The sequence below is a fragment of the Schistocerca americana genome, chromosome X, assembly GCF_021461395.2.
Source record: "Schistocerca americana isolate TAMUIC-IGC-003095 chromosome X, iqSchAmer2.1, whole genome shotgun sequence".
NCBI classification, from domain to species: Eukaryota; Metazoa; Arthropoda; class Insecta; order Orthoptera; family Acrididae; genus Schistocerca; species Schistocerca americana.
Genome location: NC_060130.1, coordinates 409,195,958 through 409,451,536, shown reverse-complemented (window position 1 = coordinate 409,451,536; position 255,579 = coordinate 409,195,958). Strand labels below are relative to the sequence as shown.

Sequence of the window (255,579 nt, the reverse complement as noted above, 5' to 3'; positions counted from 1 at the left end):
ACTATTCAATTCGTATTAAATTTTTAATTAACGATCACGTTCTTAAATTGCTATGGCAATTCAATGTGCGTTGAAAAATAGAACATTAGCACGTATTTTGAAATAAACTAACCACATAAATATATTTAGTTAATTTCGGGGTCTCAGAGGTTGCGTTGTGGACTGCAGTACAGAAGATCACATACTCGAACCCATGTCAATTCTTGAATCTTTTTCTATTTGTTACAAATTTCTCTGCTTTATTGATCGTAAAGATCATTATAACAACGCTACCATGTTATTCCATACCATTGAAACCATGCCATACTCTCCGTTTTGCGAGCATTCTGGGCTACTGTTGGGCAAAATTCTGTGAGCAATATCACCATGCAACGTGGATTACATTGTTTCCTTTCGTTTACTTTACAAACATCTGAGCATTCAGATGTGTCCACAGAGAACGACGATGACGAGACCCAACGCCCTCCCCGCATGTTCTGTGAAAGGGTGAACCCAGACTTGGAGTTAAATAACAAATCATTTAAGCTGAAGTTTCGTTTGGAGACAAGTGCTGTAGAGAAGTTGCAACTAAGGCTCAGAGAGTAGCTGACGAAACCAACTACCAGAAATCACTGACTGCAATGTGCATGTTACTGTTCACCTTAAGATTTTACTTCACAGCAACCTTTCAAATAGTGGTTGGTGATCTGTTTAAAGCAGACACAGCAACAGCTTGTAGAGCTGTCCATACGCATCAGTCAACAGCAACTTCTCTCCAAGCATTCACCTTGTTTTCCACAATGACTTTGTTTCTTGCACTCAGTTATATATTTATACTGGCACTGCGCAATTTCCAGCTGCATATCTTTCTGTTGTTGAAAGAAGTTTGACGATCGCTTCTTTTTCAGTTTAATTGCATCCTTGCAGTTATAGCACACCTTCGACAATAAATACTGCGGATCTACGATGGACAATAAATATATGTCGTCGAAGAACTGCGATAATCGTCTCGATATCTGATTTTAGCCGTATTGCCAAGGATGTTACCTTCTACCTAAGATCAAATCTGAACTTGCTTCGGTAGATCTAAATTTAGTGTTATACAATAGAGTTGAGTCCTGAACATAGTTCAGTGTGTTACTGTCAAATTTCATCTCCAGCCAACGATGTTTATACAGTCGGTCCTATGACAGTCGGAAAAGCAGCGGTGGTTCGTTCACAATGGATCCAAAGAAAAGATTCCCTCATCTCTCAGGAATGGCCATTCGCTCATCGTTCGATTATTGTAGAATGCACGAGCATTGTCCTGTTAAAATGGTACCTTGTGACATCGGACAAGTCATACGCCAGGTTTCCACAGGCATGAATTGTTTCCACGTGCACCCCCTCCCCCCCCCCCCCCCCCAATCACCCACCACCACCACTCCAATCCTTACATGCACGTTAGAGTTTCCACACGACTAAGTTGGAAGCATAGACTTGGTTGGAAGTGCTACTTACGCAACATACAAGATGGCAGCAACTGAAACTATTCAAAGTGGAGTTGCTTAACCAAAGAGCTTATAGTGACGGCAATGACGAAAAATGGATGCACAAATGCTGGGTATGAAAACAGGGGTCTCGTAGAAATCGTTTGGAATATTCTAATAAGGGAGTTATCTGCCAAGCTCGAAATTTCGTTCAGAACTCATTTTCGAATAAGTAAATTCCATTTTGAAATCGTTTTGTGCCATATTTCTGACTCTATACAAAAGTCTAATACACATATGTGAGATGTTAAGCCAGCTGGCATTAAATTACAAGTAACATTGAACTATCTGACAACTGGAGTCACTGCAGTACAAGTATTGCATTCCGAACAGCACTATTTCCATATTTTTATGGAATCTACAATACATTGAAGGTATATCAGAAAGTAAGATTTCTCACTCAACAGTTCAGCTTTCTTTTTGTTTTTAGAGTTAGTCATGGTTCTCAATAGATTACAGGTGCTGTAATTATATGTTTGATTACTGGTGCAGTGCTTAATTTTGTAATCAAACTTCCGACTACTGTACAGTACAGTCATTGCCCGACGATAATGCGAATTCGAATACTGCTGTATTTATGTAGGATTTTAGTGAGAGTCAAGTGTAGCTTCAAATCTCTAAATTCACAAATAAGTTTCCACTTCACCATGATGTTTACACTCAATGAGTAAAGGAAAAAATTATGATTATCATACTGCAATAAAAAATACCATTACAGTACTCAGTTTTCTGAAATAATATGAACATCAGCATGTTCAGGCTCTCAATTACAATACTTTTTAATCCATTTCGTCACTGCAAGCGATGATGTGCTCCTTTATTACACATAAGTGATTATAATTTATTTCTTTATTTATTGATCCATCTTTAACCATTTGCATGCAATAGATTTCATCTCGAGTAATATACAAGAGGTTTTAAAAAATATGACTGAAATGTTAAGAAACACACTTACATAAACTATGGTACTACACATAATTAAAGTAGGCTTACAGGTAATAAAAGAATGTATATGATAAAATAACATATGTGATACATAAAGATTTCTCCATATGTTTAACAGTTACGTATGGACCTCAACATTTTTAAATTACCAAGTTTCAGTGAATAAAAGAATGAAGTCATACATAAAAATTTTGCAATGTGATTAATAGTAGAAAATGAGCTGAACATAATTTATTTACTTGCATATTCATTATGAAGGTAAGACACGACATCAGAGCAGACAAGAACGCATAGAAAAAAATATGGAGAAAAATAGAATGAAATAAGGAGTTGCTGAATGCTAGAATGATATTCCAAATGCACAGTTTAAGAATATTTTGCCATTTTAGAAAGTATTTATTTTCTTAGTTGAAAGCTAAGCACATCACTTTAGCTTGGTACTAACTTTTCACGTACATAAACGAATAAGTGTATATCTGTGATGTCAAACGAATCAGAGCGGAATGAGAGTAGACTGACTTATTGGCAGCTGCTGAATCACATGGGCTATGGTGGAGGAAATGACATCATGCAAGAAAATGGAACACCTTTTAACTTTCATAAATTATGGATAGGTTGGCATGATAATATGCAAGTTGGGTGTTTCCAGATGTTAGTTGGCTTACATGAGAGATAGTGGTGGATGCAAGTGTAAGAAATTCATGTCTGTGGAAACCAAGCAGTAGCATGAGATGGTTGATACCTTGAGGTGGTTTGATGAAGACTTACAAAACAAGAAAGCTTACATAATTTTAAATAAGCATGTGTAGCAATATTTATTAGCGTTATTGTAATTCCATATCACACACACACACACACACACACACACACACACACACACACACACACACATATATATATATATATATATATATATATATATATATATATATATATATATATATATATATATATATATGTATATATATAACGTAACTGTCATAGTTACAACTTTATAGAAGTTAAGTAGTTGAATGACATAGATGCAGATTGCATAAGGACAAAATATTTATGTACGTTAGTGCTTATTTCGTTTACAAAAATTATTTCTGTATTTCATTTCGTATTTATTTGAAGACATATAGCACAAAAATACAAATACCAGCTCAGAATGATGGCAATAATCAAGCACAGAGGCTTTTAAATTTCTGGTAAATTAGAACAGAGACTGAATGTTTTCTTTTTACAGATTGTTGTATAGTTAAACACCTTGGATGAAGGATGCATTTTAAAGATAAAGGTACACATTGTCAGAATATGTGGGGTTTCATTCCATCGATCTTGTTCTTATCTGGACGGCCACCCATTCCAGTGCCATCACTCAACATCTAGTATTGAGCTGTCATTCTCTTTGCCATAGCTAGTGGTATACTGCAGTGGTATAGCAGCTTTATGTGTGAATACTCAATTTTATGTGGTGCCACTTTTTGACTGCCAGTTCTTGACTGAATTTCGAAGCACCATTGCTGTACTTTGGTTCTTGTGTTTGTAATTTTACTGTGTGTATGTTTCACAGTATCATAAGATATCTAAACATTGTCAGTAGCAACAGTTGTACAGTTTTTGAACTTTACTTCGAGCAACCTCGTTTGTGGAAATACAAAAACGAGTTCTGCAAGTGCATTTCTTTAAAAGAAGAAGGATTGCTTGAGATTGTAGATGGTACTCAGGGTAAGTCTCTGGTTGTGATTTATGTATCACAGAAGCTAAAATAATAAACATTCTTAATGCCTATATCATTGATCAATATGAAGTGTTCAAGTCTTATAAGAGTGGTGTACCTGCAGGTCCATCTGGCACCCAAAAAACCGATTTCTGAACATTTATGGCTGTATATTTGCGGGAAATGCAAAACCAATTATACTTAAAAACTTGTCACCATCTCTTGATGCTCATGACTCCTGACATTCCATTTGCTCTCACACTGCCTCTCCAATTTCATCCAAAATTGTGTCTCCACTGGGTATTCATATTTCTTGATCGATCATAAATAACATCAGAATGGTCAGAAGTCCACTCTAGAGATGAGAGATCTGCTGCTGAACTGATTCAAAGAGCTAGATTTATCTACAGAGTGAGTGACTAGGTACTCAGAGAAAATAAGCGGTAGCTCTTCAGATCCTCAATGTCTGTGGAGCGACTTGAGTGAGCGGAACAATGATTCTAGGGCAGGGTGCTGTAACAGTTTCCCATGCAACATCATGAATTAGTTATTATGGCATGGGACATCCTACAGCAAAACATACTATAGAGATGTGTATATATGTGTTTATATTCCTTACTGTTGTGAGCAGCTTTTTCAGCAATAAAAAGAACTGAAAGTAAAGAAAGGTTCATTTCTGTAGAATGTTGGATGAATGTGAAAAACTCTTTCTTACTTTTTATTTTCCCTCTTGGTTCGAACAGATATCTTGTAAGGAACTTCTGTGTGGGCCCAACTGATGCTTCACCACAAGAGACAACGCCCTGTGGAGTAGAAGTATTCTGCAGCTCACTTCGAAAGGAGGGAGCTGGAAGGAAATGACTCAATGCTGCTGACTAAGGAGTCATCCCACTCTTGGCAGTCTTGGTTCACACACTGATTCACTTCCTGCCAGCCATTCGTTGCAGAAACTATCCCCCCCTTCGCCCCCACAATACCCTGCTCCCCTCAACGCACTGCCCCCACTGTTGCAGAATTTCAGCATATTGATTCTTGTGAATTGCACCCACTGATGTCTGCTTCCACTTCAGATGAAGTTTTCCTTGGAGTAAATCAAAGAGAGCCTCAATCTGTGTCCAGTTCACCCTTATCATTTGGTTACCAACCAATTTTGATTTATTTTCTTTTTTGACACCCTCATCCTGAACTGCTTTCATTTGTAAAAACACATAATTAAATCTGTCACTTTTATGGAGCCAATCATATTAAATAAATTTATAACACTAGATACACAATGTTTACAAAAATGGAAAAGTGCTTTGCACAAATTATAATGCACAAATTCGAAAACGTTATCAAACTCTCTAATTCAAGTTACTCCATTTAATTAAGAATGGCTTTACTGCTGCAAAGACAAGTGGACCACTATGAATAATGTTAGATTTGATGTTCCTACAGCAATACAAAAGTAAATACAGGAAACTGTCGATGAGATCAAAAGTGCAATTACGTTTCTCAAAAAGAGCGCATTTGCCTTAAGCGAACCTGCTGAAATACAAGCAGTTTTTAAAAAAGACCAATCACCAATCAATCTCCACCATCACATGGAGAATTCATCAATTTGGAAGGAGTTCGATGCTACCACAAGTCAGTTCCAAGAAAGCCACAACCCAAATGGACATCATTTGGATCCAATAAAATGGACATAGAGCAATTATGGGCTAATTTTAAACTGACTGTAAATCACGCCCGAGAGATGTATGTGCAAAGTAAGTGAATTAACGATGTTTTAGACTCTCCATGGTTTAATAAACAAAATTCGGAAAATGTTGAGGAAACAGAAATGGTTGCACATTCTGGTCAAACACAAGTGGAAATTGCGACAGCTAAAAGTTAGCAGATACTTGTATATAAAAAGACATGCATAAAGCATACAAAAATATCCAGCATCAAACCATAGCGAAGGATTTGCCGAAAACACAAGAAAGCTCTGGGAATACAGAAAATCACTAAGCAGATCAAAGGCTTTCACCGACTAGCCTTTAACTGCAATATAAGGAAGCAAAACGAAACCTGAAATTCTCAATTCCATGTTTAAAAACTTATTCATGCAGGAGGATCTCACAGACATATCTTTGTTTGACCATCTCATAGACTACCATATGGAGGACATAGAAATAGGTATCTCTGCCGATGAGAAGTAACTAAAATAGTTGAAAAGAATTAAGGCATCAGGTCTACATGGAATCCCAATTCTGATTTAAGGAGATATTCTACACCATTGACTCATTATTTAACTTGGATTTATCATGAATCTGTCCCCCAGGAAAAATCCTAAGCAACAGGAAAAAAGAGTGGGTGACTTCTGTGTGCGTACAAGGAAGGTAAAAGGACAGATCTGTTAAATGACAGGCCTATATCATGACATCGGTATGCTGAAGAATTCTTCAATATATTCTAAGACCACATATAATAAATTTCCTTGAGGCAGAAAAGCTTCCCCCCACAAATCAGCACGAATTTAGAATGCATCACTTGTGTGAAATTCAGTTTACCCTTTTCTTGCACGTATCCTGCACACCATGGATGAAAGGAAGCAGGCAAATTCCATATTCCTACATTTCCAGAAGGCGTTTGACATGGTACCCCACTGCACTGTTAACAAAGGTCCGAGCATATGGAATATGTTATCAGATATCTGATTGACTCAAAGACTTCTTCAATAACACAAACCAGTACCTTGTCCTCGATGGCGAGTGTTCAACAGAGATGGGTATCGCCAGGAGTGCCCCAGCAAAGTGTAACAGGATTGTACTTGTTCTCTGTGCACATAAATGACTTTACAGATACGATGAGCAGTAATTTGCAACTGTTTGCTGATGACGCTGTAGTATACGAGAAAGTACAGTCTTTGAGTGACTTTAGAAGGATACAGGAGACTTAGAATTTCTATTTGATATGATGAATGGCAGCATGCACTAAACGTCGAAAAATGTAAGTTAATGCAGAGCAGTAGGAAAAACAACCCTTTAATGTTCGAATGAAGTATTAATAGAATGCTGATGACATATTCACATTGATTAAATAGCTAAGCATAATGTGGTAAAGCAATGTGGAAACTAACGAACAAGTAAGGATGATAGAAGGGAAGGTAAACGGTCGACATCTGTTTATTGGAAGTGTTTTGGGAAAGTGTAGATCATCTGCAAAAAATACCACATCTAGTACTCATGTGTGACCGATTTTTGAGTATCTTACATCAGATTAAAGGAAGACACGAAGCAATTTACAGGAATGCTGCTACATTTGTTACTGGATGAGTAGTCAAGTGGGAAATCCTCGAGCAAAGTTTATGTCATTTTTGCGAAATAATAACAGAGAAAATTTAGAGAACAGGTATTTGAAGTCTACTCCAGAAAAATTCTACTGCCAACAATGTGCGTTTGACACAAGGACCCCGGTTAAAAGATAAGAGAAAGTAGGGCTCATGCAGAGGCATATAGACACTCATTTCTCTCTTGCTCTATTTGCGAGTGGAGTAGGAAACGGAATGACTAGTAATGATTCATGGTACCCCCCACCATACATCTTGCAATGATGGCGGAGGGTGTCTACAGATGCAGATTCAGATAATTTCAGGAAACAGAAAACTAGATCAGTTATAGAGCAGTTTTTATATTGTATTTAGCTTCCAATAAAATTTTGAGAAAGTAACAAGAATGAGTTCAATTTTTATAATTTTCCATATCGATAAAAATTATCAAAATTTTGTTTTGATATTTTAAATTTATTTTGAAGACGAAATGCAGGACTTTTTGGATATCTTAAATCCATAAGGGATGTAATGGAAAATTTTTAATCCTCTTTCTATGTTATTTCAAAACATGTTAAAAAGTGTTAACCTTCTGATCTAATCGATTAGTGCCCTTTGGACATGTTCCCTACGACACTTTGATAGTGCCATGTACATCTCCATAACTGCTTCCCTTCTTAGCAGAACAACCCCATACCTGGCAGAACAACCCCATACCTGGTCTATATGGTCAAATCAATATTTACTGATCACAACACATTTTTCTACATATGGAGGTAACAGAGAAAATATTTAGGCTCATATACTACCACATCAAAAACATCATACCACCTCCACCTACATTCAACAAGCCTAATGCATCCAAATCCTCCTTGTTCCTATGCAAGACCCCTGAACACCGAACATTTCAAGCCATTCACACAGAACAGTCAAACAGACGACTGCCATTGTAGTCGTGGCAACTTTTATACAGCACTGAGCACACAACATCCAAGCTGTGCTAATATTCAATGGGTGACTTCCACTGGAAGTGGCTGCCATCACTATCCAGAAGCCAGCAGCACTACATACTGCAGGCAGTCATGCTGTATGCTGAGATGGCAAATGGCTACTGAATGACACCATTGGGCTCATAAGAGAATATTTTGTTTGACTGGGAGTTAAAGCAAACTGCAGGAAATGGGCGTTGTCCTGTGTGCCTTGCCATTGTAGCAAGACCAGATAGCACACATCGTCCCCACAAGGCACTGTCAATGTTATGAAATGATGTTTCCAGCATGTACACGTGGGCTTAGTCGCTCGTTTACCTAAGCCCAGAGGTGCAAATACATTCTTTCACCCATCGACACACAACTTGTTGGGTAGAAGCAATCTCTTTACAAGACATTAGAGCTGAATACATTGCATGGGCTTTCACAAACCAGCGTCAACAGTTCAAATCCCTCCTCTTCGCCTAGTCGTGCAAACTATGTGGAGTGCAACTATTTCACACAGTGGGTTAGTGAAAGGCCAATACTGAACGTTGAAGGCAGCTTTAATGTGCCATGACACAGACATTCTATCCTCGGTCTTGCTAGTTACCCACTTGGCACATAAAGACAATCTGAAATCATCTCTAGTGGAAGTGTTGTAAGGCGAATGCGTCACACTCCCAGCACACTTTCTTTTATATTCCCTAACTCTAGTGCCTGCAGAACTACCTTTGTTGCTGAGGGAATAACGTTTTCGATTCTACTTATAGACAAGCCTACAACAGTATCTGTTCAGAGTTCAAACCTGCTTGAGTGCAAACAGCACAGAAGAACGACAACCTCCCCCTCTTGTCTCAGCCTCGCCCACCCTCTTCCATTCCGACGTGAACCTTCAGATCCATTCTAGAGTTTTGACATTAGGACCAGAGATGCATAGACACGTTCAAACATCGCCAACCTCGACCCTTCTTGCTCCTGCTATGACAGACCCCTCCCTCCATCATTTCTATGAGTCTATGTGTGAGACTAAACCGCCACACCTAATCGCTATATGTAATTTTGGCGACATCTTTCAGCCTAAAAAAAATTATGCTTGTTCACTTCCTCCGCACGTATGCATGTGTTAAGTGCTGCCTGTTGTCTGCTGTAAGTTCCACTCAGGTGGGAGTTATAGCAAAATTGTTAGCATCACAGATACATCATTCATAAAAACGAGAAATACAAAATATTGAGCATGATTTTCGTTTTTCCAAATACTTCTGTCAAAAAATAGTTTTATTGTCTAATAATATGCCATATAAATAAAAATATCTGAAGTGAAAATGTGAACTGAAAACATCAGCATCAGCAGAAAACAAAAAATAAAATTGAAATAAAATTGTGGTCGATATTGTCTTTTTTTGCTTCCTTACTTTCTTCGGCACTATGCTAAAGTGTGATGTTTGTTAACTCTAATGAGTGCCAATATCTGTCAAGTATAATATATTCTTTAGTTAAACATCTACTGGTAAAGGACACAGTCGATTATCTAGATTTTCTGAAGTCAATGTTGTACATAAACAAGCTTTTTTTGTTTGTTTCTGATTGTCTCGCCAAAATTATAATATAATACACAATGAAAGAGTCAGATATTTTCATTTATGACATATCTCATTAGCATTTTAGTCTGTAAAGGACGAATTTTTATTTGTAGAATGGACTATTCCAATTGCCTGGGCATTACAATCACGAGATTAATTTAATTTTAGTTTCTCTTTAGTATGTGAAGAAACTGTAGCCGCAGCTGCTGTGTGATGGGTTGCTGTCGTAAAAGGCGTCCTAAAGTCGTTGTAATTGCCTAAGTAAATTCATCTGTTGATTTTCCTAGTCTTGGAATTGCCTGTTCTTAACCAATGTTTGTATGTAATTTCGTCAGTGTCATTCCAACCAATCTTATCGTACTTTAATAATAACTGGGACATAGATGTAAGAAACATGCTAGCAGAGAGGAACTGCACAAAAAATACAACAATCGATGCTCCTGATGAGTGACTAATTCTCTTTCCCCCTTCAAACTTTGCAGCAAAATTTAAAATTGTGTAAATCACATACACAAACAGCTTGAACGACGTTGACAACTATAATGTGATTTGGCTCCCCTGCAGAACTTCAGCCAAAATTTGTATTTTGTCACACATACTGTCTAAATTCTGAAACTTACCTCTTGGCTAGACTATGGTTCCACTTTCTCTAAGTACTTCCCATTATTCTTTTTCTGATTATGCCACATAAATATGCCCTGACACTAAGGTTACATTTTTCAGTTTTTGTTTTTCCTCACACTGAAGGGTATTTCTTCCTAGTATGGTCGCCTAAATACTGTGTACTTGTATCTAAAGAATCAGGTGAAAGTTCAGGTACTGTCATCTTTACCTACGTTTTCTATAGAAGTAACAGGCACAGTTGAGGCCAGTTCATCCAGTGCTTGGTATTAAAATCTGTCTTCCAACTTTGTGGAAGAGCAAAGGATTAAAATTTAATGCTCACAACTGAAATTCCTTAAACTCTTCTGGACACTTGCATTTTGGTTGGTTGATGTGGGACAACTGCACAATTTTGACATGGAATGCACCGTTTTCAAGCTGAAAATACTACTAAACTGCACATTTATACTTCACTGCAGTTTGAAGAAACAAGCACAGTACTTTTTTTTATTGTTTGTTATAATATGATATTAGTCATTGCCACTATGTATTCTGTCATTGTACATCCCAGAACAAATCTGAAATTAATTTCCCTGAAAAAAAGTGTTGATGATGATTTGTGATGTGATGTTGAGCAGTCCAATTATAAATTATATCTGTAATACAAGTGTAAATTACCTATTCCATCCTGTCCTCATAAAAGTAACAGTTATATGCTGTTCAGTTACATTAATGTGACCACCTGCCAAAAGAGTGATGCTGTACAGACTGCTGCTGGATGTGCAGAAAGAGAGTCAATGAGGTTCTGGAAGGCGACGAAAGAGATGTGAAGCAGCATCAGTTCCAGCACCATGGTCAACTGCACTAGATTTCTTTTTTGAGGATCCATGGCACGAGCAGCTCATTCAAGGTGATCCCACAGATCCATAACTCAGTTCAAATCTGGGAAGACTGGTGGCCAAGGGAGTACTGTAAACTCATCCTAGTGCTCATCAAACTGAGCACGTACATTGTGAGCCATGTGACACATTACTGTCTTGTTGGTAGATACTGTCGTGCTAAAGAAAAAAACTGCATGTAGGGATGGAGAAGGTCCCCATGGATAGAGGCACCCTTTGTTGATCGATTGTGCCTTTCAGAACGACGACATTACCCAGGGCATGCCACGAGAACATTCCTCAGACACTAAGGCTCCCTCCTCTGGCCTGGACCCTTCCGACTACTGTTGCAGGGTATTTACTTTCGGTTTGATGGAGCATAAAATCTGATTCACCTGAAAAGACCAACAGTTCCCCCTCAGTGGACGTCCAGCTGTGGTATCTGCATGCAAATTCAAGCCTTTGTCACCAATGAAAAGCAGTCAGCATGGGTGCATGAACCAGATGTCTGTTGCAGAGGCCCACATACAGCAATGTTCGCTGAAAGATCGTTGACGAAACATTATCCATAGCCCCTTGGATCATCTAGGCAGACAGTTGCTCACAGCAAGTTGGCTTGTACACACCTCTGCAGCAATCATTCATCCCCATAATCTATGGTTTGTGGTGCACCACAGCTGCCTCAGTGCAGTTTTGGACAATGTCATTTTGGCATGCATGGTACACTTTAAATGTGGTGGCGCACTAACAGTTTATATACTTAGCTGTTTTTGGATGCTTCCACCCTTGGTCTGAAAGTCAATGATTGTGTGCTTTTGGACATCAGATAAATCGTTCCATTTCTTCAACATGATGACTGCATTGTTTTCTGCGTCCCCCAAAAGGCTTTATATACCCTCCACTGCTGGTGCCACCACATGCTGTCTGTTCATGGTTATTGCACGTTGACGTCTATCATATGCGGTGGTCACATTAATGTGACTGGACCATATATACTCTGTGTGTGCGCTATATTTTGAGCCATTAATTTCATTGTATTACAATTACAAATCCTATATCATTACAAGATGATCCCTGGACGAATAAATAAAATATTTCTATCTCATGACTAGATACAGGATGAAGAGCCAAAGAAACTGGTACATCTACATAATATCATGTAGGACCTCCGCGAGCATGCAGAAGTGCTGAAATACGATGTAGCATGGAGTCAACTAATGTCTGAAGTAGTGCTGGAGGGAATTGACATCATGAATCCTGCAGGGCTGTACATAAATCAATAAGAGTGCGAGGGGGTGGAGATCTCTTCTGAACAGCACGTTGCAAGGCATCCAAGATATGCTCAATAATGTCCATATCTGGTGATTCTGGTGGACAAAGGAACTGTTTAAACTCAGAAGAGTGTTCCTGGAGACACTCTGTAGCAATTCTGAACGTGTGGGATGTCGCATTGTCCTCCTGGAATTGCCCAAGTCCGTTGAAATGCACAATGGACATGAACAGATGAGGTGATCAGACAGGATGCCTATGTACTTGTCGCCTGTCAGGGTCGTATGTAGTTGTATCACGGGTCCCATATCGCTCCAACTGCATAGTCCCACACCATTACAGAGCTTTCACCAGCTTGAATAGTCGCCTGCTGACATGCAGGGTCCACAGATTCATGAGGGCGTCTCCATACACTTACACGTCCATCCACTCGATACAATTTTAAACAAGACTCGTCCTACCAGGCAACATGGTTCCAGTCATCTACAGTCCAATGTTGGTGTTGAGGGGTCCAGGTGAGGCATAAAGCTTTGTGTCATGCAGTTATCAAGGGTACACGAGTAAGACTTTGGCTCTAAAAGCCTGAATTGATGATGTTTCGTTGACCCGTTCGCCTGCTACACTTGTTGATGGACCAGAAATTTGTGGAAGGGTTGCACTTCTGTCACGTTGAACGATTCTCTTCAGTAGTCGTTGATCCTGTTCTTGAAGGATCGGAGATTTCATATTTTACCGGATTCCTGATATTCACGGTACACTTCTGAAATGGTCGGCAGGAAAATACCTACTTTATTGCTACCTCGGAAACGTTGTGTCCCATCACTCGTGCACCAATTACAACACCACGTTCAAACTAACTTAAATCTTACTAACCTCCCATTTTAGCAGCAGTAATCGATCTAACAATGGTGTCTGCACCAGACACTTGTTGTCTTACATACTCGTTGCCTACTACAGCGTCGTATTCTGCGTGTATTTGAATACGCATGCCTACTCCGGTTACTTTGGTGCTTCAGTGTATAATAATTTCATGTAGACCTACTTACTGTACAGATGAAAATGGAAGTGATACGTGTGCCCACTTACATGTTATTTTACTAAAGTCACCAGGGGACAACACACTGAAATTAATAAATGTTGCACTGCACCCCAGGACACCTTGACAGCTGGCCAGTGACGGTCTGGAGTAGTACAGGAAAGGGTTAGCTGGAAGAAGTGATACCATGTTGTATATTCTTAGAAAGCCCTAACAGTGTATTTTCCAGTGGTACAAGTTTCATTTATGTCTGTAGATGAGAACCACAATCCTAGTCATTTATCTAGAGACTATAAAGAGTGACTAACAAGCTATGCCTTAGGCCAGATGTTAAATGTATGTGGGTTCAAAATTTTTATTTGAATGTGTGCTGGTAGTTTATTGTGTCAGAATAGAAGCACCACCCTGTACTTTGTATATGATTTGGAAGGCTGTGTACTCATGTATTGTAACTTGAGAAAGTATTTCACAATGTACCTGAAACTTATATGTCAGATTTGTTTAAATGCATGATGTGCAACTGTTTAACTGCTTTGCATTGCATTACCAGTTTCGGTATTATCCCATCAGCATAGTATAAGAGGTCCATTGTTAGTTACATGTCGTATCATCTATCCATTGCCAATCCATATAATACCTGTGTCACCTACACCACTAAACCTATACAGAAAACAAAACTGCTATCTTTGCACAAAAGGTGGTGTGACCCATTAGAAATCACAACTGCAACACAATAATATCAACACTCAATCTTTCGTACTATGATGATGTGTAATAACAAAACTGGTAGTGTAATGAAAGACAAACTGCAGCACCTCATACATTTCAAGAAATACATTTCTCAGTTCTTTTGAGGTGAAATCATTCACTCTGCAGCAAAGTTCGAGCTGTTTTTCAAGTTGAACTATGTTCTGTCATGGCCACAATAAAGTAGTACATCACCCCAAAAAGACACAAATCATAACAGTACATAACACAATGTATCACAAAAAACTATTTGCTTCAGAATTTTAGAAATATAGCTGATTTATAGATATCCATGACTGATGACTACAGGATGTATAAAAAAAATGATTTCTAACAGAACGTTGCAAGGACGTCCACCAAGATCACATTAGATGAATATGAAAAGTCTGGAGGTGATCAACTTGATAATCGAATGGAATTTACTGTGGGGTCAACAAACATAGTAAGACACTTATCTCTTTATTTTGCTAATGCAAGGTTCCCCCTCTAAGGGAAAAAATTGTTCGGTTTTGCTTCCTAACATATTTAATAATTCTTACAATTTAAACTCACTTTAACAGATTTTGTGAATAGGCCTATGTTAAAGTATTATATGAGTATATCAGCTGATTACAAATGAAAATGAGGAATTTTCACTGTGAAAGTTTTCTCATATCACCATGAGACTTTTAGTATTATCAGTTTGGTAAAAGTTATGTAGTGAAACCCTCTCTTGCCTTTTTCGTAGTAACATAGTAACAACGATATATTTACACAATATACATCACAATACTCAGCTAGATCTTCTCAATCATCCAATGTATGTTTTTCTGAATTTACTTTCCAGTGTGTTTTTATACTGATATGTGCTCTAAACATTACGTGGCAGTGGATATCAGACTTTGCAACAAATGAATCTATTACCACACTCTTTATTTTCCATTCACATTCATCAACTCACAACTAAGTCATCACCTTTCAAACTAACCTAGACCTATCGTCTGTAGTTAGAGATCTGATATATTAATTTTGAAAGTATTTCACATTGGGATGCACGATTTTTAACAGTAGACATGATTTTGTTCAAGTGCTATGAGTGGACTTTGGAAATATTATATACTGATCTGGAATCTTGTGATTATTATACTTCACATTAAAAAGCACTCATTTTTATTTCTAACTGCAGAACACCACTATTACAAATATGTAAATGAGGTAAAGCACATTACACATGCACTATAAACTGGTACATACAGTGAGGAGCACAGAGAATTTATATCTATGGAGTAAGCATAGCATGCTGTGGATGTTGCCTGCTTCAAACTGGGGTAGTCACAAGATTTTGGGATAACACTGCTTGTCTACAAGTTGTGGTAATAGCAAAACTTGAATAATACATGTATTCACATTGTTTTGTATGCATTTGTGCATGTTTGAGTTTTAGGAAAAGCTGTAGAGCAGTACTGTCGTTGCCATGGATGTAAAGAGAAGTATGTGAAAGGAGGACCAATTACTTTTCATACATATATACAACGAATGTGTAGCTGTAAATTTCATACTCATATGAGGCACTTTATATGTTGAAAAATACCAGACATGGTAATAGAATGTCTAGTATTGTAGAGACAGTTTCTGCAATTTTATGGCTATGTATTTACGAGATCAATGCTAGATAAATTTGCAAGTGTGTTTGAGTAAACTGCCAGTCAGTGAATACATATTGCTGCTATGTTAATATGTAGATAAAATTTATAAATGATAATCTGATTAATCTTATGCAGGTTCTCAATCTCTTGTGGGCATTTAAGAATTTCTGCATGATATAGTTTCTTATACAGTGTCATTGTAACATAATTATTTGTAAGAGATTCGAAAATATGAATGAGTGCAATAGAAAATGTAAAAAAATATTGTTGGCTGTCACTCCTTTTATTACTCTCACTTTTTATTTTTTATGCATATTAGGTGTTTTTACTTTTCTGATAAGATAGGGAAAATTGTTATAGTTATTTTACTTGTTTGTAAAAATCAGAAGGGTAAATAAAGGAAAACTGAAAATAATAATGGCCAAGCAGGTGGTGCTAATTGCTTACTGTGTTTACTGTAACAGTTTCATAGTTCCAAATGTGTTGTTTTTTGTGACACTTTCTATATTGTAATTGTAATGGAGTTAATTAGAACAGAGATTCGACAATATGAAGAAGTGCAGTAGGAAAATTAAAAACATTGTTAGTTGTCACTTCTTATCCCATTACCAAAAAACGCAAGTAAAGATGGATCTGAGTTATGATACTGTGGTGAAAATGCACAGTACCATTGATCTTCACATTTTTAAGTCAACATCAGCCAACTGGTACAAAATTGTTAAAATGTTTGTAAAATGTGTACACAAAGTTTCACTGGACTTCTGAATGTGATCTATGTGTAGCAGCGAAGTAATAAATACGCTAACCAATATATGGGCTAAAATGCTACGTCCCAAACTCATGTGACTTGGGCTGCAGTAGATATTACAGATAGAACTCTCGTTCTCCACATTCGAATGCTCACTCAGTAGATATTTTTGCACTATTGTGTGGACAAAGGACTATTCACCAAAGAACTTACACAGAACACACAATGGTTGGAACTTAAATAGTGGCAACTATTTATTCACCACCGATACAAAAGAGTTACATGCTTGCATCTGTTACTGTCCTTCAAAGTAGTTACCAGCGTTGTATAGAACCCATTGCCAGCGAAGGCGCAGTTTAGTGTTAGCAGAGCCTGTTCTGTTGATGGTGTGAATGGAACGGTCTACTGCCTGTCTAATCTCTGGAACAGTTCAGAATTGAATGCCACGAAGCCAAAACTGAAAAGCCAATCCATCGAATGACGTCATTATGGGTCCCCACGAAAGTCGAAAGTGCATCAGATTATGGTGATTCTCGTGTACTAATGTGATGGTGTTGTCCTAACACATTACATTCCTCCTGCATTGTTAACCTCCTTTCCCTCCTTAATACGACAGATTAATATTTATAATTGTGACAATTGATTATAAAATCATGCCAAAAACGCAGTATATACAAACTTACAAAGAGGAGAGTTGGACATTAAGAAGTACACTCCTGGAAATGGAAAAAAGAACACATTGACACCGGTGTGTCAGACCCACCATACTTGCTCCGGACACTGCGAGAGGGCTGTACAAGCAATGATCACACGCACGGCACAGCCGACACACCAGGAACCGCGGTGTTGGCCGTCGAATGGCGCTAGCTGCGCAGCATTTGTGCACCGCCGCCGTCAGTGTCAGCCAGTTTGCCGTGGCATACGGAGCTCCATCGCAGTCTTTAACACTGGTAGCATGCCGCGACAGCGTGGACGTGAACCGTATGTGCAGTTGACGGACTTTGAGCGAGGGCGTATAATGGGCATGCGGGAGGCCGGGTGGACGTACCGCCGAATTGCTCAACACGTGGGGCGTGAGGTCTCCACAGTACATCGATGTTGTCGCCAGTGGTCGGCGGAAGGTGCACGTGCCCGTCGACCTGGGACCGGACCGCAGCGACGCACGGATGCACGCCAAGACCGTAGGATCCTACGCAGTGCCGTAGGGGACCACACCGCCACTTCCCAGCAAATTAGGGACACTGTTGCTCCTGGGGTATCGGCGAGGACCATTCGCAACCGTCTCCATGAAGCTGGGCTACGGTCCCGCACACCGTTAGGCCGTCTTCCGCTCACGCCCCAACATCGTGCAGCCCGCCTCCAGTGGTGTCGCGACAGGCGTGAATGGAGGGACGAATGGATACGTGTCGTCTTCAGCGATGAGAGTCGCTTCTGCCTTGGTGCCAATGATGGTCGTATGCGTGTTTGGCGCCGTGCAGGTGAGCGCCACAATCAGGAGTGCATACGACCGAGGCACACAGGGCCAACACCCGGCATCATGGTGTGGGGAGCGATCTCCTACACTGGCCGTACACCACTGGTGATCGTCGAAGGGACACTGAATAGTGCACGGTACATCCAAACCGTCATCGAACCCATCGTTCTACCATTCCTAGACCGGCAAGGGAACTTGCTGTTCCAACAGGACAATGCACGTCCGCATGTATCCCGTGCCACCCAACGTGCTCTAGAAGGTGTAAGTCAACTACCCTGGCCAGCAAGATCTCCGTATCTGTCCCCCATTGAGCATGTTTGGGACTGGATGAAGCGTCGTCTCACGCGGTGTGCACGTCCAGCACGAACGCTGGTCCAACTGAGGCGCCAGGTGGAAATGGCATGGCAAGCCGTTCCACAGGACTACATCCAGCATCTCTACGATCGTCTCCATGGGAGAATAGCAGCCTGCATTGCTGCGAAAGGTGGATATACACTGTACTAGTGCCGACATTGTGCATGCTCTGTTGCCTGTGTCTATGTGCCTGTGGTTCTGTCAGTGTGATCATGTGATGTATCTGACCCCAGGAATGTGTCAATAAAGTTTCCTCTTCCTGGGACAATGAATTCACGGTCTTCTTATTTCAATTTCCAGGAGTGTAGATACATCCAGCTGTAACAGACATATCTAAAACTTTCTGTAGGATTTGTAAAGCAGAAATAATGGCAAAAGATATATGATTTAGAACATCATTTAATTCTAAAAACATATTTCAGCATCTGTGCCACTCAGTAGCAAACATCAAACTAAAATAACATTTTAAAAAGTTGATGAAATCGCAAGTAGCAGAAAGGTTAAAGGTAGATTAGCGTTGTAGATTGCAACACATTCCACAATAATTAGCACTAGTCGTTTGTCACAATTATGTAATAACACATTTTGTTTGAGTGGCAGTAAAACAGTCTATGTTCGCTTGTATAGGACAAAATGTAGGGGAACAATAGTGAATATACCTGCAATACACTTAATTCATCTATTACTGAGAGATATAGGCGATCAGAAATCCAGTCTTATTATAAATGAATTGATTGACATTTCAGTATCCAGATTATTAGAAACTGCAGAGCAATCTTACACTACCCAAATGAACAAAATACTGTCCACAATTTTCGTTATTGTTGAGTTATAAAACGTGATGCTGCATCTATATTTTTCGGAATAAAACATCTTTTGCTGAATGTGAAACTTGATCCTAAAAAAGAGCAGGGGCTAGAAACAGACAACGTCAGCTTGATGTGTGATGATAACAACAACAGAATATATGTACAGATAGAAAGAAATTGAAAGCAATTCTGTTGTTCTCTTGTGTTGCATCTATCATCGCTACAGCTCGCACTTTCTCATGCTGCAAAGGAAATTCTACTCAAAAATAAAGAATTTCCTATTTGCAAACCCAATAAATGGTTTTTGTGCTCTTTTCTGCGCCACTTAGGATAGAGGCAGATATACAACACAATTAAGGGTGGAGAAGGTGAATGTAATCCACAAGAGGTTTCAGAATATTTGCTTTATTCGCTGAATTTCCAATGAACCCGCTGGCTTTTGGAACATTATGCTAAACTAACATCACATTTTGGCTTAGCCCGCCACAAGGTACATTGTAATACAGCAGAACTTTTATATAATATGCACAAGGATCCAGCCAAAAAAATTTACCTATGCTACATTCAGAATATTCTGACCAAACTACAAAAACCCAATAAACCCTTTGAATCTGAGAGAGTCGATGCTGCTAAGTTGTTACATGTTTGAAATTTAGTTAGGTCAATAACTGGCAGAATATTTCGGGCCTATATTTGGAGACTGTTTCGCTATTCTCATTGTACGATAGGGAGATGGAGCATAGATCGTCAGGATCTACTCCACCCACAATATGATCTGTAGCAACCACAAACATGTTTTTATGTGCAACCTGAGGTTATGATCTTTGATTGGCAGTTTCTAGTCTTTTCTTGAGCTATTTTTTTTTTCGTGGCTATCTGATCTGTATTTGACTGGTGTACAATAGTGACAATTAACTGTGGAATTCGTGGCCAAAGTGTCAGTACATTATTCTACTCATCCTCAGCTAACCAGTATTTCCAAAACGTACAGATAAGGCAAGTGGGAAACAGAACAGGAGAAGAAGAGTTCTGGTGCAAGATTGCAGTCATGGGAAAAGCGTAGGCCAACGATGACAAGAAAAATTTGGTGCAGATTAGGAGGTCACAAGTTTTGTTAAACGAAATAATAGTCTTAGCCAGGTAAAAGAAAACTTATGACAAATGTGTAAGTATTTTAACAAAGATCCAGTGTTGATAGTGGGGTAGCTGGAAACAGCCTGGCTAAAAGCGAAAAATACAGTATTACGGGTGACAAGGACCAAATAGGAGCAGCTACTGAATGTGAGCTTTGTGGAGGTTTGTTGGCATTATAACCCACACTGCGTTACTCTGCACTAAAGCGAGTAACCATATGAGCTGAAAAGGCTCTTTCAGATGGGTGCAAAACCTCATATTGGTATTGTTACAGTAGTAGTTATAGGAAGATGAGGGTATACATCTCATGCCCCCCCCCCCCCAAATAGTAGTGGTAAGCAAGTGTTAGTATATCCATTGGCAGAAAACACAAAGGGGGCTACCAGTACAAAAGGTAAATCCCTGTGGTAAGTGGTGTCAGCTGAGACACTTACATTAGGGCAAATTCATAATTCAGACAGACAGCATCAAAAGAAATTAAAATGACAGAGGCTTCCAGTTCATTTCACAATAATAGAGGACAAAGTTGCTTCATTAGAATATTAGGAGGGTAAAAAATAAAGTAAATGAGCTATTAATTTGCAAGATCCTAGCAGTTAGATGGAAAATTATGTCCTCTTTCTGTCTGAACACCATATAACAAGTGGCATAGAAAATCTTAATGTGAGTGGTTACAAGTGAGTTGCATATTCATATACACTCCTGGAAATTGAAATAAGAACACCGTGAATTCATTGTCCCAGGAAGGGGAAACTTTATTGACACATTCCTGGGGTCAGATACATCACATGATCACACTGACAGAACCACAGGCACATAGACACAGGCAACAGAGCATGCACAATGTCGGCACTAGTACAGTGTATATCCACCTTTCGCAGCAATGCAGGCTGCTATTCTCCCATGGAGACGATCGTAGAGATGCTGGATGTAGTCCTGTGGAACGGCTTGCCATGCCATTTCCACCTGGCGCCTCAGTTGGACCAGCGTTCGTGCTGGACGTGCAGACCGCGTGAGACGACGCTTCATCCAGTCCCAAACATGCTCAATGGGGGACAGATCCGGAGATCTTGCTGGCCAGGGTAGTTGACTTACACCTTCTAGAGCACGTTGGGTGGCACGGGATACATGCGGACGTGCATTGTCCTGTTGGAACAGCAAGTTCCCTTGCCGGTCTAGGAATGGTAGAACGATGGGTTCGATGACGGTTTGGATGTACCGTGCACTATTCAGTGACCCCTCGACGATCACCAGTGGTGTACGGCCAGTGTAGGAGATCGCTCCCCACACCATGATGCCGAGTGTTGGCCCTGTGTGCCTCCTTCGTATGCAGTCCTGATTGTGGCGCTCACCTGCACGGCGCCAAACACGCATACGACCATCATTGGCACCAAGGCAGAAGCGACTCTCATCGCTGAAGACGACACGTCTCCATTCGTCCCTCCATTCACGCCTGTCGCGACACCACTGGAGGCGGGCTGCACGATGTTGGGGCGTGAGCGGAAGACGGCCTAACGGTGTGCGGGACCGTAGCCCAGCTTCATGGAGACGGTTGCGAATGGTCCTCGTCGATACCCCAGGAGCAACAGTGTCCCTAATTTGCTGGGAAGTGGCGGTGCGGTCCCCTACGGCACTGCGTAGGATCCTACGGTCTTGGCGTGCATCCGTGCGTCGCTGCGGTCCGGTCCCAGGTCGACGGGCACGTGCAATTTCCGCCGACCACTGGCGACAGCATCGATGTACTGTGGAGACCTCACGCCCCACGTGTTGAGCAATTCGGCGGTACGTCCACCCAGCCTCCCGCATGCCCACTATACGCCATCGCTCAAAGTCCGTCAACTGCACATACGGTTCACGTCCACGCTGTCGCGGCATGCTACCGGTGTTAAAGACTGCGATGGAGCTCCGTATGCCACGGCAAACTGGCTGACACTGACGGCGGCGGTGCACAAATGCTGCGCAGCTAGCGCCATTCGACGGCCAACACCGCGGTTCCTGGTGTGTCGGCTGTGCCGTGCGTGTGATCATTGCTTGTACAGCCCTCTCGCAGTGTCCGGAGCAAGTATGGTGGGTCTGACACACCGGTGTCAATGTGTTCTTTTTTCCATTTCCAGGAGTGTATGTAATGTTTTAATATATTTAATATGTAATATATTTTGAAGGAATGTCTCAGCAAAACTGATCTAAAGGTACTGTTAGCCACTTAGTGTGGTGTCAGGGTGGTTCCAAAGCAAGGTTGATGCCTTCGAAAGCAACTTCAACAGAAGATAGTCGCTGCAAGGTGCATCAACGAATGAGCGACCCTAATGTAGCTACGCCCAGCAACGTTTCACTTCGCTACTACAACTGCTCTTCTACTTATGGCTGAGTACAGTACTGCTTAGCACTGTCCGCAATCGTCAGCTAAGATCTTCTAGCAGGCCAGCTGTGTGACCAATGTATTAGGCAGAACTCTATGTGAAAGTTATTGTTAAATGTACTTGGAGTGAGAGACTGGCATTTTGTCTGTATCAAATGATAGGTTAATGTTCATTTACAAATAGTCAGTTAAGGTTCAGAGACGTCATGACATCCCAGTGGAAATGAACTGTAAAAAGTTAAGTAATTCCTTTTATCTACAGTGTAATAAAGTGCACTAATATTTTGTGTGTTATAGTATCCACTTGGTCTCCTCCTGGAGCAAGTTTAAAATCCACCATTGCACTGATGAGTGTGTATCCGTATGGTGCAACACTTATCAATTATTAACATTATAAATTTCCCTAACAGCGTCGTCCAAGACAGGATACTCTTAACAATAATGTATTCATACACCAGGGGAAGCTAGACACATTCCTATCCTGTGGTAAACGGTTTGACAGATCACACAGCATCATCCCCTTGATGATACAGATATATTTGGCAGTAATCCATTTGATCTTATGTATGGCAAAATCATTGACATTAATTTGACATAAGTAGTTTGTTATCTGAAAGGGAATTACTGGTACAGTTAAATTTTGCTTATAACCTAGGCAAATGGCATAAATCTTGTTTTCATTTTCATTCCTTTGAGACTCCTGCTTTAATTTGTTATAACATTTCTTTGCTCTCCGCTGGTGTACTATCATCTTACCAGAAGCAGTTATTTTCGCTGCATCGCTCAAATGCGAGCTCTTTACTTTGATTTTCAGAGCCTCGCATGTACAGCAGCAATCAAGTATAGGCTGACAGAATTTCTTGTTGGATTCTATAAGGGGGTTCAAAAAGAAAGAAGCTGGAGGAATAATTACAGAGTACCTGCATGTCAGAAGTATTGACTCTGGCTGTTGAGGCACTTGTCCCACTGTGACACAAGGCCGTGAATGACTGTCTCATAAAATTCCCGGGACTCCAATGTTATCCAGTTCAGCATGTATAGCTGGACGTCCATCGTCCGAGGTGAATCGTTTGCCCCTCAGAGATGGCGTTATTCTTTGACCAAGATAGCCTCCTCCTGATTAACTTTCTGCTGCATGGGACTACAGTGAATGAACACCGCTATTCACAATCCTTGACCACGCTTCGCCTCACGATCAAATCATAACGACCAAGCAATCTCACCCATGGGGTCATTCTGCTTCACGACAATCAAAAGCCTCATACTCCTGGAGAAATTCAAATGGGAGGTTCTCGGCCACACTCCATACAGTCTGGACCTCTCTCCCTGTGATTACGCCATTTTTGGTCCTCTTACAAAGGCTCTGAGGGGCAAACGCTTCACCTCAGACGACGACGTCCAGCTGTATATGCGGAACTTGTTAACATTGCAGCCCCAGGAATTTTATGAGGCAGCTATTCATGCCTTGTGTCACAGTGGGCCAAGTGTCTCAACAGCCAGGCGCAATACTTCTAACATACAGGTGGTTTCTGTGATTACGACTGTGGCTCGTTTCTTTTTGAACGCCTCTTATATTTTGAAGTACTGACAGTGAGATATGAAGCCAATTTTAACAGCTGGGTGTTTCAGTTTAAACATACTATGTAATTCTTTAACGTTACGCCTTTCATCCAAATATTCAATAACAGACCCAGAATAATGGATTTCGTGCACTGGGAAGCTCTCAACAAGTTCTTTAACAACCAGTAATCTTTCTGGAGGTAAAGCAAACTGTTTGGGGGTTGTTTCCTTGTAAGTCTTTTGGATTTCGACCAAGTAGTAGAAGTCTCCAAAGTCTTCTCACTCATTTCAGACCTACACCATACAATGAACAGAACGCTTTAATGCATATCTCTATTCGTTTTTCACCCACCATAACATGGTATTTGAATGTGCTAGGCAACAGGATGACTATCAATGAGTCTTTGTAAGAATGCGTCTTGTTGATCCTTGCTGTCTGTGTTAGAAACCCGCCAATAAATTGATAATACTTCACCAGAAGGCAGTTTCTGCATACATTTATTCTTGCTCCTAGGATGGAGCAGAAACAAAATAACTACATATAGCTAATAACTTAATGTCGCTCCCTAACCTCACTACTAAGCTGAGATGGATATACAGTATTCTAGAATGGGTAAATTACGTTTTAGTATAGTCTACTCGCAGGCTCAACAGGTTTTTTTGGTATAATCGTCCCATTGGTCCTACGTTGTTTTCTCACATTCTGCCTACAGAGTGACGGATCAGCCTTTCGTCTTCCTTTTGATTCATAGAGTTCAGTAAAATCGACATTCGTTACCGTCACATTGTAGATGTCAGACATGATAAAACTCATTTTTATAGGTTCTGTATAACGAAAAATAATAAAATACTTAAGTATACAATAACTATGCAGTTACGCAGTCAGTCACCTCAAAATAACGCACAAAAAAAAAGAGAGTAGCGCACTGATGATCGACAAACTTGTAGTGCCCCTATGTGTGTTTCATAAAAGTGGGACTTCAGTCTGGACTGATTTCCTTCCTCTACAAAATGCTAACGTTCCAGTCACAATACCCCAATGAAGGAGAGGTTGGTCTGGTCTCCTGTCTTTATATAACGACATGGTGAACATTCAAAATGTGCAATTCAATGTTAACTCAAATTCTAAAAAAATGTGACTTATTGTCTTTCTTTATGAACCCTGTCTGACTACCCCCTGAAGCAGATCTTAGGATCTCTTTATTCTCTTTTCATTTGTATTTTACAATCTAAACATAAATGTATGATGAATGCAACTAATACTACTAAATTATAAACGTTGTTGTTCAATATATATTTATTACAGATTAAAGTCAACCCTTTAAGTACAGTAGTCTATATTTCCCAACTAAAATTATTAATCAATTGCCCAACTCTGCCCTTTACTAGGACTACGCGTTCTAATATCGATAGCGCAAAATGACTGACATTATCTACGTACCAAACACTAGAAGACACTACTTTCAAAGATGATCTATGGTGGTGTGGAACCTCAGTGGAAATAAACTAACGCTATCACAGCTGTTTAGCTTTATAGCCCTAATAAGCAGAATCAATTTGCGATATCACCGTATGTACTGCATCTGCTGAGTTCTGCCTGCCGTTTCATCTCCACTGGCATTCCAACCTCTACTAGTATAGGCAAGCATTCATCACGCGATTCTCATAATAAAGACACTCTATCACCTTTCATGCAATGAGCGTTAACAATTATTTACAAGGCGTATGTGACAATGACAGTCTCCTTTATACATTCATGTATATGATGTACAACCGATTACGTGATACCTAATTGTGTTTGTAGATCACGGCAAAGTTTGTAGATGAGTGTTTGTAAGGTACGAAATTATAGTCACCTTACAATTGATGGACCTCGGATTGCTCATGTTTTGTGTTCAGCTGAAGCCAAACGTCATGATATCTAATTCATAACACTGTATATGTAGCCACTGTGAAGTGACTGTTGTACCAAGTCATGTTGTGTCGCAAGTTAACAAATCGTCAGAAGAGTGATGAAGTGGTTTCTGGGCCAACACAGTGAGGTTCATCAGAGACAAGAGTAGTGTCAGGAGTGCTGCAGGGAAGTACGATAGGACCGCTGTTGTCTCTATATACTCTATCTGATCAAAAGTATCCGGACACCAGGCTGAAAATAATGCTGGAATTCAATACGGAGTTGGTCCACCCTTAGCCTTGATGACAGCCTCCACTCTCGCACGCATACGTTCAGTCAGGTGCTGGAAGGTTTCTTGGGGAATGGCAGCCCATCCTTCACGGAGTGCTGCACTGTGGAAAGGTATCGATGTCGGTCGGTGGTGCCTGGCACGAAGTCGGCGTTCCAAAACATCCCAAAGGTGTTCTATAGGATTCAGGTCAGGACTCTGTGCAGGCCAATCCATTACAGGGATGTTATTGTCGTCTACCCACTCCGCTACAGGCCTTGCATTATGAACAGGTACTTGATCGTGTTGAAAGATGCAATCGTCATCCCCAAATTGCCCTTCAACAGTGGGAAGCAAGAAGGTGCTTAAAACATCAATGTAGACGTGTGCTGTGGTAGCGCCACGTAAAACAACAATGGTCGCAAGCCCCCTCCATGAAAAACACGGCCACACCAGAACCTCACCGCCTCCGAAATTTACTGTTGGCACTACACACGCTGGCAGATGACGTTCACCAGGCATTCGCCATAGCCACACCCTCCCATCGAATCGCCGCATTGTGTACCGTGATTCGTCATCCCACACAACGTTTTTCCACTGTTCAGTAGTCCTATGTTTATGCACCTTACACCAAGCAAGGCGTCGTTTGGCATTTTCCGGCGTGATGTATAGCTTATGAGCAGCCGCTCATAATGAATGTCTGCCTATTACACATTACGATCCTCTCCAACTGTCGGCACTCTCTATCAGTCAACACACGAGGTCAGCCTATTCGCTTTTGTGCTGTTTGTGTCCCTTCACGTTTCCACTTCACTATCACAGCTGGCCAGAGTGGCCGTGCCGTTCTAGGCGCTACAGTCTGGAACCGAGCGACGGATACGGTCGCAGGTTCGAATCCTGGCTCGGGCATGGATGTGTGTGCTGTCCTTAGGTTAGTTAGGTTTAATTAGTTCTTAGGTCTAGGCGACTGATGACCTCAGAAGTTAAGTCGCATAGTGCTCAGAGCCATTTGAACCAAGCCATTCACTATCACATAGGAAACAGTGGACCTAGGGATGTTTAGGAGTGTGGAAATTTCGCGCACAGACGTATGACACAAGTGACACCCAATCACCTAACTATGTTCGAAGTCCGTGTGTTCTGGGGAGGGCCTCATCCTGCTCCCTCACGATGTGTAATGACTATTGAGGTCGCTGATATGGAGTACCTGGCAGTAGGTGGCCTCACAATGCACCTAATACGAAAAACCTATGTTTTTGCGGGTGTCTGGATGCTTTTGATCACATAGTGTACCTCAGGGAAGGGCAAGGGGTCATTTTTGTTCAAAATTTTCAGTTTAACTGTGCTTTGAAACTGGCTTCCACTTTATCTGAATTACTTTAAAATACTCATTTTTTTGTAAAACTATTATTATTTATTTCAGGAAAATCTGGTACTGTCTCCACTACAAGGCAAGGCCCCGAAAACCACCTAGGCTAGGATCCCAGGTATAATAGCACATCCTCCAAAGCAACATCTCATGATCTTGAACAGTTTGCATCTCCAAGCTGGGTTTGTTTGGAACTTAAGCCTCACCATGCAGTCCTGTTTTCCTGCCATCTTTCTGTGTTCATTTTGATCTAGTCCTGACCTCTTTTTTCAACACACTCCTCCACACATTTCGACCTCTAATCTTGGTCTTCCTCTTGTTCATTCTGTTCACATCTCCATTTCATGTATCTTCTTGAGAATCTCTTGTTTTTCATTCTCTTTAAGTGTCCATAGCACTTTAGTGTTGATGTTTATATTCTACTCTCCATGGCTTCCTGTTTCATTGTTCCCCTTACCCTTTAATTTTTCATCCTATCCCTCCTTGTTACTCCTATTCTATTTCTGAGGAACTTTATTTCACATGTCTGTTTACATCACATTTCTTCATTCCCCTTGTTTCAGATGCATAGGTCAGTATGGGATGTAGTAACTTATAGATATTACTTCTTTAGCTTCTTATGGGATATCTTTGTTCCAACCCAGACTCCTAACACTTTGCAGGAATGTTTCTGTCTTTCTGCCACATTCACTGATCTCAAGCGATTTGGGGAAATCACATACGTTTTAAATTTAGTTTGCCAGATGGAGATTTAAACCACTGTTTCGGTGTACGAATAGCATCACATATCAAGTTTTACACATATTTATACAAATGACAGTCACCATCATTTTTGTTAAATTAATGGTGATTGTGTGGTGTGATACCTGGTACCATAACCTATATAAGTGTGTAGGATGTTTCTGAAAGCCGATCCCATGCCTGAGGACCACCTTTTGTTAGTTGTAACTATATTGTCTACATAGAATGTCATCTACTTTGTCCCTTTTTTTTCCAATTATCTTTCGCGTAGGCCAAGATCTACTAGGAGAATCCAGTTGGATAACTTCGAAGGGACGTCGTGAAACTACCAATAGAAGTGCAGAAGATTGTTAGTAGTCTGCAGATTTTTCTCCCAATAGTAGAGAAAAAGATCAAGGAGACTTGGGCTATTAAATCTCTGAATAATATTTTGTGGTCCACTGGATTCACATGGTAAAATGTGCAGAACAAGAGGTCTTTGTTGTTAGAGTGTGGAGACAGTATTGAAAAGTAGTCGCTTTCACTATAGGAATGAAACCTTAGGGGATCAGCTGCAGAAATATTTTATTTCTCTGAAACTTGAATAGATAGTAATATGACTTTTGGGAAATGTTGGTGGAAGGAGGATGTTGTGAGTGTTATGGAATAGTGAAACTTCTCTACACATGTTATTGGTAGTGTTGAATCAAGGAAGGTGCTTGTCAAGGAGGCCCAGCTGAAATTCTGGGCTGAATCTACAAAAGGTGACTAATACCGTTAGACACATTAAAGAAATTGAAAATTGGCTTGTGAATATGATTCTCTCAGATAGTCCTCAAAAAACAGTAATTGTGAACTACAACAATCCATGCCAAAACAGATAGGTGGAGAAAGCAATCACACAATATTTTACCAAAGAGAGGGTGTTACAGTGGCTGCAAAAGAGGTGTGTGACCTGTAATGAGAGCATGAGGAAGCAAGCTATATTCCTTTCATGCAAGAACATAGACCTGCTAAGAAATCATCCGTGGTCAACGAAATGGCTAAAGAGAAATGCAACACGTTTGTTTGCCTGCTGTCCTTTAGTTAAGATTTAAGTGAGGTGGAGCAGGCATGGGCAAAAATGAAAAGATTCTTTACCGAATGTAGCTTTTCAGGGGACATATGCAAAGACAGTCTCTTTAAGATCCCTCTGTTAGCAACTGCTGATGACTGGGAACAGTACTGCAGGGAGGTCCACTAACTAGAAGATGGTGTTGTCAAAGGAACATATGTTAAGTAATGTTCAAAATGTTAATCATCATTCTTATTGCCACACTAAATTTTGCTACTGGCTCTTCTTATTTTCTACTCATGTGTGAGAACTGATATTTAGCAGTTGACCATTGATAGAAGGGGCCAGTAGATGGGACTATTAACGCTGCTTGGAAAAAACTGATATATGAGTGTAGGTGCAGTGCCAGTAGTTCGTGACCTAGTGACAAGCATTATCATTCAACATGAAACTGTCAGTTTCAATTTCAGTAAGCCTGTAAGCTTCTGTTATCACCTGTCTCAGTTTTTACTTTCACACCCATGTAATATGTGACAGTAGATGGCTGATATATACATATATATATATAGCTGGTACATAACTTCGAGAAATCAGTTTTTTGGCTGTCAGATGGACATGGATATGCATCTTCTTATAAGATTTTAACAGTTTGTTGTGTTTTTTTTTTTCGTGCACATGGCGAATGCTACTTTTTTTAGCTTTTGAATATGTAAAGCACCATCAGGAACAATTTTCCCCATACCGTACACAAATTCATGCAAGGCTTCAAATATTTTGAAATTTCTGCCTTGGTAGTACTCTTTTTTGTGCCTCCACAAACGAAATTACTCCTCATATGGTTCGATAAAGTACACTATTGTTGTTAACGATAATTGTTTTTTGTACTGCAAGAGACACACTGGACGAAATAGCAATATGAAAACCAATATGCCATGATTGTTCTTCCAAATTCAGTGACGACATGGCAATCGATTGTGGGGAAAGAAAAGTTGTGTAACAAAGTTGAAACTACTTTAATTTCTGGGGCTTTGTTAAAAGTAGCGTCACTACAGTGCCACCACACGAATTAGGCTGTTTCCACAAGTAGCGTCGGTGACGCCACTCGAAAGGCGACCAAGTGGCGTTAATTTTCTTGCGCGTGGAAAGTTGCTCTGCATGTGCAAGTTCCTAATTCATATGGAGGCTAGACAAAATAATATCTTTGTGGGTATGATCTTTGTGTGGGCTTGAAAAGTGTGGTGTTTGAACGTTTGATTGTTGGCCGTTGGTGACGTTACAGAAATACGTAAAAATGGGTTTGTGGAAGAGTATAATAAATCGCATGTGGAATGTGTATTCTGTGTGGTTTGTGTTTAGCGTGTTCACAGTGTTCATATTTGAGAGATTGCACAAAGTGCATCCTATCCCACTTGTTGATGAGGTGTTTCACATACCCCAAGCCCGGAATTACTGTGATGGCAATTTCCTGCAGGTATTAAACAATTTTTATCAGATGTTTTCTAATAATTGTTCTTGACATAATGTATTTTATTCAAGTGAGGCTATAGTTGAACGCTCATACTTGATGTTGCCGGTTACTATCGGCTCCACGAATCAAATACATTTCGCTTTATTGCTAATAAACAGTCCACTGTAGATCATAGGTACACCCACGAGACCAAATTATAGTGTAGACTTTGTTCAAATGACTTTCATATTTAGGTTCCGGCGATTTATAAACCTTATCAAAATCCCCGAAGATCATGGTCTTTATATGTTTTTGTGATTTTTTAAATTTCCTCCACGAATGTGGGAAAGAAATATGACATGCAATATTTTTAATCAGAATCCACTTCTTCGATAGGACATCAGCGAATATGTGTCGGAAGACTGTAAACCATATCCATCGTATTGTTTGTCGGTATCTTGAGTTAATAATTGGGATTACATAAGTATACCTCCTTAAGATTGGTCATATTTTACTTTTGGTGTGGCATCAAAAAGTGTTTGGATGCCTGTTGGCATAATTTGATAAGCTAATAAACTTCCCATTCTCTGCTAGTGTAATCTAACCTTGTAGCTGACAAGGCATTATACCTAACCTTGCAACATCACGATTAATTGAATTTTGAAGGGTAACTTCTACAAGTGTAAGGGCTGCGATTACATCGTTTCCCTGTATGTGTTGGATCACATATATAACAGGCTGCACAAGACAGGTCCAAACACATACTCGACAATTAGTCCCAGGAAGAGTGTTGGGGGGGGGGGGGGGGGGGCGAATTCATTTCCTCATGGGGATTTGGTTTGGAGATTTTCTCTGATGCCTTCCATCAAATGTCTATATAGTGTAGGTTACACAGATAGTGGTTTGTGAAATCATTTCCATAACTTATTGCATGTTTCTTGGAGCCAGGCATTGTTACTAATCCAATTGCTTATAGGACTGCTATGATTTGCGTTTGTAAATTCATTGTACTATCAGAAGTGGTGCTCAGTGTCATGACTGCACTAATAGGTCTGATAGAAAAATATCTGTGGGGTGCACAAGTGCTGTTCTTACATCTATTACTTGGCAGAGACATGTGTAGCACAACTATATTAATTGCAGAGGAATACACATCCTTTCTAGTCAGGAGAGAAACTTTAAACATGGTTGTGGTGAGTGGATTAACATTCAGGCTGGGCCCCAAAATTACTCTTATTAATGGTAGCAATATCCTCAAACTCAGTCAAAAATAAGTTACAGCAAGAGTTTTAATCCTGCGTCATTGTAATGATTGTTGGGAGGTACACAAATTCTAGAGTATTGTAGGACTCGATTTATGTAAGTATGTGATGTGCAAGATAGAGATGTGAAGGACTCGTAAAGTTCACAAGCAAACTTGGAGGGGCATGCTGCTAGATCTGCTACCAGTAGGTTTGATTCACATTTGAGCATTAAGGAAATATTGTATGTGAATTCATATGGGAAATCTTGGAACAGAAACATGTTATATTCACAGAACAGTTCTGAGTATGTTTAGAGAACTGCATTTGTGGCACACTGCAGAATGAACCCACTGCCTCCAACATGCATCTTGCCTTAGGACTGTGAAGACAGTATAGAAATCAAGGCTTGTATGGAAGCATCTGGGCAGTTTTCCCTCTCTCTACCCATTAGTGGAACGTGAAATGGAACATCCAGCAATAGTACAAGACACCCTCTATCATGCACTGTATTGTGGCTTGCGAAGTACGCGTGTAGATGTAGAATTAGGAGTACGTGGTTTGAGATGTTAGAATTTAATTATTTTATATTTTTTATTTATTTTGTTTAGGGTGGAGTGTACAGTTTGCATGTAATGAAGCCTGTGGTCACTTGATTTTTTTTCTGGTTGGGAGGTTTGTAGTTCTGTAGGTTTAATTAGTAATGGAGGCAGAATTCAGGGGAGTGTGTTACAGTAGTGTAGTGGAAACCTCTGTTCGGTAAGGTCAAATGGGATAGTAGTAGTATTAATACTGATGGGTAGGCCACTTCAGGGTGGTTGGAGAGTTTAAATTAACATTTTGTTGTTAATGATTGAGCGGAGTTTAAGAATTTTTAAAACTTGGGCATGCACAAATACTGTAGATGGATATTGGTCTGCTATTACGAGAGATGTTAAGAGGGTATGTGTTGCGGACTACTTCACAAATGTATTTGGATGGGTATGTGTCGCACAAGTTGGTCTGTGAGTGACTGCGTTCTCAAATCATTTCTGAATGCTGACTGGGAGGTCTATAATTTTTTTACTGTCTTGTTTCTTCTAAAGCCAATCATCATGCCCTTTTGAACATCAGATAAGTTGCTTTGTTTGTACATTACAATGATGACTGCAGTGTTTCCCCTCCTCCTCCTCCAGACACGCTTTATATACCCCCCATTGATAGTGCTGCCACCTGTGAGTGGCTATTGTACGATGACGTCGAATACAAGTGGTGCTCACATAAATGCGACTGGACAGTGTGTGTTGTCTATGTAAATACAGTAAATGTTGCAGAGACTTCTTCACATTTGTGCTGAAAACAATGGATGGAGATTACTGCAGAAAATTATGTTAGGAATAGTGTTGTAAATCAGTGGCCAGACGGGTATGTAGTCAGGTGTCATCCTACTTGAGGGACATCTATAGACAATGAGGAAATAAATTTTGTTGATTCTTAACTTCCTGCTAGACATGTTCAGAGTGATGGAGAGATAAGGACAGAACACCACCATGAAGTTTTGTAAGAATGGTCAAACACTAAAAACGAACTTGTAATTATTCTATGAAACGTTAATCATTGTAAAGTTATTTGCAAATAAAGTGTGTACCCATTCCTCCAGAAAAGAAATTGTAACCATGGTAGAAAGTGTGAAATATAATAACATAAATGTTTCTCTTACAGGAAATGATTTGTTCATTGTTATAAAATATAATTGGGTAATTCTTTTCTTTATCATTGTAAAGTATTTGTATATGTCTTTTGAGTATTATTGTAAATCGATGTATACTTTTTCAATTAACTGAATAAGACTGGTGAAAAACTTGGGTAAAAATTTGTAGTTACTGAGGGGTCATTCTGTGTCAAATCACCCAGGTCATGTCATCAGCCATTTCAGATTTTAATGAAGTTTTGTACATGTGGTTGGACTTACAACATAAGAACTTTAGCAATTTTTCACCCCTCAAGCTAAATACATTTTCAATGTAGTGGTGTCCAGACAATTTGGCTATGCGGGTGTGTCGATGCAAAGAGGTACGTATCTACAGAAATACTCATAACTCTGGTCTTTATGAAGCTTTAGGTTTGGATTTTTTTCCAGGCGTTAAGAGGCATATAGTAAACAAATGCAGCCATTTAAGCAGTTTAAATTTACAAAGAAAATTACAAAATAATAATAATGAATTTCACATTCCAGTTTCTGGAAATCAAATGTCGTGTGACGAGGGCCTCCCGTGGGTGGACCGTTCGCCTGGTGCAAGTCTTTCGATTTGACGCCACTTCGGCAATTTGCGCGTCGATGGGGATGAGATGATGATGATGATGATGATGATGATGATGATGATGATTAGGACAACACAACACCCAATCCCTGGGCGGAGAAAATCTCCGACCCAGCCGGGAATCGAACCCGGGCCCTTTGGATTGACAGTCTATTGTGCTGACCACTCGGCTACCGGGGGCGGTCTCCAGTTTCTGGAAAAATTACAAGAGCATTGGAAATGCTTGTAACAGATTTTCCAACATGCTGGAAATCTGGTTTTAGTATTAAATAGGTCCCATGATTGTAGGCTTTGTAAGAAAATAAAAATATTAATGTGTTTTCTACAACTGGACATACAGTTAAATCTGAAATCAAAAAATTCGTCTCTAATGAGAAGTCATTCCAAGTAAGTTCGTCCAGCCTGACACCCACGGACTCAGATTTTCATGAAACTTTCTTTGCTTGTTACTTTTGCCATGGTAAAAACAAGTGTAAAATTTCTTCCAAACATTTTTTATAGTTTTTGGGAGAAAATGGTAAAGTTTCCAAAAGCATACATAAGTGCCTTGGCTGGAGCTTGCACTTGAATGCAGTACTTTAGGGAGTTCATGGGAAAGAGGTATTTAATCACTCTGCTTGACTTGAGAATATAGAAAACCAGCTTGAATTGTTATGACCCAAGCAATGATTTCTTAAATATGTGAAATCATTTCAGACAGTTATCATCACACCACTCATTTTTCAGATACTCAGATATGATTGAAAACAAAAAACAGCATTGATTTTGACAGGCATGGGATTTTCGCTTATACTCCAATAACACCAAAGAAATGTAATTAACAAGCAGATACAGTGACAGAACCACTGATGTCACACAGATGTCAAGACCACCAGATGTAACCAGATGGTGGCAATTCAGCCGATATAGGCCTACTCTAAAAATAAATGCAATCAAATGTAGCAACATACTTGGAATTATAATTGCACAATGCCCTTGAGACATATTGTACACAGCATGCCCGGAAGAATGTAAATTATTTAAAAACAATTATGCTAGGCAGACAAATGTTTTAAATTTAAAATGTATATGTTCGGCAGTGAAGATTCATGCAGTTCCCAATGAAAGTTTTTCATCATGACTCTGTTTTTAACTCACTGTAACATATTAGATTCTGGTAACTTCATATAATTTTTATGAAAGTAATACACGCTTGCTAATGTGTTTGATTCAGGTACATCAACAGTACATAATGTTTTCCAAAGGCACAAAATGAGTGTCTTCTCTCCCATACCAAAGGAATGACACTGCTGGTTAGGTGGGTGGAATACACGGCTTCATCACATACATTCTTCAGGAAGGCAAAGTAGCTCCTTTATCATCAACAACTGCCACAAAAAGATTTTTGTCAAGGATGGGTATGTGTCCATTGCAGGGCATTTTCAATTGAATGAGAAAATCAAGAAAACTTTTCAAAATAACTTACCCTTCTAATTTCTGACGCATCACAGGGAAGCAGTTTGTAATTGTGGTTTGTAATACCTGGTACCAGGTATTGTGCAAGTTGTCAGAAATCTCTTCCAGAGGTTCTCTCATAGGAAATCCTTCACTTTTGTCTAAGAAGTGAAGGGGGGAAAATTGTCAGTATTAGCCTTGCAGAAATTGTAAACATCAAATGCAGTTATTTGTACACTATGCTCTAGTTGAAGACTAGCTTTTCTCAATAAATGTTTTACCATTACTCCCAATCTGTCACAGATTTACTTTGGTAGTAGCAAAAAAGGAAAGTTTAGTGTCAATGGAAAAACCATTTTTGTGTTCACACAAGTTTTTCGGGCTTATTCTCTTTTTTATATTGAGCAGTACATCCACCAGTGAAATAATGCAGTTTCATGATTTGTGGTTAGTGATCAGCCAGCTACATAACCATTTCTTTCTGAGCAGCATTTACAAATCCTACATCATGCTCCATATCAGCACTTATAAAGCAGCAGTTTACTACACTCAATTTATTTTCATTTTCACATAAACACAAATAAGATGGATTGTACAGCTGCTGCTTGTCCAGTGCTAACTATAGATTTCGTTCTGACTACAAAAATGTATTTTCAGCTAAGCCGATTAACAGAATTTCTTTCCTGGGGGTTAGATTTTCTTTCATATTCTCCAGGAAGCTTGCCTGACTGTTAGATATAAATAGTGCAGTTTAAGTGCCTGTAATTTTGTTACCAATAAGTCAGTGTATTTGTCATCAGTTGCAGACTGCTTTACCATTTCTGTCCAATGATCTCTGTTAATCCACAGGCTGTACTCAGTTTCGTCATCAGCATCTTTGTAAGCTAATTTTTCTTTCAATAATTCTGACAATTGGTCATCATCAGGACAGTTATGACACTCATCAACCATGCAGTCAGACTTCTGAACCACATAGAAGAAATTTTATAAGTTCTTTAGTGTGTTCTGAATCCAAGAACAGTTTTACATTTTTATGGTTACTGCAGACTCACGCCAAATGAGTGCCTGCAGTGCCAGCTAAAACACATCACTTTGGTGTTAGTGAACAATATTTTAGAGAACCAATGTTAATGTTTGGGTTCTCCCATTTAAAACAAGAATCTAGTTCCCTTAGGTTGCAGAGCATGCCATCCTTTTTTTCCCATTGTATTCTAAATGATTTTCTCACAATACATAAATTCATACTTTCCATTTTATTTAACTGGGCACTATTTCAATTAAAAACTAGCTTTATTACAAATAGAATGGTCAATGACTGCACAGCAAACAAATATGACCTGTCTCACAGAAAGACAAACAGCAACCGAGGCCAAATGGACTGATTGTTGCATATCAGTGGCTCTGAATATTGATGGCACTGAATATTGGATGTCATTGAGTGTTGCATTTTTCATGACTGTGGAGGTTCAAAGCATGCTATTGCATGAACACGGAACACTTTCCTACCACTGTGAGCAGATTATTAGTTGCACAGATTCTAAGATACATTGTAGACTATCAAAAATTCCTGAGTTAATAACATAAAATAAATTTTCACACTTAATTTGTCTGTCTAGAATAATTTACATTTAAATATGCTGCTTGATATCCCCATGTGTGAGGTAATTGCTATCAGGCATGAATGAATTTACTTGGAATTTTGCCTTTTTCATCATAGCAAAAAATATTTTTACTTCAGATTTGTGTGTCCATTCACAGAAAACTCATTAATATTTTTATTTTATTATAAGGCCTGCAGTGTTGGGAATTATTTAAGACCAAAACTAGATTCACAGCAGGTTGGAGAAATGTGTTAAATGCATTTTTAAATGCCCTTGTAATTTTTCCAGAGATTGGAAAGTGATGTTATTGAGATTTTTGTAATTTTCTTTTAACTTTGATGCTTTAATGCATTTCTGTTAGCTATATGGCTCTCTTAACTTCTGAAAAAAGTATTGCAAATCAAAAGCTTAATGAAGACCAGAGTCATGAGTATTTCTGGAGATAAGTACTATTTTCCATGGATTTTCTCACAGAGCCAAATTTTCAGAACATCACTACATTGAAAATTCAGTATAAAAGGCGTAATCAGTATCAACGCAACCACGGTGATCATAGTCTTGAATGTTATTGAATTTAGCGTATGTTAAAATTCAGGAGTAAGAAAGAAACACTTTTTTTTTTTTTCCTCCAACACAGTTCCTGTCTCGAGGTACAGGCCTCCAAAGATCACACTGCGAACACTATTTTGAAGATACGAATATTGGAAATTTTTTTAAATGCTGTATCTGTGTAACAGTTATAGATATTTTGGTAGTTTTTTTTTTATTTGAAAGATAATTGCCTCATGATTACAAAGAAATCCTCCATATGGACGTATCTGTCAAAGTTCTTTTACTGTCGCCTTTTGAATATTTTTTTTATAATTTACAGAAAAAAACTTTTTCAGAAGTGCCACGCCAGAAAAGTTAATTTTTTTTCTGTTGATTAGTAGCATGTACTACTACATTCTTTGTAAAGGAGAACTTCCTCTTTTAAGTTGGACAGGTTTTATTTTAAAATATCACTTTTTAAAAACCTGGGTATACAGTGCTACTGGTGACAGGAAGGAGCCTTGTGATGGTGTAGGAGGCCTGCTGAAGCACCATGCTACAAAACGTAACCATTCCAGACCAAATACAGCTGCAATTCAGAATGCTGAGGATTTTACTAGAGTGTGAAATCTTACACATCCACAGCTCTCACTCTTTTGTCCAAAGACGAAATCGAAGACTTCCTGTGAGCAAAAAAAAAAAAAAAGAATGGTCCAACCAAACCAGTCCTATGAAAGGAATTCAGAAGACACATTTTTGGACTCAACGTGATGGGCAAACTCATGTTGCACACACTTTAAATAGCAAGGAAGATGAAATTTCGTTTTGTCAGCCGACACCTCAGAAACAGCAGGATAATATTCAGATTCACAACTTGAGAAGTGGAATGTTTGTGGCATGTGTGTATGGTGTTACTGGTGGATTGCAGAGATTATAGACACCAGTTATGAGTTAAATGAAATTCTAGTGAACTTTCTGCTACCACATGGACTAGCTGCTGGATATGGGTTTCCAGCTGAAGGACAGCAACAACACCATCAGTGCTCACTTGCTGTTCACAATGTTTTGAAGATTGTAAGTGCTCCAGATCCTATTGGTTCAACAGGAAGGCATCACTCTATAGCAAAGGAACATAGGCCCTACTGAAGAAGTGGAATACATTTTTAGTTCATTGACTGGCCAATTTCAGTACAAAACAGAGTGCACAGAAGTTGTATAAATAGAAACCCTTAAGTCTTTGGACCATTCACATATCTTTTGGAACCATTTAAAATGCTTGAAAAATGAGTCTCTTACTCATCTTTCAAAACTAAAATTATGTTACATAAGGCAAGGTTTTGATTTTTGTGAACCTGTTATCTGATAATGTTAGGTAACTAATGAAGCGGCAGTGAATTGAAATTAATGCACAACTTAACTGGTATCAACTTACAGTATACACCTTGAGGTATCAAGGAATCATAAGTTTGGTAATGGAGGGGGGTGCGAGGAGTACAAATTGTAGAGGGAGACAAAGGCTTGGCTGAGCTAGTTCAAATGTATTTGAGTTTTAATATACTTTGTGCCACCACCACCACCAACAACAACAACAACAGAATTACTACAGAAACCATTGTTGTTGTGGTGGTCTTCAGTTAAAAGACTAGTGCGATGGAACTATCTGTGCTAGTGTATTCTATGGAAATTTGTTGATCTCTGTACAACTACCGCAACCTACATCAATTTGAACCCTACAGAAACCTTATGGCTCTGTGACGCACTTCAGACTTACCTCATAACAAAATAATTTAATACATTCAGAGTAAAGAGATTTTTTTCATGTAATATGTGATAACACAAGACATTATTATTATCATCTGCAATTTAAATGAAGGCTTGTGCTGTGTTAAAGTAGTCAGCTTGCAATAAAACTCGAACATCAGCTAATTGAATCTATAGATTGAAAGGAAGTAGACTTAAGCAAATGTTGTGCCCCAGGTAATGACTGAGTGTCCATCATGAGTCACAAAGACAGTAGTGTGCAGACAAAACAAAAATAGCACTTCTTGTACGTCCATCCATTGTGCATGTCGCAATTTAAATGTAGCCCATAATGGTGTTGCAGAGCCTAATTAAAAATGTGACATGTTTCTTAACAAATTTCAGAAGATCTAAAAAAATTTTGGCCATAGAAAGCCACAGGGGCAGGATTTAAAAACTTACTTGGTGAATACTTCCAATGCAAAACTAAAACCACTTAAACTTGTGTGTTAGGCTGGAAGGTACAATGCCATATATGGAGTTTAAGAAATATGTTGATTTTCAGAAAAGTCTGACAAACACAATTCTTACAAATAATACATGTAATGAGCAGAGGCTACCAATAGTTCTCTAAAAAGAGAATGGGAACTTTGTTACTCATTTAGTGATTTAGTGCAAAGTACCATAAAAGGTCAGTATGGGATCTCAAATGTTGAAATCTAAGATTATGGATGTTGCAGTTGCTCATGATGTCTTAGAAATGACGTCACAGGTAATTAGCACCAAACGATCACTCGACAAACTGCTTGATGAAGCTCTCAACATCTTTGAAAGATTGGGTGTCAACTGTAAACTTGGTAACAAAAGAAGAAAGGCGATGAAGAAGCAGTTCACCGAGACATAAATGGCTAATGGAGCCAATAATGAAATTTAAATAATTTTTTATCCAATGACTGATACTATTTATCTGCTACTCAATCAGTAGTTTAAAAGACTAAAGACAGCTATAAATGTGTACAGATAAATGCAACCTTTGTCCATGTCTGTTGCCTGTATCAAAGATCTTAAAAATGAAGCACCTAAATTTACTACAATGTTTCTCAATTTCGATCATTTATTTTTCTAAAATAATGTACAACTTTCAGAAGAAAATAGAGCAAAATTATTTAAGCAAGACAAAACTTAGGTCACTGACAGCATAAGTTCAATTACCAGTATTTATTTTGACATGGATATTCATTGACACATACTTCTTTCATATTGATGTTTAGTTTTTTTTGTCTTACAGTGTTGCTTTATTTTATGAACAAAAGTGTGTGGACCATATTTTATTTAACTAAGTCCTTTTGTCTGAATTAGGCAGTCATCGGATTTAAAACTAAAACTGTTTTAAATCTGATAGACTGCCCAATTCAACTGAAACTGTTTATAACATTTTATTTAACTGTGATCAAGACTGTTTTGTTCACAGTACGATAAAACATCACTATCTTCACTTGCAATATGATGATGCCTTTCTGTAGCATTGTATTAAAAAAAATGTTTATTTTCGTCATTCGTCTGTGATGTGTGTGCAGGTTTTTCATAAATGGTATTTTTAAATTTTATTTAAATTTTCTTCAGGTAATAAGGAAAGTTGAGGTTTAATGTCCCATAGGCAATGAGGACATTAAAGGTCAGCAGGAAGTCAGGTGAGGTAAGAATATGGAAGGAAATCCTCACCAAAGGAACCTTACTGATATTTGCCTTGAATTATTTAGTGGAACTATGGAAACTTCAATCTAGAGTGCTGAGCCAAGTTGTCCCGAATAAAAGTCCGGTTTCTCACTCAGTGGTGCATCACTGTTACTTTCGTTTGATGTGTAGTATTTCTTATGCGAAATTTTGTAGGGACAAAAATTGTTTCAGGTGTTGAAATATCAGAATAAATATCATTAAAATGATTCGTTTTACTCAAGTATTAAAAATAAAACATATTTTGAAAAAGTTTAACCTTTTTTAATTTAGGTCCTTGCTTTGGGTCTCTAATGATTGTGGTTTCAACCCTACTTGTACTGCTATTGTTCAATAATACCACAAGATTATGGTTTGTGGTTTACCCATTTCAAACTTGCTTTGGCTTCCAATGTTTTCATTGTTCGGTTGTCATTTCAAAGATTGTTTAGGCATTCCAACAACAGTTTTGAAAGTCTGTCTTGATATTGTTCTTTCTTTGTTACTTAAATTGAGACTTTTGTTTTACCCTGTTTTAGTCAAGATGGGCCCCCAAATTGGCTGTATGTCCACTTCACAGGGTGCCTCTACCTTCGCCTCTGACTCTCACACTCTCTGGTTCTTTCCTTGCTTGCTGTGCCGAGATCCCCCACCCCCAAGTCGCACTGTATGATGTCTACCATGTACCGTAGTGAGTGTATTCACTAACCTACTACAAGCTAATGTCACGTGTGATTAGTTTTCTACCAACTTAAACTACTGTTGATATTCGCAAGCAGCTTGCGCTTTGTACCATCACAGGTGTTCGTGAAGTTTAATAATTTGGAGGTATTGCCATCCATATATGCGTTATGATTTGAAGATGCGGTTTCTGCAGTTTCCACCGACACTAATATGTGTTAATTATTTTGTTGTGTTGTTTTCTTTTGTTTAAATTACATTAAAATTTTTACTGTTGGATTGTTTTATACATGAGAAATGACAATTGATTATGTCTTTCCTTTTCAGTGGGATCCTAAAATAACAACACTCCCAGGACTGTACGTGTTTTCTGTCATTTACCTCAAGATTGCTGGATTGTTTATGGGGCAAGATTTTTGTGACATACATGGTCTTCGTGTCTTCAATGTTTTCCTCTGTCTTGCTAATTTTATCCTGATTTACAGACTACAACGGCAGATAAGCACCTTGGTAAGCTACATGACAGCAAAGTTTATCGTAAAATGTATTTATGTTAATGATTTGTGAGAAATGTTTAATTACTGTTAACTGGAAAGTTCTGTAAGGTGTAACTGCTTGTTCCAGTTACATGTCCACATACAGAAACTAGTCACTCATAGGGAGAATCATTTTTTTACAAATCACAGGTGACTGTCAGAAAAAATTAAAATCTTCAGTATATACATGTGATTAGTTACCAAAGTGTCAGTTACAAAGAAATGTGTAAATGATAATATTTTTTTATATAAGCTATGTAATTTCATTGTTGCTGTTTGAGCTTCTAACAAGGGACCCTCCCCATCGCACCCCCCCTCAGATTTAGTTATAAGTTGGCACAGTGGATAGGCCTTGAAAAACTGAACACAGGTCAATCGAGAAAACAGGAAGAAGTTGTGTGGAACTATGAAAAAAATAAGCAAAATATACAAACTGAGTAGTCCATGCGCAAGATGGGCAACATCAAGGATAGTGTGAGCTCAGGAGCGCTGTGATCCCGTAGTTAGCGTGAGCAGCTGCGGAACGAGAGGTCTTTGGTTCAAGTCTTCCCTCAAGTGAAAAGTTTAATTTTTTATTTTCAGCCAATTATTATCTGTCCGTCAGATGCGAGGTAACTACGCCGTAGTATGGGGACGCTACACCTAAACAAACATCGAAACACATGATGTCAGTTGACTACAGGCCACGGAAGAGAGGGTATTCCTGCTAACGAGGCTCCCTGGCAGGCAGTTGACTGTTAGCTACTTTCGATGAGAGTGCATTAAATACATGAGATGTATTCTGTGGGCAATATGAATCCAGCAAATATAGCTCGCGACTTCAATAACGAGGTCAATGAATATTTCCCGAACTGTAAAGAATCGGAGAGTTCCTTAAGGAATCGAATGATTATCAAACATTTGTATGATTATTTCCTACATTTGTTGATAAGCAGTATGTGTGGTGATGACGATGATACCTTGCTGATTGCTGCTGGGCTGTATGTACCAGATGATGGGATTGTTGATGATCTGTACGAAGAACAAAAAATGGTTCAAATGGCTCTGAGCACTATGGGACTTAACATCTGTGGTCATCAGTCCCCTAGAACTACTTAAACCTAACTAACCTAAGGACATCACACACATCCATGCCCGAGGCAGGATTCGAACCTGCGACCGTAGCAGTCGCGCGGTTTACGAAGAACATGAAGAGGAAATACTGCGACTTCAATCTGATGGTATTTCTTTGGGTTACATGAAGGAAATGCTCCAATACAGGTTACTGTCCAAACCAATTAAAAGACGCAAATATACATTATGGAGTGAAGTAACAAATAAATTTAAAAAATTTAAAGTGATGGAGGAAAAAAGCACAATTAAATATTGCAAAGAAGTTGTGGAACAAGGTGGAACCCGAAGACAGAAGTTCAGTGAACTAGAAAACCATGTATACCGACAATTTATTAAAGCCAGAAATGAATTAAGTGCAGTGCATGATGCAGACCTACAGATTTGGGGATTGCATTACGCTAAACAAATCGGCCTGGACTTCGAGGCTTCATCTCGTTGGTTTGTTATGTTCAAAACAAAATACAAAACTACGAGCAGGAAGATTACGAAATATGTAAGCAAGAACTACATGAATAAACTGGAAGAACTTTTAGTGTGTTCCAAGACATTTGTTACAGAAACTAAAGTCAGATTCCAACAGTGTGAAGACACATATATTATCAACACAGATCAGTCCGGTTTTAACTATGAAATGAAATCGACCCGCACGTTATCGTTAGTTGGAGAAGGCGACACGTAATGTACTGTAGACCAGCTGCATGCCACTTCACATAGTTACACCATACAATATGCTCTGAACAAAGCAGGATTTATTTTACCTACATTTTGTGTTTGCAGGAAAAAAATGGTGTATTTGGACTGCAAGTTCAGCAACAGGTGAATAGGGTACTTGCACAAACCCCCCCCCCCCCCCACCCCCAGGGGATCCACAACTCTTTTGTGGATACGTGCGTGGCGAGCACGGGGCCCCATGCTATTGCAGCTTTCTTTTTCTCCAGGGCTGCATTTCCTTCCCCTTCCCCTCCTGTCCCCTCCTTGCTCCTTTCCCGTCACCCTCTCCTCTCCCTCTCTTGGTGTCCGTGCTTATGTTGGCCCCCACTATCCTCCTGGTTCTGTTAGTTTTACAATTCGGCTTTGTCGCGTAATGATCTCCTACTTTTGGCATTCCCTGGTCCCCCTCTGGGGTTTGACGTCCATTACAAAATTTCTCCTCCGTAGTGTGAGCCATTTGGGGAAGAGCACCTTACCTAGTGTCTCTGATGTGCGCCCTCCTAGTCCATTCCACCTTTTCTTTCACGTCGTCCTCTGATGCTAGGGTGCATAGCCAGCACGGTAGCCAGCCCGTGTGGTGGGGTCGCTATGTACCCTTTTGGTTGAGCCCCCTGAACACACAGGGATCACACTTCTGATACCTGAGCTGTTACCTCCTCATGCGTGCCTTGGAGTGGTTGCTCGTCATCCTGGAGCATCGGAACTCCCGGCAATGGCCGCCGTGCCATATGGCCCTTGCTGTGGCTGGGTGGCGCCCGTGAGGAGAGCCCCTGATCGGAGTGGGTGGTATCAGGGTGGACACTATGCAAATGAAATGCATACAGGTCCAGAACTCTGGCCGTTCTTCTGCGGCCATCTCTCTGTGTGGAACTGATTCTTCAAGTGCTGCTTCTCTTGCCTCTTCGGCCTTCCCTTCCATGGCTACCCCCTGGGAAGAGGGTCAGGCGAGGGGCGAAACCTTTCCCCCGTTTTCTAGTTTGCAAACTGACTGACTGGAGATACTTTCACCAATACCAAACCTTTATTCTTTGTGGAACACATTGAAGACAAGTTTGGTGAAGTGGACTCCCTGAGCAAGATGCAGTCGGGTTTGTTGCTGATCAAAACTGCTTCAGCTGCCCAATCTGCGGCCCTTCGTGCCTGTACCCATCTTGGCACAATTCCTGTGTCCATTACCCCCCACCAGTCTCTAAATATGGTACAAGGTGTGATTTTTCACAGGGACCTCATCCTTCAAACTGATGAGGAACTTAGGGACAATCTTGGACGGCGGGGTGTTCACTTTGTTCGGCGTGTTCAGAAGGGTCCTAAAGACAATTGCATTGATACTGGTGCCTTTATCCTGGCCTTTGAAGGGTATACCCTCCCTGAGAAAGTTAAAATGATGGTTTATCGATGTGATGTGAAGCTGTACATCCCACCTCCTATGAGGTGACGCATGGCCACCTATTGCGACGTGAGGGCCCACCTTTATGTCGCTGCGGCTCCATTTTGACAGTGGTCCACATTTTATTAGACTGTCCACTTTTAGTTGTGCTCAGGCAGTCGTTTCCACTGCCTGACTCGCTCCCTGCCCTTTTAACAGATGACTCTGCTATGGCTGACTTAGTTTTACGTTTTATTCGGGCAGGGGGTTTTTATCATTTACTCTGAGAGTTTCTGTTTTATTTGATTGTTTTGTGTTGATTCTGGCCTTTGGCCTACGGTTTTAAACTCAGTTTTTTAATGGGTTTTCGGTGGTTGGCTTTTCCTTTTTTTTGTTCCTATGGTCGGCCAACCACCGTTGCACTCCATGTGCTTTTATTTTGTTTTGTCTGGTCCATGTCTACGTTTCTTTTGTTCTGTGTCGTCTGTCTCCTATTCTGTTGAACATCTTTTATTCTCTGTGGGTATTTTTAGTATTTTGGAACAAGGGACTGATGACCTCTGCAGTTTGGTGCCTTTCATCCCTCAACCAACCAACCAACTATACCCTCCCTGAGAAAGTTAAAATGATGGTTTATCGATGTGATGTGAAGCTGTACATCCCACCTCCTATGAGGTGTTTTAAGTGATTGCGGTTTGGACACGTGTTTTCCCGCTGTTCACAGGCCCCTCTCTGTGGTGACTGTGGACGTCCACTCAATGAGGGGAGTCCCTGTGTTCCCCCTCCTGTGTGTGTAAATTGTCATGGCAGTCATTCTCCACGTTCACCAGATTGCCCAGTATATAAGAAGGAAAAGAAGATACAAGAGTATAAGACCCTCGATCGTGTAACCTACACAGAGGCCCGTAAGAAGTATACTCGTCTTCACCCTGTGTCCATGACCTCTAGTTACGCTTTGGTTACACCTTCACCCCTTCCTCCCCCTTCCTTACCCCCATCCCAGACCCCTCTCCTCCCCCCCTCCCCTGCGGCTCCCACACCTTCTCCTCTGGGTGCTGCTCCCCCTCCACAGCCGGAGAATTGTCCCACTCCTTCGGCGTCTGCCGGTCAAGGGCGCCTCTCCCGGGATGCCCCTTCCCAGCACCTTCCAGGCCAAAGGTCTGCTGCCGCGCGACGACCGTGAGAGCCGCGGTCTGTCGGCCCCAAGGTCGCCCTGTCTCTTTCTGTTCCTGATCTTGCTGCAGCTGGCTCCTTTATGCCACACAGCCCTCCTCAATCTGAGCCTGAAAAGAAGAAGAAACATAAGTCCTGGGACAGAGAGCCTCTGGTGTCACCGGAGGTCCCAGCCCTGACTTCACAACTGGATTTTGACCTGTCGTTCATGGATGTCGCACCTTCCTTGTCCGTGACGGGTGGGGACCTGGCGGTATGACTGGCTTTAGCGTGTTCAGCCCCCATTTAAATCATCGTTCTGTGGTTCTCCAATGGAATTGTAATGGATACTGTCGTCACCTTCCGGAATTGCAAGCCCTTCTTTCGTCTTACTCTGCAGCTTGTGTGGTTTTCCAGGAATCTCATTTTACTGATGCTCACTCACCGACCCTCTGTGTGTTCCGTGTTTTCTGTCGAAATCAGGTGGGACCCCTGCGGGCTTCTGGTGGCGTTAGTACGTTGGTCCGTACAGACATTGCTAGCACGTGGGTCCCTCTTCAAACTACATTGGAAACGCTTGCTGTTAGGGTCCACCTAGACTCTGCGATCACGGTTTGCAATCTTTATCTCCCTCCTGACAGGACTCTTACACCTGCTGCCTTAACTGCCCTTGTTCAGCAACTTCCTCCTCCCTTCCTCCTCCTTGGGGATTTTAATGCTCATCATCCCTTGTGGGGCAGTGCATTTCCGTGTAGACGAGGTCTTCTCATAGACCAGTTTATTGCAGACCACGACTTGTGCCTTCTTAATGATGGCTCCCCTACTCATTTCAGTGCCAGTCATGGTACCTTTTCTGCCATTGATCTTTCTCTTTCTTCTCCCTCTCTCCTCCCTTCATTACACTGGTCGCCACACGACGACCTTCGTGATAGCGACCACTTCCCATTGATTATCTCGCTCCCTTCCCGCTCCCCGATGCACAGGTTACCTCGTTGGTCTTTCCAACACGCCGATTGACCTCTATACACTGCACAGGTCGTGTTTTCTCCCTCTTTGTCGGGTTGTATTGGTGACGTCCTACGTGACGTGTTTGACGAGATTGTTCACGCTGCTAGTCTTGCTGTCCTGCGCTCATCTGGACCATTTCGTCGCCGGCAAGTCCCATGGTGTAGTACGGCCATTGCCATCCGTGATCGCCGTCGAGCTTCGCAACACTTTAAGAGGCACCCATCCGTAGCCAGCCTTACTACCTTTAAATGCCTCCGCGCTAAAGCCCGTTATTTAATCAAACAGAGCAAGCGGATATGTTGGGAATGATTCATTTCTTCCCTTGGTTCTACTGTCCCTCTGTCACTGGTATGGGCTACACTTCGCTCTCTCCAAGGTTGCCATCGGCAGTCCACCCTCCCAGGCCTTCACCTCCCAGATGGCCTTTGTACGGACCCATTAGTTCTTGCAGAACATCTTGCGACCCATTTTGCAGTGGCATCAGCATCAGTCTCCTATCCATCTGCTTTCCTTCACCAGAAACAGCGGGCTGAAGCTTCCACCTTATGTTTTACCCCTTGTGAGTCAGAATCTTACAACGAACCTTTTACTGAATGAGAATTTCTTTCTGCTCTATCTTCTTCTCGTGATACGGCCCCTGGCCCATATTCCATTCATAACCAACTGCTTCAACATCTCAGTGCTCCACAACGGCAACATCTTCTTCGGGTGTTTAACCATATCTGGCTCCAGAGTGGCTTCCCTTCTCAGTGGAGGGATAGCATCGTGGTTCCTTTCCTTAAGCCTGGTAAGAACCCCCTATCTGTTGACAGCTATCGGCCAATTAGTTTGACCAATGTTGTTTGTAAGTTACTTGAACGGATGGTAGCCCGTCGGCTCAATTGGGTCCTCGAATCTCGGGATCTAGTGTCCCCTTACCAGTGTGGCTTGAGAGAGGGATGGTCTCCAATCGATCATTTACTTCGCTTGAAATCCACAGTTCGGCAGGCTTTTTCCCAGCGCTGCCATTTGGTTGCAGTGTTTTTTGACCTTCGCAAGGCCTATGACACGGCCTGGTGCCATCACATCTTTCTTACACTTCATCAGTGGGGTCTTCGGGGCCCACTCCCGATTTTTATCCGCCGGTTCCTGTTCCATCGGTCATTCAGAGTTCGAGTTGGTACTGTTTTTAGTTCTCCACGGACCCAGGAGACGGGCATCCCACAGGGTTCTGTCTTGAGTGTCCTTCTTTTCCTCATTGCTATCGATGGACGTGGGGCCTCTGTCGGTCCTTTGGTCGCCCCTGCCCTGTATGTGGATGATTTCTGCATTTGGGTTAGTTCCTCCTCGATGGCATCTGCAGAAAGGCAGCTCCAGGGAGCTATACGGCGTGCCTCTGCATGGACGCTCTCACACGAGTTTAAATTCTCTCCTTCAAAATCGCAGGTGGTCCACTTCTGTCGCCGTACTACGATCCACCCTGATCCAGAGCTCTATCTCGATGCACAACGATTGCCTGTGGTCCCACAGTTTCGTTTCCTGTGTCTTCTTTTCGACAACAAGCTCACTTGGCTGCCTCATATCAGACTTCTGAAGGTAGGATGTTTCCATAAACTCAATGTCCTTCACTTCCTTGCCCACTCCTCTTGGAGTGCGGACCGTTCCCTCCTTCTCCGTCTTTATTGTGCTCTAGTCCCCCCCACCCCCCACCCCCCCCCTGCCCCCTTTTGGTTAGTTCCTCGGCCTCGAATTCGGATGCATCTCTGCCGAGGTCTGGAAGATTCCATCCCCCCGATGGTGTTCCGTTCCTTTTTCCGCCAAATTTTATGGGAGTTTCGGGATGCTGTTGTTTTTTACACTGATGGCTCTAAATCTGTGGATCATGTGGAGTATGGCTTCACGTCCTCTGTTGGAATGGAAAATCATCTGCTGCCACCTACATGTGGGGTGTTTACTGCAGAATTGATGGCAATTTCCCAAGCCCTTACCTTTAATAAACAGTCCCAACACAGCCGCGTTTTGTTATGTACGGACTCAATGAGTGACCTTCTTGCTATTGACCGGTGTTTTTCGCGCCATCCCTTGGTCTCTGCCATCCATGACCATCTCGCTGATATTCACCGTGCTGCTTGTTCCATTGACTTCCTTTGGGTTCCTGGCCATGTGGGTATCCCAGGTAATGAGCTCGCTGATCGTTTGTCTGGGTTAGCAGTCATTTACCCCCCGTTTCCTGTAACCCCTCTTGCAGCGGATTTACGGCTTCACATCAAATCCCACTTCGCACTGTCATGGGCCAATTCTTGGGAGGCTACTCCCCTGTCTAATAAACTTTGTGTGATTAAGGTGACACCAGGCCCGTGGCGTTCTTCCTTTCGCCTATCCCGAAAGGACTCAACCACACTGTGTCGTCTCCGCATTGGCCATACCAGGCTGACTCGTGGTTTTCTTTTGCGTGCTGAGCCACACCCACTTTGTGGTTGTGGAGCCTTCCAGTCAGTCGCCCACATGTTGGTTGACTGCCCACTTCTTTTAGCTCTGCGTGCTAAGTACAGACTCCCCCACATTTTACCTTTGATGTTGGCTGACGATTCCCGGATGGTCGTTCTGGTTCTCGGTTTCCTCCGGGAAAGTGGTTTTTATTCTCAGTTTTTAAGGTTTTTAATCTCTCTGGTGTTGGGGCAGGGCGGTGAGTGTTTGGGTGTCTCCCACTGTAAGCCGTGTTTGGAGATTCCCGACTCACCTCCCTGGCCGAGATCCTCTTTTCTTCCCCTTTTACTGCATTTTCCTTTTTAAGGATTGGTTAGTCTCCTTTTCCCATATGTACTTCTACATTCTAGCGGTTGCACCTTTTAAGTCACAGGTGGTCTTGCCTATACTGCTTCAGCATCGCATTGGGTTCGTTCTTCTGCTGACTTCCCTCATTTTGTTTTTGCCATTGACAACATGACTTCCCTTTTATTGTTCTGACTTTCCCGAGATGTCACATTAGTGGAATGGATTACATTTGAAACAAGGGACTGATGACCTTGCTGTTTGGTCCCTTAAACCCCAAACAACCAACCAACCAACCAACTTGTGCAAATGCTGAATGTTATTGTGAATTGCAGTGGATCAGGAAAAGTAGAGAAAAGACTAGTGAAAGACTTTAATGAACATGTGATTGCTCCTTATGCGGACAAAGATTTTGCCTTGCTCCTTGACAGCTATACAGGACAGAAGGATCAGGATTTGTAAAATTATAGTGTGGGAATAGACGTGATTACCATTCCTCCAGGTTTTACACCTCTTCTGCAACTGTTAGATGTGTTTGGTTTTTGGCAAGTGAAATGCTTTGTGAAAAGATTCTATGAATTTGCGAAGCTGCACAGGTACACAGAGCAGTATTGTTTACGTGATCGTGTGTCAATTATCAAAGTTCAGGCACCCACACATAATCAACTTCCCTCTCCAAAATTCCAGGACATGTTCAGATTTGCTTGGACGTATGCAGGATTTGACGGTCTACACACGGAAAAATTTGAAAACATTAAAAACATATGTTTTGACAGAGCACAGGGAAAACTGTGCGATTGTGAAACTGTTGCATTCATTTGTTGCAGTTTATGTGACAAACTCTTATGTTTTCATCACTTTTTTGGGAGTGATTATCACATCCACAAGAAACCCTAAATCGGGCAAGGTAGAAGAATCTCTTTACCCATTCACCAAGTATACAAGTTAGGTGGGTCGACAACATGTTCCTGTCATGTGACGCACATGCTGTCACCAGTGTCGTATAGAATATATCAGACGTGTTTTCCTGTGGAGGAATCGGTTGACCTATGACCTTGCGGTCAAATGTTTTCGGTTCCCATTGGAGAGGCACGTCCTTTCGTCTACTAATCACACGGTTTTGCGGTGCGGTCGCAAAACACAGACACTAAACTTATTACAGTGAACAGAGACGTCAATGAACAAATGGACAGATCAACAGATCATAACTTTGCGAAAATAACGAAAGTAAACTTTTCACTCGAGGGAAGACTTGAACCAAGGACCTCTCGTTCCGCAGCTGCTCATGCTAACCACGGGACCATGGCGCTCCTGAGCTTCAGTTTGTATATTTTGCTTATTTTTTTCATAGTTCCACACAACTTCTTCCTGTTTTCTCGATTGATCTGTGTTCAGTTTTTCGAGGCCTATCCACTGTGCCAACTTACAACTAAATCTGAGGGGGGTGTGATGGGGAGATTCCCTTGTAAGAAGCAACATCTTTTACACCACTCGAACTGAAGTTATGGCTTCCAAAAAGTGACTGCTGAATTGCCTGCTTCGTGTGTCTGCATATGAACAATGGTTGGTAGTCCAGCAACCCTGGTACTGTCCTTCCATCAATTTGATATAGTGATGCACTGTGTGCTTTAAAGAGATAAGAGAGGAAATAAGTCATTGGGCACTTAATTGCTGTGTAATATGGAGGTGTTTTCGTTTTTAGATTTCAGTAAAAACTGTTAGTACTGAAAAATGAAAACACTTTTCATTGCAACGACATGTTTTTTAGTTTCTCTAGTTTATAATGAAGTCGCACTCTGAATAAGTTTGACATTATAGCGGATTTGTATTCAGTGCCCTAACAAAAAGGAATGAAAGGTATTTTTGTGGACCTATGTAATCTTTTGTAATGTAATCATTTTATTGTTTTGCACTTTTAAATGAAATGCAAATGTTTGGCTTGCTATCACATCCCAGATGATCCTCTTGATCTAAATTGAATAGTATGCTTGGGATAAACGCTTGTATGTTTATTTGTTAACTGTTTTTGAGGGGAGATGGCGTGATACCAGGAAATGTTTGGCAGATGAGTGCAAATGAGAAGGGATCTTGCCACAGCTTTGAGTATCTCATTGTTTCCTGTTCTACACCACTTTGCATTTTTTTAACTACACTGAACAGTTATCAAGCATCTAAGCTTCAGTTTGGCTGTTGTAGTTGAAGCCAACTGAAAGACTTCATTGTTTTATGATACGTGGAGAGTAAAACAATAATACACAAGTTTAACCCTCCTCCATCCAGATGCATGACTGCTTTCAAAACTACAATTTATATTTATAATTATGGCACAATCATCTGTTCAAATGTGGAAAAACAATAATATCGAAAAGATACACTGCTACTCACCACATAGAGGAGGCATTGACTTGCAGGCAAGCACAATGGAAGGGGTGCTAGAAATATATAAGCTTTCGAAGTCCTTTCTCGAAGTAGAAATCTCACACATTCATTCAACAACTCTCACTCTCATGGCTACTGTCTCTACTTGCTAAGGCCTGACTGCATCTAATGCTAGCAGATTGCTATATTATTACCTCTACATATAAAGCTGGATAAAAAAATAACGGTTTGAGGAAGCCTTGCCCATAGATGAAGAGTGTTTCAACTACCTCTCCAGGACTTTTACTCAGTTATTGGAACTGAAATAGAAAAAAAAGTATGTTTGAACCTGATATTTAATAAATGATGATCAATGCAAACTTTGATTCAAAAATTACTGTGTGTTAGAGCTTGGATATCATTCAAGGAGATTGTCACAAATTTCTTAGGGAACAGAAAGGACCCACATTATATTTCTATTAATGTCAACATGTTGGAAATGTTGAAGATATAGGTCTGTTTTATGAGCCTCAAGATTCACTTTCATGCTGATCATCTCTATGAAAATTTGGGTGAGATCTGTGACAGACAAGCTGAGCACTTCCAACAAGATATCAAGGTGATGGAAGGACAATATCAGGGATACTGGCATGCCAGTATGATGGTTGAGTACTGTTGTTCACATTATGAGACGTAAAACTGGCAATTCACTATAGAAAACTCTGTTTTATGTGCTTTTAGGATATGAGAGATAGGGAATACAAGCCAATGGGCATTTAATTGCTTTGCGGTACAGAGGTTTTTGTTTTTAGCCTTCCATAAAAGTTTTAGTATTGAAAAATGAAAGCACTTTTCGTTATAGTTACATGTTTTTCAGTTCTCTAGTTTATTTTTAGAATCACACTAGGAATAAACTTGTTGTAATAGCAGGCAAGTTCAGATACGTATTCAGTGGCCTAACAAAAAGAACAATGAAAAATATTATTGTGGACCTATGTAATCTTTTGTAATGTAGTTATTTCATTGTTTTGCACCTAAATAAAATGTACATCTAAGGCTTAATATCACATCTCAGGTGGCCCTCCTGATCTAATGTGAATAGTATGCTTGTGATAAATGCTTGTGGTTGTTTATTTGTTAATCTATTTCAGGGGAGGTGGTGTGATGGCAGGAAATGTTTAGCAGATGAGTGCAAATGGAGGGATCTTGCCACAGCTTTGAATATGTCCCTGTTTCCTGTTCTCTACTACTTTGCATTCTTTTACTACACTGAACAGTTATCAACTTTTACTGTGTTACTGACATATTCATTGTCTCTTACTGAATATACCAAAGAATCTGCCATAATGGGTAAGTTTTATTTCTGAATAATGGCTTTTTGTACATGTCTGTCAAATGCCTTACCAATGTTGATTGTTGTTGTCACCTACCTGCTAGTAATGTCAGTATATATCAGAAATTCTTTCTGTAAATAGTGTATTATGAAATACATGGTAGTACTTCACCTTCACTTAAAATCAAGTGTCATCAGAGTTCTTGAAGTGAAGATAAGTTTTCATTACAAAAGATACCCTTGGGTTCCAAACACAGTTAAGTGGCAAATTATGGACGTTTTGCAATCTGACCATGATGTTTCAAGGAAAGGTAACACTTGCAAATGCACATGCCCAAGAAATCGGTACAGTGTTTAGCCCTGAAAAGCTGTTTCAACTGTCCAGTCATAAATGTGATAATGTGGAGTAGAAATTTGCATTTATTCCAGGACGAAAGGAAATTAGGCAAAAAAAAGTTTTTAATGTCTGCAATTGCTGCTAAAAGGATGACACACTTGTTGGCATGTTTGCATGGAGGTAAATGTTTACCAGTTTAATTAAATACGCATTGGAGGTTCAATTTTTAGGATGATTGGTCTTAGCAGGATTAGTGAATTCTTAAGGGGTTCAATTAACACTACAATCTGGATGCCAGGCATTTACTACAAGCCAGTTGAGTCTTACTGCATTGTGCGTAGAATACCGAAAGAAGAAATTTTAGGAAAGTAATATGGAAATTTGTGGGATCGTGCAATAAAATATTAATACTGTCAAGTAACTTACTCGGCCATTTTCATTGCCAACTTAGAACTTAAGGCAGTAAATTCCACCAGAAATGTTCTGCCTTCAAAAATTTCCATTTGTATGTGCTACATCCTTCTGGTATTGGGAAAGTTCCTTCTAGATTGATCAGGTTCCCTTCAAGTCTTTATTTTCTAGCAGTGCTGTCGGTGCATTTGTTCAGCCATACTGCACTCGTCTAGATAGTGGCGTTTGTGGTTCTCCAGCATACTGCTTACATTTCAGTGGCGCATACTGTGAAGAAGAAGAAGAAGAAGAAAACAGAGGCCATCTGTTTTGATGCAGTCCACTTTGACATAGTGAGCTACCTACCCTTCACATGATCTTCCATTGTGGGCTGAATCATACACAGTTCCCAAACCAGTGAATGGGATCATCTCACAAACAAATAGAAACACCTGCATATTAACTCATGTCAGTTAAGGCTAAAGAGTCAGGAGATGCTCTGACACCTGGTCTTCTCACGTTATTGTTCTAGATGATGGTGCTGTAAGGCCAGCACTAGCACTTGTAGTAAAATTGTTGTTGAATCAAGGCCATTCTGCTGGAAAAACCATATAAATAGTGTACACAACTTGCATTTGACAAAGCTAAAATGGCTATTTATTGTATAGCTCTAATACAACCTTGCCAAAGGAGAAATTCATACAAAATTTATTTTCTGAAATGTTTGGATGAGTTGGAAATCTCTATCAAGTCAAAATTGAGTCTGACTGTGAAGTTATCTGGAAGCAAGTAAGCAGCTTATGTGAGCTCCAGTTAATCATCAGATGCCTTACAGCCCTCCCACCCCACCCCCCCCCCCCCCCACCTCCCCCCCACCCTCCTCCAATACCACCATAGTATTTGTAGAGTCATTCAAATAAAGTTAACACTCAGTAGCACAAAAATACCCAGATCGTGCAGTATTAGTTGGAGCTGTCATTAACCTACAGAGTAGAGACTCGGTCACCTATGGATTCATTGCAGATGCTACAGTCTTGTGAAGTAGTTCTGAACCCATTTTCCCAAAATTGTCATAAGCGGCTAGTTTGACAAGCCAAACACAATAAACATATTGTAGACCTTGTAGCTGCAAACAAGCTTGACCTTGACAGTGTCAGAGACCAGTATTTGTGATGTCATTGTAGTGAAAGTGGTTACTTAAGTTTAAAAAATCCATCAAGAATGCTAGGAGAGTATTTTTAGTGGAAAAAGGTTAGGTAAGCAGTTGTTGGATCCTACTTAGACAATGAACAGACATCATTTAGTTCAAATATAATGGACATAGAGTATTTATGGGCAGAGTTTAACTAACTGTAAATTGTGCTGTGGAAAAGTATGTACCAAGTATGTGGGTTAAGGACAGAAAAAGTCCCACTGTGGTTGAATAACAAAATGCTAAGGATGCGGAGATGGTTGCACCCTTGGGGGGGGTGGGGGTGGGGGGGTGATAGGGAGGGGGGGAGAGAGAGAGAGAGAGAGAGAGAGAGAGAGAGAGAGAGAGAGAGAGAGAGAGAGAGAGAGAACAGACGTGTTGACAGGCAAAAGTTAGTAGATAGAATGGTCTTGCTGAGAACGTAAGAAAATAATGATCCTACATAAAATCATGAAGCTGGTCAAAGGCTTCTCTTCAGTCAGTCGTCAGCCAATCTGGCATGATATGCAGTGACTCCCTGAGTGGATTGCAAGCATTCAACCAGTGTTTTTCTCGGGAACCTTTGGTACACGGTATTCAAGATACTGTTTTTGCTCTCGCCGAGTGTGGTCGTTCAGCGACGTTTGTGTGTACCCTGGGCCACATCGGCATTCCAGGAAACGAATGTGTCGATCGGTTGGCCAAGCAGGCCACCACTTCGTCATCCCTGGAGCTTGGTCTCGTGGAAAGAGACCTCCGGTCAGCCCTACATCGCAAGGTCCACGATGTCTGGAGCTCTGAATGGTCTGTCTTGAACGTGCCAAATAAGCTCCACATGGTCAAGTCGTCCATGGCTGTATGGAACTCATCCTTGAGGGGCACGTGTAGGGACTCAGTTGTTCTCTGCCATCTCCGAATTGGACATGCGCGGATCACCCACAGCTATCTCCTTCGTGGTGAGAACCCGCCCAAGTGTCGCTGTGATGCAGGGCTGACAGTGGTCCATCTTCTGATGGACTGCCCCCTTTTAGCCCCCTTGCGGCAGTTCTTTAATTTGCCAGCTGCACTTCCTTTAATTTTAGGTGACAATGCCTCTATAGCTGACTCAGTTTTACGTTTTATCTGTGCAGCTGGGTTTTATCACTCGCTCTAGTGTGGGCGCTCTCGCATGATTTCTCAGGCTACACCCACTCCAGAGACTTTTAATTGTGATGTGGATACCAAAATAGTGTCTTTTATGGTAACAAGTTGTGTTGATACCTCTATCAATGCTTTCCAGCTGGAGGTTCTTCGTTTGTAGTTGAGTGGTTGAGCTTTTACCTGAATTATCAACCACTGTAGTCTGTTTTACTCTAGTGAACTATTTGCTCTGCTCCTTTTAAGTGTCCTCTATTTTGTGTTGTGTTGTGTGTGATAAGAGAGATTAGGGCTTGTACAGAGGCATATAGGCAGTCATTTTTCCCTCGTTCTGTTTGGGAGTGGAACAGCGAGAGATGATGCTAGTTGTGGTACGAGGTACCCTCCGCCACGCACCGTATGGTGGATTGCAGAGTATGTATGTAGATGTAGATGTTCATTCTAGCTCTGTACCCCTTGGTGTTCCCTCCCTCTGGGTGCAGAGGTTACGCTTTTACTGTATAGGCCTTTTACAAGTATGTCTGTTAGGAACAGGGCACTGATGACCTCGATGTTTAGCCCCCATCAAACCCCAAAACCAACCAACCAATCTGGCTTGGCAATAGAAGGCACCAAAAAGAGAGCTGTAGTTTCAAATTTCACATCTATAAACTCACGCAGGAGAATTGTAAAGAGATACTATTAGTCGACTGTCACACAGACTCCCGTATAGAGGACAAGGAAATAGGTGTCCCTGGCATTGAGAAGCAAGTAAATGAGTTAAAAGCAAATAAGTTGCCATGTCCAGATAGAAGCCCAATTCGGTTTTACAAAGATTTCTCTTTGGCATTGGCCCCCTACTTGTCTTTATCCTGAACTAGCTGTAGTGCCTGGCATTTCCTGGGATGTTTAATATCTGCAACACAAAGTGATTGGCCCTGTGCCTTGTAGATATAGCGAATGCAAGCCACGTGGGAAACTGCAATTGCATTGTCAGCAGTCATAATTGAATCACTGGGTATCAATCGAATGCAGTGAATGAATACATCTTCACCTACACATTAATAAAAATCAGGTTCTAGGCTTCCGGTTCTGACTTCTGCAAATATTCATCAGTTTCAAACCAAAAGTTTTGTAATAATAATTACATCACAAATTATGCTTTGATTTCTTTTTAAATTGCAAATTGAAGTAGTATATCTGTCATGCATAATGTGCTTGTCAAAATGGTTCGGGACACTGTTTTTTCCCAAATGTTCATTATGGGATCACATAGAAATTTGAGGTAAATTGGCCAAGAACTTTCATAGATTTTCTCCTAACAACCTTTCCACTTTGTTTCAAGTTAGATAACAAAATCTTATGTAGATAGTGATCTTCCTCTTGTCTTGAAGGTAAAGTGTGCAATATTTCATCAGGATTGGAGTGGAATTGCAGATTTGTATGAATTACTAGCAAACAAACAGGCACCCTTCTTTATATATAGATCACTTGCCCAGTGCAATGTCCCAAGCAAATAAGAAAAAACACTAGTAACTCTCATATATAAGAAAGGTAAAAGAAATGGCCCATTAAACTACAGAACAGTATCCTTAACATTGGTTTACATCAGAAGTCTTGAGTAAGTTCTAGGTTTGAATATAATAAATCTCTTTGACAGAGCAGGAAGAATTAGAAAGCATTGTTTGTGCGAAACTCCACTTGCCCTTTTCTCACACAATATCCTGTGAACCATGGATGAAGGGGAACAGGCAGATACCATATTTCTAGATTTCTGGAAATCATTTGTCACAGTGCTCCACTGCAGACTGTTAACGAAGGTCCAAGCGTATGGAATTGATTCCCAGATACACGAGTGGCTCGAAGACTTCTTAAGTAATAGAACCCAGTATGTTGTCCGTAAGGGTGAGTGTTCATCACAGAAGGATATCATCAGGAGTGCCCCATAGGACCACTGTTTCTTTTTGTGTAGATAAATGACCTAACAGGTAGGTTGAGTGGCGGTTGGTAACGGTTTGCTGATGTTGCTGTAGTGTAGAGGGAAGTGTCGTCATTGAGTGACTGTAGGAGGATACAGGGTGGAATTTCTGCTCGGTTTGATGAATGACAGCTTTCCGTAAATGTAGAAAGATGTAAGTTAATGTTGATAAGTAAGAAAAACAATCCTCTAATGTTCAAATGCAGTACGAGGTACGGTCAAAAAGTTACAGGAATTTTTGTTTCTCAAAGTATCTTAATTTGTTCATCAACAACATTGTCTCCTTCAAAGTAATTCCCCTTATATATAGTACACTTATGCCAGTGCTTTTTCCAATCTTGAAAGCTCTTCTGGAACTCGCTTTTCGTTATGGTGTTTAGCTCCTTCAGTGATTCTGTTCAGTGGTGGCAAAACAACATCCTTTATGGTTCTCTTCAACACCCGGAACAGAAAAGTCCAGGGGGCCATGCCCGGTGAATACAGTGGCTGAGACAACACAATGGTTTTGTTTATTGCCAAAAAATCAAAAAGAAGCATTGAGATGTGAGTGGGAGCATTATCGTGATGCAATTTCCATTAGTGGTTTTTCCACAGTGCTGGTCGTTTTCTTCGGATTACTTCACTCAAATGGTGCATATCTTCCAGATAGTATTCCTTAATGACCGTATGAGCAAAAGGCAGGAACTCATGATTCACTATGCCACTGTATTGAAGAAAACGAGAAGAACCTTCACATAAGATCAAACTTTTTTCATGTCTCTGCAGGGAGTTTCCATAGGAACAATTGCAGCTTGTTGAGACATCATACCCGTATATACGTGTTTCATCATCTGTTATAATCTTCTTTAGAAGTTCTGGATCACTATCTACGTCATTTAGCAATTGCTGAGTGATGTCTTCAATAGTGGCAGAGTAAGCCAATCAGAGGCCTGAGGTGGTGAAACAAAATGAAGCCCTCAGTCTGCTTGGAAACTGATATACACTGCTTGACAGTTGCAAAGGAACAGAGGCATTGTGGGACAGAAATAATCCCAGGAAGTAGTAAATTACTTGAAACACAGTGCATACGTAATAGAGGTGGAGTGATATATTTATAATGAAAAATGATACAGATTTCGCCACATAGGAAAGGAGATTAACAGACATAAATAATGTTCATTTTTGACACAGATCAGAATCCCAACATAAAGGTTGATATCGGACTCTCAGTAAGGAATATGCCCACCTCACACAGTAATAATATTGTGCACCTGTATATTGTCGAAGAGTCCTTAGTGGATATTGCCAGACACCTCTCTGAAGGTGGGTTTCAGTTGCACGATTCAGGGATAGAGTGTTTGTTGACAAACACACCTGCCAAGAGCATCTCAGGCATATCCTATAGAGTTTAGGTCCGGGGAACAGGCAGGCTGTTCCATAAGTTCAGTATCTTCACTTTCCAACATCTCAGTGGTCCTTTGTGGATGGGCATTGTCACTCATAAACAGAAGGTCAGGACCTGCTTTATCCCTAAACAGATGGACATGATCCAGAATAATCTTGTTGCAGCAGCACTGTGCTTTAACAGTACCTTACCCATAGATATGCAGCAGTATTCAGACATTCTGCAGAATGCCTGCCCACACCATAATGGCTAGGCCATACCGATGATGTTTAAGAAGATTCTACAGTGAGTAATGTGTTCCCCTCTCTCCACGCAACTGCTGGTCAGAATCACTTGCCGCAGTGAAGTGGGATTCGACAGATCACTGTTGCTGACCCCCAACCAGCATGCTCCCTACACCAACAAACTCTTTCTTACCGATGGCTTGGTTGAAGTGGGCTGCATTTAACTGGCTTCTGAGCTTACAAACCAGCCTGATTTAATTGCCATGAAATAGTTTTGGCAGATACATGTACAGGTAGTGGTTGCAAGATGTGCAGCAATCTGCCGAGGAGTGAGATGTCTGTTCCTTTTTGCCGCTAGGACTATGTATCAATTCTCTTGCTGTGTGGTGGTCCATCCACATCAACAGACATGCTTTCTCGTAGCATTTCCATGTTCAATGGCCTTCTTTAAATGCAAGATGATACTTTGTAAAACGCCATACTGCATGAACTGTCGAATGCATTGTGCACAGGTTTTGCTGCAGTTAACACATCCTGTCCTCTACATTTCCTTTTATTATCATGGGTCAGGTGTTCCATAGCAGTTGGCACCTTTTATGTAGCTATTGGCATGTTTTTAAACAAGTGTCAGTTGTTCTTTAGCAGTTGTCAAGTGGTGTATTTGTATTTACATTTTGTAAAAATTAAATAGCATAGATGTAACAGCTGACAAAACTATAAAGTATTTATAATGTGTTTACTCTACACTGTAGTAATAGTAACACAACTACTGGAAAAAATGCTACACCCTCAAGAGCTGTTCAGTTGAATCAGGGTGTAATACGTGCATACTGCGTGATTATAATGTTCGTGATCCATTTGTCAGTCATCAGAAATCAGATGGTGTGCATGTGGCCTCTCTCTGCTTCCTCTGCTTTTGCTCTGCAGGTGGTAAGTATGCTGAGTTTAGAGGTGAACAGTTTTTGCATCATTCATTCTAGGCTGCTACAATGCCTCACCAATGGCTATTTACTCATTCTGAACAGTTTCAGCTATTTGAAGGGGATTGCACTGTGGGACCTGCGGGAAGCTGGATGAACCTATCAACAGACTGCACTACATATTGGGCACAATGTATTGGTGGTGTGCCAGTGCTGTCAACATTGCTCTGTGGAACCTTCCCATAACTGTAGACAAGGTTTTGAACATTGGCGTAGTACAGATGCATGTCAAGATTGATGGATTGTGCTAGCAATGGTGACTGGCCGACCATTGTCCATCATCAAACAGGAAATATGTTGCACCAGTTGTGTCATCAGGGACCATTGGAAACTGTCTGCTTGAAGCAGGATTAAGGTCAGGTGTGCCTCTAGGCAGGCTACCAATGACACCATGGCACAGCCAAGCATGGCTACTCTGGTGTTGTAAAATAGTTGACAGGAGAGTGGAATGGTGCTGTGTTGTCTTCAGTGATGAGTAGGTTCTGCCTGTATGCAAGTGATGGATGTGCACATATCTGGTGTAGAAGTGGTGAGCTGCCTATTCCAGAGTGAATGCGCTCAAGAGACACGTGTCCCATAACTGGTTGCATGATGTGGGAGGCCCTCAGTTTTAACTTGTGATCACATTTAGTGTTTCTGCAGAGTAAAGTAACAAATGCCCACTACATTGCACAGGCTGTTATCGTGGTGCCCCTGCCAGTTCTGAGACAGGAGGTGATGTGCCTTTGAAGCTGGACAATGCTGCTGTGATACAGTGTGCTGCCCTGGCCAGCAAGATCATGAGTGCTCCACCAATTGAATATGTATGGGACATGATGAAGCAGGAACTTGATCACTTTCCAGAGCCTGCAAGAACCATTGCCAAATTGCACCAAAAGGCACAAGATGCAGGTTTCCGTTCGGCATCTTTAACGTTGTTTACATGTGAGAATACACACTTGTGTTGCTGCCACAGGAGAATACCAGAATAATTGATGCTACTGTCTGGGCTTGTGGCTGTTGCATTTTTTTTGGGACAGGGTTTGCATACTTAAGTATATAGGTGAAGAACTTGGAATAGGAACCAGCATTGAGCGTAGCAACCATCGGGTAGAGTGCAAAGAATTAATAAAGAATAGACTAAGAAAAATACATTTTACTTTTATTGCACTGAAATTTTTAATAATATCGTTGAAATCTGTGTCATTAGGAATTTTTCTTTCAGTTGATAAAATAGACTGATGGGCTTTTTCTTCCTGATTCAATGTAGAAGTGAAGATTATTTTTATTAGTTTTGGGTTAGAAAAACTTCTCTTGCATGATTTGATTGGGATACAATTGGTCAAGACGTATTAGGTTGTAAGTGATGTATAGGATGATGTCTCACTGAAGTCCCATTTAATTATAAATTGAAGAATTTCTTAGCATGTCCATCTAGCAACAACATTCACACTCATAGTGGTTGCACACAGATGCCTGTGATACCATTTCATTTCTTGCAGCTCCAGCTCCTTTTCAGATTGATTGTAAAATTCTACCAGATTCTCCAGTGCTACTAACAGAGCACCATCAGAAGCTTCAAGCATAAATTTTATTTCAACAATTTGGAAAATTTTGGTGATTTTACTCATGGCTGTGTACCGTGATGTTTCTTGTATACTTTGATCTGTGAATTCAAACATTTATTAATGAACTACTTCTTGAATCAATAAACCAGCATCGCGTGCTAATTCACCCGGTGGTGTTTTATTTAGCCTCCTTTTTCCTTGTTGCTCAATGTTAATGTCCATATCACATCATTTTTTTAGTGCCGAAAGTAACAACAATGTATAGAACTGTTGTTCTTTCCAGCTCTGAAACCTCATTCAGTGTTTTTGATTTGGTGAGTTCTTTATCCAAAGTCATTTTTAGAGACTGTAGATACTGTTGGACTGGACTAAATTTACTTCCTCCAGTATCGTGTCAAAAGTTGATGTATCCTGAAGAGGTAAAAATAGCATACAACTGGAAGGAGCAAGCTTGCTGCTGACACAGCATCACGGTTTGCCTTTGATGGATCTTGCATATCTTTCAAAGTGCCCATAATTGTTTTCATGTTTTCTTGTAGACTTTTTTTAACAGAATTGTAACCAGCATTCTAGTGAGTATCAGACAAATGTTTCAGATTTTTCCTCCTTTTTTTTCTAAAAGTAATTCCCATCTTTAGGAAGACGACAAAAATGAATAAATATAACTTCTCTACAGTTCCAAAACAGTTGACGCTAGAGGGAACACAGTTATTCAACTCCACAAAGATTTAAGGAATGATTAGCTGAGGGACTGAACAGAGGTTTTGGACTGACTTCTTGATTTTTCTTTGTCCTCCTCCATGTATAACTTACATTGATGCGGCATTGTCATAACCTTGAGGCCTACACAACATAATGTCCAGCCTATTGTTTTCTAACTACTGTTGAATATTATTTGACATATCCTCTGCAGTGTTTCCCATTTATTTTGCATATGTATGGGTCCTGGAACTTTAAATTGCCTCTTATTTACTGAACATGTTACAACCTTGTTTGGGATTTGATTAAAAATTGTCTGGTTCTGGGGGCCTCCAAATTTTGAGGTCCATGAGATTTTGGAGGCCTTCCAGGACCAGAGGCCTGGGACAGGCCGCTCCCACTTAGTCTGCCACTGGTCTGCAAGACATCGTTTTCGGTTGAAATTCAACAGTTTTGGAAAACATTGCTGCTATGTGTTTCATTCCTAAAACATAGAAAAAAATTGTTTAGCATGAGCCAAACAATATGCTAACATCATCAGCAACGTCTCTGATGATGATCAGTGTTTTTCCAGAACCATTTTCTTTACTTCATGCTCATTGTCGTCGTTAATTGATGTGGTAGGGCATCCAAGGCAGTCGTTGTCTTGAAGATCTTCTCAACCCTCTTTGAAAAGTTCATATCACTGGTAAACTCTAGCCTTACTCATAGTAGAAACGACAAAAGCCACAGCATTTCAAATGCAATGCTGCACTTTATTCCATTTAAATATCCGATACAGCTGGAAATGCAAACATACATCATGAACATGTTTGCCAAGAAGAGAGAAAGAATTTTGAAAATCAGATCTATAAAGCTCGTGAAATTAAAAACTTTTTGTAAATTGTTGATCACACCTCGTAATAGTGGGGTGCTGCTTGACACGGTCACCGGTGATTAAATATTTAGGTATAACATTGCAAAACGATATGAAACAAAATGAGCACGGAAAGTCGGTTGTAGAAGACAAATTGTCGACTTCGGCTTATTGGGTAGGAAATGTAGCTCATCTGTAAAGGAGACTGCTTATAGAACACTATTTAAACCCATTCTGGAGTACTTCTCAGGTGTCTGAGGTGCCCACCAGGCCAAGTTATAGCAAGACATCAAGGAAATTCACAGGCATGCTGCTAAATTTGATACTGGTAGGTTCAGTCAGTACACAAGTATAATGGAAATGGTCTGGGAGCACAAACGGGAATCCTTGGAGGGATGACAACGATCTTATTGCGAAACACTATTGAGAAAATTTGGAGAATAGGCATTTGCAGCGGACTGCAGAATGATTCTACTGCCACCAATGTATGTTTTGCATAATGAGTGTGAAGAGAAGATAGGGAATTTCAGTCTTGTGTGTTGAGAGTGGATTTATCTGTGTGTCAGTATTTAACCCATCTGTACAGTTCTCTCTTAAAATTTTAGCATTTTATAAATTCTTTCATACTTTTAATGCAGCAGTAAATTGTTAAACAAATTTTCAGTTACGTATAGTGACAATGTTTAACAACAGAGCTAAATTTTCACTGTACCTACTATTCTCAGTAAAGAAGCCTTATTGAATTACCACATCAGGAAACTATTTTTGAGTTATCATATCAATGGAAGATCGTGTCAGATTTCCATATGGCTTATTTGTGTAATTCTAGAGAAGCTTTGTCAAGCAAGTACAAGGTAAATAAGCTGGTAGTTGGAAGAGAGAACCACTTGAGGGTAAGCGATTCACAAGCATTTTTGAATCCTCTTGAAAGCAAAGTTACTCTGTGAGAAGATATCCGACTTACAGCATGAAAAAAAAAGTAAAAAGAACCAGTGGTATTGTTGTAAACATTGAGTGCAGGCTTCTTGTGTCCTGCGATTGCAGAGCGAGAAGAATTTCCAGATTGTAGTACAGTATAAATGCTATAGGAAAGTTCTGGTGGAATGTAAATACTTTTGGATTAAAGGAGACCACTTACTGAAAAGCAGAAGCATTGTCAACAGGCACACACAAAACAAAGAAAACTTGTTGTCATTCAGAGTCATATTCTTCTTCAAGGTGGAGTAAACCACAGGCACATGCACCTGCCCCCTACAGGGTACTTGCTGGACGATCAGTGCCACTGCCGCATTTCAGCCATTAAGCTAGGTGGTGATGGAGGTGATGTCAAGAGCGGTGGGTAGAGGTAGGGAGAAAGGGACTGGATGCAGGGGGTGGGATTGGTGTGGGTGGGTGGCAGTTCAGAGGGAGGCATCTGGGAATTTGGGAGTAAAGGGTGTCAGTTACATGGGCTAGGCTGTTCACCTTTGCAACCCTCTACCCGCCCCATGCAGCACTATCCCCACTACAACCTAGTCTACGTGCCAAAATGCAGCACTGGCAGTACTTGTCCAGCTGGCACCATTTGGGGTGTAGGTATTTATAGGCATGTGTGTGTGGCTGCATGTGCATGGTTTTGTAATTAACCTTGAAAAATGTAGTGCAATATAATAGTATAAATCAGAAAAGTAATATTTATTGATTATGTCTTTTGACTTGATTGTACTCGGCTCAGAAATGGTCACTGCAAAATGCTGCATGTTCCAGAGGATTGTACTGTAAAGGCTGGTTCATACTAGACTTGTAATGTAGTTAAGGGGTGAGTAATTTAGTAGCTCTTCTAAATGAGGAAATGGTATGTAGGCAGCTGTGTGCTGATATATCTTTAAATTGGTGGGAAACTATCAATTGCTGCATAGTAAGCACTGCAGGGAGATTCTGACAGTCATGGCGAATCAACCAATACATATTGCGGCAAAGATTATCGTGGAGGAGGCCAATAAAGAGATTAAACATCTATAGAAGCAAAAATAGCCACAAAAGTGGAATGTTTGAAGAGATTTCTGTGGGGTGTCCGATGTGCTGCTTAAAGAACCTACAGTTGAAAACTCGGAACAAAACTTTTCCAGCTTCAGTGGTTAACAGGTGTCGCATCAGATACTGTTATGGAAGCTGCACAATATTTTAATGAGACAGCTGCTCATCATCTTCAGGTGCTTACTAAGGGTTGCTGCACTGGCTAGCCAGCATAAATGCTGACTTGCTAGAAAAATGCAGGCACCAAGGAGTGAGGCTATAAAGTCGTCGTAGACGAATATAGAGAACTACGACATCCAGTGACCCCGGCTGGAGAAACAGGCCACACAGTTGAAATCCCGTGTGTCTATTAATTAGATCATTACCTGTATGTATTTTGACTGCTTTTTAATCATGGAGTCCCAGTATGGGGAAGTGGTCAAAAGGCTCTTTGTCTCTCCGTAATTCATTAGTGCCCCATGTGAAGATAGTGTTCAGCCACACCAGACTTTTGTGGCTGACCCAATCTGGTGTGACATTTATGTTCAATGCATCTATCCTCAACAATGTGACATGTGTGGCTAATGTGAGTTTTCCCACACTGGCACAGAATTTTATACACTCCTGGAAATGGAAAAAAGAACACATTGACACCGGTGTGTCAGACCCACCATACTTGCTCCGGACACTGAGAGAGGGCTGTACAAGCAATGGTCACACGCACGGCACAGCGGACACACCAGGAACCGCGGTGTTGGCCGTCGAATGGCGCTAGCTGCGCAGCATTTGTGCACCGCCGCCGTCAGTGTCAGCCAGTTTACCGTGGCATACGGAGCTCCATCGCAGTCTTTAACACTGGTAGCATGCCGCGACAGCGTGGACGTGAACCGTATGTGCAGTTGACGGACTTTGAGCGAGGGCGTATAGTGGGCATGCGGGAGGCCGGGTGGACGTACCGCCGAATTGCTCAACACGTGGGGCGTGAGGTCTCCACAGTACATCGATGTTGTCGCCAGTGGTCGGCGGAAGGTGCACATGCCCGTCGACCTGGGACCGGACCGCAGCGACGCACGGATGCACGCCAAGACCGTAGGATCCTACGCAGTGCCGTAGGGGACCGCACCGCCACTTCCCAGCGAATTAGGGACACTGTTGCTCCTGGGGTATTGGCGAGGACCATTCGCAACCGTCTCCATGAAGCTGGGCTGCGGTCCCGCACACCGTTAGGCCGTCTTCCGCTCACGCCCCAACATCGTGCAGCCCGCCTCCAGTGGTGTCGCGACAGGCGTGAATGGAGGGACGAATGGAGACGTGTCGTCTTCAGCGATGAGAGTCGCTTCTGCCTTGGTGCCAGTGATGGTCGTATGCGTGTTTGGCGCCGTGCACGTGAGCGCCACAATCAGGACTGCATACGAACGAGGCACACAGGGCCAACACCCGGCATCATGGTGTGGGGAGCGATCTCCTACACTGGCCGTACACCACTGGTGATCGTCGAGGGGACACTGAATAGTGCACGGTACATCCAAACCGTCATCGAACCCATCGTTCTACCATTCCTAGACCGGCAAGGGAACTTGCTGTTCCAACAGGACAATGCACGTCCGCATGTATCCCGTGCCACCCAACGTGCTCTAGAAGGTGTAAGTCAACTACCCTGGCCAGCAAGATCTCCGGATCTGTCCCCCATTGAGCATGTTTGGGACTGGATGAAGCGTCGTCTCACGCGGTCTGCACGTCCAGCATGAACGCTGGTCCAACTGAGGCGCCAGGTGGAAATGGCATGGCAAGCCATTCCACAGGACTACATCCAGCATCTCTACGATCGTCTCCATGGGAGAATAGCAGCCTGCATTGCTGCGAAAGGTGGATATACACTGTACTAGTGCCGACATTGTGAATGCTCTGTTGCCTGTGTCTATGTGCCTGTGGTTCTGTCAGTGTGATCATGTGATGTATCTGACCCCAGGAATGTGTCAATAAAGTTTCCCATTCCTGGGACAATGAATTCACGGTGTTCTTATTTCAATTTCCAGGAGTGTATATCCCCAGTCTCCTTAGACCTCGATTGTCTTTGACAGAACCCAACATATATTGCACTCACCACAGATTTTATTTGCCAGTCCTTATTTCCCAATCTTGCTGGTCCATGTGCCAATGTTGAAAGACATGTCACCAACATAGGGTAGGAAAACCATCAGAGCAAAAATGACTAAGCTCTGCTGATAAGCTCTCTGCACCTGAGAGCTCTAGCTCTGTGATAGAGAGCCCGTAATATGCCACAGCATTGAGATGGATGATGGCAGCTCATAGGTCAGTGTGTGTTGCGTTATGGAACACACTATGATCCAAGAAACCGTTGTCTTTTCTGTTTACCAAGACATCTAAGAATAGGAGACCTCCATTTTTCTCTACTTTCATGATGAAGCAAATGCTCGGGTGGAGTTTGTTATGGTGTTCCAGAAATGTAGGAAGTGTTGTTGCTCCATTCGACACAACTACAAAGGTGTTGTTCACATATCTCCAGAAACATTTACGTTTCAACACTGCTGACTGAGGTGCTTTTTCCCTGAAGTCTTTCATAAGAAAGGTTAGCTATTATGGGATGGAGAGCTTTCCTTTCTTCATTGTTGATGGTCTGCTTGGGTACGGGCATCTTCCTTAAGAGAAGACACAGAAATAGAGATTTTACTTGCTGATATTCTACTGATCTTTTGCCTGCAACATCTTACTTTGCAAAATGATGGATTTACTGCAGGACTGCTTATCGTCTCCAGAAGGATCCAACTGACGCACTGCAGTGGACGATGTCTGCTCAGCTCAAAGCTAGACAGTTTCCTGAACATCTTGAAAAAAGCATAATAGCACAAGTGCCAATCTCACCACAACTTCATGGGTTGCCTAGATCTGTAAGGAAGAGGTTCCATTTCACCCCATTGTGAGCAATATAGGAGCCCCAACATATTACCCCCAACATATTACCTAGCAAAACATCTGGCTTCACTTCTGAGCCCTTTGGTAGGAAAATGTGAACATCACATTTGAAACTCGGAGGATTTTATACAGCAACTGAGCACATTGTCTTGAATCAGCTGCTGTTTTAGTGAATTTCAATGTCTCTTTGTTCATACGAGTACCTCTGATGGAGTCATTACAACTTACACAAATTAAGTTGTAGGAGGACATCTTACATCTATTCAAAAACGTGCTTACCTTGACTTTTTATTTAATGCATAACATTTGGAGCGAACTGGCAGTGTTATGGGTAGCCCTTTGTCTATCATAATAGCTATCATTTGTGTGGAAGACTTTGAGGAAAAAGCACTTCAGTCAGTGGTGTTGAAACTTAAATATTTGTGGTGATATGTGGACGACACCTTTGTAGTTTGGCCACATGGAGCAGCAACATTTCTTGCATTTCTGGAACACCTTAACTCACTCCCATCTGAGCATTTGTTTCATCATGGAAGTGGACAAAAATGGAGATTTCCCATGTTTAGATGTTTTGGTCCACAGAAGAGACGATAGATAGTTCTTTGAGTTGCTGTGTGTTGGGTAAACCAACTTACTGACCTATATCTACGAGCTATGAGCTGCCATCATCCATCTATACGCTGTGGCATAGTTGGTTGGTTGGGTGATTAGTATGGTGGCGGGGACCAAACAGCGAGGTCATCGATTCCATCAGGTGAGGACAGGATGGATAAGGAAATCGCTCTTGTCTTTTCAAAGGAACCCCCCTGGGATTTGCGTGAAGCGATTTAGAGAAATCACTGAAAACCTAAAGCAGGATGGCCAGACATGGGTTTCAATTGTTGTCCATCCGAATGCGAGTCCAGTGTGCTAACCACTGCTCCACCTCACTCGGTGTGGCATAGCAAAGACTCGCAATCGTAGAGCTAGGTTTCTCAGATGCAGGGAGCTGATCGGCAGAGCTTAGTGATCTTCTCTCTGTATGTGTATGAAACAGGTGCTCTCTGATAAACGGAGCCATAATGCATTTCAACTTGCACACACAAAAGTTCACAAACATTCAGAAGAAACGTAGAACTCCACAAGGATGGTTTTTATAAACTATGTTGGTGGCATGTCCTTTAAATTGGCAGGACGTTCAAGACACATCGTCTTCCTCCCTCCAGCATGAGTCAAACTATCTTGGGTTCTGTTAAGGACAACCTAGGTCTAAGGAGACCAGGGATATATAAAGTCCCATGCTGTGTGGAAAAATGTACATTGACCATATGTGTCGCTCTGGTAAGGATAGAAGTGCTGAACATAGACGCCACACCAGATTGGGTCAGCCAGAAAAGGCTGCTGTGGCTGAACACTGTCTTTACACTGGGGTACAGGTGACCTACGGAGAGAGAAACAGCCTTTCATTTGCTTCCATGTACTGGGACTCCATCATTACAGAAGCAGTAGAAATATGTATAAGCAATGACCTGGTCAGTTGAGACTCAGTATTTCAACTCAGCAATGCATTGCAAGCAGAATAGACGGTATTAGGGCATCGTCGGCCACAGACGAATGAATCGGAGTCAACTCAGATGGGGAATCGGAGTCCGAACACTTAAACTGGGTGCCAACACTGCCTGAGTGCATGCTCAGCCGTGATTTGCGCTTTCCCTTGTTGTACATGTGAAGACGGTGGCTCGTTTCTCCGGCAGGGGGCTCTGGATGTCACTGTGCTCCGTGTTTCGTCTACAGTGGTGTTATTACCCCACCCTTTGGCACCTGCACTTTTCCTAGTGAGTTGGCATATATATTGGCGAGCCAGTTTAGCAACACCTCAGTAAGCACTTGAAGATGACAAGCTGCTGTCTCATTGAAATACTGTGAAGCTCCCACATTATTATCCGATGCAACACCTGTGAACCACTGAAACAGTTTTTCTCAGGAAAGTCTGAAACAGCAATACTTTTCTTTGTATGACTGAAAGTTGTGTTTAATGTTCTATTAGAAATAACATAATTTAAATCCACTGTACTGATGCTCATTTAAGAGACTCCACACCTGGAACCTCAAAATTTCAGGGATTGTTCTATCTTCTTGCTACTGGGTGTCGTTTAAGAACCGTGACACATCTCTTTTGACTAAGCGAGTCCACTGTTACTGTGTTCAGGACTTGATGCTGCTAACATTTGTGTATTTATTTATTTATCTGTTTTATTTTTTACTGAAATCCCTGGTATTCACAGGTTTTCCGTCATTTCCCTAAATCGCTACAGGCAAATGACAGGATGGTTCCTTTGAAAGGGCACGGCTAACTTCCTTCCCCATCCTTCCCTAATCCAATGAGACCGATGACCTCGCTGTTTGGTCTCTTCCCCAAAACAATCCAATCCTAGTATTGACAATAACTTTCCCAACTTAGTGGTTATGGCTGCTAGTTTAGTGCAGTGGACATTTGAAACCCTTCCATCTATGTAAACCTTAAAAACTTGAATGTTGTGTTGTCACTAAGCCGTGTTCCTGAATCACAAGAAATGGGTGACTGAAAAGAAATGAAACATAGATGGGTTTACTTATGGTTCAACTACACAGACTGTTCCCAAGGGGAAAGCCACTTAGCCAGTTGCAGTCTATTTAAAATTACCTTAGGATTGACAGCTACAAAGGAAGTAGTGAGAGATGAGGCCCAGGAGGAAGGCATAGCACAAAGCTAGTCAATTCCATGAGACATGTAGTGACAACTGCTACCCTAGTTGCCTTACCTTTACCCGCACCGCAACACTTGTTCACTATGCTTTAGCTTCAGGCATCTTGCGGCGGTTATCTATTCATTGTGTGATGCTGAACAATGTTTGAAACAAGTTTGTCATCATGGAATAAGCATAGCAAAAGGAAGCTATTTTAAAAAAGTTTCAGAAATGATCTCGGCATTAAATAACAGCGCTGACAGTGTCACTTCCAGCATTTGTGATAGCAATGAGAATAATGTCAATAGAGATTTTTCATTGTCATCACAATAAAGATGCATAGGCAGATTTAGATGAAGGTTTGGCATGTGCAGTTTAAATATTTCCATAGAAAAATTATATTTTTAGAAGTTTTTACTGTTAATAAGATGGCTGTTATCAGAAACTGAGTCTGAATGAAGTTCATCTCAGGAAGTGAGTTTTATTGACCAAAAGTAATCCCTCTCACTTTCTGTAATATAGCGGTCGCAATACTGTTCTACAGTATTGTTATTTATTCCAAACCGATGTTTCCTCACATCGATTAACAAGCATATTCTTTTTTGTTATGTTACAAGTAAACAGTTTGTTCACAAAATGTATCAACAGGTTAATTACGAATCTAGTGCTTCTTTTCTCGCAGTGAAACAAAAACGGCAACAGCTAAGTGTTGTACATGCAGCTGTAGCATCATGTGTCACAGTAAACTCAAATTACATTGTGTTGAATATCTCTGATGAGTTTAGATTTGGAGCAAATGAAAATCTCGTGTTATCTTAAAGTTTTTTTGCGTTGTGTGTTCATCTAAATTCTGTAAGAAAAAAGTTTCCTGCATGTCAAAAATTCAGTAATGTCATAAAGAAATAATTTTTAAAATTCCAGAATTCCTAAAGTGGAGTGTGTGCTGATATGAAACTTTCTGCAGATTAAAACTATGTGCCAGACTGAGACTTGAACTCCGGACCTTTCCCTTTCACAAGAGAACTTCTGTGACGTTTGGAAGGTAGGAGTTGAGGTACTGGCAGAAGTAAAGCTGTGAGGATGGGTTGTGAGTTGTGCTTGTGTAATTCAGTTGGTAGAGCAGTTACCCACGGAGGGCAAAGGTCCAGAGTTTGAGTCTCAGTCCAGTCCGTAGTTTTAATCTGCCAGGAAGTTTAATATTTTCAGTTTTGTGTATGTCAACTTAAAATTTTGTTGCTGCAGATATAACTGATGAAAAAATTGTGCAGCAGTTCCAGAAGTCACTGATGTTAGTTCCATATTCGTTCATCAACCAGATATAAGATTTACTGTGTGTTGTGTGCAAGTCGTGGCAACTCTGCTTAGCACCTCCATGTGTTCCTTTTGAAGTGTCAATCCTAAAGTAATTTTGACAGACTATACCATAAATTTCCTTGATCAGACACATTTAAAATATGGTATATACTGTAGAGGAATGTTTGACCAGGATGCGCCCTATTAAAACTCGTCAGTTTCCCCAGTTATTTATTATTTCCAGCTACAGTGCCCCCATTCCACTCGGTCTGCATCACTGGGTCCCGCAATGCTGAGGACTCCACTTCGCTGTCTGCAAAACAGCTTGGCACGGAGTGGCTGTCTCAGCGACCCATGCAGCGCACTGCTGTGTGTCGGCCTTGCATGGCTGCGGAGTTGTGACGACGTCAGGATGCGCTGGCAGTCTTCTCCCCTGCCGCCTCAGCGCCGCCCATTGGGAGCTGCAAGGCAGCCCGTGGCGTGCTTCCTCGCCAGTGTGGCTAAGATCGCGGCGACAACAAGTGCCTGCGATCCGTGGTCTGAATCTGCGCCCCTTGCCTCGGGATGACTCCGGCGTGTATTTGGGGCCAACAAGACTGCCCGCAGTAGCGAACTGTGGCGTGGCCCCCCGCTGGCTGGTTGCGGACCCTGCGTTGGCCTCGTAGGGTTGAACCAGCGACCTGCCGAGGACTGGAACACTAGCGCCCCATCTGCTGCTGCGTGTAGCTGGTGGTGTGACACGCCCCACAATCCAGTAGAGTTGTCACACTTGAATACCTTGTTAGTGAACCCCATTTATATGCGGCTGTGCGCCTCTGTTTTGCTAACGAGCCACTCTGACGAGTCATGTACGCATAACACCTGGGTTGGGCCAGGGCCCCTTCTGCCTGTAACTTGTGCCATCCAAACTGCTGCATTTACTCTTTTCAGCAGGTCTACGGCCATGTGGCCTCCCTTCTACTTCGCAACAGCCTGGTAACATAACTTACTGTCAACAGGCCTGCGCCTGGCTGTAATTTGCGTGCTCCAAAATATTCCACTGAAGCTAAGCTCTTCCCATTTTAAATAGTGGCGCCGCTACATTATTCCCCCCTTCAGAAAGACCCGGTCCCCGGGTTGACCTCTAACTACTCTTAAACTTGTTTGGGTCGGCACCTACTTATGACATATTTACTACTACTATTAGAAAACTTAGATGTGGTCTAGTCCTCTTGAAACATATGACATGGGACAAAAAGTAAAAATTCCTTACTGGATGACCACTCCACTTAATAATGCTCAATCAACATGCAACAAAGTTAAGGTGCAATGGCACTTGGCACAGAGGTGCTCAAGATGATCATTCCTTGTTGTTGCCTTTCCCTATATTGAGCGATATGCTGCACTAGTTGTTCAGCTGATATGCACCCCTCTTTATATGAAATGAACTGGTTTACAGATCTCAACAGACCTGACTCCAGTGTTTGATTTGACATGGTCAGGTTCTGCCTTGGCAAAAACTCTTAAAGTTGCTTCTGGCCAGTACAGCTGTGGCTGTGTAACATTCAGTTGCGTGCTCCCGAAATTGACACTGGTAGATGGAAGGTTGGTCCTATTATGTTACACGCAGTTCCATTGATTAAAATTCTGCTCCCCTCGAGCTCTATACGTTTTGCTTCTGCAAATACTCCCTGCTCAAAACAACTTGCTACTACTGTCAAATTTCGTAGGTGGAGAAGATCCATCGCATCCCGACCTGTTGCAAGCTCAATTTTGGCTCCACGATGTCCCTTTGATAGCCTATTTCTTTCCTCCTGGCTAAAAATAACTGCACTGTGCCCATGTCCGGATTGGTGCTTATCACCCTGGCTGGACATACCGTTACCTTCCTTCTATGGCAGCTCTGTAATTCCTCCCTTGTCATCCTGGTGTACCGGCTGTTAACTGCCGAGATCAGCTTGGTCAATGCTCACTTTCTCAGTGACCTGAGGACAGTGATCACCATCACCCTTCCTCCCTTTTCAAAAAGACTGCTGTCCCCAGCAGGCTTACAGTACTCAAAAACACATACAACATATGAAAATACAATGCCTAATTAATCTGTGCAAACTTAATGATACAAAACAAGAAAACAAAAAAAATACAAATACTCCACTGCTTTCTGGATCGCAAAGCATACAGTACGTCATGCTGTACTCTATCTTCCTGGTTTTCTCTGCCGTGAACCCCTCTCTTCACTCCCTTTCTTCCTCTTCCCTTCCTGTGACATGCGTGGAATCACATAGCGACAACCCTTAAATAGCCGTAACCGCCCAATGGGTACTATCGTTGTTCTAGTTGGCAGCTGAAGCTTAACATTAATGGGGGATGTGGTTTCAACTACTTGGTATGGCCCTTGACACCTCGTGACGAACTTCTTTGTTTTCCCTTTCTACATTTACATCTACATTTATACTCCGCAAGCCACCCAATGGTGTGTGGCAGAGGGCACTTTACGTGCCACTGTCATTACCTCCCTTTCCTGTTCGTCGCGTATGGTTCGCGGGAAGAACGACTGCCGGAAAGCCTCCGTGTGCGCTCGAATCTATCTAATTTTACATTCGTGATTTGCTCAGGAGGTGTAAGTAGGGGGAAGCAATATATTCGATACCTCATCCAGAAACGCACCCTCTCGAAACCTGGACAGCAAGCTACACCGCGATGCAGAGCGCCTCTCTTGCAGAGTCTGCCACTTGAGTTTGCTAAACATCTCCCTAACGTTATCACGCTTACCAAATAACCCTGTGACGAAATGCGCCGCTCTTCTTTGAATCTTCTCTATCTCCTCTGTCAACCTGACCTGGTACGGATCCCACACTGATGAGCAATACTCAAGTGTAGGTCGAATGAGTGTTTTGTAAGCTACCTCCTTTGTTGATGGACTACATTTTCTAAGGACTCTCCCAATGAATCTCAACCTGTTACCCGCCTTACCAACAATTAATTTTATATGATCATTCCACTTCAAATCATTCCGCACGCATACTCCCAGATATTTTACAGAAGTAACTGCTACCAGTGTTTGTTCTGCTATCATATAATCATACAATAAGGGATCCTTCTTTCTGTGTATTCGCAATACATTACATTTGTCTCTGTTAAGGGTCAGTTGCCACTCCATGCACCAAGTGCCTATCTGGAGCAGATCTTCCTGCATTTCACTGCAATTTTCTAATGCTGCGACTTCTCTGTATACTACAGCATCATCTGCGAAAAGCCGCATGGAACTTCCGACACTATGTACTAGGTCATTTATGTTAATTGTGAAAAGCAATGGTCCCATAACACTCCCCCTGTGGCACGCCAGAGGTTACTTTAACGTCTGTAGACGTCTCTCCATTGAGAACAACATGCTGTGTTCTGTTTGCTAAAAACTCTTCAATCCAGCCACACAGCTGGTCTGATATTCTGTAGGGTCTTACTTCGTTTATCGGGCGACAGTGCAGAACTGTATTAAACACCTTCCGGAAGTCAAGGAAAATGGCATCTACCTGGGAGCCTGTATCTAATATTTTCTGGGTCTCATGAACAAATAAAGCAAGTTGGGTCTCACACGATCGCTGTTTTCGGAATCCATGTTGATTCATACAGAGTAGATTCAGGGTTTCCAGAAACGACATGATATGCGAGCAAAAAACATGTTCTAAAATTCTACAACAGATCGACATCAAAGATATAGGTCTATAGTTTTGCGCATTCTAGACAGCAACTGCATTGAACGCAGCCACGATGCCTTACAGGAGATTTCGTCGCCGTTCTAAACAGACAGTTTATAAAACCATCGAGAACATCGAGTTAGCCACCTCAGCTGGAGACAAGAAGAATCGCATACCAGTTAAGAGTGTAGCTGCTACTGCACTTGTCGATGGACCTTGTGTTTTCTGTGGTTGTAGACTTAATTTTAGTATTGATATTAACGATACATTCTCACATGGTAATGGTTGGCTCACTGTAGCCATTGTATGTGGAGGTACTGGAGTTCCTAACGTACCTGGACTTGAAAGTTTTGTTGATAGAGACATTATTGCCTATCGTACCTACCATATGGCAGAACTTGCTAATAAAGACTTTGGTAAATCTGCTTATATCTTGCCGTCTGCATTGTCTTTGTATACTCATAATCAGAGAAAAATATCTATAAATGAGTCTTACAGGAGAATTCGTAGCCGTTCTAGACAGACAGTGTATAAAATGACCGATAACATCGTTCGCCACAACAGCAGGCGACAAGAAGAATCGTATACCAGTGAAGAGTGTTGCAGCCCACGCCCTCATCGGTGTACCTTGTGTTTCCTGTGGTTGTAGACTTAATTTTAGTATTGACATTAACGACACATTCTCGCATGGTAATGGTTGGCTCACTGTAGCCATTGTACGTGGAGGTAGAGACTTGCGGTACATGGCTGTTAGAAGGGGGCAAGTTCTTTCGCGTACTCTGTGTAGAATCGCATTGGTATCCCGTCAGGTCCAGTAAACTTTCCTCTGTTGAGTGATTTCAGTTGCTTTTCTATTCCTTGGACACTTACTTCGATGTCAGCCATTTTTCGTTTTTGCGAGGATTTAGAGAAGGAAATGCAGTGCGGTATTCCTCTGTGAAACAGCTTTGGAAAAAGGTGTTTAGTATTTCAGCTTTACGCGTGTCATCCTCTATTTCAATGCCATCATCATCCCGGAGTGTCTGGATATGCTGTTTCGAGCCACTTACTGATTTAACGTAAGACCAGAACTTCCTAGGATTTTCTGTCAAGTCGGTACATAGAATTTTACTTTCGAATTCACTGAACGCTTCACGCATAGCCCTCCTTACGCTAACCTTTACATTGCTTAGCTTCTGTTCGTCTGAAAGGTTTTGGCTGCGTTTAAACTTGCAGTGAAGCTCTCTTTGCTTTCGCAGTAGTTTCCTAACTTTGTTGTTGAACCAAGGTGGGTTTTTCCCATCCCTCAGAGTTTTACTTGGCACGTACCTCTCTAAAACTCATTTTACGATTGCCTTGAACTTTTTCCGTAAACACTAAACATTGTCAGTGTCGGAACAGAAATTTTCGTTTTGAACTGTTAGGTAGTCTGAAATCTGCCTTCTATTACTCTTGCTAAACAGATAAACCTTCCTCCCTTTTTTTATATTCCTATTTACTTCCATATTCAGGGATGCTGCAATGGCCTTATGATCACTGATTCCCTGTTCTGCACTAACAGAGTCGGAAAGTTCGGGTCTGTTGTTACCAGTAGGTCCAAGATGTTTATCTTCACGAGTCGGTTCTCTGTTTAATTGCTCGAGGTAATTTTTGGATAGTGCGATCAGTATAATGTCACTCGATGCTCTGTCCCTACCACCCGTCCTAAACATCTGAGTGTCCCAGTCTATATCTGGTAAATTGAGATCTCCACCTAAGACTATAACATACTGAAGAAATTTATGTGAAATGTATTCCAGATTTTCTCTCAGTTTTTCTGTCACTAATGCTGCTGAGTCGGGAGGTCGGTAAAAGGAGCCAGTTATTAACCTAGCTCGGTTGTTGGGTGTAACCTCCACCTATAATAATTCACAGGAACTATCCACTTCTACTTCACTACAGGTTAAACTACTGCTAACAGCATATAGGGGCTGGATAGCATTACCCATTGTCCTACTCTGTACTGTGGTAAACTTCCTTTCCGCGTCACTGTGTCTTCCTGCCTTTCCAAAGCCTTCATATTTGCCTTTTGTACCCATTTCCAGACATCCCGAATTGTTCTCGCGAATTGACGTACAGATTCACCGTTCCTTCCTTTCTGTTGTTGTTTTTGTTGTGGTCTTCAGTCCTGAGACTTTCTGTAGCTTCACTAAATCAGTGACAGCATTTTTCACCCATACATTACCTCAGTACTAGGCCACAGTGTTGGCAGAGTAATCTCATTAACAGTGCTACTTTTCATAACAAACTTCTGTGTACTAGCCACAAAACATTCATGTTGTAAGCTCATTAGATGTTGCTACTGCAGGTGTACACATATTCATAAATTATATAATTGTATGATACGGAATGAAAAGAGTAATTAAATAGGTAAAGCCTGCCGTGGGCTTATCAGATGTATATTATTACAGTAATAAAATGCAATACATTAGGAACACAACTAAAGTTAGATTTTTAAAAAGGAAATAGTTAAGTGACAGTAATTCTGATATTCCCTTGTATCTAAGTTTAGATAAAAATATAATGTAATCCATAAGAACAAGTTTATGGAACTAACAGAATAATATAAAATGATAAAATAGATACATAAAGAAACCAAAGGGAATGAAATGAGAGACTGTAGTAAGTAACCAGAGCACTCTGTTGTCATGGCCGCCATTGTAACACATACACGAGAAGTGGTCAGAGGAACTTAACTGCCAGGGAATCTTACCCTGAAACACATCATTGCAAGAATGATAAAACAACGTACCAGTCAGTTAATAAGATTATCTAGTAATGAAATATATAAACAAAGAAGGGACAAGAAACCATGAGTAATACACTCAATGTAAGAATGAAACAAACATATAAAGCACTGGATACTAGGTAAAGACAAAAGCAAGATATGTATGAGAGGTGTTCAATGGTTAAAGTAGGACACTGTCAAAGCAAGCTAATTAGACATTGGGTACAAAATTGCTCTGCCCAATGAGCACTTTTGCTGACTCTTGTTTTTATAACAAGTTGAGAGCATGCCATTTTTGCACCGTGTGGAACAGACATACCTTATTCTCAGTGCTCCCTAAAGTATGACCAGTGTGATGAATGCAATCCCAAATCAGTGTTGTTACATGGCTGGGAATAGTCCCTGAACCTTACGCCAAAAGAGCAGCTGGTTCGGTCGATATAATATGTATCACAGTTGTTACAGTCAATCCTGTATACTCCAGAGCCAGCAAATTTGTCATATGCCCTTTTCGGTTTATGTTTAACAAGCAATTTTAGGATGGTGTTAACTGGAAAGGCACATCTAACATTAAATTTTCTGAAACGTTTCCCTATTTGCTGGGACATTTTGCCGTGAAATTTCCTTGGAATGGTTTTCATTCTTTTCTTATTGGTTCTATTTTATGCGTGAGTGTCCATTTGCCTGCTGTTTATTCTGTCAGTTCCATAAGCTTCATTCTTACACACGTCATTCTATTTTTACCTAAAATTTGCTACAAGAGCATATCAGAATTATTTTCACTTAATTATTTCCTTCTTAACAATTGAACTTTTTTCATATTCTTAATTGATTGCATTTTGTTACTGTAATAAATTATACACCTGGTAAGCCTGCTATAGACTTCACCTGTTGAATTATTCTTTTTATTCCATATCGTACAATTATATAACTGACGGATGTGTGTACATCTACAGCCGTGACATCTAATGAGGTTATGACACAAACATTTTGAGGCTAATGCACAGCAGTTTTTTATGGACAGCAGTGCTGTTAACAAGATGACTCCACCAACACTATGGCCCATTATATTCCATATTTTGAATATGTGTACGATGCTAAGCTGATTTTGTGTTTGTCTTTTGACAATACCTCTATGACTCCATAAAATTAGGCCATATTTAAAACAAGTATATCTCCACCTATTTAATGTGTGTGTTTTCCACGTGTATGTTAGTAATACTTTGGTCTGTTTTATTATTTCAAGATGTAGACAACCCACTAGTTGCATTTGTACTTTTTCCCATGTTTGCTACAGATATGATGATGGTAATTGCTGACTGAAACAGATAGTCAGGGACCTAATGGTTTTGAGATCAGAGATGGAAATAAAGAACTTTATAATACTCGTAAAGTTTATTGTTCGTCAAAGCAGTACTGACTGAGATATAGTTAGTTGTTTGACTCCTTGCTTGACTTCGATGCAGAGCAAGTGTGAATTTATAGTGACTTTGAACTGTTATAACTCGGACCATATTTTGTTGACTGAAACGAAATTTGGCCATCTTGTACAACATTAAGAATATTAATGAAGTCAAAAAATGGGAAATCCAGGATGGAGAATGCAATGGTATTATGGAAATGATACTTGCTACTCATCATGTAGCGGAGATGCTGAGTCATAGAAAGGCACAGCAAAAAGGCTCAGAAAGTGAGCGTGTCCAACAAGGGTTTTGTCAAAAATAGACTACGCACACACACACACACACACACACACACACACACACACACACAAAGGCTTCAGCTGCCGGAGACTGAGTCCCTGTGGGCTGTGGGTGTGAGCTGCTTTTGAATGTGTGTCTATTTTCAGTGCACACCTTGTTGGCCGAAAGCTCACTTTGTGGCAAACTTTTTGTTGTACCTGTGTGCGACTCAGCATCTCCATTGTATGGTGAGTAGCATCTATCCTTTTCATAATATTGTTGAGTAATAATGAACAAAAAAATTACGTAACTTATTCAGCCAGAAAATTTTACACAAAATCGCCTAAAAAATTGGTAAAACAGCAAAAAAAGAGTATGTGATTATCTAATGGGGGCTAACAATGCTAGATAATTTGAATGGAAGATGGGCATGAAAATCACAGTATGAAAAAAATTAAAACTTTGGGTTCTTATATCTCCTAGAGTAAGTGCATGCTGAATATGAAACATAATATGCAATAGGTTGGTAGCTTAGTGATATGGAAAACACAATTTCCTTCACCTTCCCTTTTCCAGTGGTATACAAATGTGGTGATAAAATGACAGTTTTATGAAAAATGTGAAAGTGGGGTGTATTAAACTCTTTTTACAAATACTGTTCTCTCTTAAAGCTTCAAAACCAGTTTCATTCAAAACTATGTGTTTAAAGCCTCCTAGAACAATGGGTTTAATTTTCAATATAGGCTAACAATGCTAGAAGAATTGTGCTGCATATAAATTTTGACTATGGCTTCTTATCTCTCATTTATTAAAAGCATTTTAAACATGAAACTTTGGCCACAACTACTTAGCAACATAAGTTTTTCCAAAATAAAATGTCATTCACGTCCTGATTTCCAGATTTCTACAAAATCAGTTCAGACTTGATTTTTTTTTTTTTTAAGATTACAAAAATAGATCACATTCAATGTGCTTTTAGAAAATCTCTTTTCCAAAGTAGATTTCAAACTAATCACAGTTGGAAAGACCGTTTTGAGGCATACAGAAAATCACGTTTGATGTGCACTAGCAATACTTGAAAATGATGGACAAATTTGAGGAAATGTACCGCAGCAACAGGTTACATTTCAAGAATCTGTTGACTGTGTTTTGTTACATGTATTTTTTAATTTGTATTATGACGAAGTAATACCTTAGTGTATTACCTTGGTCCACACTGACATTGTTTACAGTTTGTCATCATCATATATTGCATCCCACCTATTATGGAATCTTCCAGCAATGAACATAGACCCAACTGCAGAACCCACCTACTATGGAATGTTCCAGCAATGAACATAGACCCAACTGCAGAACCGAGCTCCTGCGGCCACTCCTGCCTGCTGCCTTACTCTGACTTTTCCTTTGTCCAAGCTACACCCAGCTGAACTGACTGGCTTGCAGGTGTGCACCTCCATTCCATTACACAAGTCTGCAAGGTTTTGAAATGTAAATTAAGAAACCAAATCACAGGCTTGGGAACCTGGGTGAAGACACTCAACCATAGCTGGTATTGTACAACTTTCAGGCGTGGCCCCTGTAGTGATGGGGCCACCGATTGATGATCTTGAGCTGGTAATGTCAGTGTCACCATGGACCTATTTGATGTCTTACTTGTCAATATAAAAGATAAAAATAAATGTAATGGAACATTGACAACAGGTTGCTGGAGTGTAGCTGTCTGCCATGGTACAGGCTCTCAAATTTTTCCGTCTTTTTCAGGTATTGTTGGCGCACAATGGGAAATCGAACGAAAGTTACTGAATGTTGGAAAATGTGCCCTTTCCAGTTGCGATTTGTTTGAAATCAGTTACGGAAAACAACTTTTCTAAAAGCAAGTTGAATGTGATATATTTATGTAATTTTTACAAAAATAAAGTTTGAACTGATTTTGTAGAAATTTGGAGAGCAGTACGTGAATGATATTTTATATTGGAAAACTATATGTTGTGGAATTATGTCCAAAGTTCAGTGTATCATGCCTCTAATCAACAAGATATTAGAAGCCATTTAAAACTTTGTTTGCAGCACTGCACAATTTTTTTCGGCTACTTTGCCTCAATTTGTGTAGTATCGTTAGCTCATTGAAAATTAAGCCCAATGTTTGGGGGTGGGGGTTGTTTCGAATGAAGTTGATTTTGAAGCTTAAGTAGAAAATAATTGTCGTAAAATAAGTGTAGTAGAGTATACCCTACTTTCAAATTTCCACAAAAATCATCATCTTTTTGACAAATTTATAGGTTATTGGAAAATAAGGAAATATTGTATTGCACATTCTTATGTTACCGAACTGTTGCTTATGAAGGTTCATGTTCAGCATGCCTTTACTGTACAAGCTATAAGAATCTGAAGTTTACATCTTTTTTGTGCTGCAATTTTCACTCACAACTTTGATTCAAATTACATAGCATTGTTAGTCCGTGTTGCATAATCAAATACACCACTTTTGCAGTTAAAACCATTGTCTTTCTGATGAACCCAGTCTGCAATGTTTTATAGAAAATAGTTTCTTGCAAAATCAGGTGGTATATAAATGAAACGTCATATTTGAGGACCTTGTGTTTTTAGGTTACTACATGCCAAGTTTTATGTTTGTCGCAGTTTTAGTCCGTGAGATATTAAAGCCAACTTCTGGAGCCAGTTTTTGTGATCAATTTTGTCTAAAATTTTCTGGCTGGATATGGCTTATAAAAAGTTTTTTTATTATTTCTCTTAAGATAAAGCATAAGGTTGAACAAGATGGCCAAATTTCATTTCTTTTGAGAAAGTATTGCCAAAGATGTAAAAGTTCAAAGTTGTCAGAAATTCATGCTTGCTCTGTGCAGTCGCTCAAGGAGTCAAACAAGTGACAATATCTTGGCCAGTATTGCTTCACAGAATGTTAAAGGCTACCAATGTTCATTGGTTACATGTGCGAATGTTCACATAAAATTTCAATGAAATCCGTGATGGTCAAGCTGGGAGGTCTAGGCGAGTTGACTTGGAATGACCCTCTGTTGTAATGTGAACCAGCTTTTCGACGGATGCACAGATATGTGAGCATACCAGAGTGAAGTGTATTGGCTACAGTTCAGATTAGCAGATATACTAGAGACTAGCTAAATCACAAACATCTGTAGTTTTTTGTGTGCTCATGGCGGTACTATAGGTACACGAAGCATTATATTTGAAACCATAAAACTGTATTGCACTAGAAAACTATCCAGACTATTGCAGCCCAAAGAAGCTTCGATCAGACCCTCTAAATATATAGTAGTATGTCTCGTCAGGTTTGATGAGATGAAGAAAGAAGGGAATAAAATCTTGTTTTCAAGTGTGGTTGCACAAGTAGGAATAAAATGATAATGTGTTTATTTGTTCAGTAATGTTAACGCTAATCATGTATACATATCCTGTAAACAGATTCGTTCCACATCATTTTGATAAAAGAATTTTTCAAATGATCTATGTAACAACTAACCAAAGTAAGTGTTCTGTGTTCCATAAAGCTGTTCCAAGATTTCATTTTCATAATAACAGAGTACCTAATGTCTGTAACTTTCCTGATCCCTGTATTTGAATAATTTATTGTTGATATGCTGGTTTTATGGAAATTTTTTGAACTAATTTCTGCATTGTCTTGTAAATACATCACTGGTGGGTAGACAGACTTGGACAGTGTTTGGCTCAGTTGCAGAAACTTTTTAAAAACACGAAACAGCTGAAGATTAATTGTAAGATATTTAAGAGTTGTTCCTTTTAGGAAGTTAAGTCCCAGTAGAATAAGTCAAGTAATAAGTTTTTGAATATTACTTGGATTATTTAAGTATTTAGAGTTCACTGGTAATGAGAAATATGTTCCTTAGTACAACAAACATTGGTATTAACTACTATGCCTTTCATGATTTTAACAGATTCATTTATATATTAAACGATATGTAATTTTTTGTTTGTGTTATAAACGCTATATAAATTTTATTATTATGTAGAAGGCTACGTAATACATGATTTGTTTGTGATTGTTGTTTCTTGGCCTAGGTGTTATATCCATCTTTGTGCGTCAGACCAATGTGATATGGATAGGATTCATACTCCTCATTAAACTCTTCAGTTTACTCCAGCGTGATATGGTAGCTGTCGGAAAGTATGTGAATGTGTTAAAAGATGAAGAGTTCTTCCAAATGGTGACGGTAAGGTCATATTACATATCTTTCTGAAATAAAGGTGATGTACATGTTGTTGATGTAAAGTGCACTTTCTTTTTCTTCGAAGATGTGTTTTTCTCGTGGAGGATATTTTTCTTTGACAGTGAACTAAACCAGTTCTAACGGAAAACAGTTATTTGCAAAATACAACAAAGTACTGGTACGTTGATATAAGCAGAAGTTGGAAGAGAACAGAAGTGCATTAGTAACTAATATGATCCCTGTGGAAGTAATTTAATTTGAGAATGGAGGAGCAATGAGGGGAAATTGAGAGACCTGACTACAAAATATATCACATTGGGGAATAGCCAGAAGGTTTCAGGTTCTTTGAGTGTGTGTGTGTGTGTGTGTGTGTGTGTGTGTGTGTGTGTGTGTGTGGGGGGGGGGGGGGGGGGTGATTTTAAAGACATCAAGGGAGCTATTCGGCTTACAAAACTGGAAAAAGGTTGTGAATAGATAAAATTAAGTTGACTGGAGATATTGCTATATTTGATCAGAAGGTTTCAGCAATACTGAAGGCAAAGAATGCCAATGGAATAAAATTTGGGAAAGGTGTAAGACAAGGTTATCACTTAAACTCTTCATCAGATATTTGAAAGATATGATTGGTCATTTTTTATTAGTGGATAGGAGGTCAAAACTGGTGTGTGAAACTTAGTTTTGAAAATTGTAAACAGTGTGCTTCTTTTAGCCAGATATGGAAAAGAACACCAAGGACAGAAGTGATCAAAGCCACGAGAAAAGATTATGGAATGAAAATAAACATAAAGTAAATGAAAAAGACAGGAGGAGGATACAAAAGTTTAAAAATAATGCCGAACGGAAACAAACTAGAATATGTGGAAAATTTTCAGTGCCTAAAAAGGAGTAGAAAGAATTTGAGGTGAGACACTGACATTAAATGAAAAATAGCAGTGGCTAAATTTGCATACTATAGTAACAGGAAGATTTTCTGTAACAGAATGTAAACTGGATTAAGGGAAAAGTTTATGGAATGTTTTGTTGGGAATGCCCTATTGCAGGGATGAGCAATTGTTCTGGCTTGGGATTAGTGGAGGACCACACCTTTTAAAATGATTGAATTCATTAGTTAATTTTGCATGTCAGTAAAGGTATAAATTGTACCACAAAAGTCAATAAATAAAATACTGACAGTTTTATTCAATTTATCATGCTGATTTCATATCATTGGTAGCTCCAAGAACATTTAATGTTAGAATCAATTCAGTGAAACAAATATATCGTGTCACCCTTGTCTACTTGCAGGTAAATCTCATTATACGGGATAGTACATTCTGCAGAATTGTCTCGCATACCAAATTTGTGTTAATTGATAGTAATTATATATGTAAAAATGAGGTCAGGTTCTCATTTATTCACATATTAAGCTTAAAATAAGAGTTCCTGAGTATTTTTACCAAAAATAATCATCATCTTTCTGAAATGCATTTTAATGCACAATTTATACACTTAAATTTTTAACACTGAAACACACAATAATGCACCAAAGTATTTTTCATCAGGTCTACATCCTAAATAGCTTCCGGATAATCTACTTTGCAAGAATTTGCTGGTGCTACAATCAGTTTAGTTTCCATTATGGATTTACTCAAATGGAAATCCTTTGTGGCTGAAGTGTTCTTGCTAGGCACTTGACATTTGTTTGCAGTGCCACACTGTTTTGCAAAAAAATGTTTAATTGTTTGCTTTGCAGTCTTCATTGCCTGTTGATTTTACAACTCTATGTAACATTTAAGATAACATTCATCTTCTCTCTTCAATTTTGCACTCCTTGCTCCTGAAGGATCATGTTCTTCAAAAATCGTCATTGCGGTGGCAATCTCTCTGAATAACTCTGCCAATTTATTCATTGTCAGTTTTCCAAGAGGCTGAATTTCCTAGATTTCTGTTTCTTCTGTATTAATTATTACTATTCTGATTGAAAGTGTCAAATCTTCGTTGCTCAGTTTCTTGAAATGGGAGTTTGGGAGGGCACATTCGGCATAGGTATCAGTGAATCCAATCTGACATGCAAGGTCTGCAGTTTCTAACAACATCAGTAGCGATCTTAATATTGAAGTGCCACCTGAAAAAAATTGGTGGTTAAGTTTGTCACTCAAATCACATTCTTTTAAGCGATTAAAGAAAATTTTATGCAGATAGCATGCCTTGATTGTAGAAATAACTACCTGCTCCAATTTTTTCTTTCTCACAAAAGGCTTTCAGTTCTGTTTAGTTCATTAAAAAATAGTTGTTGAAAACATCAGAAGTCATCATTTTTATTCCATCTCCAATGAACTCCGAGCCTGCTCTTGTCGCAACCCTTTTTATAGTGCTTTAGGATTTTGAGAGTAGAAGATATAAGGGGCTTTAATTTGCAATCCCCTGCAATACTAACATTGAAAAGAAGTGTGCATCAATTCTTGGCAGCCTTAAATCCTGGTACTGTTTTTTCTTCAATAGAAGTCAGCATGTGGCTAGGCATTTATTTCAAAAATAAGGTCGTTTCATCAATGTTGAAAACCTGCTATGCAGTATAGTCTTTTTTTCTGTCACAACTTCTTCGAATGTATCTTTAAATTCCTCAGCTCCAACTTGATCGGCCACAGCTGCCTCTCCTGTCATTTTTTAATGTTGTGATAGCCAAAATGATGCCTGAAGTGATCAGACCAACTTCAGCTGGCCGAGAAAGGCACTGAATCATACTCATCGTTTGTTAAATCTGCATACAAGGTCTTGGACTGTAGCTTCGGTAGCAGCTGCAGAGAGGCATTTGCTGTTGGTTGTGGTGCTGAATCCAGTGGCTTAGCATTTTTTCTGTTTTTCCCTTCATCTCTGAGCAAGATTTGGTCGCTCTAGTCACACTTAAAGTAGTTGGAGATTGAGCAGTTTTCAAATCGACTGCATTGTCACAAATAGTTCTCACAGTGGATTCACTAAGTAACAAAGCACACTGAATGTCTAACGATCCAAAACACCTTTATTTCTACTGAATACGACTTCTCTCAATACTTTTTTCCATCGATGAGCACATTTTCTTTCCTTTTATCCGACATTTTAGTAGAGACCTTGTCAAATACAGCTTCACAGCTCTGCTGACCTGAATTGACGGTTCAAGTTTTGAGAAACATGACAGAAGATGGGTGTTGAAATGTGCTCAGGCATTACTGCTTCTGCGTACTGTTTACAGATAGCAGCACTAGATTTAAAACTAAAATTACGTATATGTGAAAACCCGTATAACTGATCCATGTATAACCGTGTGTGTGTGTGTGTGTGTGTGTGTGTGTGTGTGTGTTTGTGTTTTTCGGTGGGGGCTGCAAGTTTCTGCATCATGCAAATTTTTCAGCAGACAAACATTTTTAAAAGTCATTTAATGTCAAAGCATTAAACATTTCTTTCACTGAGTGTCCTGAGTGAATGTCAAGTAAGTTCAAGCTGCAGCTTCTCAGGTGCTGTGCCAGTATCAGCAGTGATGCAAATGTAAGAGAGCAAACAGAATTGAGGCTCAATTTTCTTAAAGTCCTAAAATCTTGTGACCATGGTCTCTCTGCAGATGATCCTTAATCTTAACAGAAACACTTCAGGCACATTGTTTTTCTGGAAATAGAAACATCAGATATTGCCGTTGCCTGCTTGCGTTGTGGATAGACCTAGTTTTGTTTTGGATGATTTTACATGCTTCCACATTTCATTTGCAAACAACTCCTCTCCTGGCAGAGTCACAGTCCATTCATGCAGTTTCTCAAATATATCAGCTGCAAGCTGTATCTCATATCTCCACTCCTGATACCCCATTTTTGTAACAAAATCAGATATTTCTCCTTTTTGTCCAGAAAGAAGAGGATTTCACTTTGGAATGTCCAGATTCTTTTTAACACTTTGCTCAGGCTCAAAGACCTCACACTGTCGTAAATTACTTCTTCACTGCGCCTCCACATCATCAAAAGGTATATTTTTGAATTGCTGATGGTGGGATGCCCTTGCTGTGATTATGTTCATGACACCAGCAATAGGATCTACCACATGCTTTACAAAGGATCTCCTAATGCAAAATGCAGTGAAAAGAAAACATACCACTATGTCTTGTGCTTGTAACTTATTTTCCCCACATCTATTGTAATGCTTACCATTTTGTTCCAGGACAAGCCACTTTTCTCCACACAATTCACAGTACACTCCAGCAATTCCTGAGGTGTATTTCTGTATTTCATTGATTGTAGTCCAAGTAATTCCTCTGCGATTACAGAATTTTCCATAATTCCACAAATAAAGCTAAGTAATTCTACAGGGTTTAGGTTATCTGTGCTGTCATCCTTTGCCAAAGAAAACCAAACAAAATCTTTACTCACCATCTTCAGCTGTTCTGTGAGTTTGTCATTGTCCATGACAATGAAATGCTTTAAAATTGGCTTCTAACATCAGTACACAATACGCTTCCACATTCTGTCATACGCTTATTAATAAACTCAACAGTTGAAAAAGGGCTTGTTGCGTTTAGTCAAGGTTATAGGCTATCTTGAAAATTGCATCTGTGGTGCTGTTTTGAAGTGTCAATTTCTTTGTGAATAATGTTTGTTGCTTCTTCAGTCACACCCTCTGCAAATTTTATTTTGTGGTATTTCTTGGAAAGTTTACAGCTGAATTCACGTTTTTTTTTTTTTTTTTTTTTTTTTTTTTTTTTTTTTTTTTTTTTTTTTTTTTTTCTTCCAGTGTTTGATTGTACTCCTTAGATACAACTGTCACTTGATACAGTTCCAATTATCTATATCTACATCTACATATGTCCTCAGCTAGCCACCAAGAGGTGTTAGCAGAGGGCACAATTCGCGCCTAAGTCATATACCCCCCCCCCCCCCCCCCCCCTTCTGTTCCGCTCTCGGATCGCGCGAGGGAAAAACGACTGTCTGAACGCCTCAGTACGAGCTCTTTATTTCCCTTATCTTTGAATGATGATCATTACGCGATTTGAAAGTTGGTGGTAATAATATATGCTCTACATCCTCGGTGAAGATTGGATTTCGGAATTTAGTGAGCATCCCCTTCTGTTTAGCGCGTCGTCTATCTGCAAGTGTTTCACATTTCAAACTTACTATGAGATTTGTAATGCTCACACGATGGCTAAATGTACTAGTCACGAATCTTGCTGCTCTTCTTTGAACCACCTTCTCAATCTCTTGAATCAGACCCAACTGGTAAGGGTCCCATACAGATGAACAATACTCTAAGACTTGATGAACTAACGTATTGTAAGCTATTTCCTTTGTTGAAGGACTGCATCACTTCAAGATTCTACCAATAAACCGCAATCTAGAGTTCGCCTTACCCGTTATTCGTGTAATCTGATCATTCCATTTGAGATCATTTCAAATAGTCACACCCAGATACTTTACGGATGTTACCGCTTCCAAAGACTGATCATTTATTTTGTACTCGTACATTAATGGGGATTTTCGCCTTGTTATACACAGTAGGTTACGCTTACTAATATTGAGAGATAACTGCCAGTCATTACACCACGCATTTATTTTCTGTAAATCCTCATTGATTTGTTCACAACTTTCGTGTGATACTACTTTCCTATAGACTACAGCATCATCGGCAGTCTAAGGCCGCTGTCAATACCATCAACCAGATCGTTTATGTAAATCGTAAAAAGCAGAGGACCTATTACGCTGCCCTGGGGCACACCTGAAGTTACTCTTGTTTCTGTTGAAGTTACCCCGTTCTGGACGACATACTGCTCCCTGTCTGTTAGAAAACTTTCTATCCAACCACATATGTCATTGGATAGACCGTAAGCCCGCACTTTTTGCAGCAAGTGACAGTGCGGAACTGAGTTGAACGCCTTTCGAAAGTCGAGAAATATGGCATCAACCTGGGTGTCGGTATCTAGAGCCTGTTGTATATCATGCACAAAGAGGGCCAGTTGAGTCTTGCATGACCGCTGTTTCCTAAAACCGTGTTGGTTTCTGCAGATGAGCTTCTCAGAGTCTAGAAAGGTCATTATGTCTGAACACAAAATATGTTCCATGATTCTACAACAAATCGATGTCAGTGCAATTGGTCGGTAATTATGTGCATCCAATTTTCTACCCTTTTTATAGATTGCTATGACTTGGGCCTTCTTACAGTCCCATGGAACTTTCTGCTGTTCCAATGATCTCTGATAGATGATGGATAAGAATGGAGCTATATTTTAGCATAGTCATCATAAAATCTTACGGGGATACCATCTGGGCCAGATGCCTTTCTGGCGTCTAAGGATCTTAACTGTTTTACAATCCCAGATACACTAAACACTAAGTCAGCCACCCTTTCGTTTGTTCGATAATTGGAAGGGGGAATGGTGCTGCAGTCCTCTACTGTAAACGAGTTTTTGAAAGCTAGGTTTAGAATTTCGGCCTTCTGTTTATCATCATCAGCTACATTACCCATACTGTCAGCAAGAGAAGGTATTGAATTATTTGTAGTGTATTATTAACAAAGAAATATGTGTTTTTCCATTCTTCATTAAACACACAAAATAATGCACTGGTTTTACATATTTTCAGAGCAAACCAAGTTGACACTTTGTGTGGTGGCTGTTGGGAAGGACTATAAATGGTAAATGCCTTTATGGTCATTCCAGTGGGTCACTACATCGAGTGTCAATTTGGTTTGCACAAATAGTATCAGCAGCGTGCATGCGTCTTCATGTGGGCATCCTAATGGAAATTTTCAGTCATGTACAGGAAGGAAATCTTGGTTCAAGGTGGTTTTTTTTTTTTTTTTGTCTTGGCAGGCAATGCAAAAACCCATAGTGGACCGCATGTGGCCTGCCGGCTGCTATTTGCTCACCCCTGCCCTACTTTATGATGCCAAAACTCGTTTCATGTGGAATGAACACAGGAAGATGTTGAAGGCTTTTGAAATGTGGAGAGTGTGGAGAATGGAAACAAAGTAGGGTGGGTAGACAGTGACAAACTAGAAGTTGATAAATAGAGTGGGAGAAGGAAAGCAATTACTGGATCTAATAAAATGGAGAAAAAAGCTTGGTGGAATTTACAAAACTGTGGCACAAGGACATGTGGATGTGATTAGAGGGCAAGAATAGAAGAGAACTCAGTTACTAGATAAGCTAGTTAATGTATGTAAATACCACAGCCTAAAGAAAGAACTGATAAACTGCAGAAAGTTACACAACGAATACCTGTTCACAGAGCATGAAAATATTATTCCATGTGATTCAGCCATCTGGTGGATGACACTTTGGCAGCTTGCATGTGTGTAACCAATCCCAGTAATCGTGCAGTTTAATGTGGAATCCAAACAATATACGAGAGCCGAAGGCTAGGTTAAAGACACTTAAAATATTCTGTTCTCTGTCTGGGATTTGAACCTGTGGTATTTCCTCCCCTATGGGTCCGGGGGTTACAATAGGCGCCAGGTATTCCTGCCTGCCATAAGAGGCCACTAAAAGGAGTCTCACAGGTTTCAGGCTTTGTGGTGGTCCCCTTTAGGGTTTGACCTCCATTTTTCAAAATTTTCCCAAAGAGCGAGCCAATTGGGAAGTGCGCCTTACATGGCGCATCATGTCCATCGTGCACTGAGACCTATCGCATCCTTCGTCGACGTGGATGTGCACTTCTGCCCATTCTCCAACTGTTGGGCGAGGTCACCCTCCTGGGTGCGTATTTTTCCATCAACTGTGCAGTATCGTTTTCTATGCTGACAATGATAATGGACTTGTTTGCACCTGATATCCAGCATGATAGCCAGTCCATTGTGGTGGGGCCACCATGTACCCTGTTGGTTGTAGCCCCCTGACCACACAGGGATTGCTCTGCTGATGACTGCGCCATTAACTCCCCACGTATGCTAAGGGGTAGATGCCCATGCCCCTGGGGCGTTGGGACTCCTGTCAATGGCCATCCTGCCAGGTGACCTTTGCTGCGGCTGGTTGGTGCCCATGGGGAAGGCCCCTGGTCGGAGTGGGTGACATCAGGGTGGATGACACATCATGAAGGGTAGTACGTCATCTCTTGCTGCTAGTCAAACAGCAGCAGTCTCTAAATGTTCACAGCCTCAATTCAATGCACAGAAGTTCCCCTCCATGGCCACACCATGTGAAGAACATCAGGCTAAAGATGGCAGTGGCTCTTCTTCGCCCCAGTACCTTGTATGTTAGAGAGCTGATGGGGAATCTTTCGTGATGATGAAGCCTCAGTTTCTTGTTGAGCATTTAGAGTACAGGTTTGGGGAGATGGAGGGCTTGTCCAAAATGAGATCTGGGTCAGTCTTCATCAAAACAGCATCCTCTGCCCAGTCACGGGCGTTACTTGTGACAAGCTGGGGGATGTTTCTGTAACCATCACGCCCCGTAAGAGCTTAAATATGGTTCAGGGTATCACATTTCATAGGGACCTTCTCTTGCAGTCTGATGATGAGCTGTGTGCCAATTTAGAACGGTGAGGTGTACATTTCGTTTGGCGTGTCAACCAGGGTCTGAGGGGCAATCAGGTTGCCACCATTGCCTCCATCTTGGTCCTCTTGGGTGATACGTTACCCGATAAGGTCAAGGTGATCGTCTACTGCTGTGATGTAAAATGCTATATCCTTCCCCAATGCAGTGATTTAAATGTTGGAAGTTAGGTCCATCACATCCCAATACTTCATGTGATCCGCCTCCCATTTGTGTTAACTGTGGAGAGCACCATTCGTCTTGCTTGCTAGACTGCAGGATTTTCCAGAAAGGAAAACCATGGACACAAGACCCTGGACTGACTGACTGACCTACACTGAGGCTAAGAGGAAATTTGAATGCCTACATCCTGTATGCATGACATAGTCTTACACCGCCGCTACAACGATTCTAACCCCATCAACTCTGCCAACCCCAGTCACCTCTCAGAGCCAGAAGACTACACCTGCCCCCTTGATGGTGGGCGAGCACTTCCCTCCCTGTTGCTCCTGCACCACATATTTCAGGAGCAACACCCCCACTCCCCATCAGGGACGTCCGTCCCCACTTCTAAGCTGGAGTAGCATACAACTTCTTTGGCTGCTCTCGCTAGGAAGGGGTCCCTTGGATCACTCCCTACCTAGGTTTCTGCTAGTGGGGAAGATGACACCCACCAGTGGGTGAAGAGCCCAAAAGGAGCTCGTCACAGGGCTTAATGCTCATTGTTGTCAGTCCCGGAGACTGAATCAGTGAAGTCCTCCCGGCCAGGGAAACCCAAGGAACAGAGAGAGAAGTCCAAAAAGAAGGTCCCAAAGACCAAGGGAATTGTGGTGGCACTCACATAAACCAGACTCCTATAGTCAAGGCAGCATTGAACAAGGGCTCTGTAGAGCTGCAGCAGTGTAGAGCGATCTGCACCCCAGTTGGTGTTGCTCAGGTAGCGGAGGGTATTGAGGTGCTGCCAGCACTTGCACTTAAGCTGACAATGGTGAGCTACCTCCAAGCTGTGTGTCTGCTGATGAGGTGGAGATTCTGGTGTCCGCTGTGGACCTAGATCTCGTCGGACCGTCAGACAAAATGGATATAGACTGCTCAAGCAAAAGTCGGTGGCAGAAGGTGACCCTGAGATGTAAACTGCCTCATTGAGTGTTCCATGCCTTCCCAGTCTCACAATGTCATCCTCCAGTGGATTTGCAGCGGTTTTTTCCACTGCCTGGCTGAGCTACGACAACTGTTAAGCTTTACACATGCTTTCTGCATTGTTCTCTAGGAAACCTGGTTCCCGGCAATGCGAACCCCTGCCCTCCTTGGCTCTAAGGGATACTACAGGAACAGTAGTGACTGTAATCGAGTATCAGGTGGAGTTCGCGTTAATGTCCTAAACTCAGTCTGTAGTGAACTTGTGTTCCTTCAAATAAGGACGACGCAGGAAATAACTCTCTGCAATGTATATCTTCCTCCAGATGGTGCAATACCCCTGAATGTATTAACTGCGCTGATTGATCAACTCCCTAAACCTCTCCTACTTTTGGCAGATTTTAATGCTCATAACCCCTTGTGGGGTGGCATCGTACTTACTGGCCAAGGCAGAAATGTTGAAACTTTACTGTCTGCGTTCGACCTCTGCCTCTTAAATACTGGAGCCGCCACACATTTCAGTGGAGCTCAAGGTAGTTACTCGGCCATTGATCTATCAATTTCCAGCCCAGGACTTCCCCCATCTATTCACTGGAGAGCACATGACGACTGCGTGGTAGAGACCACTTCCCCATCTTCCTGTCACTGCCCCGGCGCCAAGCACATGGACGCCTGGAGAGATGGGCTTTAAACAAGGCGGACTTGGGAACTTTCACCTCTGCTGTCACCACTGAATCTCCCCCACACGGGAACATCGATGTGATGGTTGAGTAGGTGACTACAACAATTGCTTCTGTTGCAGAAAACACAATCCCTCGCTCTTTAAGGTACCCCTGGCGAAAGACAGTCCCTTGGTGGTCCCTCGAAGTTGCCGAAGCAATTGAGGAGCGTCGGCGAGCTCTACAGCGGCATAAGCGGCACCCTTTCCTGGAGCACCTCATAGCCTTTAAATGACTCCATGCTCGTGTTGGCCAACTTACCAAACGAAGGCAGCAGGAGTGTTGGGAGAGATATGTCTCGACCATTGGGTGCCATACATCACCTTCCCAAGTCTGGGCGAAGATCAAACGTGTTTTCGGGTACCAAACCCCAACAGGTGTTCCCGGTGTTAACATAAACGGCGTGTTATTTACCGAGGCAAATGCGGTTGCCGAGCACTTTGCTGAGCATTATGCTCAAGCCTCTGTGTCGGAGAATTGCCCCCAGCCTTTCACACTCTCAAACAGTGGCTGGAAGGAAAAGTCCTCTCATTTACTACACGCCACAGTGAATCCTATAATGCCCCATATACGGAGTGGGAGCTCCTCAGTGCCCTTGCACATTGCCCCGACACAGCTCCTGGACCAGATCAGATCCACAGTCAGATGACTGAACATCTCTCATCTGACTACAAGTGACATCTCCTTGTCTTCTTCAATCGGATATGGTACGATGTCATCTGTCATCTTTCCATTGCAGTGGCGGGAGAGCACCATCATTCCAGTGCTCAAACCCGGTAAAAACCCACTCGATGTGGACAGCTACTGGCCCGTCAGCCTCACCAACGTTCTTTGTAAGCTGCTGGAATGTATATTGTGTCGGCGGTTGAGATGGCTCCTGGAGTCACGTGGCCTACTAGCTCCATGTCAGGGCAGCTTCCGCTAGGGTCTCTCTACCACTGGTAATCGTGTGTCCCTAGAGTCTGCCTTTCGAAAACCTTTTTCCAGACTCCAACTCCTTGTTGCTGTCTTTGTTGATTTACAAAAAGCGTATGACACGACCTGGTGACATCATATTCTTGCCACATTATACGAGTGGGGTCTCAGAGGCCAACTCCCGATTTTTTATCCAGAATTTCCTGTCGCTTTGTACTTTCCGTGCCCAAGTTGGTGCCACCCATAGTTCGCCCCATATCCAGGAGAATGGGGTCCCGCAGGGCTCTGTATTGAGTGTGTGTCTGTTTTTAATGGCCATTAATGGTCTAGCAGCAGCTATACGGCCGTCCGTCTCACCTTCTTTGTATGCAGACGACTTCTGCATTTCATACTGCTTCACCAGTCCTGGTGTTGGTGAGCTGCGCCTACAGGAAGCCATCCACGAGGTGCAGTCATGGGCTCTAGCCCACGGTTTCCAGTTTTCGGCCGCAAAGTCATGTGCTATGCCCTTCTGTCGGCATCGTACCGTTTATCCAGAACCAGAAATTTACGTTAATGATGATCCATTTACTGTAGTGGAGACATATCAATTCTTAGGAATGGTTTTCGACGCCCGATTGACTTGGCTTCCTCACCATTGTCAGCTTAAGTGCAAGTGCTGGCAGCACCTCAATACCCTCCGCTACCTGAGCAACACCAACTGGGGTGCAGATCGCTCTACACTGCTGCAGCTCTACAGAGCCCTTGTTCAATGCTGCCTTGACTATAGGAGTCTGGTTTATGTTTCAGCGGCACCGTCAGTGTTGTGTGTACTTGACCCAGTGCACCGCTGTGGCGTTCAGCTAGTGACAGGAGCTTTTAGAATGAGTCCGCTGACCAGCATCCTTGTGGAAGCCGGAGTGCCTCCATTGCAGGTTAGGCGTGCACAAGTGCTGGCCAGTTACGTAGCACACGTTCGTAGCTCTCCTGCGCATCCGAATCTCAGTCTCCTTTTCCCACCCACGGCGGTTCATCTCCTGCATCAGTGACCCAGGTCGGGGCTTCCAATTGCAATTTGTGTCCAATCCCTTGTTTCTGAACTGGAGTCCTTGCCTTTACCTCCTATAATTGAGGTCCATTCACATACACCTCCATGGTGTACACCTAGACCGCAGCTTCGCCTGGACCTTTCACATGGCCCTAAGGACTCCATTAACCCCGCGGCTCTCTGCTGCCATTTCCTCTCGATTCTTGACAAGTACCGAGGCTGCAAAGTGGTTTTTAGCGATGGCTCGATGGCTGATGCTCACGTCGGCATCGCGTATGTCCATGGAGGACATATTGAAGAGCATTCCTTGCCCAATGTCTGCAGTGTTCTCACTGCCGAGCTGGTGGCTATATCTCGTACTCTTGAGCACATCTGTTCATGAACCTGGGGAGGTGTGGGAGACGTTTCTTCTGTGTACTGACTCTTTGAGCAGCCTACAAGATCTTGTCAAGGGCTACCCTCGTTATCCTTCGATGGCAACCATCCAGGAGTCTATCTATGCCCTGGAATGGTCCAGTTATTCAGTGTTCTTTGTCTAGACCCCAGGTCATGTCGGAATCCCGGGCAACGAACTTGCCGACAGGCTGGCCAAACAGGCTACGTGGAAACCGCTTATGGAGATTGGATTCTCTGCAACTGACCAGCGTTCAGTACTGTGCCGCAAGGTTTTGCAGCTTTGGGAGATGAAATGACATAACCTCAGCACGCACAACTAACTGCGTGCCTTTAAGGAGACTACGAATGTGTAGCAGTCCTCCATGTGGGCCTCTCACAGGGACTCTGTGGTTCTCTGCCGGCTCCGCATTGGCCACGCTTGGGTGACACACAGCTACCTCCTGCGTCCTGATGGCCAACCTCAGTGTTTGTGCGGTGCCTGGCTGACAGTGCCCCATATCTTGGTGAGCTGTCCTCCTTTGGCTGCCCTGTGATGGACTCTTCATTTACCGGACTCGTTGCCATTAATTTTTTCTAACAACGTGTCGTCGGCTAATTTAGTTTTACGTTTTATACGTGACGATGGGTTTTACCATTCTATATAAGTTTCAGCGCATGTCCTTTGTCCCTTTGTGTTCTCCACTCTAATGTTTTTAGGGTAGATGTATTAATGTGTCGCAGAGTGGCTAGCTTTTCCTTTTTATTCTCATGGTTGACCAGCCACGGTTATCTGCTCTCTTGTTTTTACCCCTTCTACCTGTTTCTTGCTTCTCTCTATGGTTTTATTTTCCTGTTTTTGTCCATAGTAGTGTTGGTTGTCCTTTTGTCATACTTCTGGTTCTTCCTTTCTCTTGTTATTGTGCTGTACGTCTCCTTTCTTTTCTTCTTTCCATTTTGTAATTATTTTACTGGGAACAATGGACCGATGAACTCACAGTTTGTTCCCTCCTCCCCTCCCCCCCTTTTTTTTTTAAACAAACCAACCCATCAGCCAGCCAGCCAACCTACCTGTGGTAATTCGAATTTCACAAGACTGTGAGACCTGATATGAAAAGGATGACAAAACTTATGTTATTAGTAAAATCATTGCATAGTATCTCTCATTTTGTATCAAACCATATGAAAAATGGAAGTGGGAAGACATTACTGTTCTAGTGCATTTATTGTTTCATTTGATTACAAATCAGTGTTCCAGTGTCACAAAATATCTCCTCCTTGGTTCTGATTGTTTGGATGACCAATTGATATGCATCATCACTCTGAAAGGCTACTTGCACAGCCTCAATACAGTTCCCTGTGTATGTTTTGTTAATTGCTTCCCCCACCCCATTTACACTGCTCTACGCATCCTGGACTTGCATATACTCCCACTGCAAGATAAATCTTATGGTTGTCACAGGTTTATACAGTCTAATTGACCATCATAATTTTTAGCATCACCAACATAGAGTTTAATTACATAGAATAATGAAATGTGGTTTTTCGTTTGAATTTGATAAATGAGTGGAAGTATTAAAGGGAAAAGTTGCACTTCCACAATTGTGCAGTTTAACCCTGTAAGTGACGAAAGTTTTTTTCCAGCATAACAGTGAAATACATGTCATGTGTACTTTTCAGGAATAGCAATGAATGAATCTGGTCAATTTATTGTGTGTTTTTAGATCTATCATGAGATATGGGATAGTCAATATTCATATCAATGAGTCAGGAGAAAAACAGTTGCACATTGTAATTCCACGTGTTTACCAATGTCACTGAAAGGTTCAAGTCATGAAAATTGCTGTACTTGTTGTGCAGGTATACAGCCATTTTACCAAACTATCTCCTTTTTTATCAGTGAAGTTTGAGGAATACTCCCTCGTAACCGATTCCAGTAGTCACACATTTGGCATCCAAAATGCATTAAAAAAAGAAACGCCATACAACAAAGCAATCTGTCTCACAAAACTTTCGGATGAATCCCAGAGGATGATTTGAATCCAAGAATTTTGACATTCTAATCCACTTAGTGACCTGTTGCAATGTAGCATTTGGTTACAACTAATTTGTTGAGCTTCAGCAGGCAGCTTTACAGTGTGTTCCTTGTCATCCTTGAGTGTCATTCACCTGATGTTCAGTAGTCCACACTGGCATAAGATATTGTGAAGCTTTAGGTCATCTTTGACATAACCAACTAGGTGTTGGTCTCACCTGATGGACAAAATATTACTGTCATTGCATGCGTAATGAGGATCTGACTAATTTTTGGAGGAAGAGTCCCAATATATTCTAGGAAAACTGGATGCAAAACTTTTCTCTTCAACTTGTTGATGTCCATCATCAACTCAAACCACTATGTTTTACATATATTGTGTTGTGTTGCTATAGCCATTAACTACCTTAATGTGTGAAAGTTCCTATTGCACTTGGTTGTTGTTATCTGTATTGAGTGCATTGTATATAAGTTTCTTACAGGCATCGCAGGTATCTTAAGGATGAGAACAGTGTCCCACCTGTAACTACGAATCTGAGTGAGTAAGCTTGTGGTCAGTAGCATTTCCTAGGGAATTGTGAATGAGGTAAGACACCAAGATATGGGCAGGATCCATTATTTTCAGTACTCATGGTGCATTGAATGTTTCCATGAATGAAAATGTGATAGTGAAAGAATGGATATAGTTTATCCTCTCCATGAGGGTACAGTATAATAATAATCTTCATTTTCTTCCTTGATGTATTTGGTTTAAAACTTTCAAAGTCTGTAGCTGTTCAGAATTACTTTAAGATTGACAACTACGACAGAAGTAGTAGGGGAGAAGCCCAGGAGGGAGACACGGTTTGCATTCTGCCAATCCAACGAGACCAGTAGCTGCAGTAAGCATCCAAAGCAGGGAAAACTTCACCCCCACAAGCACAATACTTCTTGCTTGTACTGTGCTTCATTTTCAAGCAGCTTCATACCCTATATAATCATTGTGTTGTGTACATAGTTCTGCGTAGTCGGCGCGTACACAACTTTCCTACTAGAGCGCGCGCCGCTAAGCACAACAGCACAGGCGCAGCGGTCGTCCGTCTCCGCACTATGAGATGGCGCTGCCTTAGAGATGGACCAAATTCTGCTTCCGCCGATCTGCGTATTAGTATGTAACGCAGCCAGTGAGATTGCTGCTAACGTAGAACCTTTTCTCCTCGCAGATCACACTCGCGCAGTGATACCTGAACGCGTGAGGTATTATAATGAGTGTACAGACCTTCGATTAGTCAGTCTGCATTGGTCTGCACCAGTCTGTACCAGTCTGCATTTGTCTGTACCAGTCTATAGTCAAGTTTCAGTCTTCGCCTAATAAGATTATCATATTCCTGTACATAGCCATGAAGATAAATGTATAGACACTTTGTCAAGTATCGGAGATATGTGAGAATAAGATTAAAGTACCAAGACCAAAGGAACTTCAGATTGTCAATTGTAAATAGCATGCAGATTCAAGTTAGGTAAGATTTATGCTTGTTACTATTTTAATAAATGTGTGTGAAAATTAATCAAGTTCTGTTTAAAGTTGGTCACCGTCAATCTGCTACTCTAAGCGTGCAAGTGGCATTTCTATCGTCTGACCTAACGGCAGAAGATAAACACGCCACGATAAGACCACGAGACATATTGCTGACACTCGCCTACTTCGTTAGAGCGACAAGTCTAATAATCTGATGGTGTGTGTACCGAAGGTCTTACAGTACGCACACCACACATTGCAACCCTTCATTGTTCTTATGGTTACAGAAGTTATTTTATTTGTAATTATTATTGTTGTGTGGTACTGAACTATGCCAGAAACAAAGAGTGTAGAAAGTTATGAGTGGAAAAGTTTCACGTCTTTCTCTTGGCCAGGAGATTGCCATAAAATGTAATTCAATACAAATATTTTGTGTGTTAGATGCCTACTTTGAGACTGAAAAACTTAACGATGGCTCACTGCTCTCTGTTAACAATCTGTAGATAGAATGGCTATAGCTTTGAATACAAACAAAAACACCTTTGTCAGGATTGGCAAGGACATGTTTGAGAAAGAAAAGGAAGCTGGAAAAAACAACAAAGCATGAAACCGGGGGGAAAATATTGTGTGGATAACCTAATAAAAATGGAGATTAATTTGCTGAGGTTCCAATTCATTGTCACGTTTATGATTATCACCACAGAAAGGAACACAAAATAATCTGGAAGTTATTGGTCAACTTAAGTGAATGAGGTCTTTTTCAAGGCAGTCGTACATTGTTATTCACAGTTTAGCACAGGCTAGGATTTCACAACTGATGTTTCTGTGGCTTACCGTATTTACTCGAATCTAAGCCGCACTTTTTTTCTGATTTGTCTAATCCAAAAAACTGCCTGTGGCTTAGGCTGGTATTACTCTATCAAATTTCTTTGTCAAAGATTTGATCAAAGATGTGATCCAATATTCCGTCCAATATATTTGACAAAGATCTTTGACGTAGCGCTACAAGGGGTATTACACTGTCATCAAATTTTTCGTCAAAGTTCAAGATGGCTGACAACAACTTGTTATTAACCACAGCAGTTCTACGTACTCCAATTGCATTGTGTGCACACGCGGAAAAGAAGTGGGGGGAGAAAATGGAACCATACATACGAGGTTGACAGTCTTAAAAGTCCTGGGATTACAACTTGATAATAAATTCAGTTGGGAGGAGCACACCACAGAACTGCAGAAAGGCCTTAACAAATCTGTATTTGCAATTCGAGTGTTAGCAGACATAGGCAACATAAAAATGAAAAAGCTGGCATACTTTCATTCCATAATGTCATATGGGATAATATTTTGGGGTAAATCTTGAAGTCAAACAAAAGTTTTCAAGGTCCAAAGGCGTGTAATACGTATTATTTGTGGAGTAAATTCACGGACCTCCTGCAGAAAACCTCTTCAAAGAACTGGGTATACTAACTACTGCCTCTCAGTATATTTACTTCTTAATGGAATTTGTCGTAAATAATATATCTCTTTTTCCAACAAACAACTCAGTTCATACATACAATACCAGGAACAAAAATGATCTGCACAAGGACTTAAAAGCGCTTACTTTAGTTCAAAAAGGGGTCCACTACTCAGGAACACTCATCTTCAATAATTTGCCAGGAAACATAAAAAATTTAGTTAGAAATAAAGATCAGTTTAAAAGGAGCCTGAAAGACTTACTACTGGCCAACTCCTTCTACTCCATTGGCGAAATTTTTAATAGAAACAAATGATGTATTGTATTTATTCATACTATTAGTGTTGTTATTTCAGCTTAAAAAAAATCGACATGTTCCACATCCACGAGGATCTCCTCAGCACGGATCTATGGAACGAAAAACTAATCTAATCTGGGTGAAGCCGTGGGTTTTACGACAACACGGTAAAAGCATTCAACAAAACTTGTTACGTGAGCTTACAGTGGAAGACGCCAAGTCGTACATAAGGATGAGCATACATTTCTGTATGTGCTCAATGAAGTGTATCCTCATATCACAAAGCACAATATTCACTTAAGAACTGCTACATCTTCAGAAGACAGGCTCACTATAACACTCCGATTCCTTGCTACAGGAGAGGGTTATGTTAGGTTAGGTTAGGTCAGGTTAGGTCTCCAATCTTCTTAATCTATCTTTGTATTCAGGGTGCCTCATGTTGTAAAGCGCCTCATCAGCTTCCGACATCTCTATTAATTTTGTAGTTGTCGGCACACACCAATTGTATTTACCGGCAATGGTTATAAAAACACTACAGACGACAGAACGCTGCAGCGATGCTAGCGCTCCATGTGGTAACATGTCACATTGCAGTGAACAGAAGACAAGTGGTTTCTTTGATCAAATATACAGTGAGGCCCTAGATTTGATCAAATATTGGACGACATTTGACAAAGTCCCTATTACACTATCAAATATCTTTGACAAAGATATTGGACAAAGAAATTCGATAGTGTAATACCGGCCTTAGAATCGACTGCAAAGTAAGCGGAAGTTCAGAAAAATATTGGTAAGTGCTGCTACAACTAACTTCTGCCATCGAATATACGTAGCGCTACACAGGCATGCTTTGCAGGCACAAAGATAAATACTGGCGCCAAAACCTCTGCATCAGTAAATAAATTAAAAGAAAAGGTAGAAGAATGTAAACATTGTGCCATGTATTCTTTCTTGTCTGCTGCTATCTCATTTAAATCCTGTCTGCCTAATAAGCTACGAAACTAGAGTGAGACAACAGCAAATGCAGAAGAATATACATTTCATGTCATGTTTATATTCATATTATTCTTATGTTGAATAGTGATACAGTCAGAAATGAAGCACGGCAACTGACTAGATTTTTAAATCTAAGATGAATCTAATTTCTGTGCAAAATGTAATGTACTAAAGAGGCGTCTGCAAAGATTTTCAAACAGAGAAAATTTTTCGCTAAACTCTCGTTCAGAACATCTTCTATCATATGCAGTCTGTTATTATTTGGTTCTTGTTGATCATTATCAAAGAAAGCTGCAGTGGAAGTAATAACAAATAGCAGTCTCTTGCCATTGTTTCGCTTATGAGACAATTCCTCTCTCTCTCTCTCTCTCTCTCTTTTCTTTTCTTTTTTTTCTTTTTTTTTAAAAAAAAAAAGCCCCGGAGCGCACAAAAGTAAGCCATGCCGCGAGCAATGACAGGTCGTAAACATTTAGTATCAGAATGCAACAAACAATGCATGACACAGTACTATAATGCATTTTCAGCTTAGAGCAACATAAAAGAACAAAGATAACGGCACTTATCAGATGAAAGCAAAATAAGCAATCGATTCAAACCAGGCGAAGCACGTGAAAAAGGAAGGGTACCCGTAAAAATACGGACGGAGCACCTGACATACAACAGTGGCTACTTGGTAAAGCTTAACTGTTAAGCTTACAACTCGTGCCAAACTACTGCAGCTGTATCTTCATCCATTCGACCCCAATTGTGTCTCATGTTACAATGAACCAACTTTGTTTCGATTTGGAGGTGCAGCCTAAAACTTTTCTCTCCCCTTGAATTTCGAGCCTCAAATTTCAGGTGCGGCTTAGATTTGAGTAAATACGGTAAGCTGTTGCTGGAGAGGGAGGCTATAGCTGCATGTTGATGCAGATGTGTAAGACAGAACTGTGTCAAGAATATCGACAAAGTAGTGTGGCTCATAATGAAACCTGTGGGATACCACTTAGTACTAGACACACAAGTTGTCCATTTTGCATCACATTTAGTTGAAATTATCTTCTATTAAGAAATCTCTGATAGAATTCAGGAATAGATAAAAATGTGATGTATTCGTAGTATTTTGTTTGTATAATGTGCTGACCAACTTCAATAACAAAAAAGCAGTAACATAAGTAGTGAAACAGTGATGTAGTTGATAGTGGACTACTGTGTCGCCAGAAAATGCATTTGTGTATTGGTGTAAAAATTTGTTGCTGTTAGTAGAACTAAAATGAAAACATAGTGCTGCTCTTCCAGAACACATGGCTCCAACATCCATATATGTACACTGTATATTTTGTCTGAGTGTATTGAAAGAAATGTAAGATTGCGTGTCTTCCGTGTGGGAAGTGACAACTCTTCTTCAAGGCTTCATGTGCTCCTTCCTATCTGTGAATCTTAAAGTAATTTTGAACGGGGTGTAGTCCTGAGAATCCTTCATAAACAAGTGGTCTACCAGTGAAGGTAGTGTGTGACACAAAATTACATCATTTTATTGTTAAAATTTCTTATTTAATAAAATGCACATTGAGGAGAACATGTACTTCGTCAGCATATTTGGTAGTTGGGGGCAGTAGCAGTTGGGGGAGAGTTGCAAGTGTGAACTGTTGAATTTGTGAGCTCTTAGTCTGTTGGTAAATTCAGTTATGAATTTGATGTGTGAGGTTAACTGTGGAGTGATTAAGCCTAACTGTACTAAGTATACTATAATTTTCTCTTAAAGTCTTTATTGTTACTTGAATTCTTGCTTAATGCTTTGCCAATACACTTAAAGATGTTAACACACTTTCAGTTAAAAAAAATATTAAGTCTGCATCTAATTTTCAGTTACAATATGTAAGAAATTGTAATTCCTTCCTTCAATGTATCCTGATATCTGCAACCCCTACAGGAACAGTCCATTCTCCTCATCTCTTATGTGAAGCTTCCTCAACTTTGGTACATCAGTACCTAAAATTATCTTTCCAAACAGTTTTAACAGTTGTGAACAGTAAATTGTTAAATCAGTTATCTTTTTGATGTCTGCAAGGAGAGGGAGGACAGAGAAACTCTGTTCATCCACATCCTTGACATATCAGCAGGTTGCTATTAAACATGGAAATTGTTTAATAAAAACTATTTCTTAAGCTTTTGGTCAGTTTTGTTTGCTGTGTTTAATTTACTTGGTTATAACTACGTTTTAGAACATCCTTATGGTTCTCATTCCCTGTTCTGTTCCTGTTACCTACTTAATAGTACGTGTTACCTATGTAATGGTTCCTGTTCCCTCTTTGTTCTCCATACAATATCCTCTGATTTCCTCATCTTGTACTGCTGTCTCTCTCTGGGATAGTTCCGCATGTGATGACACTGTTCAGCATATTGTGCAATATTCTGTCCCCAACTGTATCATGTTTAGTCTAATCCTTCGACATGCTCCAGTCTTTCTGTGGCATGTATCTATGCTTTGCTCACTCCGAGATTATATAGTCTGGTGAGGAAACTCGTCCATTGTCAGTTACATCACTGTTTCACTGTCAATCATTTCCAAATATGCGGGATATGGTCCTAGACCGGATAAAAGTTTGATCAGTCCCCAAAATGGATAGGTGATCCCTGTAAAGGATCTTTCCTTGTAGTTGGAAAATACAGGGGCTTGAAAAAATCGGGAACACCCAAGATACAACACATTATCATGTCTAATCCAGTGAAGGAAGCCTGCAGGCATTCAAAATTGCTTTCAGTTGTCTCTGAATAGATAAATACAGACCCTGTATAGTTTTAAATGTGTCTTGCTTTTCTTGCAGAATAGTGGAAAGCTGAGTTAACGGTAATGAAGGTGCATAGTGGTAGCTGCTCTTCTCTCCAAAGTAGTCCACAAAGGCTCACAATATTGAGAGCTGATTACTGTGGTGGCCAGGGGAGACGCAACAATCAAATCTCTTTCTCACAAAACCAGTCCTGATGATGAGAGTTGTGTGAACAGGAGCCCTGACTTGGAACACAGTATCACCAATAGAAACCAACAGTAACCCATGGGATAGACCCAATCAACCAAAACGGCGACATAATCCTTGGCAGTAATGTACCTTTGCGGAGTAACCATGGGGCCCATGATGCTGATATGGCTGCCCAGATCTCCAAATGCCCAACATGTCTCACTCTTGGGATGTAAAGTCAGCCAGAAGTGGGGAAAAAGTGTGAAGAAGAAAAAAATGTTCACTCAACCAAATGATTTTTTTCCCATTAGACCATAGTCTAGCTTTTGTAGCTTCTGCACTACATTTTCCAGGTACTGGCATTTGCATCACTATTGAATGATTTAGGAATTCTAGCTTACCCTCCAGTTCCCTGCTTATGGAGCTGCCTTCATGTTTTGGTGCTTGACAGGGTTTGTGAATGCAACATTCAATTATGCAGTGCCATTAGCAGCTGTGATCCTCATTGTTTGTCACAATCCTATTCAATGATAGTCTGTAACAGTTACTCAACATACATTTTTGTCCATGTTGTGACTTACTGGATGACTATTTTCTTATTTTCCCTGTATGTGGTCCCTCTTGAAACACCAAGCACTTCAGCTCCCTTGGTTATGGAAGCACTCACAGTATGAACAGCCAACAATTTGCATACATTCACATTCACTTAGCTCTGACACAATGCACTCGCAACTACACAGAACACTGTTCTTGCCGGCCGCGGTGGCCGTGCGGTTCTGGCGCTGCAGTCCGGAACCGCGAGGCTGCTACGGTCGCAGGTTCGAATCCTGCCTCGGGCATGGGTGTGTGTGATGTCCTTAGGTTAGTTAGGTTTAAGTAGTTCTAAGTTCTAGGGGACTTATGACCTAAGATGTTGAATCCCATAGTGCTCAGAGCCATTTGAACCATTTGAACACTGTTCTTACCATGTTCGACATTTGCAAAGTATTGAGGACGTTGCACAGGTGCCGTTCCTGCGTAAATACAACAATGGTGCCTGCAGGCTTGGCTAGCATTTTCCTTTATGTTCAAGTATGCCTTTCTCAGTGTTTCCATATCTTTGTTCAACCCCTGTATTTCTGTAATACAACTTAATGTCACTGTTATCCCATTCTTTCTACTATTCACGGTAACATATTTTTTATTTTTCATTTTCTGTCATTATTATCGCTTACAGTGTCACAGACTTTCTCTCTGTGCAGTATCCAAAACCAGTTCACTGCTGTTCCATATCTTAAGATACAGTCTGTGATCCATACCCTAATATCACTATAATGGTGTTTCACACAATAAGCCCAAGTAAGTTGTAGCAAGACTTTTGTGTGTGCAGTGTACTACCTTTACCAACTTCACATAATCTCAAAGATTGGTTTTTCATCTAACATCGTGTCTGAATATCTACTAGTGTTGTTACCTTTTTAAATGGTCTCTCAATAACTCCTGGTCATAGAACTTACCATTGATGGTCCTTTTCATAGTGTATGGGTCATTTTTTGAACAACAGTAAATACAGTTCGTTCCATACCACTTGTGAAATATTTCCGTTGAAATCTTTGTTTGCATTGTTTGCTGTCTGTGTCACAGATTTATTTATTTGTTTATTTGTGTGTGTGTGTGTGTGTGTGTGTGTGTGTGTGTGTGTGTGTGTGTGTGTGTTCCTCCATAATTGTTGTCTATTACTTCATGACGAATTAGTTGCCACTCTTGCAGTTTTTTTGAAGTTGACAGAGGTGAAGGTGTTGTTATCAATGTACTCATTAACTTAAAAGGTGTGCTCTAAGAATTTTTGCATCTCCCAATTATTGTGTACTTTAATGTCCTTTTCTCCCTTGTATTGCTGTCATTATTCTGAAAATCATTTGCCCCTCCCCAATATCTCTCTCTCTCTCTCTCTCTCTCTCTCTCTCTAAAATTCTCAACGATACGTGGAAACATCCCATATGATTCTGATGTTCATATTCCTCCATTGCACTTGTGTGTTTCTGAAAATCATAACAACGCAGGCCTGTTTTATTAAATTTTTCAACCTACACGGTATCTGGCCAGCACTAAGATACACTAGACTCTTGCTAATGTGGCCATTCCTGGCAAATATGGGTGCCGGATTAGTGGAAGTGGCAGATAATTGAGTGTCTGAAATTTATTTTATTCTTTTATTTTGTTTTTTATTTATTTTGGAAACATAGGGGATATAGTGTACTGTACTTTGTTAAACCAAAGGATACAATTTTAAAACCTAGAGGATGAACTTTATTAAATCCAAACATACATTAATTTTCAAAGAAGTGGATTTCTGAAAATTTGGATACCATACTTTGGAGGTCATTTTGACTGGTTATTTTTGAATTTAGGGTATTTTGTATAATAGACAATGTTGTAGAGGACATTTTTCTAAAAGCAGTCATGTCAATTGCAATGTTGTAACTTAACCCAGTGCAGAGATATTCAAATTTTCACTAATGTCTCCAGACTGAAAAATCGTCGCGCACCTACAAATAAAAATGGCTGCCATCCAGTAAAGGTGCAAGGTAAATTATTTTAAAAAACTGTTTTGAGCTTGTCAAATATAGGGCAATCACATATAAAAAAATTAAAATATTAAAAATGGTCAAGCAACCAACTTAATTTTTATTGGACCACTTCATTTGGATTGACCCAATAGTTCTCTATTTGGCTCTTTGAGTGCGGCTACTCATGAGGATTTTGTTATGAGGGAGAACAAAACTAGCATTACATAGGTCAGAGTGTGAGACACCTTAATATGGTAGGTAAGCTCAACACCCCCTGTGGGTTCGGGGGTTAGAATAGGCCCGCGGTATTCCTGCCTGTCGTAAGAGGCGACTAAAAGGAGTCTCAAACTTTTCGGCCTTATGTGATGGTCCCCTGTTGGGTTTGACCTCCATCTCTCAAAATTTTCTGAAGAGCGAGCCGATTGGGGAAGGGCACCTTACTTGGTGCATTGTGTCCATCTTGCGATCAGACCTTTCGCCAGCTTATTCGCCGTTGAATTGCAGTCCTGCCCGCTCTCCATCTCTTGGGCATCACTACGTTCCTGCGTGCAGATTACACCTTGCACTGTGCAGTGCCTCTTTCTGCACTGACGGCGACCATGGACCACATGCTACCTAGCATCCAGCACGGTAGCCAGTCCGTTGTGGTGGGGCCGCCATGTACCCTGTTGGTTGTAGACCCCTGACAACACAGGGATCGCTCTACTGATGCCTGCACTGTTAACTCCCCACATATGCCAAGGAGTAGATGCCCATCTCCCTGGGGCATCGGGACTCCCGGCAATGACCATCCTGCCAGTTGGCCTTTGCTGTGGCTGGGTGGCGCCCGTGGGGAGGGCCCTTGGTCGGAGTAGGTGGCATCAGGGCGGATGACCCGCAATGAAGCGCGGTACATCGTATCTCACTGGTGGCCAGCCGCCAGCAGTCTCTAAGCGTTCGAGGGCTCATTTTAAAGGTAACGTTTATGACCCCAAATCATTCCCCTCCCTGGCCACACTGTGGGAGGAATGAAAGGCAATGAATGACAGTGACACGTATTCGCCCAGGTATCTCGTCTGTACCAGAGCTGATGGGGGATCCTTTGTATCCGTCAAGCCTCAGTTCTTTGTAGAGCATTTAGAAGACAAGTTTGGGGAGGTGGAGGGCTTGTCCAAAATGCGCTCTGGGTCAGTTTTGATAAAAACGGCATCCTCCGCCCAGTCACGCAGGTTACTTGCTTGTGACAAGTTGGGGGATGTTAACGTTACCATCACACCACATAAGAGTTTAAATATGGTCCAGGGTGTTATTTTCCATAGGGACCTACTTTTGCAGTCTGATGACAAGCTGCGCGCCAACTTAGAGCGTAGAGGTGTTCATTTTGTCCGGCGTGTTCATCAGGGTCCGAGGGACAATCAGGTTGCTACCGGTGCCTTCATCTTGGCCTTCGAGGGTGATACATTACCGGAGAAGGTCAAGGTGATGGTCTACCGTTGTGACGTCAAGCCCTATATCCCTCCCCCAATGCGGTGCTTTAAGTGCTGGAAGTTCGGCCATATGTCTTCCCGCTGCACTTCCAGCCTCACATGTCAAGATTGCGGACGCCCATCACATCCCGATACTCCATGTCTCCGCCTCCCATCTGTGTCAACTGTGGAGAGCCTCATTCCCCTTGCTCGCCAGACTGCAGGATCTTACAGAAAGAACGCAAAATCATGGAATTTAAGACCCTGGACCGACTGACTTACCCTGAGGCTAAGCGGAAATTTGAACGGCTACATCCCGTGCGCATGATGGCATCTTATGCCTCAACTGTCACTCCTGCTCCAGTTCCTTTAGCTGCACCACAAACAGTCAGCTCTCAGAGTCAGAGGACCTCACCTGCCCCCTTGACGATGGGGCCCCCTTCTCTCGCTGTTGCTCCCACACCATCTACCTCGGAAGCAGCACCCACTAAACCACTGGGGACACAGGTCCCCACTTCTAAGCTGGAGAAGCGTAAGTCGTCTTCGGCTTCTCTCGCTCTGAAGGGATCCCTTGGGTCACTCCCTTCCCAGGTTCCTACCAGCGGCACAGCAGACACCAACCAGTGGCTGAAGAAGCCACAGGTCACTGGTCGTCGAGCTTCGCGATCATCTTCGATCCCGGAGACTGACTCCAATAAGCCCTCTCAGCAATGGCAACCAAAGGGACAGCGAGATAAAACGACACTGAAGACCCGTAAGACCAAGGCACCTGCGGTGGCACCTACTCCACCGCTACCTACAAGCTCTGCGTCTGAGGATGTGGTGGAGATTCTTGCGTCCGCTGAGGACCTTGATCTCGACAGTCCCTCAGATGCAATAGTTAGCACTTGCCCAGGTGCCCCATTAGAGGCAGCAGGTGACCCAGCGGCGTAATTTGCCTTCCCAGTCCCTTCACGCCTTTTTCAGCCATGGACAATATCATCCTCCAATGGAACTGCAGCGGTTTCTTCCACCATCTAGCTGAGCTCAGACAGCTTATCAGCCTTCACCCTTTCTTCTGCATTGCTATTCAGGAAACTTGGTTTCCAGCAATGCGAACCCCCGCCCTCCGTGGCTACCGAGGTTATTATAAGAACCGGGCAGCTTATGAAAGGGTGTCTGGTGGCGTCTGCATATATGTCCTTAACTCTCTTCACAGCGAGTCTATCCCTCTACAAGCAGCCTTAGAGGCTGTCGCTGTTCGGGTGTGGACGCCACAGGCTGTTACGGTCTGCAGTCTTTACATTCCACCAGAGGGTGATGTCGCGCAGCATGTCCTGGCTGTGCTGACAGCCCAATTACCGCCACCTTTCTTATTACTGGGCGACTTCAACGCCCATAACCCTCTGTGGGGTGGGTCAGTGGCGACAGGTCGAGGCGCCACCATTGAGCATTTATTGACACAGTTCGATCTTTCGCTGTTAAATGATGGTTCCTTCACACACTTCAGTGTGGCGCATGGCACGTACTCCGCCATTGACCTTTCGATCTGCAGCCCTAGCCTCTTACCATCTGTCCAATGGAGAGTGCATGAAGACCTGTGTAGTAATGACCACTTTCCGATCTTTCTGTCACTGCCACAGCGTCAGTCTTCTGGGCGCCCTTGCAGGTGGGCAATGAATCAGGCTGACTGGGACTTGTTTTCCTCCATTGCCACTATTGAGCCTCTCTCTAATGATGGCATTGATGCGGTGGTTCAGTCGGGCATCGTTACTGCCGCCGAATCTGCCATTCCCCGTTCTTCTGGGTCCCCTTGGCGGTGGACTGTGCCTTGGTGGTCGCCTGAGATCACTGAAACAATTAAAGATCGCCGGCGGGTGCTCCAGCGTCACAAGTGACATCCCTGCGTTGAACACCTCATTACCTACAAACGTCTGCGTGCGCGGGCCCGCCGCCTTATCCGCCAAAGCAAGCAGGAGTGCTGGGAGCGGTATGTGTCCACCATTGGCCTCCATGTCTCTCCATCGCAGGTCTGGGCCAAGATCCAACACCTGTATGGCTATTGGACCCCTGTCAGCGTCCCTGCGCTCTAACTGAATGGAGCAGTTTGTACAGACTCCGACGAAATTGCCAACAGCTTGGCAGAGCATTTTGCTCTTGAGTTCCGCTTCTTCCAATTACCCACTGGCCTTCCGCTACATTAAAGAGCGGATGGAACGTCGGAGCCTTTCTTTTCGCACCCACCATCCTGAATCTTACAATGTTCCATTCAGTGAGTCGGAATTTCGCAGTGCCCTCGCCGCTTGTCCTGATACCGCTCCTGGGCCAGATAGCATCCACTGTCAGATGCTGAAACACCTTTCAGTGGACTGCCAGCGACAGCTCCTCGACCTTTACAACCGCTTTTGGGTCGAGGGTGAGTTTCCGTCGCAATGGAGGGAAAGTATTGTTATCCCCATTCTGAAACCTGGGAAGAACCCTTTGGAGGTGGACAGCTACCGTCCCATTAGCCTCACCAACGTTCTTTGCAAGTTGCTTGAACGGATGGTGAGCCGGCGGTTGAACTGGGTACTGGAGTCACAGGGCCTTCTGGCTCCGTCTCAGGGTGGGTTCTGTAAAGGCCGCTCCGCTGCCGACAATCTGGTGAGTCTGGAGTCGGCCATCCGTACTGCCTTTGCCCGCCGTCAGCACCTGGTCGCTGTCTTTTTCGACATGCGGAAGGCGTACGATACGACATGGCGTCATCACATCCTTTCTACGCTTCATGGATGGGGTCTTCGGGGCCCTCTGCCGATCTTTATCCGCAATTTTCTGTCGTATCGTACCTTCCGCGTCCAAGTCGCAGCCTCCCATAGTTCCTCCCGAGTCCAGGAGAACAGGGTACCACAGGGATCTGTCCTGTGTCTGCCTGTTTTTAATTGCAATAAATGGTCTCGCTGCAGCGGTGGGAAGTTCTGTCTCCGCTTCCCTGTATGCTGACGACTTCTGCCTTTACTATAGCTCTATTGGCATTGCAGCTGCTGAACGTCAGCTACAGGGCGCAATCCGCAAGGCGCAGTCTTGGGCTGTAGCGCATGGTTTTCAGTTTTCGGCTGCCAAGACTCATGTTATGCATTTCTGCCAGCGCCAAACGGTCCATCCTGAGCCGCGGCTTTCTCTTGACGGCGAACTTCTTGCTGTGGTGGAGACCCACAGGTTTTTGGGTGTCGTTTTTGATGCCCGGTTGACTTGGCTGCCTCATATTCGGCAGCTTAAACAGGCATGTTGGCGGCATCTAAATGCTCTGCGATGCTTGAGCCACACCAGCTGGGGCGCCGACCGATCTACCCTGTTACGGCTCTACCAGGCATTAATCCAGTCTCGTCTGGCTTATGGGAGCCTGGCTTATGGGTCAGCATCCCCGTCTGCGTTGCGGGTGCTGGACCCAATCTTACACAGCGGAATACGACTTGCCACTGGTGCCTTCCGGACCAGCCCTGTTGACAGCATACTATTGGAGGCAGGCGTCCCTCCCCTGCGGTTACGGTGCCAACGTTTACTGGCCGCTTATGCTGTCCATGTTTTTAGCTTTCCCGGGCATCCCAACTATCGTCTCCTGTTCCCGCAATCGGTCGTCCATCTGCCAGAACGTCGGCCCCGGTCAGGTTATACGATCGCGGTCCACGTCAAAGAGCTTCTCTCCGGGCTTAGGGTTTTCACTGTTCCACCTCCTTTCCAGGCCACTTTGCGTACACCCCCATGGTGTGTTCCTCGCCCTTGCCTTCGGCTCGACTTGGCACAGGGCCCGAAGGACTCAGTCCCTCCAGAGGCCTTCCGCCGCTGCTTTTATTCCATCCTGGCCCCGTATCAGGGGTCTGGCATTGTATACACTGACGGTTCAATGGTTGCTGGTTGTGTCGGTTATGCGCTAACTCTAGGGGACCATTCCGAACAACGTTCCTTGCCGGATGGCTGCAGCGTTTACACTGCTGAGCTGGTCGCCATCTTTCGTGCCCTAGAGTATATCCACTCCTGCTCACGTGAGTCCTTCGTTATCTGTAGCGATTCCCTGAGCGGTTTATGAGCTCTCGACCAGTGTTTCCCTCGTTCTCGTCTGGTGATGGCTGTCCAGGAGTCCCTGCATACTCTTGCCCATTGCGGCGGCACTGTGGTCTTTGTGTGGACCCCCGGTCATGTCGGTATCCCGGGCAATGAATATGTTGACCGCCTGGCGAAAGAGGCAATCAGTAAACCATCTCTGGACATTGGCCTCCCAGAGACGGATTTGCGAGCAGTCCTCCGCCGAAAAGTTTTTGCGCTTTGGGACGCTGAATGGCGCGATCGGATCACGCCCAATAAACTCCGTACCATTAAGGAGACGATGACTGTGTGGCGGTCATCCATGCGAGCCAACTGCAGGAACTCAGTCGTCCTTTGTAGGCTCCGCATTGGCCACTCCCAGCTGACACACAGTTACTTACTGCGTCGGGAGGACCCTTTGTGTCACTGCGGGGCGGCTTTGACAGTGGCCCACATTTTGCTGGCCTGCCCCCTTTTAGCTGTGGTCAGGCAGACATTTGCACTGCCTGATACGCTCCCTGCCCTTTTAACTGATGACCCTGCTATGGCTGGCTTAGTTTTACGTTTTATTCGAGCAGGGGTTTGTTATCATTTAATATGAGTGTTTGTTTTATTTTATTGTTTTGTGTTGATTCTGGCCTTTGGCCTACGGTTTTAAACTGAGTTGTTAATGTGTTCTCGGTGGTTGGCTTTTCCTTTTTTTATTCTATGGTCGGCCAACCACTGCCACACTCCGTGTGATTTTAATTTGTTATGTCTATTCTTTGTCTGAGTTTTTCTTGTCCTGTGTTGCCTGTTGTCTCTATTATCCGTTTTTTTTTTTACTCTGTGTGGTAGTTTTTAAGTTTTGGAACAAGGGACCGATGACCGTTGCAGTCTGGTCCCTTTAATCCCACAAACCAACCAACCAACCTAAGCTCAAAAATTTAAAAAGGGATAAAATTAGATATAGTGATTATTGTTTGTCAGGTGAGTACAGGGATGTGAATGCAAAATTAAATAGTGGTAATACAGGAGTAGGTGTAATAATGAATAATAAAATAGGAATGCAGATAAACTACTGTGAACAGCATAGTTAACACATTATAATATTTAAGATACATGAAGCTAAGAAACCATAACAGTAAATGTTTATATACCTACTAAGTCTGCAGATGAAGAGACTGAAACAATGTGCGATAAGATATAGACCTAAGGAATTATTCGGATAGTTAAAGGAACTAAAATTTGTTATGCAGGACTGGAATTTTATGGGAAGAGGAGCAGCAAATGGTATAACCAGAACTGGGGAAAGGAATAGAAGAATTTTGTACAGAGCATAATTTAGTCATTGCAAGCTCTTTGTTTAAGAATCATGAAACAAGGTTGTATATGAGGAAGAGGTATGGAGAACTGTACGGTTTTAGATAGATCTTGTTAATGTAAGGCCTTTTCAAAAGCAGTTTTTAAACTGTAAGATATTTGCAGGGCGAAATGTGGATTCGGACAATAATTTATTGGTTATGTACTGCAGATTAAAACAGAAGAAGTTGCAGAAAGGTAGGAAATTAAGGAAGTGGGATCTGGATAAATTTGAAAGACCCAGAGGTCGTCGGGAGTATCAAATGGAGCATTAGGCAAAGATTATCTGAAACAGGGGAAGGAAATACAATAGAAAACAAATGGTGTGTGAAAATACAATTGTGCAGCAAATGAAGCAGCAAAAGTGGACTACAGATCTCTAAAAAATGAGATTAGCAAATAGTGCAAAATAGCTAAGCAGGTATAGCTAGACAACAAATGCAATACTGTAGAAGCATGTGTGACGTTTCAAAAGATAGGTACTGTCAATAGGAAAATAGGGCCTTTGGAGAAAAGAGAAGCACCTGTATGATCTCAGATGGCTAGCCAGTACTAAGTAAAGAAGGGAAAGCAGAGAGGTGGATGGCATATATAGGATTACAAGGGAAGTGGTTTTGAAGACACAGAAGGGAAGACAAAGTTAATGAAGATGTGCTAGGAGGTATGGTACTGTGAGAAAAATTTTACAGCACTGAAAGATGCAAGTCAGAACAAGACTCCTGGAGTAGACGACAATCCCTCAGAATTATTGACAGCCTTGGGAGAGCCAGCCATCTTCCATCTCCTATTCTATCTCATGTATTTATCGTACTCTTCATGTATCTTATCACTCCAACACATTCTTGAATGTTTAACCCTGTTGTTGCTCCACTATTCACTCATATATTCTAGAAAGTCATACAAATCGATTGTATAATAGGTACATAATTGTTAATTCATACTAATTGGTTTGTTTGCGTTTTAGATTTTCCGTATCTATGGTAGATTTTAATGTGTCATTTAATTGACAATATTGTTTCTGAATTAGAAAATATCTGCTCATATAATGTGACATGGCATATTTTCATTTGTCTGTTGGCATTAGACTAAGCACTAACAATATTTCACAGTTGTAATTTCCTTTTACTTCTTCACTTGTCAGTGTACGCTTTGGATCCAGCTAATAAGAGATACATATACTTTGTTCCACCTTGTCTTATTTTGTATTTCATGTTTTTATGATGTCGCATGTCTCAGTGTGTGACCATAAGGGACTATGTTGTTCCATAATTGTAAACCGACACTTACCCATATAATAGACATGACAGCCTTTATATACTATTATTATTAACAACACACACACACACACACACACACACACACACACACACACACACACACACACACACACAAACGCGCGTACACACACGTCTCTGTTGGTCTGTATCTTTGTGGGGAAAGAAAATTAAATCGCGAATTTGTGTCAGTCGTGATGATGACTGCCATGGGACTTTCTTTGGTCTGGTACTGGATATACTAGCTGTGGTTGCACCCATAGTCATAACATTCATTTTGTGTTTTGCCATGGAGTGGACCACATCATCACTTTGTAAAGCTTTGTTATTCTGTTGTGCACAATAATCGTGACTGTGGACTCCAATAATCTGTGTCTACTACTGACCTGATTGACAAAAAGAATATGATATAAGAATGCAGTGTAACGTACTTCCATTACCCATGTGGGATTCCCAGGGTTGTCTGACAATTTTTATATGGGATTTTTCATTACACAGACAGCTTCGGGTACAAGGTGACATGACCCTTACCACCGAATATGTCCAGGAGGACAGAGCCCCACAGGGACAAGTACTGGATGCTACCAAGATCCATGCAGCTTGTGCTGCTAGCCTGCCACAGCTGGACTGGCTCGTGTAGTGCAAGTGGCTGGCCCATTGCAGTGTCAATAGCACACACACTGTGGCACAAGCTGAACTCACAGAGTGACTCTATAACCGCTTGACACTCGAGATGGGGTGTGTACACTGATAGTGTCACTGAGTTCGATGGAATTAAGAAGAAATACAAATTATTGACAGCTGAAATTTTTTTTATGGTGAACTGTTGTCACACACTCTTCAGCAGTTGCTTATCAGAAAGAAGTTGTGATGATCGAATGAGTAATTTGTTTTATTTCTCATCTCTAAGTAAAACATTTGCATGTAGATAAGTACGTGATTGGCAAATGTAATTGTTAAGGTTGTCCAAATTAACTGTTTGAAGAAGAAACTAATAACTGTTTGCCACAATTTTTGCTTGGCGTGAAACGGTATGATTTTTGAGTAGCAGAAACAAGGAGAACAACTTGGACCTGTGAGATGAAACTGCTACGTGGTCCAGCATGGTGACAAAGTCCTCCAATGATCAGCCCAGAAAGTTGGAAATGGTATGCTGTGAGCAACTGAACAGCATGTGCACAAAGTTTTTGTCCATCTCAGATGATGATGAAGCTGTTTGATAAGCAAAAGGAGAGCTACTATTATAGTTGTCTATGTAATATCATTGAATGAAAGGAATCAACATTCATTGTGTTCTTTTAATTGGTATTGTTTAATGTGGATGTAATCTAATTAGAGCTAGTGCAATTGCTAAGTGATAATGTGCGAATGCTGTGAACACCCTTCTGTCCCAAATAAAATAATGGAGACCTACTGTGTCAATCTTAATGAATCAATATGTGAACTTGTAGATTGTAGGGGGGAGAAAGTATTCAGAGTTAGATCAGGAGGGAGAGGTTCATTTTGATGAATATTCTTGGTCAACTTTTGGTGTCAAAATAAAATCTGAAACTTTGGCTTTCAGTTTTTACAAAAGTTATGTGACAGTGATTTATTGTAAATATAGTTACCTGGTTCTTTTTTTAAATGTAAAAAATTAAAGTATGTCAGAGAATAAAAGCCTGTCATACAAGAATAGCAGATACAGAGAATGAGCTTATGAGAATGACACACTTGAGGATGTTCATATGTCTTTTGAAAATGAGATGACTGCTGGAAATTGCCCCAAACATTTGTAGGGTGGCACACAAGATTTAGCTATTCCTTCTGGTAGTTTATTTTGAGAAATTAGTTCATTAGCCCACCCGAAGTATAAATTATTGTGATAACATATTAGCCCCCTTAGTGACAAACTATGCTGAGCAAATATCACGGAATACGGGAATTAGTGACTATAAGGTGGTTGTAGCAAGACTAAACACTGCACCATCCAAATTGGCCAAAAATAAATGCAAGATATATCTATTCAAAAAAGCAGACAAAAATTCTCTTGACTCCTTAAGAGACAGTGTCCATTCCTCTCATATTAATTGTGTGTTGACCAGTTGTGGCTTAAATTCAAAGAAATAGTATTGGCATTTTATACGAAGCACAGTAATAAAAGACAGGGAAAGTCCCCCATGAAAAACAACAATCAGGACACTATTGGGAAAAAAAGAAAAAAAAACTATAACTCAGCGTAAAAGAAGTTGAAATCTTCAAGTTTGGCTTGAAACTTGACCTCGACTTAAATGCGAAAAGTTTTTAATAGTTTCCAGAGCAAAACTGCCTTGAAATCCGAAAGAAAATCCCGAGAGATTTTAAACGTATATAAAATACCTCAGCATTGAGACACATGAAGTACCTTCATTGCATGATAGCAGTGGCATTGTTACCGATGACAGTTCAAATAAAGTGGAGTTACTAATCAGTTTTCCAAAATTTCTTGCTAAAAGAATATGCACTAAGTACCCAAAATTCGAATTAAGAATATCTGCTAATGAGACTGACTTGTAAGTATATACTTTCGGTGTAGCAAAGCAACATAGGTCATTTAATGAAAGCAAGTTGTTTGGTCCAGATTACACTGAGGTGACGAAAGTTATGGGATACCTCCTAATATCATGTTGCACCTCCTTTTGCCTGGTGTAGTGCAGCAACTCGATGTGGCATGGAGTCGAGAAGTCGTTGGAAGTCCCTTGCAGAAATTTTGTCATGCTGCCTCTAAAGCTGTTCATAAATACGAAAGTGTTGCTGGTGCAGGATTTTGTGCATGAACTGATTTGATGGGCGGCCAAATCATTCACTCAAATTGTCCAGAATGTTCTTCAAACCAATCGACAATAATTATGGCCCATTGACATGTCACATTGTCATCCATATAAAGTCCATCGTTGTTTGGGACCATGAATGGCTGCAAATGGTCTCCAAGTAGCTGAACATAGCCATTTCTAGTCAATGATTGGTTCAGTTGGACCAGAGGATCCTGTCCATTCCATGTAAACATAGCCCACATCATTATGCAGCCACCATCAGTCTGCACAGTGCCTTGTGGACAACTGATGTCCATGGTTTCATGTGCCGCACTTGAATCCTACCATCAGCTCTTACCAACTGAAATCGGGACTCATTTGACCAGGTCATGGGTTTCATCTGCGGCCCACCTGATATGATCAAGAGCACAGGAGAGGCACTGCAGGCAATGTTGTGCTGTTAGCAAAGGCACTCACATCAGTCATCTGCTGCTATAGCTCGTTAATGCCAAATTTCACCACACTGTTCCAATGGATCTGTTCATCTTACATCCCACATTTATTTCTGCAGTTAGTTCACACAGCATAGCTTGTCTGTTATCCTTGAAAAATATAACCAAATTTCACTGCTCTCTGTCATTGTGACACTCTTGGCCACTGTGTTGTCCATGGTGAGAGGTAATGCCTGAAATTTGGTACTCTTGGCACGCTTTTGATGCTGTGGATGTTGGAATATTGAATTCCCTAAAAAATTCCGAAATGTCCCACTTGTGTATCTCCAACTGTTGTTCTGCGTTGAAAGTTTAATTCCCAAGATACAGCCATAATCACGTCTTAAACCTTTTCACATGAATCATCCGAGTACAAATGACAGTTCCCCGAGTGCACTGCCCTTTTATACCTTGTGTATGCAATACTATGTGCATGTCGCTATTTCATTACTTTTGTCACCACAGTGTATATGCTAGTAAGGTTCCACAGCCACTTGCTCAATGGAAAATCGATACCTAAGAACTGGAAAGTTGCATAGATCAAAACCAGTACACAAGAAAGGAAGTAGAAGTAATCTGATGAATTATAGGTCCGTATCATTGATTTGATTTGTAGCAAGATTTTGGAACCTGTACTGTGGTCCAGGATAATGAAACACGCTGAGGAAAACAGTGTGTCGACATACAACAAGCACATATTCAGGAAATGTCATTCTTGTGAAAACTGGCCCTTTGCTCACATGAAGTAATGATCCTATCGACTGGGGACCTAAAATTGATTCCATATTTCTACATTTCCAGAAGGCTTTTGACACTGTTCCTAACAAGCAGCTTCTAATCAAATTGCATGTCTGTAAGTCATTGTCTCAACTGTCTAATGGGATTCATGACTTCCTGTCACAATTCACAGTTCGTGGTAAATGACAGATTGTAGATTGAACTAAGGGCCAAGAGATTACAGTTACAAACACCTTAAACTGGAGCTATCACATAGAAAATGTTGTGAGGAAGGCAAATCAAAGCCTGCATTTTGTTGGCATAACACTTAGAAGACGCAAGAAATCTGTGAAAGAGACTGCCTACATTACATTTGTCCAACATCTCCTGGAGTATTGCTGCACAGTGAGCATCCTTATGTGGTTGGAGATTTGAGTATCATAATAAAGTAAGAGAAATTGGAGCTCTCATGGAAAGATGTGTGTGGCCGTGCTCCCATGTGCTGTTGGTGTGGAATGGTGGAGAAATAATCTGAATGTGTGTCTGTGAATCCCCTGCCAAACACTCACATGTGACCGAGTGAGGTGGCGCAGTGTTTAACACACAGGACTGGCATTCAGGAGGTCAACAGTTCAAACCCACGTACAGCTATCCTGATTTAGGTTTTCCATGATTTCCCTAAATCGTTTCACGCAAATGCCGAGGTGGTTCCATTGAAAGGGCACGGCCGCCTTCCTCGCCCAGCCTTTTCTAATCCGATGGGACCGACATCCTCGCTGTTTGGTCCAATTCCCCGAACCAACCAACCAACCACTCACATGTGACTTGCGTATTAGTGATGTGTGAAAGACCTGTCATTTCAAAGAAAGAGTGCAATTATCCTACACACTTAGCGAAATGGCTCATGCAGATTTAATGTATCTTACACGCTTGAGTGGGTTACATGAAACTTTGATCCATCAAGATCTTGGTGAGATGAGTGTTGCAACTGTAGCTGATGGCATGAGTTAGTGGCCTGGGCCTGGCTGCAGCTTAAGTGCTATGGGCTGGCTGGGCCCGTGATGGGCTGACTGAGGCTCAGGCGGGCAGCTCACCCAAGATGTCGTACAGTTTCATCTGCATTATACACACATCAAAAAAAGTTTTGCATGACTCCGATTCCCAGAACTCTTGAAGATAGAGTTGACTGTGAATATTTTATCACAGAGACAGTCCCTTTGACTGTTCAGAGACGTCACTAAGCCTGCCCAAAGATGTAAACAAGCATGCACGAGCAGCGCCTATTTGACGGAGGGGGTCTGACAGCCGATCAGTTCCAGTCATTCCACCAGGAAGGAGGTACACAGATTCTGTTGTCTGTAGTTCAACCATGCCTAGACGGTCAGTACTGCGGTTCGATCGTGTCCACATTGTTATTTCGTGCCAGCAAGGGCTCTCAACAAGGTCAGTGTCCAGGCGTCTCGGAGTGAACTAAAGTGATGTTGTTCGGACATGGATGGGATATAGAGGGACAGGAACTGTCGATGACATACCTCGCTCAGGCCGTCCAAGGGCTACTACTGCAGTGGATCACCAGTACCTACGGACTTTGGCTAGGAGGAACCCTAACAGCAATGCCACCATGTTGAATAATGCTTTTCGTGCAGCCACAGGACGTCGTGTTAAGACTCAGACTGTGCATAATAGGCTGCATGATGCGCAGCTTCGCTTGAGACATCCAAGGCGAGGTCTATGGAGACATGTTTGGAGGCAACCCTGTCAGGCTGAACGCCTCAGACACACTGTCCAGCGAGTGCAGCAAGGTGGAGGTCCCCTGCTGTTTTGGGGTAGCATAATGGGGGCCAACGTACACTGCCGTGGTCATGGAAGGTGCCGTAATGGCTGTACGATACATGAATGCCATCCTCTGACCGAAAGTGCATCCATATTGGCGAGGCATTCGTCTTCATCGACGACAATTCGTGCCCCTGTCGTGCACATCTTATGAATGACTTCCTTTGGGGTAACGACATCGCTCGACTAGAGTGGCCAGTATGTTCTCCAGACATGAACCCTATCGAGCATGCTTGGAATAGATTGAAAAAGGCTGTTTATGGGTGGGGTGACCCATCAACCACTCTGTAGGATCTGTGCCTAATCGCCGTTGAGGATTGGGACAATCTGGACCAACAGTGCCTTGATGAACTTGGGGTAGCATGCCACGACGAATACAGGCATGCATCAATGCAAGAGGACGTGCTACTGGGTATTAGAGGTACTAGTGTGTACAGCAGTCTGGACCACCACCTCTGAAGGTCTCGCTGTATTGCGGTACAACATGCAATGTGTGGTTTTCATGAGCAATAAAAATGGTGGAAATAATTTTCATGTTGATCTTTATTCCAATTTCAGTACATGTTCCGGAACTCTCGGACCCAAGGTGATGGAAAATTTTTTTTTGATGTGTGTATGTAGATGATTTCTGTATGCAGGGTGAGTCATGAGAGACATAACACAACTTTTATTTTGAGAATAGTTCCAGATTTCAAAACGAGGTTTTCAGCAAATGATAGTACACTAAAGGGTACACTAATCTTCGATCTCATATCGATCGAAGTATTGAAGCAAGTATGATTTTTTAATTAGAATGATATACTTTTATTTATTTATTTATTTTTTAACGGCATCAAGAGGCACTTGCAAAGATGAGCACAGTGATACAGTGCTTGTTGGAAGTTGAAATTCTTCTGAAAAGAATCTGAGAAATACTCAAAAATTGAAAGGTAAGTGAGCCAGTATCGGCTATTTTGTTATTAACATGCTTACGCCTTTCAACAGTGTCGTCTGTCGGCAGGTCATTTTTTTCTCCTACATTCCTTGCATGCAGACGTGTACACTAAATGCAGGCGTGTACACTAAATGCAGGCGTGTACACTAAATGCAGGCGTGTACACTAAATGCAGGCGTGTACACTAAATGCAGGCGTGTACACTAAATGCAGGCGTGTACACTAAATGCAGGCGTGTACACTAAATGCAGGCGTGTACACTAAATGCAGGCGTGTACACTAAATGCAGGCGTGTACACTAAATGCAGGCGTGTACACTAAATGCAGGCGTGTACACTAAATGCAGGCGTGTACACTAAATGCAGGCGTGTACACTAAATGCAGGCGTGTACACTAAATGCAGGCGTGTACACTAAATGCAGGCGTGTACACTAAATGCAGGCGTGTACACTAAATGCAGGCGTGTACACTAAATGCAGGCGTGTACACTAAATGCAGGCGTGTACACTAAATGCAGGCGTGTACACTAAATGCAGGCGTGTACACTAAATGCAGGCGTGTACACTAAATGCAGGCGTGTACACTAAATGCAGGCGTGTACACTAAATGCAGGCGTGTACACTAATGAGGAGAAGTTAGACATGTTAATTTTATGTAACAAATGGTGGCAAGAGACTTATTCCCAAGGAATGTGGTATCAACCCAACAAATGTCATTCACATCTTGCATCGACATAAATTCCACCCTTATCATTGGTCGCATCATCAGACACACTGTGGGTGTGACTTCAAAAGTTGTATTGAGTTTTATTGGTTTGCTCTGCATCACTTTGGAGATGACACTGCATTTTTCCAACGTGTGCTTTTTGCTTACTAAGCAATGCTTACGAACCACAATAATGGAAATTTACACATCATGCCTTACTGGGCATCTGAGAATCCACGCTGGCCTTGTCAGGTACGACGGCAAAGGTGAAGCGTAAACCTATGGTGTGGCATCATAAGAAATTCCATTGTGGGACCTTACTTCATCCCAGGGATGTTGAGTGAAATTACTTATGCACACTTCCTTACGAACTTTCTAACTGTTCTTGTAAAAGAGGTAGCAGTGGATGAGAGACAGCGTACATAGTTCCAACATGACTGCTGTCCAGCTCACTGTTCCCATGTTGCAACACAACTATTGAATGAAAAGTTTCCTGACCATGGGATGTAAATGCAGATGTAGATGGACAGAATGCTGCAGTACAGTAGCTGGTCAGGTGTCTTGATGGGACTGTCTTGATTTCTTTCTGTGGGGAGCACTGAATGCTACAGTCTGTCACAAAGCCCCAATTGGCGACGATATGTGCAGTGGAATCACCACACCACGCAACACCATATCATCCAATGTACTTTCTTCTGTTCATATATCTCTCAAACGGCGATTGCAGTTGTGCCTTGCAGTTCATGGCAAACAATTTGAGCACATATGTACTTAAGTGTAAAACTACATGTCATTAATTAAAGTATTTATTTTGTGGGTGACATTTCAGTCATTCTGAATAAACTGTTTAGCTCATTTAAAGCATATTTTGTCTAATTACAGTTTTGAATTGTGTTTATACACGCATTTGTCCGATTTCAGGTGGTTTACTGTAAGAAGCATTCAGGTGTTTCTGGGCAAAGACAGGTCAGGTGTGTGTGTGTGTGTGTGTGTGTGTGTGTGTGTGTGTGTGTGTGTAAGAAAGTTGATTCAGTAGTTTCCTTTCTTCTTGAACAGGGATGTGTGTGTGTGTGTGTGTGTGTGTGTGTGTGTGTGTGTGTGTGTGTAAGAAAGTTGATTCAGTAGTTTCCTTTCTTCTTGAACAGGGATGTTTATTATTGTGAAGTATGAATGACCGTTTCTGCGTCTGCTTTGACAAGTAAACAGCAATGGGGAGGATTTAGATGGAAAACTGCTTGACAAAACTTCAATGGTTTCCACAGAAACCTGAAAATGTGCAGGCATTTGAAATAGCTCTAAACCACATCTGATGCGGCAGAAGCTAGCCTATGCTATAGTTACATATACAAAAATCATAGCTGACCCTGTACCTGTCGTATGGAAATGAAGTTTTATCTTAGTAGTGTAGGGCTGTTTTGCTGCATATAATGACAGAGCATGCAAGCTCTGCGTGGCAGTGTTTGCGCCACAAGAACTGAACCTGGCCACATTGCTTTCCAATTTTAGTATATTTCTTGGATGCCTTTACGAAGAGTTTCAACCTCAACATTAATGAACACTATGTTACTGAACTCGTCTATCCAAGTGCTTTTGGATGCCACCAAAAAAAGTATATTATTCTATTAAAAAATCATACTTGCTTCAGTACATCCTTTTGAGTAAGACACTATCACATACCAAAGTATGTGCCCCCTTGGCGTACTGTCATATACTGAAAATCTCATTTTGATACTTGGAACTGTTCTTGAAATAATAGGGGTGTTAACTCTCACGTGATTTACTCTGCATATTACATTTGAAGATCACTGCAGAACAGCATTTCAGAATGCTATTCAAAGGGCACAGGGTTGGCCCTAGAAACACAGGTACTGTGTTTCATCAACAAAATCTCGTGACCTGCACTTTTGCAGAATTTGGTCTCTATATACACTCCCAGAGCATTACTTAGGAGACCAGTTACTAGAAAGTTGACCAATTCAGCATTTTGGGAGTATTATTTGGTAGTAACCTAACATGGACAACACACATAAGACAACTAAATGATAAATGCATGAAGAAACAGAACACTGTTTCCTCAGCAACACCTCTTGAGGAATGGATGGAGTGGGTTTATTAAAGTTTTGTAAAATGCTAATTTTGTCTTGACTGTAGATGTATTGCTTATGTTCAGCAACACCATCTGTACAAGGTTTATTAGACCTTGTGTACACCATAACTGAGTAATACTAGCAACTGCAGCATCTCGTACAGCCCTAGTTGATAGTCTCCTTGCAGAAGTGTGCATTCCACTGTTGATAGTATGACGCGAGCTGCTTCTCATCAGTTACGTGATCACTATTAGCTAGCAACCAGAAAATGTTTGTTGCTCCATTCTGTTTCAGAATGACAGGATCAGGTTGCTTATTAACTGCCACTGAACAGGTAGACCTTTTGAGATTTGGATTGAGGACCTATGTAGAGTCCGCACAGGATACGATGGCTGATACGCAATGACAAATTTTCATCCAAAGTTCTGGGCAAATTCATTCGTTTGTTCGGAAGGGGAGGCCGACACTGTCTGCCTTCTTTCAGTCAGTTGGCAATGACAGAGTTGAGGCACATGCCCTGCAATCTTTCGCAAACAATTTTACAGAAACTATTTGATAAAAAAATTTCATTTTTCCTTTACTTGTAGCTTTATATATCAGGTTCATTTTGTTAATGGTAATAGTTATTGTGATATTTACATGGAAATAAGACACTGCATGAAATTCAATAAAGTTTGCAGTGAAAAATAGAGGTCACTATGATTTTGCATTTGATGCGTATAATATCTTGGTGCGTATGAAATTTAGCTAACATATTGAATTCTTCTTTAGACTTGGAGTGTAGGTCTCTGTCACCAATCTAGAGAAAATTGATCTGATGTAGCACACTCATTTGTGATTGTGTGTGACAGCAATGAAGGCAGAGGGAAATACCCACAACATTCCTCCTATTTTATAAACTGTTTGAGATATCAAAATTAGATTTTGGCAAATGATACCGAACAAAGAGGAGAGTATTTTACCGTATGGTTATTATGCATAACTTCATTATCCACCACATTATTCCTCTAACTACAGACTTTTCGATGGAAGAATGTAGTTTTTAAGGGCAATCAATAGCTGGAGAAACGAGAAATGCTGTTTGTTTTGGAAAACGTAAGTGAAGACATTACAGTTTATTTTGTGCCAAGGAAGTGTTTTTTCATAAGATGCTGATCTTACTTTTCCTCAATTCCTTACTTAATAAACCACTGTTTCAGAATTCTCTCCCAGTGGCGACTGCAGAACATGTTAGCGAGGTGAGACTGTGTAAACTCCACTGTGTTTTGACAAAAGAATGAAATTTTAACAGGGCAACCAGAGAAATGTGTAGTTTTTACTCAAAATTCGCCACTTGTGACTCTTCTCTACAAGTAACAAATTGTCAACAAGCCACGAGAAAATAAATTGCTGCATTTTTGACAGAATTCTTTTTAGATACTAACCAATGCAGAGGTGACAGATCTTTTTGAATGGTCACCAAGCAAGTGTGGACATGGAACAGGCCCCGCTTAATATTTACAAAAAATGTGAGTGCAGGCTGCAGTTCAGAATGACATTTCCCCTCCAGCACTCAGCATTTCCCTTACAGCACTTGCCTGCAGCCCCCACCACTACCTCTCCCCCTATGCATGCCCTGCTGTCTGTGCATCTACCAGCCACAGTATTCTGTGCAGACTCTAAAGAACTCCAACACCCAATACTACCCCACCACCATCACCACCACCACCGCCACAACCACCACCACTTGCTTGTATACAAAGATCATCATCTCACATTCCCCTGGGGTTTGTCCCCAGGCCAGTAATATGGATGGCATGCACTGTGGCACCAAGGGAACTACAGATCCCAATTCTTCCTGGCAGATATTTAACTCTGTATATCATCATTATCCATGTAATGAAGTCATATATATACATGACTGTAAGGTCAGTGGCTATCTAGATTACACCTATCTTTATACATGAGGTTATTGTTAGCACACACTACTAAATACGTGCAGTGCATTTACTGCCATCTTTTGAGCCCTCCATCATACTGGAACTTGTCCAAACCACAACTTCATTGTACATAGTGACTCGTTTAATGGGTTGTAAGCAGTAGACGAATGCTGCTCACGGAATTTGTTGGCCTCCAATATTCATGATTTTTATGTGCCACCAGTGGCCTTACTGACACTCGCCAAGGATGCAACCACAACAGAAACATTACAGCTGAGAACCCAAGCATTGATGGTCGGTCACATCTCAGACACATCATCTTGAGAGCATCTAACACAGAATGGCAAAATACTGCACATACCAACACTCTCTCAACAATCAGAGTGGCAAACTTCACTTCAGTCCTCTTCGCAAAGCAGCGGTTGTATTTCCAGCTACATACTCATCACACGAAACTTGCACATGAATCTCTCTTGCAACTAGAGGACACCCATCCCCTCTCACCACAGTGCACGTGGGGAGTACCATTGACAGTAATTCATATTCTCAAAGAATGAACGATCTTAACTGACATAAGACATAAACTGAAATTGAACATGCCTCTATGAAATACTAGCTGGCAATGCTACTACTGCTGACCACATTTTTTAAGAGAGTGAATATTGCAATAAAAACTAAAACCTTAACTCATTGTGCCGGCATACTGAGGGTTACACTATTGCAGATAGGCCCTCAGCTTTGCTGTGACCCAGAACTGATGCATACTACTACTACTACTACTACTACAACTACAAGAACCACAGTCACCACAACCTTTTATTCCTTGAACCCACATAACAAATTCCTTCCCCATTTAACATTTCACACTGTTTTCTGTGCATCACTATATTTTATTCATTGCTGTTGGGGGATGAGAGTTTCTCACCATAGATAATACACTGCACTGAAGGACACCCAGCTTCACACTTTGTGTGTGTGTGTGTGTGTGTGTGTGTGTGTGTGTGTGTGTGTGTGTATGTGTGTGTCCACACGCTCTCTCCCTCCCTCATTTGACCCGGTAGCTATTCTGTTTTCCTCGATGATCTCAACATTGTTATATGCAGGAACATTGTATCACTCTGGCACGAACACTGGTTTGGGGGGGGGGGGGTGTATCACACCATTTCCTCCACCTTCGATGAGGTCCTCTCACCCATCTGATCACAAGGCGATAATTTTAGCTGGGTATGGTTTCCACAGCTATCATCTGTTACGTGGCAAGCCCTCACCACTTTACTCACTTGGGGACCACTGGGGGCCGAACCTCTCAGTAACACTGAGTTCGGTGTGGGGCGGCGGTGGGATGGGTGGACTGTCGTGGGGTTGTGGACCACTGAGGGCTATGGCGGGACAAATCTTCTGTCGTTTCTAGGTCTCTGGTTCAGTACACAATACACAAGACAAGAGCTTGAGTGGTGTAAATGTTTCAAAGAGGATAGGGAAGACATTTAAGATGACTGCCCTTGGATGCCCTGTGAAGGTTCTTCTCTCTTTTTTCTTAGAGTGAAAAGGAGTAATGCATCATGGATGCCAAGGCCGTTGTTGCCTCAGCCACCTTAATTGCCAGACACTGCAATTTCTTACTATTTTTGAGGCTGAAGAGAACCATGAAAGGATTGCATTTTGCCACCATTGATGAGATAAAAACAGTATCACCGAAGGAGCTAAACACCATGATGAAAAGTAAGTTCCAGAAGTGCTTCCAAGATTGGAAAAAATACTGCACAATTTTATTCTACCTGAGAGGGATTACTTTGAAGTGGACAAAATTGATGTTGTTGATAAATAAATACAGATTCTTTAAGAAAAACAAAAATTCCCGTTACTTTTTGATAACACCTCATACGTCAGAAATGGAGCTCGTCAACACCTTCAACCATAGCAAAGATATTGTGTTGTGCAGGGATCTTGTAGATATTTCCAAAGAGGAACTGAAAGCTCAGCGGGCCCAAGAAGACGTTATGGATGTGTACAATATAATGAAAAGGGCGCATGGTGATCTGGTCAAACCAGACTCGTTTATCCTCATTTTCAGTATCACAAAACTCCTAGAGTGTGTCAAAGTGGGTTTCCTTTGCATAAGCATGTGGCTTTATGTATTGAACCAAATGTGCTCTTTAAATGTCAGAATTTGTGCACACCACCTTCGGAAGTAAGGGTAAAGCCACCTGTGGCAATTGTGGCAAGGCTTCCACAAAGGAGTCAGTAGTTCATCTCATCCGAAGTGTGTCAGTTGCTCTGGGGATCCCCCTGTCTGGAGTACGGACTGCATGTCTTCCTTGAGGAAAAGACGATACCAGATGTTTAGACAATGAAGCATATCCCATATGGTGAGGCCGAAAGATCTGTAAGGTTATGCAGCCCCCCTAATTTCTCTACCTCCTTTGCTAAAGTTCTTCAACAGCCAGCTCAGAAAGCCGATGCTGCTACACAAATGGAGGTTGTAAGAGCCAGTAGTAATACATGTGTTTGTCAATGCATGTGTCGAGCTGCACTTGTTTCGTTGTTTCGGAACCCATTAACCCCCCCCCCCCCCCCCCCCCCCCCCCCCCCCCCCCCCCCGTTCGCTCTGCAAATAACATCAAGAACATCAGATAAAGCCACATTTGCCACCACCAATGTGGAGCTGCCTGTGCGTCCTAAGGCAGAGTTTGCTAAGAAACCCAGAAATGCCCCTACCCCTGCTGTGGTAGTTGCTACAAGACCCTCCCAGGGCAAAGAAGCAAATTTGCTCTGTTTGTCACTAACACACACCACTCCTCTATTCTATCCTTGGTTGCTAACCTATAAGCAGTAGCTGTTGCCATTAATATGAACTGGTAATTCGCTATCTACTCACTGTACTTACCTCCACAGGATGCAATAGATTCTGAGGCTCTCAGGGATCTTACAAAACTCCCACATGCCCATTTCCCATTTCCCAAGTATCACTAATGTGTTATGGGGGGCTCAAACTATACTAGCCATAGGGGTCAAGTCTTGGAGAACCTCATGATGTCTCAGGAGCTGTACATCCTCAACACAGGCGATACCACTAATTTCTCGGCTGCTCCTGGGTCATCCTCAGCCATCAATCTGTCTTTCTGCTCTCCAGCCCATGCATACCCTGCTCAGTGTGAAGCACCTGATGAACTTCATTCCAGTGACTTCCCATTGTGGCTCTACATACTGGATGGATCATTACTTGAACAGAAGCCACTGAAATGGATGGTCAGCAGGGCTAGCTGCACACTGTTCAGCTAGTTGGCTGTGTTTGTACGTAGACGGCATTCAGAAATGGGTGGACCTCATCACACGAGGGATCCATGATGCTGCTGACATATCCGATATCACTGAACATCAGACAACATCACAGCCTTTCAAGTTGCAAGAGCCAATGCGTAACTAAAGTGAGCAAGAAAAGGTCAAGGCAAGCATTCTTGAACTCTATCAACCATTCCACTTATCCTACAGAAGTAACAGAAGCCATCAGGAGGATTTTCAGTAAACACAGTAGTTTACCAAAATCAACAGTGCTGGAACAGTGGTGTCTCCAAGCATCACCCTGAAACGCCGCTCACATGATGGCAGAGTATCTTGCACTAACTAGTCCCAATGCTAACCAGGATCTGGCATTTCACCACTACCGTGTGACTGTAGAGAAGGCCAAGTTGGGCTTATGATCCAACAGTTCTGAGTCTTACAACTGACCTTTTTCAGTCTTACAACTGACCTTTTTCAGTCTTACAACTGACCTTTTTCGATGTGAGAGTTGGATTTGGCACTGTCTGAGGCATGTGATATTGTGCCCTGTCACTCCAGTCTGTTTCGACATTTGCAAGCAGTGTCAAGGGAAGTCCTCCTCAAATGTTTAATTTGATATGGCAGACAGGCCACTTCACCATCTCATGGAGCAGCAATTTTGATACCTTTCCTCAAACCAGGAAAGGACTGCACATGTCCCAGTAGTTACTAGAATGTTGCCTTAATGAGCTGGGTAGGAAAGACCCTGAAGCAAATGGTTAACCATCATCTGGTCTAGTTGTTAGGGACCAGCCAGCTCCTTTGAGGACTACCACACAACTTGAGACATAGTATTCTGGAACTACTCCATCAGTGGGGCTTTACAGTGCTTCCTGTATAAGTGCTTTTTTACGTCCCAAGTTGGTGATGGGCTGTTGGATCATTTTGAGCAGGAGAATGGTGTTCCTCAGGGCAGTGTTTTACACGTTAACCTCTTTGCCATAGCCATAAACACTATCACGTCTGCACTAAGACATCTCATACTATGCTCCTTATTTGTGGATGATTTTGGGATTTTCTGTTTCTCCTCCATTACTGCAACAGCAACTCATCAGTTGCAACTTACAGTAAAGAGGCTGGAGAAGTGGGCTGCAAAGACTGGTTTTACACCCCCCCCCCCCCCCCCTTTATGGGTTTGTGTTTTTTGTTATTTTTATTTTATTTGATTTTTTATTTATCCTGGTTGCATTTCGGTTTGTTGTTGTTTTGGTGGCTAGCATGATCAGAGTTCTTTCATTGTAATCATTGTTGTCGTATTTTTAATTACTGGATTTGCATATGTGGAACACCATTCTCACTTTTAAAGACTCTGTGTGGTTTGTGGGCCTTATTTTTTACTCCAAACTGTTGTGGTTTCCACACCTGAAGGTGAGGCCTCAGAAGGCACTGAATGTTTTGAAGTGTCTTAGCCACAGGTCTTGGGGAGCAGCCAGGACTCTTCTGCTTCCTTTTTGTAGAGCTTAACTCCTCATGGTGCATCAGATGTGTACGTTCCTCGCTACTCCCAATTCAACAGCATACCATACCATACCATTGCAAATCCACCTTTGAAGTGCTGCTTTACCAATCGCCCACAGGGAGCGAGGCTGTTTGGGATCTCATGAAAATGCTCATATCTGGTGTTTTAACCAAGTGCCACCCTTGCTACTGCAGAGGCTCAGAGTAATTTTAGATTTAGTGCAGTACAGGAGAGTTTGCACTTCTGTTTCTGTTTTCAAGATGATGTTTACTGACATAAATAAGCACAATAACCGTAGCAATAGTCACAGATGGGTCTAAACGGAGGGATTCCGTAGGTGCCTCCAAAGTTCACTGTCATCATTTTTATCTGTTTTCTGTCTTTCCCTTAGTTGCTCTAAATTTGTGGAGGTATGTACTGTCTATGCAACTAAATGAAGGCAGTTTGTTTATTGCCATATGTGTTTTGCTTCTTTTATTTTGGAAGCATCCTCAGTGGCCTGAAATAAAAGTTACTTTTTATACATACAATAAACATATTATGTGATAGACGTACTATGCTGCTGTATTGTGAATGTATCGTTCAGTGTTACTTAAGATTTCCAGCGCTGTTAACACGTGTGTGGTCCTGGAGGTGTATTTGTTAGTTCTCATACTCCAGCTAGCTAATATCTGGCATTCTTCCATCCACATTTGTCACGTCTGTGGTGTTGGTGTGTAGTGGTTGCCAACTGTTGTTGTGTGTTTGTTTTTTGTTTGATATGTGTGTGTGTGTGTGTTTGTTTGTGTGGTTTTTTTGTTATTTTTATTTTATTTTTTATTTATTCTGGTTACATTTCGGTTTGTTGTTATTTTGGTGTCTAGCATGATCAGAGTGTTACTGTTTATATGGATTTGGTCATTGAGTACCTTCTTTTCTATCGCAATGGCTCTTTGTATGTGAAAGTTTTCTTGCAATGTCAGGAGCTTTTTGTTGTGATTATTCACTGTGATGACTGTCATGTCACATTCCATGTTGGATGGTTCATGTCCATGTTTTATCAGGTGTTCGGCGAAGGTAGTATTGCTATTTTCATATTTCCAACTTCTTATATGTTCTTTATATCTAGTTTTAAACTTCCTGCTTGTCATCCCCAGATATACTGATTTACATTCTTGGCACTCTAGCTGGTATATACCTGCTCCTTGGCATTTATCTGGTTTTTCTGTCGTTTGTAGATGTTATTGGAAAGTGTTTTTTGTTCTGTAAGCTATTTGTAATCCCTGTTTCTTTAGTATATTTGCTATCTTGTATGTTGCTTTGTTTGTTTGTAGGAATGTACCATTTTTTGCTGTTATTTATGTCATGAGTGTTACTGTTTTGTGTGTGCTGTAGTGTCTGTGGGGTTCTGTGCTCTCTGCTTGTTTTGCTTTTTCTTTAGTTGTGTTTTAATTTTTTGATTGAGTTTTTGTACTATATGGGTGCTATTGTTTGTAGCTATGAATTGTACTGTCTGTAATTCTTTTTCTTAGTTTTCTTTGCTGAGTGGGTTGTTATTTAGTCTGTGTAACGTGTGCCATGCCCACTAAATTCCTCATCTGTTCAGATTCCCCGAGTGCCGTTCAGCCTCTGCAACATATGTATCCAGCTGAAAAAATACTCCAGGAGATCCAGAACTACCTTCTCCACTTACAAAGGCTAGGGAAGGAGGTGTGTTTCGGCTGGGTGCAAGAGCACATATTTATTGCTGGGAATGGAAGGAAGGATGCAGCAGCCAAGGAGGTGTCATGAGCTATGATTCTCAGTTCAGTGTGTCCTCACTCTGCATGCTATCATTATGCTTTTGAGGTACAGAGTTGTGCACTGATGTGAAGATAAGTGTCTGGAAGTGACAGACAATAAGCTCCATCTAGTAAAGCCCACAACACAGCCATGGTATGGTGTACCTCCTTCCAGCCAGGTATACAGCACAGAGTTCTCCCTACTTGTCTTCACATTGGCCACAGCCCTATGACACATGGCTACTTCCCCTGGTGAGAGGACCCTCCACTGTTTATTGGACTGTGTTTTATTTTCAGACTAGAGGGCAGCGGCAGATTTGTAAACAGATCTGCCATCTATTTTAATTAACATTCATACGAATGTGGTGAGAGTTTTATTGTTTTGTGATTTGTCCAACTTTCAGGACATGTTCTTCATGTGTTACCAGGGTGACTGGATCACCCCTGTTTTCTCTAAGTGCTCAGCCAGTTGCATTTCCTGTACCATTATTTTAGCTCCCCTTTCATTTTACTTATGTTTTAATCACATTTCTAGCACCTTTCGCCCTTTCTGCATTGGTTGTGAGATAGTGTAAGTGTGGGAGTCAACATGAGTGAGATGGGTGTGAATGATTGAGTGTTTTTTTTTATAGGTTTCCTCCCCACTGTGAGACAACTAATTTACTCATTTTATCCGTATTTGTGTCTAATTGTCTAATGTAAAACATGTTTGTCAGTGAAGCTATTGAGCAGTTCTGATGACTGACGACACATTGCAGGCTAATAACAGCCAATGAGATAGATTCCTCCAAAGCCTTGTTACCATTAAGATACTGATATCTTGTTAGCTTTCTTGAAAGCTTTTACATTTTGCTTTGTGTCTTTGGATTTCAGTCTTTTCTTTTGCTTTCCTTTTCCAGTTTTACCTTTTGATCACTTGTTTCTGTTCCCCCTTGTCCTCTTGGTTTCAGTAAGTTTGATCATGATTCTTGTATTGTCATGCTGTGTCACAATATTTTCCTCAGTGTTTCATTAAAGGTCACTAACTTATATATTTTCTGTTTCAGGCATTGATCTACCATCCACTTTACTCCTGGTGGAAGAGGCGGCAAGCTTTTATCACGTTAATTTCAAACTATGTTGTAAAAATGCGCCATTATTTGATAGTGTGTGTCATTTTTATGATATTTGTCGTGATTAATGGAGGTATAGTTGTTGGTGACAAATTGGCCCATGTTCCGGTCTTACATTTATCCCAGATGCTGTACTTTATTCTGTTTGCATCATCTTTTTGTATGCCTTATTTTATAATTTTGGGAGCCTCATTCAAGAGCTGGCTGAGACAACATTATATAATTGCAGCAATATTTTTAGTTTTGTGTGCAGTAGTGGTACGCTATTACACATTTGTGCATCCTTACCTCCTGGCTGATAATAGACATTATGTTTTCTACATTTGGAAGTTATTGTATGAACGCAATCCAATGATAAAGTATTTTTTAATTCCAATTTATTTGTATGGAGGATATTGTATAACATACTTTCTTGATACACATTCATTTGCATATAAGCTGTCATACTTAATTTGTGTATTCTTAATTTTGGTACCACAAAAGCTTCTAGAATTTCGTTATTTTATTTTACCATTCTTAATATTTCGCTTGAATGTTTATCCAAAGTATCGGTGGCAGTTGTGGTTAGAGTTTTTTATGTATGCCATTATCAACTTGTCAACATTTTATTTATTTTTGACTCGTGAGATTCGTTGGGACGACATTGCTGAAGTTCAAAGACTTATGTGGTAAATGTGACATCTTCAAGTGGAGAAAGACTGAACTGCATTTGACTTCACCAGTTCTGTATTGTATGGTTGAAATGTACAACAGCGGCTGTTTAGAACTAGAAAATTTAATATGTTTATACTTTCAGATATTATTGCCAAACATATTTGATACATTGTAAGAAAAAAAGGAAGAAATGTACTATGTGGTATGCTCCTTCAGTGTAGCTATAGATGTTAAGCGTGTTGCCACTCTAGGCATTAAATGTATACTGCCTAGTCACCTGGCTGTGTTCGTGATCTCATTCTGTTTTAAGATTATTCTTTGTAGGTATATATAGGTACTTTAAGGTTAGGTAGTATCAGGCAGTGACTAGTGATTTTTAAACCAATGATATTTGAGAATTATATGTGATATCTCTGTGAGAATTTGTAAGTGATACTGAATTACACAGTTTTGGGACCAATGTCTTTGATAGATCCTAGTGTGGTTGAGAGGACAGTATGTGTGAAGTATTCTCACATTAATAGAAGTAGTTCAACTGTGGTCTGTTAAAAATTCTGAGGTTTTCTTGACTGTTGTATGCTACACTTTTTGTGGCCTAAACTTCTCTCTCAAACTTTATATAAAGGTGTCTTTGTGTTTAAATTCATCTCTATGAGAAATAAAAACCTGAGAATGTGCAAAGGCCATCAGAGTGCATAGGGTGCAGGAAACGTGAACTACTACATCATAAATATTGATCATTATTGATGTAATAAAAGTTCTCAGCTGCACTTGTTTGGAAAGCAGTCACTACTAGTCTTGGTATGCGAAGAGTTGCATGCAGTTATAAGTATCAGGTGGTGCATCACAACCGAAGCAATAAATTCAATTTAGTGGATGTTAGCATTATTGAATTCGTTCCAAATGAACATAGGTAATGAGGTGTCAGTGGTGTATATTTGGCAAGAAAAATTTGATTACTTATAGTTATCTTTCAGTTAGTGTTTTTACTTTTCTGTTTTTATCAGTTTATTGCCAGTAGTCATGGAGTTGTTCTGTACACTATATTACTTCATTACATGAAATAAGCTGAGTTACATAGTACCTGCTCTGTATTATGGAGTTAGTCTCACTGTTTCTTTTAGTGTATTGTTTCTGAATTTGTGCAAAGACGTATACAGTGTATGCTGATTTTGGGGAAAGCATTTTTCATTAAATATTTCCTTATATTTTGTACTTATTTCAGCAACCATAATTGTTTTTGTACTTCATTTTATTGGTAACCATTGTATTCTCTCCCTCAATTTCACTGTAGTTACTGCCATATTTATTATTATTATTATTATTATTATTATTATTATTATTATGTACTCACCCACCACAATTTCTGTAAAATCCTTAAATATTACACCGAACTATTGATCCTTCTATTACATAGGCATTTAATGTGTGGCTTACTTTTACAGTTCCTTCCTTGTAACTCTTCACTGTTCATATTTGTTACATGTTGTGGAAGTTGCTCTGCTGCAGCAATTAGCGTTGCGTTAATATTATGCCAAGCAAATATTGTGAATTTTTAGTTCTGTAAAAGACGCGTGTATTTTATCATTCTTTGTAAAACTAGCAGTTTTCTACCCAACTGCCTCACCAAAGGTTTTGAGGAAAGAAATTTTTAGTGTTACAAAATTTGTTTAAAAACATTCTTGTTTGAGTTAATAAAGTGTTTCCTCTTTTTTATTGCATTGTATTTGTGTGTTGTTATGTAGAAAAAATAGGCTCAGAAATTTGGATACTTTTGGTGACTGTGTTGCGATATAACAGGTGATTCTACCTGTTAAATGTTTTAGACAATTAACTGGAACTTTTGGAGCTTTTCCCTTTCTTTCCTTTTTTTGCAGAATAAGAACGATTGAAATACGTGCTATTAATTGACCTGCAATGTGATCAACATTCATTCCATCTAGTTATTAGTGATTTTAAAAGTATTTGTCATTATAGGTCTCTTATTACTTTGAGACAAAATTTATGTACTGCGTATTATAATAATATTGAACAGACACTCTAAAAATCATTTATAACATGGAAATGTGTATAATTGTAGTAAAATATTTGGAAAGAGTGATTTTATAATTGTTTGTGGTTTTTTGTAGTAGTAAAGTGTTTCTGGTGTTCTGTGGAGCAATGCCCTTCATAGAGTTTTGGTGAAAAACTGTGGAAATGAAAACTTGTATTGTTGTCCTTGGCAGTTCTTAATGAAACTCACCATTCTTCAACCAGTTATCCATAAACATTGTTCGTCAAAAGTTAGCAGGGACCAATACCATATGTCAGTTCCTGGCACTGGATGTTCTATGTCTGCTTCTTACATTTTAAGTGACGCTTCAGGTACCTTTTAATCATTCCTGGCACACACAATGATGCCAGGCTTGGTTATGATTCTTGATAAGTGATGATATACTGTTTTCAACATGATACATGTGTTTGTAGAAATCTCCCCCCTCATCCCACTCTCTCTCTCTCTCTCTCTCTCTCTCTCTCTCTCTCTCTGTGTGTGTGTGTGTGTGTGTGTGTGTGTGTGTGTGTGTGTGTGTGTGTGTGTGTGTGTTTAGACTTCTTACTTCAATGATACATGTGGTTGTGATTACTATGAGACTATGAGGCTACCACAAATTGTATTGAAAATTTCTGAAAATTCATTGGATATAAATTCACTTGGAGTTACTTTCATATTTATTTCTGTAATTATTTCATAATCTAGTGTTAATTTGTGATGTTATGTGTGCAATATTGTATTGTTGTATCTCTTGAACCCTCCTGAAAAAGTAACTAAATTTCTTGTGCAATGTACTGGACATTCCTTGACTGTAATTAAAAAGTACTGAAAGACATATTTTAGTTGTACTGTAAATTTTTTATCCCCTTCCTCATGCTCTTTCTGTAGCTTACAATAGGAACTCTGGTCTTCAATGCATTGTTCTCATTAATAGTATATTAATTTCTGTTTTTCTGATATAATATTGTGGTAAAAAATTTTAACTGCAGTATGTACAAGTGTGTTGCCATTCAAGTGATTGATTTCACTGGAATTATTTAGATCTGTTCATACCAATTTCAATATATCAGTATTCTGCATTTCATTAATGAAGCGAAATAACATATATGAAGTAAGGTTCTACACGTACTACTTTAATGCTTATTTTTGTGTGTTTTGACACAAGTACATATAGTGTTGTATTTTATACTATGCAGAAAAACTTATTAGGGTCCTGTTTTTTAGTAATCAGTCTTCTGACTGCTTTGATATGACCCACCATGAATTCCTCTATTGTGTCAACCTTTTCCATGTCAGATTAGCACTTGCCTCAATTATTTGCTGGATGTATCTCAGAATTTTGAACATCTTACTCCATTTTACATTGTCAAACACTTTTTCCAGGCAGCAAATTCTATGAATGTGTCTTGATTTTTTTCAGTCTTGCTTTGAGTATCCAATAAAACTTCTGCACTGCCTGTCTGGTGCCTTTATCTTTCCTAAGGCCAAACTGATCATTATCTAACAGATCCTCAATTTTCTTTTTCATTCTTCTACATATTATTCTTGTCGCAGTAACATTGATGCTTGAGCTGTTAAGTTGATTCTATGACTTGTATGATGATTCTCGCATTTGTCTACTCTTGCTATTTTCAGTGTTACGTGGAAGACATTTTTCTGAAAGTCTGATGGTATACTGCCAGTCTCATAAATTATGCACAACAACATGAATCATTTGTTGTTACTTACCCCAATGATTTTCGAATTTCTGATGGAATGTTTTCTATCTCTTCTGCCTTATTTGATTTTAAGTCTTCCAAAGCTCTTCTAAATTCTTATTCTAATACTGGATCCCTTATCTCGTCCCCTTTGACTCCTGTTTCTTCTTCTATCACATCATCAGGTAAGTTCTCCCCCCTCATAGAGGCTGCAATTGTACTTTTTCCACCCATCAGCTCTCTCCTCTGCATTTAACAGTGGAATTCCCATTGCATTCTTAATGTTACCACCCTTGCTTTTAATTTCGCTGAGGTTGTTTTGACTTTTCTATATGCTGAGTCAGTGCTTCAGACAACTACTTACTTTTCAGTCTCTTCATATTTCTTCATGTAGCCATTTCATCTTAGCTTCCTTGCACTTCCTATTTATTTCTGCATTCCTGAATTTCCTGACCATTCTTTTATTTCCTTTTGTCGATTGGCTGAAGCATTTCTTCTGTTGCCTGTGGTTTCTTCACAGTTACCTTCATTGTACCTACGTTTTTCTCTCCAACTTCTGTGATTGCCCTTTTTTTAGAGATGTCCATTCCTCTTAAACTGAACTGAGCTATTCATTATCACAGTATCTATAGCCTCACAGAACTTCATGCGTATCTCTTTTTTTCCGTGATAATTCCATATCCCACTTCTTTTCATGTTGATTATTCCTGACTAGTCTTACACCTCAGCTTACTCTTCATCATTAACAAAATGTGATCTGAGTGTCTCTGCCCCTGGATACACCTTACAATCCAATATCTGATTTGAGAATCTCTGCCTGACTCTGATGTAATATAATTGAAATCTTCCTGTATCTTCAGGCTCCATATTTAATCATAACCATGGTTTCCAACCTTGGACCAGGTATGCTGGAAACACAAGACTCTCCAGCATCATCATTCTCCCATTTTTTCATTTTTCCCCATGACATTCTAGTTCCTTTCCCACCCATCGACTCTGTCTTGGACAGCTTTGTTATCTGTACCTCAGTTTTCATCTTTCTCTTTCCTTGAAACATGATGTTTCACTACAACCTTAATGTTTATATTTTGTTTTGCAGAAGGTCCTCCTCTAAGAGGTCTTTCATTTCTCCATCTATATAGTTACATCAATCCATTTCTACTTCTCGAGAACTTCCATTTTACAGGCCTGTATTCTTTTTTCACATATTTCCATTACTGTTCATGAAATGATTAACTGAATACATAGTAGGTCTTGGATATGAGAGTTTTACACTTTTGAGACACTTCTTGTTTCATAATGATCCTTATGCTTTTGACATTTCTCCCAAATTTCTATCCCTTTCATTTACCTTTATTATTTTTCTCCCTCATTCCTCAGTCAAACTACTTAAGTACTTTAAATATTCTACCTTTTGCAGCTTCCCTTCTTCACATAAACTTTAGCATCAAGTCTATCTTTGTCTTGTGTTATTACCACTTCGCTCTTTGCTGAGAATCGCCTGCTATAATGTATAGCTGTTTCTTCCCGTTCACGTATATTTTGTTATAAATTCAGCTACAAAGTATGTAGCAAGGCAAGACTGAGGGGTTGTGAGGCACAGCATGACAGGCACGGCATGACAGGTCTCACGAGACCTGTAGCTCGTCTTAACATATGGACTACCACTAAACAACCCATGAATACAGGCAGAGGTTTACACCTGACATGTGGCATTTTTTTGTATTTCTTGATTGAGTTGATGCCAGTGTACAGGAAATTGGGTGCAATATCTTGTTCGATTCTTTGAACTTAGTTTTTTGGAACTTTACACTCATCAAAAGATACACTGTACTATAGTTTGCATAATGTTGGAATGCGGCCCTATTTTTAGCCGTTGTGTGCATTCTCCACCATTAACTGCTAGCAGCCAATAAGATTCAATCTCATTCCGAGCTGCTAACACAAGTTACAAACTAGACTGCGAGACTCTCTCTCCCACATGCTGCACTGTTGCTATATTTTGCGACAATGCAGTTTCATTCACAGAGCAACCAAATTATTAATTCATATGTCAATGTTACTTTCTTGTACCAGTATAGCTGTAAATGTGTATCCGTAAATGTTTTAGTGTGATTTCGAAATGAAGATGTCATGTAATGGCAATATATGTGAAGTTCCTCAAAAGCAACTTTAATTAAATGGAGTGTCGTCTTAGTTGTGACTGGATTCGTGACTTCCTGTCAGAAATATCACTGTATGAAGTAATCAACGGAAAATCATCGAGTAAAACAGAAGTGATATCTGGCGTTTACAAGGAAATGTTATAGCTGTTCCTCTGTTCCTGATCTAATAAATGAATTAGGAGACAATCTGAGCAGTCCTTTAGATTGTTTGCAGCTGGTGCTGTTATATACCGTCTTATAAAGTCATCTGAGATTAAAACAAGTTAGAAAATGACGTAGACAAAATATATGCATGATGAGAAGAGTGGCAATTGACTCTAAATAATGAAAAGTCTGAAGTCATCCACATGAGTACTGGAAAGAATCCGCTAAACTCGGTTTACTGGATAAAGCACAGAATTCTAAATGCTGTAAATTCAACTAATACTTAGGGATTACAATTATGAATAACTTAAAATGCAGCTGTCATGTGGATAATGTTTTGCGGAAACCAAAACAAAGACTGTGATTTATTGGTAGAACACTTAGAAAATGCTACAGGTCTACTAAATAGACTATTTACACCACACTTTTCAGCTGTCTTCTGGTGTATTGTTGTCGGGTGTGGAATCCACAGCAGATAGGATTGATTGAAAAAGTTCAAAGAACGGCAGCTCATTTTGTATTTACGCAAAATAGGGGAGAGGCTGCCATGGATATGATACGTGAATTGGGGTGGCAATCATAAAAAAAGGCGTTTTTTGTTGTGGCAGGATTTTCTCGTGAAATTTCAGTTGCCAACTTTCTCTTCATAATGTGAAAATACTTTTTTGGCACCCATCTACAGAGAGAGGAATGATCATCATAATAAAATAAGAGTAATTAGAGATCACACGGAAAGATTAAAGCGTTTGTGTTTCTTCCACGCTGTTAGAGATGGGAATGTTAGAAGCTGTTCTATAAAGGCTCTGCCAGGCATTTAATTGTGAATTGCGGAGTAATCAGGTACCTGTAGATGTAGATGCTTGACAAGAAGTTGAGGAGGTTTATGTCCCACATTTATAACTCCAAATGTAAATCAAAAACTGATACTTCTATTTTTGACATTTTGAAGACTTTAGAACGAACCGCAGAAGCACGTGTCAGCAGGAGAACTATATAGAGAATAGTAAACAAATGTGTTGGAGCTGTAGAAACCTCAGGAAAATTTGTTTTTGTGTTGCCTTAAAATCACAAGAAACCTGTAACACAAATAGATGGTTTTGACAACGATGTTTTAAAGTGTTTGAAATGCATATAAGAAGGGAATACCCAACAACAGCAAATTGGCTTCAAAGGCAGCACTTTGTCAATGCAAAGAATTTTAAAATACACTGGTTTCAAATATGTTAAGAAGAGTTGTTAATTGAAAGAAGTGACTCAGAAGCAGCATGAACCACATCTGTTATAAAGATGCACGATAGAAGAGGAGGAGGAGGTAGTTCTAAGGTGTATTACCTTGATGAAACATGGGTGAATCAGAATCATTCCATGAATATCTGCTGGAAAATGAGTGACGGTATTGGCAGTGTTAAACTTCACTTAGGAAAAGTTTCTCAGATACTAATTCTGCATGCTTCTGATTTGGTTCCTGAGAGTAAGCTTGTATTTAGGTGCAAGAAAAACAGTAGTGAGTACCATTCAGACATGAATGCTGTCACTTTCAAGAAGTGATTCACTGAAAAATTCTTGCCATACCTAACTCCGAAGTCAGTCATTGTAATTGCAGTGCCAGTTATTTAGCTGTTATGGAGAAATGACCAAGTATGAGCACCAGGAAAGGGGATATTGTGCTCTGGCTGAAAAATAAAAATACTCCGAACAATACAATCCAGACTCGTGATGAACTCCTGCAGCTCATTAATTAGTTAAAGTCAAGTGACAGAATGTACAAATTTGACTTTCTTGCTTGTAGAATATGATCACACAGCTTTGTGCATACACACATATTACTGTCAGTATAATCTGATAGAGTTAATTTGCACATAGGTTACAAGCTATGTGGGGAAAATAAAGAAAACCTTCAAGATAACAGATACTGAAAGGCTTGTGCATGAAGCAGTAGACAGCATTCCTCTTCAGTGTGGGCACACTGTGTCACGCTGAAAAGCTTCAGAAATAATACTTTCACAGGGAGGTGAAGATTGATAAAAGCCTTGAACGAATCATTCTAAATTTGCAATCAGATGGTTCGGACATGGACTCAGGTAGCAGATAGTATTATGATGAAGACTTTGAAACAAAAGTAACGATCTTTCTTCGTTTTAAAAACCCATGCTTTAAAAACGTTTCTGTCAACATATCAATTGCATACTCTACACATGTGGAATTCCTAGCTTTTATTGAGTAGGAATATGTAGCATGAGAGAGATTGAGACTATAACGTTCAACACATTGCCCAAGGAGGAGTTTAGCTTTTCCCAGCCTGTTGTAGTACTTGCAAGAATGTGGCTGGATAAATTTGTCAAAAACTCCAGTATTTACACACACAAACCCCTGTCATTTTCATGGCATGAATTCAAAAATGCCTTGAAATGAAAGGGAGGGTTACCTGTCGAGATGTCATTGGTTACCAATGTAACCGGTCAGCATTCTGTCTAGTTATTCACAGAAGATGGTTAATTGTTAGCTTCCTCAATGCCTGTTGACACCGAAAAATATAACAAATGCTGACAGTTTTTATGATAGTCTTGTGCGCTAGTGTTTGCTACCAGTAATTGTTTTTTTGCGCACATTGATTGACATTGAACTGCAGTAAAATGCACCTACACATACGCATTATACACATTAAAAAAATTATGTGGAGTAGAGTCAGTTGTCAAAGAAATTTAATGATTTCAGTTTTCGTTTGAAGTTTACTTTGATATGTATTACATTTTTACTTATAATGTAGTCCAAATTGCAATACATGGCAATTATTGGAACTATTTTCAATGATCTTGTCATTAGACAATTGTCGTTTTGAGAAAAATTGTATTTAACATCTTCACAAAGCTGAATCAGCTGTTCTCACCTTCCGACTTCACACAGACAATTGCTATGGAGCAGTGGACACAACCTCAAGAGTCACAAGTAAGACTCCTCTCATGTTGATGAATGAACAAAATCGGTTTTAAAATATCTTATTCCGTCATAGATTTGAATGTATAATACGGTGTACCAAAGGCAAATGAAGCTGATTTTTGTCCACAGCAACACAGTTTGGCAACATGGACTTCGTCTGCCCGCTCTCTGCCGCCACACATGCACAAACCCCACCCCTTCCACGCCTCTATGTGCGAAAGTGCTGTTCTACTTGAAATGGGTTATAAACAGAGTAGAACATTTGGCCACCAGCAGGTACACGATGTCGTGCGTGAACTTCTGTTCATGTTGGCGGCCTTGTGGCAGTCACTGTGATAGAATCATTGTTGACCTCTTCCTTTCCATGTACTGGGTGTTTTGGCCCAATATGATAAGCTTTCCTTATTTCAGCAAAGTGACCTGATGTGACCACATGTGGTGTTCAGCATTTTGGTGAAGTGATGCAAGATGGACATCCATTTGTGATCACTGTCATTGCCTTCCAGTGCATCAGCTTTTGAGTATTTTTGTCAGTATCACTTTTTTAACCAGTTACTTTGATTCTTTCCATGGTGCATAGTGATGGAAAGATTGATAAAGATACAGGCTCTCAGAAAAAGACAAAAGTTATAACTTTTTCAACCATGCAGAAGATGGAGTAGATAGTTGTGGTCAGTTATGTATTTGCAGCATTGACAGAACAAGACGTGTCCTGAGTTCATATATCCTTTATAAAATGAGTGCTGGTAATAAAGCTACAAGTATGCAATTTCTGAAAAATGTAGCTAAGGATTTGCTAACTGACAATGTTCAAAGAATGAACTGTCATTGCATATATCCAAATCTAAGAGTAAAAAATAAAGCTTTATTTAGCAGGAAAGGGAACTGATGACAGCAAGCGAGGGTGTGAAGAACAGAACCAGCCACCACTGCCAATTAAAAGATGTCGCATATGCCTAACTACAAATGACAAAAAGCATTCCACAGTGTGAGATTTTTTTCCAGAGGTATGTAAAAACATAATGTGATCTGCATGTTCTATGAAGATGACAACAAAGGGTGAACATATTACACCATGTGTAGCATGCCAGGCCGATCACTCATGCTCCAATGCCCACTGCAACTAGAAAAAGTGCACACATGCATCTGCGTAAGCAGCCAACCACAGCTCGGGAGGCTGCACGCAGTTTAGCATTAACATTGTCCACCATGCACCTATTTGGGGAGGGGCTCTATGGCAACCTATCAGCAATCATGCAATCCAGTCAGAAAACTCTCTGGTCAGTGCTACAGATCTACACACAGTGACAATCTCTAACCTAGTTCATTGCTAGCTACTGTTGTGTACGTGTTTGTGTGGATGTGTCACCATCTTGCAAAAATGTGTAGGTCAATGGTATTTGTGGTCTCCATTATTCTATGTGGAGCATGCAGGATGTATATGAAATACTGCTGTGTTGCCAGAGTTCTGTCAGTCACTACCAGCTGTGACTTAAAGTCATTCCCAATCACTCTCCACACCACAATGCCAGGAGTAACATCTTTGTACCTCTCCAAAACATTGTAAGAATGAAACCTGTCCCAGGTCACCAGCAATCTTGCCAACAATGGTTATTTGGGCTAGTGCAGAGCTGAATACAATGTAACATGACTCAAAATGCAGTTGCTTATGTTGTCTTGTTAAAGGGCAGTAATTTGCTAGATGGACTGCTGCTAGACTCTGACCAATGGTCTGAGATGCCAAATGTTGCAGGTAGTCCATACTTGTCCTTGAATGGCACACACAGAGTTACTATGTGCTTGGTGCACAATTTTGTGATCATCTGTTGTGTGGATCATACGTTGTCAGCCTGAACCTTCATGATGAGTATTCCTTCCATCATGTTCTCCTGCATTACATCATCAGGTCACACTCACAGCTGAATGCCCCACAAATCTGGTTGTGGCATGATCCCACTAGTTGAGCAAATGGAAACTGAGTATACAGCAGCTCCATGTTCTTCACAGTGATCACTCATCATCTGAATGTGTTGACACCCCTTATATTCCCCACCAGGCCCGATAACAACACTATACATGAACAACAGTTAGGCACTCTGGTGGCTGTTCTTCCCGTTACAGAGATTTGCAATTGCAACCCACCAATGGTGTGTATGGTACGAAATTACATTGACATCTGACCATGTCTTCTGCATGCTTCACTTTCTTTGTCAGGGAGTGTATTTTAAACACTTGTTTCTATGCAGTTCACTGCCACTCTGTCACTTTAATATTCACAATTTCTTTTCATTGTGGCCCCAACTGCAAAATTTCATCTGTTGGGGCCACAAATGTATCTTTACTGACTTGGAGCTGTGCCTCTGGTATCTCATAAGAGGTCTTCTTTGGTCACCTTCCCAGTATAACGGACTTGATGAACAGTTGTTAAATAAAGTACGCAACAGTGCTACGATTGACTTTTGACATCTTCATATTTATTTACACTCAATTTTCCCTTTTTTGTGATCAGCTTTTATAATGTGCAGCAGCTTCAGTATTTGATACAGATCTGTAAGCTATTACAATTACCAAAATATCACATAATTCACTAGAGGCAGACAATCATACTAGTTTACAGGACTCTGGTAGACACAGTGGCTTCACATGTTAACAGTTCAGCTCTAATGAACTGAGTAGTTATCACTTCAGTTGCCACACACAGACTAGTAACTTTATATTATGTTAGCTAACCACAGATTACCACAAGAACTGTGCACTGCAACTGTTTATAGACATGTGGAATACAGAACATTATAATTTATTAAAATACAGAACTATTACATTCAGATATCAATACAAAAATTGGTAAATTAAAAGGAACAAAGAAACAAAAGGAAATGATGTAAGTATGTTTAACTGAAAACAGTATAACTAGAAAATTGCAAAATTGTTGGTACTACGTTATGAGTGTGATTTAAATGTAAATGGGGATTCCCATTGATTGTCAAAAAGTTTCTATCAAGTGAAATTTTGTAATTTCTAACTAACAAGTATTTTTAATGAAAATTTGCACTTTTGAGGCCTAAAAGATCAAGGCTGTAAATTTGCAGTACTTCACTTTCGAAATAATTACATTTTAAGACTGGAACATTGTTGAATAGTAAAATATTGAATACAAACAGCTTTGGACATATAAAAGTTTTCAGAAAACATGAAGTGTTTGTTGGAAAGAGGAAAATGAGGGCTTTCTAATGAGCTATACAAATTTAGAAACAAACTTTTTGCTCATCAAAAGTTTCACTTCCTGTTGGTTTGCGTATATACTAAATCATGAATATTTCTTTAAATTAATTATTTTCACGTGAACTTACTATACTATTGCCACCAGTAACAGAGAGATTACACAGAGAATAATTAAATTTGGGAAAGGCTTACTAGAAAAAGAATTTTGAAATTTTTGGTAACTATTATTCATAACAAGATGAGATTCGCCAAGGAAAAAAATAATATTGATTTTAAAAGATTTCTGTTCTTCAAAAACTCTTTCCTTCCCCATTTTCAGTCTACCTTTTATATTCCCTCCACTTTGGCCATCATTAGTTATTTTGCTGCCCAAATAGTGGAACTCATCTAATACTTTAAGTATTCATTTCCTAATCTAATTCCCTCAGAACTATCTGATTTAATTCAGCTACATTCCATTGCTCTTGTTTTGCTTTTGTTGATGTTCGTCTGATATCCTCCTTTCAAGACACTGTCCATGCTGCTCAACTGCCCTTACAAGTTATTTGGTGTCTCTGACAGAATTACAATGTCATCATCAGCAAACCTCAAAGATTTTATTTCTTCTTCTTGCACATTAATTCCTTCTTCAAATTTTTCATTAGTTTCCTTTACTGCTTGCTCAATGGATGGACTGAATAATATCAGGAACAGGTTACAACTCTGTCTCAACTCATTTCTCAACCACTGCTTCCCTTTCATGCCTCACAGTTTCTGTAAGTGCTATCTGGTTTCTGTACAAGTTGCATATAACCTTTCACTCCCCGTATTTTACCCCTGCTACCTTCACAATTTCAATGAGTTTTTTCAACATTCTCAAAAGCTTTCTCCAAATCCACAGGAGCTATAAATTTATGTCTGCCTTTCCGTAACCTATCTTCTAAGGTAAGCCATAGGGTCAGGGTTGCCTTGGCTTGTTTCTACATTTTCCCAGAATCCAAATTGATCTTCCGTGAGGTCATCGTCTACCAGTTTTGCCATTCTTCTGTATGTAATTCATGTCAGTATTTTGCAACTATCACTTATTAAACTGATAGTTTGGTAATATCATACCTATCTGTGTTAACTCACTTGGCTACCACACAGATGTTGGACACCATCAGACATCTACAATGTCGGCAGTTATCGCACAACTGGCACCCAGGTGTGACAGTCACTCCTTGTCCATTATTGTGAAACGTGGTCACCAGTGGAAGACACCATGGGCGAGAGACCACGCACAGTGGCTTTGCAGGCACTCCCCAGTACTGCCTGTGAGATGCTATATATGAGGGTGAGTCAAATGAAAACCTTAAATATTATTTATTGTGCAGAAGTGGTACAAAGCTGTATCACTTTTCAACATAATCTCCCCTACGCTCAATGCAAGTCCTCCAGTGCTTACAAAGTGCACAAATTCCTTTAGAAAAAAATTCTTTTGGTAGTCCGCACAACCACTCATGCACCGCGTGGAATACCTCTTCATCAGAATGGAACTTCTTTCCTCCCACTGCGTCTGTAATAGGGTGACCAGAGCAGGTGACGTGGTCGGGGTTGTAGGGTGTGGATGGGTAGAACAAGGTGGCTGTTTTTAGCAACCTTCCTCTTTATTGTTGGTTCTTCCAGTACATTTTCCGGTAGCTCAGCCCCACCGCTCGTGTCGTGGTGGAGATGTGCTGATGCGCCCAGCCCGGGGAACGCGACGCCATGCTCGGTCAGTGGCTGCGCAGGCGGTAGGAGGTTAGCAGCACAAGGCACGGCCTGGCTCACCTCCTGCGGACGCTGTGGCTCGTGATGACGCTGGGAGTTGCCGGTGCAGCAGCGTACAATGCCCTCCACTGGCCGGTCCTCATAGACAGCGTCACTGTTGACGACGACGTAACAGTGACCGAATGCCCAATCGGTCGAACTGATGCCGACGCCCACCTCTGATGCCCTCAAATAGTGCAGACCGCTGCTGAATCTGTTGGTTACGTGGCGTGGTGTTTATTAGAATGTTCTCGATGAGTTGGCTAATGCAACCGTGCCACACGCGGCCCGCGCCTGCATAATTCTGCTAATGCTGTGTTCTGGCTGTTGATGGCTGCCGCGCACGTAAACACATACCGACGCTTGTTGCAAATATGTGTCACCCGCATAATGCGCTGGCCAGCCTTCGTCCGCCGTCTGCCGTGAGCCTAGCACATCGCGCACTGAAACACACTAAATCACAATTTCACACCATATTTCCTAAAAATAGCCCCTTGTCCTCTACAATTCCTCCCTTGTACGAAAAGAATTCGTCCCCGAATTCAACCAAAAAGTCAAAACAACTACAGTTCACTTCACAAACACCACAAAATGCGATTGATTTACTATTTACACTGTGTTCATTCACTTCTATCCTCAGTCTAATCTTTGTTCATAAACATTACTCAGTGTTCTGCTGTAGTGCCTCACAACTGTTCAGTGATTTTGTCTGGACCCTTAGGTTAAAGGGATTTGGGCTACCTTCCTCTTGATCCAATAGTACGTACACTAATCCAACGACAAAGATAAAAATACAGGTGGCGGTGTTCTTACATTAAATCAGTAAGTGGATCAAAACAGCATATCCAGACACTCCGGGATGATGATGGCATTGAAACAGAGGATGACACGCGTAAAGCTGAAATACTAAACACCTTTTTCCAAAGCTGTTTCACAGAGGAAGACCGCACTGCAGTTCCTTCTCTAAATCCTCACACGAACGAAAAAATGGCTGACATCAAAATAAGTGTCCAAGGAATAGAAAAGCAACTGAAATCACTCAACAGAGGAAAGTTCACTGGACCTGACGGGATAGCAATTCGATTCTACACAGAGTACGCAAAAGAACTTGCCCCCCTTCTAACAGCCTTGTACCGAAAGTCTCTAGAGGTACGGAAGGTTTCAAATGATTGGAAAAGAGCATGGGTAGTTCCAGTCTTCAAGAAAGGTCGTCAAGCAGATGCGCAAAACTATGGCTTATATCTCCGACGTCGATCTGTTGTAGAATTTTAGACCATGTTTTTTGCTTGTGTATCATATCTTTTCTGGAAACTCAGAATCTACTCTGTAGGAATCAACATGGATTCTGGAAACAGCAAACGTGTGAGACCCAACTCGCTTTATTTGTTCATGAGACTCATAAAATACTAGATACAGGCTCCCAGGTAGATGCCATTTTCCTTTACTTCTGGAAGGCGTTCGATACAGTTCCACACTGTTGCCTGATAAACAAAGTGAGAGCCTATGGAATATCAGACCAGCTGTGTGGCTGGATTGAAGAGTTTTAAGCACACAGAACACAGCACGTTGTTCTCGATGCAGAGACGTCTACAGACGTTAAAGTAACCTCTGGCATACCACAGGGGAGTGTTATGGGACCATTGCTTTTCACAATATATATAAATGACCTAGTAGATAGTGTCGGAAGTTCCATGCGGCTTTTCGCGGGTGATGCTGTAGTATACAGAGAAGTTGCAGCATTACAAAAATTGCAGCTAAATGCAAGAAGATCTGCAGTGGGTAGGCACTTGGTGTAGGGAGTGGAAACTGACCCATAACATAGACAAATGTAATGTATTGCAAATACATAGAAAGAAGGATCCCTTATTGTATGATTATATGATAGAGGAACAAACACTGGTAGCAGTTACTTCTGTAAAATATCTGGGAGTATGCGTGCGGAGCGATTTGAAGTGGAATGATCATATAAAATTAATTGTTGGTAAGGCGGGTACCAGGTTGAGATTCATTGGGAGAGTCCTTAGAAAACGTAGTCCATCAACAAAGGAGGTGGCTTACAAAACACTCGTTCAGCCTATACTTGAGTATTGCTCATCAGTGTGGGATCCGTACCAGGTCATGTTGACAGAGGAGATAGAGAAGATTCAAAGAAGAGTGGCGCATTTCATCACAGGGTTATTTGGTAAGCGTGATAGCATTAGGGAGATGTTTAGCAAACTGAAGTGGTAGACTCGGCAAGACAGGCACTCTGCATCATGGTGTAGCTTGCTGTCCAGGTTTCGAGAGGGTGCTTTTCTGGATGAGGTATTGAATATATTGCTTCCCCCTACTTATACCTCCTGAGGAGATCACGAATGTAAAATTAGAGAGATTTGAGCATGCATGGAGGCTTTCCAACAGTCATTCTTCCCACTAACCATACACGAGTGTAACAGGAAAGGGAGGTAATGACAGTGGCACGTAAAGTGCCCTCCGCCACACACCATTGGGTGGCTTGCAGAGTATAAATGTAGATGAAGATGTAGATGTAGATGAAGAACTAGTAAGTGTTGCTTATGCTCATGACAGTTCTCATGCACTCATTGAAAAAGATGTTCCATAGTTATATGTCCATCCTGAGCTGCTAGCATCCGGTCCAAAGAGGCGAGCAAAGTGGGGTCGAATGTGCTATTCAAAAGAGTGAGATGTCCTGTCATGATGAATTGCACTGGCTGGTCGGGTACATAGATCAATGTGTGTGTTATGTTCATGATTGTAGCTCCAGTAATCACGGCTGGTAAATGGAAAGTTGGCCCTGAAATGTCACACTGTGTGCTGTTAATTAACAGTCCCTGCCCCTGCAATTCTGTTCTTTGTGTACTACCTTGCTTACCCTGCTTGTAACAAATGCAAATATCAACTGTGTTTTCCATTACTGAAAATACCCAATGTGGACCCACTTGCTGAAAGAACTGCACTGTGGCTGCTATAATTTCCTTAGCGCACTCTGCGACCTGTTCTTGAGAGCGGAATAGAGAATACACTCAAGATTTGGGAACAGTGTGTAACAATTTCGCGGTGCAGTTGGTAACTGGACCTGTTTGACAATGCAGCAAGTCTTGTGCAGTGAGGAATGCATGAGCTTGTCTGTTATGTGCCACTAACAGTATTTCCCGTACAGTTAATTGTATGAATATCTGCAAAATTTCCCACTTCACTGGTTGCGTATGCAAGGCGTAACATTCAAATTTACAATCCTTACATGTTAATGGTATTATGATACGAATTCGCAGCAGGGTACCCGTCCGCATACTGGTAACAGTGGCCATTTTGTAGTACACAGATAAGTGTTCATCTGTTAATGTCGTCAGTAGCTCCAGGGAGGCGGGCAATTCCGACTGAACTTTGGGTAATCCTTCCCGAAGTTGTTCCAAAGGTTAGGTGCCCGCACATTGTGTGCAACCAAGCCTCCTGTAGTTCCGTGTCTTCTATGCATGTTTCCGTAATACTATCAGCAAGAAAACGGAGCAACTTAGTGATTATCAGTTGTGAATTGATGTTATCCAACCGGTACTTGATTATACCCAAGTCGTGATTGGTTGTGTTGGCTGTGGCCTTAATGTGGGACATCAAGGTCACGGCAAAAGCCCACAATTGGCTCATATTATTAACTACATCTTTCTCCAAACTCTCTAATTGGGTTGTGTGAAGATCTAGCATTCCCTGGTTGCTAATCACATTATCCTGTACCTGCCGTAGCATTTCATTAATACTATTAATGTCTTCCATGTCAGTGGTCCCAAAAACAGTTTTTAGGATACGGCCGCCTGCGTCTAACCATCCTCTTTTCCTACAGATGTGCGGGATTAACCCTGCTGTTTGCCGCAACTGAGCTTGTAAGCGTGCAAAAGCTGATCATAGTAGCTGATATTACCCCTGTGTGTCATTAAACCTTGACTGATTAGCCACCATGGAATGAAGTTCATTTAATGTATCCTCTAATTTACAGATATCGTCTTCAACCGACCAAATATTACAGTCCACCCTTAAGGTCCATTGATGTCCGGACATAATTAAGTTCGCTTGTCGCGAGAACAAAACACCACTTGATATAGTATGTACCTTCAAGGCTTCAGCTAAGTTGCAACAGCAGAACAGAATAACTATGCTGAGAGATAGTGCACACCTTCTCTCTTCCCTCTTCAGCGCAACCCATGATGCTAGAGCTGCTGGTCTTACCAGAACGTCACGCCTCCTGAGGAACAAAAGAAAAACAACTCACATTAGCTCTTCCTTTTTACGCATGGCCTAAGAGCATAATAGCATGTCTGATTGCTTCCACAATTAACTTGGTTCTCTTGTTTATCTACTCCTTTCTTACTCTTTTTCTTAGATTCATCTTTCTCTCCACTAGAAGTTACAGCAGACAGTGAAAGAAGTGCCTCAAAATTCCCCTTAAAAGGCCTAATTCGGCTCACATGCACAATAGTAGGGCGAGTTGGAAGCTGTAATTTTACATTCACCGGCAATATCATCTCGATCACCTGGAAAGGACCTTGATAACAGGATACAAATTTTTTCATTTTGCCTTTTGGCACATACGGATTAGTCATCATCACCCATTGTCCTACATGATATTTCGGTAAAGCCGCCTTTCTATTGTGAACTTTGCCCTGTGTCTCTAACACTTTAGTGTTCATTTTTTTCACCTGCCACCAGATTGTTTTCAACTTCATGGATAAAACCTTCACAGCCGAAATATCGGTTCCTGGTGGGGTCTTGAGCAATTCAAACGGAGATGGCATCTTCCGACCAAAAAGTACTTCATACGGGGACAATCCTGTACTTTCATGCACTTTTGAGTTATATGCTGCGGTTACAAATGCCAATAGGGTATCCCAATTGTTGTGTTGTGAATTCACATAATAACTTAACATCTTAGCTATTGTACAATGAACTCTCTCAGACCGACCATTAGCCTGCGGGTGTAACGCGATCGTTTGCAATTTCCTTACATGCAACAACTTGCATAACTGTTTCATCAAATTGGACATAAAGTTTGTCCCTCGATCTGTAATGATAGTTTCAGGTGTTCCGAATTTCAATATCCATTGATGTACCATGGCGTGAGCCACTGTTTTGGCTCGCTGGTCCGGAATAGCTGTCATAGACACACAGTGTGAAAAATGATCTATTATTGTCAAAACATAGCGATTACCCGCTGGTGTTTGCACAAACGGTCCTAAGACGTCTAAGCCAAGTAATTGAAAAGGTCTATCCACTTCCGGTAGTCGTTGCATCACAATTTTCTGATGACTCAATTCCGCCCATTGAGCACACAGAATGCAATTCTTTACATACTGATTGACATCTTGCCTACGCGTTGACTACCAATAACTCTGTGCTACCCTCCTTTCCATTGCTCTTTGACCTGAATGACCAGAAAACATTGAATCATGTGCTTGCCTTAAAATTTCACTTCACAATTTTTCTGGTGCGACTATGCGTGGACCGTTCCTAGTTTTACGGTACAATATCCCGTCTTCCACGACGAACTGTCACTGTGAGGTAAATCGTTGACAATCTGCGTCAGCGGTTTGTGCCTCCTCCCATTCGTTCTCATTTATTCCTGTGCATTGCATGGCGCATACTTTACGACTCAGACCATCCGTGTTTCCGTGCAATTTACCCGGTCGATGAATCACTTCAAAATCGTACTCACTAAGACGCAAAGCCCACGTAGTTAATCCACTCATTGGATCTTTAAGCCCTAACAACCACTTAAGTGCTGCATGGTCAGTAATCACCTTGAAGCATCGTCCATACAAATAACACCGGAAATAGGTTATTCCGAAAATTAATGCCAATAACTCATTCTCGGTTGTTGAGTAATTTTTTTCTGCATTGTTTATTTGTCTGGAAGGATATGCCATCAGGTGTACCTGCCCATCTATATCCTGAGATAATACAATACCCAAAGCAAAATTGCTAGAGTCACAAGATAATATAAACTGTTTACCAAAATCTGGAAAAGCCAAACTGGACTAGATGTTAACAAATTTTTTAACTTTTGAAAAGCCTCTTCGCATTCTGCTCACCAGTGAAATTTTGCTCGCTTCTTCAACAACTGTGTGAGGGGCCTTGCAATTTCTGCAAATTTTGGAATATATCTCCTGTAAAAATTGGCGAGACCTAAATAAGACTGCAACTCTTTTACTTTTGTAGGTGTCGGAAAATTCATTACTGCCCCTACAAGTTTTGGATCCATGCGGGCACCCTCCTGTCCTATAATATGGCCTATATAATGGTCTTCTTGCAACAAAAAATGACATTTTTCCATATGAAGAGTTAACTGCACTGCTTTCAGACGATCAAAAACTTCGCGCAAACGGCGCACATGTTCTTGCACGTCCTTTGTCAAAACAATTATGTTGTCCAAATATACCATACACTGATTAGGTTTCAGCCCTTGTAACATGCTATCTAGTAACCGCTGGAAGGTTGCCAGAGCATTTTTGAGTCCGAAAGGCATTCGCCGATACTGAAAATGACCTGTAGGTGTTGAAAAAGCTGTCTTCAGTCAGTCTTCTGGGGCGACCTCCAACTGGTGGTACCCGCTTCGAAGATCCAAGGTCATGAAGTACTGACACTGACCCAAATTATCCAGAGTTTCAGTGATATTAGGCAATGGGTATGCATCCGATACAGGTTTTTGATTCAGGAAACGATAATCACAACAAAAACGATATGCCTTGCCCCCACTATTATGACAAGAGTGGACCAGGGACTACTACTGGTTTCTATTATCCCATCCCTAAGCTGTTGATTAATAAATTCTTCCATGACAGGCTTTTTGGGACACGATATGGGCGTTTATACACCGGTGCTTCATTCCCAGTGGGGATGTAATGCTGAACTAACGGTGTGGTGGGCAGTGGACCATGAGAATTACATAACTCTTTATATTCCGTCAAAAGGTTCTCCATGACTTCTCTGTCTTGCCCTTCTAAATGTGCTACTTTACCCCTCAGTGCAGACCAGCTGACAGACTCTCCTGGCTTTGTGTAATCTGCTGCGAAATCCTTATCCAGTTCATCTTCCCCTATTATCTCCAGATTCGCTATTACAGTACCCCGTGCTAACTGCACCTTTTCAGGGCCAAAATTATCAATACTGACAGGCATAACCTTTTTTCCTTCTATCTCCCACACGTAGGACACACTACGGCACGTAAAACACATCATTTTATCCAGTGGTTCATTCTCAGGCAAAGGTTCAACGACACACAACAAATTTACCAACACGCTAGCTCCAACATCTGCCCAGATTATTTTCCCTGTACCCTTCGGTATAGTATCCCATGAGTTAACCCTAAGGGACCTTGTACGCAGTTTAGGTGGCCCACCTGACGTCTGGGCGGTTCCTTGCGACAGTAATGGTTTTTCGGCCGCAGAACCTAGGCAAAATTGTATTCCATCCAGTTCTACTGTACGCCGTTCCAGGTTAACTTTTGCATGATGCGCAGCCAGGAAATCCAATCCGAGTATGACATCATAGCTGCAGCCAACAACTGGAAGAACTTCTACCTTCACTTGGAAGTTCCTCATTTACAATCGGAAGTTTAACACCGCTGATCCAAGTGATTTCACCTGTCCCCCTCCCATGCCACTTAACGCCCAGCATGGTGGTTTTAATTCTACTTTACCAAGTACATTTCTACTCGCCACGGATACCTGAGACCCGGTATCCAATAAAAATTTGCACAGTCTGCCCCTCACCAAACCGGTCAGAAAAAAGTCTACCACTGATTCTGCACTAGCAGTAATCCTTACCGGGGGGTGTTGCACACTAGACACACCACCCCTTGCCCAATTTAACTGAGGGGGGTGAGGCCCACCTTGTGGTTTCCTATCATGTTTCTGCCAGGACCCATTGCAATTATGCTCCCGATGACCACAACATCTGCATTTCCTGCAATGCCTCTACTTGCAATCGTGTCTAATGTGTCCCATCCGACCACATCTGAAACATTCTATTTCTGCATTAAGTACTGCTTTCCTGTCCCGCATCTTTGTTACTGCTTCAACTTCCTCTAACGCCACAGTGATTCTGACTGCCTCATTGAGAGTCTTAGGGAATTCCATCCTAATCTTGCGGGAGGTTTCAGGTTGTAAATGCGTCTAGTGCCCTCTGCTCAGCTTCCTGCAGAATGGCTTCATTAACCCTATCAGAATCCATAAGCTCATAGGTATTAACATTAATTTTTCGAATTCGATCCACAAAAGCTTCTATTGATGCCCCATTCCTTTGATACATTCTATTCAATTGTTCCCAATAATATCTAGACATATTTTTCCTCCGATACCTTTCCAGCAACCCATTTTTGAATACTTCAAATGTCCGAGCATCCCTTAATTCTTCATGGCATGTAACATATGCTCTGGCATCCCCAGTTACTTTCAGCTTAGCCACATGCAAAAGTGTTTCTGCACCTCAATTTCCCAATTTAGCAGCCGTGCTAAAGTTCTCAAAAAAAAATCGTAACATCCTCCCCAGCTATTGCCGAGAAAGAGGTGACCAAAGATGCAGCATTAGTGTCAAGAATTACTGCATTAACAGGAAACCATTCCTTGCTAGCTTCTTTAGACCGAGCAAACTCTATCTCTAATTCTGACACTCGCTCAAGTAGCTGCTGAATAGCCACCTGGACTGACACAGACTGCTCCATCACTTCCAGCTATCGAATCAAGACTACAGTAAGCCCAGGAAGAAGAACAGGAAGGGAAGACGGACTATGCTACAGGTTCAGACAAACCACCAAACGAAAAATTGGCACTTGTCATGTTGCAGAAGTTGCTGATCCATTGTTGCCCTTCTCAGGTGCCACATATCCTCGTTGATTACCAGCCACAATTTCCTCCAAATCCAGGGAGAAGACCACTACTATCGCCAATTGTAACAGGAGTGTGTGATGCGCAGGTTGCCCGACTGACACCACTTGTAATAGGATGACCGGAGCGGGTGACGTGGTCGAGGTTGTAGGGCGTGGCTGGGTAGAAGAAGGTGGCTGTTTTTAGCAAACTTCCTCTTTATTGTTGGTTCTTCCAATACATTTTCCGATAGCTCAGCCCCACCACTCGTGTTGGGGTGGAGAAATGCTGATGCGCGCAGCCCGGGGAATGTGACGCCGTGCTCGCTCAGCGGCTGCGCAGGCGGTAGGAGGTTAGCAGCACGAGGCCCGGCCTGGCTCACCTCCTGCAGGCGCTGCAGCTCATGACAATGCCAGGAGTTGCCGGTGCAGCAGCGGGCAGCGCCCCCTGCTGGCTGGTCCTCGGGGACAGCGTCACTGATGACGACGACGTAACAGCGACTGAACGCCCAATCGGTTCAACCAATGCCGACGCCCACCTCTGATGCCCTCAAATAGTGCACACTGCTGCTGAATCTGCCTGTTACATGGCGCGGTGTTTATCAGAATGTTCTCGATGAGTTGGCTAATGCAACCACGCCACATGCGGCCCGCGCCTGCGTAATTCTGCTAATGCTGCGTTCTGGCTGTTGATGGCTGCCGTGCATGTACACACATACCGATGTTCGTTGCAAAACTGTGTCACCTGCATAATGCACTGGCCAGCCTTCATCCGCTGTCTGCCATGAGGCTGGCGCATCGCGCACTGCAACACACTAAATCACGATTTCGCACCATATTTCCTAAAAATAAAATAACCCCTTGTACTCTACTCGTCTTTGAGTGGTCCAAACACATGGAAATCACTTGGGGCAAGGTCTGGTAAGTATGTGGATGAGGAAGACACTCAAAATGCAGGTCTGTGATCGTTGCAACTGTTCTACGGGCAGTGTGGGGCCTTGCATTGTCATGCTGCAAAAGGACAGCTACTGTCAGCAATCCACGTCGCTTTGATTTGATTGCAGGCCGCAGATGATTTTTTAGGAGATCTGTGTATGATGCACTGGTGACAGTGAAACTTGAGCACATCATGTACAGTGTGGTGTGCTGACCTATGGCTAATCTGTAAACATGCTGCAATGTCATTCAGTGTCGCTCGGCAGTTTTACTTCACTATGGATTCAACTGCTGCAATGTTCTGTGGAGTCACAACTCGTTGTGTCTGACCTGGACGAGGAGCATTTTTCACTGAAGTCACACCATTTGCAAACTTCCTACTCCATTCATAGACTTGCTGCTGTGACAAGCATGCATCACCATACTGAACCTTCATTCATAGATGTATTTCAATAGGTTTCACACCTTCACTACGCAAAACCCGAATAACAGAACGCTGTTCTTCCCTGGTGCAAGTCGCAAGTGGAACGGCCATCTTTATACTGATACTGTGATGGTATGTGTGCATTTGCACTATGCTGCCACCTACAGGCCACTCTGCACGCTGTTTGTAGCACGCTTACCAACTTACAGAATGACGGCGCGAAATTTCAATTTGTTATTACAAATTTAAGGTTTTCATTTGACTCACCCTCATATGTATGCTATCATTGCCCTATGTTTGCCTTCAGTCTGCTCTAGCTCATCATGCTATTTATTAAACTCACTAGAACTGTAATGTACCTGTCTTGCCACACAGCTGTGCCATACACTGTATACATTGTGTACTATTGTCTTGTGAAATCATTAAATATACTTGTTTTGGAGCTGTTGTCATGTGCTATTTCATGTCATGAACACTAGCAGCACCTGCTTTCTTTGTAAATAGAATTATTAGATTCTTCTTGGAGTGTATGTTGGTAGCTATCATGTAGAAGAAATAAACTGGGATGAAGTTGAATAATGTAAAACTGTCTGGGACTGGGCGTTGTGTTGCCCTCATCATCATTTCGACATCATCAACATGTAAGTTGCCAAAGTGGCATCAAATAAAAAAGACTTGCACAAGGCAGCCAAACTTCCCAAAAGGAGACTCCCAGCCAAAATATGCCATACATTTATTTCACTTCCAATTGGTGTTATGAAAATTTTGTTAAGTTGTTATTGCAAACATCAGCTTTGTGTGATTTAATTTATAAATGTTTAATTGTCATTGATTACTGAAAAAGTTATGTCATATTTTCACAGGCATAACTTGTGATGATGAGGATTAGTGTGACAGTATTTTACATATAATCTACAAAAATATAACATACATATTTTATTAAATTCTTATATGTTTCCTTTTCAAAAAGTGTGATGTATTTAATGATCTGTTGTAGTTGCTATTATGTTCTGACTGTCTTTCAGTATATTTTAATGTTGGATTATCCAGGCTGCTGTTTACAGTATCTGTTGTTTAATCCAACAGAGGATGATAAAAGATAGCAAGATATTTTTCTTTTATACCTTCTACTTTAAATGTATAGAACATGTACCTTAAATATATGAACTCTCCAGATCCTTACACAAGCTGTATATTTTTCAAAACTTCACTACTCGGTATATAATTTACATTCTGCTGATAACAATAGTCTATACGGTTCAGGTAGACACTGATTATGGAGAAATATTCTAAATTTAGGATTCACTAAAACCATGTACATTTCAACATTAAAGCCTGCTAATAATTATTTGTTTTAGTATTGACACAAATTATTTAAAAGTCCTTATTCTCCTCTTTCAAATAAACATTTTACTTTTCTAAAACTTAGTACTGCATTTCAAAAATTATTACCATTCAAATTCATTGATTTTTTATTGTTTGAATCTTAAAATACAATCCTTTCAAAATTTCAACATTATTGTCCTCTAGCCTTAAATTTTCTGATCCCCAAAATATATACTTCTGCTAACATAATATATTAGCTTATGAAATTAGAGATTTCAGAAGATTCATGGCAGGATTTTGTAGATCAAGGTGCATGCCATAACTTCTGCCCCCATAAAGTATAACCATTATTTGTAATAATTGAAGGACATCCACACAATAGTTAAAATAAACAGTGTTCCTGCAAAAGCATTTATGTAGCCTATATTTTACTTTCTCTGTCTTTTAGTTAATACCTAAAATGTAATCGCTTTGTATTTCAACATTTTATGTCATCAGCCCTATGCGCAGCTTCATATAGGTATCCTGTACAAAGCCAGAGTGAGGTGTGATTGAACCATTAATAGGTGTAGTTGCTATGTTAGTCACTAAGTAATTAAGTTATGTTTATGTCGAGTTATGCCATTGTGCACTTGCTTATTAATCAGTCATCTGCATAGTTATGAAAGGTCATTTGTATATTTTTTGGGCTAATGATCATAGCCTATATAGGTTACTTTTCCGTGTTGTTAAATATATATAAAACATTACATGCAAGCTGATGATTGAAACTTCCTGGTAGATTAAAACTGTGTGCCAGACCGAGACTCAAACTAGGGACCTTTGCCTTTCGCAGGTAAGTGCTCTACCATCTGAGCTACCCAAGCATGACTCACTCCCCATCCTCACAGCCTTACTTCTGCCAGTACCTCATCTCCTACTTTCCAAACTTCACAGAAGCTCTCCTGCAAAAGGCAAAGGTCCCGAGTTCGAGTCTCGGTCCGGCACATAGTTTTAATCTGCCAGGAAGTTTCATATCAGTGCACACTCCAGTGCAGAGTGAAAATCTCATTCTGCAAGCTGATGATTATTTGTTTAAAACAGTAAATTTGAGTGAAATAAGTAAACTTGACTGTGTCATGATGAATCATTTCTGCATCTACATCTACATCTACATAGATACTCCGCACGCCACCGTACAGTGCGTGGTAGAGGGTACCCTGTACCACTATTAGTCATTTCCTTTTCTGTTCCGCTCACAAATAGAATGAGGAAAAATCTACTATCTATATGCCTCCATATGAGCCCTAATTTCTTGTGTCTTATCTTCGTGGTCCTTCCACACAATATATGTTGTCAGTAGCAGAACTGTTCAGCAGTCAGCTTCAAATGCCAGTTCTCTAAATTTTCTCAATAGTGTTGCTCAAAAAGAGCATCACCTTCCATCCAGGGATTCCCATTTGAGTTCCTGAAGCATCTCCATAACAAATCTAGCAACCCTCTCCTGAATTGCTGTGATGTCTTCCTTCAATCTCAGCTGGTATTGATCCTAAACACTCAAGCAGTACTCAAGAATAAGACACACCAGTGTCCTGCATGCGGTCTTCTTTGCAGGTGAACCACTCTTTCCTAAAATTCTCACACTAAACCAAAATCAACAGTTTGTTTTCCCTACCATAGTCCTCACATGTTCATTCCATTTCCTATTGCTTTGCAACATTATGCCCAGATATTTAAATGACTTGACTGTGTCACGCAGGACACTAATAATACTGTATCCAAACATTATGAGTTTGCTCTTCCTCCTCAGTCACATCAACTACCATTTTTCCACATTTGAGCTAGCTGCCATTCATCACACCAACTAGAAACTTCGTCTAAGTCATCTTGTATCTTCCTAAAGTCACTTATTTTACACCATACCATATACCATATTATCATCAGCAAACAAATGCAGATTGCTGCCCACCCTATCCACGAAACTATTTATGTATACTATGTGATCAAAAGTATCCGAACACCCCCAAAAACATACATTTTTCATATTAGGTGCATCGTGCTGCCATCTACTGCCAGGTACTCCATATCAGTGACCTCAGTAGTCATTAAACATTGTGAGACAGCAGAATGGGGCGCTCCATGGAACTCACGGACTTCGAATGTGGTCTGGTGATTGGTGTCACTTGTGTCACATGTCTGTACGCGAGATTCCCACACTCCTAAACATATCTAGAACCACTGTTTCTGATATGATAGTGAAGTGGAAACATAAAGGGACATGTACAGCACAAAAGTATACAGGCCAAACTTGTCTGTTGACTGACAGAGACCGCTGACAATTCAACAAGGTCGCAATGTGTAATAGGCAGACATGCATCCAGACCATCACACAGGAATTCTGAATTGCATCAGGATCCACTGCAAGTACTATGACAGTTACGCGGGAGGAGAGAAAACTTTGATTTCATGGTCGAGCGGCTGCTCATAAGCCACACATCACACTGGTAAATGACAAACAAAATCTCGCTAGGTGTAAGCAGCATAAACATTTGATGATTGAACAGTGGTAAAATGTTGTGTGGAGTGACGTATCACGGTACACAATGTGGCCATCCGATGGCAGGGTATGGGTATGGTGAATGCCCAGTGAACGTCATCTGCCAGCGTGTGTAGTACCAACAGTAACATTCGGAGGTGGTGGAATTATGGTGTGGTCATGTTTTTTATGGAGGGGGCTTGCACCCCTTGTTGTTTTGGGTGGCACTATCACAGCACAGGCCTACATTGATGTTTTAAGCACCTTCTTGCTCCCACTGTTGAAGACCAATTTGGCGATGGCAATTGTATCTTTCAACATGATCCAGCATCTGTACATAATGCACAGCCTGAGGAAGAGTGGTTACATGATAATAACACCCCTGTAATGGATTGGCCTGCACAGGGTACTGACTTGAATCCAATAGAACATCTTTGGGATGTTTTGGAATGCCAACTTTGTGCCAGGCCTCACTGACCAACATCAATACCTCTCCTCAGCTCACCTTCCAGCACCTGACTGAATGTTTGCCTTTGAGAGTGGAAGCTGTCATGAAGGCTAAGCATGGGCCAACACCATATTGAATTCCAGTATTACCGATGGATGGTCCATGAACTGGTACGTCATTTTCAGTCAGGTGTCCAGATACTTTTGATCACATAGTGTATATAGAGACAACAGTGGTCCTATTGTACATCTCTGTGGCACTCCTGACAATACCCTTGTCTCTGATGATCACTCGCCATCGAGGACATCATACTGGGTTCTATCACTTAATAAGGCTTCAAGCCACTCACATATCTGTGAACTTATCCCATGTGCTCATAACTGTGTTAACAGCCTGTAGTTGGGCACAGTATCAAATGCCTCCCAGAAATCTAGAAATATGGCCTCTGCCTGTTGCCCTTCATCCATAGTTCCCTGTATATCATATGAGAAAAGGGCAAGCAAAGTTTCGCAAGAGCGATGCTTTCTAAAACCATGTTAATTCATAGACATAAGCTTGTCAGTGTGAAGAAAGTTTGTTATATTCGAACTGAGAATATGTTCAAGGATTCTTCAGCAAATTGTAGTTAGGGATATTGGTATGTAATTATGCAGGTCCGTTCTTTTACCCTTCTTATATGCTGGAGTCACCTGCACTTTTTTCCAGTCGCTTGGGACTTTGTGCTGGGCAAGAGATTCATGATAAATGTAGGCTAGGTAAGGGGCTAATGCCATAGAATACTCTGAATTGGTATTCCATCTGGACCTGGTGATTTATTTGCTTCCAAATATTTCAGTTGTTTCCCTATGCAAGGGATGCTTGTTACTATGTTGTCTACATGGGATTCTGTCGGATGGTCAAATGATCATATGTTTATACAATCCTCATGTGTGAACAATTTAAAATTTTGTCTTTCATTTTGCTATCTTCAACAGTTGTTTAAAGCCATCATCTACATGATAGCAGTAGCAGACAACCTAAGAGACTTATACACTATAACACACATTATTTTTCTAAAGCACTAGTCACTCAACAATGATACAAGTCCAGAGCTTTCAGTTACAGAGGATTGGCACTGCTTTTCAGTCCTCAGCTCAGGAAACATGAGCTCATCAAATCAATACCAAATTTAACGAAGACTGAACTCCCATAGGTGTTTGCTATTTAGAATGACTTAGGGGCAACGTGTGGTTTTATTGAGAATAACACAGATGTGGGAAGCATTACCCCTATATGGCAAGACACGTTACAAGGATTGACAATCCAGAAAATTTTTTTAAGGGAATGCTGACATATTCAAACCAGCTATTAATCCTACCAGGGAACAAGTGATATGAGAAAAAAAATTATTCAGAGTATACAGATTGAAAACCGGATGCTACAGAGTGAAAACTTTTCTTGAAATTTTGGAGGTCTCAGTTTTTTGTATGCACATCCACGGGCTTTAGATTTCACTGGAATTACTATTTACCATTCTAGCAATTTGCAGTATGTCACCCATTAGTCAGTACAATGTGGTTGATCCCCTATGTCAGTATAATAATTATAAACATAATTTAAGTATGTGAGAAAAGATTTTCACTGCATTGTGAATGTCTTTCTTGCAGCAACTGATGAAACTTAAAATTCCATAGACTTTAGTGTATCTCACTTTGTACATATCATTGTAGTTGCTATAAAAAAATCATTTCCTCTGTACGGTAACTGATGTTTCAGTGGCAATTGAAAATTTGAGCTAGATCTATACTCATCCATGATTTTTGGGTTTTTGGTAAGAAGTCAGCTTAACTTAGGAAATCTGTGTACACTTTCATGCCTGACTCAAACTTTTATTCTCACTAACATTTTGCCCGTGATTTCTGAGCACTGGTACCAAAGACACACTCTGTCATAAGAAATGAATTACAACTGAATGAAATGAAATGAATAGGTTGGAGACAATAAAAGCAGTACAGATGCAGTGATATGAAATGATATCAGTGGAAACCTGTCAGATATGCTAAAACCACTGTGTAATGAAAGTGTTGAGGTAAATGAAACATTTTGGGAGACAGACTACAGGATGCAAATTTTTCTTTGGAAAATTGCCTCAAAAATTCATGTGTGTATTATATGCTCAATTAAAATAAAAACGTCCAGTATTTGACTTAAAACTCCTGCCAGTCTTAAAAATGGCCATATATTTAATGCCACAGGAAACCTATCTCAATCTGGCAACATTGGATTCAACTGGCAGGAGCCAGTGTACCAATGCGGGGATTCAAAAGCTCCCTCCCACCCAGCCATATCAAACACAGAACACTAGCCTATAATGTGTTACTGCAGTCTACAATGTCACTGCAGTCTGCAATCAAACAAAAGTGTCAGTGGATAAAACAGTCATGCCATAAGGTGAGAGAAGACATTATCATTAAATCTTTCAAAAAGTGCAGCATATGTGACACACTTGATGGCAGTAAAGACAGTCTTATATATCAAGAGGACAGCGATGTTGACAATGAGGAAGAAGGAGAAGAAGCAGAATGTTCAAATGATGATTTTCAGGGATTTTACAAATCAGTTTGACTTCATAAAATAATTTTTTTTGAGCCTGGCTTTGCAATCTAATAATAAAAATAGTAAAAATGTTATTTTTTTATAAATAACTGCTTAAAAATTAAGGTATGTCTTATAGTCTGTAGCATTTTATAGTCCATAAAATACAGAACTGAATTCCAGATTTCCTGCATTTCACAACCTGTAATCCTAATCGTTAGGCTATACGAGCATGCCTTCTGACACTTTAATTTTAATATATTTAGTTAATAAATACTCTTATTTACAGTAGTTGCTCCAAATGGGGTCCCTTTACAGCAAGAGCTGCCTGAGAACATTTGAACACACTACCAAATGCTCGCTGAATTTTGGTCGCTGAAATTTGTGAAATGATATTATCATTGTAGAAGTATTGGTGGTGTGCTGTCTTGCATTATCCTGCATAGAATAACCATAGGTCTTTTCATTAGGTGTTAGTGATATGAAATGATATCAGTGGAAACCTGTCAGATATGCTAAAACCACTGTGTAATGAAAGTGTTGAGGTAAATGAAACATTTTGGGAGACAGACTACAGGATGCAAATTTTTCTTTGGAAAATTGCCTCAAAAATTCATGTGTGTATTATATGCTCAATTAAAATAAAAACGTCCAGTATTTGACTTAAAACTCCTGCCAGTCTTAAAAATGGCCATATATTTAATGCCACAGGAAACCTATCTCAATCTGGCAACATTGGATTCAACTGGCAGGAGCCAGTGTACCAATGCGGGGATTCAAAAGCTCCCTCCCACCCAGCCATATCAAACACAGAACACTAGCCTATGATGTGTTACTGCAGTCTACAATGTCACTGCAGTCTGCAATCAAACAAAAGTGTCAGTGGATAAAACAGTCATGCCATAAGGTGAGAGAAGACATTATCATTAAATCTTTCAAAAAGTGCAGCATATGTGACACACTTGATGGCAGTAAAGACAGCCTTATATATCAAGAGGACAGCGATGTTGACAATGAGGAAGAAGGAGAAGAAGCAGAATGTTCAAATGATGATTTTCAGGGATTTTACAAATCAGTTTGACTTCATAAAATAATTTTTTTTGAGCCTGGCTTTGCAATCTAATAATAAAAATAGTAAAAATGTTATTTTTTTATAAATAACTGCTTAAAAATTAAGGTATGTCTTATAGTCTGTAGCATTTTATAGTCCATAAAATACAGAACTGAATTCCAGATTTCCTGCATTTCACAACCTGTAATCCTAATCGTTAGGCTATACGAGCATGCCTTCTGACACTTTAATTTTAATATATTTAGTTAATAAATACTCTTATTTACAGTAGTTGCTCCAAATGGGGTCCCTTTACAGCAAGAGCTGCCTGAGAACATTTGAACACACTACCAAATGCTCGCTGAATTTTGGTCGCTGAAATTTGTGAAATGATATTATCATTGTAGAAGTATTGGTGGTGTGCTGTCTTGCATTATCCTGCATAGAATAACCATAGGTCTTTTCATTAGGTGTTAGTTCTCTAAAAAAGGATGCAGGATATTCTTCACATACTTATAGGAATTTATAGTTTCGGGGAAAAAGATTAGTCCAATAAGTCATCTTGCACTAATTGCATACCACACTCCTGTTATCACATCATGGAGTTATAGAAAGTACATCCTGGAAATGGTTATGAGAAACTTTAGAAAGAGATGTGACCACATGCACACATCCTACTGTGACATCCTAATGTCACATGGCAGGCATGGCTGAGCCGGGGACATGTTTTCACAGCTGAAGAGGTGGGTTGACAAAGCTAGGCAGGGCCTGACAATTGACATAGTCCAGAGAAGTTGGTGGTGGAGGGAGGGATCCAAATGGCCCAGGTTATGAAGCAGTCATTGAAATTGAGATTTTTGTCGTAGCAACATAAAAGGAAACTACACAGATGGAAGATATCCTTACATACATCCTCCACTCATATGTATGTGTGTGCATGGGGTGGGGGGAGACTTGTTAAAGAATAACTCCAAAAACTAGTTTTCTTTCCTTTGTGTGGGCTCATTGACAGTTCAGTGCCCCCTCTTTCCGGTAAGTAGTATCCTTTAATCTAAAAGTAGTTACTTTCTTTAGGGTTAATGTGACGGAACTGTCGGTTGGTCTCTGGTCTGCAATGTAGCCAACACTGCAAAAATCCAACCACATGTAGTGGAAGCTCCATAAACAGTGTTTCTCCTGGCTTTACAATTTATTACTCATGATGATGCACCTGGGGGCTCAGTAGCTACTGAATGAATAATTATTTGGTGGAAACAAAAGATTTTATCTTCTCCATTTGTCATTCATCAATTATTTATCCATCAGCAATTAGGAGAGAGATCATTAGGTTCAATATTATTCTATCTGTGGAGTTGCAATATGCTGTTGATGTAACTGATGAGGACCTTTGGACCTCCAACATCGACTGTCTACAAATTTACATAGCCTGACAAATGCAGCCATGCTTCATCAGAAAGAAAGAGCATTTCAGGATCAATGTCCCAATCATGCACAGACTCTAGCAGGCAGTTGCAATAATGAAAGTGAGCAGCAATATCTGAGTTAGTTGATTGACACAATACTGTAATTTTGTATGGCTTCAGAGTGAGTTAATGCACAGCTCAATGAGCAGATGCTGCTGACATGCCAGTTCGATGTGCTAAATGGCACAATGATTTTCTTGGACTTCTTTTCAAGGCCTCTCCTACATCATCTAATTTATTTTCAGTTAAAACACTGGATTCTGTAGACCTTCATTTGTGTAACGTGGATCAGTCTCTTCAAATTTCTTCAGTAATCTGTGTATCGTTGAATCATTAGGAATGTGCACACTGGGAAATTTTGCTATGAATGCAAGCCAACATTCCACATTAGATGCTGTTTTTGCATAGTTTAACACAAGAAACACTCTTTGATCCTCTGTGTGGACCACAGTGAATGGAAACTTGACAAACAACTCAAAAGAAAACACCTGTGCACTCAGTCTCATTGTATGGGTGGCTCATGCACAGTGTCACTGTCTGAGGATCAGGCCCAGTGACATACGGACAGGGGAAGCCCCTGATTCATTGCGGGCATCGTATGTGAAATGCACTGTACTTCTCTATTGTCTCTCTCTATCATGAAAATGCCTACAGATAGATATGGTGAAATATTAAAGAATTTTTAGTTTAACTTGTGAATAAGTTATGAGAGAAAGACACTTTTTGTGGTACTAAACTCCTTCATACTCAACATATCAACTGTTTGGGAATTTTAGGTAAATGCAAAATATGATTCTTTCTTGGGTTCCCACTTATCCAATTGTGTGAGTGGAAAGAAAGAGAAGCTATCCTGTTTATTTTACATATTTTGCATAAAAATAATATGTAGTATGATTCTCCAAGTTATTGTGAAGGAAGTACAGGAGGTTGAAAACCTTCCTCTGACTACTAGTTCAGCCCACAATGAATGTTGTATTCATCTACATTTATACTCTGCAAACCTCCCTGAGGTACACGGCAGAGGGTACTTCCCATTGTATGTCATTAGGGGTTCTTCCTGTTCCAGTCACATATGGAGCATGGTAAGGATAATTGATTGAATGCCTCTGTGTATGCAGTAATTATTCTAATTTTATCCTCACAATCCCTATGTGAGTGATATGTAGGGGCTTGCAGTATACTCTTTGAGTTGTCATTTAAAGCCAGTTCTTGAAACTTTGTTAATAGACTTTCTCGGGATAGTTTACATCTATCTTCAAGAGTCTTCCAGTTCAGTTCCTTTGGTATTTCTGTGACACACTAACATGGATCAAACAAACCTGTGACCATTCATGCTGCCCTTCTCTGTATTCATACAATATCCCCTGTTAGTCCTGTTTTGTATGGGTCCCACACACCTGAGCAATATTGCAGAACCGGTTGCACGAGTGACTTGTAAGCAATCTCCTTCATAGACTGATTGCACTTCCTCAGTAGTCTACCAATTAACCCAAACTTATCATCTGCTTTACCCACAACTGAGCCTATATGATTATTCCCTTTCATATCCCTGCAAAGTGTTACACCCAGATATTTATATGTGTTGACAGAATCCAAAACTGATTCATTGATATTATAGTCATAGGGTAATATGTTGTTTTTTTTTGCGTTTTGTGAAGTGCATAATTTTACATTTCTGAACATCTGAAGTAAACTGCCAATCTTTGCACCATTTTGAAATTTATGAAGATCTGAGTGAGTATACTGGTATATGCAGCTTCTTTCAAACAGTACTTCATCATAGGTAACTGCATCATCTGCAAAAAGTCTGAGGTTACTATTGGTATTGTCACTGGTATACAACACGAACAGCGTGGGTCCTAACACACTTCCCTGTGGCACACATAAAGTTATTTCTACATCTGATGATAACTCTGCATCCAAGATAAAGTGCTGTGTCCTCCCTACCAATAAGTTCTCAATCTAGTCACTAAATTCACTTGATACCCCATCTGATTGCACTTTTGACAATAAGTGTAGGTGTGGTACTGAGTCAAATGCTTTTTGGAAATCAAGAAATACTGCAGCTCTCTGACTGCCTTGATCCAAAGCTTTCGGTATGTCATGTGAGAAAAGTGCGAGGTTGGTTTCACATGAGTGATGTTTTCGGAATCCATACTGGTTGGCATTAAGGAGGTAATTCTGTTCAAAGTACCCTATTATGTCTGAGCTCAGAATATGTTCTAACATTCTACAACACATCTGTGTTGAGGATATTGAACAATAGTTTTGTGGATCACTTCTGCTACCTTTGTTTGTGGACAGGAGTGACCTGTGCTTTTTTCCAAGAACTGTCTATGGTTTTTGTTCAAATGATCTATGATAAGTTATAGTTAGAAGAGGGACTAACTCAGCTGAAAATTCCGTATAGAATCTGATAGGGATGGCATCAGGCCCCGGAGCTTGGTTCAGTTTTAACAATTTCAGCTGTTTCGCAACACCAGTGACACTACTACTGATTTCAGTCATCTTTTCAGTGGTATGAGAATTACACTGGGGCAATTCTCCTAGATTTTCCTTCGTAAAGGAACATTTGAAAATGTTCCTTCTGCTTTTGCTTTGCTACCCCAGTTTCAGTTCCTGTCTCTTTCTCTGGGGACTGAACGCTAACTTTGGTGGCACTAACATCCTTTACATATGACCAGAATTTCTTTGGGTTTTGTGAAATATCATTAGAGATTATTCTGCTACAGTAGTCATTGAAGGCAGTGAATTGTGTTTCTTTAGAAGTTTTTTTACAGTGACTGTATACCATGGAGGATCCCTTCCATTACTAACTGTATTACTGGGTACATATCAATCAGTCAATTATTCTTTTTAACATGAGCCATAGTTCCTTTACATGCTCCTTCCTTGTGCTGAAAGTTTCAAGTTCCTCACTGAGGTATGAGACTATTGATTTTTTATCTAGTTTCCTGAACATATACACAGAAGCACCAATTAAACTGGTACAGGCATGCATATTCAACTACAGAGATATGTAAACAGGCAGAATACGGCACTGAGGCAATGCCTGTATAAGACAAGTGTCTGGCACAGTTGTTAGATCAGTTACTGCTGCTGCAATGGCAGGTTATCAAGATTTAAGTGAGTTTGAAAGTGGTGTTATAGTTGGTGCACAAGCAATGGGTCACAGCATCTCCAAGGTAGTGGTGAAGTGGGGATTTTCTCATACAACTATTTCACGAGTGTACCGTGAATATCAGGAATCCAATAAAACATCAAATCTCTGACATTGCTGCAGCCAGAAAAAGATCTGGAGCTGTTTATCACACTTTCTAAAACTTTACAGTACAATTTATAATATGGTCTTTTAAGGGGATCATTTGATACTCTAAATGAGACAGGTAATTCCTTCTCAGTGCTGCGAGAAATTTGAATTCCTTCAATAACTCAAGGGTTACCAGTAGAAACCTCAATATTCTTCCTGGCAGTGCTTTTTGAAAAAGTCATTTCAAATAGAGAGACGAATTAATTTACAAAAATGATAAATATCATTTACAGTAGTTACCCTATATACTGGATCCCAATCTGCCTGTGACAAATGGCAATTGAAGGCAGAAAGAGTGTCAGTGTTTATACATCTAAAGGACTGATAGGTGTGGGAAACTTTCCTGCAAAAATTGATGTTGTTGATCATCATGATCATAAAATGCATTTATGACTTGGCTTATACCTGTACTGTTGCTTGTCAATGAAAATATTGTCCGTAAGACTTTGGCAGTTTTCTTTAACTCTAATGAGGTATATTAACCATAGCACCAATTTGTAAGGAGTTCACTAAATGCTGTAGACCAGTCTTACAGTTATTCTCAGTTTAAAAGTTAACCTGTAAGTCCACTGTATATATTAAATTTCTAATTTTCAAAAAAAGTTCAGCCAAAAGAGATTCTAGGTTACCACTAAAATAAAAAAACTTTCCTGCCAGAGGAACTGTAGCTGTTTTTGTCCTTTGTAGTGATTTCAATGCCAATGACCTACCATACTGATCTGTACAAAATTTGTTTAGATATAAATGTGTATAAATAATTTTGTTATTAATATAAATTACAGCACCACCTTTCTATCTACTTGTTCTACAATAATGAATAGCTAAATTATACCCATTAAGCTGCAGCCCCTCAATTTTAACTGTCATATGGTGCTCAGTAGTTCATAGAACTTGTGGACAGTCAACAGGACCCATATCACGTAGATTTACAGATAAAAATATAAATTTATTATTCAAATATCTGATATTTTAGTGAAAAATGGTAAGATTGATAGAGCCACCTTCACTACCATGATGTGGGTCCTTTTGTAGATTCACTTACAGCTGATATATCTATATTGTGAGCAATGTTGCTGTGGTCATGAGGGTACCAGCCATAAATCACTGCTTCTATTTGGGACTCATTTTGCTCTAGTTTTTCACTTGTGCATACCACAGCAGAAAAAATTTCAAGCTCTTGAGGTTGATTGGATGAAACACCATAATTATGTCATTGATGTTTCCTGACTAGATGCTTCCATGCTTCTGCTGCTACTGCTGTATACGTTGGGCACCCTGCTGTGTAATTTCTGTTGCTGAGAGCTCCTTGTTTTTTGTCTCTGTGGCTGGTGTTGTTTGGTTATTGCTGTGTTTACCTTTAGCATTGGTGAATGGTCTGTTTGTCCTTCTGTGTGCAGTAGGGGCATGTAGTGGGAGCTTGTAGTACACTTTCTTGGTTTTGGAGCATTTTCAGCAGCTTGAGGTAAGGTCTTTGATCTTTAAACAGCATATTCACTGTTTACCAAATGTACAATTTTTTGACTTAAGAGAGATTTTCCCTTCCATTTAAATGGATGACATGCCTTGTGTAATGTTCTCTGGCCACATCATCTATTGTGAGGAAGTGCATTCTGAGTGAGGCCTAGCAGATTTTTCTACGTAACTTATTTGCTTTATTTATTTCTACATTTACATACGAAAAGCAAGTGTTGAGTTTTACACTTGCTAACACTTTTTTACACTTACTAGCACATTTACTTCGTATTCAATGGATAGACAAATAGTGAACCAGAACTAAAGAATCACACAGTCCAAGAGTAGTCTGGTTCTGAGGCAACAGTTGTCATCACACAGCAGCCAGCATAATATGCAGACCATATAGATCCCCAACAAGAACTGCCATTCCTGGTGGAGTGCCCACTTATATCTGCCAGTTCAGCCACAAGATGCCATCAGAAGATGCAGCGATCACCTCGAGGCTATGGGTTCTTTCCGAGATTTGTCTTGTGGTGGCCACTCAGTGCTTGCAGCACCATTGGTGGTGTGGGTGGCAAATATGCATTGACTTCAGACAGTTGAGATAATTCTAGCTCGCTGTCCAAGTTGGTTACATCAATAAGACAGGTCATATCTTTTAGGAAAGCCGATACCAGTTACTTGATGTTTACAAAGACTCATCATCATCATCATCATCATTTAAGACTGATTGTGCCTTTCAGCGTTCAGTCTGGAGCATAGTCCCCCTTATAAAATTCCTCCATGATCCCCTATTCAGTGCTAACATTGGCGCTTCTTCTGATGTTAAGTCTATTACTTCAGAATCATTCTTAACCGAATCCAGGTACCTTCTCCTTGGTCTACGCCGACTCCTCCTACCCTCTACTGCTGAACCCATGAGTCTCTTGGGTAACCTTCCTTCTCCCATGCGTGAAACATGACCCCACCATCTAAGCCTGTTTGCCCTGACTGCTACATCTATAGAGTTCATTCCCTGTTTTTCTTTGATTTCCTCATTGTGCACACTCTGCTGCCATTGTTCCCATCTACTAGTACCTGCAATCATCCTAGCTACTTTCATATCCGTAACCTAAGCCTTATTGATAAGGTAACCTGAATCCACCCAGCTTTCACTCCCATACAACGAAGTTGGTTGAAAGATTGAACGGTGCACAGATAACTTAGTCTTGGTACTGACTTCCTTCTTGCAGAAGAGAGTAGATCATAGCTGAGCGCTCACTGCATTAGCTTTGCTACACCTCGCTTCCAGTTATTTCACTATGTTGCCATCCTCTGAGAATATGCATCCTAAGTACTTGAAACTGTCCACCTGTTCTAACTTTGTTCCTCCTATTTGGCACTCAATCCGTTTATATCTCTTTCTCACTGACATTACTTTTGTTTTGGAGATGCTAATCTTCATACCATAGTCCTTACATTTCTGATCTAGCTCTGAAATATTACTTTTGCAAACTTTCAATAGAATCTGCCATCACAACTAAGTCATCCACATATGCGAGACTGCTTATTTTGTGTTCACCTATCTTAATCTCAACCAGCCAGTCTATTGTTTTCAACATGTGATCCATAAATAATATGAACAACAGAGGAGACAGGTTGCAGCCTTGTCTTATTCCTGAAACTACTCTGAACCATGGATTCAATTTACCATCAACTCTAACTGCTGCCTGACTATCTATGTAAAGACCTTTAATTGCTTGCAAAAGTTTGCCTCCTATTCCATAATCACGTAGAACAGACAATAACTTCCTCCTAGGAACACGGTCATATGCCTTTTCTAGATCTATAAAACATAGATACAATTCCCTGTTCCACTCGTAACACTTCTCCATTATTTGCCGTAAGCTAAAGATCTGGTCCTGACAACCTCTAAGAGGCCTAAACCCACTCTGATTTTCATCCAATTTGTCCTCAACTAATACTCGCACTTTCCTTTCAACAATACCTGAGAAGAATTTACCGACAACACTGATCAAAGAGATACCTCTGTAGTTGTTGCAATCTTTTCTGTTTCCATGTTTAAAGATTGGTGTGATTACTGCTTTCGTCCAGTCTGATGGAACCTATCCCATCTCCCATGCCATTTCAGTTATCCTGTGTAGCCATTTAAGACCTGACATTCCACTGTATTTGATGAGTTCCGACTTAATTCCAGCCACCCCAGCCGCTTTATTGCACTGCAATCTATTGACCATTTTCTCCACTTCCTCAAATGTGATCCTATTTCCATCATCATTCCTGCCCCATTGTACATCGAAATCTGAAACATTACTGATCGTATTTTCACCTACATTGAGCAACTCTTCAAAATATTCCCTACATCTGCCCAAGGCATCAACAGGATTCACCAGCAGTTTTCCTGACTTGTCCAAAATACTTGTCATTTCCTTCTTACCTCCCTTTCAAAGACTGCTTATTACACTCCAGAATGGTTTTCCAGCAGCTTGACCCAAGGTCTCCAACCTGTTTCCAAAGTCTTCCCAAGATTTCTTCTTGGATGCTGCAATTATCTGTCTGGCTTTGTTTCTTTCTTCAACATAACTTCCTCTGTCTATCTGAGTTCTAGTATGTAGCCATTTTTGATATGCCTTCTTTTTGCTTTTACAGGCTGCCTTGACTGTGTCATTCCACCAAGCTGTTTGCTTCATCCTACCATTACACACTACTGTTCCAAGACATTCTTTGGCCACTTCTAGTACTGTGTCCCTGTACCTTGTCCATTCCTTTTCCAGTGACTGCAATTGACTACATTCAACTAACTGGTACCTTGTGTTATGTACTTGTGTCTGATTTCCTCATCCTGAAGTTTCTCCACTCTTATCCTCCTACACATGGACCTGACCTCCTGCACTTTCGGCCTCACAATACCAATTTCACAGCAGATTAAATAGTGATCAGTGTCTCCAAAGAATCCCCTGAATACACGTGTGTCCCTCACAGCCTTCCTGAATTCCTGATCTGTTATTATATAGTCAATGACAGATCTGGTTCCCCTGCCTTCCCAAGTATACCGGTGAATGTTCTTATGTTTCAAAAAGGAGTTTGTGATTACTAAGCCCATACTGGCACAGAAATCCAAGAGTTGTTTCCCGTTCCTGTTGGCCTCCAAATCCTCTCCAAATTTACCCATAACCTTTTCATACCCTTCTGTTCGATTTCTAATCCTGCCATTAAAATCACCCATGAGCAGAACACTGTCCTTGGCCTTTACTCTAACAACTACATCACTGAGTGCGTCATAAAAACTATCCATCTTATCTTGATCTGTCCCTTCACAATGCGAATATACTGACACAATCCTAATTTTCTTGCTAGACACTGTCAAATCTATCCACAATAGTCATTCGTTTACATACCTTATTGCAACTGCACTGGGTTCCATTTCTTTCCTGATGAAAAGCCCTACACCCCATTGTGCTATTCCTGCTTTGACTCCTGACAGGTAGACCTTGTATTCTCCCACTTCCTCTTCTTTCTCATCCCTTACCCGAATGTCACTAACAGCTAAAACGTCCAACCCCATCTTACTTGCAGCCTCTGCCAGCTTTACCTTCTTCCCAGAGTAGCCCCCATTGATATTAATAGCTCCCCATCTCGTTACCATTCGTTTGCCGAGTCGTATCTTCGGAGTCCCCGGTTTGTCAATTAGAGGTGGGACTCCGTCACCTCAAAATGTCTGAGGCATTTTGCTCTGATTGTTGCCAGCATCATATTTATAGGTGGCCATGACTTGGAATATGTCCGAGATGCCCAGCCTTATTCCAAAGTAACTGGTATCCCAACTGTCAGGACCACTTACTTGGTCACTCATACGTTGCCCGTGGTTCATGAACTAGGATATGATACCAGGAACCCACACCATGAACCACTTACAAAGACTCATGTTACTTTATTGAGCTAAACACCAAAAAGCTGCTATTGAATAAGGAAAAAAAAATCTGTTAACATAAACTTTTACTTATCATAAAAGTTATCATCAGTAATAGATAATGTCAGGATTGAAAATGTGCACATACACCAAAGTGTACTCAAAAAATTCAGGGACATGTACACAGATGACATTTTACAGTGAGACAAACATAAAGAGAAGTTATTAAATAGACTGAACAGTTTGTGCTAAGCTTTCAGTATTCTCAGTAAAGTCCCTGACACAGAAACAATAAAACTAACCTACTTTGGGCTTGAACATGTGGTAATCCCATACTAGATCCCATTTTGGCACAGTTCTCACGAAAATATATTTGGTATCGGTGAAGTGAATAATGAAAATAATGTAACAAGTTTGTCTCTTTTCTACTCAATACCTCTTTAAGCAACTCAGTGACTTTCCACTGTCAAGTATCTATATGTGTGAAACAGTATCACAATTTCAAGAAATTTGGCATATTTTTACAAAACTAAAAATAAACACCATCATCATTAAATCCATAATTCCAGTGATGTTTTCATAGTTGATCAATGGCTGTATAAAGGACACAGCAGTATAAGACACGTCAGGATATTTCTGTACAAACAGTTACCTGCAGTTTTAAAGTCAGTTTAGAAAGGATTCAGGGGAAAAAAACAGTCACAGGAACACTGCTTTTATTTTGTAGATGAATTTATCAATACTAAAGGGTGATACTAAAAGAGCACCAATTTTGATACACCAAAGTAAGAAGTTTATTTTTACAAAAACACAAACAAAATACATAAACATGTTCACCTGACCTTTCCATTTCATGTATGAAAATTTGAGGCATATATAAGAAAGGCAGGTGGCACTACCTGGTTGAAACCACAACTCCTCAATGTCTATTCCATCCAAGTGAGGCCAGAAAAACTTCCTTATCATTGTATGGTAGTTGTATCCATTGACTGTCACAGCTTGTCCTGCCTCACCTTCAAAAATATGAGGGACAACGATGCCACCAACTAAAAGCTGCACTGAACAGTCACTCATTGAGTACGTATTTCCCTTTCTTGGACCCTGCAAGGATTTTCCGTCCTCCAGATATGGCAGTTCTGCTTGTTCACAAGGCCATTTAAGTGGAAGTGTACTTCATCACTGAAGATGTTTTTGTTTCTGAAGCTGTCATCCTCTTGTCGTACTCTCAGAATCCAGTCAACAAACTGTTGTCTCTTCTGGTGATCTGGCACTTTCAGCTGCTGTGTCAACTGAATTTTGTAGAGGTGGTAATGGAGATTCTCCACTGTGATGAATTGATTTCATTTGGCTAACAGCCATTCTGTCATGAACCACCACAATGTTCTGCTCACTTTAGCCAGAATGACGACACCAAGGATTTTTAAGAATTACTGTTCTACCCATCTCAAAGAACTTTTTCATAAGTCTGCAAACAGTTGATTCATTTGGTGCCTCATTATGCCCTAGAATCACACTAAGTCACCTAACAGTTGCTGCATAATTAGCACGGGAACTGGCCACTGAGTAACCACAGGAAATTTGCAATTTAGTACCCAAGTGATTACAATTTAGAATCAAAACTCAAAGAATTAACCCAAGGGAGCCCCACATTTAATTTCATGGCCTGCTATGTGGACCCTGCTATACAACTGTGACCAGCTTCCTCATATAAAATTCATAAATCTTCTACTTTTTTTATAACCTTCCCAATATAATGATTGGTGGGAGCTAAGGAGCGAGTATTCTGAACAGATAAGTGCTGTGAGTACCAGAATAATTATTGAATTTATTCAGTTCATCAGAGACGAATTAATTATATTGCTATCAAAAGTTTTCCCTAAGAAGAGAACAGTTAAAATTTACTCAGTAAACTTGGAAATAGCTTCTGTGATGGCTGGCACTCTCCCTATCCAAATGTACTGCACAAAATTCTACGTGTATCCTATTACAAGTCTATCAGAATAAATTAGGTAAAGTGACGATCATGAGAGATGTGAACTGGTAATCAAATGTCACTATCTCAATCACTCTAGCGAGCTGGAGCAAGGCACTAACCAGAAAAACACAAAGCTGATCAAAGTACTCCAGTGCTGCATATACAGTACCCAGTGTTGTTGTTGACTGCCTGCATTGCTCAAGGAGTTGCTATGTAGCTGAACCATGGGGCTGCAACTGATAAGATGTGTGGTAAAAACTGAGCTCCTGTCTTGGCTACCAGACAGGTAAAACTACTGTCTATATCCATGGTGGATAATACAGAGTAACACCACTGCTCACTAAAGCAGTCATAACTCGAATCTCCTTTTCTCAGATTGAGCATAGTGTCAGTTTCTCCTACTCTGCAGCAGTGGCTGCCCAATCATCTTCCTGCAACAAAATTTCCCCCAATCCCCTGTCTTCCCTCCACACATTGAGTACACAGGAATCATCCCCCCACATCACAATATCACAACCAATGGCTGGCTTTTGGGAGGCATTTTAAGTTGAGATATTCTTTAGGCTTCTCCATCGCTAATGGAACCATTAGAATGTTTCTGCAGAATTTCATTCCAAGAGCAGGTGTATGAGGGGCTTTTAAGGAGCGCGCACCTCACCAACGTGTCCTGTAGGGCCATCAAACCTGTCTTTTGTGTTAATACGGCACCTTTTTTTTTGCAAAAAACAGTGTCTGCATCACCAATACCTATGCTACCAGCTGTATATTCATTTGGAAAATTTAAATTATTATTCATTATTTTATTTACTGAAATGATTGAAATAGAGAGCTTATGTTTTTATTCATGTATATTGTGTAGAAAGATCACTTTAACACATCTCTAAAATACAGTTACATCAGCACTATTAAATCTATTAATTCATAATTGTCATCCATTATAGTCATTATTAAACCTATAATTTTGTGCTGTATTGGTACAAGTAAAGAACGATTTGTTTAAAAGTAACAGGAGTATCAAACACTACATTTGGCTTAAAAGATGCAATAGCGTTCGTCTGTCTGGGGAAATGCTCTTCACTGTAACAAACATACCATCAGCTAAATCAAACTAACGATGAAAAATGACAAAATAAAGTATAAGATTTTATCCCAATGTGTACATTCAGTATTAATCATAAACATGTAAAGTTAATCAGAAACAATACATGTTAAACCTAAACATTTACAACAAACATTAAACAGTAATCACTAATGTTGATTGTTAATAATGTATATGTAAAATAGTAATTATTAATTTTAAAAATTTATCATAATATTTCCCTGAATAAATGCTATCTAAATACAATCCAGAGACTGCTCAGAACAGTAACGAGAATTAAAAATAAAAAGGAAGAATTCAAACAAGCTTTCTGTACACTAATGAAATGGAGTCTGGGTCAGCTTTCCATGTAGTGGAGAAATTGCAGCTTTGAGTCTTACGATGCAGGACGAGGGAGCGCCTCCTTCCCCAATCTAGACAAAGCATGCCGTCTGCTAAGGGTGGTGTGTCCGCTGGCTTTCTCTTGGGCCACCCGTTGAGGCCGCTATAAACCAGCCTAACTCGAGAGTTCCCTCATTTCATCACACAGGGCACATCATGGCTCACTTACAGAAATCAAAGCTAACTGAATTATTTTCATTTCCTACAAAATTTGCTATTTGCATAAAATGCAACATTTAATCACCACTTGCCCCATTTGGTTAGTCCGGGGTGAAGATAACAAGAAATATTCACAATGATTCAGCAAAACCACATGTGAAGTGCATAGTTGTGTATTAAAAATGTAAGGCAGGTGAGTGATGTGAGTCTTGCACTCACTGTGGAGGGGTCACATCGGTTGTCACCCTGCAAGCACACATTTTGCACAAGTGAACTGCTCTATGTGAAAAATTCAACCTGAGTCAACAATCAGAATATTCCTGCAAATGAATCCAAACTATGTCAGTAACTGACAAACAAAAATTTACCAGCCATTTCAAAACTGCCACTGTTTTTGAACCACACTTTAGTATAAAATAATGAAGTTTAATAGTTCTTATGCTGGCCTTTGTGCATATTTCCATTTTGTTTTTAATTTTAACTGATTTATTTTTTCATATGTTATCTGTAACTTGTTTTTTCTTATAACTCATTTACTAATGTGATAGTCTAGCGTAATTAGCATTTATTAGTATGATATATGGTACTGTAATTTTTATCTGACATGCCTGGAGGCTTCATGTAATAATAAAAAGACGTGGCAACTTACTATTAATAATATGTGACTTCTATTACTGAATAATTCAAAACGATATGTATGTTTATAATAACTTTAATTTACACATCTCTCATGTGGCCCATCTCATATGTAAGTGAGAAACACACTACAAGAATAAGTGAAATATGGTTGTGTGTAGAAACTGGTGCAATAAGGTATTAGCATAAGATTTCATCAGTTTCCAGAAGACTTTACAGGACACTGGGCATTACACACTCATCTTCTTCCCCCCTTGAATTTAGGATATTGTTGAAAATTCATTCATTCATTCATCAGCATAATACATAAACCCCTTCAGGGTTACTGAATGTTTCAATTTACAAATGGTGTCAATTTTCTGAGCATACTGGAGTTAATTCAAGGTGGTGTCTTTCACATGTGCAGGAAAGAAGAGCAAAACTATGTTGAATATTATAAGTTATTTGGAGCAAACTGTGTAATAGTAACTAACTGAATGAGGCATGGAATCCAATAAGACACTAACTTCACATTCGAAGTATGGAGTTTACTCTGGTCCAGCCGTCCTGATTTAGGCTTTCCTAAATCATTTCATCCAAATGCTTGGCTGATTCTTTCAACAAGGCCATGGCTGACCATCTATCCTATCCTTGTAAAAGCTCACTTATTCTTCTGTGTGCATGTATATTTTTGAGCTATTTATATTCATTGTATTACAGTGACAAATCCTATATCACTGTATGTAGAACCCTGGAGGGATGATGAATGAATGAATGAATGAATGAATAAATAAATAAATAAACTGACAGGCAGAAACAACCATTGCTTGCTAATTCTGTAATGTAGACAAACAACAAAATATGACTAGTGCTAATCTACTCAACCTACATAATTATGGTCATTAGTTCTGCAGTGAAGCACCAAAGAAACTGGTACAGGCATGTGTATTCAAATTCGGAGATATGTAAACAGGCAGAACAGGGCATCTTGGTCAGCAATGCCTATGTAAGACAACAAGTGTCTGCTGCAGTTGATAGATCAGTTACTGCTGCTACATCGGTAGGTTATCAAGATTTCAGTGAGTTTGAACGTGGTGTTATAGTTGGCGCGTGAGTGATGGGACACAGCATCTCCAAGGTAGTGATGAGGTGAGGATTTTCCTGTACACCCATTTCACAAGTGTAATGGTGAATATCAGGAATCCAGTAAAACATCAAATCTCCAACATTGCTCTGGCCAGAAAGAGGTCCTGCAAGAACGGGACCAATGACGACCGAGGAGAATCATTCAACGTGACAGAAGTGCAACCCTTCTGCAAATTAGCTGCAGATTTCAGTGCTGGGCCATCAACAAGTTTCAGTGCATGAACCATTCAATGAAACATCATCAATACAGGCTTTCAGAGCCAAAGGCGCACACGTGTACTCTTGATGACTGCATAACACAAAGCACTACATCTCGCTTGGGCCTGTCAACACTGACATTGGACTGTTGATGAGTGGAAACATGATGCCTGGTCATACGAGTCTCATTTCAAATTGAATCGAGCTGTTGGACGTGTACGCATGTGGAGACAGCCTCATGAATCTATGGACGCTGCATGTCAACAGGGACTGTTCAAGCTGGTGGAGGTTCTGTAATGTTGTGGGAATGTGCAGTTGTAGTGATATGGGATCCCTGATACATCTAGATATGACTCTGACAGGTGACACATACGTAAGCATCCTGTCTGATCACCTGCATCCATTCATATCCATTGTGCATTCCGACAGACTTGGGCAGTTCCAGCAAGACAATGTGACACTCCACACATCCAGAATTGCTACAGAGTTGCTCTGGAACACTCTTCTGAGTTTAAAGACTTCTGCTGGTCATCAAACTCCTCAGGCACAAACATTATTGAGCATATCTGGGATGCCTTGGAACGTGCTGTTCAGAAGAGATCTCTACCCCCTTGTACACTTAAGGGTTTATGGAGAACCCTGCAGGATTCATGGTGTCAGTTCCCTCCAGCACTACTTCAGACATTAGTCAAGTTCATGCCATGTCATGTTGCAGGACTTCTGTGTGCTTGTGGAGGCTGTACATAATATTAGATAGGTGTACCAGTTTCTTTGGCTTTTCTGTGTAAATTAATGAATATATGTTTACTATGAGAGCAACAACTATTTTGAAAAACTGCCATGGGTCCTTCACTTATACTATTCAGCTGCTGTTATTATATAGTACTTCAAATGAATTATTTAAGTAACTTCACACAGACTTCTACCAATTGTCTATACAGGCCAACTGTCCAAATCAGGATCTGTCTAATACGAATGTTAGAGTTATGCAGGATTTACATTCTTGAGTTCAGTTATTCTGATGAATTGTAGGAGTGGCTAGTGAGATACTCTTTTACTTTATTTTTAAATATTTTAAGATGTTCAGTTTCCTATCTGCAGTCCACTGGCAACATGTTGTAGACGTTTGCATTGGGATATAAAATGCCATTTGTACCCTAGAGAAGAAGCCATATTGTATATGGGAATTATTTCAGATACTAGTATTGTTGTTGTGGATTACTGAGTTCATCCAGACTCAGTCTTCTTATTAACCACAACCTTAATGGTTTGCATGAATTGGCATGTAGGTGTAAGAATCCCTAGGTCCCTGAAGATGATTTGCATTATGTTTGGTTGTCAAATATACTCATGATGACATTTATTTATTCATTATCACTATTTAAGCATTGAAGGTGCAATCAATGTGTCTTTTGTTTACATACACAATTACAATCACAATTACACAAATAACATACATAGTGTAAAGTATATTTTATATCATTATTGTCTGTCAAGATACAAAGCTGTCTATCATACTGCACATGATATTTTCTGTATTTACACATATTAATTTAATCTATGTGAAACTATATTAGTACTTAAGATTTTAGGGCAGATTTTGATCTCTTCTACTCTATAAAATGCTTTTTCTCCAAGCCATCTCTGTGACTCTTCCATGTTAATCTCAATCAAGATGAATCCCAAAAGGTTTAGCTGAAGCACAGGCATTGCCATCATCTTCAATAAATAGGCTAGAGAGAGTATTTACAGTGTTTCATGATCAATGCGCAATGAATTAATTTGGAAACACTTACTGGATGCTCTGAGATGATCCCTGCTTTTCTGCTTCCAAGTCTTTGCCAGCTGTGACAAAAGCAGTATCATCTATGCAGAGTATAGATTTACATAACATAATACTGGGATAGTCAGTTACATATAGACTGAGAGAGAAAAAAATCACACCACCAAAAAATAATTAAGTAGAGTAATGAAATGTCAGGAATGCATTTGTCTAGATGACATAGTAACACTGCAAGATCACTGGTTAATATTAGTGAGAGAAGCCACTGCAAATGTGAAATGCTGGAACATTCAGAACAGGTATAACCACGAGAATGTTGAAACAGTAAGCTGTGTAATGTCAGTTTGTGGAATGGAGTTTCATGTCTGCTGTATTTGGTTGGTCATTGCAGGGTCAGTTGATGGTGGATGTGGGTGAGGCTGGAGTTGTCATCTGATGATGTCTAATATATGCTTGACTGGAGACAGAGCTGGTGACTGAGCAGGCCAAGACAACCTGTTGACACTCTGGAGAGCATTTGGAGTACATTAGTGGTATGTGGGTGAGTGTTATCCTGTTGGAAAACATTATACGGAATGCTGTTCATGAATGGCAGCGCAAGCTTGAATTAGAAAATATGACAGACCACCACCGTGACCTCCAGTGGTCTCTCACTTGACATCATTGAAATCAGAAACAGCGGAGGTCTCGGATCAGTGGAATGCATGTTACAGGGCATCTGTCTCAGAGCTGTCCTTGAAGTAACTGATTTGTAACAGATCATTATCTCACTATGGTGCCAACTGTTTCTCAAATTGCTGCTGCAGATGCCTTATGATATGCCATAGTCATAAGCCAAACACAATTGGTTTTCCCTCTCACTAGTGCTACGTGGTCATTCAGAGTCCTGTCTTCTTGCAACCGAACATTCTTGTGACTGCCACTGCCAGCAGCCATGTACATTAGTTACATTCTTAATAAGTTTTTCTGCAACATTGCAGAAGAAACATCCAGCTTCTCGTAGACCTATTACATTACCTCATTAAAACTCAGAGAGGTGTTGGTGCTGGTGTCTTTGGCACCTTAAAGGCATTCTTGACTAACATCAACTAATCATACTCAATCTCGAAGGTAAATTTCCATGTCACACAGGGAGTGCCACAGCGTTCTGTTTTTCAACCTTTACTCTTCATTGACAGAAAAAAAATTGCAACACCAAGAAGGAAGTGTGTGACATAAACAAAAGTTGGTAAGCATGTTTCTACATTTTAAAGATGATGTCTATTCAGATTTCATGCCAGTCACATAAGAGTGATGCTAGTAGTGCCACTTGTTGTTGTTGTTGTTGTGGTCTTCAGTCCTGAGACTGGTTTGATGCAGCTCTCCACGCTTCTCTATCCCGTGCAAGCTTCTTCATCTCCCAGTACCTACTGCAGCCTTCATCCTTCTGAATCTGCTTAGTGTATTCATCTCTTGGTCTCCCTCTATGATTTTACCCTCCACGCTGCCCTCACACACTAATTTGGTGATGTTGTCTTCTCCAGGGGCCTTGTTTCGACTCAGGTCTTTCAGTGCTCTGTCAAACTCTTTGCGCAATACTATATCTCCCATTTCATCTTCATCTACATCCTCTTCCATTTCCATACTATCGTCCTCAAGTACATCGCCCTTGTATAGACCCTCTATATACTCCTTCCACCTTTCTGCTTTCCCTTCGTTGCTTAGAACTGGGTTTCCATCTGAGCTCTTGATATTCATACAAGTGGCTCTCTTTTCTCCAAAGGTCTCTTTAATTTTCCTGTAGGCAGTATCTATCTTACCCCTAGTGAGATAAGCCTCTACATCCTTACATTTGTCCTCTAGCCATGCCTGCTTAGCCATTTTGCACTTCCTGTCGATATCATTTTTGAGACGTTTGTATTCCTTTTTGCCTGCTTCATTTACTGCATTTTTATATTTTCTCCTTTCATCAGTTAAATTCAATATTTCTTCTGTTACCCAAGGGTTTCTACTAGCCCTCATCTTTTTACCTATTTGATCCTCTGCTGCCTTCACTATTTCATCCCTCAAAGCTACCCATTCTTCTTCTACTGTATTTCTTTCCCCCATTCCTGTCAATTGTTGCCTTATGCTCTGCCTGAAACTCTGTACAACCTCTGGTTCTTTCAGTTTATCCAGGTCCCATCTCCTTCAATTCCCTCCTTTTTGCAGTTTCTTCAGTTTTAATCTACGTAGTGCCACTATGATGATGCAAATCATTTTTGCTTAAAGTGCACCGCCAACAGTCATGAGCATTACTTACCTTTGAGACTGAACATGGTTAGTTGATGTTAGTCAATAATGCCTTAATGGTCTCTCAGACCATGACATGCAGTTCCTTTTGTTAAATGTTAATACTGAACAGGATATAAAAATCTATTAAATCTGAATTCAAAAGGTTGGCCAGTAAGCAAAAAATTGATTATTTTCTTCTTAAAGACATTAACTGGAATGATCTATACAGCACTAATGGCATGAATGAAAACTACCACTGTTATTAATAAATTAATTATCTTATTTGAACACTGTTTTTTCCCAAAATTAACCCAGATTAGACCAAAGTCTACAAAGAAACCACAGATTACTCAAGGAATAAAGGTACACGAAAACATAAAGGAAACTGTATCTGCCAGTCAGAAACAGCTCTGAAGTTGATGCTATAGCACATTACAAGACATACTGCCAAATATTCAGACATTAAATTGTTGGGATGTTTAAGGGGGACTAAACAGCTAAGGTCATCAGTCCCAGACATTAAACCAAATGAATTATAAGAGAAAGATAAACACTTCAGATAACAAAATAAAGACAATGTAAGATTTAGTGAAGGAGGAGACTGGTAGAGCCAGATATGAAGAGGGCAAATAGCATTAAGACTAAATGATACACTGGTATCAGATGTGTGCAGTATTGCAAAACTTTTTAACAAATATTTCATAACTGTTAGTCGAAAGATAGGGTTGTCAGGTTCAGTATATGCTGCCATGGAGCTACCTCAGACCAGAAACACACAACTTCACAAACATGAATATGACAATCTCTACCCAAGCAGAAGTAATGATCAAAAATGGTTCAAATGGCTCTGAGCTCTATGGGACTTAACTTATGTGGTCATCAGTCCCCTAGAACTTAGAACTACTTAAACCTAACTAACCTAAAGACATCACACACATCCATGCCCGAGGCAGGATTCGAACCTGCGACCGTAGCAGTCCCGCGATTCCAGACTGCGCGCCTAGAACCACTAGACCACCGCGGCCGGCTCAGAAGTAATGTCCATCATAAAATCTATAAGTCAACAATTCTTGTGGTCATGATAAAATACCAACAAAGTAAATTAATGATTGTGCTTTTAAGTTTAGTAACATATTAAACTATCTGTGTAACCAGCCATTTATCAGTGGAACATTTCCTGAATGCCTGAAATAAACTGAAGTTAAGCCATCAAATTTCCATTCAGCTTCAATTTTGTCAGAATTCTCAAAATTTTTTGGAGATATAATATACAGTTAGTTTCTTAAGCACCTGGCAACAAATAATGCACCCTCCAAGTCTCAGTTTGGATTTCTAAAGGGTCTTGATAGTTAGAAGGGTATCTGCACATACAGTGAAAATTTACTTTGTCACAAGACAATAAATTACAAGCTAATGGTATATTTTGCCATTTGACAAAGGATTTAACTGTGTAAATCACAGCATCCTCTTAAGTAAATTAGAATACTACAATGCAACAGAAAATGCTGCAAAATGTTTCAATTCCTATATCTATGTCAAGAAACCAATGGTGTTACTTGGAAAGAGACATGAATTTAGCTATCAGGCATTATCCAACTGGGAACCATCTTAGGGGCCTTGCTTTTTCTTATAAGTATCAATGTCCTTTCATCAGTAACGTTATCAGATGCTGAGCCTGTTTTTTTACAGGTGATACAAACATTGTAATAGATGGGAAATTAACTGCAGTCTTATAAAGATCAGTTAATGAGATTTTCATGGACACGAATACATGACTCTTAGCCTATTCACTGTCACTAAAGTTTGAAAAATCACACTACAAGCAATTCAGAACTTGTAAGATGTTTCCCACCATTATATACATAAAATATGATGGCAAACAGAAAAAGTGGACAGTGTTAAATTCTTGGGATTACAGCTTGATAATAAATTCAACTGTGAGAAGCACACCACAGGACTGCTGAATTACTTAAACAAATCTCTATTTGCTGTGTGAATGTTGTCAGACACGGGGGATATAAAAATGAAGAAGCTGACATACTATGCTTACTTTCACTCCATAATAACATGTGGGATTATTTTTTGGGATAACCCATCAAGTCAAGCTAAAGTTTTCCATGTACAAAACCATGTAACAAGAATTATTTGTTGTGTGAACTCAAGAACATCCTGCAGAGGCCTGTTTAGGGAACTAGAGATAATGACTACTGCTTCCTAATATATTTCTACATCTACGTCTACGTGAGTACTCTACTACTCACAATAAAGTGCCTGGCAGAGGGTTCAATGAACCACCTTCAAGCTGTCTCTCTACCGTTCCACTCTCGAACGGCATGCGGGAAAAACGAGAACTTAAATTTTTCTGTGCAAGCCCCAGTTTCTCTTATTTTATCGTGATGATCATTTCTCCCTATGTAGGTGGGTGCCAACATAATGTTTTCACAATCGGGGGAGAAAACTAGTGATTGAAATTTCATGAGAAGATCCCGTTGCAACGAAAAACGCCTTTGTTTTAATGATTGCCACTCCAATTCACGTATCATGTCTGTGACACTATCTCCCCTATTTCGCAATAATACAAAACGAGCTACCCTTTTTTGTACTTTTTCAGTGTCATCCGTCAGTCCCACCTGATGCGGAATTTTTATTCCTTAATGAAATTTGTCATTAAAAATATATCTCTTTTTTTCAAACCAACAGCTCAGTTGATGGGCTCGGTAGTAGAAATAATAATAATCTTCACTAATTTCGGTCCATTAAGGTTTCCATTACTCAGGAGCATACATTTTCATTAACTTGTCAGCAGCCATAAAAAGTTTAACTTCTAATAAAATTTAGTTTAAGAGGAGCCTAAAGGATTTATTTGTGACCGATTCCTACTCCATAGATGAATTTCTTTGGAGAAACAACTGGTGTGTGTATGTTTTAGTAATAATACAAAATAATGTGAATATTAGTATAATACGACTTCTTTGAAAAGTCAGTGCAGTAATGTGATAATTGTAAACAAGGGTTGAAAAATAATTGCTCTCTTCAGTGTTTATTGCCTCATAAATGAAAATATTTTTACATATTAGTACAGTATTACTTCTATAAAAATTCAGTGCAGTAATGCATTCTTCTATTCAGTGTTTATTGCCTCCATACATGTCGCATCAGTCAACTACAAATATGGTGAATGTGATTTTGCATTCTGTCAGTATTAGGTAATAAGATGTGAAACTGTCATTTGTGTGAAATTGTGCAAATTTTTGCAAAATATGGGATTACTTTAGACCAAAATGAAGATGAAGTGGTACTACAATTTGATGGTGATTCTGAATGTTTTTCTGATGTGCAAGATGATGGCCAGAGCCACAAAATCTTGAAAAATAAATTTGTAGTTCAGCAGTACCCTACACTATTATACGACACTGAAGAATATTCTGGACTTGGGAATAAGGCAAGTCATGAGGATGCTAAAGTGAAAATTTGTGTAATATGGCTTATGTCCATACTGTACAGCATCCTTAAGATATGATATGTTCTCTCAGCAGGTAGTTACCATAGTGGAACATGTAGCTTGAAAATTAATTATTCAGTTGATGAAATATTCACTTATCTATATAGAATGTAAATGGTTAGATAAGAAGGAAGATAAATAAATACCATATTTCCACTGAGAATCTCAGTTTAGTGGGCAAATAATGCTGGGAGTGTGTTCAATTATGCTCCAATATGACACTTGTGACCAAAATACCACACAGGTGAGAGAATGTATACAGGATTTGACAATGACAACACAGCTGCGGGCATACTAGGCTACACTGAAATTGCTGTGACTATGGGGTGAAATGGAATGAAGCAACAAGTGCAAGATTAGTGTTTCACGCGCACCGAATACCTTGCTCTGCCTCTGCAGCAGTTCAGCAAGTTAATTTGGCCTCTCAAAACTTTTATGCTTGCCAATTTACCTGACAACTGCATTGAAATGTTTTACAGTAGTGTCTTCCGATGAAAGATATTTTCTTCAATACTACTGCCACCTGGACAGCTAAGCTTTTTGTGTCAGGTATTGCACATAAGCTACCATATTCATGTTGTCAACTCTTTAATAGGAAGATCTGTACTCCCCACTCTTTTCACTTAAATGTAATCGGCCACAACACATCCACGTCATCTTCCCCGTAAAAAAGCTTTACACATGTATGCATATCCAACCCTCATCATTACCAGTAACTAAAAGGCGCAAAATTATTTATCATCCTTTTCTGGTCACATAATGACGTAACTTCAAAGACACAGTTTCAACATATAGAACTATGCTTACGTTACAGCCTAATTAGCACTTTTAAACTGCCTAGAGGTACCATTCTGCAGTGGTTTCTAAGTGGTGGTGATGATAATGTAGAGAGATATGGAGGGCAGCCAGGCATCTGAGTGGGAATGGCATTTGGAAAATTACGAGGATTATTATAACTTTCTACTGTTATTGTTAATTTCAGTGTAGAACTGCGATATTTTCCAGCAAAGAATGCTTTTGAGAGGGAAGGTAGGCCATAAGACTTGCAAAACAAGAATAGGGAGTAAGATCATTCATACACTAGGAAACAAACTTCTCCTCAGATGAGGATGGTCTATGGGTTTATTCCAATTATCTCAAATTTTACTGTCAGTAATACTCTGAATTCTTTCTGTGTCATGTGACTGAAAATACAATTGAGACACACGCAGCAAATAAAAGGTTAGAAATCGTATTCGAAACATTCACTCAGGACTTTGTGGTAGTTGATGTTATGATTCTCAACATCACACAAAAATATACTTTTCCATTCCAGTACAGTTCTATAAATTTAAAAAGCAGGAAAGAATTTTATTGTTGGGATTAAATTTTCTCTGTGCACCACAAACTTGTCCACTTTCCCTGACACAGCTATATAACAGTTACACCGATGAATAACAGTAGGAGCTGTTGTCAGTAGCATATAGGGAAGAAAATTGTGCATTCGTAAACTGGCAATTTTAATTGTTATATAAATAATGGCGAAACCACGTTAAGTGTTATTGTAAAGTAACAGTTTGGCCCAGAAGCGTTTACGTTTCGGTTGAAGAGATTTGGGAAGCTCGACTCATTTCTACTTCATAATGTCGGTACCTCCGATAACCGTGATAACTACAATTGTTACTTTAGTGTGGGGCAGTTTTTGTATTGTAGACGTTTCTATCACGTTACGAAGTTGAAGATAAGGAGAGTTACCGAATATTATAACTAAAATACTACAGGTTCAGGATGGCTCTTACGTATTTTCTGATTTCTTTTACGGCTTCAGTCAGTAGCCAACCCTCCTCCTTTCTCCGGGCTTGGGACCGGCAACAGTATATGCAGAGCTACTCATTTCACTCTACATTAACTGCAGGCGGAGTTAAAGGCTGCACACCTATGAAATACTGCCATTACTAACATCGAAACCTAACCCTACGTGGTACCTTTGACTTAACTTTCGGCTATTCATACGTTGCAAACCAGAGGGTTCCCTATTTATAGGTACAATTGTATCGATATTAATCGAGTTTGGAAACATTGCAGTGAACTTCGTTGGCCTTGCATTTCCGCGGGCCTAGTATATTTATTTATTTTATCCATCTTTCAGCATTAACATTCAATAGATGTCATCAGAAAAATTACTGCTACTTGTACGCTATGTTTTACATAGCAAAATATTACATGGTAAAAATATAGCAGTGTTATACCCATTGGCTTATAACTAGCTGCCTCTACACCCATATCTAAACATAACAGTAAGCCTTAATTTATCAGCATTAACACGCAATCGATGTCGTCAGAAGAATTATAGTTATTTGTAAATTATGTTTCGTAAAACAAAATATTGCATCCTAAAAAATATAGCAGTATTATACCCTACCAGCTTATAGCTGCTTCTACACCCGTATCTACACATATCAGTAAGCCTTAATTTATCAATAAATTAGGTCATCTTTACAACTATTCTGCAATGCTTCTATACTATAGAAAGTATTTTCTTTCATTCACACTTTGGCTTTAGTTTTGAAAATATCCAGTGAAACCTATTGAGCCTGTATGGGAAAAGTGTTGAATAATTTTATGCTTATGTATTCATAGCTACAATGGGTTTTCTTAAGCCTGGTTGTGGGTATATCAATCATATTGTCGAGTATTGTGTTGATGAACAAATTTCCTTTTGGTGTAGAGGTTTAAGTTATCTTTTATGTTTAATAGACAACAATATATGTAAAGAGATGGTACTGTGAGAATTTTTAAATCTTTAAAATAAGGTCTACATGAGGTCTTGTTGTCAGTGATTCCATAAAGATGTCTATTTGCTTTTTTTGCCAGGTAAAAACATTTTTGGCTCCTGGGGAGTTACCCCATAAAAGAATGTCATATTGTAGATGGCAGTGAAAGAAGGCATAGTATGAATGAAGTAATAAATCTTGTGTAACACATGTGTGTAGATTGGCTACTAGATAGATAACTCGTGATAACTTTCAACACATAATTTGTATGTGTGTTTAATTTCGAGTGTATTCCTAGTAGTTTAACAGATGATAACTCAGTGTTACTGTTTGATAGACTGAAGATTATCTTGACAGTCTTTTCATGGTTCATAGTTAACTCATTAGATTTAAATCAGGTATTAGATATTTTGAGACATTCTTCACTTTCCTCCTTCAATTTGTTTATATCCTTTCCGGAATTAACTAATGTTGTGTCATCAGCATAGAGGATAGATTTACAGGGCAAGTTACTCGGAATGTCATTTACAAATAATATGAATAGCAGAGGGCCAAGTACTGATCCCTGAGGATCACCTCGTTGTATACTTAGAGTCTGTGACTTTTGGCCATTATGCTACACAAGTTGTTTTCTTTTGCTGATGTATGATTCAATCAGTGAGAGTTACAAGTGTTTGATTCCATAGCAACACAGTTTATGTAATAATAATTTGTGGTTAACTGAGTCAAAAGCGTTATTCAAGTCAATCTGAATGATGTCAGCAGATAATTATGACTCGACTTAGTACAAAAGAGATAAGGTTTTCAACTGCTTTGACTGTTGATAAGTTTGACCTAACACCATACTGAGAATTATTTAATATATTATTATCTGATAGGTGTATGCATATTTGCTGCACTATGCAATATTCTATTTTTTTTTTTTTTTTGATAGGCACTAGTGAAATTGGTCTTTAATTATTGATACAGAACTTGTCACCCTTTCTGTAAAACGGCATGACAACTGTCTTTTTGACACATTGTGGATAGTCTCCACTAGAGAGCATCCAGTTTATCAGTATGCAAAGAGGATATGATATGAGATCTACAATTTTTTTGATTACAAAGTTTGAGAGGCCATAAACATCTTCAGATCTGGAGTATTCTAATTTATAGGTTGCTTTCATTATATCAATTACTTGTACTTCTCTCCATTTACAAGGTTACATTATCTTTGTAATGTTTTGTTGAAAATTTCTGCCAGATGTGGGGTAAGAAACAGGTGTATGTGTAGAATTGGAATTATGGTTGCCCTGAGTTGAGAGGTTAAGTTTGGCAAAGTTGACAAGAAAGTGATTGAAATCATCAGCAGTGATGTTAGGAGCATTTGTGTTGTGTTTATAGTTTATATCCATACCTAGCTCTGCTTTTATTACTTTCCATGCAGCCTTACATTTATTGTGTGATTTTTTAATGAAATCACCATTTGTCTTACAGTTGGCTCTTTTAATTTCAGATCTGTTTTTTTTAGGTTTTTGTCAGTTTCTTTATCTTCTATTCCATTTTTGACCTTATCATGACAAGTAATTACCAATAATCTCAGTTTTTGTAATTGAAGTGAAAACCACTTGTGTAAAGTTGAGTGTCTAGGTTTCTTGACTTTTTTTTTGTTTTTTAACCAGTGGACAGCATGTATGGAAGATTTCAGAAATGATTTTGAGGAATGTGCCGAAGGCTTCATCAACATTTCTGGAGGAGAGTATAACAGGATTCCAAACTATAGACTTAAGTTCTTCTCTATACTTGCTAATATTACTATCTGTAAATAGTGTTACACACTGAGTTTGTTACTGGTCTTCAGTAATTAGTTTCCCCATACACCTCTATGGTCCGACAGGTAATCGGCATTAAATAAGCCTAACTCAAAATCACATTTGTGTACATTCGTTATTAGATTGTCACGACAGAAGAAATGCCTTGTAGGACTTTCATTATCAAAAAAAGATTATAGGATCTTAATATATTTACTAAATTAACATTTCTGGCTTCCTTATATCTCAGATTAGGCAATTTACACGTTTTCTCAACATTCAAGTACCGTATATGAATGGTTTATTAAACAGGTATCAACATAGAATTGAGATGATGATGGCCTAATTCAACAGAATGGTAACCCTTTAGGTAATATTTCTCTATTTCTACATGAGATTGCAGAACTTACGTTCCAACTGTCAAATCGCTGACAAAAAATTTCCTAATACAGCATTTACAGAGTAAATGAACTACATATTTAAGCGAATGAAAAAAGTACTAACTAAACAGATAAATGACAATAACAACAACAGTAAATGCAGTCAAAGTTCGGAATATAACATTAGAAATGGCAAAATCTGCGATGGAAAATCGTAGTAGTCTGAAACTTTGATTTTCATTAATTTCAGGTTATTCAAAGTAGTTAACAAGAAAATGAGACTGCCAGATTTTCTACTGGTGTGGGTCATCTTTCCCAAATATACTGATTAGCTAATAAGATTTTGCATGTAGCAAGCTGTGGTACTAACATAATTTCATTATATTTTCAAATTGTGTGTGCTGTAATGAAAAGTAATTACATCATTATAAACAGAACAACAAAAATGATAACCTTAGACAATACATTCAAGTGTAATTAAGTCTAAATAAGATCTTGAGGTTTTCATGTAAGTTTTACATGCCAGCAGATATATGTATTGGCAGTAAAATAGCATTTAACAAAACTAAATTGATTCTTTATGGGAGTAGAAAAAACATGTCAGATGGAAAGAATCAACTCATTATATTACAAGCTGATCACTCTCGAAAACTGTCCACAACTGCCTACCATTAATTGAGATCGCTTGTGTTACTACAATAGCTTCTGATGTTAGTCCTATGGAGTCAAACATGCTCTACCTGAAGTTTACTAAGTGTTTTATCAATCAGATGGATGCTTGTATAACTACTAGTTCCGTTTCATATGATTCAGTGGATTAAAATAGTATTTAGGGTCCCCACAGACAGATGGTTTTGTTTTCATGCAAATCAATTTGAAAATACGTCGACTGATCATGACTGACATGGTATTAGGACTAAAAACATACTAAAAAGAGAATCACTACACAAATGTCAAATCAAAATTATGCAGCATGTGATATATGTAAAAAGATTTCGTTTTGATGAGATTAAACATCTGCATTGGGCTTTTTCTGGGCAGAAGTATCTCATAAGTGTTGGTGCATTTGTATCAATGTTTTCATTATTTAATATAGTTAGAAAAATTGTCATTTCGATAGGAGAAATTAGCTTTACCCTAATATTTTGACCTTGTGCATTGACTGTGACACTTAAATTACTTCTTAATAATTATTGAAGTATGGTGACTGCTGAAATGTACGTTGAATGTGCCTAGTAATGAACAATAAAGGCCTAGTGGAAAAACTGGAGGCCAAGGAAAGGAAGATTTGGAGAAAGATCTTAGGTCCCATCAAAGTAATGGGGAATATAAGAGACGTCATAATCATGAACTGTATTCCCACATTGAGAAGATAACTGATACCATCCGGAAAAGGAAGATTATGTTTTGTGGACACATGGCCCAAATGAGCCGTGGATGACTCACCAGTCGTGTGATCACCTACTTTCAGGAGAAGAAAACAAAATGGACCTGGTCCACAAAGGTCGAGAAAGATCTTAAAGAAGTGGGCATCCACCACTGATGACATCATGTCCCACTCATGGAGAAACTTATGGTGGGGCAAAGTTTCCAAGAGAAGACAAAACTAAAAACTGGAAAGGCTTCGACCCAGGAGAGGAAGGAGCAACACCGAGAATGAATGCGGGAGCACTGGGCAATCATCAGAACATGTAGAGCAAGACAGAAAAAATAATGTGATCCAGAAATGGCCTATATGAAGGGACTGAATGAATTTGAATGATCATTTGTGACATGAAGAAATTTGAAAGTTAGTTTAGAGTAACCAAGAAATTACATGATGAACACAGAGATCTTCCACTTGTCCATAAAATGATATAATTCCTATTGCAAATGAATCTAAACAGCAAACAACATTGTTTAAGTAAAGTAAATTTGTAGTGTATTATAGAAATTTAAAAAATATCTAAACTAGACTTAAAGTGATCAATTATCAATGGATTTCAATCAACATGATTGATAAAGAAATTTTAATATGCGAATGAAAACAATGGCTACGAGTAAGACTGGGAACAATCTCTACAAAGGGATGAATAATGAAGTGTTTGGAAAAGCTATAAATGCATGAATAAAGATCTCATTTTTATACACTTTCCTATTCTATATTAAATGAGTGCTTCAGCGTTTAACATGTTGAATTTCCTTGTTATTAACATCCATAGCTGAAAGTAGTAGAAACTATAGTTATAGGTAGGATGCTCTTGCAATTGTAGACAAAAATCCTGTTATCTGCGAAGATATTTGAAAATCCTAAAATAGGTTATACTAATCATATATTTAAGAGAGCTTTCCAGCTTCGAGTTGGAAACACTAACTAGAAGTACCTAAAAATTATATTGATACTAGACATTCTGGAAGTTCTGATGAAATGGCTTATATTTAAAATTGTGAAAGATTGATTCATAATTGAACGAGAGCTAAGTTAGTGTGTTTTGAAATGTACAGTATTAACATACTTTGTAACTGTAGGTTAACTTACAACAGTCAGTCTCAAATATTTCAGCTTGGGTCTGATAATACACAAAAATTTATGAAAGAGATATCAGAAGGTTTTATTAGAGATATAAACAGAAATAATAAACAATTCAACAGTACTCCAGAGAAAAGGTTCAGGATGGACTTTGGTTAGGGTTATTGGTTTGCAATTACCTGTTAACATATACTTAGGACCCATTAAGCTGATCATCCTATGTTATGTTTCTATGTATAATAGAAGCATAACAAGTTTACAATAATCTAAAGAATAAAGATCAGAAATGGTTTTTTGGGCTAGTTAAGCTGCTGTATTTAATAAACAGATAAAGAAGAACACTGAAGAACTGAGTAATTGGCAGAATTTAGGGTTATGTTTTGGTGAAATGTTTAACACAATTAAATATCAAATTGAAATAACCGTGATTCAAGAAACTGAACCAAATGAACAGATAACAATTAGGGTATATTCTTTTGCTGATAGAAGTATTGTCTACCCTCTAAAAATTACAAAAATAGAAAGATGAACATTTCAAGCTGTTGTACTTAAAAACAGTGGTACTTGTCGCTATTTTTGAATGAAAGGCCCTTCAATATTATTATCAAAACATATTACATATCATAAGGGCTCAGTCTATGACTGTGAATATGTTACCATTCTCAAAAGGAAAAAGGGTTAAGCAAGTAGGTAATTATTTAAAGACTGAACTTGTTAAGGGAGAAATGCTAGAATAGGAGAGTTATCAAGGTTTACAATCTATCAAACTAAAATGAAGGTATAGTTGACAAGTTGTTCAGATTTCGAAGATGTATTGAAAAAAGGATACACATCAAGTAAATGATACTATAGTATGTGGAGCTCATAATGCAGTGAAAAGGTTTATAGACATTGTTAGAAAGAAAAAGAAAGTGGGAAAATATATTCACAAATCCAAACAATGAATCCACAGTGAAAGAAGAGAAGGAACCATATTCTAGAGCTAATATGTGTTATATTTGTTGTGAAAATGTAAATGAAATGTCTAATTTCTTAGTAAAATTGAAGAATAGATTTGAACTAAGAACTGAATGTCTTAAAAACTACTTATGAAGTAAATTTATTTTGAGGAAATATTAGACAGAAATAAAGAAGAATTAGTGATACTTATGAAGAATAGAAAATAAAACAAACAAAAAGTAAAGAAATTGGAAAATAAATCTGAGATTTTTAAAGAATGCATAAAACTGTCAGTCGATTTATGAAACGTTTAAAGAAATATAAAAATGAATTGATGAAACTTACAGATAAATAGGTGTTACCTGCAGCTGTGCTCAAATATCAGTAGTTTCGTTGTGACGACTGGCAATGAGTAAATAAGCCACTGTAAGTAGAGTAATGTCAGCTACCCTCAAATGTCTGTCTGTTCTGTTGAGCTTGGCTAATGATGGGCAATCCCCCCTCACTACACTGTGGCATGACTAATGCTGGTGCCAAGTCGTGTGTGTAGAGGGCATTGGCAGAAGTGGGCATCTGTACATCGTGCCCTTGAAGCTATTACATAGTTCATGTTCACTGATGTAAAAAAAATGTTCCATTCATCACTTTACCCTCTTAGGTGCTGATTCTTTTCTTCTTATTAAACTAGCCTACGTTCTTCCTCAGGATACAAGCTACTTCTATAGCAAATTTTATTGAAACAAATTTAGTCATGGAAATGTAATAGAGAGAGAGCTGCTTTCCCATTTACGATATTTGTGAGAATGGGAAAGAATACATAAAAAAGTAAAGGACCAAGATCACTTAACCCTCAAGTCGGCGCCTGTAATAAAATGAACAGGCACATAGAAAACTTCTTAAGTGTGCAAAAAATAGCTGTCTTTATATAAATAAGGTAAATATGTGTGAGGAAATTCACAGTTTAATCTTAGTTTAATTAAACAATGATAGAATAAAATTATATAATATGACTTAAATCACTGTCTAAAGAATAAATACAAAAAAAATTCACAGAACCGTTCTGTTACCACGTATGAGTGTCACTCAACAGTAACGATCCCTCAGAGTATTATATAGTGCAGTTACATCAGATCCCAGCAAACTCCTTATTCGATTACTAGTTATCTGATAGATAACTGCATTATTGTGGGACTGTACCATTAGCTTAGAGTCTTGGGCATTTTCTTGCAAGGATTGCAAATTTCCTCTCATCTAACTCACAGTTTATTTTATGTTACTGCTGCTAATTTATATGGCTGATGCCAACAAGTTATTACTGCAGTAGCTGAAGCAACAAAGAAGAATTAGGTATGAGCACATAATTGTTAAACGACAATGGAAAGGTACAAGGGAATCATATTTGTGGTTGCCACATTTTATCCACAGGCTCATGTCTTAACTGGAAATTTCGAAGTTTTAACACAAATTTATTGCAAATTAAATTATTATTATCTGACTTTGTATCCATTAATTTACTCAACTTTTACTGAAATCATATAACTGTTAAGGAAATTACATAGAGTAGAGAAACTGATTTAATTAACAATAACAAAGGAAATTATTTTAGTTGTTGCAAAACTTAGAAGACATCGAAAATTATATTCCTTGGCATTTTCAGATGTATAACTTCATTTCTAAATAGACTGTCATACACTTTGGAGACAACTAAAATGATGAAATGATAAAATAGATGCAGTTATTAGAAAAGGCGGTTATCCTTATGATTGTATGGATAATTAAGAAAGGTCTGAAGAAGATCAACTACCTCTGAAAAATTTCTATAGAAAACTAAATGCATGTGCTATAAGTGATAATGGATATGAACATACAAACCTGGAATAAGAAAAAAGTACTATAAATAATTTAATGGAATATTTGGTTCATATCTAAAAGTAATGTTTTGTTATCATTTGGTTTATTTCAAACCTTTAGAAAAATATGTATAAAATCGTATGGCTTAAATCCAACTTCATATGATTCTGCCCCTGGATTAAGTTTTGACACAATGTTTTAAATGATGAAAGAAATATTAGATATATTACATGAAGGTGGTATGGTTCTGGATACTGAAAAGGGGAATTAGAGACGAAATTTCATAACACACTAAGATATACATAAAATCGAATAACGAGTCTATGGAGAACTGTGATAAAGATAAAGAATCAAACACTTTAATTCATCTAGATGCTAACAATATATAACGATTAGCAATGTTTGAGTTTTTTCCACATGATGGATTTGATTGGCTACATTATCAAAAATTTGCCTTAGATTTTAGGAAAAATACATGAATGATACAAATGATGATTGAGAAAATGGCTATATTCTGAAAGTCAGTTTAGAATAACCAAAAGAATTACATGGCCAACAGCAAGATCTTTCACTTGTCCAGAAAATTAAACAGTTCTTGGTACAAATGAATCTAAACTGCTAACACCATTGTGTAATTAAATTAAATTTCTAGTACTTTATAGAAACTTAAAACAGTATTTAAACTAGAATTAAGATAAACAAAGGTCAACAGATAATAATCAATACAATTGGTTAACAATATAAAGAAATTTGAATATCCAGAGGAAAACAAATTCTGCAAGTAATACTGGGAACAAATTCTACAAATTGATGAATAATGAAGTATTTGGAAAAGTTATATATGTATAAAGGTCTCTTTTTTATACACTTCCTTATTCTACTTTAGATGAGTGCATCAGTGTTAAATATGATGAATTTCTATGTTAATAATATCCATAGTTGAAAGTAATAGAAACTACAGTTAAAGCTAAAATGTTTTTGCAATTGTAGACCAAATGGCGATTTTCTGCCAAAAATATTTGAAAATCCTAGAATATGTTATACCAGTAATATTTTTAAGAGAACTTTTCAGTGTAGAATTGAAAAAATTAACAAGAAGGTCACAAAATAATATTAATTATAGACATTTTGGAAGTTTTCATGAAATGGTTGTATCTAAAATTCTTAAAGATCAATTCGTAAGTCCACAGCTCGTGGTCTCGCTATCTCGTGTTCTTGCTTCCCGAGCACGGGGTCCTGGGTTCGATTCCCATTGCGGTCGGGGATTTTCACCTGCCTTGAATGACTGGGTGGTTGTGTTGTCCTCATCATTTCATCATCATTCACGAAAGTGGCGATATTGGACTGACCAAAGGTTGGGAATTTGCACAAGCGCTGATAACTCCACAGTTGAGAGCCCCACAAACCAAACATCATCATCGTCAATATTAATTCATGATGGACTTAGAGGTAACGTCAGTTTATTTTAAAATGTAGAGTCTTAGCTTACTTTGTAACTTTAGGTTATAGTATAAAAGTAAACTTCTTGTATTTCTCGTTGTGTCCCATAATGACGTAAAAACTTATGAAAGAGTAATCAAAATATCATATTAGCATTCCAAAAGAAAAAATAGCACATAAATTAACGCAATTCCAGATGAAAGGTTCAAGATGGCCTTAAGATAGTGTTACTGATTTGAAATAACGTATTAAAATATGAAGGTTGTTCAATAAGTAATATCCCTATTTTTCTCATAACATATTTACTGTTAAGAGTTAGATTGTGGTGACAATATACATATACATGTCTTGTCCATATCCAATTTTTCTACATCATCTCCATCACATTCTATGGTCACTCACCAACATTGAGGAAGAGCACGTACTCTCTGCTCATAAAATCTCCTGTCCTGTAGCCGTACCCATGTTTTCACTGCATCATTGACACTCTCTTTATCTTCAAAGTGTGTTCCCCGAAGTGAATCTTTAAGTGACCGAAAGCGATGGAAGTCCGAGACACTGGCTGTGGCAATGATGTCTGACACTGTTTGGTGATGTGTTTTCGGGTTCTCAGGCATGTGTGTGGGTGTGTATTATCGTGTTGGAACAAGATTTCTGCTGAATTATTGTCCAATCGAAACACGTCTGAAACGGCTCTTGAGTTTATTCAGAGTTTTCACATATGCATCAGAATTGATAGTTTACTGTCTTGGCATCACATTTACGAGAATGGCGACATCAAAATCCCAGAGGACTGTCACCATGACTTTCCTGGCACAGGAGGTTATCTTGCATTTCTTCTTTTATGGTGAATGAGGATGATGCCGATCCATGGCCTGCCTTTTTGTTTCTGGCGCAAAGTGGTGCACCCAGATTTCGTCCCCTGTAACGATCTGTGACCGAATGGCCTCTCCATTGGTCTCAAAATGCTCCAACAATTCAGATTAAATGGCCTATCTTTGAATCTCGTGGTCCCCTAATTGCATTCGTGGAACCCATCATGAGCATCTCTTTGAATATCCTAGAGTCTCGATCATTGCAGACGCACTTCCAATGCTGAGTGTCAACTGTAGAGCTAACTGCCGAGTTTGATTCACCTGTCGGCACGAATAATGGCATCCGCACGATTCAGCATGTCTGGAGCAGTGGATGTGACAGGATGTCCTGAGTGGGGCTGATCATGGAGCTCTGTTTCTGCATTTCCTGAGGCTCTAACTTTCTTTACCCATCGCCCAACTGTACTCCTATCAACTGCAGCATCGCCATACACTGCACACAAACGTTTATGGATATTCACCACAGTTTCTCTTTCTGCACACTAGAATTCAAGAACAGCACGCTGCTTGCAACGTGAGTCGTATATAGACGCCATTTTGACGCTGTACTACGGCTCTGCCATGTACCAGAACGGTACGAAACTTTACTGTCTCACAGAATAAACATCAAATGTGAAGCACCAACAAGGACGTTTGTCTACGTATATTAATCGCTTTTTTTTAAAAAAATGTGGTGTATTACTTATTGAACAACTCTCATATATCTTAAGATTTCCTAAGTGGTTAACCATACATTGTATTACCATATGAAATAAAAGAATAGCAAGTTCGATTTAATCTAAATACTAAAGATCAGAAATTTTTTGTTTGGGCTAGTAAAACTGCAGTATTTATTAAATAGATAAGGAATGACACTCTAAGACTGAGTGATTAATTTTGAGTTACATTTTGGTGAAAAGTTAAACACATTCAAATATCCAATCAAAATAAATTGTATTCAGGAAACCGAACCAAAAGTTCAGATTTCAATTACCTCATATTTTTTTACTGATCAAAACTGTGTCCACCTTCTAAGCATTACATAGAATAAAAGAGATAAACATATCAAGTTGTTGTAATTAAAAACTGTGAAACATCATTTTATTTTTGGATTAAAAGTCACTCAATAGTGTAATCAAAACAGTATAAAAATCATCTGTAAATAATCTATGACTGTGGATGTGTTACCATACTCAAAAGAAAAATTTAATAAACAAGTTGAAAATTGGCAAAACAATATTCTCGTCAGGACAGAAATACCTAGAACTGGAAAATCATTGAAGTTTCAAATCTGTTAAACTGAAATGCATATATCATAGGCAGTCATTTCAGAGTTTGAAGGTTTATTGAAAATAATAACGAAGAAAAACTTATTGGTTTTTTCAAAGTGTAGAAAACATTGTCCATTAAATTCCTACAAAATTTTTTTAAGTCATTTAATCTCCAACAGGCGCCCTATTTCTTATGACACAATGGGCTTGGCGTACTTTGTACACATGTAAAGAATAATTGTCACCAAGGTTAACATGTATGAACAATATCAAAAGTTAATCTCAGTTTAATTAAGTGACAATAGGATATAGTTACATTATATGAGCTAAATCACTGTTTGATTAAACAATAATAAAATTATCACTCTCCTGCCACACACAAGTGTTACCCCACTCAAAGAATTAAACAGTGCAGTTGCATCGGATCCCAGGCAACAGCATATTCGATTGCTAATTGTCTTGTAGACAATTGCCTCACTGTGCGATTGTGCTGACAGCTTGGAGTCTGGGACATTTTCGTGCATAGCTCGCAAATTTCTTCTGACCTAGCTCACTGTTTACTGTATATTACTGCTGGTCACTTGGGTGTATGCCAGCACAAGTTAGCTGAAGCGATAGTGAAGTAATAGCTGTAAAACAGCAATGGAACAGTACATGACAATGTTATTTGTGGATGGCACACTTTATACATATGTGCACCTACTCAGGGTTTAAATTCCTAGACGCTTTCTAATTTATGGCTACATCTCTAGATAAATTATCATATAGTTCAGAGATAAGTAAAATGAGGGAATGAGAAAATAGATGTAGTTTTTAAAAAAGGCGTTTATTCATATGATTGTATGGATAACTGAAAAAGTTCTTAAGATGATTAGCTACTCCTAAAAAAAATCTGTAATAAACAAAATGAATGTGGTATGAGTGGTCAAGGTTGTGAACATGTAAAATGGCGTGGAAAAAAATGTAATATAAATAATTTTAAGGACTACTTGATTAATTATCAAATGTAATGTTTTATTATTAGTCAATTTATTTCAAAACTTTTAGGGAAACATGCATAAAATCATATGATTTAGATCCCTCCTGATACAATACAGTCTCTAGATTAAGTATGCATTCAATGCTTAAAATGATTAAATAAATGTTAGATATATTATATGATGGTGATATAGTACTGGGTACTGAGAAGGGAATCGTAGTGGAGTAAATATACATCAAAGTGAATAACAAGCTTGTCGAGGGCAGATGAAGAATCAAACTCTTCAGTTCATCTTGATGCTAACAATATACAAAAGGATGAGTAATGTTTGAGTTTTTTCCCAAATGATAGATTTGAGTGTCTATATTATCCAAAATTTGATTTAGATTTTGGGAAATATACATAAATTATACGAATGATGGTCCATAATATGGATATATTTTGCAAGTCAGCTTAGAATTACCAAACGAATTACACAATGGACACAAAGATCCTCCACTTGTCCAGAAAATTAAACAGTTCTTGGTGCAAATGAACCAAAACTGCTAACAAGATTGTGTAAATAAAGTAAATTTGCGGTAAATTATAGGAACTTAAAGCAATATTTAAATTAGAGTTCATATTAACAAAGGTCCACAAATTTTAATCAAGGTGACTGGACAAAAAGAAATATAGAAATTTGAATATGCAGATGAAAACAAAGGCTACACATAATACTGAGTACGATTTCTACAAACTGATGGCTAATGCAATATTTGAAAAAACAGTGGAAAGAATAAGAAACGGAGTGGGTATAAAATTAGTGTCTGGTACCAGTAAATGTGAAAAATGTATTGTTATACCTAATTTTAAAAGATTAACAGTCTTTAAGGAAAATCTAGCATCAACACAAGTGCAAAAGGCAGAATTAAGTTTTCCCAATATATGTGGCTATGAATAGGCTATATCAAAGATCTAAACTCTACTGCAAAATGAAGACACATCCAAGTCTATGTATACACAACAGCAGGTAACGACACACTGAGTCAAAGACGGTTGCTGTAACAGAGCCATAGCACTGGCTGAGGAATCACTTGCTGGATCACGCTATGACTGTTTGGTATAACATTCTACAGAGTCTGCAAGAAAAATGTATGCACTCTTTGTCAGGCTCGATCAAGGTATCTGTATTGTTGTTCGATTTGAGTGTATTGTAGTATGGTCTTTTGCTCAACAAATGTTAGTAGTTTCATCTCGGTATTGAGAAAACGAGATGGCTGAGCATGCTTTGACATTCGAGCAATGCAAATGTATTGTGAAGTGTTTTTTCATATTTGATAATGCCATTGAAGTGCAATGTCAGTGGAGGCAGGAGTTTGAAAAAGAACCGCCAACCTGCCTAACAATTAACCGCATCATTGATAAGTTTGAATTGCATGGAACGATTTGTGATATTCACCAAGGAAGATCAGAAGGACAGCATCCAAGGTCGCCAGGTCAAACACCTTTGGACTTTTACTTGTGGGGAAGTGTGAAAGATAACGTCTATCAATGTAAGCCACGCACATTGGAGGAACTTCACCAAGAGATTACACTGACATGTGCAGCGATTCCACTGACTGATGTAATTGCTGCGACTGCTCGTCGTTCTGTTATGTGTATAGCCGCTAACGGTGAACGGTTTGAACATTTAAAGTAACGATGTTCGAAACTAAAGGTTGTACAACATGTGTGGTCAATTATTAAATATAAAATAAACACACAAGTAATACTTTTAGTTTCTTAAAGTGTGCATACATTTTTCTGGCGGACTCTGTACATTACGCTTTCTTACCAAACAAACACCTCTTATAACCTGCAAACGTTATTGCCTTCCTTACAATGCACCTCTTTTCACTGGACTTTTTATTTTATTTTTCACCAGTTTAATATGTATACACCTTTGAACTTAAGTATTACAAACTCATTCATAAAACATTTTTATTTCTTTGTGACATGTTACATACCTCCTAGATACTCACTAGTGTCCAACATCTGTGACATATTTTTCATTCTTTGCAAAAATTTTCATTCTTTATGATGCTGCTGTAACCATCTGTATCTTGATAGCATAACTCATTCATATTTCCATATTTTGGTTTCATGAATTATTTCATGTTCTTCAACTCCGCAACAACAATAGAGGCTTCACACATCCTTAGTGCTGAAACAACTACAAAATTACATGGTGTTGAGTTCATTGTAACAGAGAACAGCGATAACTCTTGCTTTCAGTTACACGTGAAAGTGAAACTGTTTTTCGTAAAATTATGGAGAAAGATTAGCTTTGATGTTTTACGAGAAATAGTATGTAATAAAAATAAGTGGCAATATCTATATCATATGTGTGGCACAATCGATAACGTGGTTTTCCGCTTCGAGCGGCGAGCGGGAAGGTTGTTGTTTATTTCACTTGCCACAGCGTCACTTGTGTGAAGTTTTCCTCGTTAGTGTTATTCTGTCTGCTGAAGGAGTCGTAGCGCCTCTGCTCTGCCTCATTGTTTGTGTTCGTCTACTCGTAGCGGCGTCGGCTGCTTCGCTATGGCTACGATGGTTTCCATGTGTGTTCTAAGAAAAGGTACTGTGAGTTTTACTTTCGACTGAACAAGGCGACACTTGCAGTTCCTGTCTCTCAAAATCCACGACTGGCTTGTCTATACAATTCATGTGAACTCTAGAATGAGATTTTCACTCTGCAGCGGAGTGTGCGCTGATATGAAACTTCCTGGCAGATTAAAACTGTGTGCCCGACCGAGACTCGAACTCGGGACCTTTGCCTTTCGCGGGCAAGTGCTCTACCAACTGAGCTACCGAAGCACGACTCACGCCCGGTACTCACAGCTTTACTTCTGCCAGTATCTCGTCTCCTACCTTCCAAACTTTACAGAAGCACTCCTGCGAACCTTGCAGAACTAGCACTCCTGAAAGAAAGGATATTGCGAAGACATGGCTTAGCCACAGCCTTGGGGATGTTTCCAGAATGAGATTTTCACTCTGCAGCGGAGTGTGCGCTGATATGAAACTTCCTGGCAGATTAAAACTGTGTGCCCGACCGAGACTCGAACTCGGGACCTTTGCCTTTCGCGGGCAAGTGCTCTACCAACTGAGCTACCGAAGCACGACTCACGCCCGGTACTCACAGCTTTACTTCTGCCAGTACCTCGTCTCCTACCTTCCAAACTTTACAGAAGCTTCTGTAAAGTTTGGAAGGTAGGAGACGAGGTACTGGCAGAAGTAAAGCTGTGAGTACCGGGCGTGAGTCGTGCTTCGGTAGCTCAGTTGGTAGAGCACTTGCCCGCGAAAGGCAAAGGTCCCGAGTTCGAGTCTCGGTCGGGCACACAGTTTTAATCTGCCAGGAAGTTTCATATCAGCGCACACTCCGCTGCAGAGTGAAAATCTCATTCTGGAAACATCCCCAAGGCTGTGGCTAAGCCATGTCTCCGCTATATCCTTTCTTTCAGGAGTGCTAGTTCTGCTAGGTTCGCAGGAGAGCTTCTGTAAAGTTTGGAAGGTAGGAGACGAGGTACTGGCAGAAGTAAAGCTGTGAGTACCGGGCGTGAGTCGTGCTTCGGTAGCTCAGTTGGTAGAGCACTTGCCCGCGAAAGGCAAAGGTCCCGAGTTCGAGTCTCGGTCGGGCACACAGTTTTAATCTGCCAGGAAGTTTCATGTGAACTCTGATCAGTTCGTAACCGCCTTGTTTTATGCAGACAAGTACGTGTTTTAGGTGAAATTTATGGACTCCCTTCACGTTGAAAGCTTACTGTCGCGACATGGTTCCCTAACACCATTCAAGCATTCGATCATACCGCTAGTACGGTGTCACTCACAGTCGCTCAAATCGAATATAACAATGTTGGTGTGTTCAACCTCCCGCCGGAAGTTAACACCTTTCTAAAGGACATATTAACTCCTTATGGTAACGTGAAAAACGTCCGTCGTGAACGCTGGTCTACTCAACACAGATTACAGTGTTAAGGTCGATTCACACTTAATGGGACGTCTCCGTCACGTCCGTCACGTCAAAACAACCTCCCCTGCGTTTCTAAAGGCATTGTCTACACTCGACGTCACTGGCCCGGAACGTCTCCGTAACGTCACCGTCACGCATTCTTTTGGAGAATGTTTCCCGTTCATGTCGGCGAGTCGACGTGATGTACATCTCTGGCTCTTAAGAAGGACCGCCTCCATGTTTGCTCGAGCCATGTAAATATTTGGAAAAGGGGAGAAGTACGAATGATTTGGTTATATAAGTATCAATATTTTATTGCTCAAGGTTTCGCTTTGTTATTTTTTCTAATTACATGTACCTTCCTGTGCTTGTTGTTTTATTTTATTTCGTTCCTTGTTTAGACAATGGACTTCGACGAATATTTAATGGAATTAGTTCGTTCACACTCAGAGCTGTACAACATGAGCGATCGTAGATACAGTGATTCCATTAGGAAAGAATCACTGTGGAAGGAAACTGGATTAGAGATGGGGCGTCCAGGTAAATGAAACACTTTGTAGTAAGTAATTTTGAATGGTACTTAAATGTATGCGTGAAAGTTTTCAGTACAACGATAAATATCTACGAGTGGACTACCATATGCAATGTGCCTCGGTATACCATATATACGACCTTTTTATTTAAAAAAAAAAAGCTGTACAAACGCTAGCAGAATAAATACACAGTTCTAATTAACCAAATTTTGGTTGTATTGACTTGAACCCAGCATTTCAAGACCTGTTAAATTGTATACTGCACGTGGATCCTGTTTAGAACAGCAAATAGTTTCAGATGTTTTGTCCTGATTATTTCCAACATTTTTCTGAGCGTAGTATTCGATAATTTAGCAGAAATTTTTATGCTGTAGAGTGTACAAATCCGAAAAGTGAAAGGCATGCTTCATAATATGCAACACTGTTCCTGTGATTTCGAAACATTCTACTTTGTTAATATTTCTCTAAAGAACAGGCCATATAGAAAAGCTGGCAATTTCCAGTGAATGAAAATGGACAAAGGGCCGCACATATGCCCATGTTTTAAATTACAAAAGTGTTATTGCTGTTTTCATCAGAAGGAAGCAAGACTTTTAATGTATAAAAGACAAATTTGTGGACCATTAATTGTAATTTGAGACAGACATATTTCTGGAAGTCTTTATTATTTCCTGTTACTGGATAGTTATCAAAAAACCTTTAAAGGGATCACAGAATATACAGTCACTGACTGCATCAATTCATTTTTAAAAATGAAGCTATGTGACAACGAAATACATAGGCAATCATTCTGGTAGCTAGCATTTAAAGAATCTCTGTTTGCCCTATCCTAAGATATATTTGGAGCCAGAAATAGGCTACAGGACGGAAATATGTTTGTTTGTAGATTTATACATTACTACATTAAGCTTATGAAGCTTCTTCAGCAGTGTATAGGTTACAATTGAAAATTTTGTAGTGTGTGTTTACACATGAAAAATTTTGATCAACAGTATATTTTTATAGACACCTGCCAACTGCATACCTTTGTTAGCAACAAAGATATAAAAGTTATGTTATGGTGTTGTTAGGAGATAATTCATTGCATTTGCAAAAGTACTGCAGAAAATTAGCACAGTATAAGACTATATGCTGCTTAACAGCATAGCAAATGAAAACTACCTCATATTCCTGGAAAGCTGTGAAAATAAAAGAAAGCGAACCATAGTTGGTGTTCTCGTTAAAAGTTTGCAGTGTCCCTAAGTCATTTTTAAAAAAGATTTTGACTACTACATGCACTCTATTAACGGTTGTATATGTTCTTTGATTTCAGGCCATGAATGCAAGCGACTGAGAGACCAGTTTAGAAAATTTATTAATAAAAAGACAAAGAGCTGCCAAGATGCCATATCTAATAATGTGTGGAAGTATGAGGAGGTTATGGCTTTCTTGCATCCACACATTTAGGAGCAGGAAACAGTTACTAATGTGACTGCTGACATTTGTTCAGACGAGGAAGAAAACATGGATATGTCTTCATCGCCTATTCTGGGCAGTGAAAGTGACAGTGATTCGAGGCCAGAGACAATTAATGTGCAAAAGTGTAGAGCAAGAGGCATAAGGAGGAGAATTGCAGAATATGCTTCAGCTTCTCTGATGAATTATATTCTAACAACACAACCAAAACAAGATCATATTGACAGTTTTCTTTCAGGGATAAGTGTCAGTATAAAAACATTGTCCCCAATGCGACAGATAAAAGCTAAAGATGAAATTTCGGGAGGACGACGGTTCAATCCCATGTCCGGCCATCCTGATTTAGGTTTTCCGTGATTTCCCTAAAACCGCTCCAGGCAAATGCCGGGATGGTTCCTTCGAAAGGGCATGGCCGACTTCCTTCCCCATCCTTATTTATCCCAAAATCAAATTTTGGATAATTTATAGATTAATAATACAACACTTCATTGTATTAAACACTGGTGCACATGTATAATATATAATTAGAAAGTGGACAATAATAAGATCTTTACTCATATGCAATGTTTTAAACATAAGTTTTGTGTTGTATGAAATCTATCTGCTTGAGCTAAATCCTGAATCAAACTGTTGTAGACAAAAGGAAGGGATTTTTATTTGCAGGGAATTTATTAAACATAAATTATTAGTTTTAAACAGATTTAAACAATTTTAAGTTAAAAATTATATTTAAATTGGTATAAATACAAGGACGAGGCTGTTTATGTCTTATTTTAATTTTTCTTCTTCTAAATATCAGTGATGACAACTTGGACTTAATCCAAACCAGCCAAGCTTCAACAGAAATTTGGTAAAAATATAGAAAAGATAAAAAGATATAATCTGAAGACGATACAAAATTTATAAGATCAGTTAAAGAAAGATGGGTTTAAAAGTTGTAGTAAATGCAATGGTTCAAAGAGCTTAGACGATTTTTGAATAAAACTATAAAAATAAGACCTCCTTGTAACAGAAGTATGAATGTGGAAGCTAAAAAGCCATACGATCAGTAGGGGGTAGGTATATCACAGATGGCAAACGAAGATGATTTTAAAAGTTGTAGTAAATGTAAAAAATTTAGAGGAAATTAGGAACACAAATATCTGTTAGTAAGAGTTGAATAAATTCAGATTTTAGAAAAATATATGAGTAAATGTCACAGAAGATATATTTAAAATTTTATGTACATGTAAAGAAATTAAATATATAAAGGAATTTAGAAGACTTTTAGGAACACCAATTTATATTTGTATGAAATCTAAAACTAAGAAAGCGAAAAATTAGATACAAATTGTTAAAGAAACATGATGGAGTATATGAAGGAAAGCTTGATTATCGAGTAAATAAATATGTGACATTCATCCCAGGAATAAATGAATCTGATGAAGAGATAAATTATCTAGAAAATTGGGTTAATAAAACAGCAAAAAATCGTGGAATAATTAATAAGACAGAAAGTACACGTTATAAATGCAATATTTCAACATATTACAATATATAAGAAAATAGCTGTACCAAATGCAGGATGAACTATATTTATAAACAGTTGGATGACTTAGAATGTCATCTGATTATGATGCAAATAAGATTAAAAATCTCTTTTTCGTTTTTAATAATGGTAACTATAAAGATTATATCCTAGGCAAGTATTTTACAGCAAAAATGACAGGTTTTCTAAATACAAATAGGGGTTTTAATATCAAAGAAGCAACGAGACGTGCTGAAATGTAATATATGTCTTTAGACCTGAGTGCATTAAATGTTTACAAAAAAGGAATATAAAGTTCAGATTACTCAAATTAATGAATTTAATTATAATAAATATTTTTATGGGACCCAATTTAATCTGAAAGAAGTTTGAAACAAATTTACAATTTTGATCATCAAACCAGTTTGGCAAATTATTATAGTTACAGTGTGATATTTTAATACCAAAGGTGCTGTAATTCTATTAAATAAATATATATAAATTAAAAGGACAAAACATTTAATATAAGATTTTTTTCATATTTAAATCGATACAACAATGCACATATTCAAAAAATATTACCTACAACTGAACACAATGCTGATGATGTAACTAACTTTCGGTTCTTAGCTGTCAGATAGCTGCAATTTCAGTATATGTTTATTCTAGAAATGTTAAGCTAGATTATACAAAAGAAAAATTTTGTAACTGTTTTAAAATTTGAACTGTCCCAAGGTACAACTATATAAAAATCGTCAACCTCACACTGCATCTATCAGGGCACCTGTATTTATCATCTGGTTCGGACTTCTAAAATGATCAGTAGTTTCAATCATCATTTTCATGAATTAATGTCAGCATGTATTCATAAATATGATGACTTAACACCAGAAAGTAAAAATAATTTTTGATACACTATTAATAAAATCCAAATAGGGAAATAGAACATTTGAAACATTAACTAAAATAATACATTTATAAAATTAAAGATGGAATTGAAAAATTGGTGAAAAAATACAGTGCATAATATTCAAGGAAAAAATTAACTTATTTGAGAATGTTAGCAATTATTCTACTGAACAAACCGTTCCACTTAGATATTTGCTTGGCCTTTCAAGATTATCTGATGAAGAATCTGTATGTAATTACTAGATTAGACCGTAGAGAAAGTGTCTTCCAAAGCGACTTTATATATCTTTAGATACACAACAAAACTTGTTTCTGCAATGGAATTCAATTTATGTCGAACCATTCATTCAATTTCTTCATCAATTTTTTCTATTACATCATTTACAGGCAGATCTTTGTTCTTACAATTCTCAAACTCTGTTCTACATCGTTTCTAGCAGTCTCCGTATTGTATTTAGATAGCATTAATTTGGGGAAAAATTATGATAAATTTTTAAAATTAATAGTTACTATTTCACATATAGGATTAATATTTAATAACACTCAACATTACTAATTACTGTTTAATGTTTATAATAAATGTTTAGATTTAACATGTATCGTTTCTGATTAAGTTTACATGTTTGTGATCAACACTGAATGTTTACATTGGGATAAAATCTTCTGCTTTACTTTGTAATTTTTCATCGTTTGTTTGATTTAGCTGATGGTATGTTCGTTAAAGTTAAGAGCATTTCACAAGACAGGTGAACGCTATTGCATCTTTAAGCCAAATGTAGTTTTTGACATTCCTGTTACTTTTAAACAAATCTATCTTTACTTGTACCAATACATTACAAAGTTATAGGTTTAATAATAACTATAATGGATGACAATTATGAATTAGTAGATTTAATAACGCTGATGTAACTGTATTTTAGAGATGCGTTAAGTGACCTTTCTACACAATACACATGAATAATATCATAAGCTTACTATTTCAATAATTTCAGTAAATAAATTAATTAATACCATTCGAAGTTTTCCAAATGAATAAACAAATGGTACCATATGTATTGGTGATGGTTAGTTGTGTCCTAATCATGCTCAGTAATGTATGAATTTGATGTTATTCATCAAGATAGGTGAGAATTTATGGTTCATGATGGTAAAGCAATTTGAAAACTTTCCTACTAAACTTTTTTGACATCATAACAAACAAAAGGAAACAATTATCTCTTTAAAACTGTACGTCCATTTATTTCTTCAAGAGTTATTCTTTAGTTACCTTGGTCTCTTTCCGATAAAATATGTTTAAGAGGTAGTGTCACATGTATTGGTTTGTTTTAAAAATCATGCCCATCGTTATTAACATGCACTTTAAAGAAGAACTAACTATGGACCGATCCTCCAAAGTCTGATATGAGAGCACTTTCAACTTACATTTCAGCAGTCACCATACTTAAATAATTATTAGGAAGTAATTTAAGTGTCACAGTCAATGCACAAGGTCAAAATATTAGGGTAAAGCTAATTTCTCCTATCGAAATGACAATTTTTCTAACTATATTAAATAATGAAAACATTGATACAAATGCACCAACACTTATGAGATACTTCTGCCCAGAAAAAGCCCAATGCAGATGTTTAATCTCATCAAAACGAAATCTTTTTACATATATCACGTGCTGCATAATTTTGATTTGACATTTGTGTAGTGATTCTCTTTTTAGTATGTTTTTAGTCCTAATACCATGTCAGTCATGATCAGTCGACGTATTTTCAAATTGATTTGCATTAAAACAAAACCATCTGTCTGTGGGGACCCTGAATACTATTTTGATCCACTGAATCATATGAAACGGAACTAGTAGTTATAGAAGTATCAATCTGATTGATAAAACACTTAGTAAACTTCAGGTAGAGCATGTTTAACTCCATAGGACTAACATCAGAAGCTATTGTAGTAACACAAGCGATCTCAGTTAATGGTAGGCAGTTGTGGACAGTTTTCGAGAGTGATCAGCTTGTAATATAATGAGTTGATTCTTTCCATCTGACATGTTTTTTCTACTCCCATAAAGAATCAATTTAGTTTTGTTAAATGCTATTTTACTGCCAATACATATATCTGCTGGCATGTAAAACTTACATGAAAACCTGAAGATCTTATTTAGACTTAATTACACTTGAATGTATTGTCTAAGGTTATCATTTTTGTTGTTCTTTTTATAATGATGTAATTACTTTTCATTACAGCACACACAATTTGAAAATATAATGAAATTATGTTAGTACCACAGCTTGCTACATGCAAAATCTTGTCAGCTAATCAGTATATTTGGGAAAGATGACCCACACCAGTAGAAAATCTGGCAGTCTCATTTTCTTGTTAACTACTTTGAATAACCTGAAATTAATGAAAATCAAAGTCTCAGACTACTACGATTTTCCATCGCAGATTTTGCCATTTCTAATGTTATATTCCGATCTTTGACTGCATTTACTGTTGTTGTTATTGTCATTTATCTATTTAGTTAGTACTTTTTTCATTCGCTGAAATATGTAGTTCATTTATTCTGTAAATGCTGTATTAGGAAATTTTTTGTCAGCGATTTGACAGTTGGAACGTAAGTTCTGCAATCTCATGTAGAAATAGAGAAATATTACCTAAAGGGTTACCATTCTGTTGAATTAGACCATCATCATCTCAATTCTATGTTGATACCTGTTTAATAAACCATTCATATACAGTACTTGAATGTTGAGAAAACGTGTAAATTGCCTAATCTGAGATATAAGGAAGCCAGAAATGTTAATTTAGTAAATATATTAAGATCCTATAATCTTTTTTTGATAACGAAAGTCCTACAAGACATTTCTCCTGTTGTGACAATCTAATAACAAATGTACACAAATGTGATTTTGAGTTAGGCTTATTTAATGTCGATTACCTGTCGGACCATAGAGGTATATCGGTGAAACTAATTACTGAAGACCAGTAATAAACTCAGTGTGTGGCACTATTTACAGATAGAAATATTAGCAAGTATAGAGAAGAACTTAAGTCTATAGTTTGGAATCCTGTTATACTCTCCTCCAGAAATGTTGATGAAGCCTTCAGCACATTCGTCAAAATCAATTCTGAAATCTTCCATACATGCTGTCCACTGGTTAAAAAACAAAAAAAAAGTCAAGAAACCTAGACACTCGACTTTACACAAGTGGTTTTCACTTCAATTACAAAAACTGAGATTATTGGTAATTACTTGTCATGATAAGGTCAAAAAGGGAATAGAAGATAAAGAAACTGACAAAAACCTAAAAAAAAACAGATCTGAAATTAAAAGAGCCAACTGTAAGACAAATGGTGATTTCATTAAAAAATCACACAATAAATGTAAGGCTGCATGGAAAGTAATAAAAGCAGAGCTAGGTATGGATATAAACTACAAACACAACACAAATGCTCCTAACATCACTGATGATGATTTCAATCACTTTCTTGTCAACTTTGCCAAACTTAGCCTCTCAACTCAGGGCAACCATAATTCCAATTCTACACATACACCTGTTTCTTACCCCACATCTGGCAGAAATTTTCAACAAAACATTACAAAGATAATGTAACCTTGTAAATGGAGAGAAGTACAAGTAATTGATATAATGAAAGCAACCTATAAATTAGAATACTCCAGATCTGAAGATGTTTATGGCCTGTCAAACTTTGTAATCAAACAAATTGTAGATCTCATATCATATCCTCTTTGCATACTGATAAACTGGATGCCCTCTAGTGGAGACTATCCACAGTGTGTCAAAAAGACAGTTGTCATGCCGTTTTACAGAAAGGGTGACAAGTTCTGTATCAATAATTAAAGACCAATTTCACTAGTGCCTATCAAAAAAAAAAAAATAGAATATTGCATAGTGCAGCAAATATGCATACACCTATCAGATAATAATATATTAAATAATTCTCAGTATGGTGTTAGGTCAAACTTATCAACAGTCAAAGCAGTTGAAAACCTTATCTCTTTTGTACTAAGTCGAGTCATAATTATCTGCTGACGTCATTCAGATTGACTTGAATAACGCTTTTGACTCAGTTAACCACAAATTATTATTACATAAACTGTGTTGCTATGGAATCAAACACTTGTAACTCTCACTGATTGAATCATACATCAGCAAAAGAAAACAACTTGTGAAGCATAATGGCCAAAAGTCACAGACTCTAAGTATACAACGAGGTGATCCTCAGGGATCAGTACTTGGCCCTCTGCTATTCATATTATTTGTAAATGACATTCCGAGTAACTTGCCCTGTAAATCTATCCTCTATGCTGATGACACAACATTAGTTAATTCCGGAAAGGATATAAACAAATTGAAGGAGGAAAGTGAAGAATGTCTCAAAATATCTAATACCTGATTTAAATCTAATGAGTTAACTATGAACCATGAAAAGACTGTCAAGATAATCTTCAGTCTATCAAACAGTAACACTGAGTTATCATCTGTTAAACTACTAGGAATACACTCGAAATTAAACACACATACAAATTACGTGTTGAAAGTTATCACGAGTTATCTATCTAGTAGCCAATCTACACACATGTGTTACACAAGATTTATTACTTCATTCATACTATGCCTTCTTTCACTGCCATCTACAATATGACATTCTTTTATGGGGTAACTCCCCAGGAGCCAAAAATGTTTTTACCTGGCAAAAAAAGCAAATAGACATCTTTATGGAATCACTGACAACAAGACCTCATGTAGACCTTATTTTAAAGATTTAAAAATTCTCACAGTACCATCTCTTTACATATATTGTTGTCTATTAAACATAAAAGATAACTTAAACCTCTACACCAAAAGGAAATTTGTTCATCAACACAATACTCGACAATATGATTGATATACCCACAACCAGGCTTAAGAAAACCCATTGTAGCTATGAATACATAAGCATAAAATTATTCAACACTTTTCCCATACAGGCTCAATAGGTTTCACTGGATATTTTCAAAACTAAAGCCAAAGTGTGAATGAAAGAAAATACTTTCTATAGTATAGAAGCATTGCAGAATAGTTGTAAAGATGACCTAATTTATTGATAAATTAAGGCTTACTGATATGTGTAGATACGGGTGTAGAAGCAGCTATAAGCTGGTAGGGTATAATACTGCTATATTTTTTAGGATGCAATATTTTGTTTTACGAAACATAATTTACAAATAACTATAATTCTTCTGACGACATCGATTGCGTGTTAATGCTGATAAATTAAGGCTTACTGTTATGTTTAGATATGGGTGTAGAGGCAGCTAGTTATAAGCCAATGGGTATAACACTGCTATATTTTTACCATGTAATATTTTGCTATGTAAAACATAGCGTACAAGTAGCAGTAATTTTTCTGATGACATCTATTGAATGTTAATGCTGAAAGATGGATAAAATAAATAAATATACTAGGCCCGCGGAAATGCAAGGCCAACGAAGTTCACTGCAATGTTTCCAAACTCGATTAATATCGATACAATTGTACCTATAAATAGGGAACCCTCTGGTTTGCAACGTATGAATAGCCGAAAGTTAAGTCAAAGGTACCACGTAGGGTTAGGTTTCGATGTTAGTAATGGCAGTATTTCATAGGTGTGCAGCCTTTAACTCCGCCTGCAGTTAATGTAGAGTGAAATGAGTAGCTCTGCATATACTGTTGCCGGTCCCAAGCCCGGAGAAAGGAGGAGGGTTGGCTACTGACTGAAGCCGTAAAAGAAATCAGAAAATACGTAAGAGCCATCCTGAACCTGTAGTATTTTAGTTATAATATTCGGTAACTCTCCTTATCTTCAACTTCGTAACATGATAGAAACGTCTACAATACAAAAACTGCCCCACACTAAAGTAACAATTGTAGTTATCACGGTTATCGGAGGTACCGACATTATGAAGTAGAAATGAGTCGAGCTTCCCAAATCTCTTCAACCGAAACGTAAACGCTTCTGGGCCAAACTGTTACTTTACAATAACACTTAACGTGGTTTCGCCATTATTTATATAACAATTAAAATTGCCAGTTTACGAATGCACAATTTTCTTCCCTATATGCTACTGACAACAGCTCCTACTGTTATTCATCGGTGTAACTGTTATATAGCTGTGTCAGGGAAAGTGGACAAGTTTGTGGTGCACAGAGAAAATTTAGTCCCAACAAAAGATTCCTCTGAACGTATGAAATAAAATTCTTTCCTGCTTTTTAAATTTATAGAACTATACTGGAATGGAAAAGTATATTTTTGTGTGATGTTGAGAATCATAACATCAACTACCACAAAGTCCTGAGTGAATGTTTCGAATACGATTTCTAACCTTTTTTTACTGCGTGTGTCTCAATTGTATTTTCAGTCACATGACACAGAAAGAATTCAGAGTATTACTGACAGTAAAATTTGAGATAATTGGAATAAACCCATAGACCATCCTCATCTGAGGAGAAGTTTGTTTCCTAGTGTATGAATGATCTTACTCCCTATTCTTGTTTTGCAAGTCTTATGGCCTACCTTCCCTCTCAAAAGCATTCTTTGCTGGAAAATATCGCAGTTCTACACTGAAATTAACAATAACAGTAGAAAGTTATAATAATCCTCGTAATTTTCCAAATGCCATTCCCACTCGGATGCCTGGCTGCCCTCCATATCTCTCTACATTATCATCACCACCACTTAGAAACCACTGCAGAATGGTACCTCTAGGCAGTTTAAAAGTGCTAATTAGGCTGTAATGTAAGCATAGTTCTATATGTTGAAACTGTGTCTTTGAAGTTACGTCATTATGTGACCAGAAAAGGATGATAAATAATTTTGCGCCTTTTAGTTACTGGTAATGATGAGGGTTGGATATGCATACATGTGTAAAGCTTTTTTACGGGGAAGATGACGTGGATGTGTTGTGGCCGATTACATTTAAGTGAAAAGAGTGGGGAGTACAGATCTTCATATTAAAGAGTTGACAACATGAATATGGTAGCTTATGTGCAATACCTGACACAAAAAGCTTAGCTGTCCAGGTGGCAGTAGTGTTGAAGAAAATATCTTTCTTCGGAAGACACTACTGTAAAACATTTCAATGCAGTTGTCAGGTAAATTGGCAAGCATAAAAGTTTTGAGAGGCCAAATTAACTTGTTGAACTGCTGCAGAGGCAGAGCAAGGTATTCGGTGCGCGTGAAACACTAATCTTGCACTTGTTGCTTCATTCCATTTCACCCCATAGTCACAGCAATTTCAGCGTAGCCTAGTATGCCCGCAGCTGTGTTGTCATTGTCAAATCCTGTATACATTCTCTCACCTGTGTGGTATTTTGGTCACAAGTGTCATATTGGAGCATAATTGAACACACTCCCAGCATTATTTGCCCACTAAACTGAGATGCTCAGTGGAAATATGGTAGTTATTTATCTTCCTTCTTATCTAACCATTTACATTCTATATAGATAAGTGAATATTTCATCAACTGAATAATTAATTTTCAAGCTACATGTTACACTATGGTAACTACCTGCTGAGAGAACATATCATATCTTAAGGATGCTGTACAGTATGGACATAAGCCATATTACACAAATTTTCACTTTAGCATCCTCATGACTTGCCTTATTCCCAAGTCCAGAATATTCTTCACTGTCGTATAATAGTGCAGGGTACTGCTGAACTACAAATTTATTTTTCAAGATTTTGTGGCTCTGGCCATCATCTTGCACATCAGAAAAACATTCAGAATCACCATCAAATTGTAGTACCACTTCATCTTCATTTTGGTCTAAAGTAATCCCATATTTTGCAAAAATTTGCACAATTTCACACAAATGACAGTTTCACATCTTATTACCTAATACTGACAGAATGCAAAATCACATTCACCATATTTGTAGTTGACTGATGCGACATGTATGGAGGCAATGAACACTGAATAGAAGAATGCATTACTGCACTGAATTTTTATAGAAGTAATACTGTACTAATATGTAAAAATATTTTCATTTATGAGGCAATAAACACTGAAGAGAGCAATTATTTTTCAACCCTTGTTTACAATTATCACATTACTGCACTGACTTTTCAAAGAAGTCGTATTATACTAATATTCACATTATTTTGTATTATTACTAAAACATACACACACCAGTTGTTTCTCCAAAGAAATTCATCTATGGAGTAGGAATCGGTCACAAATAAATCCTTTAGGCTCCTCTTAAACTAAATTTTATTAGAAGTTAAACTTTTTATGGCTGCTGACAAGTTAATGAAAATGTATGCTCCTGAGTAATGGAAACCTTAATGGACCGAAATTAGTGAAGATTATTATTATTTCTACTACCGAGCCCATCAACTGAGCTGTTGGTTTGAAAAAAAGAGATATATTTTTAATGACAAATTTCATTAAGGAATAAAAATTCCGCATCAGGTGGGACTGACGGATGACACTGAAAAAGTACAAAGAAGGGTAGCTCGTTTTGTATTATTGCGAAATAGGGGAGATAGTGTCACAGACATGATACGTGAATTGGAGTGGCAATCATTAAAACAAAGGCGTTTTTCGTTGCAACGTGATCTTCTCATGAAATTTCAATCACCAGTTTTCTCCCCCGATTGTGAAAACATTATGTTGGCACCCACCTACATAGGGAGAAATGATCATCACGATAAAATAAGAGAAACTGGGGCTTGCACAGAAAAATTTAAGTTCTCGTTTTTCCCGCATGCCGTTCGAGAGTGGAACGGTAGAGAGACAGCTTGAAGGTGGTTCATTGAACCCTCTGCCAGGCACTTTATTGTGAGTAGTAGAGTACTCACGTAGACGTAGATGTAGAAATATATTAGGAAGCAGTAGTCATTATCTCTAGTTCCCTAAACAGGCCTCTGCAGGATGTTCTTGAGTTCACACAACAAATAATTCTTGTTACATGGTTTTCTACATGGAAAACTTTAGCTTGACTTGATGGGTTATCCCAAAAAATAATCCCACATGTTATTATGGAGTGAAAGTAAGCATAGTATGTCAGCTTCTTCATTTTTATATCCCCTGTGTCTGACAACATTCACACAGCAAATAGAGATTTGTTTAAGTAATTCAGCAGTCCTGTGGTGTGCTTCTCACAGTTGAATTTATTATCAAGCTGTAATCCCAAGAATTTAACACTGTCCACTTTTTCTGTTTGCCATCATATTGTATGTATATAATGGTGGGAAACATCTTACAAGTTCTGAATTGCTTGTAGTGTGATTTTTCAAACTTTAGTGACAGTGAATAGGCTAAGAGTCATGTATTCGTGTCCATGAAAATCTCATTAACTGATCTTTATAAGACTGCAGTTAATTTCCCATCTATTACAATGTTTGTATCACCTGTAAAAAAAACAGGCTCAGCATCTGATAATGTTACTGATGAAAGGACATTGATACTTATAAGAAAAAGCAAGGCCCCTAAGATGGTTCCCAGTTGGATAATGCCTGATAGCTAAATTCATGTCTCTTTCCAAGTAACACCATTGGTTTCTTGTCATAGATATAGGAATTGAAACATTTTGCAGCATTTTCTGTTGCATTGTAGTATTCTAATTTACTTAAGAGGATGCTGTGATTTACACAGTTAAATCCTTTGTCAAATGGCAAAATATACCATTAGCTTGTAATTTATTGTCTTGTGAAAAAGTAAATTTTCACTGTATGTGCAGATACCCTTCTAACTATCAAGACCCTTTAGAAATCCAAACTGAGACTTGGAGGGTGCATTATTTGTTGCCAGGTGCTTAAGAAACTAACTGTATATTATATTTCCAAAAATTTTTAGAATTCTGACAAAATTGAAGCTGAATGGAAATTTGATGGCTTAACTTCAGTTTATTTCAGGCATTCAGGAAATGTTCCAATGATAAATGGCTGGTTACACAGGTAGTTTATTATGTTACTAAACTTAGAAGCACAATCATTAATTTACTTTGTTGGTATTTTATCATGACCACAAGAATTTTTGACTTATAGATTTTATGATGGACATTACTTCTGAGCCGGCCGCGGTGGTCTAGTGGTTCTAGGCGCGCAGTCTGGAATCGCGGGACTGCTACGGTCGCAGGTTCGAATCCTGCCTCGGGCATGGATGTGTGTGATGTCTTTAGGTTAGTTAGGTTTAAGTAGTTCTAAGTTCTAGGGGACTGATGACCACATAAGTTAAGTCCCATAGAGCTCAGAGCCATTTGAACCATTTTTGATCATTACTTCTGCTTGGGTAGAGAGGGTCATATTCATGTTTGTGAAGTTGTGTGTTTCTGGTCTGAGGTAGCTCCATGGCAGCATATACTGAACCTGACAACCCTATCTTTCGATTAACAGTTATGAAATATTTGTTAAAAAGTTTTGCAATACTGCACACATCTGATACCAGTGTATCATTTAGTCTTAATGCTATTTGCCCTCTTCATATCTGGCTCTACCAGTCTCCTCCTTCACTAAATCTTACATTGTCTTTATTTTGTTATCTGAAGTGTTTATCTTTTTCTTATAATTCATTTGATTTAATGTCTGGGACTGATGACCTTAGCTGTTTAGTCCCCCTTAAACATCCCAACAATTTAATGTCTGAATATTTGGCAGTATGTCTTGTAATGTGCTATAGCATCAACTTCAGAGCTGTTTCTGACTGGCAGATACAGTTTCCTTTATGTTTTACGTGTACCTTTATTCCTTGAGTAATCTGTGGTTTCTTTGTAGACTTTGGTCTAATCTGGGTTAATTTTGGGAAAAAACAGTGTTCAAATAAGATAATTAATTTATTAATAACAGTGGTAGTTTTCATTCATGCCATTAGTGCTGTATAGATCATTCCAGTTAATGTCTTTAAGAAGAAAATAATCAATTTTTTGCTTACTGGCCAACCTTTTGAATTCAGATTTAATAGATTTTTATATCCTGTTCAGTATTAACATTTAACAAAAGGAACTGCATGTCATGGCCTGAGAGACCATTAAGGCATTATTGACTAACATCAACTAACCATGTTCAGTCTCAAAGGTAAGTAATGCTCATGACTGTTAGCGGTGCACTTTAAGCAAAAATGAATTGCATCATCATAGTGGCACTACGTAGATTAAAACTGAAGAAACTGCAAAAAGGAGGGAATTTAAGGAGATGGGACCTGGATAAACTGAAAGAACCAGAGGTTGTACAGAGTTTCAGGCAGAGCATAAGGGAACAATTGACAGGAATGGGGGAAAGAAATACAGTAGAAGAAGAATGGGTAGCTTTGAGGGATGAAATAGTGAAGGCAGCAGAGGATCAAATAGGTAAAAAGATGAGGGCTAGTAGAAACCCTTGGGTAACAGAAGAAATATTGAATTTAACAGATGAAAGGAGAAAATATAAAAATGCAGTAAATGAAGCAGGCAAAAAGGAATACAAACGTCTCAAAAATGATATCGACAGGAAGTGCAAAATGGCTAAGCAGGCATGGCTAGAGGACAAATGTAAGGATGTAGAGGCTTATCTCACTAGGGGTAAGATAGATACTGCCTACAGGAAAATTAAAGAGACCTTTGGAGAAAAGAGAGCCACTTGTATGAATATCAAGAGCTCAGATGGAAACCCAGTTCTAAGCAACGAAGGGAAAGCAGAAAGGTGGAAGGAGTATATAGAGGGTCTATATAAGGGCGATGTACTTGAGGACGATAGTATGGAAATGGAAGAGGATGTAGATGAAGATGAAATGGGAGATATGGTATTGGGCAAAGAGTTTGACAGAGCACTGAAAGACCTGAGTCGAAACAAGGCCCCTGGAGTAGACAACATCACCAAATTAGTGTGTGAGGGCAGCGTGGAGGGTAAAATCATAGAGGGAGACCAAGAGATGAATACACTAAGCAGATTCAGAAGGATGAAGGCTGCAGTAGGTACTGGGAGATGAAGAAGCTTGCACAGGATAGAGAAGCATGGAGAGCTGCATCAAACCAGTCTCAGGACTGAAGATCACAACAACAACAACAACAAGTGGCACTACTAGCATCACTCTTATGTGACTGGCATGAAATCTGAATAAACATCATCTTTAAAATGTAGAAACATGCTTACCAACTTTTGTTTATGTCACACACTTCCTTCTTGGTGTTGCAATTTTTTTTCTGTCAATGAAGAGTAAAGGTCAAAACACAGAACGCTGTGGCACTCCCTGTGTGACATGGAAATTTACCTTTGATATTGAGTATGAATAGTTGATGTTAGTCAAGAATGCCTTTAAGGTGCCAAAGACACCAGTACCAATACCTCACTGAGTTTTAATGAGGTAATGTAATAGGTGTATGAGAAGCTGGATGTTTCTTCTGCAATGCAGCAGAAAAACTTAGCAAGAATGTAGCTACTGTACATGGCTGCTGGCAGTGGCAGTCACAAGAATGTACGGTTGCAAGAAGACAGGATTCTGAATGACCACGTAGCACTAGTGAGAGGGAAAACCAATTGTGTTTGGCTTATGACTATGGCATATCATAAGGCATCTGCAGCAGCAATTTGAGAAACAGTTGGCACCGTAGTGAGATAATGATCTGTTACAAATCAGTTACTTCAAGGACAGCTCTGAGACAGATGCCCTGTAGCATGCATTCCACTGATCCCAGACCTCCGCTGTTTCCGATTTCAATGATGTCAAGTGAGAGACCACTGGAGGTCACGGTGGTGGTCTGTCATATTTTCTAATTCAAGCTTGCGCTGCCATTCATGAACAGCATTCCGTATAATGTTTTCCAACAGGATAACACTCACCCACATACCACTAATGTACTCCAAATGCTCTCCAGAGTGTCAACAGGTTGTCTTGGCCTGCTCAGTCACCAGCTCTGTCTCCAGTCAAGCATGTATGGGACGTCATCAGATGACAACTCCAGCCTCACCCACATCCACCATCAACTGACCCTGCACTGACCAACCAAGTACAACAGACATGAAACTCCATTCCACAATCTGACATTACACAGCTTACTGTTTCAACATTCTCATGGTTATACCTGTTCTTAATGTTCCAGCATTTCACATTTGCAGTGGCTTTTCTCACTAACATTAACCAGTGATCTTGCCGTGTTAATCACTTAACTATGTCATCTAGACAAATGCATTCCTGACATTTCATTACTCTACTTAATTACACTCCTGGAAATTGAAATAAGAACACCGTGAATTCATTGTCCCAGGAAGGGGAAACTTTATTGACACATTCCTGGGGTCAGATACATCACATGATCACACTGACAGAACCACAGGCACATAGACACAGGCAACAGAGCATGCACAATGTCGGCACTAGTACAGTGTATATCCACCTTTCGCAGCAATGCAGGCTGCTATTCTCCCATGGATACGATCGTAGAGATGCTGGATGTAGTCTTGTGGAACGGCTTGCCATGCCATTTCCACCTGGCGCCTCAGTTGGACCAGCGTTCGTGCTGGACGTGCAGACCGTGTGAGACGACGCTTCATCCAGTCCCAAACATGCTCAATGGGGGACAGATCCGGAGATCTTGCTGGCCAGGGTAGTTGACTTACACCTTCTAGAGCACGTTGGGTGGCACGGGATACATGCGGACGTGCATTGTCCTGTTGGAACAGCAAGTTCCCGTGCCGGTCTAGGAATGGTAGAACGATGGGTTCGATGACGGTTTGGATGTACCGTGCACTATTCAGTGTCCCCTCGACGATCACCAGTGGTGTACGGCCAGTGTAGGAGATCGCTCCCCACACCATGATGCCGGGTGTTGGCCCTGTGTGCCTCGGTCGTATGCAGTCCTGATTGTGGCGCTCACCTGCACGGCGCCAAACACGCATACGACCATCATTGGCACCAAGGCAGAAGCGACTCTCATCGCTGAAGACGACACGTCTCCATTCGTCCCTCCATTCACGCCTGTCGCGACACCACTGGAGGCGGGCTGCACGATGTTGGGGCGTGAGCGGAAGACGGCCTAATGGTGTGCGGGACCGTAGCCCAGCTTCATGGAGACGGTTGCGAATGGTCCTCGCCGATACCCCAGGAGCAACAGTGTCCCTAATTTGCTGGGAAGTGGCGGTGCGGTCCCCTACGGCACTGCGTAGGATTCTACGGTCTTGGCGTGCATCCGTGCGTCGCTGCGGTCCGGTCCCAGGTCGACGGGCACGTGCACCTTCTGCCGACCACTGGCGACAACATCGATGTACTGTGGAGACCTCACGCCCCACGTGTTGAGCAATTCGGCGGTACGTCCACCCGGCCTCCCGCATGCACACTATACGCCCTCGCTCAAAGTCTGTCAACTGCACATACGGTTCACGTCCACACTGTCGCGGCATGCTACCAGTGTTAAAGACTGCGATGGAGCTCCGTATGCCACGGCAAACAGGCTGACACTGACGGCGGCGGTGCACAAATGCTGCGCAGCTAGCGCCATTCGACGGCCAACACCGCGGTTCCTGGTGTGTCCGCTGTGCCGTGCGTGTGATCATTGCTTGTACAGCCCTCTCGCAGTGTCCGGAGCAAGTATGGTGGGTCTGACACACCGGTGTCAATGTGTTCTTTTTTCCATTTCCAAGAGTGTATTTTTTGATGGTGTGATTTTTTTTCTCTCAGTCTATATGTAACTGACTTTCCCAGTATTATGTTATGTAAATCTATACTCTGCGTAGATGATACTGCTTTTGTCACAGATGGGAAAGGCTTAGGAGCAGAAAAGCAGAGATCGTCTCAGAGCAGCCAGTAAGTGTTTCCAAATTAATTCATTGCGCATTGGTCATGAAAAACTGTAAATACTCTCTTTTGCTTATTTATTGAAGATGATGGCAATGCATGTGCTTCAGCTAAACCTTTTGGGATTCATTTTGACTTGAGATTAACATGGAAGAGTCACAGAGATGGCTTGGAGAAAAATCATTTTATAGAGTAAAAGAGATCAAAATCTGCCCTAAAATCTTAAGTACTAATATAGTTTCACATAGATTAAATTAATATGTGTAAATACAGAAAATATCATGTGCAGTATGATAGACAGCTTTGTATCTTGACAGACAATAATGATATAAAATATACTTTACACCATGTATGTTATTTGTGTAATTGTGATTGTAATTGTGTATGTAAACAAAAGACACATTGATTGCACCTTCAATGCTTAAATAGTGATAATGAATAAATAAATGTCATCATGAGTATATTTGGCAACCAAACATAATGCAAATCATCTTCAGGGACCTAGGGATTCTTACACCTACATGCCAATTCATGCAAACCATTAAGGTTGTGGTTAATAAGAAGACTGAGTCTGGATGAACTCAGTAATCCACAACAACAATACTAGTATCTGAAATAATTCCCATATACAATATGGCTTCTTCTCTAGGGTACAAATGGCATTTTATATCCCAATGCAAAGGTCTACAACATGTTGCCAGTGGACTGCAGATAGGAAACTGGACATCTTAAAATATTTAAAAATAAAGTAAAAGAATACCTCACTAGCCACTCCTACAATTCATCAGAATAACTGGACTCAAGAGTGTAAATCCTGCATAACTCTAACATTTGTATTAGACAGATCCTGATTTGGACAGTTGGCCTGTATAGACAATTGGTAGAAGTCTGTGTAAAGTTACTTAAGTAATTCATTTGAAGTACTATATAATAACAGCAGCTGAATAGTTTAGTGAAGGACCCATGGCAGTTCTTCAAAATAGCTGTTGCTCTCATAGTAAACATATATTCATTAATTTACACAGAAAAGCCAGAGAAACTGGTACACCTATCTAATATTATGTACAGCCCCCGCAAGCACACAGACGTCCTTCAACATGACATGGCATGAACTTGACTAATGTCTGAAGTAGTGCTGGAGGGAACTGACACCATGAATCCTGCAGGGTTCTCCATAAACCCTTAAGTGTACAAGGGGGTAGAGATCTCTTCTGAACAGCACGTTCCAAGGCATCCCAGATATGCTCAATAATGTTTGTGTCTGAGGAGTTTGATGACCAGCAGAAGTCTTTAAACTCAGAAGAGTGTTCCAGAGCAACTCTGTAGCAATTCTGGATGTGTAGAGTGTCACATTGTCTTGCTGGAACTCCCCAAGTCTGTCGGAATGCACAATGGATATGAATGGATGCAGATGATCAGACAGGATGCTTACGTATGTGTCACCTGTCAGAGTCATATCTAGATGTATCAGGGATCCCATATCACTACAACTGCACATTCTCACAACATTACAGAACCTCCACCAGCTTGAACAGTCCCTGCTGACATGCAGGGTCCATGGATTCATGAGGCTGTCTCCATATGCGTATGCGTCCAACAGCTCGATTCAATTTGAAATGAGACTCGTATGACCAGGCAACATGTTTCCACTCATCAACAGTCCAATGTCAGTGTTGACAGGCCCAAGCGAGATGTAGTGCTTTGTGTTATGCAGTCATCAAGAGTACACGTGTGCGCCTTTGGCTCTGAAAACCTGTATTGATGATGTTTCATTGAATGGTTCATGCACTGAAACTTGTTGATGGCCCAGCACTGAAATCTGCAGCTAATTTGCAGAAGGGTTGCACTTCTGTCACGTTGAATGATTCTCCTCGGTCGTCATTGGTCCCGTTCTTGCAGGACCTCTTTCTGGCCAGAGCAATGTTGGAGATTTGATGTTTTACTGGATTCCTGATATTCACCATTACACTTGTGAAATGGGTGTACAGGAAAATCCTCACCTCATCACTACCTTGGAGATGCTGTGTCCCATCACTCACGCGCCAACTATAACACCACGTTCAAACTCACTGAAATCTTGATAACCTACCGATGTAGCAGCAGTAACTGATCTATCAACTGCAGCAGAAACTTGTTGTCTTACATAGGCATTGCTGACCAAGATGCCCTATTCTGCCTGTTTACATATCTTTGTATTTGAATACACACGCCTGTACCAGTTTCTTTGGTGCTTCACTGTAGAACTAATGACCATAATTATGTAGTTTGAGTAGATTAGCACTATTCATATTTTGTTGTTTGTCTACATTACAGAATTAGCAAGCAATGGTTGTTTCTGCCTGTCAGTTTATTTATTTATTTATTTATTCATTCATTCATTCATCATCCCTCCAGGGTTCTACACACAGTGATATAGGATTTGTCACTGTAATACAATGAATATAAATAGCTCAAAAATATACATGCACACAGAAGAATAACTGAGCTTTTACAAGGATAGGATAGATGGTCAGCCATGGCCTTGTTGAAAGAATCAGCCAAGCATTTGGATGAAATGATTTAGGAAAGCCTAAATCAGGACGGCTGGACCAGAGTAAACTCCATACTGCGAATGTGAAGTTAGTGTCTTATTGGATTCCATGCCTCATTCAGTTAGTTACTATTACACACAGTTTGCTCCAAATAACTTATAATATTCAACATAGTTTTGCTCTTCATTCCTGCACATGCGAAAGACACCACCGCTCATTCATAAACTAAGAACATGCTGCTATGACCCTTGAATTAACTCCAGTATGGTCAGAAAATTGACACAATTTGTAAATTGAAACATTCAATAACCCTGAAGGGGTTTATGTATTATGCTGATGAATGAATGAATGAATTTTCAACAATATCCTAAATGCAAGGGGGGAAGAAGATGAATGTGTAATGCCCAGTGTCCCGTAAAGTCTTCTGGAAACTGATGAAATCTTATGCTAGTACCTTATTGCACCAGTTTCTACACACAACCATATTTCACTTATTCTTGTAGTGTGTTTCTCACTTACATATGTGATGGGCCACATGAGAGATGTGTAAATTAAAGTTATTATAAACACACATATCTTTTTGAATTATTCAGTAATACAAGTCACATATTATTAATAGTAAGTTGCCATGTCTTTTTATTATTACATGAAGCCTCCAGGCATGTCAGATAAAAATTACAGTACCATATATCATACACATAAATGCTAATTACGCTAGACTATCACATCAGTAAATGAGTTATAAGAAAAACAAGTTATAGATAACATATGAAGAAATAAATCAGTTAAAATTAAAAACAAAATGGAAATATGCACATAGGCCTGTATAAGAACTATTAAACTTCATTATTTTATACTAAAGTGTGGTTCAAAAACAGTGGCAGTTTTGAAATGGCTGGTAAATCTGTGTTTGTCAGTTACTGACATAGTTTTGATTCATTCACAGGAATATTCTGATTGTTGACTCAGGTTGAATTTTTCACATAGAGCAGTTCACTTGTGCAAAATGTGTGCTTGCAGGGTGTCAACCGATGTGACCCCTCCACAGTGAGTGCAAGACTCACACACTCACCTGCCTTACATTTTTAATACACAACTATGCACTTCACATGTGGTTTTGCTGAATCATTGTGAATATTTCTTGTTATCTTCACCCTGGACTAACCAAATGGGGCAAGTGGTGATTAAATGTTGCATTTTATGCAAATAGCAAATTTAGTAGGAAATGAAAATAATTCAGTTAGCTTTGATTTCTGTAAGTGAGCCATAATGTGCCCTGTGTGATGAAATGAGGGAACTCTCGAGTTAGGCCGGTTTATAGCGGCCTCAACGGGTGGCCCAAGAGAAAGCCAGCAGACACGCCACCCCTAGCAGACGGCATGCTTTGTCCTGATTGGGGAAGGAGGCGCTCCCTCGTCCCGCATCGTAAGGCTCAAAGCTGCAATTTCTCCACTACATGGAAAGCTGACCCAGACTCCATTTCTTTAGTGTACAGAAAGCTTGTTTGAATTCTTCCTTTTTATTTTTAATTCTCGTTACTGTTCTGAGCAGTCTCTGGATTGTATTTAGATAGCATTTATTTAGGGAAATATTATGATGAATTTTTAAAATTAATAATTACTATTTTACATATACATTATTAACAATCAACATTAATGATTACTGTTTAATGTTTATTGTAAATGTTTAGGTTTAACATGTATCGTTTCTGATTAACTTTACATGTTTATGATTAATACTGAATGTACAATTGGGATAAAATCTTATACTTTATTTTGTCCTATTTCACCATCAGTTTGATTTAGCTGATGGTATGTTTGTTACAGTGAAGAGCATTTCCCCAGACAGATGAATGCTATTGCATCTTTTAAGCCAAATGTAGTGTTTGATACTCCTGTTACTTTTAAACAAATCGATCTTTACTTGTACCAATACAGCATGAAGTTATAGGTTTAATAATGACTATAATGGATGACAATTATGAATTAATAGATTTAATAGTGCTGATGTAACTTTTTATTTCAATCATTTTAGTAAATAAAATAATTAATAATAATTTAAATTTCCAAATGAATATACAGCTGGTAGCATAGGTATTGGTGATGCAGACTCTGTTTTTTGCAACAAAGGTGCCGTATTAACACAAAAGACAGGTTTGATGCCCCTACAGGCCACGTTGGCGAGGTGCGCGCTCCCTAAAAGCCCCTCATACACCTGCTCTTGGAATGAAATTCTGCAGATACATTCTAATGGTTCCATTAGCGATGGAGAAGCCTAAAGAATATCTCAACTTAAAATGCCTCCCAAAAGCCAGCCATTGGTTGTGATATTGTGATGTGGGGGGATGATTCCTGTGTACTCAATGTGTGGAGGGAAGACAGGGGATTGGGGGAAATTTTGTTGCAGGAAGATGATTGGGCAGCCACTGCTGCAGAGTAGGAGAAACTGACACTATGCTTAATCTGAGAAAAGGAGATTCGAGTTCTGACTGCTTTAGTGAGCAGTGGTATTACTCTGTATTATCCACCATGGATATAGACAGTAGTTTTACATGTCTGGTAGCCAAGACAGGAACTCAGTTTTTACCACACATCTTATCAGTTGCAGCCCCATGGTTCAGCTACATAGCAACTCCTTGAGCAATGCAGGCAGTCAACAACAACACTGGGTACAGTATATGCAGCACTGGAGTACTTTGATCAGCTTTGTGTTTTTCTGGTTAGCGCCTTGCTCCAGCTCGCTAGAGTGATTGAGATAGTGACATTTGATTACCAGTTCACATCTCTCATGATCGTCACTTTACCTAATTTATTCTGCTAGATTTGTGATAGGATACACGTAGAATTTTGTGCAGTACATTTGGATAGGGAGAGTGCCAGCCATCACAGAAGCTATTTCCAAGTTTACTGAGTAAATTTTAACTGTTCTCTTCTTAGGGAAAACTTTTGATAGCAATATACTTAATTCATCTCTGATGAACTCAATAAATTCAATAATTATTCTGGTACTCACAGCACTTATCTGTTCAGAATACTCGCTCCTTAGCTCCCACCAATCATTAAATTGGGAAGGTTATAAAAAAAGTAGAAGATTTATGAATTTTATATGAGGAAGCTGGTCACAGTTGTATAGCAGGGTCCACATAGCAGGCCATGAAATTAAATGTGGGGCTCCCTTGGGTTAATTCTTTGAGTTTTGATTCTAAATTGTAATCACTTGGGTACTAAATTGCAACTTTCCTGTGATGACTCAGTGGCCAGTTCCCGTGCTAATCATGTAAACTTTTTATCAGAATGGTGAAAATTATGCAGCAACTGTTAGGTGACTTAGTGTGATTCTAGGGCATAATGAGGCACCAAATGAGTCAACTGTTTGCAGACTTATGAAAAAGTTCTTTGAGATGGGTAGAACAGTAATTCTTAAAAATCCTTGGTGTCGTCATTCTGGCTAAAGTGAGCAGAACATTGTGGTGGTTCATGACAGAATGGCTGTTAGCCAAATCAAATCAATTCATCACAGTGGAGAATCTCCATTACCACCTCTACAAAATTCAGTTGACACAGCAGCTGAAAGTGACAGATCACCAGAAGAGACGACAGTTTGTTGACTGGATTCTGAGAGGACGACAAGGGGATGACAGCTTCACAAACAAAATCATCTTCAGTGATGAAGTACACTTCCACTTAAATGGCTTTGTGAACAAGCAAAACTGCCATATCTGGAGGACAGAAAATCCTTGCAGGATCCAAGAAAGGGAAATTCGTACTCAACGAGTGACTGTTCAGTGCAGCTTTTAGTTGGTGGCATCATTGTCCCTCACATTTTTGAAGGCGAGGCAGGACAAGCTGTGACAGTCAATGGATATAACTACCATACAATGATAAGGAAGTTTTTCTGGCCTCACTTTGATGGAATGGACATTGAGGAGTTGTGGTTTCAACCAGATAGTGCCACCTGCCTTTCTTATATATGCCTCAAATTTTCATACATGAAATGGAAAGGTTAGATGAACATGTTTATGTATTTTGTTTGTGTTTTTGTAAAAATAAACTTCTTACTTTGGTGTATCAAAATTGGTGCTCTTTTTGTATCACCATTTAGTATTGATAAATTCATCTACAAAATAAAAGCAGTGTTCCTGTGACTGTTTTTTTTCCTGAATCCTTTCTAAACTGACTTTAAACTGCAGGTAACTGTTTGTACAGAAATATCCTGACATGTCTCATACTGCTGTGTCCTTTATACAGCCATTGATCAACTATGAAAACATCACTGGAATTATGAATTTAATGATGATGGTGTTCATTTTTAGTTTTGTAAAAATATGCTAATTTCTTGAAATTGTCATACTGTTTCACACATATAGATACATGACAGTGGAAAGTCACTGAGTTGCTTAAAGAAGTATTGAGTAGAAAAGAGACAGACTTGTTACATTATTTTCATTATTCACTTCACCGATAGCAAATATATTTTTGTGAGAACTGTGCCAAAATGGGATCTAGTATGGGATTACCACATGTTCAAGCCCAAAGTAGGTTAATTTTATTGTTTCTGTGTCAGGGACTTTACTGAGAATACTGAAAGCTTAGCACAAACTGTTCAGTCTATTTAATAACTTCTCTTTATGTTTGTCTCACTGTAAAATGTCGTCTGTGTACATGTCCCTGAATTTTTTGAGTACACTTTGGTGTATGTGCACATTTTCAATCCTGACATTATCTATTACTGATGATAACTTTTATAATAAGTAAAAGTTGATGTTAACAGATTTTTTTTTCCTTATTCAATAGCAGCTTTTTGGTGTTTGGCTCAATAAAGTAACATGAGACACTGTGTGGTCTTTGTAATCATCAAGTAATTGGTATCAGCTTTCCTAAAAGATATGACCTGTCTTATTGATGTAACCAACTTGGACAGCGAGCTAGAATTATCTCAACTGTCTGAAGTCAATGCATATTTGCCACCCACACCACCAATGGTGCTGCAAGCAGTGAGTGGCCACCACAAGACAAATCTTGGAAAGAACCCATAGCCTCGAGGTGATCGCTGCATCACCTGATGGCATCCTGTGGCTGAACTGGCAGATATAAGTGGGCACTCCACCAGGAATGACAGTTCTTGTTGGGGATCTGTATGATCCGCATATTACGCTGGCTGCTCTGTGATGACAACTATTGCCTCAGAACCAGACTATTCTTGGACTGTGTGATTCTTTAGTTCTGGTTCACTATTTGTCTATCCATTGAATACGAAGTAAATGTGCTAGTAAGTGTAAAAAAGTGTTTGCAAATGTAAAACTCAACACTTGCTTTTCATATGTAAATGTAGAAATAAAGAAAGCAAATAAGTTATGCAGAAAAATCTGCCAGGCCTTCCCCAGAATGCACTTCCTCACAATAGATGATGTGGCCAGAGAACATTACACAAGGCATGACATCCATTTAAATGGAAGGCAAAATCTCTCTTAAGTCAAAAAATTGTACATTTGGTAAACAGTGAATATGCTGTTTAAAGATCAAAGTCCTTACCTCGGACTGCTGAAAAGGCTCCAAAACCAAGAAAGTGTACTACAAGCTCCCACTACATGCCCCTACTGCACACAGAAGGACAAATAGACCATTCAACAACGCTAAAGATAAACACAGCAATAACCAAACAACACCAGTCACAGAGACAAAAAACAAGGAACTCTCAGCAACAGAAATTACACAGCAGGGTGCCCAAGGTATACAGCAGTAGCAGTGGAAGCAATTCAATTCAATTCAATTCAATTTATTAGCGTCCTTGTAGTACATCATCAAAATGATATAGGACTTGTCAATAAACATTACAATTTAAAATACATATACATGAAAATTTGTAATTGAATTTACTTGTCACTTAGACATTACAATTTTAATAGAACCTTTAGAACATTAACATAAAAATATACAAGTAGGATAACAACGTACAAAAAAAAAGTAAGTGATTCTCACATCAAAGATTATTTACATTCTTACATTAACAGTTTCGCACTTTCATAGAAACAGCAAGTATTTAAATGTGAGCAATTGCAGATATTTATTATGTCAGGGAAATATTAACTGCGCTTTTATTGTCAACGATTCACAAACTCTTCAATACTGTAAAAACTATTGCTCAATAACATGTTTTTTAATTCTCTTTTAAATATGTACAGTTTTGGTATTATTTTTAGTTCTTTGGGGAGAGCACTGTAGAGGATTTTGGGTTGGTATAGTACACTTTTGTGATACATAGCTGTTTTATGAATTTCTCTGTGGAAATCATTCCTATTCCTTGTTTCGTAGTTGTGAAATTCTCTGTTTAATGTAGAAAATTCCTTGTGTTCTTTTAAGAAACATATGCTTTCATATATGTATAAAGATGGTAGTGTCATGATTTTTAATTCTTTGAAAGCTTGCCTACAAGAGTCTCTATATCCTATACCTTTTATTATTCTGACTGCCTTCTTTTGTAGTCTAAATGAGTGTTTTGTTAGACTGCTGCTATAATGGCAGTTTATCAAGAATTAAGTGAGTTTGAACATGGTGTTACAGTCAGTATATGAGCAATGGGACACAGCATCTCCAAGGTAGTGATGAAGGGGGATTTTCCCACATGACCACTTCATGAGTGTACCGTGAATATCAGGAATCTGGTAAAACATCAGATCTCCAACATTGCTGTGGCTGGAAAAAGCTCCTGCAAGAACGGGACCAACAACGACTGAAGAGAATCGTTCAATGTGACAGATATGTGACCCTTCTGCAAATTGCTGCAGACTTCAATGCTGGGCCATCAAAAAGTGTCACCATGCAAACCATTCAATGAAAGAACATTGATATGGGCTTTTGAAGACAAAGGCCCACTTGTGTACAATACACAACACAAAGCTTTACACCTCGCCTGGGCCCGTCAACTGACACTGGACTGTTGATGACTGGAAACATGTTGCCTGGTCAGCTGACTCTCATTTCAAATTGCATTGAGCAGATGGACGTGAATGGGTATGGAGACAACCTCATGAATCTATGGATCTCCTGCCTGCCAGCAGGAGGCTGTTCAAGCTGGGGGAGGCTCTGTAATGGTGTGGGACATTTGCAATTGGAGTGATATGGGACCATCATACATCTAGATATGACTCTGACAGGTGGCATGTGTGTAAGCATCCTGTCTGATCACCTGCATCCATTCATGTTCATCTCTTACTGTTTTCATCTCTCAGTCTTCCTCCACAATTTGTACCCTTCTGCCCCCCCCCCCCCCCCCCCAAACACATACACACACTCACTTCCTATCAATACTAAACTGGTGATTCCTTAATGTCTCAGAAGCTGTCCTATAAACTGATCCCTTCTTTTTAGTCAAGTTATGCCACCTTTCTTTTCTTCCCAGTATCTCTTCATGTGTTACATGATCTACCCATCTAATCTTCAGCATTATTCCATAGCACCAAGTTTCAAAGGCTTATATTCTCTTTTTCTCAGAAATTTTTATTGTCCTCATTTTACTTCCATACAACATTTCACTTTTGGCAAACCTCTTTAGAAAAGACTTCCTAATATTTAAATCTATACTTAGTATTACTAAATTCCTCTTCCTCAGAAACACCTTCCTTGCCAGTTCCAGTCTACATTTTATATGCTCTCTACTTTGGCCATCACATTATTTTGCTGCCCAAATAGCAAAACTCAATTACTACTTTTAGTATCTCATTTCTTAATCTAATTCCTTTAGCATTGCCTGATTTAATTCAACTACATTCCCTTGGCCTTGTTTTGCCTTTGTTGATGATAATCTGATATTGTCCTTTCAAGACACTGTCAATTGTGTTTAACCGCCTTTCCAAGTCATTTGCTGTCTCTGACAGAATTACAGCACCTCAAAATTTTATTTTCTTCCTGAACTTTAATTTCTTCTCCAAACCATTCTTTGGGTTCCTTTACTGCTTGCTCAATGTACAAGTTGAATAACATTTGGGACAAGGTTACAACCCTGTCTGCTACTCCCCAACCACTTCTAAGATCATTGGACCTATATTGTAAAAATAACTGTTCTACATGTAAGAATGCCTGCACAGACTATATTACAGTGAATTTCCATAGGGAAGACTTTACAGTCAGACCTGGAGGAGGTGGTGTGGCAGATGATGAGTCTTTAATCCTCACATTATATAAGAGGCAATCACGTAACATCAAAGACCCCAACATGGTACTGATAAGAAGGTAAAAGTAAGAGTACATAACAATGTTTTTTGAGACACTAGGTAGTGCAAACTGAGACTTCATATATAATTCACAATCGAGGAAAAGGGAACTGAAATGGTCTTAGATAAGTGCTTCTTAAGCAATATACAGATTTACAGTATTCTTGTTCATCAGCAACAAAAATTACATCTCCAAGTGCACTGTAAAATAAAAGGCTGAACTGATTTTCTGAATAACTTGTGGAAATCAGAGAAAACATGTTCATACTATATCAGATGCATAAGTATCCCTGTAACCAAATGACAGAACGTAGAGAGAACATTTATTGGTCCTGTCTTAAATACAAAAAGTTCTACAAATTTAAGCTCCCTCTGGAAAAAAAAAAAAAAAAAAACATATGGAAAAGTACATTGAAGTGCCAAAGAAAATGGTATAGGCGTCCTTATTCAAATACAGACATATGTAAACAGACAGAACACAGCACTGTATCTGGTGCAGTTTTTAGATCAGTCACTGCTGCTATAATGGCAAGTTATCAAGATTTAAGTGAGTTTGAGCATGTTGTTATAGTAGGCACATGAGCAATGGGACACAGCAGACACAGCACCTCCGGGGTAGTGATGAAGTGGGCATTTTCCCATACGACCATTTCACGAGAGTACCTTGAATATCAGGACTCCAGTAACACATCAAATCTCCAAGATCATTGTGACCAGAAAAAGATCCTGCAAGAACTGGACTAACGACGACTAAAGAGTGTTTTTCAATGTGACAGAAATGCATCCCTTCTGCGAATTGTTGCAGATTTCAGTGCTGGGCCATCAACAAGAGTCAGCATGTGAACCATCCCATGAAACACCATCAATATGAGTTTTCAAAGCTGAAGGTCCACTCGTGTTCCCTTGATGACTGCACGACACAAAGCTTTACACCTCGCCTGGGCCCATCACCACAGACATTGGACTATTGATGACTGGAAACATGTTGCCTGGCCAGATGAGTCTCGTTTCAAATTATATTGGGAGGATGGACATATATGGGTATGGAGACAATCTCGTGAATCCATGGACCCTGCATGTCATCATGGACTGTTCAAGGTGGTGGAGGCCCTGTAATGGTGTGGGGAGTGTGCAGTTGGAGTGATATGGGACCATCATACATCTAGATATGACTGACAGGTGACACATACAAATTCATCCTGTGTGATCACCTGCTCCATTCATGTCCATTGTGCATTCCGACGGACTTGGGTGGTTCCAGCAGGACAATGTGTCACCCCACACATCCATAAATGCTACTGAGTGGCTCCAGGAACACTCTTCTGAGTTTAAAGACTTCCACTGGCCACTAAACTCCCCAGACACAAACATTATTGAGCATATCTGGGATGCTTTACAATGTGCTGTTCAAAAGAGATCTCTTAGGGATTTATGGACAGTTCCACATGATTCATGGTGTCAGTTCCCTCCAGCACTACTTCAGACATTAGTTGAGGGCCTGCTATGTCATGTTGTGGCCCTACACGATATTAGGCAGGTGTACCAGTTTCTTGGGCTCTTCAGTGTAGCTTTCTTTTAAGAGGACGTAAATTCATGTGCAGGAACTTGCTCCCTTTTAATTTATTATAAATTTTCATTCCCATGTATTGAGACCCCTGGGGATACAGTTTGCAGCAGTAGGTGGAGAGCATAAAATTTTGTTTCTTGTATCATGTGAATGCTTTCCATCAAATAATTCATGTCTGGTGTACAGAAAGATAATCATCTCATATAGGGATGGCAGCGTTAATATCATGTTTCCTAATTAATGGACAAGTTGGTTCTGTGTGCTTTACAGTGCAAATATGTTGAACGATTTTTTTCTGTATTTGTAGTATCCGCACAATATTTGATGTGTTAAAAAAAAAAAAAAAAAAAAAAAAAAAAAAAAAAAAAAAAAAAAAAAAAAAAAAAATGCAGTTGATAATATTTGCATTGCAAATTTGTTTTCCAGGTACTCTGTGTGTGCCTGTCAGCTCAAATTTTTATCCACATTTAAACCTAAGAATTTGACTGAGTCAACTTCTTCTATATCTTGATTGTTGTAAACAATCTCAATCTGCTCACATTTTGACTGGTTTTTAATTGCACCATGTGAGTTTCAGATATTTTTAGATCCACCCGTTTACCTGAAACTAAGTTTCTAAGGCGCTGATGAGGGTAATCATCACAGATTTGAGAATTTTTTTCCAAATCCTGATTTTCACCTAAGATGGGCATATCATCTGCGAATAGAACTGACAGGGATCTGATATTTACAACATGGAAGAGAAATAGAACTGCAGCTGAAGTGATATAGGACTGCCAATACATCTGGATATGACTCTGACAGGTGATACGTATGTAAGCATCCTGTCTGGCCACCTGCCTCCATTCATGTGTATTGTGGATTCCAACGGACTTGGACAATTATAGCAGGACAGTGCAACACCCTACACATCCAGAATTGCTACAGAGTGACTCCAGGAGCACTCTTCTGAATTTAGACGCTTCTGCTGGCCACCAAATGCCCCAGACATGAACATTATTGAGCGCATCTGGGATGCCTTGCAACATGCTGTTCAGAAGAGATCTCCACCCCCTCATACTCTTACAGATTTATGGACAGTCCTGTAGGATTCATGTTGCCAATTCCTTCAAGTACTGCTTAAGACATTAGTCTAGTCCATGTCATGTTTTGTTGTGGCACTTCTGTATGCTCGTGGGGGCCCTACATGACATTAGGCATGTGTACCAGTTTCTTTGGCTCTTCAGTGTATATAGAAAGGGCTCTGAATAAATGCAAGGCAGCATGTCAAATAATAAAACAAGGGGACACACCTAAATGTACACAAGCAACTTCACTTGATCCTGAGTAATTAAATCATTGCTTTTTAAACTCAGTTAAAGAAACAGGAAACAATATTAAAGCAAACAAATTTCTCAGCAATGAACCTGACTGGAGTTCCACTGCCAGGTGACCAGGTATTTCAGTGTATTACTATCACATCTGCAGATATTATAAAAGATGTTTCCAAATTTTAAAATTCTAAAAGTACAGACTGCTACTGGCTGTTGAACGACATCATTAAAAAAGCAATACACTCAGTCTCTACACCATTTGCTTTGATTTTTAACACATGTTTAGAATTTGGTGTACTTCCAGAATCACTCAAGGTAGCAAAAGGTAGCCTAGTTTTTAAAAAGGGGACAAATAACTTCCCCAAAGCTACAGGGCAGTCTCAATTGTGCCAGTAACAGAAAAAAAGTTGATTCAGTCAGGAATGTAAATTCCTCCTAAATGGAAATCAACACGTGTGTTCCACAAAGATCTATTCTTGCACTGTTCTTCTTCTTTACAGCAATCAATGGTTTGCCTAATAACATAGCTTACTCTGTCAAATTTTTTGCTGACAATACAACACTACTTACCACACATCAGAGAATTTCAGATTTGAATAAGGTAACAAAAGAAACTCTTGATATGGCCTTGGACTAGTTTGCAGCTAATAAACCCCTCTGTAACCCCAACAAAATCCCATAACTCCTAATGGGAAAGTCAAATGAAGTAGAAAATAAGTCAGTAAGACTTTCAGATATTAACACTAATTCCAAACTCTGCCAGAAGAAACATATCAATCACATATGCGAGACAATATCTTGAGTGTCGTACTTCATTTTGAAACGTAAGGATTTAGAGAGCTTGGATTACCTTAGGGTGACGTACTTCGGACTATTCCAGTCAGATATGTCATATGGTCTGGTTGTATGAGAACAACCCCTAACATCAAGAATATTTTAAAAATACAAAAAAGTCCTGTGCATAATGTATAAAACAGGTCATATGGAAAACTGTTGTCCTCACTTTTCCAGGCTCAGAACACACACAACACCAGAGCTAAGGCTAATTTAGATACACCAAGGCACAGGAAGGAAAGAACTGGAAATTCTCACAAAGTGCACCCAATCAAAATTTTCAACAGATGACCAATCTATATTCGGCCTATGGATCTAAAAATGTTTAAACTTATGTGGTACAGCTGGATATCAGATCACACGTTTTACCATGTTAAAGAATTCTTTGAGATGCCTGTGGAGGATATTAGCATTTAACAAATTTTCCTTAGTTTATTGCACTGTTATGTGCTGTGTATACATTTTGTACAATTATGTTGATATGTTTTGTATAATTATGTAGCCAGTTGGTATTCCACAGGGTTTACACTTTACTATATTATATCATAAGGTATTGACAAGAGCTCTTAGAATTTTTCCTGTTGTGTACTTGATTTCTGATGTGCTTAATAGGTGTATTATAGTTAATTGAAATCAGTTTATTTTATTTTATTATTATGTATGCATATGTATTCATGATTCTTCCCTTTCATGCCTCTTGACTTTTGTAACTGCCATCTTGTTCCTGTACAAGTTATATATAATATACCCTTTAACTCCCTGTATTTTACCCCTGCTACCTTCCGAATTTCAAAGAGCGCTTTCCAGTCAATATTGTCAAAAGCTTTCTTCAAATCTACAAAAGCTATAAATAGAGGTGTGCTGTTACTTAACCTGTCTTCTAAGATAAGCCACAGGGTCAATGTTGCCTTGATTGTTCCTACATTTCTCCAGAATCCAAACTCATCTTCCTTGAGGACAGTTTTCCCATTCTTCTGTAAATAATTCATGATAGTATTTTACAACCACGACTTATTAAACTGATAGTTTGCCAATATTCACACCTATTTGGGTAAATCACTGGGCTACTACCTAGATGTCAGGCACTGGCTGACACCTCCGACATCGGCCATCATCATGTGACTGGCTCATAGACGCGACAGTCACTCCGTGTCCACTACTGCGAAGCATGGTCAGCAGGGGGAGACACCATGGGTGAGTGCCCATGCACAGTGTCTGTGCACTTGCCTCCCAGCAGCACCTGTGACATGCTGTCTATATACGCAATTGCCACCTGGTGTTCGCTTTGTCTGCCCTCTCTCATTGTGCTGTCTACTACACTAACTATAACTGTACTGTATCTGTCTTGCCACATGGCTATGCTAGATATTGTATCCACTATGAACTACTGTTTTGTGAAATAATGAAATACACTTGTCGTGGAGTTGTTGTCATGTGTTATTTTATGTGATGACTTGCAGCACCTGCTTTATTGGGAATGGAATTATTACATTCTTCTTGGTGGGTGGGGGGGGGGGGGGGGGGGGGAAGGAGGAGGGAGGGAGGAGTGTGTGTGTGTGTGTGTCCGTGCTACATTTTTTTTTGTTTTTTCAAAAATAGTGTGTAAATAATGATCTGTCATAATTTTTATTATGGTTTCACTGTGCTGAATGTCTTTGTGTAATTTTTTATGTTGCAGTATCAAGGTTGCTATATTTGCAGTATCTATTGTATAATTCAATAGAGGATTATGAAACACAGCAAGATGGAGTAACTCCATTTGCCATAATCCTACTTCTTAAATATTTTTTTCCATTTCTATTTCCTATTTTATACATAAAACTTGTGCATTAAATATATGAAAGTTATGAATTTATGCAACAGCTGTATATTTTCCAAAACTTTATTATTTCGTATATTTTTTACAATAGTCTGAAAATTTTCTTGAAATTTTATGTCTGTTGTTTATATGCACATCTGCTGGCTTTAGGTTTTGATGGAATACCCCTACTTCTAGCAATCTACAATATTTCATCCATTACTCAGTACAAAATGGTTGAGCCCCTGTGTCACAGTATAGTATGTATAAACATAGTTCAAGTATTGTAAAAAGATTTTAACTGCATTGTTGATGTCTTTCTCGCAACAACTGATGAAAATTAAAATTCTGTAGGTCTTTAGTGTGTCTCACTTTGCACATATAGTTGTAGTTGTTATACAAGAATCAGTTTTTCTCTACAGTAACTGATGTTTCACTGGCAGAAATAGAGCCAAAAACTGTAAACAGGTTGTCTTTAAGACTGATCCAAATAAAAAGTTCTTCATTGGATAAGCTGTGCTAACTGAAAATTTGAGGTACGTAGATTGAGACTCAACCATTATTTTTGGCTTTTTGGCAAGAAGTCAGCTTAACTTAGGATTGGTTGGTTTGAAGATTAAAGGGACCAGACTGCGACGGTCATCGGTCCCTTAACTTAGGAAATCTGTGTATACCTTCAGGCCTGACTCAAACTTTCATGCTAACTAATGTTTCACCTGTGATTTCTTAATTCTAGTACCAAGTACTGACTCTGTCACAAGCAATACATATCAAATGAATGAAATGAAATTAGTAGGGCAGTGGGGATAAAAGTACAGATGCAGTGGCATGAAGGGGGATCAGTAGAAACCTTTCATATATGCTAAGTTCACTGTGTAATGAATACGTTGTGTTAAATGGAAGTTTGTTGGAGACCACTACTCAAATCTACACTTCCTGCTTTTCACAACCCGTAAGCCTAAACATTATGCTATATGAGCATGCTGTCTGGCACTAACTTTCATTTTATTATATTTAGATCATTTAATATACAGGGTGTATGTAAAGTCTGGGAACACTTTCAATTATTTATGGCACAAGAACTAAACATTGTACTGATAATATACATATTACATTTTGAAGAGAATCTGTGAAAGTTTTTTTTACAAACATTTGATATGCGAACCATGAGTGACCCGGCAGACGTCAATGTGGTTATCGAATTCTTACTGTACTTATCCCAGCATGGCATCATCAGCTGTGGAAGTCGCTTCCTGTATTCTCTCCCAGAGCTCTGCTACATCACGTGGTAGAGGTGGTACATACACCAGATCTTTAATGTGTCCCCACAGAAAACATTCACTTGGAGTTAGAACTGGTGATGGGGGAGGCCATTTCAAGAAACAGCCGTCCCCTTCTGTAGCATGGCCGATCCATCGATGTGGCAGCTTCGTGTTCAGGTATGCACGAACTTTCATAGACACCTTCTGTCGCAGGGCTTTCCACACTGTCATTGAAGCCATTTTGAGTTCACAGGATGCACAATGCACTGATTTCTTTTGGCTCCTTATGAATGTTTCTTGTATGCACTCCATATTCACTTCACTCACACTGGGACATCCGCTTCTCTTTGCCAGGCACAAGCAACCCGTCGTAATGAATTTGTTGTGCCAGTGGTAAATAGCCTTCCTTGTTAGTGGCTTCTTACCATACTTGGTTCTAAACATCTGTCGAACAGCTGTAGCACACTTGTTTTTGTTGAACTCCCAACACACAGAAAGCTCACTCCGCACCTGAACTTGCCATGTTTGTGACTAGTGCTGACTATTGGCAAATTACTAAACTACGCTGTGGCGGTACACATGGAAGAAAAAACTTTCAGGGTTTCTTTTCAAAATGACATATGTATGATATGTGTACAATGTTTGATTCTTGTGCAATAAATAACTCCAAGTGTTCCCGGACTTTATGTACACCCTGTATATCACTCACGACATGGTATGCTGTGGTCCCCTGTCACCACTGTTGCCCTAGTAGTGCCATTCCCACATACTCTGTGTAAGCACCTGTGATATTAAGGTGACTTCAAACAAAAAGCAAGAAATCCAGGTTTGAGTAAGAGTTTAGCACAAATTTTCAACTGTCACAACATATTCATTGCACTGCAAGTTCAGCATAACTGAACTATTTCCACACATACTGTTCCAGGTCAGCTTGAAGGTGAGAATTAACAGTAGTTAGTTCTGTACTGGTGTTCTCTGCAGTCAGAAATTACATCACTGAAAGCACTACATTTTACAAGGTCTTAAGTGTGAAACATACAGGTTTCTCAAGTATGACACCTGGGGGAACCTGCAGTTCACATGGCAGATTTAGTGGCTGTTGCTCCCTGCATCTGCAGAAAGACAGCTGCACAAACTTCCCCTAAGTTGAGTGTAAACAATGATGCAATCTCACTAAATTAATCTTACCTTTATTTATAGCAGATGCTCAAAATGATGTCCCTCTATGACAAGAGCAACCTGGCAACATCTGAACACATTACCAAATGTTTGAAAAATTTTCTCTTCTAACTGTTCAAATGTACAGATATTGTTTACGTGTACCTTACCTTTTAACATTTCCCGAAGATAAAAAATACACAGATTTAGATCTGGGGAATGAGGATGCCAGACAATTACCCTATCAACAACACCACATCATATTACTGTCATACAAGCATTTTTGGTGTGTAGTCTTGCACTGTCCTGCATGAAATAACTGTAGGTCTTTTCATTAGATGTCAGTTCTCTAAGAAAGGATGCAATATATTGTTCACATACCTATCAGAAGTTATAGTTTCATTGAAAATGATTGGTTCAGTAATTTGGCTTGCACTGACTGCACACCACATTCCTGTTTCCACATCATACAGAGTGACACGGTACATCCTAGAAATGATTACAAGAAACTTTAAAAATAGATGCGACCATGTGTGTGCATCCTGTTGTGACATTATGAGGAGGCAGGGCTGAGCTGGGCACATGTTTTGATAGCTGAAGGGGTGGACTGGCAGAGCTATGCGTGGCCCAGTAGCCCATAGATCATTGAAATAGTTCGGATATCTTAGAGGGAAGGATTCAGATGGCTCAGTTTGTGAAGTAGCTATTGAAATTGAGCACATTGTGCTCAGCTGCATGTTGTCCTACTAAGGGGGGGGGGGGGGGGGGGGGTCCAATTTGTTCTTGGAAAAAGTTTGGCAGTGGCCATTCATCCTGGTGGACAGCTGGTTGGTAGTCATACTGACATAAAAAGTAACTACGCAGATGGGAGTTGCTTACAACAAATCCTCCACTCCCATAATGTATTGGTGTCAGTCTCAGGTAACCCACTGTCACCTCAATGTCCATCCAAAAGTTTCCCCTTCCTTCATCCTGTCAACCCCTCCCAATTCACATCCGTGTATTTCCTTCAGTGTGTGCTGCTCATCACTGATTCCAACAATTATGAATTACATGCCTGTCACACATACCTGTAACTCCAAAAGCTAGCAACTTTTCTTTAGTTTGTGTTTGCCTAACAACAACTCAACAGTTCCTCTTTTCAGTGAGTGGTCTCCTTTAATCCTAAAGTATTTATTTCCATTAGGGTTAATGTGGCAGAAGTTCTGGATGGCCTCTGGACTGTAATGTTTCCATGCTAAAGAAATCCAACCACTCATTGCAGAGACCCTATAAAGAACATTTTTCTGGTTTTAGAGTTTATTATTAGTGCTGATGCAGGTGGGGGCTCATGAGCTGCTGAACGAACAATTCTTTGGTGGAAGAAACAAGTTTCATCTTCTCCATTTACCATTCATCAATTATTAATGCACTGAGGATCAGTAGAGAGAACATCAGATTCAATATTATTCTGTCTGTATAGTTGCAAGAGGCTGTTAATGTAATTGATGAGGATTTTTGGAACTCTGACATCAACTGTTCTACAAATTTACATACCCTGGCAAATGCAGCCATACTTCATCAGAAAAAAGAGCATTTAAGGATCAACCTCCCTATCAAACACAGACTGTAGCAGCCAGTTTCAATAATGACTTCAAACAGCAGTATCTGAGTTAATCAGTCGATGCACTACTGTTATTTTGTATGTTTTCAGTTTGAGTTTGTGTACAGCTCTGTAAGCAGACCCAACAGTATGAAGCACTAAATGGCACAATGATTATCTTGGACTTCCTTCCAAGGCCTCTCCAACCTCATGTAATTCATTTTCAGTTACAACACTGGGTTCTGTAGACTTTGGTTTGTCTAACACGGATCCAATCTCTTGAAATTTCTTCACTAATCTATGTATTGTTCTATCATTAGGAACAGGGAAATTTTCCTATGAATGCAAGACAAAAATCCACATAAGATGCTGTTTTTGCATAATTCAACAAAGAAACATGTGCTGATCCTTCCTCTATACCATAGCGAATGGAAACTTGACAAAAAAATACATGCAATCTCAGACTATAAGACGCACACGCACAGTGTTACTCTCTGAGGGATGGGCCCAGTGACATGGGCATGGGAAGCCCCAAACTCAGTGCATGCAGTGTATGTGAAACACTCTGGGGAAGCATGGACAGCAATCTTGAGCAAATGCAGGTAACAACAGCTGGCAAATCTGCCATGCAAGCTGTGGGCTTCCCCATGTGTTGTACGTGAAACACCCTGTACTTCTCCATTCTCTCTCTGCATCATGAAAACACCTGCAGATAGATATGGTGAAATATTAAAGAATGTTTGGATTATTGGTGAATAAATTATAAGAGAAGGGCAATTTTTTGTGCTGCTAAACTCTTTCACACTCAACATACCAGCTACCTGGGAATTTTATGTAAACACAAAAGATGATTCTTTCTTGGGTTCTCATTTAGCCAATTGTGGTAATGGAAGGAAAGAGATGCTCTCCTACTTGTCTTCTACAGAAATAATACACAGTAAGATTCTGCAAGGTATTCTAAAGGAATTACAGGTAATCAAAAAATTTTCTCTCACTGTTGATTCAGCCCACACTGTATGCTGCATTCATGGAGGGTGTTAATTAGGTATGTTGGAATGTCAGATAGCAAAGCTGAAAAAGATTTTCTTGCTTTCATCACTCTGGTGCAACATTTACTGGAAAAGTTTTATCTTTTTAAGCAGATATGACAAAAGCTGCTTTGGAGCAATCTGCCTTTGGGCTGGTGCAAGTTTTTCTTTTTTCTCGGTGTCATCCAATTGGTTGGATTACAATATTTTAAAAAAATAGACACATTGGTACAACTCTACAGTCCAAAAACCCCAAGGCTGTAACATAGATTTTAAAGAAATCTGCTGTTCAGCAATAAATAATGAATATAGTAGGTTAAAATGATGTAAAATGGAAAAATGAACAACAAACATTCAAGAACAACTAGCACTTCTGTAACTGATGGTCTACTTTTTCAATAACAGTATGTGAATAGTGTAGTGTAGTGTAGTGTATGTCAATACAGAATAAAAAACATTTATAATGGTACATCATATCATAATTGTTTGATATTGAGCACAACTAGAATAGGTATAACCAAGCACACAGATACTTTCCAATATTTACTCATATACAAAAGATTGCTAAGCAACAAAAACAATTTAGCCACTTTCACTCACATGCTCTATAATGCTGGCTCAGTGTCTGTTTTGGTAGTGATGTTGACAGTGAGCTAGATGAATTTGAGTATTGTGTAGAAATCTTATGGTGTAGCATTTACAATCTAATTTAAATGTAAACCAAACACATGCAAAATTTGTAGTAACAAATGGCTGACATGAGGAATATTCACCTCTTGTGGAAATGGAAGTCTAATATACACTTACAGTTGTCTTACATACTGACACCAAGTTACTCAGTAACTATTTCAAACTATCTAAAAAAAATTCTGAACAAGTTCATTGTGAAGCCAAGAATATGTGCAATTGGCAGTTTATAATTAACTCAAGCAAAAAATCATTAATGAGACAGCTGGTAAGAAAGACAAGAGTTACATCTACATCCCCCTTAGTTCATCTCAATGGTCCTTCTGTAAAGTGTAAACTGGTGGCAGAAAACTGTTCTGCAGTCAGCTTCAAATGCCAGTTCTGTTAATTTTCTGTGTTCCACAAAAAGAATATTATACTTTTATGTTGTTCAGATATATTGGTAACAAATCTAGCAGCCTGCCACTGAACTGCTTTAATGTCTTACTTAAATCAGACCTGGTGCAGATCCCAAAAACTTGAACAGTACTCAACAATGGGTTGCACTAATGTTCTATATGTGGTCTCCTTTACAGATGAACCACACTTTCCTAAAATTTTCCCAATAAACCAAAATCGACCATTTGTCTTCACTTCTACAATAATTACATGCTCATCCCATTTCATATTACTTTGCAACATTACAACTCAATATTGAATTGATGTGCCCATGTCGAGCAGCACACTGCTGATTCTGTATTTGAATATTATGGGTTTGTTTTTCCTACTTGTCTGCATCAGCTTTTATATTTATGCATTTAGAGCTAGCTGTCATTGTTAACACCAACTAGAAATTTGTATACGTCATCTTGTATCCTCATACAGTCACTCAACAATGACACCTTCCCATATGCCACAGCATCATCAGTAAACAGCCACAGACTGCTATTACCTTGACCACCTGATAATTTACGTACAGGGTGTCCCAGCTATCTTGTCCACCTGAAATATCTCTGGAACAATAACAGTTATTGGAAAACGACTTTCACCGGTATCAATGTAGGGCTGGGGCCCATGAATGTACATATGTACTCACAGCTTTACTTCTGCCAGTACCTCGTCTCCTACCTTCCAAACTTTACAGAAGCTCTCCTGCGAACCTGAGGTACTGGCAGAAGTAAAGCTGTGAGTACCAGGTGTGAGTCGTGCTTCGGTAGCTCAGTTGGTAGAGCACTTGCCCGCGAAAGGCAAAGGTCCCGAGTTCGAGTCTCGGTTGGGCACACAGTTTTAATCTGCCAGGAAGTTTCATATCAGTG

At 39.8% G+C, this 255,579-nt stretch overlaps 1 protein-coding gene across 2 annotated transcripts; it reads left to right on the top strand.

Annotated features, from left to right (window-relative positions):
- The first annotated feature begins 31,130 nt into the window (after positions 1-31,130).
- On the top strand, positions 31,131-140,876 carry LOC124555198 (putative Dol-P-Glc:Glc(2)Man(9)GlcNAc(2)-PP-Dol alpha-1,2-glucosyltransferase). Of its 2 annotated transcripts, XM_047129043.1 has the most exons (5): positions 31,131-31,370; positions 42,915-43,097; positions 54,734-54,932; positions 86,683-86,834; positions 138,375-140,876. In XM_047129043.1, exons 1-5 carry the CDS (start codon positions 31,191-31,193, stop codon positions 139,110-139,112), a joined length of 1,452 nt encoding a protein of 483 aa, XP_046984999.1. In that variant the 5' UTR covers positions 31,131-31,190; the 3' UTR covers positions 139,113-140,876. The 2 variants fall into 2 exon arrangements, with proteins under 2 accessions (XP_046984999.1, XP_046985000.1); XM_047129044.1 differs by lacking the exons at positions 86,683-86,834; positions 138,375-140,876 and adding an exon at positions 63,977-64,185.
- The last annotated feature ends 114,703 nt before the right edge of the window (positions 140,877-255,579 follow it).

What these genes read in the sequence shown, in the direction of transcription:
- LOC124555198 (XM_047129043.1), top strand. Translation starts at nt 31,191, where the DNA reads ATGGGTTTGTGGAAGAGTATAATAAATCGCATGTGGAATGTGTATTCT. An exon ending in GTGATGGCAATTTCCTGCAG is followed by an intron (nt 31,371 to 42,914) that starts GTATTAAACAAT and finishes TTTCCTTTTCAG; the next exon opens with TGGGATCCTAAAATAACAAC. An exon ending in AGTTCTTCCAAATGGTGACG is followed by an intron (nt 86,835 to 138,374) that starts GTAAGGTCATAT and finishes TTTCTGTTTCAG; the next exon opens with GCATTGATCTACCATCCACT.